This window comes from Mastigoproctus giganteus, chromosome 5, assembly GCF_048544385.1.
Source record: "Mastigoproctus giganteus isolate SK-2022 chromosome 5, ASM4854438v1, whole genome shotgun sequence".
Lineage (NCBI taxonomy): Eukaryota > Metazoa > Arthropoda > Arachnida > Uropygi > Thelyphonidae > Mastigoproctus > Mastigoproctus giganteus.
The window spans coordinates 25,192,372-25,480,729 of record NC_143579.1 but is presented as its reverse complement, the minus strand read 5'-3'; the positions used below and the strand labels follow the sequence as shown (position 1 = coordinate 25,480,729).

Below are 288,358 nucleotides of genomic sequence, written 5' to 3'. Positions count from 1 at the left end.
TTTATCCATATTTATTGACAGTTGTAGAATAAATGTGCGGAAATTTGCGTTTAGCCAGCGGGTGGTTAATTGCTGGAACATCGTTGTGGAAGTTGATAGCTTAAATAAATTCAAGGAGGAACTGGACAAACTTTAAGAGGGAATGGATGTGTTAAATTGGTTTTTTTTTTTTTTTTTTTTTTTTTTTTTTGGCTGATGCTACTCGCCCTTATTGCCACATTGCTCAATATTGTACGGACTCTTTTATGTGCAACAGTATCAATAAATTTCCTGAAATCCAAGTATATGATATCAAAATAATTTTTTGCAACCAGTTCCTTTGTGACTGCATCATAGCATTCAAATTGATCTAACTAGATTTAAGCTTTTCCCTTATTGGTCAGACAAGATTTTTCCTTTATCGAACCCATGATGTGACTGAAGTATAACAGCATTCCTGTCCAAATGGTACTACATTACTTCTTTAACCAGCGACTCCACTATTTTCCCTGGAACAAAAGTTAAACTAACGGGTCTGTAATATTCGTGTCACCCTTTGTGAATCGAGGATACAATTGCACATCCGCAGTCCATATGGACCTCACCTGAATCGGAGGATGCTCTCATAATTATGGCTGCTTACCTCCTTTGCTGCTTCCCTTAATATAACTGGATAGATCCATGCACCCAGGTGCCTTTCTTATGTTTAACTTCAACAATTTCTCTATCACTTATCTCTCCGTTATTACAAAATCAATTAGTTCCCCGGTAGAGGTTGATAACGTTTTAAATAAAATACATTAAATGTTGTAATATTGCATTTTACTGCACTCAACAGTTAATAGACGATGAGGAAAATCTTGGCTCCTACGATGTGAATCTTGCAAAATGGCGGAGGACACATATTTGGTTTTTCTTCCAGTTTCTTCATAATAGTAGGTAAACACTACTCAGGTACATCATTTCAACGAGTTACTGAAATGCTCATAAAAGAAAACAAAAATGGAAAAACCTGTTTCAATGGACGTTGGCCGTTTTTTTTTTTTTTTTTGAAGTCCATTAAATTGAGGTTACTCTATATTAAAATTATAAAATAAAGTAACACAGTATATATTTATTTTAATTTTAGTTTTAAGTTCAAGTTTAGATTCTGTTCCATAATTGAAATCTATTAATTAAATTCATTTATTAAAAAATAAATGAAATCTGAAAGCAAATAATATTTACTTTTTAATTAATTTAAAATATCTTTTAATTAATTACGGTATCCGCAAACATTTTATATAATTTACCCTAGAAGGCGCTTCTGTATACAACAGCAGAGCCCTCTAGTGTAGCCCTTAAATGTAACTTGTAAAAGTTTTTCAACTCTTTCACATGCAAAAATAAGTTTTAGATTTCAAATTAGCTTCTTTTCTAACACTCTGGAGTTAGCAGCTTTTTTGTTTTGTTTTTTTGCCAAAGTACATAACAAATATATTGATTTTGTGATCATTTTAATTAATTATGCCGAGTAATCTTGAATTACGTTTTTATGACAGACTAAACGAATGCCCTCGTGAGTAGCATTTGGTAGAATCTCCGTCTCCCCATACCGGGTGGAAAAGACCAGAGTTCAAGCCCCGTCGATGATTTTGGGAATTTTTATGGGCCTTTTTCACAACGTGGCTGAGTTAGTCGGTCTGAGATGAGGGTAGAATGGTTTTTTCTCCTGGAAACTCGGGATTTTCGTCCAGCAAACAGAAAATTGACCTCACAACACACGCAATTTTCACAAACGATATACACTGAACATGGCCTTAGTCGTCGATACTCCTAAAATCCTACTACAATAACTAAACGGTCCTTTGATGAAATGCAATACTCGCGAGTATTTTTAAGGCTGGTTGGTTGTCTGGTTTTTGGTTTTTTTATGGTCCACAAACGACAAGGTTATGTTGCGCCACGACACCCCATTTTTTAAGGCCGAAAATTTTATGTACCCAAAACAGTGGTTAGAATTATAACTTATTGAGTAGATGAAAGTGCGGTTGTCATGACTACATCAATAATGAGTCAGAATATTAAACATTTAATGAGATTTCTCGATGCATTCAGTTTACAAGTTGAATGTCGCAACACAAGGATAGCGACCGAACATTTGAGATAATTTGGAAGAAGTTATCGATGTCTCCTTAAAGCAGACAATAGAGGTACTTAGAGCCACTGTACTTATTGACCACAACACTTCTCTAATGAGAAAGCAGGAACTTCGTTTTTCTTTTTTTTTTTTTTTCTTTTTTTTTCTATCCTTGTCAAAGAAAGCCATTACTTCTAGGACTGTTACTACACATAGAACGTGTTTGTTGAAGAGGCCGATGAGATCGCGCTGTGGTAAGTTAAAACAGCAAAGTATGTGTGGATGGGCGGGAAGACAAGGGGATGAGAATAAAAGAACCCTGATGACACTACACTTTCTCGCTAAGATCAATAACCTTTTCGTTACGTGGAACGCTAGTTAATACTCCTCCTCGTTCCATCAAATGAACCCCCAACTTGGCTCGCTGGCTAAGCATACATTCCAGGTGGAGGCAGCTAAATAAACGAAGGATGAAGAGAAGCAGCTATTGACCCAACGGAATTGCTAAATACCTTGAAGCTTCATTGAAGTTTCGGTAGCGTAATCTAAAGTAGGGGCAGCTGAAGGAGAAAAAAGAAGGGGGAAAAAGTACGTTCATCATGATTACACCGACATTAATTTGCATATATCAGTAGCAGCGCTTCTGGATACAAGAAAGGCATTGAGAGAAAAGGGGAGGGGTGAGATTTTTCAGGATTTTAATTTTGGACTATTACAGTGGGTTGGCAAGCGCTTCCTAAATTGGCTTTAACTCCAACGAGACAGACAGATTCAGGATACAGTAATTACTAAGACGTCCGGATAATACACAGCACGGAGACCAACAAGGCTTCATTTTAGCCGGAACTCATGAAAGCGACGTACCCACAGTTTAAGACATCAGGTTCTTAAGAGAAGTAATATTAAAAAAGTGCAGGGTTTCTGAAAAGGGAAAAAAAATCATTATTAAAATAATTTAAAACCATTGGAGGGTTATGGGTAAATAAAGTTTGAACTTTTTGTAAAATTATTCTTTCTTTAAATTCAGGGTAGGCAGGGAACCGGTTAATTTTAAAAGCTGGTTTTCTAGGTACCGGTGTGGTGGTGAGGACTGCGTCACCCGAAATACTCCTGTCCATATAATGCAATTTCGGATCCATGGAACAGTTCACAATGTGCTTTCGCCATCAAGGTACTTTACAAAAACAAGGACAGTGGCGAGGCCAGCCACTAGATGTTTATTCTGGGTTCACTTTAAGCTTAAACATCATGATCCTTAATTGCATGTACCGTTTGCTCATGCGTCGTTGAACTTATCCAGTAAGAGTATACAACGAATATTGCACTAGGACTTTAAATTTCCATCCATACAAGTACTGCACGAATTAAAACTCGTAATCTCCTTAATTTTTTGAAGTAAAAATTGTTGTGAAGAAATGCTAACTCAAATGGATCACGACGATGTCTAATGAAGCGCACTTTCATCTAAACGGTTTTGCAAATAAAACTTTCGCTATTAGCTGGAAGAAAGCCCTCGACAATTTCACCAACAACCATTGCACAGTGATCGGGTGACAGTGTGGTGTGTAATTTCATCTCACAGCATTATCAGCCCATACTTTTTAAAGACGATAATGGAAGAGTAAGAACTGTGTCGTCAGGCCCCTATGCTAACGTGATCGCAACTTTTTTGACTGATGACCTAACTACTAGGTTTCTTCAAGGTAATGAGGACAGCTTGTTTCAACAAGATGACGAGAGTGTCATGCCTCCAGAGTGCCAATGGACGTCGTACGACTGCCTTTTCATAACCACATCATCTCCAGGAATAGTGACATTTCTTGGCCTCCAAGGTCCCCCAGACTTTTTAGCATGGGACATTTTTATGGGGGCATTTAAAAAGCAAGGGGTACTTTCATCGCTCGCACAATACTGAAGAGCTGAAAGAAATAATTCGTGAAGAAATTGCCAGAATTCCTTTGGAGATGCTACGATGCGTCATAGGAAATATGTTTAGAAGATTAGAATGTCTGCGCAGAGACAGAGGTCACCTCGAGGATATCGTCTTCAAAAAATAAACTGCGCTGCTATGTACTTTAAGACGGCATATTTGTAATTTGGCAAATGAAAATTCTTTGTTTAATTACTGAGCTTTTAAAATCCCCGTTACCCTACCTCAATCTGTATTTTAATCATACCTCATTGCATGCTGCACTGATAAGTTTCTCCACAAATTGGCTACAAAACAAAATAACAATAATGGAAAGCACATTCTCTTTTGTAGTTCCTGTCTACAGATTTCAGCGATTCTTATTCAATGCAATTATCGTAGTATGTATGTAGAGAAGAACTGACGAGTGTTCCAGGATTTGTGTAAATGGTAAATTTAAGAGACCTGGATTGCTGTTGTTGTTGTTGTTGTTGTTGTAATGGGCTTTTAGGAGCATCAGCGACGAAGGCCATATTGCTCGGTGTATATATTGTCTGTAAATTGCGCGTATTCTGAGGTCGATTTTCTGTTTGCTGGATGAAAAACCTGACTTTCCGGGGGGAAACCATGCTACCCTCGCCTGAGACCGACTAACTCAGCCACGTTTTGAGAAAGGTCCATAAAAATTCCTCCCGTCATCGAAGGGACTTTAATTCAGGTTTTTTCCATCCAGTGTGGGGAGGACGACGATCCTACCAACGAGGGTAAAACAAATTCTAATTGGGAAGCATTCAGGCAAATAATCATAGAAGCTATTAGGTTTTTCATATCAACTAAGAAATACTGCTCAATGCTTAAACCCAAACGGATATCAGATGAACTATTGACTCAAGCGGCAGAGAAGAAAAGTGCATGGAATGCCTCTAAATTATCAGGTGACAGAGAAAACTATGGCAGATATAAACTAGTCTGCAATCAAGTCACAAAGGAGGTTAGGCAAACCAAGGAAGATTGTGAGAAATCTTTTGTAAAGAATGCAAAGAAAAACAGCAAAGACTTATTTACTTATGTAAACACTAGTCGGAAGGGAATGAATCACATTGTCCCCTTGACATCGATGGTTTTACTGTTGATGATCCTGCTCAGATTTCTGACAAACTGAATAGGTTTTTTGCATCTAAATTCACACATGAGGAATTCTTTAGGGAAATGGATGCCAGAAGTTTATCAAACTCTACGGAGAAATAAATGATTTTGTAATAAAGGATGGAAAGTGGAATGAGCGCATCTTTGAGAGGCCCTTTGGACTAGAGATGTGAGATGTATCCCCTCTTCAAAAAGGGGGATCAAAAGCATGAGTAATTACAGACCCGTTAGCTTGAATTCTGTACCAGGGAAAATAATGAAGTCACCGTTTAAAGAAGCAATGCAGGACCATCTAGACATGAGTGCAGTTATACTTCAGTCACGGTATGAGTTCCTTAAGGGGGGGGGGATCTTGTCTGACCAATTTGACTGGATACTATGATGCAGTAACAATGGAACCGGATGCAAAAAATAATTCTGATATCATATACTTGGATTTAAGGAAAGCTTTTGACACTCTTGTACATCCAGTATGTTGTGTGTGTGTGTGTGTGTGTGTGTGTGTGTGTGTGTGTGTGTGTGTGTGTGTGTGTGTGTGTGTGTGTGTGTGTGTGTGTGTGTGTGTGTGTGTGTGTGTGTGTCATGGTGGCTCCAAGACTGAAGAGCCCGTTGGACACTAAAAAGGATGGTAACCAGAAAACATAAAAATACTTCCTCAAAAGTAACTGCAGAACTTGATGTGAGTCTCAGCCATTCAGTTTATAGCAAAACAATTCAGGGAGAATTTTCTAAAGCCGAAATTTATGGCAGAGTTGCTATTGCCAAGGGTACTCGTTACTGATAGCAATTATAGAAAGAAGATGCCATGGTTCAAAGAGCACAAAAAACTGGACACTTGACGATTGGAAGTAGGCCAAATTTTCGGACGAATTCACACTTTTTGCGACATCTGCGGGAGTTTAATTTTGGCACGAAGATGCGCTTGCCAAAGGAAGCGCATCTTCGTGCCTGTCTTGTACCAACCGTCAAACATGGAGGAGGGACAACAATGGTTTGGGCAACAGTATCCTGGTATTCTTTAGATCCGATCACCACCTTGAACGATGAATTACTGCCATTGATTACCTTGATATTCTAGTGACCAGGTTAATCCCACGATACAAACATTGCTTCACAGAAAAGATATTCGGTTTGAGGTTCATGAAACTAAGGCTAAGCATCTCTCATGGTCTGCACAATCACCGGAAAAACGCTATTGAGTCAGCGTGGATATATTTGGATAGGAGAATGAGAAACAGATTTCCTCCATCTTCATCACTTAAGGAGCTTGAAACGTTCCTCTATGAAAGATGGTCCAATGTTCCTCTTAAGACAGATAAAGATTTATTTGAATCTATTTCTCATAGTATACAAGCCGTTTTAAAAGCAGAGGGTGGCTCCACCACATTACTGCACACCTCTAACTCTTATCATAGGCGTTTCCATTATTTTGTCCACCCCATTATTTTGTACTACTGTTTTAAGTCACTAGAGGCCGCTACTGATAGATTCCACATCAGAAATATGGTGTCATTCAGATATATTGGATGCAGAATATGATGCAGATACACTGTTTATAGAAAATGGCAGAAGAGGAGGAGGTACTGTGCTTTTGATTAAGAAGAATATAAATTAAAAATGTCGATGCTAGAAGCATAAACCCGATAGATGAGAATTTGCAAGACATTATTAAAGCTGTAGCGTGATGTAAACAATTAGCAAAATTTATCTTTGTTCTGTAGTTCGCTCTTTTTTTTTTGCATTCATTCATTTTTCGTATATTACATTGCATGCAAATTATTGAAAACATTTCATAAAAATTCCATTGTCCTCCTTTTAAAGGAATTTCACTGCCCTTCCTCCTCCTGCCTTTAACTTTTAGCTTCGATTTATTTTATTTTTTTTTTAATGTCCAGTGAACGAGTATTTTTCTTATTCTAGAGTTCACACCACAAATACGAAAGTAATACTTATATTAACCGCTCTGCTTACTTGGCAGTTCAGACAGGAAATAGCTCAATTCAGGTTTCTGCCTTCTCGATTTTGTCATCTCGGATGGCCAAGGCTGCTGCAGAATCGATAATAGCATCATGAAAATTCTTCGAAGTATAAATGAGGATAGAAAAGTTTCACTTTTCACTCTCATATTGGGCTCTCTGCTGAAATATAAAGATCTGCGCTACTTTCTTCTAGATGCTAAAAATCCTTCAGCTTTAAAATGGATCTAAGTCGTAAAGAGATGTGACTGGTCAAGAGATTGCATCAGTGGAGAAAATGAAAACAAATGGTAGTGTACACCTTAATGGTCTCACTAGTATCTAGTTTTGAATTTGAAATCATAAAACAGTTATGGCTACCTCTTAGTGAGCTTTATAAAGTTTGAATGGTATTTTCATAATTGGAATAAATTAAACACTTAGAATGTTTATAACCACTAATAGCTTGACATGAATTTTTAGAGATTTTTTTACCTTCAAGAGTAAATTAGTTGGATTCATGCCGTGGTGCAATTTATCCTCCAGGATTCTCCTGTTTTTTTCTTTCAAAAAAGGCATCCCGGTTTACCCCTAACAAAGAAGTTTAAGGTTAGGCCGTCAGTACAATAAGTAATGGTGACTGTTTTATTTATTTTAAATTGCCATCTGCATTCTTCAAACATAAATAAATAATAATAAAATTCTTCTCGCACATTTTCAAAATCTTGGAGATACAGTGAATGCTGCATGGTATTGCATACTTCTTACAAGAACTTAAGGATTCTATTCACAGAAAACGGCCTTGGTTATTGAAACGTGAGGTGTATAGCTCTTGCATGGCCACAATGGCGCATACAACCCAAGAGATATTAATGATTTGCGGTGGGAACTTCTTGATTGTCCTTCCTATAGCCCTGACCTCGTCCCTAGTGTTTTCCCTTTGCTTGGTTAACACGAAGGTAAAGTGGGTTAACACGAAGGTGCATAATGCGCATCCACCACTGTATTTGATAACGAATAATGTCATCATCATCATCATCTTGCCACCAAATTGAACAACAGTTCAATATGATGATGGCAAGAATTTTTCATCACCTGGCGATCACCTGGAAAGCCTGCCCATTGTCGTCAACGCCAGGAAAGTTAGTTAGGCCACAACTACACATGTGCCGCGGCCGTCCCCGAAAACCTCTGTTTTACAGCTCTTACGACATGAGGAATTTTTATGGGCCCTTTTCACAACGGGGGAGGGGCTGAGTTAGTCGGTCTCAGGCAAGGACAGCATGGTTTTCTCACGGAAACTCGGGTTTTTCGTCCAGCAAGCATAAAATCAACCATAGAACACACGAAAAACACGAACCAATATGGTCTTAGTCGCTGATACTCCTAAAACCATAATACAACCGTTTCTCTCCATAGTAATGAATTTGGTTAAAGTTTATTGCGTAAAACATAAAAAATCAATCTTGGAACCTTGAGTCAAAGGTGTTCAAAGCACTACAGAAATACGGGTAGATATCAGTTTTGAGGAGGAGAAGATACCTTATCCATCGGAAATAACCAGAAAGATGAAAAGGGTTCCATTACCTTACAATGGTTATACTGCAATTTCGATTATTAAATGCGTAAAAACAGTAATTTATCTAAAATAGTTTATCTAATTTTGAAATAATGGATTCGAATGAAAAATTTCTTCTAGATTTCTGTTTTCCAAGAACTCTGCGTGGCAGCTAAAGATCTTCACTCACTACACTATTTAGGACCTACTGGTAAGTAATTTTGTAAATTTTGCTATTTCTACTTTATTTATTAATAATTCAGCAACATTATAAAAAAAAATCTAAAAATCCAACACTCAAGAAACAGGATTTAAAGTGATCGAGAAAGACGGATAATACTGAGAGGTCACATAACTGTAATTCATTAATAAATCAGGCATTTATATACATTACTCTACCAAAATATTAATAAATTCACTTATTCAGAGAGATAGTCTTTTTTTTATTAAATATCTCATGGAAGAATGGAGGTCCAATGACATTTATAAGGGTTGTATAGGAATTACCAAAAAGATCACATTACAGGAGTCGACACAAGATTCTCGAAAATATGGCAGGGCGTATCATCACCTCCAATGGCTAAACAGCCCTGACAGCGATGAACCATGCTCGATATAAGGGTGTCTATAAGATTCTATAGCAACAAATCCCATTCTTCCACCAATGTCCACCAGCGCAGATCTTAGCTCGCCAAGTGACCAAGGAGTTGGCTGTCGGTGGGCAATGAGACGCCCGAAGGCGCCCCACACATGTTCAATCGGATTTAAGTCTGGTGATCGTCCTGGCCACTGCAGTCGTTGGATATCTTCAGTTTTAAGATATTCCTCCACCACTTGAGTTCTATGCGCAATGGCGTTATCGCGCACGAAAAAAGAAAATGTGGGCCGACCGCACTCCTAAAAAGTCGCACATAGGTTTCGAGGATCTTTCTCGATACTTCTGCGTAGTTACCGCACTCCCTATCAAAAACATTGCGGCCATTGATCATTATTCTGCTCCACACGAGAACACCGTCTCCACCCTAAGTGTCCCTTTTTTTGATGTTGGAGAAATGGTGCCGCATTTCTCGTTGTCTCCAGATGAAATAACGTTTAGAGTCTGTTTGTATGATAAAACAGGACTCATCACAGAACAGAACTACACGAGTTATACCACGTTTTCTACGTGTTCTATTAATTTTGTCGAGCAGTGTATAATTATGCGCTCGCGTTGTTATGTCTGATTCTCTTATTTTTGCTAAGGTAGCGTAAACTAAGAATATCAATAATATAAACACTGTTTATATTATTGATATTCTTAGTTTACTGAACTTGAAAATTTCGATAGGAGTGAAGGGTCAAAGAGCAAAATTTAAAATTAATAGTGAAAAAAGTTTAAAAAGTTCCTTTAAGATTATAGTTTAAAATAAAGAGAACTAAGCTGATCCCTCTATAAACACTACTTTTTATGGGGTAGTAGTGAAGTTATACATTAACTGGATTAAAACAATCCCATTAGCTTGAAATGTTTTTCTGAGGATTTTTTATTATCCATCTGTTCTTTCGCTGTGTTTTTCTATAGGTGTCCCTGTAATGAAAGGTGAAAAAGGTGATCGAGGAGACCGAGGTCTTCCTGGGCCATCATGTTCTTATACAGGTGAGGAATAACTAAAAGTAATTATTTGGTACTCATTTTCTTTATTTTTTTATTATTTTTTTTATAAAAAAAACTTAGAAATTGTTACTTGCCCATTTTGAAATGAAATTGTTTAAAAATCGATTTGAATTGAAGGTGATGTAGTAGTTATTTTGTTGTTGATGACAGTAGGCTCAGAAGCGGGTGGGAGGCGAAGGCGAATCATGCTGAGCTCGAGAATTTGGAGCTGCGTTATTCTCGCTATTCGGAGAAGACACAAAAATGAACCCTCTCCTTCTTGTCATCTGCTGATGACTAAAAATAGAAAGCATCCCTTATCGCTGACGGGGTCAGGCCAAGGCGCCTATCCGTCACTTGTCCGGGAGAGATGTATCATCTCGTTTCGCTGGCTGGTCATCAGGCTCTTGTATCTCGGCAGGAGAAACATCTTATCTCGTGTTTCTGTACAGATGGCGCTGTCTGTGGTTTATCTCCTTCTGTGGACAGGACGACCTTGCCACATACACACAACGGCCACATCTCCATCCATTCTGCTCAAGTAGAAAGAGATTAGTTTTTCAGCAAATTCATCTCTCTCACTGTAAGAGAAAGCACTGGACTTGTTATGATTTGTATCATCAAGGGATTTCTGGAAATATACCCCTTATAAATTGGTTCTGTCCGCACAACGGTTTATTTTATGCATGTTTATCTTTATTTCTTCCGGCTTCCTATCAGTTTACTCTTCTCCAGTTTCACCTACCCAAGCTTCGTAAAAACTTCTGGAGTTGGAAACGCGTATGGCTCTAGAAAAACAAGACGGACACTTCCTAACTAGCAAAGTTGACGTAATTGAAAGTTGTTCTCGGTGGTGTTCGTTACCAGACGTTATCCATCATCTTCGTTCCTGCTTTTATCGCCACACAAGACAAGGTGATGACTCGGATGTCGGCACTTTTACAAGAAACGGTTGTAGTACTGTGCACAAGGAGAATGTTCAAGTAGCTTCGGAAAAAAATTCTCCTTGGGCGATATATCAAACCCTTGATGGGTCGCTTCGATTAAATCTCTATGGTTAATTACGCGAAAAAAAATCGATTTTTCCATTGATGAAAGAGGAGATTAGTGTCTACAGAACGCTAATCTCCTCTTTCCCCATTCAGTCTAATACAATGACCTCCTGATTTACGAACACCATGCGTTCTTGAAAAGTAGTTCGTAAATCGGGAGAGATTTCTTCCCATATAATGGTACAACAGGAGGATGTGTTCCAAAATATAAAATACACTCCCAAAAATACATGACAACTGCGATAACCATAAGATTTATGTAAGGTACATGTTCTAACAACAAATTTAAAACTCTTTTAAACAAGCTTTTAAAATAATAATGTAATTATTACAATATACATTAATTCTCGTTTACTGTTTATTAAATATGCAAGTAAGTAAACGAGAACACAAAAACGTCTTCTCTTAGAAAAGATCACTATAGCACTGCAATTTAGCGCAACCGCTTTGGAGTTGTGCATAGAGAACGGTTTTTTCATTATTTTTCTTTCCTTATGATTCAGTCATAGAAGAATTGAAGAGAATTGAATTGAATTGAATAGAAGAACCTAGAAGAATTATCGTTAAAGTCCGGAGATTAGATTATAAGCTCTTTTGGGAGTGAACACTGGTCCCCAGACGGCATACACGTCCTGGAAAAGATACAACAGAAATTTATTCGAGTTTTATTGTGGACTGACGAGACTCCAGCCTTTCATAAAAGATTTTATGTAATTTATTTACAAAATTTTCTTTATCACCTTGATACAACAGATCTCTGATCTGACGGAATTCCAAAAAGTGATGATTGTTAGGTACCGGTTAAAGAGTGGCAGTATTACGGAAACTGCGAATGTTGTGATCTGTTCGCAGAGTGCTGTAGTTAAGGTGTTTCAAGAGTGGACGGATAGTGGACAGAATAGCAGTCGGGGCCAATGCGGGTGCCCACGCTTCATCGATGGTCGTGGTGAATATAGGAACGAGCTTTAACCACAAGACGACCAGCGGTGTTTCCAAGACAACGATCCAATGAACCCTCCTCCGTATCGGCCTTTGGAGTAGGTACCAGGTCAAGGTACCCATCGCTAAAAATGCCTAAAGTTTGCATTTGAACGACGCCTTTGAACCATGACAACACAACTGGAAAAAAAAAAGTTGCCTTTTCTGATGAATCATATTTCTTCTTTGCCGTATGGACGGTAGGTGGAGGGTACGCGACACACTGCGGAAAGGAATCACTCCGATGCTCTGGTCCAACAGAAACAGGCAAGTAGCAACAGTGGTGTAATTGGTGTCGGGGATGTTTCCGTGGGAATCTCTCGGAGCCTGATAACCTAAGACCGCACTCTGAACGCTAAAAACTACCTGCCCATTGTAGCTAACCAGGTACCCCACTTCATGATGACTTTTTTCCTGGATGATACAAGTGCATTCCAACATTATAAAGCCCCAGTATTGTTCGAGAGTGATTCGCTGAAACAATAAAGTGACTTCCAGGTGCCTGCCACCTTGGCTGCCGAATTCGCCGAACATGCATCCGATAGAACATCTGTTGGATTACGTGAATCAACAGATCCGGCGTTTCAATCCTACATCATGGACTATCACAGATCCACGAAGTGCAATCGAATAATGGTACAATATACCTCCTGCAATGTTCAGAGGCCTTACAAAATCCATGCCTCGCTGTGTGGCGATGGTATTGGTGGAAAGAGGACACACCTACTATTAGGTAGGTAGGTGGTCATAATGTTTTGACCATAGAGTGTATGTTAAATACTTTACAGCACAAAAACTGATAATATTTCAGTCATACCCACATGAAGTCTCGGGAAATTTGGTACGGTCTTCGTAAATCAATTTCTGGAGTGAAAAATTATGTTCGCAAATTGGATGTTCGTAAATCGGGAGTTCACCATAAACCTACCTCACTACTGTTTATTAAACTGAATTTCAAGCTCGGATACGATTATTCTAAGGAGTCCAACTTACTCCAAATCTCACTGCGTTAGATTACCTATTAAAAGTTACAGAATGGTAAAACTTTTGATAACTCTGTATACTTAATACCATCTAAACCTCTTTGTTTTCAGTTTACCATCCACTTAGATGAAGTTTCAAACTAAGCTGGAAATTTTATGGAGTATACAGCCGTATAGGCATACCGTATACAGTGTATCGATGTATACACTTTGCAAGATACTTGCTTTAATATACTTGAACGACTTCACTTGTCTAGAACAGATTAGTGCTGGGCACCATCCTCTAATCTCGCATTTAGTGCACCCGTTAAGTATTTGTAGCGCTCTACGTGCGATAACTCACCACCAACTAGCGTCTCGTGATAAACTGTACTAATATGTAAATGGTGCTTTCCTGCAAGGCTATTGTGCATGCGGCGAAGTATCGCTGTCACATCAATAGCAACAGCGGTTGGATGAACGAAGCTTTAGGGAATACAGTGTAAACATATGGGTTCGACGACCCGAACAGGATCAAATAATTGACGAGCAGTTGCAGCTATTTAAATAACTGTAACATCAATAAGGTATGAATTGCCATAAACACCATGCCCCTCGGACATAAATTCTGCACGAATTCAGTTCACAGAGAGAAAACAAAATTTTCAAATCACTTCCATTGTTCGCCCCTTTATAGTGGATGAACAAAAGAGTCTGGAAAAATGTTTGTGTGTGCTTTATTTTCATTTACGTTAATCTTATAATAGTAATAACTTTCCTTTATAGGTTTTATTTGATTTAGGGAGAGAAAGAAAGGATGAGAGGGCGAATATTTTACTTGTAATACGAATTAATTGTACGGGTACATTACTGCAATGAAATTCATTGCAGCCAGATATTCTCATGTTGGTTTATATGCACAAAGCTCCTATTGTCTTCAACGTGTCCATCCGCATCTAATAATTCGATTCCTAGTGGATGGATTTTAATAAAATTTTATATGTGGCTCAGTCAGAAAGATTTGTCGAGCCATCCCAAATTTCATTAAAATCGCACCAACAGAAATTTTTCAATTATTATTTCTTTGTCCGTCTGTCCGTTCGTCCGCATGTAAAAACTGGACTCTGGAAAGATCTGTTGAGTTATCCAAAATCATTAAAATCAGACTAATGGAAATTCGGCAATTATTACTTCATTTTTCAAACGTCATATAGGCTATCCATATATTGTATATTGTACCCGAAGCATTATATATTATATATAAATCGTGAACTACTATTTGCTAACACGCTCCTCAAATACAACGCACTGCGTACATTCACTAACTTGTTCAACAAAAAGACAAATACCGATATCCACGGTTTTGTTTAAGTTGCTAATACTTTTTTAAATTGAATGGCATTGCCTGAATAGTTGAATCCGCTATTCATTTAACAACCAGAGACACAGCTAGGACAGTTGTATCGAAGCTTATTGGCTTCGCTGCATGTTGAACTTCATTTCTCTGAGGGCAGAGATACCCATGTATCAGGCAAAAGAAGTGGTAACTAGCGAGAAAGTAAAATTTTAAGCTAAAAAAATAATAATTTTAAAAAATATATATTAATCAAAATAATTAAAATTAAAAAGGCATCATAATTTTTTGTACTTTACATTTTAGCCAGATTTCACCAAGTTTTTTTCTTCGTTCAGTTCCTTTCCTCATAATCTATAAAGTATTCCTGAGTTTCTCTTTCCCAAGTTAATGCTACCAGATGCTAAATGTGCATCTGGTAACATTAAACTTCAGCTGCCATTTTTCAGGCTATACCTGCAATCAGTCTAAATCCTTTTCAAGTAGCATAGCCTAGTTCATCATTAACTATTATTCAACCTCAGGTCATCAGAAAACTGTGACAGCTTTTCCTGTATTCCCTCATTAATATCATTTAGGAAGATAAGAAAGAAGAGAAGTCCGATCACTGATCCCTGAAGAACCCTACTTGCTACTCCTGTCCGCCCAGAAGAATACCCATTTGTGAAAACACTCTGTCACATGTCCTCCAACCAACCACTAATCCACTGATAGACGTTCCCTTATCGTGACCTGCTCTAATTTCTACAATAACTTCTCATGAACAACTGTATCAAAAGCCTTACTAAATTGATGTCAAAATTGTTTCTCGCATCCAAACTTATTAATAACCTTATCATGGCAATTAACCAGTTTTATCTCCTTCACGAAACCATGCACGAATTGCTGAGACCTAGGATACTGTTCGTGTCGAGATGATCCTGTAGTGCGTTTTTACCTATAGATTCCATAATCTAACCAATTGCAGAAGTCAAATTCGCTGGCCTAAAATTGACCAGTGAGTTGGGAAACATTGACTAGTGACTTGGGGAGGGACATTGGTACTTCTTCAGAAAAATAATCCCTGACCTCAAGAACTTTATTTTCTTCACACCAGGTGTTTACATTGTTCGCTGTATCGAATGGAGCATTATCGTGTAGTAACATGGAGTGGACTAATTTACATAGAACTGTCACAGTAGGCAACAGCCCTCGTGGGCGGCACAGTTCGTATAATCACTATCCTTCCCACACCTGGTGGAAAAGACCTGAGTCCAAATCCCGTCAATGACGTTAGGAATTTTAACGGGTCTTTTTCACAATGTGGCTGAGTTAGTCTAGCGAGGGTAGCATAGTTTTTTCTCCCAGAAATTATAGTTTTTTTGTCCAGAAAACAGCAAACCGACCACAGAACACACGCAATTTATAGACATTCTTGTATTATATACGGCGCAATATGGTCTAAGTTGCTGACGCCCCTAAAAACCAACCAAAAGAAGTGGTAACTAGCGAGAAAGTAAAATTTTAAGCTAAAAAAATAAAAATTAAAAAAATTATATTTTAATCAAAATAATTAAAATTAAAAGGCATCATAATTTTTTGTACTTTACATTTTATACAGATTTTTATGCAAGTTATAACTGATTAATAATTTAAAATTTTATTTGGTTCCATTTTATTTAAATATACATTTGTTTTATGTTAAAATTAAAAATACCCCTTTTTGTAGATTCCATTAAAGATGGATTTGAAGGAGAGAGAAGTCCACTGAAAAGATCTCAAAGACAGCAGCCCATAACGAGGAAAACAAAAGGTTGGTCAATAATTGTCTGCTATAACCTTCAAGTTTATTTAACTCGGATTTGGATGTTTAGTCCTAAGACCACTGCTTCTACTGTATTTTACAATGAATGAAAAATCCATATATCCACCATTGGAATATCCTTGGAACGATAAGACCTAATTGTATAAAATTTTATACGGCAAGTTCATGGACATGGAATTAATATCTTAAATATCTAAAATTATTTCTTAAACTTTTTTAAAGTCAAAATTTAGCTAGGAACATTTCGATTCGTTATCCTGTTTAGAATCAATTAACTTTGTAATTCATTGTATTTGTGCATTATTGTTTTCTCTTTACAGACTGTTTACTTAGTCAAGTTGGGAAACCTGTCTTTTATCGCCACACCAGCGCCGTCTGGGGAGCATGGATGATGGACAGCATCCGTACAAACACTACAAAGTTTTGGGTGACTGTGGACACCTCGATGACATCACTTTATGAGTACGGAAATCGCGAGGCCTTCTTGATGGACTCGCCAACTAAGATCTATGGACTGCCCGGTGCTTTCAGTGGCAACGGTCACTTAGTTTACAACGATGCATTTTACTACCATCGAAAGGGAAGCAAGAGTTTCGTACGATTAGAGCTTGCGACGGAAACGTGGACATCGGCCCTCATCCCTGGCCTGGACTCTCACCATCCCTTATACGATTTTCATCGCAATTCCGTGGATTTTGCTGCGGACGAAAACGGACTTTGGGTGATCTACCGCATCCATTCCACTCATACCATTGTGACCAGGAAGATCAACCCCATAACCCTAGAAACGGAACACATTTGGAACTTGACTTTTGACCTTAAGAGCGCTGGAAACACTTTCATCATATGCGGCCTGCTTTACGTCTTGGACAGCGTGAAAACAAGACAAGCACGTGTAACCACGGCTTTTGATCTTTTTCAACACTACCACATGCAGGTAAATCTCAGCTTCACCAATCCATTCCGTCTCAATACCATGGTCGCTTACAATCCACGTGAACAAGCAATTCTCAGTTGGGACAGGGGGAACCAGCTGTTCTATCCTGTGAAGACGATACAAAGTACCAAGGAGAAGACTTGATCCTATTGTCAATTCAACCCTATAGATGTTAATGATGAAGATCGCATTAAAATTAATCTCAAGCTGGCTTCATCTATCATTTATATGCATAATTATGTACGCGTGCATAATATGCCTTATCTACTTGTATATTAAATAAATAAGATCTTTATTGTACAGTTCACCGGTACACGCAGGTACCACGACCATACAATACCCTTCACGGCACCATGCCAGGGGTTAACAAGCGGCAGAGATAATAAAGGAATTGTAAAGATTAATTATAGGAGAATTATATAAAAAAAAAAAAAGAAAAAAGAAAAAAAAGTACTCATAGCAGATAACATTGACTTGAAAGGAAAACTAATACAAAATAACAAAAATAACAAATTGTGATAACAAATGATTTTCCTCGAGTCCAGTTTTCTGAGAGTCTCTTGCCCCGCCATAACGATCTGAGATCAGTTGGTAGTTCTGGAGACCACGTGCAGATCTAGGATGCTCCGTCTATACTTTTTATCATCTATGATTTTAAATAAGTCGGCATCCAGGGATTGAACCAGATGGAGCTTCTGATAAGGGAGGAACCGGTCTTTCAAATGTAGTCTCGAAGGAAGAGCAAGAAGCTTGGGAGTGGAGCGGAGACCTGGTTGGGGAATCCGCCAGCACACGGTGTCCCAAACGTTGGGTGCTGAGACTCTCCCAGCAATCATTTTTACGGTGAAGATGAGTCTTCTCTCGTGCATTAATGCTGAAAACCTGGTTAAATTCAGTGCGTTGGCCATCGGTGTTGTGCGCTGCTGTGGTGGGAGATGATACTTCCAGGTTGCCCACTTCAGGAGCCAGTATTCAGCGGCTTTTAATGGTTTAATTATGGTGTCTGCAGCTGAGCCCCACAACTCTACTCCATACAGTACACTTCCAAAAATCATCATCCTGATATACATTTCTATCAGGTTTGTGTTGTAAAGGTGTAGCAAGTGCTGCTTGGCAACCCACCGTTTCTTGTTGAATTTAGCACAGAGTTCTTCTATATGGTGATGGAATCGTAATTTTCTGTCGAAGATTACACCCAGATCTCTTTGCTTTTCAACGCAGGGGATCGGGACTCCGTCAATCGCAGGCTGAATTATGGTTGGTATGGGTTTAAGTGAGAATACCATGATGGCAGATTTCTCAGGTTTCACTTGCAGGTCAAAATTCGTGAGGTACTGTTGTACTTCTGATAAGGTCTTGTTGATGGTTACTGTGGCGTTTTTGGCTTCATCGGTCAAATTTATTTTTGTGAAGATCTTTAAATCATCTGCATAACTCAGTGCTCGCTTTATTAAATACACACGTAATATCGTGCAGGATCCCTTTACATACACTTTGTGTAGAGTGGCTCGAGGAAACTACTTTGAAGGAGACGAAACCAAATAATTGGTAAGCTTACCAATTATTGGCAAACTTACCAATTGATTACCAATAGGTTAGAAAACCGATTGTTTAATTTAATTAAACAATCGGTTTTCTGACCTATATACGCTGTCCTGTCATTAATATCCGGATGTCCCGCTGTTGACAGTTGGTCACATCTTACCCAAGCACCACGTGTCAGACACAAGTGTAAACATGCAAGCATGTAGGCCTTCGAGGAAACAGTGGTACGATTGTGCAAGATGCCAAGATCAACAGAGTTAATAAATTTCCAGCGCAGAATACTAATAGGGTGACATATAAGCAATCGGTCTGTATGTGACATTTCAACTGAAGATCCCTAAGTTGACGATTAACGACCCGGAAGACTTGGAAGCTGAGGGAATATGACAATAGAGGCCTGCAAAAAATCATCCGCTCCGATTGCAGGTCGATGTTTTCCCAACACACGTACAGTCCCTCATTGAGTTGTGACACGTTTCAACACCAATACAGCGCGCAGAACGCTGTATGATGTGGGTTACCGGTCATGCAGCCGTCCACAAGCCATTAATCTTCCCAACTAATGTGTAGGCACGCTGTTCTTGGACTGTAGATCATTGGAAAGCTGTGATTTTGGAGTGACGAGTCACAGTACGTGGTCTACCAGTCTGAAGATCACACGTAGGTATAGAGGATGCCAAGAGAAAGTTACCGAACTGTATTGTCCCGGCAATGAAGTTTAGCAGAGGCATCGTGATGGTCTGGGGGCTGTTTTTCATGATTTGACTGTTGTAGGATTTTAGCCACATCGGCAACTTAGGTCATATTGCGCCATATATATAATATTTATGTATTATATTTATGTATTATTATATAATATGTATAATATTCTATAAATTGCGTGTTCTGTGCTCAGTTTGCTGGACGAAAAACCCGACTTTCCTGAAGAAAAAACCATGCTACCCTCGCCTGAGACAAACTAACTTAGCCAGGTTGTGAAAAAGGCCCATAAAAATTCCTAATGTCATTGACGGGATTCGAACTCGAGTCCTTTCCACCCGATGTGGGGAGGATAATGATTATATCAACGAGGGTCATGACTGGATCTGGCACCATTGGTTGTTTTTGGACAAAACCATGAACGCTGAGGTCTAACTAGACGTCCTGGGCAATAAGCCCAGGACGTCAGGAAAGGCTCATACCTGTATCAGCAGGACAGCGCTCCATGTCATACTGCTCGTGTTGTGATGGCATGGGTTGAGGAAATGAGCATCCAAAAGTTAGATTAGCCAGCCAAGAGCTCTAATCCTATAGAAAACCTCTGGAATGAATTGGATCGTCAGAAATTGATGAATTGGATCGTCAGAAATTGATGAATTGTATTGTCAGAAACTGCTCATAAAACTGGTGTGGAGTGTTCCACAAAGACTAGAGGCTGTCACAAAAGGCTAAAGGTTTCAGCAGACGTTATAGTTTTGCTGTAAATAAGGTTATTTGTAGATATGCAGGTGTCCGGATATTAATGGTAGGGTAGTGTATAATATTCCAAAAAAAATCCTCACCAATTTTATTATTATTATTTATTTAATAAAAAAAATAAATTGCATTGGCCCCGACACAACATTCACATGCTAGGAGGGCAGTAAAGAAGGTTATAAAACAGCATACATGTACTTAAAATACAGACTTTACATTGTTAATCTTAACATTTGTAGTACGGGTTCCACTTAACACTTGATAATTGGCTATCTATTAACTTATTCTTTTACTGTGTACAAATCATAGCGTAAGAGTTCATTAAGGCGTTGGTTGTTTCAGAATTGTAGCATGGCGTAAGTTTCTTCAAAAAGAATCTTTCTATAACTTCTATCTTCGGAAAATCTCCAAAGATCAACGTCCATGTCGTGTGCTAGCAGGGAACGTGTTTCCCAAAAAGCCAAACTGATCAAGAGTGGGACGAATCTGCGTTCTCTATTGGTCTGTAATTCTTCTGTTAGTCTTATGTTGCTTGATGAGTCTATGGATGCCTGGAGCATCAAGCGCTATAAGTTTAGCAAGGGGTGTCGAATGTTCCGTGCGGTAATTATAAGCATCCATGGAGTTGTTCTCAAGAGTGAGAGTACGGCTGTTTTGAAGATGGTTTCCAGCTATCTTAGTATCCTATACTTCAGCCCGATATAATGTCTCAGATATTCTGGTGGAGCCAATGCCCAAATCACTCAGGCATAAAGAGCAACCGGGGTGATGCAACTCTGTACATATGACTAATTTTATATTGCGAAATCCAACCAGATTTTGTCCAGCAATCCAAAGGGCAGCAAGAACTTTACTTTTTGCTTCTCTAAAATGATGTTCTCTGTGATAATCGAAGTTCCGAATAAGACGCAGCCAATAGTAAACAGTAGAGGGATCTTCCTTCCCTTTTAGTGAAGCTCACATTTTATTTTCATATAATAAAATTGGAGAGGATCATTGAAAATTGGTGATAAAAGACAAAATAACCGAATGGTTGAAGGGAGCCTGCAAATCATACTTATACAAAACTGTAAAATAGATTACTTTACAATCTGATGCGTGGTATGATTACTACCTATTAAAATATCCGAAGAAATCCTTCCTGTTCAATGTTTCCTTGCACCATTTTTAAAAGAAGAAAATTAAGATTTTTCTTGGCGATTCTGGAATTAAAAGAAAGAAAAAGAAAGAGAAAAAGAAATTGAAATTGCAGAATTGTATTTTCCAACCCAACATTATTTCCTAGGCAACCTGTAGAGACTGTTTTTGCTAAAGCGTAGAGGTGTAATCTCATTAAGCAAACACGGGAAAACTGCTGGAAAGAACTCTTTGAGGGATAATTGCATTTTAAGAATTGCCCAAAGAAAACAGTTGCTACAAGTGTTAACAGCACGATTATAAAATTTCCATTACAAACTGCTTCGTACTTTATTTACAACTTAGCATTCATCTGTGTGAGGTTAATTAAACACAAACAAGATTAAAGATGTGTACAAATAGAAAGGCGGTTGAAAACCATTTACCCGTAATTACTTTTTAAAAAAGAAAAAAATCCTTTTGATGAAAAAGTTCTAATCCCCAGCTCATTATCATTTGTGCAGGACTTAATACTGTGGATTCTCCGTTCACAGATTTAATACGTTGAAATCTGTTAAATTACTGACATCGGTGAAAACAAGCAACAAATTTCTGGGATGAAGTTCATTGCTTGAAATTGCAGATTAATTCCAACTCAACAGTATCTAAACTGAGTAAAAAAAGTACTTTAAACCTTTTTAAAACTATAAATTACTTAATTAAAATTAACTAATTGACATTTATATAAATTAGTATTAGTGTTCGAAAATCTTACGTAGCAACATTTATCCCCTTCATTCATTTTTTTTTTTTTTAAATCTATTTCATTTGCTCATTCGACCAATCAGTCTTTATTACTATTAATAATACCAGTTTATTTTCGAATAAATATTCCTTTATATTCAACTAGGGGTCAAGTTCAGGACCGAGCAATGGTATCGGGAAGCCCGGGTGCATGATTGATGTTGAGACCTGTGATTGCTTAAATGCTATGCTATATCATTTAAGCAACGGTTTGGGGGGACTCCCCTTTTGTGTTGTGGAAAGAATGTATTGAACTAACGCACCCCATGGCCATAAGCAGGTTACATTACAATTTAAAATACAATATTTGCATGCTATTACAATTTTATGCACAATACAATGTATAAAAAATATAATTTTTACACAATGTGGCCACTTTGTCAGTCTTTGGAGAGGACTGTTTTGTTGATCTTAACAAACCGGGTTTTCATTCCTCAAAACCACCACAGAACACATTTCATAGATCTACAAAACCTCATGGTCTTTGGGTGCCCTGGCGCGTATTCCAAAATTCCAATAGTACTCTACAGAACAAATTGTAACATTTTATATGAATACTTTTATCATTAATACTTCTGCCATTGGATGCGGTAATGTGCTGTTTTCGATGGATTCCAACGCTAAATCTAATTTGTGATTTTGTAATTTTGTAGATATTAGGGGTCGTTTGATGGAAGAATTCATACTAACTTATAATTTTAATGTATTAAATTTACCGGGTAAACCACACACTTTTGACAATGTGCATGAGTGCTCCCACTTTATTAGGTACACCAATGCTGGGCACACAAATGGTTTGTCTCACTTGCAAGTCACATGACCACAGTTGTGGATATAAATGCAGTAGAACAACCTTTCTAGTATCAGTTAAGCGTACAAACCGTAGCAAGAATGGGAAAAGGAGTGATCTAACGGACTTTGAAAGTGGCGTGGTAGTAGGTGCAAGACGTGCTGGACAAAGTATCTCTGAAACGGCAGTTCTCCTGAACTTTTCACGCACCACAGTTTCAAGGGTGTATCGAGAATGGTGCAACGAACAGAAAACATCCTCTCAATAGCACTCCTGTGGAAGGAAATCGCTTGTTGATAAGAGAGAGGTCAGAAGAGAATGGCTAGAATTGTGGAAGCAAACAGACTGGCCACAATGTCGCACATCACGTCAGAATACAACCTTGGTGCGCAGAACAAAATACCGCAACGGGCCACTAGTCACACTTTGTCGCGAAAGGATAACAGCCGCCGGCCAAATCGCGTACCTTGGTTATCAATGAAGAACAAGAGAGCATGCCTACTGTGGGCACAGCAACATCAGCATTGGACTATCGAGGATTGGGAAACAGTTGCTTGGTCTGACGAGTCGAAGTTCCTGGTGCATCATGTTGATGGAAGGCTGAGAATTTGGCGAAAACAACACGAATCCATGGACCTGTCATGCCTGACGACTACTGTGCAAGGTGGTGAGGGCAGCGTTATGGTGTGGGGAATGTTTTCTTGGCACACGTTGGGTCCATTGATACCCATAGATTCACGTCTGAATGCCACATCATACCTAAACATCGTTGCTAACCAAGTGCATCCGTTCCTGTTGACAGTTTATCCTCAGTCAGATGGTTACTTCCAGCAGGATAATGCGTCGGTGCACAAAGTCCGAATCACTATGGAATGGTTCCAGGAACATGACAATGACTTTTCTTTGCTGCAGTAGCCCGCTCAATCTCCAGATCTAAATTCTATTGAACATCTTTGGGATGAGCTGGAAAGGGCTGTTGGCTGCAAGCCTACACCTCCATCAAATCTCAAGGAACTGCGTGACACACTCATGTCTGCATGGTCCTCCATTCCTGCACAACGTTTTCAGCACCTTGTTCAATCCATGCCTAGATGAATTCAGACTATTTTGAAGGCTAGAGGAGACTCAACACGCTACTAAGTAGGTGTACCTAATAAAGTGGTAGCACAGTGTAGATGTTACTTTAGCTACTTATCAGTTAAGTAGGAGAATAAATTATGTTTATTCTCCTACTTTAATGGATGGACAGTTGGCTGAACCAAATTTGTAGGAAGTTTCCAGGTTTAACTTTAGGAAAATTAATTGGTTTAGATTTGATGGCCTAATAAAAAGAAACATAACAACTGATGTGAAACTAAGTCTGATTAATTCAAGTGCTGTGGAGTATGTATTTTTTGTACAATCTGTTTGGCATAATGCTATGAGCTCTGCTGCTAGGACGAGAAGAGTTATCTCTCATAATGTACCATGGTGATCTAGAGAATTAACCAATCTGAGGGCAGAGGTGTTTAGCCTGAGGAAGAGGTATCAAAGATTAAGAGCTCAGGGTGAGGCTGCTGCCCTGGTTAGTAAGGAGTTGTTTAGGATTAAGAGAAAACAGTATCACAAGGCTATTTATTCACATAAACTCAAAGCATGGCCGAATTTGGTCCAGTCAGTTGGCAACAGTGACCAGTAGGGTCTTTTGTTTAACATTTTCAGAAACAAATGAAATATTAATAATTTAATTACCACTGTTATATTTGATAATAGGGGGTCCTCTGACTGGCATGCTACTATTAAAACTATCACTGACCAGATATTTTTGATGGATTGTGACATTCAGGATACTGAATATCAAAAAAATAATAATAAAAAAGGTTAGGGAGGATAATAAGACTTACTGCGGCCATAATACCTCAGTTTTATTCAATGCCAACGAATTAATGACTGTGGGTTTTCTATTTCACCCAAACTCCTGGTTTGGGTGAAATAGAAAACAATTGTATTATGAGAATGTTGAAGTTGCTGATGTTATACTGAATATGTTTAATAAATGTTTTCTCGAGGGGATTTTTCCTTCATTTTGGAAATCAGCCCTCCTGAAACTTACTCAGAAGCCGAGCGAGCCTATAGGCTTGCCCGTCTTCTGAATACTGGTTTTATTTTTATTCAAATAATTACCACCTGACTGAATACACTTATTACACCGTTCTAAAAGATTCTGGAAAGAGTCAACGAAGGCGTCCAAAGAGATTGCGTTCAATTCGGCAGTTACTTTTAAGTTTTTACAATTTCGTCCTCGACATCATGAAATCTCTTTCCATTGAGGGCAGTTTTCATCTTGGGAAAGGGGGAAGGAGTCCGCTGGCGCTAGATCGGGAGAGTACGGTGGATGATTGATCTGTAGAATGCCATGTTTCGTCAGAAATTGCTTAACAAAACGTGCGGAATGAGTGGCGGTATTATGGTGCAACAAGAACCAGCTGCATTTCTCTCGAAAGTGCGACCTCACCCGGGAAATGCTCTACAATAGTCTTCAAAACACCTGTACGTAGAACGCAGTATTGACTCTCAACTCCGCCCCCTTCATGCACAAATTCCTTGTGAATTACACTCTGTTTGTCCAAAACTATTATCAGCATTGTCTTGATCCTGGACTTCTGTAAAAGAAATTTTTTGGATATTGGTGATGATTTTTTAAGTCCATTGAATGCTTTGTCGCTTCGTTTCTAGGTCATACTGAAGACCTAATGATGTCTAGTGACAGTACAGTGGAGGAAATTAAGATTGTCTCGACAAGTCTGGATGAAGTCTTCGTATGATGACACTCTCCGTTGCTTCTGCTCATCCGTGAGGCTGTGGGGCGCAAATTTTGCAGATACCCTCCTTTTCCTAAATCTTCATGCAGAATTTGACAAATCGTCTCCTTATTCACATTCAAATTATCAGCCATCATTTTAAGGGTCAAAAGACGATCTCTTGCCACAATATCCCTAACTTTTACAACTCTATCCTCAATTATTAGTGGAGTTCCCCAGGGTTCGGTGTTGGGCCCATTGTTGTTTTGTATATTTATCAATGATATTGATGAAGGTATATCAGGTTTAATGTCCAAGTTTGTAGATGACACAAAGGTTGGCAGGGTTGTTAACGACAGTATGCTGCTTCAACTGGATCTAGATAAGTTGGACAAATTGGCTGAAAAGTGGCAACTGAAGTTTAACATTGACAAATGCAAAGTACTGCTTATGGGTAGCAATAACCGAAGAGAAACGTACCAACTGTGTGGTACTACACTCAGGGAAGTGGAAAGTGAAAAAGACCTGGGGGTAATTGGGCAGTCAAATATGAAGTTTGCTGAGCAGTGCGGAGGGGCTGCCAGGAAGTCTTGTCAATGATATATAGGAATTTTGCTAGCAGGGACAGGAATTTTGTTAGGAATAGGAATTTTGCTAGCAGGTGATTATCCCGTTATACAAAGCGATGGTCAGGCCACACCTAGAGTACTGTATACAGGTCTGGAGGCCTCATTTTAGGAACGATGTAGAGTTGCTAGAACGAGCACAAAGAAGGGCAGCAAGATTGGTGGGGGGAACAAAGGGGTGCTGTTACCAAGAAAGGCTTAAGTTCTGCAAATTGCAGCGCCTGAAGAATAGGCACCTGCGAGGTGATCTGATTGAGGTGTATAAGGCCTTGAATGGGTTGAGGAAGCTGAATGCTGATGGGATTCTTCCTCTTGCTCAGATTAAGAACCTGAGGGAGAAAATATTCAAATTGAGGAAAGACAGTTGTAGAATAGATGTGCGGAATTTTGCCTTTAGCCAGCGGGTAGTTAATTGATGGAACAGACTTCCATCTTTTGTTGTGGAAGTTGATAGCCTAAATAAATTTAAGGCTGAGCTGGACAGGCATTTGGAACGAATGGAGGGGTGAAATGGGAGGCGTTATTTATTTATTTTATTTTATTTATTTATTATTTATTTATTTTATTTATTTATTATTTATTTATTTTATTTTGTTTATTTTTTTTTTTTTTTTGGCTGATGCTGCATAAGCTTGCTTTCTTGCATCGTATGCCTCTGCTAATTCAAATGCTAATTTCGAGAGGTTGACTGCCGTCCACTTCTTGGGTCATCGCGATCATCCTCACGTCCGTCTTTGAACCGCTTATACCATTCAAACAGATTGGTACGACTTAACGTTTCATCACTATAAGCAGTTTTTAACATTTCATAAGTTTCTGTTGCAGATTTTCCCAACTTATAAGAAAATTTGATATTGGTTTGTTGCTCACTCCATTGCAAAATTCTGATACGGAAAGTTAACGCTACTAACGAAACTGGTCATTACTTGCAACCTGTCAGGCTACTGAACAATCTCTGCATCACCATCTGTTAGAGGAAATGTGAACTCCAACATATCATTCCCGTTTATTTTCACTCATCGAACATGACCACAACAGCACCAGTCCGGGAACTTTATTGCGACTCCTCGTATATCATTACTGACAGATAATTACATGACCATTAAATTTACATATACAATAAAAATAAATAATAATGAAGTATATAATTATTATCTGAAAAAAATACATGTGTAAGAAGAATTTTTTTTTAATTAAATCACACTATTAAAAAATCTGCTTCCAAGTTGAATTACTGGAAAAAAAATACGAAGAACTACAAGCACTACATACAAAATTTAAATTTAATTTGTCTACACCGTAGTAATGTGCTGCCATCTGGTGTACACTTTCAAAGTTTCCAGAAGAAACATTTGCAAATTGTAAAAATACTGAATAGTTATGAATCGATGGAATGAAAATAATAGAAAAGAGAAAAAATAAATAAAAAGAAAACGAAAGTGCAAATGGCCTTGTTGCAACAAAATGTTTTGAGACTTTTCTAATTAAAAAGGTATTATCTGTTCAAAACTGCCTTATCATGTGTCAACCAGGAAGTTTGGCGTGTAAGTTCAAACAAAGATCTATAAAAGCATTGATGGAACCTTAATGGGGAATATTTTACAGCACGTGCTATTTCCTCAACTTCCACTGTAACCATGAGAGAACAATCAGCTCGATTAATGCAAGTAGTCACGCTAGCCTGCTGTCTGCTTCCAAACCAGATTTTCTTTCGTAGGGCAGGATTAGATGAGGCAAAAACTGGTTCCAAGGGTTGATCGGATGATAAGGCGAACTCAATAATCAAAGCTGAGCGCTCGCACAATGGTGACTGTTTAGCAGCTTAAGTACCTGAGAGGCGGTTATATTACGTTCGTTGTGTGACCTCGCTCTGCTAGCAGTAAATAGCCCATTTGGTTAATGCGAAATGAAGAAGTCCTATTCGGTAAAAATAATTCATTTCTCATCAGGAGCCATGTCAAATCTGGACTGTTGAGAGAGAATGAAAAACCATTTTTTTCTTACCCCTCCCCCCTTTTTTATTTCTTTTCTCGCTATCTCTTTCATTCTTTGTTCCAGTTTTAAATCACTTTCTGTTTTTTTTGTGTGTGTGTAACGCAGTTGGTCATTTGTGGATATATAGGTCAGTGACTTCAGTCTAGAAATGTTTTTTTTCTACTAATAAACTACGACCACACACAATGTGGTTAGACTAGTCAGTACGTTTAAAAAATCGATTCTCTCATCCTCTGCAGACCTCATCTTTATAATCTGAAGTAAATCATTTGCCAACGAGTCAACCGAGACTGGGAAAAAAAATAAATAATTTTATTTAACGCAAAGCTGAACAATTAATGCTTGATGACAAAAGAAGAATAGAATTCAAATTTATTTTATTATGATAAACTAAGTAATAGAAAATTCTATCAAATTTAATCATAGTTATTTTTAAAATATTTCGTGTCACCATCAAAGGAAAAGAAACCAAACAAAAGAAACCAAAGGAAAAGAAAAAAACGTACTGGCTCATCTGTCCATCCCCTCTAACAAATTTGTCTAACCCTACCTTAAATTTACTCAAATCACCCGCTTCTACAAAAGCCGATGGAATTTTGTGCCAACCATCAACTACACGCTAAATTGCAAACTTCCGCGCATGTCTTGCAACCATCCTACCTAAACTTGAATTTATGGCCCCTCATGTGTATGGTCTCGGCAAGTGGAAGGATTTTATCGGAATTGAGCTTTCTCAATTCCTCCAAAGCCTTAAACACCTCAATCAGATTTCCTCGTAGGTGCCAAGTCTCCAGACGCTGCAATTTGCAGAACTGAAGCCTTTCTGGGTAAGACTTTTGTTCCCCTCACCAATCTCGTTGCCCTTCTCTGCACCCGTTCCAGAAGATCCACATCTTTCTTAAAATGAAGCCTCCACACCCGTATGAAGTACTCAAGATGTAATCTAACCATTTCCTTATATAAAGGGGTAATCACTCCTTATCCCTGCTTAAAAAATTCCTGGATATCATTGATAAAACCCCATGAGCTGTTCTAGCAGCCTGTTTACTGCTCAGAGGTCGTCATTTCGGACTATACAATTACCCTCAGATAAATAAAACAAAAGTTCCATTTATACTCCGGGACGACCACATGGGCAAAGGAGGTCACAAGATAGAAAGAATAAATAAATAAATAAATTTTAAAAAAGCACCGTATTTAGCAGTCACGAGCTTGGTTCCCAGTCACTCAAACCGCATGTATACCCTCACGCCTGGTCACTTGGCTACGGCGGCAGTTAAGGTGGTGGAAGATCGGGTTGTACCACCACCTTGAGTGTGGAACCACCCAATGGGTATGTTATTTGCATTACTGCTACCCATGTGCAGTACCTTGCGTTTACCAATGTTAAACCACAATGGCCACTTCTCAGCCCATTTCCCTAATTTGTCTAGGTCTTGTTGTAAAAGAATGCCTCATTTACCATTCTGCCAACCTTTGCGCCATCTGAGAACTTAGACATTAACCTTGATATGTCCTCATCAATATCATTAATAAATATTGAAAACAACAATGGACCCAGCGCTGAATCCTGGGGTGGTTCACTAATACCATAAGTGCCCATTGATACCAACACTATCTTCTTCCGCTCACACTACTCAGATTTGAACAGCTGTCTTTCATGTGGAACCGTGTCAAAAGGTTCGCTGAGATCTAACTGTATGATGTGAAAATTACTTTTTCATCCAATTAAATTAAATTTATAATTTAAATAATAATCAAATTAATAATATGATTTGATTATTTCATTACAGATATTAACAGGTGATTTGATTCAATAAATTATGTTAATTTAACATTAAAGTTTTTGAAACTCATTATGAAACTCGTGGATTAATTTAATATTAATAAAAATTCAATACACTGAATTTTTATTAATATTAAACCCATTAATAGTCCTTGTCAAGTTACATGAATTATTGTAATTTCTTAAAACAGGGATTTTTAACGAAGGAGGCTGGCTTTCCTAGGTTAGGTGAAAGGGGCCACTCAAAATACACCAAAGCCTTCTTCAAACTGAATTTTCTGACCACGTATTTCATTTTTCATTTGCAGATTTTGAAACTACAAGGAACCTCCGGTTAAGGTTTGCACATAGCGAAGTTTCAAACCGCTATCTGCACAAGTCTGCGGTTTGCTCAAGTACATAATCATTGGAAGGGGGTCAAGGTCTTCAAATTTATTCCATTTGGAGCAATTTAAAACAGGTTAGACAAAGACCAAATATTTTTTTTTTTATCGAAAGAAATTGGCTTCGTAAAACTGTTGGTACTAAAGTCCAATAGTTTTACGATACCAGAGCCAGACTCAGTCTGTCACGCCAAAGACATAAGGTCATGATACCACATATGATTTATTATAACTCATAGATAATTATTTAACTTCCCAACTAATAATATTAATATAGCAGAAAATAACCAGTGATTTGCTTATGCATAAAATCCATTAATAATCCAAGGTTACATCAATTAGCCACCAAAATGTTTCTGCGGAAATAAGATTATCTCACTGCATGATCTTTGCTGAAACTTGACATCTGCCGAACAGTAAAAGATTAAACTCTAAGGAGTTTAAAACAATTCAACTAACACCATCAGCGAGTTTAATAATCCTAGATGCGTCACGAATCCCATCATTTATCGAGGTTTAATCCCGTTATTAAGCACGTCAATCTCAATGATATAAGAGGAAGTCTCTCAAACTCATCTTGAGCATCCTGGATCCTGCCTGCATCGATTTTTCCATTATGCCACAACATAACGTGGACAACAACATATCTTTCCAATGTATTTAATGAATCCATTAAGTACAATCCCACCACTATATTGAAAGTTGGCATTTAAACCAAATTCCATCAGGTAAAAACCTAGTCCCATTAGTATCGATCCTACCATTAAATCAAGAAACTGACTGTATTCGAAGCCAGTTTTCAAGGATATCCGGTCTGTGACAAGAATCGAACCTCAGATCTGTTAAAAACGGGTGGCAGAGCAGCGTATCCCCATCTTATCCCAGAAGTTTCATTTTCATGTTAAGATGAATATTAAAAAATATTGAGAAATCGAGGAATGTCTATTCCCCAATTTCTCAGTAAGGTTGAGGAAAGAATAGAAAATAAGTGAGAAAAGGGACCCACTTTGTAAATACAGACGTTGAAAGAATGCCGTAATTCAACTTACGGCATTGCAACAGTACATCGATCCCTTAGAATCCCACCCACATAAAACATTTCGACCTCCGAAGTGACTTTTTTTTGGCAATCGAATTACCGAAGTGTGGGAAACACAAATGGTTTATACTCTGGCTCTCAACACATCTCTAATGTTGCTGGATTAACTTAATTAGTATCGGGAGTGTAGTCATCAGTCATGGGTGACGGGTAGAACCACGAACGTATAGCTGTGGGAGGTACGCTAATATCTGAAGAGGGAGGATTCTCGCCTTCGTTCCTCCTAAAACTTATTAAAACATTAATGGCCGGTTGGGATTAGCACGTGACGATTAATAGAGCAGCCACAGGAGCTGGAAATGGAAAGATGGCTTAGCAGCACACTTGCGGAATTATGGGGTACATTCGTAACGTCTTCCGCCTTCTCATCCAATGGCACGGGTTCGATACGATCGCTCTTTATCCCAGTCATTATGCTTGGGGGGGAAAAAAAGCATGTCCGAAAGAATGAAAGAGAAAAAGGTTTCTATCTCCAATTAACAGGGTTAAGTGAAGATAGAAATGGTGGACATCGCCTCACTTGGCTAGGAACATATTCAAGTGTGACGTCACTACTGAAAGTGACGTCATGCTGTATTTCATGACTAAACCTACATTCTTTGCTTGTCTGTAATTTTTGATTATCCGTGTATTCTTCTTTGCTTTCATTAACCTTCAGATAATCAATAATTACCTGTGCTGTTGGACACCTAGTAGTTGCATAGTGCTGCCATCTAGTGTATCTCAACTAGGGGATATCTTTTGCAATAAACATATCGCACCATTTAATACTGTCAAATCATATCCGCGGATCATCTGGTGTTATCCACGTACACTGCTTTACCAAATTATTAAAGAATAGAGCTTTCGGATGTGGAAGCGCCTCCTGATCAAGACCGACTCACTTTTAACTACATTCTGTAATATATTTGTATGGCAGTGTATATAAGCATGTGGACATGTGGACATGTGTGTGTATAGGTAGGGTGGCTCCTAGAACGTCCGTTCAAATCCACCTCGTTTCTTTGTACGTTGAACAGACTCTGCAAAACAGGCCAGCGTGTAGTAGTGCAATGTTCGTGTAGTTTAATGCATGTTATGTTGTTGTGTTATGCTGACCTCTTAGCTACCGAGAAGCAGCTATCACCAGGAAGGCTGCTTCTAGATACTCGTCCACACCACGGGAAGGTGGGCCAGTTCCAGTAGATGGGACGCATAAGGTTTCAGGTTATGAGACAACAAAAAAAAAAAAAAAAAAAAAAAAAAAACCCTCTGGGGGCCCAATCCAGAGCTTAAAAAAAAAAAAAAAAAAAAAAAAAAAAAAATAATAATAATAATAATAAATAACACACGTGTATATATATATATATATAAAATAATAATAAAAAATAAATAAATAAAATAAAAAAAAAATAATAATAAATAATAATAAAAAAATAAATAAAAAATAAATAAAAAAAAAAAATAAATAAATAAATAAATAAATAAATAAATTAAAAAAATAATAAAAAAAAAATAATAATAAATAAATAAAATCCTCCTCATCATCACCAATAGTCTCTTGGGCATTCTGGACCCACTTCAGTATTCTTTTCAACACACTATTCTGGTTCAACTGTTTAACAGGCGTTTCCTCAGTTCAAAGGCTCCCTTTGCAAAATCCTGGAATAATTGAAATACACTCCTATTAGATACAAACACCTCTTCCCGACCTAACTCATTTTCAGCAATGATTTCCCTGATTATTTCCCTGACATTATCGTAAATTGTACACACATATAATATATGGTGCCAACTTTCACTCTCACCACAAAAACAGAGATCTGTATCCGAAAGACCCAACTGAAATAATTTCGCTTTCATCGAGCCGTGACCTGTTAGTAAAAATGATGTTTGTAAACTTGGCGTAAACCAACTTCGAACTGTTCTGTCACTTAAAAAGGTAACATCCGGAATAAATTTCTTTGTCACTCGACCAGTAGATACAGTGTCCCATCTTGTTTGCCACAAGTTAACAATCTCATTTAAACATCTTCTCTTCTCCCTCTTAATATCAGAATTTATGTCAACTTCTATGCCAACAAGTCTAGTAGATATTTTCTTCTTAATGCCATAGCACAGCCCTCGATAAGCCACGAACAAATCCAAAGGGACTGCCCCAGCCATCACTTGAAGTGCAGTCGTAGCTACAGTTCTACATACCCTTAATATACTGAGAAGCATCGTTCTTTGTAGTGAGTTTAATTTAGCCTGAAATCTAACAAGAGCCACTCTGTGAGACCAAACTCCCGCTGCATATGTAACCATAGGCAGAAACACCACCTTATAATATAAAAATAAAGTTTTATTGGACACACCCCAATCTCCTCTTGATACTCTTATAATATAGCCGGCAAATTTCCTAATCTTGCTATGTAGATGTGTTATATGCGCATAATAAGACAACTTGTGATCAATAATGAGCCCCAAGTATTTAGTTTCAGAAACCATAGTCAACTGTCTCCCATTTAATTTTATTTGCGGCGGTCGTCCCAAATCAAGTTTGGTTTTAAAAAGCATCATTTTGGTCTTTTGGGGGCTAATGGTAAGCTTAAATCCTTGTGCCCAGGTATTAATATCATTTATTACACGGTTTGCATTTTGCTCCAAATCGTGTCGTGATCGACCTGCCACAATTAATGTGACATCATCAGCAAAAGCTATCACGTGACAATTTACTTGTGGTCGAACCAGCCAGTTCTGTAACACTAAATTCCAAATAGAAGGACCTAATACAGAGCCCTGAGGGCAACCTCGCGTGATTTGTCTTTGAAGGAGAAAATGTTTAGACCTTACAGTCACATATCTCTCAGAAAAATAACTCCTGAACAGACTGTATAACTGCTTAGAACACTCAGCACGACACAGTTGAGAAAGAGCTGCCTCCCACCATACTGAGTCAAACGCACCTTCAAAATCTATATATATAGCGAGTTCATATTTTGAATCAGAGTTTGAAATGTATGTATGAAAGTCCAGAAGAGCATCCTCGCACGATTTCCCCGGTGTAAAACCATACTGATTAGGTGTAATCATGTCATGGCGTTCTAACAATTCTTGTAAACGTATTGCCATTAACCTCTCTAACACTTTCCCCAGATTAGCCAACAAAGCAATTGGACGGTACGACTTAGGCTCAATTAAAGGTTTCCCAGGCTTCCTAATTAGCCTCAATAAAGCAATCTTCCATTTCAATGGAAACAGTCCTTCCTCTAGGCACTTATTATATAACAAAAGTAACATGTTAGGTATTAACTTAAAAAACCTCACTATAAATGCGTTCTCAATCAAATCTATTCCTGGACATTTTGCAAAATTAAGTTTCTTTAACACCCCTGCGTATATAAGCAGTGTATATAAGCAGATAGAGAAAAATAAATTATTTATTAAAATGTCATACTATGAAAATTACACAAAAATGTTTTGGCTAAACATTAGAACAAGGTGCGCACTCCAGACTATTGGCGAGAAGAAAAGGAAGAAGGCAGTGATTGACCGGTGGAGACTCACTATTATTTAAGCAAAAGAAGTGTGGGTTTTTTTTAATATACTTTCATTTTTGGCTAGCGAAGGTTAGGTTATGTAGCGCCACTAATTCTGGCAGGCTAGAGCGCACCCTGTTCTAAAGTTATACCAATGTTTTAAAGGAATTTTATTGGCATATGTAACAAAAATAACAATAAAAGCATTTCAGATGGATGTACTGAAACACAAGCGTACTAATTCATCACGAACAAATCGGTATGGATGAGTTTGTGTAAGTGCAACCTAACAACCACTGTTCTGCATGGAGGTATACAATGTTGCCACCGATGGAATTTGTAAGAACTGTGTATAGTTGCCAAAATGGGAAAAAAAAAATTGCTCTTTCATGTTGGACTCATAAATTTTGTTTTGTAGTAAGTGTATAGATATTAATCCCAGGGTCCACCCCTCCAGTAATAAAACTGAAAGCAATGTAATAAATATATTGTTTTTGCTGTTTAAGCTATATAGCTGTACATTTTCTTGAATTAAAAAAAATTAAAGAACACTTAAATATGAATCTGACCTAAATAAATAAGTAGGAAACGGCTATTAGTCAATTAAAAGTTGAGGAAAGTACTTCTATTTATAAAACCTTATAAATAAATTAATAAAACAGATTTTATATAGAAATTGCCTTTTTTATCAATAAGCAAGTATACACTGATTTATAAGTATATAAATAGCGACCCAAAAGGCAGGGAATAATTTTATTTATGGCGTTTAACAAATAAAATACAGAATATTTTATGAAAATGAGGCATGTAGTTTAAAAGTTTAAACAGGTGGCGCAGTGTGCCTAGCTGGCTGAATTTGTAATACCTTTAAACAGTTATTAATAAAAATGAATAAATTTTTTACTAACTGAGCTTGGTAAAGGAAAAGAAGCAAAGTATAAAAAGCCGGACAGCTTTGTACACTAGAGAAGTGGTAATATGAATCTGGTCGTGCAAGTCAAAGCGATAAAGTAGCAGTTATGGGATGCAGCAAAGATATCAAGGAGTTTCAAAAGGGTATGATTGTGAGAATTCGAGTGTCAGATGCTTTAATATCGGAAACGGCACGTCTTGTCGGTTGCTCACGGTCCTACGACGTGTTCAGACCTCTAGTGGAGCCAATGGCTACATAAATAGAGGCTGTTATTCGTGCGAATGGTGGCCCAGGTATTAGGTAAGTGGTCACAATTTAGTGATCGCTCATGAATGCTGGAAGGACGGGACTAAAATTTGTCTCTACTACACAAAGGATATCGTAGGGTTACGTCTTGCTGTTAGAACCAAATAGCGGTCTGTTCTGGTTGAAGCAGCCCTTGGGCAACCTTGGCCAACTCTTCTTGTAATGGTTCCTGTCTCCTGAAACTGCTTCCATAGCGCCGAGAAGACACTGCGTGACACATTACGCCAACGTGCTACCTCAGCCTGCCCGGCTTCAAGTCCAACGACCCGCCATCTCAAAGAATCATCTAAACGACGATGACTTGCCATCCTGAGTACTGGAAATGTGGCTATCCCAATAAAAAAGCAAAAAAAAAAAAAAAAAAAAACGGGAATGAAGTGATGTGGTCACAACACGTGCTTTTATGGGCATGAAAATTTGCATAATGTGCAACTCTGTAAAGTGGTAGATCGATTTCTATTGGATACTTGAAATTTGCATGCCAGGATGCCTATTATATCAAAGATTTGCCTTGGCTGACACTGTTCACAATAAAATATTCAAGAAAAACATTTATTCTGTTAATTTTGTGGAGCAGTGTATAATTACCCTGTTACTGTTGCACCCTCTTTCTGAGCTTCGACAAATTTAATGTAGTGGAAGTACAAGTTGCCAAAAGCATATTGGGTTTTATCTATGGTGTACAATAAAAAAGAGGCGAAAAACGAAATCGCCTGGGAAATGATGAATTTTTATTTCATAAATTTTTGCTTGAAGAAGATGCTAGGAACCGTTTTCGAAACGTCGTACATACGAAATAAAATTCCTTTAGCCATCGCTGACTAAAGTAGACCAGCAGCCCAAATTATATTTTCAGGATATGCTCGGCGTGCCTTAAAGGTCAAAGTTCGATGCCAAGAATGCCGGACACAATCACACGAGGAATCCTGTCTGCGTTGCTGGGCCGAATTCGCTTCCACATCACAACTGAAACACTGCAGTGGCTCCTAACAATCGGCGAAAGCATTTAATTTAGAAATAATCTAATATTTTCAGCCTCCTTCTCCTGACGTATTTCCATTACGTAATGAAATATTTCCTCCTCTTTATTCTCCGCTGACAGCATCGGAAACAGAAGAGCTTGCACACTTCCCAAAAGAGATTGGGGAGTGAAGACGTGTCTGGAATGTCTCCATTTGCCACGTTAGCTTTACTTCCTGTCACAACACCAACTTCATTGTTATAGTAGGAGCGCGCGAGCCTCCTACCCACCCGTGTCTGTCTTTGGCACGTTCTCAACCGTTGATGTTTCATTTCAAAGTTTAATTTTAGGCACACGATCCATTTGCGTCGCTCTGGGGTCGTAAATTCCCCTTTCAGCCTTTCCCTATTTCCCCACCCTCCCACTTCCGACTACCCTTCGCTTCTGCTCCAGCATTTTTTTTTTTTTTTTCCTCTCTCTCTCTTTCACCATCCCCCCTCCTCCACCCGTCTTCTTTCTTTCGTTGAGGTGTTTTACCGGCTCGAGCCACTATTGTGACTTGTTAGAACAACATTGGTCTTGCCTTCGCAAAACGCTCTCCAGATGTCGCGGCCTTGTTTGAGGCTATCAGCCTTCTTCTTCCGTCGCAAGCATGCAAGCTACCCTATCGGATTACTCCGGAGAATGCTGACTGACGATGTCCCTTCTGTTCATTGGAAATTCAAGGAGTATTTACAGGGACCGAGGGACTACAGGGGGAGGAAGAGAGGCTGCCAGAAAATCGAGTTGACGCTGTTACCAGAGGCCTCCCCTAGGCGGTGTCTTGAAGCTGTACAGCCGACAAATTATCAAATTGCCGTCGAGTGCTCCGGTGATTAAATTTAACTGGCATTTCCCCCCCACCTCGTACGTACCCCCAAATCTTTCGTCGCTCCACTGAAATCAAATTTCTGGCTCGCTGCTTCCAGCCACGTTTTTATTGGTTGTGATTAACACTATGCACCTAAGCCTCCAGGCAACACCACTACTACGTGTTGATGAAGTGCCCGGATGTTTGAGATATCTCCGGGGTGTTACTGAGAAACAAATGGAAAAGGCGGAAGACTCAACCCCGATGTCAAAACTAATGTGATTGTGAACGCAAACTCGATGGCCAAGATTTTGATTAAGAACAGCCGTCTTTCCCTCTTCAAACTTCAGCACTATTTCCTCAATTATAATCGAGAGAAAAGGCCATTTGATTCTACGATAGCATCCGTCAAACATGTAGCCTCCCCACTGACTTCTCGTCCACCCTGATCATTTGTCCATAACAAAATATTCACCTGCGAGAAAGTCTTTTAGGCATCAATCATCTGAGGGGAAGTATGACAGTTCCTAAAACACAGTTACAGCCGAAAACTCTCATTGCATCTAAAAAAATAAATAAGTAAATAAAAAAGTGTACTACTTTATTTGGGGGAAACAAAGTTGTAAATATCTGACGAAGCTCTGTTTTTAATCAGAGGTATTCGCCGCCGTTTTCACTGGGCTATTTTTTCTCATTCGCTTATATTTCGAAATGAGCGTTCCCCCACCTCCCTTTTTTTTATATCAGAAATTATCCATCCTGATCAATCATATGAAAGGAATTATGACAGTTCCTAAAACATGCTTTCAACCGAAAACTGTCGCTAAATACAGAAGAAAAAAAAAAAAGCCCAAATTTATTTGGGGGAAACAAAGCTGTAAATAAATGAAGCTCTGATTTGTTTTTAATAAAAGGCAACGCTGCCTCTTTTACTGACTTTTTTTTCTTTTTTTTTTTCCGCATTCGCATATGCGAGGGGTGATCATTAAATTCACGGACTGGTGAAAGATCTTATTTTAATTGTCATTCTCGTACCCAAGGCTTCTTGCAAGCTATTTTTCGAAAGACTGCGAAGTGCTTCCATTGTGGCTCTGCGAGCATCGTTGTGTCTGATGCGAAACGCTTGCCTTTCAGAGCTTTCTTCAGACATGGAAACAGGAAGAAATCACACGGAGCTAAGTCCGGTAAATAAGGAGGATGTGGCAGAACCGCAGAACCTAAGACAGTGATCACTGCCTGCAAAATAGCCTTATGGGGACTGGCATTGTCTTGCTGGAGAAACCACTTCACACCAGAATATGGCCGTCCTACGAAGACACTCATTCCCATACGCTTCATTCATCTCTTTAACTGTTTCCAATGCTTTTATGCCCCATCTGACACAACGAATCACATATTGCTGTTCAATCTGTATATCCGACATGATACTTGCTTCAAAACGATCATCAGTGACACGCCGTTAAAAAAATTCTCTTCAAGCAGCACCAGCTCGACAAGTACTGACATGCACATACAGAGTCTGCTCAGTAGCGATCAGGGAGAGCACCTCTAACGGCAGTTATGGAAAGTTCGCGCGTTAAACATAAAATCTTGCATCAGTCCGCGAATTAAATGATCACCCCTCGTATATAAAAAGGTGTATGAAAAAATACAGAACAGAAAGCAGCCATCCTAATCAAACATCCAAGTCAAAAACTGTCTAACTGCATATAATAATTTTAAAAAAAATCCATCTTTATATAGGGGAAACAAAGTTGTAAATACCTAACGAAGCTCTATGCCTAAAATTTGTCGTTATTTTATTTCATTATTATTTTTTATTTTATTTTATTTTATTTTTTTACATTCGCTTATATTTAAAAAGGGGCCCTTTTTATTTCAGAAAATAAGTTAAGATTTCCGGTAACCCCATAAAGGTGGGTTGTTACAATGCACGACGGGAACCCGATGCTTGGAATGTGGTTGCCGTGATTTGCCACCTTAACCTGCACTCTAACGTGAAATGGAGGAAGCCACCCTACCTGCTCTGATATTGCATACTTCAACGACTCTTCTCATGGGACGCGCACATCGAGAGACACTTGACTCCAGACAGCTCTATAGTCGTCATCGTTAGACGGGTGTCAGGTTTAAGCGAACCAGCTGGAACGGAGAAAGACACAGATGTTCCGGTAACATCACTTCAAAAGCAGCAACCTCCTCGCAATAAGCGTGCTTCCAGGCTCACCCCCGGGAAGGCTTGTGTTATGCTAATATTCAACAGCCACTCTTGGTGTGAGATTGCGCGTCTCAAATTCTCCATGCGTGTCTCTTCAAGGTTTGAGGCCATAAAAGTTTCAAAAATGGCGTATTTGGCAATCAGCAAAATGAAATAAGACCCTATCATTCACATTCGTCAGAAGAGTTCTATTATTTGAATGTGTGCGTGTTTTCTGAATTAAAATTGAATCAGGAGGGAGGGAGGAAGTTGGGATATTCGTCCCAAAATACTTCTCTCCCCATAATACTTTAATATTTTTTACGCGCCATATCACGTAAAAAATTACAAAAATAAAAGATTAGATGGCGAAGGCAATATATTTTGTAAAATAAAACAAATTATACAATTTATAAATACAGCATTTATTCACCAGGTGGAGCCTCCAACATCGTTCGTGCTATTGTCAGGAATGCCCATGTAAGACTCCAATAATGCATTTATATTTATAATCATGTTCCAACAATCTTTGCATGGGATCAAATGTCATGAACACGTTAGTTTAAATGAGAATTATGCAAATATTTTAGTTCTGAAAGTTACTACCAAGGTATTTGTGATACGCTCAAGCTGAAGGACTGCATTCTTCAGTGGCACTATATAAGACATCAGCTGAAATATCAATACGCCTGATGCCTTCGAGTCGACGAAGCGCATGCGCAATGCTTTTTATAAGTTACCTAAGTTTATGATCATACTGCAACAATCTCAGCATGGGATCAGGTCTCGTGAACACGTTATGTAAGCATTCATATTTGCTAAGCACATATGAAGTCGATTCAGATGAGACCCACGCAAAGATTCCAGTTCCAAAAGTTACCACCGAGGAAGATTTGTGGCGTTGTTGTTGGATGGTTCGCATAACTATCCACAAAGACAGTTGTACCAGGATTAAGAAAAGAAATCTTAGACCGTTGTCATTTATTGTCCACAATACGCTCAAACTAAAGGACTGCATTTTTCGATGGTCCCACATAAGACGTCTAGTTGAGATGTTGTTAGTGTGGCATGATGCTTTCAAGTGCCCTCGTAGGTAGCACAGTTGATAGAAACGCTGTCATTGCCACACCGGGTAGAAAAGACCTGAGTTCGAATCATGTCAATGACACGAGGAATTTTTACGGGCCTCTTTTACAACGCGGCTAATTTAGTTGGTCTCAGGCGAGGGTAGCGTGGATTTTTCTCCCGGAAACTTAGGTTTTTCGTCCAGCAAACAGGCAAATCGACCACAGGACACATGCAATATGGCCTAAATCGCTGATTACCAAAACCCTATAACAAACAAACAGCTCTCGGAGCAAAGTGTCACAAAGTTTCAAAGTCTCGTTTGTATATGATCGACTATATACACGATTGTCTTCTTGTGTTCCAATTAGTGAATGTACAAAATTCCCTCAGCATACCAAAAAAGGTGGCCATAATCTTGACAGCTGCAGATTGTGTCTGAAATTTTTTGGGTGAAGAACCCTTGTGCTTCCATTGCATTGATTCTTGCTTGGTCTCGACATCCCAGTGAAGAACCCATGTTTCATCACCCGTAACAATTCTGGAGATGAAAGTTTTAGGATCCCTTCCATAATGCTCTAAATTCTCTTCACAACACTGTACTCAGAACTGCTCCCGCCAGGGATTAGAAATCTGGGAACCCACCTTGTACTGACCTTAGTCATCCCCAAATATTCATAGAGGATGGTTATAACTGTTCCCTCAGATATGCATTCGCTAAAGCTTTGGGGCACCTTTAAACGTCTGTTATTGAGCACAAGGGTTTCCACAGCTTGGCACATTTCTGGAGTGGTCGCTGTCACAGGCCTTCCTGGACGTGGATCATTTTCGAATGATCTTGAATTGTTTTGACCAGAATTTCACCTGGTACTCTGAAGGTGCACTGTTGCCATACACAGCCAACATCCTTTCATGAATGGCCTTTAACCCATTTCCTTCTTTGGTGAGAAACTTGATGACTGAACGATGCTCCAATTTCAGCAAATCCATAATTTGATACAGATGTCTTCCTTCTTTCTGTTACAGCAGCACAACCTAAAAACATAATGGGATCAAAATTAGCATGATTCAAGTTGAGATATGTAGGAACATGATAAATCATGAATTATTGAAATATAACTATGGGAAGTACCTTAGGTAGATAATATATTGAACGCTTCTCGTATGTCCAGGAAGAAAGGAGGATGGGGTGCACCAGATGCAGTACACCCAGGTCCCGACAAGGGCGAGATCCCAAAAGCGTTTTTAAATGGTTACAACAATTATCACCAAAGAAAGGGGGGGGCCTCCCTATACCGAATATGCATTACGTCTTCGGATACACTACACGGTTCTGTTGTCACTGGTGGCAACTTTTAGACCAGTTTTTGGCATAGTTCTCCATCGTGTTCCTATAAAATACGAACCCTTTTCGTCAATTACATTTCTCTACAGTTGCGTCAAGGTAAGTGAAAATTAATTATAGCCACCCTGTACATAAGAGATATTCTACTTCGCAAACTCAATCACAATAAACCATAACCATTAAAAACCTCACCACAACTGGTTTGGCCACATGGAAGTTGTTATTCTAGAAAAGGTGGTCCGGTCTTTATTAAAAGTAAACACAATAGTGTCCAGGCACATTTGCATAATGGAACGTACTTTATTGTGTATTCATAAATACAAAGTCACTTTTGATTTATGTTCAAGGATTTTTGAAAACCATTCTTGTTTGTGGGCGAAGAGAATAAATGAAGTAATTGTCTGCTGTCATTAATAGCAGTAGCTAACTAATGGACTCTTAGAAACGGGAAATTCAACCGGTATATTCAAAAAGAATTATTGCACCAGGAAAAATGTGGCACAAAATAGTTATGAACACATCTGTTCTGCTTGCAGATAGAAAATTACAGCTGCATATACTCTAATTAATTTCCTTTAACGCCCCCCCCCCATTTCTCAAGATGGTGGGTTGCAAAACACTATATGACTTAAGAATTTATATATATATTTTTTTGTGTAACTTGTACTAGTCGCTGTGACACTTATTAATGATAACATTTACGAGGAAAGGAGGGAAAAAATGTTGACGTAGAAACCCACCCTAATATGAAAGACTTTCCCCTGTGGGTTGGCCATCCGCTACCTATTGATGGTTTAAAACTAGTTACGCAAATATATTTCAATAACCAACGTAGGTGGCTTTTCTGTCTCTGTCCGCAAATATGAAAAGGAGAGTAAGTTTCTTAATTACCGTATTTAAGTCTATAAGACGCATTTTTTAGGAAAAATGTTATCTAAATTTCCGACCATTTTTTTTTTTTTTTCCAGATCAGATTGTATATTGCTATTGCAATATACAGTCTGATCTAAAATACTTCATTTATTTCCAAGATAAAGATTAACAAACCCCTTACTTTCTTCTGGAAACATCAAGTCTTTCAGTAATTGTGGAACCGCAATACCCTTGATGACACTGAAGATGATGCAGTCTTTGAACAAAGTCAAAGTCGTTTAGTAAGAACTTTTGAATTTGTGTTTTTGATGTAAGCAATAATTTTTTTCCCCAAAGCTTAGTATCAGTATTTAGTAGTGGTACATAAGGCAAAAAAAAAACAAACTTATGAAACATTAACAACAAAAAAAAAAAAACTGACACATCACCTGTCCATACCCTCAAATAATATCTAGTTCTTCCTTCAATTTATTCAAACTATTCATTTCCACAAAAACTGAGGGAAGTTTGTTCCAACGACTCGCTAGCTGAAGGAAAAACTTCGGCACATCTATTTTGCAACCATCCTTCCTCAATTTCAATTTATGCCCTCTCATGTGCAGTATGAGTAAGAGGAAGAATCCCATCAGTACTGAGTTTTCTCAAACCATTCAAAGTCTTAAACACCTAAATCAGATGACCCCGCCGTGCCTAGTCTCCAGACGCTGCAATTTGCATAATCCTGGTAAAAGCAACTTTTTGTTCCTCTTACTAATCTCGTTGCCCTTCTCTGTACCCTTTCCAGGAGCTCTACATGCTTTCTAAAATGAGGCTTCCCGACCTGTATGCAGTACTCAACATGCGGCCTTATCTTATACAATGGGATAATCACTTTTTATCCATGCTAACAAAGTTCCTGTATATTCTTCTTCAAGAGGAGTGTTTCCATTTGCAATGGATTTCCTCAGCCAACAAGTTATTTTTTGGTAGGAATTTGTTCCCACCACCACAAAGTGCGATTCCAGGTGTCTTGGTCAGTTAAACCTAGGGCTATCATGTACTCCATCCATTCATGTCTTCCTCTTCTTAAAACCAGTGATTTCTTTAATAAGTGACGCCATTATTTTTCCTGGAACAGAAATTAAACTTACCGGTCTGTAATTACACTGTCATATTTTGATCCCGCTTTGTGAATTGGGAACTCATTCGCATATCTCCAGTCCATAGGGACTTCCCTTGAATCCAAAGATTCTCTCATAATTATGGCTAAGGTTTGCTTATCTCCTTTACTGCTGCCCTTAAATCCCATCCACCTCAAGTGCCTTTTTTATATTTAGCTCCAACAGTTTCTCTTCCACTTTCCTCTCATTTATCACAAAATCATTTAGCTTCCTATTAGAATTTGATAAACTTCTGGAATTCTTTCCTAAAGAATTCCTCAAAATACTTCTTCAGTTTGTTAGCAACTTGATCAGGATCATCAACAGTTAAACCATTGACAGCAAGTTGATTTATGCGATTCAACCCCTTCCTTCTAATGTTAATACAAGCAAAGCCTTTGCTGCTTTTCCTAGCATTCTTTGGCAGGGACTTCTTGGAATCTGTCTTAACATGACTAACCTCCTTTGTGATTTGATTACAGACTAGTTTACATCTACCATAGGCTTCTGTATCACCCATTACTTTTTATGCAATCCATGCATTTTTCTTCTCTGCCACGAGTCTCATTACTTCATCTGACATCCATTTCTTAGTTGGTATGAAAAGTCTAGTAACTTCTATGATTATTTGTCTCAATGCTTCCCAATTAGAATTTGTTTTGGTAACATGATTAGTTGCTCCACTGGATAGAATTTAAAACTGTCTGAGACCCCTGTAGTCACCTTTAATAAAGTAAAAGCCTTCTCTTTACCTTTGACAATACTTATGTCTTTAAGTAAAGTAAATCCCACTCAGTGCACTGTGGTCACTACCATATTAGACAGACTTATCTGTCGATTCTTAATGCGTGAAAAATCGCTAATAAGCAGATCAAGAATATTTCTTCTTCTTTCCTCGCAAGTTAGCTTTGCAGTCATCCAGTTAGCCTTCTATAAGCTGGGTGCGTCTTATAGACCTTAAAATACGGTAATTAAGTAATCAAAATTATCGTAATTACTTAAGCTCGTTATTTAATTAGGTATTAATTTAAACTTAATTGAAGGATTTTCTTAATTAGTATAACTTAATTGTAAACTCAATTAGTTTTCTCGAATCCTCCCACAAAAAAAAAAAAAAAAAAAAACAGTTCACCCATCTGTACCATCCAAGAATTTGTCTAGTTCTTCCTTGAATTTATTCAATCCATCCACTTCCACAACAACAGATGGAAGCCTGTTCCAACAATCAACCACCAGCTGGCTGAACGCAAACTTCCACACATATATCCTGCAACCATCCTTCCTCAACTAACATTCAGTTTATTCAATCCATTCAAGGATTTAAACACCTCAATCAGATCTACCTGCAGGTGGCTAGTCTCGAGATGCTCCAATAGCAGAACTGAAGCCTTTCTAGATAAGAGCGCCCTTTTGTTCCGTTCACCTGTCTGGTTGCCCTTATCTTTCCAATGAAGTTTGGACTTTGTCTGAAATTTAATTATATGTATATTTTATTTTTTATGTAATTTGATTATTTTTCAATTTGTTCATATCAATCTTTTGGTCATGGCAGGTTTTTTCCCTCCCTGTACTTGGGCAAACAGGAGAGGGAGTATATAAGAATACTGCTAAATTATGTGTAACTGACATCGGGGTTGCCATTGGTTGGCTGGGACCGCTTTAAGTAATAAATATCAATATCAAATACTCTGCACCCGTTCCAGCAAATGTATATCCTTCCTAACGTGAGGTCTCCAGATCTGTATACAGTACTCAAGGTGCGGCCTAACCATGACCTTATGCAAAGGAATAATCACCTCCTTATCCCTGCTAGCAAAGTTTCTGTATATCATTGACAAAACCCAGTGAGCTGTCCTGGCAGCATGCCTGCATTGCTCAGAGAATTTCATGTCTGCTTGCACAATTACCCCCCAGGTCTTGTCTTTTTCATTCTCCACTACCTTGAGTGTAGTACCAACAGTTAATAAGTTACTCTGATATTACTGCTACCCATGTGCAGTACCTTGAATTTGTCAATGTTAAACTTCAACTGTCATTTCTCAACCCATCGACCCAGTTTTCCTAGATCTTGTTACAGTCATTCACCGCCCTGCCAACCTTTTTATAATCTGAAAACTTATTTGGACAATAAGCCTGATATACCTTCATCAATATCATTAATAAATATTGAAAACAACAATGTACCCAGCAATGAACGCTGGGGAAACCCACTAATAATATTAGTCCACGAAGAGCAGTGCCCATTGATAACTACTCTCTGTCTTCTTCCACTTAACCATCCTTTCATCCATACCAGTAAATTGCCCTTATTGTCACATTGCTCCAGTTTATACAACAGGCTTTAATGTGCAACAGTATCGAAAGCCTTCCTGAAATCCAAGTATATGATGTCAAAATTATCTTTTGCATCCAGTTCCTTGGACATTGCATCATAGTAATCTCTCAGATTGGTTAGACAAGACCGCCCCTTGACAAATCCGTGCTGTAATTGCTGTATAATTGCATGCCTGTCCAAATGGGTCTGCATTACTTCTTTAACCAGACTCCATTATTTTATCTGGAACAAACATTAAGCTAACAGGTCTGTAATTACTCATGTCACGTTTTGATCTTTATGAATTGGGGATATATTCGCATTTCTACAGTTCATAGGAACCTCCGCTGAATCCAAAGCTGCTCTCATAACTATGGCTAAGGGTTTGCTTCCCTCCTTTGCTGCCTCCCCTAATATAATTAGACAGATTCCATTCGCCCCAGGTGCCTTTTTTATGTCCATCCTCAACAATTTCTCCTCCACTTTCCTTTCAGTTATCACAAAGTAATTTAGCTCCTCGTTAGAGTTTGACAAACTTCTGACAACTCCTTCCCTAAAAAATTCTCACGTGTCAAAGTAGATGCAAAATACTTATTCAATTTGTCGGCAACCTGAGCAGGGTCATCAACCTTTAACCCATAGTCATCAAGTGGGCCAATGTGATTCAACTCCTTCCTTCTACTGTTAATATAAGCATAGAAGTATTTGCTGTTTTTCTTGCAGTACACCAACTTGTCTTGAGAATGGAATCCTACAGCGAACCAGAAACGTTCACATCAATTGCTGCCTTTCTTAGTCATTTGAAGCTTCATTAATTTCCAAGTAATCCCTTCACAGAACACATATTACATAGAAAGATCACGTTTAATAGTTGTAATTCTACTTATTTACAGTAGATGGCAGCACTACCTCTAAAAGAACAAATCGGGACTTTTTTTTTTCTTTTTTTAACAATTTGAAGTTGCGATTTGTTAGTTTCAAACAGGTCCGCTTAAGAGTAAGGCTAAGTAGGCACTGGCCTAGGGGTAGTAAGGTTTATGGGCGCCAACGCCCCTAAATCTTGAAGTTTTTTTGTTATATTGCGTATAATTTACTTTTGTAAGTAAATAAAATGTAAAATTAATCGTTCTAAAAAATTAGAATCTTCGCATCGGCGGGAGGGTGCGCCATATACCCTTGAGCCGGACCTGGTTTCAAATATTATACAAATCGTTTTAAAGTTTAACATGAATAGAACCTAAAAGCATGTAAGTTTTACAAAAGATTTTTTAAAAAAAATTGGCCCTTTACTTTTTACATAAGCAAAATCTTCATAATAACACTGATCGTTTTTATAAAAATATTTGAATAATGAAATTTAATTTTTTTTTTCTTAAATTTACAAGCTATTTTATTCATTTTAGTAGTTGTTAAACGCGAATTTATTGATAGCATCTTTTCTCTTTTTTTCTATGATCCGAATTTTAAGGAGTAAATGCCACTATCTAGTAGTATTAGCATTAGTGGAGGGATATGATGCCAGAAAGCAAACTTTTATAGCATAAGCAGAAAAAAAAATAAATAAATAAAATAAGTAGTAATAGAACTTCCATAGAGAAGTAATTTTAATACTTCACCCTTTAAATTTTTATGAAGCATGAATTTTATATTTAAAAAAACATGGGTGCATCTTATAGTCCGTAAAATACGGTAATTAAGTAATCAAGAATTATCGTAATTACTTTAAGTTCGTCATTTAATTAGGTTAACTTAATCGTAAACTGAATTAGTTTCTTGAATTCTCTCACAGATTTCTATGTTTACTCTTATTTTTCTCGTAACTGTTCTCATATAGGGGTTGTTAAATATTTTATATTTAACAGTTAACGCTCGTAGATATCCCACTAATGTTTAATTCCATTTGGATCTTAAACTCCAGAATGACGTAACAAAATTTAAGAATAATAAAACTCTCTCATCAGTGGAATTATTTATGTTAATGAAATGTTACATTGTAGGAGAACTATTTCCAAGGAAGTTTTTACTCCTTATACAGTATCAGCAAAAAAAAAGTAGTAATACAACTTCCATAGAGAAGTAATTTTAATATTTCGTCCTTCAAATTTTTATGAAGCATGAATTTTATATTTAACTTTAAAACCTGGATGCGTCTTCTAGTCTGTAAAATACGGTAATTAAGTTTAATTCCATTTGGATCTTAAACTCCACAATAACGTAACAAAATTTAAGAATAATAAAATTCTCATCAGGGATATTATTTAAACTAATTAAATGTTACATTGTAGGAGAACTATTTCTAGGAGATGTTTACTCCTTACTTTTTATCTCAACGCAATGCTGAGTATAAATATATTAGCATAATAAGTCTATTAGTGCAATAAACTCCTGTTTGTGCATCATAATTGCTTGTGTTTCTATAACATGTTTCAATAGACGAAGATCTTACTCCACCTTTCTGACTCTAGCCGTACTCATTACACGATTTCATGAAGACACATTTAGAAGAGAAAAAAAAAAAAAGGAAGAAGCGCAGAGAGGGGGAAAGAGATCCCATCAAGCACTCAAGTGATTTCAGAGCGGCGAACTCTCCGCCTTTCTCAAATGTCGCTTTAATTAGGAACTAGGCGCGCCATTGACTTTCGCCTGTTTATCTACGGTAGTGTTTCTCCGTGGTGATACTGAGACATTAGTCCGTAGATGCCACAAATGGTTGACTAGGCAGACACCCGATAACCTCACCGCCCGCGGCAGTCAACTAATGGGCCGTGCAGGTCTGAAAAAGAACTTCGCAGACCACTGGTTTGTTTGTTTGTCCTATAAGGGAGACTTGAGTAATGTTGCGTTTCTTGGAGTTTCAGCAGCTGATGTCAGTTACGGCTGCTGCTGATATTGCAAAGATCCTCCCCCCCCCCACCACCACCACCACTACCCAATTTACTCTTTCTTCGGTCTTCTGATTCGTTCGCCGACTTCGGTTCTATGATGGGCAGACGCCAATAATTATTGTGCCAGACATTAGATATATGTCACTTTTAACAATCAAAGTTATGAACTGCGCGTGAACATATTTGTTGAAAGTGACACATTTCACCACAGCCACTTAAACAATGGTTGCTTGTCGCAAGCAGACGATTTCACGCGAATTGAATGCTTCTTTTATATATATACAGTAGAACGTCTATTATCCGAACCTTCGATTATCCGAACCACCGCCCCCCCCAAAATTACACTATGTACTTTTTAGTGCACTGGTGTTCTGCTGAAATATTACTCCTGCCACTTAATGAATTCGTTTCCGATTGTTTATTTGAAGATATATGCTAGCATAGAAATAGTCTTAATTGTCATTAGAGGAGTTAAGAATCGAATGTTGGCTTTGGCTACTGTGTGGACCCAAGACAATCTCCCGTGACCTTGATGCGTCATTGTCTGTTGTACCGTTTGCCTAACTGAAAAAGGAATGGCATAAACTTTGGGGTGCTGCCGAATAGATGGTTACACGTGTGTAAGATTTGAATGAAGACGTAGGTGAAATTGTAACTTTATTTCAAGGGTTTCCCAGGTTTTCCGAGTGTGGGCAAGATGATGCAGAGGGATGGTTAAACAACGATGCTGATGATCCTGGTTATCATATTTTAACCGCAGAACTTGTTGCATTAGTCCAGGATGAAGAACGTGCTGACTTTAACCAAAGTAATTCTGATGACAAAGAAGAAAAGGAAGCGGGCCCACTCACACAGAGGCCTTTACTGCGCTAGAAACTGCAATGGCATGGTGTGAGCAACAGTCTGAATGCAGTTCTACGGAGATACTGCTATTGAAGAGGATGAAAGAGCTTGTCGCGAAAAAGAGACAATCTCGCATGGTTCAAAGAAAAATTCAAGATTACATATTTTAAAAAATAAACCTTCCCAAGATTCATTATACTCTTAGTTGTGTGCACTTACTTGTGTTTGTTTATTTTTGTTTATGTAAAAATAAGTGTGATCTATAGTTGAAAAACCATGTAAAACAATTAGGTAAGTTCAAAATAAATATAATATGTATTGTTTCTTCAAAACGTTTTGGTTATTTACAAAATTGGTTATTTGGTTATTATTCAGGAAAGATCTTGACACTGTTGCCTATGGAAGCATACTGTACAAATTGGAGTAGTATGGTATTAAGGGTAAGTTGATACAATGGATAAAAGGATGGTTGAGTGGGAGAAGACAGAGAGTGGTAATGAATGGACGCTGCTCTTCGTGGACTAATGTTATTAGTGAAGGCCCCCAGCGTTTGGTGTTGGGCCCACCGTTGTTTTGTATATTATTTATCAATGATATTCATTAAGGCATATCAGGCTTAATGTCGAAGTTTGCAGATGATACAAAGGTTGGCAGGGTTGTTAATGACAATAATGGCAGTACTGTATGCTACTCCAACAGGATCTAGAAAATTTGGGCAGATGGGCTGAGCAGTGGCAACTGAAGTTTAACATTGACAAATGCAAAGTACTGCATATGTGTAGAAGTAATCTCAGAGTAACATACCAACTGCGTGGTACTACGCCTAGGATGGTAGAAAATGAAAAAGACCTGGGAGTAATTGTGCAGTTAGATATGAAATTTTCAGAGAAGTGCAGACAGGCTGCCAGAGCAGGTCACGGGATATTGTCAATGATATACAGGAATTTTGCTAATAGGGAAAAGGAGGTAATTATCCCTTTGTATAAGGCAATGATCAGACAACGCCTTACGTACTGTGTACAGGTCTGGAGGCCTCATTTTAGGAAGGATGTAGAGTTGCTAGAACGAGTACAGAGAAGGGCAACAAGATTGGTGAGGGGAACGAAGGGGTCCTCTTACCAAGAAAGAATTAAGTTCTGCAAATTGCAGAGTCTGGAGACTCTGATTGAGGTGCATAAGGCCTTGAATGGGCTGAGCAGGCTCAATTCTGATGGGATTTTTCCTCTTGCTCAGATTAAGAACCTGAGGGGGCATAAATTTAAATTGAGGAAAGACAGTTGTAGAATAGACATGAGGAAACTATTATTTTTATGATACTTCATATTTCAAAATATTGTAATAATAACATTGCATACAATAATTTAATTGTAGGCCTAATTACACTTTGTTTCGTATAAACTGGGTATTCTCATGTATCTTTGATTATCCGAACTATTTGATTAACCGAACCAACCCTGGTCCGGTTACACGGTTATCCGAACTAATTGGTCCCAATTAGTTCAGATAATCGACGTTCTACTGTATATATTTCTTTTATCTCACGCAACAATTATACTGTACAAGTAAACCTTGAAAACAAATCAGGGTAAACAAAAATAATCTATAACTTCGCTGATAAAATTAAAAAAAAAAAAAGTAAATGAGCCAGAGAAAAACGATTTTGTCCAATTGTTTAGAGAGAAACTCAAAACAAGTTTTATTGACAGGCTAACAGTCAATAGGTGACTCTTGAGACGTGCAGTGACAAGTAATGAAAATGGAGCTACCACAAAAGAAGGTGCAGTGCACTGAGAGGTTAATTTAGACCCTAACTGATATCAAAGTGGTCTATAATCGATTATCGGCGACATGTTATGTGATACTCAGTGTACACATATTTGCTGTGAAGTAAAATAACATTTCAAGTGCCCAAAAAGTCCCATTTATTTTTAAGGATCCCGTTATTTTAAATAAAAATGTCCCGTATTTTGTAACGAAAATATGGGACATTTTTCGAGGGTTCCTTTTAAAATTAAAAATGCCCCATAGTTTTCAGAATAAAAATACATTTGTTCTTATGGTTAACTTATAACGTACTATCTTTTTAGTATTAGTATTATTAACGACCATATGGTGCAAGGAAGCCTAAGACTTATTGCTGCCACCAGCCAAAAAAAAAGAGGGAAAAAAAGAATAAAATAATAATAATAAAATAAATAATTAATAAATAATAAAAGAAAAGGAAATAGACAACCTATGCATTTCCCCAGACTGTCAGCCTCAACCACCCATGAAGGTAACTTATTTTTTATATGGGGTGTTTTTATTTTTAAAAATTGTTTTCGCTTATACGTTCAATAGCTGTTTTTCTATTTGACTTTGGACCTCTTCTTTGACGATGTTAAACCGAAGTTTTCTGTACATGTCATCAGAGAGGTGTACAACTGACAGAAAGTTGCTAAAATATGGGCACCGGTGAAGTGTTTTAAAAAAGTTCCTCTCAAATTAACGAAGTGGACAGGAAGATAATTTCTGCTGTCTAAATTAAGTAAGTCTAAATAGAGATAAACTATCTGTACTGCGTATATGCATAGCATTCATCAGAGGGAGATGGAATAAATACAGACCCACCTGGTAACAGCACTTTATGTTTACTTTGAGATAAGATGGTTAAAATAACGTGGGCCTTGCCAATACAAACAACTGTATTTGGCTGCTGCGAGCAAACGACAGAGAGAGAGAGAGAACACCTCTGTACTACCTTGATAACCTCTCTATCAGCTGAGAGTACGGTTTACACAAACCGGAGTTGTCGGACGTCTAAACTGCAGAAGATAAGGTCGTGTTGCATTGTAATCTTTGTGACCATTAAGCCATCCTTGGCAAAGTAAACTGCGTATAAAAGACCATTAATTGTAAGAGACGATGAGGGTATTCTTGCTCCACTAATGTGGAAAGGGAATGTAATAACTCTGTCCCCGTTATCTAAGTGTATCCACGCACACACACTTCCTTTCCTACTGGGGTTCCTTCCCATCTGCCCCCCCCCCCCTCCATTCCTTTCTCGTACCTAATACACAATGATAAGATTCTACACCCTTCATAGTTCTGTACTGACCGCGATAAGTTGACTGCTATAATAGGGTTTACTGGATAAACACATTTCACACGAGCATGCTAGTTCACTCCAGGAGAAACTACTGCATCATACTGCGAAATAAATTTAATGGAAACACACAAATTAATTTTAGTGTTCAAAAACACTATACGTCGTGACGTAATGATTAAATTGTATTCGTATATAGCGTTTGGGGAGGGGAGAAAGTTTATCCAATCCCTTAAATCACCTGTATATACCATTGTATCGAGAAAATAGTCCATACATGTCCCTATTTATATCTATTGTAGAAGGGTAGACATTAAATTTTCTGCAATTATCAATCAATATATTTTAATTTCATCTCCTTCGATTTATGCGAGCTCAGCTCGTTTTTCATGACTTCCAGACGATCTTCTGCTAACTTTAGGGAGTTTCCAGTACTTTCTCTTACATGTACGATTTATAAGAGCAAACAAGGACTATCAGAGAATCTTTCAACCAGAGTACCCATCAGCGGTGAAGGTGTCCAAGTATCAGAAACCCACTTCTTCTTCAAGAGGAGTGTTTCCATTTACAATGAGTTTCCTCTGCCTACAAGTTATATTTTGGTAGCAATTTTTTCCCGTCATAAAGTGCAGTTCAAGGTGTCTTGGTCAGTTAAACCTCGGGCTGTCATGCACTCCCGTATTCCATCCATCCATGTCCTCCTAGGTCTTCCTCTTCTCTTTTTTCCTGGAGGTATCCATTCCCGGATAGCCTTTGGATATCAGAAACTTAAAAAGCAAATAGCGACATAATTTACAAGACCGAAAGCTGACCCAAACAAGGCAAAGGACATTTGACTAATGGCCTGCGCATCATCCAATACGCAGGGCATTAGTCGAATTTGGCTAATACCATTGTATCGAGATTTGTATCGAGAGAAGAGGAAGACCCTCCTAGGTCTTCCTCTTCTCTTTTTTCCTGGAGGTATCCATTCCCGGATAGCCTTTGGATATCAGAAACTTAAAAAGCAAATAGCGACATAATTTACAAGACCGAAAGCTGACCCAAACAAGGCAAAGGACATTTGACTAATGGCCTGCGCATCATCCAATACGCAGGGCATTAGTCGAATTTGGCTATCATGAAGTGATACATACTGTGACATTTATTTTATGCTCTCGTGGGTAGCGCAATCGGTAGGATCGCCGTCCTCCTCCATACTACGATTCGAACTCGGGTGGAAAATACCAGAGTTCGAGTTCCGTCGATGACGGAGGAACATTTATGGGCCACTTTTCATAAAGTGGTTGAGTTAGTCGGTTTCAGGCAGCATGGTTTTTTTCTCCTGGAAACTCGGGTTTTTTCGTCCATCAAACAGAAAATCGACCTCAGAACACAGACAATATACACGGAGCAACATAGCCTTTGCTACTGATGCTCCTAAAAAGAATCCTACTGCTACTAATTTGTTTTATTTAGTGTTAATATGGATTACATCCTTTGTATTTATCATAATTTTTAAGAGCTCTAACAGTTGTAAGGTGTTATAACCATTTTTGTTAAAAATACAAGTATTATTTCGACACAGTCGGTTATTACTGTATTTATTATTATTATTATTATTATTATTATTAGTTGTCTTTATATACTGAGTAATTATACTTCACTTGCTCCAATCAATAGTTTGCTGTTCGGTGCTGTTCCACTGAGTGGCCACTTTATTAGATGCCATACTCAATAACGAGTAGGTCCCCTCTGTCCTTCAGAACAGCCTCGATTTGTCGTTCCATGGGCTCAACGAAGTGTTGAAAGCGCGTCACATGCTGGTCCATGTTGACTCAATTGCCTCCTACAATTGGATGGTTGAAGATCTCTAATCTGAAGCACTCATTCTCCTCATAGCATAAGTGCTTAGCTGGATTGAGATGGACTAATCTGGTGACTGGAGAGGCGATTGCACAATTCTGGCCTTGTGTTATGGCCTATTATCCTGTTAGAAGAATTTCCAAATAACCAACAACATCTAAATGTTGATCGGCTGGTATCATCTTGCGCATTCTCACATTGAATTGCACATATACACCATAAAACAGTTCATCATACTATCTCCTAGCGGTAGCACAGTGGTTATAGTCACCGTCCTCCCCATACTGCTGGGAAAGGCCTGGGTTCAGATCCCGTCAATGACGCGAGGAATGTTATGGGCTTCTTTTTTTTTTTTTTTTTTCACTCCGTCGCTGAGTTAGTCGGTTCCAAGCGAGGATAGCAAGTTCGTTTCTCCTGAAAACTCGGGTTTTAAGTCTAGCAAAATAGGCAAACCGACCAGAGAACAGCAGCAATTTATGGACATAATACCCATGAGTGAACGAGGTTATTCTCGGTAATCCCTGCGTATCTGCTCGCCTGCTTCATATCGAATTGCATGAGCACGTGCTAGTATTACTGAAGCCACTTAGTGTATATCCCAATTGGATTTACTTTCTTGGTAAATACTGCACAATGTTCGAATAAAGAATATTTGCAGAGCCTGATGTTTTATCCTTTTCTGATAATGCAACAGAAATGCTAAATACTTGGCCAATAGATTCTATTGGAATGATGAAATAAAGACGATCTAATACTGCTTCTGATTAGTGTACTGTTTTAATGGCAGATTATAGACAAAGAAAGGAGACTTTGCCGAAAGACAAAGGGCGATTCGTGAGAAGTTTCTCTAATTGCTTTTAAGGTCTGTAACTTCAAGCGCACAAAAAAAGAAAAAAAAAGAAAGCAGGTTAAAGGGGTCAGCAAGGGATGGTTGGGGAATGTTATCACCACTCAGTCTACGCGAGAGGGAAAATTAATTACCAGCATATCGTCAGCTGACATCAGAAGCGTCTGTAAACAAGATCATAGTCCAAGTATACAGAAGACCGAGCGTGGCAAAGAGCCATTCTTGGGTGGGTAGTAGGGAAGTGAGGGGAAGGGATAGAGAGTAATGCATTACGTAGCGTCCATAAACTAGGCTGTATACATCAGAGGGTTCTCTTGTTCTCCGTCACATCATTAGAAAAGTTTTATCTACATTCCATCTCGGTCTTAATATAGCTCCCGAAACTTAGGGGAAATTCAGACGCCCTTTTCCATGCATGTTTAACAACTATATTTGCAGCACTAAATACGGGACCAAGACCGTGTGGGAAGAAATAAGAAAAAATATCCCACCCCAAATAAGAAAAACCAACAAGAAGAAGAATTAAGGAATCCACACATAAATGAAGTGAGCCATAACTGTGAAGTGAGGGAATACTTCAACATAAAGAAGTCTCATCATCATCATCATCAGCCATTTTCAATCCACTGCAGGATGAAGGCCTCTCCAGCAACTTTCCAGTTCCTTCTGTTTTGAGCACTGGACATCCATTTACTACCCACAAACTCATGAATTTCATCTATCCATCTCCGCCTTTGTCTTCCAGGTTTTCTTCTAGCTCCTCTTGGATACCATTCTGTTATTTTCTTAGTCCATCTATCATCATGTCTTCGAGCTAAGTGTCCTGCCCAAGACCATTTTAGTTCTTTAGTTTTGATAAGAATGTCCTTTACTTGAGTTTGTTGCCTAATCCATGTGTTTCTCTTCTTATCTAACAGTCTTATTCCCAAAATGATTCGTTCCATTCTTCGCTGTGTAGTTCTCAGCTTCTCTTCCATTCATTAAAGAAGTCTACTGTTTGTTATTCTCGTATTAGAATTCCATTGAAATAACTATACACAAAACTTTTAATTGCTTTCTTATTAAAATAAATAAATTTTAAGTTAAAAGAAACTAAACACCAAAATTTCTTATATTTCATTTAAATTTTATAAAAACCCCAATCAGCTAAATTAATCTAATAAATGAAAATTTTATAGATTAAACAGATGCATCTTACTTCGGTTGTCATGGCACAACCAACAGAGGGAGCCTTGAACGTTAATTTAATCAAATTCGATTTTTTTTATATAATTTTTTTTAAGAGTAGAAACATGTTGTTGCAATACATTAATTTAACAAATACGACGTGAAAAATTAAACACCAAAGTAAGCAGGCATATAACTGAATAAAAATTTACAAAAATTAATATTTTTAAAATTTTTATTTAATTATTTTTTAAAAATTAATTTTTTTTCAAAAAATAGCAAGTAAAAATTTAAATAATTAAAAATAGACCTTGAGGCTTGAAATAATTTCTACGCATAAAATATATCAGCAAACCAAACAAGGCTATAAAAGGCGAGAATAATTCTAATTAACAATTTAATGATTAGAAATAGTTACTATTAAAAATTCTAAATGAATTTTAAATAATGTAGACATTTTTAAATGGCACAACGTGAGTTAAAAACAATAATAAACAACCAAAATTCACACCCAGGGATATTTTTATTTCGTTAAGACAGCATCTGCAATAATCATTATCTGCCATGCGAGAAAAAAAAAAAAAAAAAAAAAATCACGACGTCAAACGCTTGCCTTGCTGCAAAGCATCATTCATTACATGATCCTTTTATGACCATTTCTATACAATCGTGTTTTAAACAAGCCAAGAGATTTATGTTTTGTGTAGGGGTTTTAGCTACCCCCCTTTTTATTCCTCCCTGATAAATAAATATTTGACTATTTGAGATAAAGCACTCCAGTCGCCGAAAGGGGAAAAAAATTGTAACATAAAAAAGAAGTGCGACTTCCGCTATCTTCTACGGGCCTTCATAAATCCTAGGGTCAGTGCGGATCACGTGACAAAATACTTGGTACCAGTTGTTCGTTAAATGGCAGCTTTATTTCGGTAGCCTCTTGTGTTACACTTTACGAGGCTTACAGAAAAAGCGTATCACCCATATAGGATTAGAGGGGTTGTGTTACTGTTCGCCTCGTAAGGCAATCACCAACTCACTAGCCGAATAAATCACGGCCGACGTTGGTAGACAGGCTGACTCTTACACTAAACAACATTTTTTTTCCCGGATTGCCCCCAAAAATAATTGATTTATTGAGAGCTGGTGCCATCCAACACTCCAAAAATAGTCGGATGATAAAAATAAAAAAATTATTTTTTATTTTTATATATTTTTAATTTTGATCGACAGCAGACACTTCACTCTTTCTGCATTTCTTTCATCGGATGAGATTTTTTATTAAAAGTATAGTCGTGGATAAAAAAAAAGGAACAAAAAAGTAACGACTTACAACTGTGGAAATTTGAAAATATTTCACTAAAATAATCGAAAAAATTTTTTTCTCCAGAGTATTATGAAAAATATATCCTTCTTCTTAACAACTTCGCTTTAGGATTGCATTAAATTTATTATTTCATTTAAATTCATATTGGCGAATCCAACCCAGTTTGTTTTCCGCTATCAATGGATAAATACCCTAAATGAACTCCAGGTAATAAACTGCAGCGATCTCTCTCTCTTTATAATGAAGGTTAGTCACGGTTAGCTGCCACAGAAGTTTCGAGAAATGGTGAGGTATCATGCAGGGGCATGAGAAATGCTACCACTCCCAAATGGGGTTGCTATTTTTTATACATTTCTCCTAAAAAGTCTTTTTTTCTCCATAAGGCCATAACGTCAGATCGACCCAGAAATGAATGTGAAGAAAATGCTGAACCATATTATATAAGTGCTAGAACCGTTCTCCGGGCAATTGTAAATTATGCATTTATATTCCAGTTTTGGAGCGTCAAGTGATTTCTATAAGAGGGTAACTTCTATTAAGTGGATACGTTGGTAGCAAGACCACACAAATATGATTTGATGCATATTAAACAGTATTTGAAATAAAATAATTTCATTTTAAATGGACTGCTAACGGTTCTGATCTAAACTTCACGGAAAATTGTTAACATGGGAAAGGCAAGCGTACAGAAACACCCTAGGATATAAAAAATGAGCAACTTCTATAGACGTGTACGTGTTCAGCATCATAAATTGGATCTCTCACATTAAGGTTCAATTTCAACAGGATGTGCAGCTGTCATGGCGGGAAAAGGTGGCTCTACCAAGTGCTGATAATTATTATTTATTTTTAATAGCCCAGATGGTGATTATCTTCTCAATAAATAGAGTTTAGTAAAACAGGTGGCATTCATTTAAATGACACAAAACAAATAATTTTCCTTAATATATCGTGATAAACTGTTGTTATGTCAAAATATTTTTTAAAGTTTTAAATAAGAATTTTGAAATGTTTTTTCCTTACATTTTTTGTTGACTATTATATATCCGTTAATAATAATATATATTGTTAGTTTGCGTGCGTGTGTGTTGTTGTAGTAGGGTTTTAGGAGCATCAGCGACTAAGAACATATTGCTCCGTGTACAGTCTGTAAATTGCGTGGGTTCTGTGGTCCTTTTTCTGTTTGCTGGACGAAAAACCCGAGTTTCCGGAGGAAAAAACCATGCTACCCTCTCCTGAGACCGACTAACTTAGCCACATTGTGAAAAATTCCCCATAAAATTTTCTCCCATCATCGACGGGATTCGAACTCAGGTCTTTTCTACACGATGTGGAGAGGACGGCGATTCTACCAACTATGCTACACACACGTGTGTGTGTGTGTGCGTACGCGCGCGCCAAGAGTCAAAGCAACTAAGCCTATGAGGCGTCAGTATGTTGTGTCTGTAATTAAGTATATTCTTCGGTCGCCTTGCTGTTTTGCTGGACGAAAAACTCAAGTTTTCGAGAGAAAAAAATACATGCAAACCTCGTTCGAGACTGATTAACTCAGCCACGTTGTTATCCAGCAGACCATCACACTTCTGATGGGATTCTTCCTCTCGCTCAGATTACGAACCTGAGGGGACATCAATTCAAATTGAGGAAAGTCAGTTGTAGAACAGATATGCGGAAATTTACCTTTAGCCAGAGGGTAGTTGATTGCTGGAACAAACTACCATCTGTCGTGGAAGTTGATAGTTTAATAAATTCAAGGAAGAACTGGACAAACTTTTAGAGCGAATGGATGGGTAAAATGGGAAGTCTTTTTTTTATTTATTTATTTTATTTTATTTATTTATTTTTTTTTTTTTTGGCTGATGCTGTACAAGCTTGCCTTCTTGCATCATATCCCTCTACTAATGCTAATGCTATGTACCTGGGAATCTGGTGGTTCCTCAATGCCACTGTCAATGTGCCTATATAGACATGGATATTTATTCACTAGAGGTAGTGGTTAATCTTGTTAAGAGACTTGACAGTTAAACTTCCCTTACGAGTTAAACTTACAAGTATAAGGAATAACGTATTATCGTCTTAAGAGGATTTTGAAGCTAAGCCTCCCCAAAATACAACTAATGGTATCATGTCCTTTATTTTTGGTTCCCACCACCACTAAAGAATTGAAAATGCCACTAAATTGGAATATAAGTATTTTTATCATATGTATTTTTGTTTTCTCTTTGGCTGCTATATCGCTTGCTCGACCAGCAGTCACCAACGTGAGTTATGGGCTACTGAGGCTGTGCCAAGTAAAGTATGTCTCTCCGTGTTTATAGATCTATATCACATGGAAGGTTGGCTGGTTCTTGTAGGGTATTAGGCGCATCAGCAACTTAGGCCATATTGCGGCGTATATAATATGTCCTATGTCCGTAAATTGCGCGCGCGTGTGGTCAATTTGCTGGACGAAAAACCCGGGTTTCCTGGAGGAAAAAACCATGCTATTCTCCATTGTGAAAAAACCCATAAAAATTCCTTGCGTCGCTGATGGGATTGGAACTGAGATCTTTTCCACCTGGTGTGGGGAGGGAGGACGGTGATTATACCAACTGTGCTACTCATGAGGGCTTTTGCATGAAAGGAAGGTTAGTGATAGTGGAAGTCGGTTTGCAATCATGGCAGCCGTTAAGGAAAGAAGCTACTTGACATCTTTCGACTTCATAAGATTATTACTATGCCAGATTTCTTTTTATAACTAATAAATTTGAAAAGGTTGGGGAAAAAATCTTCAGTACAATTGCCATTGAAAAGGCTTATGAGTAATATGAGTTAACAAAAAAAAAAAAAAGGAACTCATACAAAAGAATTGTCAACTTGATTTTATCATAATTGTCCCTTGCCAGATGAAATTTGCTGCACTGGTGTTGTTAGTGAAGAGACCACTAGTACAGCAAATCGAAAATTATTCCATGAAAAACTTGATATTTGACAAGACCTATTCTGTCATCTTGTGAACTCCCCCTGACCGTTTGGTCGTCCCGGAGTATAAACAGAAAATTTAATTTAATTTAATTTAAAAAATTCAAAAAAACTGAGGCTACTCAAGGGTTGCTACTTTCTCCGATAAAATTTTGCCTATTAGAGTTGGGTCACTGTAAGTAAATGCAGGAAGGAGATAAGAGAAAAAAAAAAAAAAAAAAATATATATATATATATAATAAAATACACTTTTAGTGAGTTAAATAAAAATTAATGTAATAATATTATGCAATATTAAATGAATTGCAACTAATAGCATAAAAAAGATAGAAAGAATAAATAAATAATCATAAACCAAGCTACATCTTATCAAGATTAGCTATATATATACATATATATATATATTTTTTATATATATATATTTTTTTTTTTTTCTGCAGAAATTGGTGGAGTCTGGTTCCCGGTACTCCGTATTTTGAATTCAAATCCCCTTAATTCCCTCCCTCATTTCTTTACAGACGAGAATAATGATGAAGCAGTTAATTTGGCGATTAATATCTTTCACTTTCGGATTAAATCATAACTTCCAAAAACAAAAAACAAAAAAAAAGTAAAAAATTAAACTGATGTGCATTTATATTTCATGACAAGATTTCTTTCCTTACTCCATCCATGTGTCTTATTTATCTTAATATCTTCATTATTAGTAGGGCCTTAAGAAATATATAAGTGCCATGAGACTACTATTAATTCATTGCATCTCACTGAGGTGAATTTTCCTTGTCGGTTGATGGTTTTAAGAAAGAAAGAGAAGAAAAAAAAAAAGAAAACACGGATATTTGTCACTACCACCACCCCCTTTCGACCAACGGCACACCCAACACAAACTAACAGACACACATTTTAATAATTGATGGCAGCTTTGGAAAGCCGGCTTGAAACGAATATCTCACTTCTCGACCTTTGCCAGCCATTCGAAGGATCATGGCTAGAAAAAAAAAGAAATAATATTTTAATTAATCTCTTACTTATGCCTACGACTGCTCAAGTCACGTCCTGTACCGGTGCTTTAGCTGGCATGACCACATTTATCACTTCGCCTCTACCAGGAGGGAGCCTTAATAATTCCACAGACGGGTGACAGAGCACCATTCTACGCCCAGTTTTCTCTCCACAACACTGATAAATATCATGTAAGATATTCAAAACGACACATTATTTAGTGGCCGTTTTGCTTGGCTAGAGCCGAAGGTGACGGTTCGCTCTCTCTCTCTTTTTAGAGAGCCAGGTTTCTGTGTCTATTAGAATAATAAATGAAGCATGCACGCACTGTTCCCATGTGTCGGCTGTCTCACAATGACACTACTCCATTATGGCTCAGAGTCAAATGAAGAAAAATCTTCCACCATGCTTCCCCTCTCCCTACACCGGTTCGATTTTTTTTCTTCTTTTTATTTGTTTTCGCACTTGCGTTTACAATGCGCACGTCAAACAGACATTAAAGTCTGTCCGTCCGTCCGTGTGGATGACGATCTTATTCGATATTTTTAAGCATTGCATGCATTAGACTGACTAAGTATGTCTATTTACATTTTGTAACTTATACTTTGTAAACTAGGTGGCGCCCTAACAAAACCGGCTGCTGTCCATTTTTTGCGCTTTGAATAAATATTTTATGAACTGTCTCGCTAGGGAATGAAGTACCGATCATATTTTTTTTTATAAGTGAAAGAGTTTGGCAGGACTATAGTCTCAACCTACGTGAAGATTCACTTAACGAAAAGGTTATTGCAATTGCATCGTTTTTACCTAAGTGAATTACCAAATTGGTAAAATGGCATCGTTTTTATCATAACTCATATTGTGAATACCTTCACAACGAGTTGCCTGATATTGCATTACCTCGAATAAGTAATGCTTCACCAATGAAGAAGACCTATCATATTGTGGAGTTATACTTCATAACTAGGTTGTCACTATTGCGACACCAGGGTACCTACTCACCCAACGATGATAGGCCAAATATCCTTGAAACGGCCGTCTGGGCAGTGGTATCCACAGAGAATAAGTAACAATGGTCTTTTCCATTAGTGAAGCGTTATTTATTCGAGGTAGTGCAATATCAGGCAACCCGTTGTGAAGGTATTCACAATATGAGATATGACATAAACGATGCCATTTTACCAATTTGGCAATTCCCTTACGAAAAAAACATTAGAAATTATTTAATTTTAACGATTATTAAAACATTTTGGTTGAAATAATTTTATAAAAATATTTTAAGTAATAAGGCAGCTAATAAATAAATATTTCCTAGTAGTAGAGATTTTATTAATAAATAAGATAAATATAAGACCATTTATTATCATTAATTAAAATCATCGTTAACATTATATATCTATTTTTATGAATCCATTGCTGTTATTAGCCTTGCAGTCCTTTGGTATAAACAAATGAATTTATTTCTTAAAATTATTATTCAGTTGTAATAATACGCAGGGCCTGGAGGTTTGGGGTGGTTAAACAGAAAAAAAATAATAAATTAAAAAAAATAATAAAAAATAAAAAGAGAGAAAAATGGAATTAACGAATAGAAAAATAAAGAAATATTTAATTTTCACATACTAGAAGAGAAATAAATCAGTAAAATTTTGGTATTTAAACTAAAATATTTAAATAAAAATAAGATAAAATTTTAAATAAAATATTAAAGTAAAATATTTTTGATATCTAAAATAAAATATGCACAAATTATTATAAATTTATTATATGTATATTTAATTTAAATTTATTCTTTTATATGGTTCATCGTAAACTTATTCTAATAAAACTTCTTAATTTAAAAAACAATAATATTAATAACTATTTTCATATTAATTGGAATAATTGTTTATTGAAAACTTTAAAACAAGTCACACCTATCTGTAAATTAATTATAGCCAGGGCCGGGTTTAGGGCCATGTCGCATAGGCACTGGCCTAGGGGCGTCAAGGTTTAGTGGACACGGCGCCTCCCCCTCCTCCCAAAAACAAATCCCGCAAGAAAAATTTTCTTTATTTAATGTGTTAAAAGCAAACAATATTAAATTCATAATTTACATAATTATATTACGTATCATTTACTTTTTGTAAGTAAATAATATGTAAAATTTAATCATTCTAAAAAATTAAAATCTTCGCATCAGCAGGAGGCGGCGGTTGTCATCAGTCAATGTAGACAAGGGGCGCCATATACTCTTGAGCCTGCCCCAATTACAGAAATATGAATTTTAACGTATACAACTGCATAGGGTAGACCAAGTGTATACGTATACTGGGAAATTGTTTATATTTAATATTTTTAAGAATCAATGTATAAGAAGGGGAAAAAAAAAAACGTCAGTCACAAAGAATATCTAATACTAGTTGAGGCCTGCCATTAGGAACGCAATATTTTTCACAATACATAAAGAAAATTAAAATGAAAAGAAAGGATCTTGTAATGAAGCGATTACGATAACCGAAGGTAAGGTTAATAACACCAGTATATATATATATAAAAAAAGACTTAAAATCAAGAACAATGATGTCGTTTCCATGGCGACTTCCTGCTGCTAGTCATCCTCTGAATACATGTTTTTTTCCTCTATTCCTTCCTGTCAGAAGTTCACTTAAATCTCTTTATGGATATTAATCCACCCGTCAAGGCAATTTGCATATTTTTTATTAGTTTTTGCATGTTAGTTAGCATCTCTTTGTCCGTTCACAAAGTAGTATGACGTCACAAATAATGACGCGATTATACAGTTGGTGGTGTGCCACTATAAGCTTTAAAATTTTTTAAATTAAATACGAAACCCTTCGTGAGAGGCCGTTCTTTGTTTTCGTCCAAGTTTCTGTGTTAATCCGGTAGGGGGAAAAGAGGAACAGTCCGACCATAGCGTACGCCTCAGTGATCATTGGTAAAGCTGTCATCACGGTCGAGGGGCTGGCCCCTATGTATTCTTACCCCCACTTTTCCCCTTCGTCTGTCGCCACGCTCCGTCATTATCTCAGCCTCGAGGTACCTAATCATCAAGCGTTTGGGCAAGCGGGCTTCTTCGGATGGGAAACTTCAAGGTACTAATACGGCTTTTGCGCAGGGACTGGGCAGCAGACAAATATGAGCGTGAATAATAGCCTGGATGATTTTCTAATTTCGTTCGCTTTCTGGCCTAGCCTGTAGAATCACCGCAGGCGCCGTAATTATAAGGCAAACAGACAGAGGGCACCACAGGCCACCCATTGTCTGTCTTCTGGCGTGCTTCGTTTCCTCCCAGGACCCCTCTGTTTCATTCCATCCCCTTATCCCCTCTTTCTCTCTCTCTCTCTATCTTTCCCCCCCAACTTTCCTGCCTCCCATAGCCGCTAGTTTATTAGAGGCCTTCGCAACACGACAAGGTCTGGCAGATCCTCGTCAAAATCACGTGCACTCAGGAAGGCCTCCTACAGAGACAACAGGCTCTAGTGTAGGTAGGAGTCTCAGTGTTAGAATGAGAACGTAGTCCTTGAACGCAGGGTAGGTGATAAAATTACACATTAGGGAGCTGATAGAACACGCAACGGTTGTAGGTGGTCGGACATGTTTGCACTAGTTAAGATTTGGTTAAGATAACAGGGAGTAGGCGCATTTTTTGGGCCCCCTTGTACCAAGTACTTTTAATCGTCACATGGAAGTTCTATTATCTTGCTCGCCTTCCCCCCCTCCCACCATTACCAACCAGTCATTTGACTAACAGCTGTATTTGTACACCTGTACAAGTTTCTCATTCTGTCGTTCTGCCTACCATTAGCTGTTGCAGTCAAAACGATCAACTTTATCATCAGCACATAAGGAAAAAAAAACAGTTCTGAAATTTTATACAACCATTAAACCCAAGTCTAGAATATTAAGAACGGAAGTTAAAAACATAATTTAGAAAAGTAATCCCTACGATTACTTCCCTCCTTAATATTGTTAAATACGTATACACGTATCACAGAATTATTTGGCCATGCCACTTTTCAGTTGGATAAAAATACCATTATAAGTTACACACCGATGCATTGCAATACGGTATTGCATTACAACGCATACCAATTCTGTACCAGTAAAACCAAATGATAATTGATACACTGAATCGAATACCTGAACTAGCGAAGAAGTCTAAAATCAGCACATGTTCTGTAGTATGGTACGATTCTTTCATCCCAGCAGCCATATATTAATTTATCAAACTTACATAATTCTCAACAGGGGGCGCTATGGAACAATGAAAGTTTATATCATCCATATATAAAATAACATATACGTACAGTAAAAATAGAAATTTATATATTAACTAACAAAAACAAATTAATTAATGATAATCCTAAAGAGGGGTACCATACAAGCTCAGAGTTTGTATGCTCGTAAATCGGGGGGGGGGGGGGGGTTACTAGCCTGCTATATTTTTGCAGGGTTTTATAATAAAATTTTGTACTGAAGAAGATATTCGATTTTTTTTTTTTTTTTTTGACTAACACTTACAAACGAACGTTTCAGTCTCTCCGTCTGAAGTCTTCTTCAGATAAAACCAACAAATACGTATTAACTTCGTTTCTCCCCACCCTCCGCCTACATATAGATAGATCATGGTTAGGCAGTATGTTTATGAAAAACAGAATTTCTACAAAATTTAAACGTTTTAGCAGCAATCTTTAAGCGTCTTTGCGATGTATAAAAAGAACATTTCTAGCTTTCGTGTCATCAGTTGAGAAGCGCAATTAAAAGACATTTTTTAAAAGTCGAACATTCCCGTAATTGGAGAAAAGATGATAGTTCTCTATTAATTCCATAGAAGTTAATTGGCGTAATAATTCTAGCCTTAATAGTTCCCACAAACCAACAGTAATTTGCCGGCACTTTGACACCGCTCATTACACTCGCTAAGCAAATGACTCGTAAGTCTTAATTACTCCAGTAACGTTAGCTTATTTAAATTAGCTGAGAAATTTCAGCTGAGGTGCTCTGCCGTTAAAGAGAGGCAAAAGAAGAAGAAGAATTTTGACGTCACTGATTTGGTTGGAGCGAGTCCGACATCGTGGTGCAAAAACAGAGTTTTGGTCGATTCAGAGGCGCCGTTGCCACTAGCAACCCTCTTGGGAAACAGATTTCCTCTCTAATGTTCTTCTCTGACCTGCTCTATTGCTATATTTACAACACACACTGAAGTGCTCATCAAAGCGAACGCCTGCATGTACACACACACACACACACACTGCTGATAATAATGTTCCTCTCGCCAGCGAATAATATGGGTGGAAACAGCAGTCACCGATGTTTGATTGACAGCTGTCGCCGGCCCTCAAAGCTAGCAGGCGGAGCTTGGAGTTACATCCTGTAAGTGAATGTTTATTGGACGCAGAAACGCATGCGTAAGATAGCTCCCCATGGTACCACGTGGAATAAGGACGTGAATGGTAACTCCGACGTGTTGTTGATAAGAGCAATTGTGGTGTGGGCCATATTTGGGGGGTTTGCCTTGGTTCGTCTACTGGCTGGTCTTTCTATCTCATGAAGTCGCCTATACATTAACGAGAATCTGCGTGGAGCTTGCTTTTTTGCCTCGTCTGCTGCTGCTGCCCGTGTATGTGTGTGTGTGTGCCCTGCAGTCCTGCCTTACCCAGAATCGCCGTATAGCGGATAACATATCTTATTCTTCCAGCGGCTGTGGATTTCAGACGCCATGTTTGGTGGTCGCGTTTCGCGCTAAGGTTTGCTTTTAGCGCTGTTGTGGGAGTTTGGAGAATATTACCGACATTACAAGCCTGTGTGGAATATCGGTTAGTTTGTGTGTTATGTGATATCGGAATTCAACTGATATGATTGGTGGTGGTGTATGGATAAAACTGCCTCAAATGCGATATGGATAAACTGCTGCAAGTTCGACAACGCAACGCTATATCCACTTGAGAAAAATTTTCATCTATTCTGGGTACAGAGAAATGGCCTGTGTAATTTAGAACGCGCAACTGACAGATAGAGAATGTATCCAAATAGACATCCGGTGAGTATTTTAAATCTGTAATAAATTGAATGTGAGAATATTACATTCTATTCAGCCTGTCTTTCATTCTATTGAACAGTGGGGAGTAATTGAGAGGGTAGTCCGCTTTTTTTTTATGGGCAACTTTCAAATGCATGGTAAATCACATTTATTTAGCTGCAAATGTGAGATGGGAGGATTTACCGAATGCTTCTGATTGAACATATATTATTAAATTTTAGTTAAGATACAAGTTTGATGATTAATATTCTTGTTTGAGGTGAAACTGCTTTCCACTTGGACGAATGGACTTTGATTTGTATTCCTAAATCAAACTCCGAATAATTTTAATGTATGGGAGTGAGACTTTCACCTTATGATTCAAATGGTAGATCTAAAGCTTATCTATAGATAACTAGCTGAAGGGTTATATCCGGGTTGTATCCTAATCAGCTTTTAGGGACCGTGCAATCAAAATCGTGGCCTCTGTAAGTGTTGAGTTATCCTTGTAAGTTCGCTAATATTTTTTTGCCTTAATTAATTTTTGTTTCAACTTTACATTTTCTAACGACTGCTTTTCTAATCAGCAAGACAATGGAAATGCGAAAGTGAATGGCAGTAACTATTGGGAGAGAGCGTCATTAAGGGGAAAGGTCCAAAAGGAGGGTGATTAAGAAGCAGGTGCGTTATCTGTACCCTCCCCTGCTACGGGTCAACTTTCTGGGTGGTCTACACGCACGGTGCAAACAGATGAACGCCCAAATGTTCAAAATAGTGTATGATTATATTTGAATGTTTGTATATGACATGACTAATTCTCTCTTTTTATGTATATAGTAAATCATTCCATTTACCTCTTTACCTTATATACATTTAGGTTCATTTTATTTCCTTTTTTTTTTCCCCACTGGGAGTAAATCCTGATGAATTTTAATTTTGGGATGAAAAACAATTTTTAGTATTTATTATTAAGTATAGAAATGTACGTTTTATCCAAATGTCAACTGCGTGTACTGCAGCGCCATCTATTAGAGATCAGATATCGAACTGCTAGTAGTTTACTGGTAATGACAAAGCCATTAGTAATTTGTGCACATTTAAAAAGCACGCGACCCTTGTTTATAAAGAATGCGCGAACAAATCGCCACGCATGATGTAACTAATTTCCATAGCGACAATCGGATTTTTTCGAACAAATCATTTACATATATATTTGCTGACAAGAAGTGATTTACATAGAGCATCTCATTATAGATAGTGGAAAATAAAGTTGTCAGAGTAACTTTTAGTTTTGTCTGTATCTGTTAATTAAAAATCTTGTTCAGAATACGTGATTACACTAAGGATAATCCTGAGAGAGCGTTTATGATTACAACTACACGTATTATGAGATAGAATCAAAGGTTACCTAAAAAAAAAAAAAAAAAAAAAACCACTTAAGTCTCATCGTCAACTGGGCGCTGTTATATCGACTGCCATAACTAATAAATTCCTAAATATACTGGCTGCTTTTGTTTTTCTTCTCGGAAATGATATTTTTAAACAGCTGAGCGTCCCTAACTATTTTCCTCATATAGGAAGTTATTTAAATCGTCATGACGTCATAAGGTGCGTGGTTGGCTGGATAATTATTAGTGTAGTGCAATCAGAGTAAGAACCCTATGAAGCTAAACAAATGTACATAATTAAACTCTCACGAGTTGATCACCGAGGGGTAAAGACGCTATTGCAAGGGTGTTTTCGTATTTATACTGTCGGCTCTGGCCAAAGGCCTTACGGCCGAATATAGTAGCAGGAATGTGTTAATCGCTGCATGTCGACCAGTTCCGGTATCTCTACCGCCCGTAATTCCCGCCTGGATTAGTAACCGCGTGCTTGGCTACGAAAGGATCTCCACTTAAGGGCGCCCCCTAGCATTAGAACACGGTGTGGAACCGTGACTGCCTCCGGCCATGCAAATCAAGAAAGGGAGCTTTCTCCTTTTTTATTTTTTTCAACACGTGCACACACAAACATAGTGGGGAAAGGAGGGGGGGGGTCTTTGATTTTTACCGATCCGTGAAACAGATGAGACAAGGACAGGCATGAGTGTGTCTCTGTGAGAGGCCATAGATTGTCTTCATCGTTATCTGGGATCTTTATCTTTCTTTTTTTGCTCCACGATGTTTTTGATTCGAATTTATTTTTGTACCCCCCCCCCCTCACTTCTTTTATAAACATAGTTATTTCGCAAGGTACTTCCTAGAATATTGCAATTTTCCTCCTAATATACGCCATTTGCAAAAAAAAAGAGAGAAAACCCTACTTTAATTATATCTAGGCCTTTTGTGGCTTAAACGCTAAAGGCTTTTATCAATAGAGGAAAATGGATTCCAAACCTGTTGCTAAATGGAGGAATTTTTCACTTAAACCACAATAATCTTTACTTCCCTGACATACGATTAAATAAAATGAATTTTCTGTTTATACTAGGGACACCCATATAGGATCAGAGGGGTTCAAAGATAGAGATAATGCAAGAATATCAGTGCGTAGCACACGCTTCTTGATTATACCCGAGTTCGAGCCCGTGACCACCAAATACGGAGGATGCGGAAAGGTCAGGGAATGACCACCGCATATCCCCGGAGCAATATGGCCTTAGTTGCTAATGCGCCTAAAAACCAAATAACAAACAAGCAAGAATATCAACATATTTAGCAATCACGTGATTTTGTACCATGGACAATACAATATACCCTCGGTTTGATCACCCGATTAGCAGCTAAGCTTTAATAGAGAATCCTCCGCCCCCACCGCGCCCCTCTGATGATATTGTCTTCAGTGGTCGAATGAGACCCGACTAATTCTTAACATCCTTAATTTTTCAGTTCGAACACTGTTCCTCTTGAAGTTTCAAAAGCAGCTAATTCTTGCGTACATCGAATATACCAACGTCATGTGGAATTGGTTATTAAAATCGATCTAAACATTTGGAATCGATCCAGTTTTGAGTAGTTCACCTTAGGGAGGTGATCATACTGAACACTGTTGCCTAATCATAAGCTTTTCCTGTTTTTATTTGAGGCAGTAATAGTAAGGACTAAAGTACTGAGGGATGAGCAACTCCAGTATGCGATTCTCTATCGAATTCTGCACTTCGGACCAGTCAGAAGCTTTGGTCTAAATCCGTCATCATTCAACTATGGGTAGTAGAACATATTTAGCAATGGCCCAACTAGCCCCATTAATCTTGCCAATTCGTGAAATGCATCGCACAGGATCAGAACTCGAGAATTCTCAACAATGAACTCAACACTATGGTACCATTGTTCAGCCGCCAATACAGTATTTGGGTCCAAGCGCTTATCAGTCGAGCTGGTGACTTATTAGCAAGGGGATATCGAGAGTTTGGTAGACGGATTAGTTTCTCCAATCCTGGGTTATGGGGAACTAAAGAAAGAGAAACTGGAGAGGAAAGACTGCCCCGGTGAGGCTGTTTTTCCCAGGGGAGGCGTACTCGCTCTGAAAGCCCCTGACTATAAATACCTTCTGCCTGCACAAGCGTACTCATAGGTCAATTTTCTCTAGTTTTAACTCCATTTCTTATATACTGTATATATATGAGCCAAAACATAATGTTTTGGCTCGTGAGGCGCCTTTCGCTGTGATAACTGTCTGGACCCGGCATGGCATAGACTCCGCGAGTGCACGGAAGTTGTCCTCAGGTAGCGGCCAGGGGAGCACACGGAATGCTTTTCAACACGGGGCGTTGTCTTGTTGAAGGAGTCCAGTGCGATCTTGATACACGGTCACCATGGAGGGCAAAACTTGGTCCAATACAATATCGAGGTAGGATCTGGCGGTGACGGTGTGTTCAATGAGGATGAGGGAACCCAGTGACGTCCATAAAAACGTTCCCCAAACCATGGTACTACTGCCGCCTCTTTTCGTCCAACCGTTCAGTTTGGAACATTGATTCATAACTCCAGTTGTCCAATGTCCAGGAACGGTGCTTCCATGCCCACTGCAGGTGGAGGAGCCGATGATGGTGGTCAACATGAGCAGGTCGCCTATTCCTTAGACCTATCCATAAGAGCGTCCGCTGGATAGTGTGCTCGGAAATGGTTCTCTGTACGCCCTGATTGTATTCTGCTGTTAACATGCTGATCATGAGTCGTCTGTTGTCCCGGATAGCCCCTGCCAACCGCCGTTCGCTTCGACTGTCAACCAGTGGTGGTGGTCTCTCCATCCGGACCATTGGGTGGTTGTGTTGCAATTGCTGAGATAACCCCCTTTCCCAGCCTTCTTAGCGCTGCAAATCATTCCCCGTTCAAAGTCCGTCAGGTCCGATCCTTTTCCCATTGCATGGGTTCGTACTGATGAATTGACAGACACTATCTGTGCCGTCACTATATATGCTTCGCTGGTTGGTGGCTTTACTCCTACGTGCTGTGTCCATCTGTGGAGACGGGGCTGATCATATGTTGGCTCATGAGTGTAGTTACGGTACGCTGAAACGTGACTAACTCATATATAGGCATATCCGCATACTTTTTTTATAAGAGCATTATATTTATTCATTCGTTATAAAGCCTTACAGAAATGACCAATTTAACATTGTTAACTGAAGACATAAACAGCCGGATATACTCTTCTACTCTTTTTTTGCTGAAGTATTAACTGCCTAGCCTATAATTACTACACATATCAAGAGAATGAGCAGTTGGTGTTGAACTGGCCTGAAAAGGTGTCTCATTTCCGCTGGTACGAGTTCTTTCGATCGAATCTTAATTAGATTTATGCACTAACAAATCTGCTACTTGCCCGAAGCCAGTATTAGACAAACAGATTTTACATCTTAATTGATCAACAAGATTATTTGTTTGCGTGGTGTTTTAGGAGTCGTTTACTGTGTCATTGGGGCAACCACACGTGGCTGTGCTATGTCTGATGTTGGCAATAATCCAAACCAGTTGACAAGTAGAAATGATTAAGTTAAATGTTACTTTGTTGTGGTAGAATTGGCAGCGTGATAAAGATCTTTTGTGACGTTCTATTGCTGATAGGCATTAAAAAAAAAAAGCAAAAAAAAAAAAAAAAAAAAAGCAAAGTAAAAATTCTTCCAACTTTGAAACCTGATGTAAAGCTACGCCCTGTACGAACTTGGCAATCGGAAAGACGGTAGATAGTTCCCTGACAAGCAATTCATGTTCTCTTCAGTAGTTAAAACGACCTCCAAACATAATCAACACTATTCATCTTCCCTACGTTTAAAAAAAAAAACAACTCTTTATAACCAATAAAATATTTCATTATTTTCTTGTTCGTGTAGCCAACTCAGCCCACACTAACTTCGGTTAAATTATAGATATCAGAGTTAATGTTCATGGGGCTCAGTTGGTAGACTGGTGACAAAGCAACTGAGGCCATGAGGTGCTAATATGTATTATTTTGTTTTCGGGAGGGGGAAACTAGTACCGAGAAAAACTCGACAGGCTGTTCTCATTATAGATGGGATTCGAACCAGGGTTAGAATTCCATTTAGAATCGCTCTCCATTCTTAAACGACTATCAAGTGACATAACGACTATCTGATGGAAGTAATCTTACATGGAAGGAATATGGCCCCCTCCGGTTTTGAAAAGCCTGAGGTCCTGTTGTAGTGAGATGAGAAGTATTCGTAATAAAATCTGTCATTCAATCAAAGTTATACAAGACGATGCAAAGTTCTCCTAACCCAAATATGAGTAAAACTTGTTCCTTTTTAGTATCACATATTATGCAATCAAGTAATTACAATGACAATAATAAAGTACTTGTATGTATAATATATTACAGATGCGCGTGACGAACCAGACAGGGTTCCGGTGCGCTTCAGTCCACTCTGAGCCTCTGTTAGCATAAACTTAATTCTATTCGAAAAAGGCGTAATTGGTGGTAAGTACTGTTCTTAGGGCCCGCTTCCCATGACCTTCAGCAATTTAACTGTTTTGGCTTTTAGCCAAAAAAGATTGGACGCTCCTGTATATCATGAATATGATAGGGATTGACGGAGGACTAAATTCTTAGGTCCTCGCGGGCAGCACAATTAGTATAATCACCATCCTCTCCGGGTGGAAAAGAAGACCTGAATTCGAATCCCCTCAATGACGCGAGGAATTTTTATGGGCTTTTTCACAACGTGGCTGAGTTAGTCAGTCTCAGACAAGGATAGCATGGTTTTTTTTCTTCCGGAAACTGATTTTTTGTACAGTATAGAGAACTTCGAACAAAGAACACCCAATTTGCAACCATTATATATAGTGCAATATATATTGAAAACTATAACTGAAACTATATCCTAAAACCCTACAAAAACTATACTTGAATAAGATATACCCGTTTTCGATGCAGGTTTTCACGGTTATTTTTTGGGTAATAGCAATAAAAGTTGATTATCTTCAAGTTTTTTTTTTTTTTTTTCGATGAACAGTAAAGGGCTTTGTTTTATTATTTATTTTATTTTATTTAATTTTTTGTGTTATGTTTACGAATGCTGCCTGTTCCACGAAAACGGGTTATTAAAAGTGTTAATAATCGCAATATATATTATTTTTAAATTTAGCTTTCACGTTCAAGAAGAATTTTGAACAAAGATCGTTCGGCTATAAACACACCCCTTCACACAGGAAATGGCTTCGTCACTAACAAACCAGTATGGATAAATTTGTGTAAGTGTAACCTAATGTTATGTAATATATGTGAAAGGAACCACGCGAAGAACAATGGTTCTCCTCGTGAAATACAGTGTTTTTCAACCTTATAAATAAATACAACGTGCCGTATTTATAAGGAACACAATAAGTGCAGATTGCTGTGATTCCAATTAGTTGGATAATTGAAAAATTCTCACTAAAATGCCACAAGGAAACAATTAACCCAAAGGTGGAATGATCATGTTCAGGGTCGGTCTCGGGATTTTCTAAAGAGGGAAGGGGCTAAAGCAGTAGAAGATGATTAAATCAATGTTCCGGGGAATCATGATGTAGGTGTAAAAAAAAAAAAAAAAAAAAAAAATCCACATTATTCTGATTATAATGTGGGAAAGGGCTATGTATAGTCTCCTTTGAATCGCTATCCGTGAATGGGACAGCATAGTGCATGAAAGTATTATTCTCTACACGGCGTGAAAAAAGCCCGGGTTCAAATCCCGATAGAGAAACGAAGATTTTTTTTATTTATTACAACTTGGCTCAGTTAGTCAGTCTCGGGCAAGGGTTGCTTGCAAGGGGTCCAGAAAACAGACGGTACAATGTGGTCTAAGTCGCTGATGTGCCTAAAACCCTACAACAACCCTATCTAGGATCACCCCTGATCATATTGACATTAGTAAAACTACAGCAACTTATTAGATCGACCACAAGAGGACAGTAGATAATAAAATGCCAGGTTTCTGACCCAAAAAAAAAACACACGCATACGTATGTAGTTGCTCATTAGCATAATGATGTTTATTTTTATATAAGAATATATATCCTTCTGTTTTAGGAAACGAACGTTTTTCCATCTAATATGCATAATGGTCTGAACTAATGAAACGCACACAAAACGAGTTGATGCTAAATTATTGACGTAAGGATGGAAGGAATATTCGTGGTAGTTTAACCTTTCAGTGTTTACTCAGGTTTTTAAACAATACCAAGGACTTGGTATTCAAATGGAACGGATGTTTGCTGGTACCATTAAGCGTCTTCGCCGAAATTTCTCTAATCGGTTGTCTAAAGAATTCTCTACAGCAAATTGACATCGTATTTTGTATTTAAATACACTGAGGGATTTTAAAAAAAAAAAAAAAAAAAAAAGCACTTCGATAGCCATTTGCGGAAAAAACGTAACATTTTAGTTTTTCCTTTTTTTTTTTGTAATTTATTTTTGTCTATGTTGAAATAAAAATAAGAAAGAAATGCTTTCATAAAATGGGAGAAGTGAAGAATGCGCTCCAGTTAGGAGGGTAGCTTTTGATAAAACGTACGTGTATATCCTTGAAAGCATTCTATTTGCTGACGCCTTTTTACGAAGCTGGACGTCACAACAGTGCGTTTTTCTGCAGTTAGAAACAATAAAAACACAAAAAAAAATAAGTTTTTTGCAATATGTCCTGTGTGGTGACCTTTGAGGCTCATTTAAGATTTTTTTTTTTAGATTAGATTAAAGTGTGTTTTTTTTTTTTTTAACGAGCTGAGGCTTTGATAAAGATAGTTCTCTGTTAGTTGATAAGCCTGTTCACAAGGGATAATCTATTTGTACTGTTATTTTCCTCAACTATTATTTCACACTTTGGCAGGTTTGTGGTGGTCACGTGACAACGTTGGGAAGAGATCATTGCTGTCAGACCACTATATCTCTATCTAATCAGTATTCGTTGCTTTTTATTTATTTTTTTTTTTTCTCCCTTCGTCTTCTCTTTTACGTTATTACTTCGAATCAGTATTTACAAGGAAAGACAAACCTTTATCACTTTATCTGGTATTTTATAATTGGGAAAATAAAGGACTTTCATATGCTGTTTAAAATTCTTTTTATTTGTATGCCCAGATCGTTTTTTCGAGAAAATTCCCTATAAAGAAACTGTCCGACAGTATGTAGGCTGTACTTATTTAACGAAATGGTCTTAATTCTCAGAGTAGTATACAAACTTGCCTTAATATTGTGCTATTTTCAAACAGCTAGCTTTGTCAAAATGTTAACTGACCATTTGTTTAAAAGATGAGACTGCTATGATAGCCTGTTTTAGACTAATTGTTCTCATCAGATAGCTGGTGCTCTACTGACAGCACGCAGACAAAGTTCGATGTGAGCTGTCATATGGTATACGACATGAGTTTTCAAAGTTGTAATATAGTTAACGCTATCTGCTGATAGTAGTGCAATACAGGGCAAACTCGTTGAGAAGGCAAGTTCGTTCTGCGAAAATTAATACCAGTGCATTTTAAATCTTGTTGCTGCAAAAACAGATAAAAGAACAAGATAGCAATTATAAATGTTTACAGAATGTAATTAAATTCGATTATTTGTGCTCGATATTTATTAAAATATCCTCTAAAACTGTTGAACAACAGGTATATTTCCTGAAATACAGCAATTATTGTTTTGTCCGCCCGTCCGTACACATGTAATAGTGGCCTTAGTTGCTAATGCTCCTAAAAATCAAACAGCAACACATGTAATAACTCAACTCTCAATAGATGGGTTTTCACGGTATTTTAAATTTGGCTCTTTTAGAAAGGTCAGAAATCGGACAAACAAAAGTCCAGCAATTATTATTATTTTTTTTTTTTTCCCATACATATTACACAGGTTGTCTATATACTGTAGCTGAAGCACCTGGATATTGTTCATTGCCACGAGCTGGTTGAAGGAATGAATGGGGCAGTGTCGGATGCTCAGTAACGAAATGTTCTCTGTTCGCGTATAAAAGTTGTTGCTTTATGCCCCCTTTTTTTAATTTTATTATTTATTTTCCTTTTTTTTGTCGTTAAAAATCATTAATTTGCTAATATACATGAAATGTAACGCACTGCACAGATCAACCATCTTTTTTAATAATGTTAAAGTTCTGTCTTTTTTTTTTTTTAATAAATTCACTGTTAAATATTTAGGTTTGGGATTGCAAATTGCATCCAATATTTTTTAAATATTGATATATCCGAAAAAACCCCTCAAAATATAGTTTTGTTTCTATACTACAAAACCTTAGTCTTTCCTTTTATTTTTGATAATAACCAGTTATTAAGGAGAAGAATGTAGTACAAGACTAAAATCTAGAGGTTCAATCAGAAGTCTACTTCCAAGAGAGAACCGATTTGGTATCATGTCGCAATTAATTGCACTTTCATATATTTTTGCATTAATAATTATATTTAGACATTACTACATTTTATACCTATTTTGTAAATTTTAAGTTGTCTGTTAAAAGTTATTGACCTTCAAAGTGGTCCCATTCACACACGCTTCCCTTGACATGCAGAGATAATATTTATATAGAGCTTTGGTCATAGACAAAACAATGATATTGGGCATAACAACTGTGGAGGAATATTTAGACAGTTTAATTTAGTTCACACCAAGGGTTGTATCCAACTAACACTAACGATTATTTTCATAGAATTCGGACCTCCTTAACCTGTGTGGAGCTTCACGTAACAAGTGGTTCGACTTTGGAATTGTCTAGAGTTTAGCTTCTTCTTAATGGCAGGTGTTTCGAATATCTCTTGTGTTTCCTATTCCTTTTTTTTTTTTTTTTTTGCTGATCTGAACTTCCGTCTGGTTAAGTGTACATCTCCTTTGTTATCTCTTGTTACGTTAAAGTATCGACAGACAGACTTTGATTATCTAAGTCACTACGATGATAACTAAATGGAGATTACAGGGATAAGAACCTTCTTTTCTTCCCCTCACTTAGCTATGATAACAAGGCTGCAAGACACTAGAGTATAAGTTTTTTGCACAACTCCTGTGACTGCTTATTTAATGGGGAATCAGTTTCACGAGAGCCCAACTATTCTATGTACTTAAGTTTATTCTGAGTTGTATATATGACGTCATTTGTTTGCATTTTTGCTAAATAACTTTTTTTTTTTTTTTTTTTTAGGGAGATGGATTAGTGCCTTTCCACAGTAATGCACTGGCAGGGCCCTTAGCTATGCTAACAACAAAAGAGGTAGGTAATCCACGTGAAGTTCATATTAAATGTAATATAATCATGAGTAGATAAGAAGAAACCATTATTTTTCTGTTTAAACTCCGAGACAGTCACATGGGAGATCAGAGGACTTCGCAAGATGTATAACAATATTACCGTATTTTGTGGAATCATGAATTATCTACCTTCTTATCAACATTTTTTTTCCTGTTTTTCCTGGTGGTGCAACAAAAGCCTGTGGCTTCCTTGCACGAACACGTAGCGTGCGAAACTTTGTACTTGTGAATGACCATTCTGCCAGAGCAACTGCTACTGTAAAAAATTTGGACATTGGATATTAGAAAAGCAAAAATATGTGGTGTCACAGGGATGCTGGTTCAATTTTGACTCAAATGCTTTCAACCAGTAGTTGGAAATTCAAATGGAGTGATACTCGTAGGATTCTCAACAATTTAAGATATGTGAACTAGCTTCACCAACTACTTGCTCTCCCCTCTAAAATTTTAAGCCTGTCGTAGTAATTGACGTAAGAAAACAGACAACCAGCAGTAGAAACTAATAGAGAAATACAGGTGTGTTTCGAGTGGTGGGAGTTAAAGGACATAGTGGGGAAGAGGGGACAAACTGCAGGATGAATGTGGGAGTAAACTATCGGGGAAAGAATCTTTTTTTTTTCTTTCCTGTTCATCACCTGCTTCCCGCATCAACAAATGTTCAACACCTGTCTACATATAACTCGAAAAATGGTATTTCCTCTCCAAAATATAACCTGCACATGTGGATGTGTTAATATCATCTGACTGTAACCACACGGTCATGCATCTACAGATGCGTTTCCATCCTTTGACTGTACTGGTGATATTTAAAATTTAGCTTACGTGTACACCATGAACTCGTGTTAACTGTGCAAGAAATGTTAGACGAAGAAGATTTCTTAAATGAAACTGGCGTTGGTACTAAGAGGTTTATGGGGGAAAAGAATATCCTCTCATACTTTGAGTACGCCATTTTTATTCTGATATTTCTCCCATCCCCTTCTTGATTACTGTTCCCAGTGTTTATGTTTATTTTAAACATTAAAGTTCCTATCGGAATAATAAATCCGTTTCGTTGCTTTTTAGGGTATAACCGGATTCGACACTGGAAGGGTGTTAATGTAAATTTAATGGGCAAAACTTTTGCTGAACTATTCCAGCCCATATTTTACAAAGTAAACTATCATGTAAGAAGTTCGGCGTTTAAAAGTTTCAGGGATGTATTTCAGGTCAAATGCATGACTCCACTTTCTTCTCTGGGTATTTGCCTATCTCTAGGTATCGCATAACGTTGAATAAGAAATAGGCGACCCTCTCATTTAAATGGTAGAAATAGTACTAGGAAGGGAAGCGCTTTAGCATTCTAAAGGAGTTCCTGCGTCCTTTGATAGGTCATTTTGTGATACCTGTCGAGAATTCAAAGCAGGTCGAATTTAAAAGATGCCAAAGATATTCTGCTGTTAGAAGTCTTATCGGTACGTGTATAGACTTAGAAGACCATGTTTTCCCTTATGGCTGTATGCAGAATGCATTTTTTACAATTTTGGTACGGTTATTTGCGTACATCACTGTACAACTGTATAAGGAGGGGAACACTTCGAAGCAATTCATTTATTTATACACTAAATAAATATGTGAAGAAAATATCAAATCACAGAATGCAGACCGTCCCTCATGGCAGTTCGGGGAACTACAAGAACTCGTAACAAGTAGAAAAAAGGGTAAGCAAGATGTATTTTTGTCGATTTACAGTGCAATTAAAGCAGAGATTGATATCAAATACATCTCTTCACTCGTCTGAGAAGTGGCAATAAATTAGAACATGGTGACCTCCTAGGTTTTTTTTAATTTTTTAGATCACTTCATATGCACTTTGCTTAGTAAATACAAAAGAGCTGTGTGGAGACTTGAAGTACTTTTAATGTCTTGTTTGTCACGCTAAGTGACGACTTTTTAATGACCCATTCGACTCGGTTACATTTAAACATGAGACTACTTGTAAACAAATTCAGTATTTCCTTTCTCTTGGCCTTTAGCCTCGGTGAGAATTTTTCTTGGAGCTGCATAACTTCCTGGTTTATGATATAAACAGCGAAGAGGTTTTTATTTCTTCCCTCTGTTAACTCCTCCATAATCAGTCTATCTATACTGATATGCAAAAGATGTGCTAGATGCAAAGCACCTGGACCCCGACACAGAAGGGACATCCAAAAAAGTGTGTTAAAGGGTTATAACAAAAGGTAAGAACCTCTCAAAACCAACCATGTACCTAAGTTGCAGGATATCACTGCACAATACCGTTCCTCCAAATGGCGTTTCGGTACAGTGTAGAGGAAACGAAACTTCTGGCTTAAATTAATCCTGCTGTTCGCCATCTTTGACTGCTCCTGGAATGTTTAAGAAGGGTGACATATCTCTTTTGCACATAAGCGACTGAAAGTCGGACCCTGTTGGATGCTAACTGCTATTCTTGTCAGGTGGTTGCTAAACATTCCAGGAGTTATAATGGAACTCTCTGAAGATGAGTTTGAAGCTGTCCACAAGTGGACATCGAACTAATGAATACTTCAAATGTAAGATTTTATCGAGGTCTGTTGCAATACATTAAGCCATTGTGAATACATGAGATGATTTAGATGAGATGGTAGCTCCTTTTATGTAATGGTTATACTTTTGAATAAATATAGCATCATTGACTGTTCCAGTTTTATACAGATAAGTAATGGTAATGTAGTGGTCGGTTTACCATATGCATGGCAAATGATGGTCCTAAATTAAAAACTGCTAATGCATGAATTAGTCTCTTGATTATTATTATTTTATTTATTTATTTTTATTTATTTTTTTTTTTTTAGTTAAAAACTTGCGATAAAATTTCTCAACGAAATGAACAGTGCTGATCATCACTGAAAGAAAATGTCTAAAAATCTGAGGGAAGTGAACGCAAGTGCATTGCTATATGGACGTCCTTAATCGTCAACCTTTTCTCCTAATCACATTGTATATTAATTTAGCAAAGGAAAAAGTGATCGTTCTTTTTTTGGTGCTTATCGATTTTCATGGTGTGTACAGTTCGGTTTAAAATAATATCAGAAACTACAAAGATCAACTGTAATCACTTTGTACTGTATATGCGAACCTGTTGGATCCTAATTTCTACGCAGCTGACGGAGATGTAATACCTTCCTGATACCTTTCATGCCTAATGTGTGTTTTCAAACACCTACAAAGATTGACACCTTTTAACCTTGCTTTCTTTTGTTTTAACCGCCCAAAAGTGTTCCCCGCTATCCTCCCAGCTTGGTTCAGTGATCTGTAAACCGGTCCACCTGTCAACTGACGCGAATTTCTTTATATCAACAACTCGTCATTGGCTGGAATGTTACTAAATCAATAGACTACGTTACAAGAATATTCGTGCTTCAAAATATTGAAGACTGTGTTCAGTACATGGCCACCTGAAGGAAAAAATCCTCGGCTGGAATGTTTCTAAATCAATAGACTACATTACAAGAATATTCGTACTTCAATACATGGCCACCTGAAGGAAAAAATCCCTCTCCTATATAAAAAAAAAAAAAAAAAACTATGATCATGTCTATACAAGAGAATACAGTTTAATGGTTACTATTATATTTTTTTTGTTCTTATTGAATCGCGGTAAATATTTTGAATATTTGGCTGCTATTATGATATTGTTATATGGTCTAAGAAAGTCAGTAAGATGAATTTTTTTCATTTTCATGAACATACCTACCCATTCATTATTATCACGTAACTTTATTGCTGCATGTGTCTAAGTTTCTGCGATATAAAGTTGGCAATATTGGTACTGATGATCGCTATTTTAGATTATGCCACTGACGCACTGAACTATATGCATCATGAATTAATTATCATTTAATCGAAAATTGCATTTCCCTACATTTGTTTTTTTTTTTTTTTTTAATATCGCATTTGTATATGTGATATGTGATTTGTATAATTAAACCAAATAAATTTTAAATAAAATAAGCAAATTTTAAAATAGAATATACAATAAAACAATGCATGTAATACGGAAATCATGTGCAACTCCTTGAAATACTAATAACATTATTGCAGTTATGCAATTTAAAACGTTTCTGATTATAATCAAAATATAATTACATATGATTCAGTTTAAGCTTTTCTGCGTTAATGAAAGTCTCCCCACTGATCAGCCATCAGGTCTGATATTGTACCGTCCATAATATCTCTTTCCCATTTCCTTGATGTGAAATCGTTCTTATTGTTTTTCACTAAAAATTAATAAGATTGATTTCTGAGAATATTAGAAGTGGGGTTTGAAACTCTTACTGCAACCACCTTTTAAAATTTAGTCTGTTTTCGACAATCTTTTTGATATTTGGATCCTTGTTTTTCAAGAAATTCTGATTGATAATATTTTTGAAATCAACCCATGCTTCTCTTTCAACTTCAGTTGAAAGTGTTTCCTCCAACTTAAAAGCATCCATTTGTTAAAATGTGCTCATGCAGTACATCTGTAACTCTCACAAGTTGCCTCAAAACTCCATAACCTCAAATAAACAAACCAAAGTTGTACATTATTAGAAACACCTTTTTTCTCCTATAATGGCAAGGATTAGTATACAGTACAATATTTGGGAAAAAAAAAAAGTTCGTCCCTCGTAAAGGGAAAATTTTGATTTGTCGTTACACTGCATACTTCAACGTTCAAACTGAAGATCATTTATATGCTAATTAAGTATTCAATTAGCGAGTACATTGTTTAGCATTAGTAAGGACATGATGCAAGGAAGCAGAAGTTTTTATCATTAGCCAAAATAAATAAATAAATAAATAAATAAAAATAAAACTGTATTTATGCTATTCCCACAAGGTAACTATCTAATTCAGCTTTAAACTTAGCCAGACTCACTGCCTGTGTCACATAGTAAGACAATTTATTCCAGTGCTCGAGGACTCGCATGGGTTGAGCACGCTGAATTCTGATGGGATCCTTCCACTTGTTCAGATTACGAACCTAAGGGGGCATAAATTCAAATTAAGAAAGGACAGATGTAGAATAGATGTGCGGAAATTTGCCTTTAGCCAGCGGGTGGTTAATTGCTGGAACAAACTTCCATCTGTCGTTGTGGAAGTTGATAGGTTGAATAAATTTAAGGAGGAACTGGACAGGCATTTGGAGGGAATGGTGCGTTTTTTTTTTTTTTTTGGCTGATGCTGCATAAGCTCATACACTTGCTTTCTTACATCAGCACTTCTGCAGGCCAAGGAGATCTCGGAGTCTATTAACGCTCTCATTAAGTGTCCCCCACAGAAGCTTAAACCAAAATTCACGATTAAGTGACTTGCTTATATATAATAGGAGCAATTTATAAATATATAATGTAATATAATCCAGATCGGATTAATGCCATCAATATTAAATTGTACATTACATCCGTAGTAATATATTTTATTATAGCCTAGGTAAAATAGGTGTATATACTATTTAATCGGATATTATGTTAGTTATATTGGTAGAGGCCGAAAATGTAAACAACCGAATCTGCTCATGTATAAATATACGAACATATGTAATTTAACATGCTGACCACAATAGACCTGTAGATCAAATCACCCAAGTAACTATAATAGCCAATACCGGCTTCCGTGGCCAAACCTATTAAAGAATACTAATTAGCAATACGATGTAATGATAAAATAATACCAATAGTTAATTATAGGTAATAGGATACATTGAAAGGGACTTTATCGAGGGCTAACCCTCTCAATATATCCCACTCATAATTAACTGAGCTATCTGTTTCTGTTATCATTTGCCTGTTAACCTGGTCAAATATATAATATTAAAAAAGTTTAGTGGTTAAGTATTTAGGTAGTAATTTAGTAGTTAACAGGACCGATAGCTACAACACACATATATATAGAAAACTTGAAGAAGCAAAATATCTAGAAAAAAGAGAACAAATATTCATCTATAATTTTCATATAAATTGGTACAAAAGAAGCTATAGCTAAAATAAGGAGAACGGAAATAAGGTTTAAATATAGTAATAGTACCTCAATCCCCCTCGAATTGCTCTAATAGATCATGAGGTAAGAAAAATAGGATTAGATAGTAAAAAGTAAAGAAAAAGCGCTAATGTAAATGTACGTAGGATAGGATAATACCGGGAGCGTAACTTCCCGTCCCTTATAGTAAGGGATCCTGGTATATCATAAGGATAATATATGGCATAACATAGAAAAATATAGCGAACAGGGGAATGGCTAATTCCTACAAGCTATATATACATAGTGGTATAAAGGCACATTATATTCAATAAATCTGTATAAAACGCCAAATAGATAAAGATTAGGAGATAGCAAACATCTTACCACAAAGAAAAGTAATATTAGAAAGACCGCATGGTAGTGCGCATGTTACTATATCTCCGATGATAGTTGATACCAGCGCCCTCGCAGTTCTGACATAAATTAAATTAAAAAAATAAACCAAAAAGAAGGAGCGCCCTCTAGAATTATGGTTAATAGTGTAGAACTAAGGGGGACCCTTAATGAGAGCGTTAGTAGACTCCAAGATTTCCTTTGCCTGCAGAAGTGCTGATGTCTCTCCAATCCACAAAGGTGGTGTGATAAAGGGTAGTTGGGTAACTGTAGACTAGCGAGTTTGACTTCTGTGATTGATTCAGGACCATCTTAAATAGATCCTGCACGTAGATTTATTATTTTTTCTTTTCTTTCCAACCACTTCAGGATTCAGCGCCAGAGGCTTCTTCAACTTGGCCAGTTAAACTCCTGAGGTCTAAATTAAGTGTGGACTATGAAAGTCATTACTCAGGTTAGGGAAACTCCGCTGACTACACTTTCCCTCAGATTTTACTGCTTGTTCTTTGAGAACTGCTAATAAAAGCTGACCGCAATTGGGTCATGAAAACTTCGGCTCCGGCTGATATTCATTTCAAGCCTCTCATGCCACGAAAACATCAACGAAATGCTCCACACTGTCTTTTAGCAGTTGCCGCTAATATGTCTGCGTGTACAGCAGTCAGCCATTAATGATTTAATTATCAAATTTTGGCATGACTGTCTGCTTGAGCGTCTTGTGGCCCGCTTAAGAGTCCCAACGGTCTGATAAACTCATATGCAGCCTTTTTAATTATAAGTGAACGTATGCCATCCTTCCCTAGAGCCCTGCTCTTTCTTTAATTGCAGTAGCCTTTTCTAACGAATGCTTCTTTGAGATCATTATATCAATTATTTCACAGTAATCTTGATCGTAAACATTTCCTGGAATGTTGAACTTACTTTCGATTGTAAATACCGACGAGAAGTATCTGCCATTTCTGTTCGGCTTTCTATAGACCATTCATTTCAACCAGTTAAGGAGCCTATTTGATTTAAGAGTTCCTTGTCCCTGTTCTTAACTCTCGCTGTAAGTGGTTGATTGAAGTTGTCCATAATGAGAAAATCGTACTTATCAGCCCATTCGATCTGTCTAAAGATTTTTTTTTATCATACTCCTCAGTCATTTGACCCATAATATATCCCAGCTTAATATTTTGTATTTATTTTTTTATGCTCCCTTCAGTTTATCAAATTTGCTGACTAACAGCCCGCCAAACACTGAGGTCCACAGCTCCTTCCGATTGCATAATTGTATGTTTTTTATATATACATATATTTGTTGAAGGTTTTAAGAGACATTTTCTGTGATCAGGTTATTCAATTACGTATCCAACAATATACTCAACAACAAATCAAAACAAACAGAACTTTATTGATTACAAACATACTCAAATATTTGCAGTTATATGAATTGTTCAAAACATAGGATGGGTACTTACTCCCAATAAAACTGTCTTCTCAGACACTGTTTTCAAACCTTGCCTTGTCCACATGAGGCAGGTTGTTCAATGAATACACAATCTGATTTTTTTCTCTCTCTCTCTCTAAGCAATTAACAACTAAGACTAAGTAAACGTCGACGCACTGAATTGGATTGTGCCAAGCTCCATCTGCAAACGAACACGTCATTTTTATGGCTATCTTAGTCAGTATGTTTTCTCCTACTTAACATGTGGTAGAAGGCCAGCATAAATTTTCACTTACTAAATCTCTTATTTATTATTATTTCTTCAAACCTCCGCCGCTTGTTAGAACTCTCCTGGGTTCTTCAGTTATGCGGAAAACTGGATAATCTTCCGATCTGATTTGTCTCCTTCAATTCTCTGTTCAAGGTTAAATCAGAGATTCTGCGACCCAGGATAAATTTTGCATAATGACTAGTTGGCCACACCATCTGTTTGTTTTTGGCCATAATCTGTCACTCCTCTTTTCTCCACTTTCCTTTACAACACGATATTCCGCAACCGAATTGACATCTGCATTACCCTGATCTGACTCGGGTAACGCTGTAGCCACCTTTCGACAGTTTTGATCACAGGAATCACTTCTTCATCCCATTTACCTCTCCCAAACACGTAGTATTCACCGAAATGAAGTTTATCTTGAATCTCTCTGAGTGGCACCATATTACGGTAAGTCCAACTGCATTAGCTGATATGATCAAAAGCTCAAATTCATTTAATTTGTTTACAACGCTCCTACTATTGTTGAATACGCAATTTACGTTTTGTACGTTACTGCTTTTGACAGCCATCACCACTTTCTGTAATTACTTAAAAGTGTTTTTTTTTATTTCTGGTAAATTTTGCTTCCCTTGGTGTTTAGGGCAATTAATGGTTACACGCAAGCACTCTCCCAGGAGTGCAAGTATAATTTTGTCCTATGCCACTGACCTGAGTCGGTCGCGTATCGACTTCCCTAAACCTTTAATGACTCTTCAGTGATATTTCCAAAAACCCTTGCACGCACCTACTATGTAAGTGAATGTCTTTGCAAAATATTTTTTTACCAACTGAGGCTGGCCATGCTCAGCAAATTTCTCCCTACAAGCCTTGCACAGTTCCTCAAGCCTAAAGTTAATCCACAAGGCTTTCATCATGAAATTCCGCTTGTCATGTCTGCAAGAACCGCAGACCCAAGAGCATTTTGGCCTGTCTTCCGATACTCTTCAATATGATATTATTTCTTAACAAATTCATTGGTTCTTTTAAGCTTTAAATCATTCGTCCCCATACGTATTACCAAGCTAGAATCCCTCTACCAACTACGGTTATATTAATAAATCTAAAAACAAGAAAATAATTGCAGATCGCCGGTTTTTACATGTCACATGTTTGGGTTATTCAGAGTATGGTGTAAAAAAGGCATAATTGATTGAATTATTTACCGAACACTGCTCTTTAAGTCCAAAAAATAATAATAATAAAATAACTTGGCAGTCGGTGGAATAACTGTACAAAAGTAGGCGGTGGTGGTTGCATTCAAAAATGGTGCATTTACCATGTTTCTATAAGCACTGAACTGTACTAAAATTTCGCCTACAGTATTTGATTATCTCTCATGTTTTCTAACGTCTGTATGATTGGTCCTAAACCAAAAATAAATTGTGGAAAATGAATATTCTTGCTTTATTCAGAGATTTGGTGAATATTGCTGTGTTCTACAGAATCTAATAGAACTTTTCTTTGCATTTTTAGGGACCTCCTGCACCTCAGTCGGCACAACCCTTTAAGTTCACAGTGCCTGATACGTGTGAAAGAATAAAAGAAGAGTTTAGTTTCCTTCAAGCGCAATATCATAGGTGAGTTTCGATCGACTTCTATGTCTAAGATTGCAGAAAGAAGATAAACTATCAAAATAAGTTTTCAGTATCGCCGCTCAAAGAAACTATTATCATCATAAATTTTGTTAATATTTTAATTACGAAGGTAATTTATGCTAATGTGTTTTCAGCTCCATTATAAAGAGTGACGAGGGGGGTAAAAAAGATTGGCGGTTGAATCGGGGCATTAGATGAACGCCAACACCCGCCACAGAGACCTCATACATTATAATGGTGGGCTGAAAGAAATATCAATTAAGTGTTGGTTTCTTATTACTACCTAAAATTTTCTTAATGGATTTTGGAAAAATTTCTTTTTAAGGAGCTCGGATAATTAGAAGTTTAATTAAGGGTAATAACCTGTTTTATTATTATTTTTTATGAAGGGTTATTGGATCTCCGCATGAAACTTTTATCGGTAATGAAATGCTAGAATGTATTATGAAATTTCAAGAGTAATTTCACCTATGTCACAGACATGCGCACTGATAAAACACGGCTGTGTTCTTAATGGAAGAAGTTTGATTAATGAATCTAACAGTTCACAATTAAGTTGTTGCTTCCTTAGGAAATAAGGTGGTTGTTTGTACGTAAAAATGAATAAACCATTTTATGAAAAACAAACTGATCGTCACACTAAAGAATTCATTTAAAAAATTGGGAAAGACGAAGCAATGCACAATAGAGATTAAAATCAAATTCGCATTTATTTCTAAAGCAACAGTGGTCGTGTTTTTTGGTCCATAAGCGACGATAACTCCTTTAAATTATTTATAAGAGGGGAGGCTGAAAAGTTTCTGGTCTTCATTAGAAGCAATGCTGGAAAGTTGTGAAAAACTTATTTTTCAAAATAGTTTCACCCCCCCCCCCCTCAACAGATCAACAGACTTTCTGGCACGATCCACTAGCTTTCATAACCTGCTCAAATAAAATTCAGATTTTGACTCAAACCAGTTGTTGACCGCATCCATCATAACGTTGTTCCTATCAAATTTCTCTTATTTCAAGTCATTTTTCAGATTTAGGAGTAGAAAATAATCCGATGAGCCAAATCTGATCAGTAGGGCAGGTGCAGTAATAGTTCGAACCCCACAGTCAAGCAATGCTGCCTGAGTCACAAATGCTGCGTGCATTGGCGCATTGTTTTGATGCGAGATGAATCCTTTGTCCAATTTTCTGCTCCTCTTGCACTTCAATTCTTCGCGGAAACATCTCAGTAGGTTCGAAAAATATTCGGCATTGATAGTAGCACCTTGTTACAGGAAATGAACCATGGCCACCCCTTCTGTATCTCAGAGGACGGATGCCATGACTTTTCCAGACGACTTCTGCAACCGAAACTTTTTAGGAGGGGGAGAAGAGGAATGCTCCCACTGTTTCGATTGTTATTTTGTTTCGGGGTCAAAGTGGTACATCCATATTTCGTCAGTCAGTAGTGACATACCATCCCCAAAGCTGGGCTTCATTAGCTTCAAAATGCTGCACAGTCTCATGACAACACCTCACCTTTTTTTTTTTTTTTTCGCTACTGATCTATATTCAGCGCTTTAGGGACCCACCTCGAAGAAACCTTCATTCCTAAAACATTCACCGCAATATCGGGAGCTCATGGAAGAATGTTGCCTCAATGTGCTTCAGTGTTATTCTACGATCTTTCATAACAGGCCTCCCATTGCGGTGTGCATCTTCAACACTGGCTCGTCAACGCTTGAATGCTGCAACCCAGTTTCTGACCGGGCCGTATGAACGATAAGACTCCTGTAATGTTTGCTGTTCTTCATGAATTTCTTTCGGAGACATTCTCTTCAAATGAAGGTACTCAAATGACTACACAGTGCTTGATTCTCTCAACAGCCGCCATCTTAATTCACCTTCCACACTTGAACGCCCTCTGTAAAAGAGAATATACATGTAGTTACAAACCTGAAATCTGTAACGCGCAAGAAGGGTCACAGCATACATTGGCAATATTGTCTTTCATGAAAACCTTTGCGATCTATATTGGGCTAAAAACTGTTTCAGCCCCTCTCTTAGCTTCCTTTTTTTTTTTTTTTTTTTTTTTTTTTTTTTACTCAATGACACGTGCTTTCAAAAGATAATCTTACCATTAAGTGCGTATTTTACTTATTCCAAAAATAATCTGATAAACAGTTTGTATATTAATAAATAACGTTCATAAACATCACCTTTCTGAAGTATTATCAGATTAAAATTACAAGAGGATATAAAATACTGTAATTGTTCCTTAAATTGTACGACAGGCCTGTAGTAGAAATATCTGATACGCTAATGAAATAAAAAAAAAAAAAAGCGTTTTAAAAGAGGAATATAAATAAGCTGCCCTTTTTTTTTTTTTTTTTTTTTAAGTAGCGTCATTCCAATGCCTGTCATGTCTTTCGCTAACTGTTTAGCAAAGTTTTAGATACACAGCTGTCCTGACATATATAAAAAAAAATTAAAAATGCTTACACAAAGAAATGTCAGCTTCGTTTTTCAGGTGTTGTCGAAATGTTAATGAACTTCTAACCAGCGGAACCTCAAATCGGTATTCCAACGGAAGATGTGACAAGGACTCCCTGGGAGGCTGTCGTGTCGGTGTATGTGAGACGTGAAATGGTGCCAAGGATGACACCGTCCCGGAATATTTTAGAGTCTGGTTTTTCGTTTACCTTCGAATTCTAAAGGATGAAGTAGTTAGAGGAGAAGAAAGGGGAAAGCGTCGAGGAGGGTGAGGGGAAATAACAACTATCCATCACTGCTTCCTTTGTTGATAAGTGCGTTGCGCATATATATATAGACGCGAAGATAACTTTTCGCAACTTGTGAAGACAAGCAAAGATGACGAACATCCTCTTGTGACAGGAAGAACACTTACAGATAGCAAGATTGGCTTCTTCCCAAAAGAAGAAGAAGAAGAAAAAAATGGCGGAAAAAAAAAAAAAAAAAACACGTGACGTTCCTAAGAAGTAATCGAGTTATACGAACCTTGATATGATAGAATGAAGAGTTTCAAGAAATCGATCTGTCATCGTCTGATACACGATGAGATTGTAGGCATCATTTCGGTGTTGAAAGGATTGGTGTTAGTATTCTGTAACATTCGTTTATATGTGCTCAGTGCTGCCATCTGAACTTTTATAGCATTTTTTAAGCTTATTTGCAAATAGTTTCTGAAAAAATTATAAACAAAAAAAAAAAAAAAAAAAACAGGGATGTTGCGTTTGAGCCCTTGCTGACACCGAAGTACTTGAACTTTTAGCAGACCTTTCCCGTCGGCTTACGGACATAAACAATTACAGTGAGGAGGCTGGATAACAGTTCCCGGATCTGGGGAGGAAAAGGAAGGAGGGGTAAATCGGAAGGTGTGATCCAAATAAAGAGAGCGGAAACTACGTTTATCGATCTCGAGGGGACTTACGGGCGTGAACTACTTTTCCGTCAGTCATGCAGTTTCTGCTGTCATTCTTATTTGCTAACGTCATTCGAGGGGGAAAAAATAGTTCCATTCATTTATATAATCGGGATTTTTGGCAGCTTAATGCCCTTTTACGTCACACTTCAAAGAAACCTTGAAGCTAAAATTATGTACAGACCTTAGAAAAGTTTGAGTGGAGGAGGTGGCACCAGGTAGCGCTATCTTCGGGGTCATTAAACGTTCGGTGAAAGAAAGCACGAACACGAGATTACAAGGCGTAGCTTATCTCCTAAAGATTGTTGGATCCTAATATAGACCTCGACATTCTGTTAAAACACCCATTGTACATATATCAACTTGTATAATTGATTTACAAAATCTTAATTTTTCAAAAAAAATATTTACTGCTAGGATAATTTTGTATTTTTATACACTTTAAGCGTGCATAAGGCTATCACCTGATAAGTAACTTGACCTTATCACAAAAAAAAAAAAAAAAAACAACCCTTCCAGTCTAATATAGATCAATGAGGCGTACCTGTAGAATATGTATGATGGCAATTTTGTAACTGTTTTGTATTAGTAGAACCTTGGTCCTCTATAAACATTATTATTTATTTTTATATATAAATTCTTTTTGGTTCGTAATTTTAGTGGCATAAGTTACACTGAAGAAGTGTTACAGGAAGTACCACAAAACGTCCAAGAATAATCAGCAATTTTTTAAGAAATTAAAGGCAAATTATACTCCCCGTAAACATTACTTTTCCCTCTCCATAAGGCTTTCTTTAACAGCTTTTACTTTTTAAAACTATCATTATTTTTTTAAAAATATTGTAGTATGTAATTTTTTTTAAGTCTTTACAAAGTTCGAATAATATAGTAATGATGTCAGAAAAACGATAATGCATTACTGTTCTGACATCATTACATACCATTGGAAAAATTACTTTAAATGATCTGTGCAGATGCAGGCTATAACAGTAATTATCCTATTTTAGTCCTGATACTGCCGCTAAAATTTTAAGCAGTTCACGAAGCACAAAAAAAAAAAAAAAAAACTTAAATATTAAATTTAATTGGGATCCTTTGTATGTTTTTCAAATGACACATTGCATTTTTGATAATGGCGCCCTCTCACTTAGACAATGATATTAATTAATATCGCGTACTGATTTAAAGTGAATTTATTTTTAAATTAAAAAAAATTATTTAATCAAGAGGAGATTATCGATTGACAAATGTCACAAAATGTTTTATTTATTAATGGAAATATTTACTTCGTGACATCTGTTAACTGATAATGACGCCGCCTTGTTTTGAATTCTTAAATTATTTAATTTTTTAAACTTAATTTATTTTAATTAGAAAAAAAAAAACACTCAAGGCCCAACACTCTCGGTTTCAACCTAGAGACCCAACAAAGTTGGGTCTCTAGGTTGAAACCGAGTTGTCCTGGTCTTGGATATATTGTATGCTTATTACTATCAGCATTCCTTTTAACCTGTGTATTTCTCTCAGTGCTGTAATAAGTTAAGATTTTTATTACGCATACCACCTGCAATGTCTTAATAAACACCCTTTGTTACAGTTGGCTTTCGATCCATTAGGTCTCGCAATTACTTTTTCAAGTGCTTATTATATTTGATTCCTGTTAACTGAAGTCAAGTCCTGTATTTCCGTTCATTTACTTTTCACTAAATCCACCGCCGGATGAGTGGAACGTGCGGTTACATCGTTTTCTGAAACAGGAAGTATCAAACCAATAACATTCGCATACCAACTGTCGGGGTCCTTGCTGAACGGAAACATCGAAGACAGGACAAACTTAAAACGTAATCAAATGAAATAGCTGCTTACGAAAAATTAAAAGAATTCAACACAGACTTTCTAAATCTTGTTCTTTTTAATATCCTCAATTAAACCTTTCAGCACTCTTGTCATCCATTTTGCTAAATGTAACCTTCCCTCCTCTTTGTCCCCACTTCACATCATTCATATGCACACTGTAATGAAATTTTTCGTCCATATACCGGGATAGACAGTTAACCCAACAATAAGTGTTGGTTGAGCCGACCACAGCTCAAATTCCTTCAGTTTGTTTATAGTATTCCTGGAGTTAATATAGGGCGCCTCCGTAGCCAGGTGGGCAGGAGCAGCAGTGCATAGCACACGCTTCTTGATTAGACCGTGGTGGTCACGGGTTCGAGCCCGTGACCACCAAATACGGAGGATGCGGAAAGGTCAGGGAATGACCACCGCATATCCCCGGAGCAATATGGCCTTAGTTGCTAATGCTCCTAAAAACCAAATAACAAACAGTTAATATAGGTTAGTTTGTATTTTATTACTTTTTTACTACCCTGATACATACCTTAAGTTAAGTTTTCCCTGTAGCCTATGTCTGGTGATGACCTGAACGCCTGTTTCTTTCTGTGCACATCGTAAATAGAGGTCTTACACAAGTACTTTTTCTCTTCCCCATTTAGCAGTTTATCTTAATCCTTGTACGGATTAGCAAAGATTGTTTCTTCTCCTCTTTTCAAACGAATTCTGTCTTTAAGTCCGCTTTCTGTCCGCTTTGTCAGTTTCCACATGGACAACCACAATCCTCTCGATAACTTTTAAGAACTTGAAGGTCTATTTATGAATAGCTGGTTGGTACACCTGGGAGACACTCTAGTTATATTCATACATCTTGATTCACAAAAAAATTCCCATTTTTTTCCTGACAAATGAATCTCCCACTAAGGTTAGAACCAGAGTAGTCCTAGGAGCCGATCTTTCGGGAAAGCATCACCTGGAACAGTGCTGGACACGTGAATAACTGGCGAGTCCAAATTTATCCCTTTCCAGCCTGTACCAACTTGCCTGCATTCCCCCCCCCCCTGCGACATTGGGGCCGCCCTGGAGTAACCATGCTGTTGCATCCCAGTAAACCCAGTCTTGTCATTAGTAGACAGTTCATAAACATACCACAGTCAAAAGTAGCTGACGTACCTAAAACCCAACAACATACGATAGTCAATATAAGAAATGGTACCGTGACTCACTGGAGAATCACTAGTAGAAATTGTCCCTTGAGTCATGCTATGCTTTCCATTTCTACTAGAAATGGTATTTACTTTTAGGCAAAATTTGAATTTAAATAATATACAATAAAATTATCAAAGATTGTTTCTAATATAAATTTTAAATATAATATTAGTCATATGGTGCAAAGAAGCCCTAGGCTCACCAGTGAAAAAAAAAACAAAACAAAAAAAACTAAAAATAAGTATAATAAATAAATAATAAGATAAACTGACTACCTCTTCACCTGAGGAGGAAGCCAAATATCCAGTTGACCTTTGAATTTCCTCAAGCCGAAAGCCTCCTTTACTCCTGTAAGCAACTTATTTCAGTAATGAACAACTCTCTGGCTAAAAATATAGAATTATGAACAACAAATAAACAGAAATTACAAATATACAATAAGATTTAATCAAAACTTCAATCTTTTTAATCTACAAAATAATGATATAACAGGAGGATGTTTAAAAAAAAAAGTGCCTTTTTTTTTTTTTTTTTTCCTCTCGCCTTTCTTGGACTCATTTCTACATTCTTAGCCAATTCTTTAACAGCCGTGAGTGAACAGGAAAAAAAAACGCTTAATTTCTCACGTTAGAGGGCACTAGCTCACTTCCTGTCTATTTCATACCTTATTGATTCTGGTCTTCGTACTGAAAAGAGTTCTGTTATATCACATACATAAATAATGGAGGTCGGAAGTCATAAAGAAAAACTTGTAGTTATAAACCACTTTTTTAAAATTCAGTCTCTGTTGGTATATTTGCTATAATTTGATCACTGGCTTCATGCAACTCTATATACGATTGCAAGAGTAATTCTAATGGGGAATGTTTCTATTGTGTAGCGTTAGTTGTTACTTTGATCGCCAATGGATGCATGGACAGAATAATAATTAGATAATTTGGGGGTAGGGGGGGTTGATTTAACAAGAGGAATTCCCACCATATAAACGAAGTAGCAGCACTCCTCCGATAAGGATCCACCAAGAAATGACCCCGAGGCAATTAGTTGCCCACCGGAGGATTACGTGATAGGGTGGGGAATAAAAGGGGTCCTCTGGGAGAGTTGGAAGAGGGTGGTTACACTGCGAATCAGTTGGAGTGAGCTAAGAATATCAATTATTAGAGACGGGAGGGGAAGTCTTGCCTGCACGTGACGGGAACTATAAACAGACCGGCGTTCTTCGTGCATGACCGGGGCGGGGGATCCCTAGGTTCGAAAAATTACCCTGGAGGGATACATCTACACTACTATCTCGCGTGCGATCCGACATGCCAAGCGTGTCGGAGAACAAGAGCGGCGATGACAGCCATGTACCAGCCCGAGGCCATAAGAGAGTAAGCAGTTCGCCTGTTGCAGCCGCTTAATATGCTCGAACGACTGCACTCGGGTCAAGTGGCGGAGGGAAGTACTACGTTAGGCTTAACTATTCCCACTAAGCAGAATTCGCCCCGGAATACTGTTTTCTTTTTTCCCCCCTATTCGCGTTTTTCTTTTGTATTTTTCTATAGGTTCCTTGCGTTGTGTAATACGCATTTCCTCCATTTGGAAGAGCTGGCATAACCCGAGGAGGAGGGTAATCCCAATGTTGGTAGCTACATTGGTAGCTTTGTAATTTTCTTTAGCACCAGTGTTCCTCAGTGGGATGCATCGACACATTGCTTCTTACGTAGATTACATTAAATGTTATTTTGAAATATTAATTGCAAACCACTCTTATTAAACAACCGGGCTCTCTCTCTCTGAATTAGCAGAATGGCTGTAAAGCAAATCATTTGTTATTAAACATTTCAAAATGTAAAATCATGACTTCTGCACACCCCATCAAAATCAGACTAATGCACGATGACAATATAGACAATCAAATCGTATCAGGTGTGGACAGCCACAAGAGACCTGGGTGCCATATTTTCATCCAACCCTTCGTTTGTTCCTCATACAATAGAAATGAAAAAAAAAAAAAAAACATCGTACGGTGTTTCGAGGTACATGCACAGGTTTGCAATTCAATTTAAAAACCTTGCGTTAGTACGACATTTATTCTTATCCTCGGTCTTACCCATTTTGGAATTTGCTGTCCGGATAAGGGCGCCGACTACATGATAAACTAACTGAATCCCTGCAGAAAAGAGCTATTCGACTACTGTTAAAAGCTTAGCACTTTCATGGAAAGTATTACCCGATGTATCTACAATGATTTTCATCAAAATATTTGCTCCCTCATAGACGAGTTTCGATAAAACTCCGCTTTATACACGAGCTATTTAACAATATTTTAGATACGGGGGAAGGGGGTCAAAAAAGATTTGTATTCACCCAGAAGTAGTTATGAAAGAAGGTTGAAACAAATACCTTGTACTACTTTTTCAACAGAGCCACCAGACAAAATGACAAACTTTTGCCACCTCTCAATACACTTCCGCAGGCCAGTTTTTTAGAAGTCCTCTGATTGTCCTTCAGTCAGAGGGCTTCGACAAAACTCGGCAGCAGAAATCACATCATCAGCAACAAAGAGTTTTTTTTTCCATGAAGAAAGGACTTCAGGGCAGAAAAGTGGAAGAAATCCAAGGCTGCAAGGTCGGGGGAATAATCAGGAATGCGGCAATATTTGAAACCCACATTTGTGGGCACACCTCACTGCAGAAAGGAAGGGATGCATAGGGGCATTGTCGTGGAGCAGGCGCACACTTTTTTTCACCTTTCATAGTCTTTTTTTTTTTTTTTTTTTTTTTAATGGCAGCATGTAGCTTTATGAGGAGGCCGGAATAATACTTCGCCGTTACAGTATTACCATCGACAACGTTTCATGTGCACATTGTGTCCTTTCCTTCTTCTGGTAAGAGGTGAGAAGTTTGGGAACCCATCTAGCAGCGCACTTTACTCATATGCAATTTTTATATGCTCTCTACAGACCCTACACTAGTTTGGAGTTCTGCAGCTAGTTCTTTGGCGCTAATACGGCGATCTTCCAGGATTAATGTCTCAATTTTCGCAACACTTTCCCTTCTGTTACAGTTGGGGCCTCCTGGGATTTCAGGGAGTGAGTTTCTTCCACATTTGAACTGTTTATACCAATGTGCAATACGTGGGCAGTCTTTTCCATAAACAGCAACCACTTCTTCGTGGATTGTTTTGAGCATTTTTCCTTGCAAAAAGTGGAACTGAATTGCTGATCTGCAAACTACTTTATTCATTGTGACACTTAACTTCATTCAGCACAGCAAAGAAAGAAAAAAAAAAAAAAATGAATTGTCAGATCGAAACCAAAATCAGTGTGGTTGCTAAAGAGATTTCCAGGTATCGAACAAAAAAAAAAAGTACATATTTCTAGCACTACTTTTGGTGAATACAAATCTTTTTTGAACCCTCCTCGTAGGTATTATTTATCCGATGTGTTTTATGTGGTTCCTTTTACGAACTTGAGTTCCTTCGTTATTTTCAGCAAAGTTCCCTACTAATTATGGTAAAAGTAACCCCTTAATTAGTGGTCTAATTCTACTGAATAAATTAAATTATTTATTTTGACATAAATACTTTTGTCAAAATAATTTTCACTAACTTTTTGCTTTGCTGCAAAGAAGCATTTTTATACCATTAAAAGCATTGCACATTTTCTTATTGTATTTTATTTGTAAATACTGTATTAATCTTCTGTAAATATATATATTGTCTTGTGACCTCACTTAGTGCCTCCGTCGTAGAACGTTTCCCCTCTTTTGTGTCCTTTGAAGCTATTACACTCAGGAAAATAGGGAGTGATCAGCACAGGTTAAATCTGGAAAATAGGGTGAAACCATAACTCACTCTTAAGAGAGTACATACCTGTCTACCTTTCTCAGTCATCATAAACTGACCAAGCACACATGGCTAATCAAAATACGGTTATCTACACTGGTGTTCAAAGAAAGTGCATCACCCCTTAAAATTGTAATTGTCGTCCGAATAACGTAAGTATATGGCGATATTTCCTACAGATTGCATCAAATAAGATTGACACGCGTAGGTGATGACGTAATTTACATAAGCTGTTACTTTCAGCTATATGAGCACGCCCTGCAAGAGTTGCAGTCATTCCTTGCTTGTGTCAGGATGGTGAGTTGCGTGCAGTTGACGCCACTAAGAAAGAGTGCTAGTGTTGCTTTACGTGAGGAAGGATGTTCTTCCTGTCATATTGCTTATAGAGTGTCTTGTAATCAGTCGACAGGGAGCATATTTCTTTCCAAACTCAAGAATACTGGTTCTGCTGATAGGAAAAAAAGGAACCGTATGCAAACGAGTCTCTACGCCAAAACAGGACCGCGTTTTGAAGCGCTTGTGCCTTAAAAACCGTAAAGATTCTTTGTCTGAGCTGAAAAAAAAATGGGAAGAACATACAGGAGTGGTAGCAAGTGCAGTAACAGTCAGAAGACGCCTTTTCAAAAATGGACTAGTAGCCCATCGTCCTAAGAAGAAGCCCCTCCTCACAGAAAAAATGAAAAAGGCCCGATTAATTTGGTGTAAGGAGTATGTCAAATGGACCCCCAAGCAGTGGCAATCAGTTATTTTCTCGGATGAGAAGAAATTCAACCGACATGGCTCTGATGGGAGACAAACGATTCGACGGAGGCGTGGTGAAGAATACCATCCAGACTGTATGGTGTCTACAGTGAAATTCCCTACCAGCAAGATGATATGGAGGTGCATTTTGTATATCGCGGAGTAGGTCACCTGCAGTTTATAAAAGGTTCCGTAAATGCCAATGAATACCTGGCTATATTGGAAGGCAAATTGCTGCCAACCATTAGAGACCATTTCAACCTGCCAAGTAACTGCATCTTTCAGGATGATTCTGCTCCTTGTCGTCCGGAAATTGCATTATCGGGCGAAAAGTGTAAGTAGGCACTTCTGTAGTTACTTTAGCTTCATTTCTGTATTAGATGTTCGACAGTAATGTGCTTACATTTGTTACAGGCGAAAAAATGGTTGGAAGAACGGTCTATTACAACTGCTAGCTGGCCAGGAATCAGCCAGGCCGGACCTGAATCCTACAGAGAACTGTTAGCATCGTGTGGAATCTGCAGTTGCCAGAAAGAAACCAAAGACCCTTCGTGAACTTCAGGAAGCCATAATTCGGTTTGAAATCACGAACTATCAGTTGATTATCTTCAGAAATTGATCTTGACAATGCTTCGACGGTATGCTGCTGTCATCAGGGCCAGAGGCAGTTCAACTAAATATTAGTTTGCACCTGGTGAACTTATTTTTTCTGTTTAAAATGATAAACTGAAGCAAATTGAGGGCTTCTGATAACATTTCAGCCATAATTGTTTTGTTTACCAAAACTTTTGTATAAAGGTTGCAAATTCTCATTTTGGAATATTTTGATTTTTTTTTTTTTTTTTTGTTAGTTGTTGGCGCATCGGCTTCTGTGGTCATAATACGCTTCCCAAAGTTTCTTTTTTTTTTTGCATTTTACTCTGATCCAAGCCCGAGACGGGATTCGAACCCGCGATCTTTGGGCTGCCAGGCAGGCGCTTTACCCACCTGGTTAGCCCGGTTGGCGAATATTTTGAGAGCGCCTGTCAAATATTACTTAGCTTTGCCTTAACTATTAATAAATATCTTTTGTTTATATTTCTATTTGTTATGTTAGTCATTAATGTAACATACCATCGCGAAAAAAAAAAGGGTTAGAAATGTGAAAATCCTAGGTGATGCACTTTCTTTGAACACCAGTGTATAATGTTCCTGCATGCAGAATTAAAACGAACATAGGCATTATTCAGCAGATGTTTCAAAAGATCTTTCCTGGCAGAATCGACACGTATACAATAGCTAGTTAAAGGATTTATATATTTAGAAATTGTTCAGCCCATGTCGAGATTTAATAAAGTTGTGTACCATAAATGAACAAATTGAAAGCACAAAAAAGGACACGATGAACGCGCGTATCGTTAAAGAACTATCACATCATAAAATCTGTATACTGATCTTCTGAAAATGAGGTTATTCAGAAGATCAGTAGGAAATATACCGTATTTCCTTTGCGACAGCACATTCTAATGTCGGGCTTATGTACGGTTCTTGCAATTCACCTTCCTAAAGTATTCCTCATGTTCCATAGGGTTCAGGTGGCACAGTATTTGTGATGGAATTCAGTATTGCTGCGCCGTCCTCCCCACACCCGGCGGAAAAGAATAGAGTTCGGGTCCCATCGATGATATGAGGAATTTTTTTTGAGCCTTTTTCACAACGTGGTTGAGTTAGACGGTCTCAGGTGAGGATAGCATAGCTTTTGATCCCGGAAACTCGGGGTTTTCGTCCAGCCAAATAGAAATTCGACATTAGAATTCATCTCAGAACAGCCTCACGTCCGGAGTATAAGATTCACTATTGCGTTGCCTGTTCGAAGACACGGAAGGGGGTATCCGGCTGTTAATGATGATGATTTCCGTATTATTCCCCGACCAGTAAATCGTCCTTTTGCAGTATGTTGTATGGTTGGTATCGGCACCACATTCTCCTCTGATGTAACATTGATAATAGCTCTTCAGGATAAATCTTTATTTATCAGAGAACAGAATTTTCTCCATTGTTCAGTGTCCCAACCCGTAGTTTGAGATAACATTCGCGGAGGCATTGAAGAACCTGGTGACCACACGTGGTTAGCCTAACTCCATCCTTCCAACTGTCTACTGCTGGCAATCATCCACATATCTCCTCGCCACATTGTAAAATCCTATTAAAGAAAACGTTTTCTCCTTTAAGGAATAAAAGCCATTTTAGCCAATTTCTAGAAAACTATGAAATTCGCATTTTGTAGATCTTTTATGTGCTTTTTGTGTGCATCTTCTTTTATACTTCATTGTCTCAAAACAATGGGGGAAAATACGTGCAACTTCCTTAACTTTTTCACATGGGTGTAATTATCTTTTGTGTAATTTAAGTTTTTGACATACTTTAACACAATCTTTTAAATAGCTGTGAATGCAAAAATATTACAATTCTTTCAGAATATATTCCAGGCTATTGGAGGCCATTTCAGGAGAACAGCCTCTTCTTTTCTTGGCCTTTACTGGTTTTTCTTCCGCTTCCTTCTAGGGGTATGATTAGTTTTCTTTAATTCTTAAAGAAACTGGGTTCTCAGTCGATTAACGAGAGATTTTGTACGTTGTCATGACGATCGCACGGGTAGGTTTCTCGTTCATCGTCCGAAATCAAAGTCTGTCCGATGAAAGTTTTATAATTCTCCATAAAACGTTAACGGCACTGGCAAACTGTCAGAACAAAGAGTCTGGATGATTCACGGAGAGCTTCATGACGTATTAATGGCGATCCGAGTCGTGCCCATGTGAGCGACATAATTTTACATTGTCGGTAAAAATGTATGAGCACAGTTGATGGACGTCTCTGCCTGCAAGAATGGGATAAATCCTCGCGGAAGTGAGTTGTCTTGGGGCGATAAACTATGAAATATGAGGTGGCAAAAGGGCTCTTTTATGGGTGGTCCCTCACTCTAAGAAATTGCAGTTCTTGAGGTAGGACACAGGAAAGCACTTTATATCCATACCACACACTGATCCGCGATAAAAACAAAGACCAAAGTGTAACATTATTAGAGAATAATTTTTATATCGCATATTTTAAATTGCTTACCATATTAAACTTGTGCTTTTATATTTACAGGACTTATCTTCAATTCTCATTCAATATTTTTCTTTTTCTGTACAGTTTGAAGCTCGAATGTGAGAAACTAGCTAGTGAGAAGACGGAAATGCAGCGCCATTATGTAATGGTAAGTGTTCCTAATATTTTGTTCCTTACTATACATATTGTTAATTTAAAGCATTCTCTTCCTGACATTGCCATCAAGCAGTAGCAATACTTTTCTGGCCAAAGTATCTGAAGACTGATTCTTTCTTCGGAAATGCCAATTTCGAAAGATTTCATTTGTTTTACAGATTGGAAACTGGACTGAGATGTGGACTGTCCTGATTGGTCAACCACATCGTTCCATTTCTTGGTGGAACTTTCGCTCCTGGGGAGCGACAGATGCAGACGAAAATGTAGTTACACATATATAACAGTTAGCGGTGCTAGAATGATATTGCAAGACAGCTCAAAGTGGGATAGCCCTGGACAGAATGACGTGAACCTATTGGAAAGGATTCAGAGAAGAGCAGAGAGATCGATTAAGCGTACAAAGGGAGAGGATAATAGGAGGAGTTTTGTAAGTACAAATCTTTGGAAATCTGGTATTTGCGGTTGAAAGATTTCAGTAAAGTAAACGCTGAGGGAATTTTTACAGTCACGTGATATACTCAAGGGAACATACATTTTGAATTGAGAAAGGAAAATTGCAAATTGCATATCCCAAAATTTTTCTTTAGTCGAGGAGTGAGTGATTGTTGCAACAAACCCCATCCACTCTTGTGGGGGTTGAAAGTTAATCCAAATTTAAGGAGAAATTAGATACACTTGAAAGAACAGGCAAATAAAAGGAGAGAGAAGGTGACACTTGTTACTGTATTATTTTTATTTTTATTTTTTTAATTTAATTTAAATTTGATTTATTTTTTTGGCTAGTGCTCTCAGTGAAACTTCGGGAAGGTCGACAAACCTTTCTAAAAGAGCGAAATATAAAGTTTCATGAAATTCCATCGACTGAAACTAGAGTTATAGCATGCGGATGGACGGACAAAGAAATAATAATTATTGCATTTCTATTGGTCTGATTTTAATGAGATTTGGGATGGCTCTACAAATCTTTCTAAAAGTTGAAAATGAGAAATTTTTTAAAACTCCATCTAGCGAAGGTCGAGTTATTTCAGGAAGATGGGGGAAAAAATGAGAAATAGCAATTGTCGGATTAATTTTTGTTATGATTTTAGTTAAATTTCAAATGATTCGACAAATCTTTTTAAAAGGCTCAAACATAAAATTTATTAAAATCCATCCACTGAGAGTTGTTACATTCTGACGAATGTACATGATTGAAGGACTAAAGCACCTAAAAAGGAAAAAATTGAACGTGTTATAAATTATAGGCATATTATTTATTATTGTAGGTAGAAAGGTGACGGGAATATCCACGAATGGGAGTTGCTGGGGATAAAAGAATCTATGAATTACTGTTTTAGGTCTAACAACATTCGTAACTAACTTACAGCCAAAAACTAATGAAAATGATATATTAGTATTAAAGAATTTATCACCACTATCTGATGCTAGCAATAGAAAGAACACGGCTAAAAAGAAAACCACAAAAAAAAAAAAAAAAAAAAGTAAATCCTAACCTCCAATCCTCATGAAGAAATCATCACGAAGTGGCAACGCAACAGATCTAATTGCGGTTTAAAGGAAACTATACTGAACATGAAAAAAAAAAAAAAATCCGTGGATCTTGAAAGCCACGGTACATCTAATGAAGCAGAAGAAATCTGTTTCGTTAGATATAAAGAATCAGAAATGGGCTCAGTTTCTTGCCTTGAATCCCAGGCAATCTGAATCTACAGCACGGAAGAGTGCATCATTTGTGGTAAAACATTTGTAGACAACTGGATCCAATGCTACACTTGCAATTACCAGGCTCACACAGAATGTGCTGATATTGAATCAGATGATCTTTATTATAATAGCGATTAATATATTGCCAAATAAGAAAGTGTCCGGGGCTATCCTTTGTGCTGTGCCAATTAACAAAAATGTTAGCCCCGGACACTTTCTTATTTGGCAATATATTAATCGCTATTATTACTGTGCCAATTAACAAAAATGTTACTATTAGTATTTTATCGCTCATCATCAAACTATTATACATTATGAAAACCATTCTTGAATATTATATGTTTATTCTCGATATTGGCCTCTTCTTTTGCATCTATAAAGATAAACCGTATATCAGTCGAAGAGCTTCAACCGAAAGACTAACCAGAATTTATTGAATTAATTTTTAAATATGAAATTTAGAACTTGCATTGTAAATTAGAATATATTTTAAGCATAACAATAACAGTTGAACTGGTACCGTAGTAGATAAGAGCGCGTTTTTATTACTTTGGGGATACGTGATCAAATCCAGATGTAGTGGTTTTTTTTTTTTATTTCTATCGTTTTAATATTTTTGACTTTTCCAACAGAAAATTGAATGAAATGATGAGAGAAACAAAAATACATGCCATCGGGAAGGGAATTTACTGATTTAAATAAACTAACCACTGAATGCTGAACTGGAATCGTACGCTGATTCTTATTTTTAAGTAAGATAACCTTCTTATGATCAAAATAATGTGGATTTTTTTTTATTGCTACATCATTGAAGCTTAATGATACCTAGGAACACTGCATTAGCTCCTCTTCCTTTAGAAAACCCTGGGATCGCCCCTGCAATCATCCGTCTACCAGTAGGCCAGTATCGAAGTGGTGGCAATTAATGTAGGGAAAAAAGTAATAAGAATTGAGCCTAGTTATGTTTGATGCTGTATAATTTGTCTTTTAATAGAAGATAATTAATCTTTAATTTTACTAAAGTATATTTAGTTACTCACCACAATTCCTTTCTACTTTCAGTACTACGAAATGTCATATGGATTGAACGTGGAGATGCACAAACAGGTAGGCAGTCTATTAAGTTAACATTTTTGAAATCGTTAATAAATGGGTTTCATGCGCGCATGCGTAGTTAGAGGAAAGTGTGTGAGGATCGAAGGATACTGGAAAATGTGACGTCACAGTTAATTTTCCCACAATTATGGTACTCGCAAATTGATTATGGGCGTTAATTAATTAAGAACGGAAAAGAAGTTACGCGCCTTTAAAAGCCATCTTTTAATAGGTAAAACCTGTCTATCACACGTCATTGGGGAATCCACAGAGCTAAGAATTATCTTCCATTCTTATCGGGTCAATTTTATATTAGCGACTCGACGGGGTAATTTATCTGCTGAAGTTTGCGAAAGTTTATCGACTTCCGAATTAATTGCTGGTCAGTGGCGACAGCTCCTTTAGTAATTAAATCCTCCGGGGGCCCCGCGAGTGATGTTTCCAGAATCGACGGACGAAAATTTTTCTTGTGTGGCCCAGACAATCGTTCGCGAGACGTGTCAGAGTCTGAAGGAATCTGTGTTTCCCAGTGGGGGGGTTGCCCTGGCGTCTTCACTTCATCAGACTCTACGGACCTAAGCTACGGGTGCGGCTCCCGTTAATTGAGATGTATGTTGGATAGTGGCAAGGAGCAGAGGTTGTGCGGAGTAGCTACGCTAGGCGAAAGCGCAAACTTAATTAGCCCTGCTAGGGAAGTAAACAGACTTGTTACCCTGAGAGACTTGAATCTGGGGAATTTGTTGAACCATTAACCTTGGGGAGTTTGCTTGTTGGAAGAAATAGACGTAACTCTTGCAACGAAAAATACCATCTTTTATGGTCGCGGATTTGCAATTAACGGCTCTGTAATTGGTTTTGGAAATATTCGGTTTAATTAACAGACTTCAGAAGGAGTGATGAAATTTATTGATTACAATTACCGTATAAGCCGACCCCCCTTTTTTTCAGTCATTTTTCGCATTTCGTATAGTATATTACAGTAAAATCTGCATTAATTATCTTTGACTATGTTTTACTTCTATAATTTCTACTCTTTCAAAGGTATATACTGTGAATTTTATTACACTGTACAGTAAACTGTAAAAAAAGCGGTAAGTGTACAAGGTACCCCCTATGTAGAAAGTCATGAAATCAAAACCTACAAGCATAGGTCGCGACATAGCTCTTATTGATGCTGTAGGTGTACATGGTAGACTTATTATGTAACCGAGCTCAACTATTTCAATTAAATAATTTATCCTGTAATTATCTTTCAAGATATTGATCCATTTCTCTAATGTTAAAGCAACGTACTGCAAATTGGTTTCTCTGTAAACAGTGCCTCAGTATGAACGTTTGCTATAAGAAACTGGTAATGGAGAAAGTTTACTTTTCGGGAGTTTGAAAAACCTGAAAACTTAACTCCCACCGAATTCCATAAACTCTTCATCTAATTTAGAAGATCAGCAAATTCTTGTGTGTTAAAAAGATGAGAAATAATGCATTTTTGTGGGAAAAAAATGTAATAAATTGTAAATGTACTCGTATTCATTCAGGTCTTTAAAACCTTAAGTTCGTGCTTTCAATTCAAGGTTATGATTTCATACGGGGCATGTAAGTCGTCCTTCAAATTTTAGATAATTTTTATGTGCTTCAAAGATCAACTAATACGCCTGACACATTGCAACTTCGGGTATGCCATCATCTATAAATACCGACCAGTATCATCGAACTTGGCAGATTTTCTGTTCGAGATTTCTCCATGAATGATACAAATCTAGAAGCGAACTTAACGATCATTAAAAACTTACAAACGGAGAATACTTTGCTACATAGCAAAAGCATCCTCCACTTTTAAGTCTTAACTATAACTCATTTTATGCGTTATACGTAATAGCAACTTTGAAACAACTTCTTTTTATTTGCTTGGTTGGCAGGAATAAAAAGTATCTTTTTGTTGGCATCCATGCGGAAAAGCGTCCTCCATTAGTACCTTTTGTAATGATCGTTAAGCTGTTTTCTTCTAGATTTGTATCAATCTTTGAGAAGTATCGAACAAAAAACTTGCCGAGGTCAATGATTCTGGTGCAAGATACGTTAATCCCAAATTAACATATTCCGGCGTATTTAAATCCATACAGTAAAGCATCCTTTTGTGGTACGCTTTAGCAGTTGGGGAAGACAAATAATTGTTTCCAGATACAAAAAGTGGATCTGTTATGGTGTCATATGTCACAAATCTGATTTGTTGAAGAAGTGTCATGAACTTCATTGGGGAATGGCTGGCGGCTACATTTATTTTTGTGGTGTCAGGTATATTCTGCGTTAAACTAAACTTGATGTTTGTATTCAGATTGGCTTGGAAGAGAGATGGAATTACAGATGCCAATTCAGAAAAACCATACCCGTGGAATATATACAGAAAAAGCGTGCAGCAGAAACTGAATGGCTGTGTGATAAGGAATGGAGTGAGTTTATAAGTAAGGTTATTAATAAACATGCCTGCTCTCCCTTTTGAATAGAGTATAAGAGCTTGTGGAAAGAGATTCTGGATGTGTTAACAATATTCCCTAGCAGAATTATTCCCTATCGAATTATTTTTGACACGTGCATGGTGTGTCAACGTCAAACTTCGGTAAGTACTGACTTATGCCAAGGAAGGTTAGAAGTTGGGATTAATTCCAGTAAACAGATGTTTCTGTCCAGAAAGTGTTACTGAAGATGAGTATGGAAGAAGTGCTTTTTTTTTTTTTTTTTTTTTTTTTTGCGAGAAATAAGACAGGATGGGTTTTAGCAATGAAGTTATTTGCTCACTACGAAAACATTTTTGCAACCTTGCAGAAACCACCACTTAGCTGCATCTTAAAGTGCCCCTTCAGAAAACAGCAAGTGAATAAATTGAGTTTAACTACGAGGGTTCGTCAAATATGAATGATTTTTTTTTATCAAGCTTATTAAGAAACATTGGGATGCGAAGCCAACTGTGGTGAAATCATCGGGTGGAGGGATAACCATTATCTGTAGTCGGCACGGAAGGACTAATTTAATCACGTACTTGGCGTCATGTATCAAACGGAAGTACCATGTTCTGTTGCACAGTGCATTTTTCAAATTTTTAGAGAACGAAAAGCTGAACCGGCGAAATTTTTTACCAAATTTAAGTTAAATAAGGTAAAGCGGCAACATTTATAAAACGTAGAGGTCAAACAGTTTAATCACAGTGATAGTAAATAGCCTGGGAGCTGTTCCTTATATCCTCCCCACCCATTAAAGTTAACCTTAGTTCCAACAACCAAAAAAGCTTCTCCCAAAACAGGAATTAGGAATTTAGCTAGAAGATGAAAGCGTTTAGATCAGAGGCTGGCAATGTTTTCCATCTTATAAAGCTAAAAAAACACTACAGGTTATTTTAAGATTTTTTTTTTTTTTTTTTATTAAGCATTGAAAAATTTACAGCAAAAAATATTGAAATGATTAATATTAACAACTACGTTGATTTTTTTTTTTTTTTATCAAAATATCCTTCTCGAGATTTTATCATTTTATTATAGTGTCTTGAGTAACATTTTTCCAACGATCTGCAAGGTTACCCATTAATTTTTGAAGATGAGCAGACTACGCGGACTTGACAATCTAAAATCTAGATGAGCCTATAAAAGCTATTGGGTTTAAGTCAGGCGATTGGAGTTGCCACACCATAATTTCCAATACCCTCTTCTGTTGTTTAGTTGCTAGAAAGTCCCTGCACAGCTTGAGAGTTGTGCTTCAGATCATTGTCTTGTAATATAAAAGTTATTCCACAAAGTCGATGTCCAGAGGATATTGCATTATGTTCAAGAAATGTTTTTATAATTTTTTTTCCCTTAAAATTCCTTCAATTCTGACGATGTCACCCACTCTAGAAAAACAGAATCCCCCCCTCCCAGATCACGATGGAACCACCACTGTGCTTGACTGTAGGCACTAAACTATGCTGCACTATTTTATTTTCTTCACTTGGTCGTCTCACATAAACGCTAAGCTTGGATCCAAAAATTTCAAATTTGGATTTATTCGTCCACAGTATGTTTTTCTACTCTTCAGTTGTCCAATGTATACGGCTGTTAACCCAAGTCTTTCGATTTTTTCATTTTAATAAGGGTTTTCGGACCACTACACGACCATGAAGTCCTGCTTGTTTAAGACGAAGTTTTACAATGGATGCGGACACGGGAGTTTCTCTGTTCCTATTGAACCCAGCTCGGATTTCAGGTGCGGTAAGTCGTCGATTACGTTTAGAAATCAGTGCCATGGTCTTATTTTGTGCTTCCTTTCTTACGTTCGGTCGTCCCGATCGTGGTTTGTCATTTAAATTGCTAGTATCCTTGAATCGTCGAATTGTAGTTTGTACTCCTGTAAATGAAACCTAGTTTTTGTCAATACTTCTCATGACATAACTTCCTTTATGCAGAGTTATAACAGCATTTCTTTTTTTCTACACTAAATTCCTTATTCTTGCTATGTTTATCACGAAACACAAGTTAGCACAAACACTCTTTCTGAATGACGAATGTTCAATTTATAATATTGCAAAACACTCTAGAATCGTCTACAGCATTCTACCACATTCAAGAATCTTCCACAATGTTCTACCAAATTCAGGCGACTTCTAGACATTCGTCGAATATTCTAGAAATTCCCTAAATATTATTTAAGTTTCTTGATTTTTATGCATAATAGAAAATATTTTAATAAAAATTGGTAGACAAGTTGATTCTATTTTAATAAACACTTTGAAAATGACGAAAATTGAAACGTGATTCCAAACTTTTAGGCAGGAGTGTATATTGCATCCATGGCGGATTTCAGCATACGAGGGAGGCCCTTTAGAGATCCAGAATTGCTACATGTACACTAAGGAACTATAAACGTATCTGAATTTTCTAAATAAATAAAAGTAGCAGATTCGTTACAAGTCACGTGACAGTTAGTCTGTTTAGAATTCCACTAGTATTTTCAGTTTATCATTTTTTATACGCCACTTCGGTAGCTGGCAGCCGAGACTAAACCTGCATACGAAAAACAAATTACATTTATGTTATCGTACATAATTACAATTAATTATCATTTGCATTTTCAACAAAACCAAATGCGTTTCTTAACAGCTCCACGATCTTTCCTGTTGTTATTCGAACACTCGTTTGCGTATTTGTTTACCACTCACGTTTTTTCCTTGTGAGCAATTGATAGCAGCTCCTTATCAGCAATTTGCATACATCGCCACACTTGATGTCGCAAAGGTGTTCATAGCATCGTCTTAATTTATTACCGTCGGCTATAGCCGTACGTCATGCCATCACATAGCTGGCAAATTTCCAACTTATGCCCACTGACGTTTACAGTCGACTGTGGTTCGACAGGCTCGCTCTTAGTACCATCTAGGGTCAGTCTCTTTCACTCGATGTACCGAGGTTCCACCCAGAGGCTGAATGAGCCTCACAGATCTATGTCACACCCATCTGCAAAACGCCCTCTATAATTAAGACTGCCTGTCTTTCCACACGCTACCGGTAAAGTTGGCCTGTCACGTCTAGTGATAAAGTGGCGCCTCTCTCAACCAAGGTGTTTTCTCTTGTATTGCATATTCTGCCCAGGGTAGACTGCAGGCGCGAGCTCATTTTGTGTATGTGCGCGTGCGTGTTTATACTTTCGTTGTTTAAAATCGTGCCATGGCTAATTGAGAAGGTGGTTTTTATATATATATAAACGATAATAGCGCATTGCTTCCCCCTACTTTTCCCTCCCCTTCTCCCTCTGCTGGGTTTATTATATTTGGGCGGAGGTGAGTAGTTTCCTCTTTTTTTTCTTTCTTTCTTTTTGTCAGGCTCATAGTGTCACCGCAAACACCACAAGAGGCGTCGTCTGCTGTCGTTTCTCTCTAATGACCTATTCTGCACGTGTTGTCTGTGAACCCCGCTAGCATGTTGGCATGTTAAACATTAGTTGTAGCCATGGTAACAATAGAGGTGATTTTAGAAATTGCAGCCGGTTTGCCTCGTCGGTCGACAGATCATTATGGTCGAGTTGGACTCTGATTTGCCGCCCGCTAATTTACGCCGTCCCTTGATCTGTGACTTGGGGGATAATTACCTCCAGAATGTATACAAATTACCCCTTCTATCTTTTTTTGAGATCTTTTTAATAAAATTTTGAATGGATCAGACGCACCTGTGTATGTCATTACCCGCAAAGATATGGCAAACAAATACTTCTACATTGCAGAAATGCCTGCCTATAAGATTTCAATGGATTAGTCTTCAGCGTTGTAATTTCTATACAATTCTGCAAACTCGTATCCTGTTTATTTATTGACCACTTAGTTAATCTGTTGTTTCTGTCATTTTTGGATGACTGAAGGGATGGTGAAAAGAGACTGTTTCGAGTTCCCAACGCTGTTTCCCCCACTCCTTATTGTATCATTCCCCCAGCCGACTTCATGTGTATCTTTATGTAATGAACGATGTAAGTTTTCCCTCTTTTAACACGCACTGCGGGGGTGACAGAAATAACTAATAGCATTCATTAATCCGTAAAAGAACGCGTTGTCTTTACGACTACGCCTGTCACTGGGAAAGAACATTTATCTTAATAACTCTCTCCTGGCGGGTGGAATAATGCCTTAATATCTGTAATTAATTTCGCCCTTTTTTTTTCCCCACTTAAGTCTTATGTTTTGAGTTCGAGAGTCTTTGCTTGTAGGAAATATTGGCTGCCATATTATTCGGACGAAAAATTCCCTCGTCTTTTTACCTTATCCATCTGTATTAAATGAATCGATTTTTCGGCAACTAAACCATGTCTCTTGCTATCCTAATTCGATGAAATAAACGGCTTGAGTTCGTAGAAAAAGGTATGACACGGATGTCCTTTCAGACATTTTGTTTATTAATTATGATGCTCTTACTGGTAATCTATTTCCTGTCTATCCAAATATTTTTCTCTATAACTATAATAATTTGTTAATATCGAAGTACACTCGCTTTAGGTGCTCGATAAGAATTGCTTTAATAAACTGGCAATTTATTTTCGTCTACTCTAACATCACCATCTCTTCAGAAAATGAGATGGTCGTTCATTTGCCTGACGTATTGTCAATTCATGTTATTGGTTACCTCGGGATATTGGCAGAAGAGTTACAGCAGTATTGCTGCTTAGAACTGATCTGAATGAAGATCTGTTGAAATACCTATCCAGACTGCTAGGATGTAGAGACAATAAGTATACTTAAGAGACGGGAGATTTAATCCTCATATCCAAGCAAGAGTCCAAAATCACTTTTGGGACATCCTCTGCACATCTAAAGATTTGAACTTTGAACGCTCGACATATATGGAATTCAGTACCAGCGCCCCAACCGCTGGGCCACGATCTCGCATTCATGTAATATCTATAATAATTTGCGTTTCTTTCCGCCTGGATAAAAAGTTTATTGCTATGAACAATTAAGAATTTTTCGATGAACATTTAGGAGAGGAGATGCTATAAATATTTCAACAAACGTCGAGTATTCGGGTATTTCCATGAAGCTTGAAAGGAAACATCTCGGCTAACGGAGAAGCTTAGTGGCTCGTGCCTTGATAGGATATTACTGACTCGATCATCCCCTCCCAACAACTGTACAAATCACAGAAATTGTGTCAGTCTCCCGAGGTCATTTTCCCCTTGCTAATCGTTTCTCTTCCATTTACTGTCCTCACGGAGGGCTTGTAATGAGCCATTTGCAGACATTTTCCCGTAATGGACACACTTTGGGGATTCACCGTGTCTTGAGATGTCCCTAGTGTCGTAGGGGTAAGCTAGTGCAATGCATAACGCGTGATCTGGTAAGTAGATGGTATGGAGCAATATTAAGTCTAGGGGAAAATGGGAAAGTATGATAAGAAGAGAAGCTAGTGGTGGAGTTATGTGAAGTTTGGCGCGTCCGTTTTTTTTTTTTTTATCCTGCAGGAAAAAAAAAACGAAGTAATCTATGAAAAACTTTTCATAGATTTCTTCTAATGCAGTTATAAAGGTTTTTCAGATGAAACCTGAATATCAAATGAAATGGTGAAGGCTTACGGACATCTGGCAGAAAATGTGCCTTGCACCTTTTACGTGTAGACCTATTTTATACCGGTAAAGTTGGCCATTAAAAGACTAATTACGCCACATTGATCCGATTCGCATGATTCCATATGTTGTCGTAGAGTTTTAGGAGCATCAGCAACTTAGGCCATATTGTGCCGTAGCCGAGGTCAGGCGCGTGGGTGCATAAGTACACGTGCCTTAAGTGACTGGGGTCCAAGCCCGTGACTGCTAAATACGGTGCTGTTTCTTGTATTCTGTCTATCTTGTGAACTCCTCTGACCGTTTGGTCGTCCCGGAATATAAACAGAAAATTTATTTATTTTATATAATGTCTAGAGATTTCATGTGTGTTCTATGGTCAGTTTGCTGGACGAAAAAAAAAAAAAAATCATGCTACCCGAGACTATCTCAGACACATTGTGAAAAAGACCCATAAAAAATTCATCGCTTTGCTGACGGAATTCAAACTCTGGTATTTTCCACCCAGAGAGGACTATGATAATACCAACGATGGCACGATTCCATACTGGCTTATGCGTAGTATGGTTGACCAGTGGTGTTTTTGCAGGACAAGTAGCCCATGGCAGAGCAACTTTATTCCTGAAGTCCAGAAATCTGCCACTATCTTAGGTGGAGGTCTTGCTTATACAGGAAGTCTTCGTTGTTTCGTTTATCCGATTGGCTATATAGATCACATCAGGTGATACTGCTATTAAAGTAATTTGCTTTACTTTATTTCAGTAAATACTTTATCTCAAAATTTCACTGGAACCATAATGTTACTTTCAAGTATTTAAATATTTTCAAGAATAATTTTAAAGAACTTAAAAATATCTTCAGTTTCAATGCTTTCTTACTGTGATTAATGAAATTAATATAAATTTCTAAGAAGTTTACATTTGCGTGTAAAGCAAGAATATGGAAAAAGTGCGAATGAAGCTTATAATGCTAGTCGTGTATAGTTTGATCGCTTTAAATGAAAATTTCCTGCTACAAAGAGAAAGAAAAGCAAAAGCAAATAAAACAAACGAAATCAGTTTTCTTTAAGAAAAGTGAGGTCGCTGTATTTAAGTCCTTGTAGAAATAAACTGGCAACTTTCTTTTGTTTACCTGTAATTTACGTTACATAAAGTTTATACTAAGGAGAAAAACAATTGGCGATTCGAGAAAACAAATTATGTTAGAGAGGCGTTGTTGTTGTTATTATTTAGGAGCATTAGCAACTAAGGCCATATTGCTCCAGGGATTTGCGGTGGTTATGTTAGAGAGGGAAAGAGGTGGTGGAATGAGGAGGAGATTGAGCCGCCAATTCTTTTTGTTGTTTAGTAATATTTTTATATTTTATTAAAAGTGATAAATGAAATCTTAAAAAAAAAACATCTCTGCTTTTGACGCACTTTTTTTTTTTTGCCTTTTTAATATATCTTTCGTGCAATACATGTTACATGTAAGTCAATACATACGGAGGTTGAGCGGGCCCCCGCTGTGAGGACTTTAATGCATAAAACAATGCATTAAGTCCTTACATCGGGACAATGAGGACTTAATGCATAAAAGGTTGTCTTATGATGATACAATCGCTCGATTCATATAGGAAATTAAGAGATTGTCCGCTTTTCATCTGAACACGCCTTGTAATTATCTCCCTCAACTGCTTATACGGAACGTGATTAGGTTCCCTTAACTTATTCGATTCTTTCTCTTTCCAAGCACGCTTTTCTCCGGTATTTCGCTGCCCACAATTCTATTGGCCTTTTCGCACCATAAACTGTTTTCTCTGGTCTAACTGTTACGCTTTTGTCCACACGTTCATCCTCTCGCATGTTGGCTGTAGTGTTTTCACGTACCCTCCTCTCGACGCGTCCCCCCTCTTTTTTTTCCCTTCCTTACATCTCTAGTGTTGTTAATACTCTTCGGTCCCTGCTTAGCCAAATAAAAGGAGCGCGAGAAACAGATTCTGAAACCGAAATCCCTCCGTCCCTCCCCCAGCCTTCCCCCTCATGATGGCCTGGCGCGAGAAGTGACTCTCCTCGCGCACAATGCTTTCTTTTATACGCAGTTCCGTGGATGGGCAAAACGAACGAATAACCCTCTTGCCGGTAGAGTAGTTGCTGACGACAAGAGCGCCTCTCAGCGACGATACCGTTGAAGAGTGCTTGTGGCCATGGAAACTGAAGCAGGAGGGTTTTCGTGTCTCGTGCTTCTTTCTACTCTCTCTCTCGTAGATTCGTTCTATTCTGCAGCCTTAGAAAGAAGCCTCGCCTCACTTGTAGTCTCTCACACAGAGTTGGTGGGGAAATCGTAGGGGGGTAAGCTTTGTTTGCTTTAAGATAAGGTTTAGAGGATGCCAAGCGAGAGGGAAGAAAATGGGTTACGAATGTGCCAGTTCGGCATAACAATAGAATTCACTCCATCGGACTGAAGCCTCGAATACAAAGCACACTGATTGCATTAGCCCAAGTCAGCGAGCGCATGCTTTTTATTATTATTATTATTATTCAATTCTAAGTCGCTTCGGTGAAATCCTAGCCCGAATTTACAATGCTCTTTGCAGATTCGCTTGTCGTGCTGCACAACTTAAGTATTAAAGAAAATTCATTGAGAAAAAATTTAATTCGGCCATCAAGAAATGCAAATAAATAAAAAAGGTAGGACCTAATTCTGTAAGTATTGTACTGTACAACTGTACTGTCTGCCTGGTATTAGCAAGTGAGGGTAATATCACGACCACTGATTGAAAACTAAAATGGCAAGATGTGGCTGAGTTCACAATTCTTTCCCCTCACATTCCCTTTCTCCTGTGCCTCAGTGGATTTATCATTACCCTATATATTTCACTGGTTCGAATCCCTTCGAAAATATAAATTTAATACAGAAAAATTGTCTTGTCATACTTTTGCTTTGTCTTAATTTTTAAAGATCTTTTTCTGCCATCCTTGGTTGCCAACTGATGTATTCCTCCAATGAAATAATAAGCGCTTGCTATATGGCAAAGTAAAAAATAATAATTAATATATAAAGAAAATAAATACATTATTCATACCACTCCGATTCCCACAAGGTAACCTTCTAATTCCGCTTTCCGATTAATCGTATTCATAGTCTTTGCCCCGCTGGGAGGCAACTTATTCTAGTGATCGACAACCTGCTGCCATAGGTGACCTTCATGATTTACAACCTTCTATTATTCCCTGAATTTTTATATTTGTTTCCCCCCCCGGTCCTTGTCTCACCTACGAAGGAGAACAGACCTTCCTCATTCATTTTACTCAATCCCTTCAACGCCTTATACACCTCAATCAGATCGTCTCTTGATATCTAGTTGTCAATCTTTGCAGTCCACACCCTAGGCCATATATTCTTCATATGTGCATCGATTTGCACTGTTCCCTGAGAGACCCCACTTGTTCCACTGCCTCACTTCAAAGACTGATCATTTATGACAACCCTCAGTCTCCTATCTTATAGCTAATTTAATTTCTTTTTTAAATATTTTTAAAAATTTACTAAAATTCCATTTGTGACAGTACGTCACTTCCGTTCGCCATGGTAACTAAAACCATGCGGCGCCAGTGTATCGTGTCTGTAAACTTGCGTGTATTGCATAACCAGTTTTTTGTTTGAGAAGAAAAATAAATAAATTCTCTTAAATACTGCTGTTTTTTTTTTTTTTTTTTTGTAATGTACTCAACACCCATTGCTAACATAACACCCGAAAAAGGACTTCGCGAAAAGCTTCCGAAACGTAGTATCATATATGAAACCAAGGTTTATTTCTATTTATGTTTAATAATCTATAAATTCTAGAAAGAACTAAAAATAATAATAATAATTAGACCATTTTTAATGAAATTATAAAACTACCGGTTAAACAAATTCGATTTTTAAATTTGATAATTGGGATCTTTTCAACCACTGAAAACGCAAGTTAATATTGATCGAACAGTTTCATTTTAATTATGCACGGTCTTAGATAAGCAGTATATATATCTTTCATGAGGTGGAAGCTTTATTAAAGCTTGTATAAAAATTTCTAGTACGTTACCAATTTTCTGCGAAACCGAGCGATACTTGAAAGCATAATCTTTTGACCTAAATTGTTTTATCTACAGAGACTTGGATTCAGGGAGGTACATTTAGGACATTACAAAGGCGACGATTAGCAGCTTGTCTTTGATGAAGGCAGTAACTAAGCAGAGACGAAACCTTACAAAGGAAAAGGGGGCGGGAGTGGTATTAGCAGTGATTCTGGAGATTATATTATAAGTGCTTGTATAACTCCTCTTAAGAGAGTGGCTGAAATCTTTCCAAGACATACATCATTTCTTTCTTGGACCGTAAATGCCATCTAGCCTGGCGTGATTACTTGATAAATAACCAAGATAAAAGAGCTCTGTTGAGATTTTTACCGCCTCGTTTGCCAAACAACGCAGTATCTTTGTTTTCGCATAACGAAGCACTCTAGCCAGACTCAAAGCCACCAGAGAGGGAGAGAGAGAGTCTTTGTTGACTCTTTGGGTTCTAATTAGCGCTCCGCTAAAGAAAGGGGGTAGATGGCGGGGGTTAGTACAGAAAATTTATGTGAGGATAATGAAATCAGAATGTGTAATTACTATCGAAACAGTGTAGATTCTCCTAGAACGCGGTTATGCGGATAATACGAGGCCACTTACTGTTTGTCTGTTGTACCCATCTGACAGCTTTTGTCGTGCCCAAGCACTGTCTTTTTATTGGGATTTACCAAGCGTTGATTTATTGTTGGCTTCGTAACAGCTAAATGCAGCTGCTAACCTTGATAGGATGCTCTTCGTATTTTCGTTTCTTTCTTTTTGTCGGAAGAAAGATTCATTTCATTTTGACATTCTGTTTTCGGAGAATCAAAAGAAAACGCATTGACTCGCTTCGGAAAATTTTCCACAGTCATTAAATGTTGACAGATATAGACAATTTAGTGACCACACCTGGGGCTGATTACCTGTGACTTGCGCCTCTGACGATATAGTAACAAAATTGACTTTTTCCCCATATTTGTTTTTTTAATATTAACTCATTAACCGAAGTACACCTGTCGCTTCAAAAGGTAGAGCAAGTATTTTTAGAACTGGTATCACCTTACACGTTTGGAAACAAAGATTTTAAGATCTCATGAGAATGAAAATACAGAATTTCGTTCTATTTACTTGCATTAATCAAAGGCTAACCACTAGTGGTTAGCCTTTGAACAGCGTAAATAATTTGAAGTGTCTCGGTGTGTCCTGATGGCATTCTCCACTTGCACTCAAAACCTGTGCTCCAGAGTGAACTTTTGCTTTGAGTCACCTTTTTAAACTCCTGTTCCACTGATGTTTACTTTCTGTTTGGATCCAGCCAACTGCTAAAAAAAAAAAAAAAAACCAGATAATCTCTTTTTTACAACTATCGCCTTATTGCACCTCTTCACTTTCCAAAACAATGGAGAAATCCATCAACCGCAAATTCTTACGCTCTGAAAGAGAATGGGCCTATGGCACTGGTTTCCATGGTTTAAAAGAAGAGAATACAGCAGAGCCAGTGGAAGCAGTAACTAACTAAATTTAATAAGTTTTAACACAAGTAGCTTTCGGAGTGTCGAACTCCTTCTTCAGAAAGTACATACAGAAATGCAAACATAATATAAATCGTTAGAAATGGAATGAATCATACTAAATATTCTGCTGGCCCTGATCAGATGACTGGGAGAGCGCGTACATGTACGCGCTCTCTCAGTCATTTGAACAGGGCCAGCAGAAGAGAATACAGCAGGGCCAGTCTCCACTAGCCCTGCTGTATTCTCTTCTTCTTTGCTATCTCGAAAGCGTCCAACTGATTAACGATCATCGATATGGATTCCGTCAGCGTCGTCTGGCTTATGTTACCCACCTTTGGACAAATTCCGTGGTAAAGTTCGGAGAAATTCAAGTAGTCACTCTCTTCAATAGGGTTTGTTTTAGCTACCTCACTAGCATAGTAGTTAGCTAAAACAAAAAATAACATGATGATAAAATGTAGCTGGTAGGTTTCTGAAAGATTGCAACCCTGTAAGTCCTATTGGCACAAAGTTGCTTGATAACAATGCCAAGCCGGTTCATGAAACTTATCGTATTGGATTGGAACATGCGTTGTAGGGGTCCACTTAAAGGTGGTATGGAGGATGCTTCTTGATATTGTAAAATGTTTTCCGAATGTCCTGTTTAGCCATCACAGGATCCAGTATTCTGTACTAAGGAAACTCTTGAGTCGAGTAGACGATGCAGAAGACCAAACAACGGACGCGTAAAATGCCACTGGAGAGACTCATCCCAGGACTGGGATGAGTCTCTCCAGTGACAATGCTGAATAAGCTTGCTTTCTTGCATCATATGCCTCTACTAATGCTAATGCTAGGACATATTGTGTTATGAGGCTTGGATGATCAAAACCATTAAGTGCTGTTCTTCTTTGCTCTACAGAGGGCTGCAAGCGTCTTCCTCTTGGTGTTTGTGAAATGCCACAAGAAGAGTTGCTCCTCCCGGGATGACTCCTAAATCTGTATGAAGCGTGACTCTGTTGACAGGAATGCCATCTCGTAGGACTGTCATGCTATTTTGCGTTTTGTTTTTAAAAGTGGTATGGGCAGACTTGCTAGGATTTAACTCTAAGCGTTTTGGTTTTCTTTCGAGGAGTTAAACATCTTGAGGTCGTCTGTATAGGAAACGAAGCTCTTAGCAGCGACAACAAGGAGTCGAGGGCTACCACAAAAAGGGATGCTGACAGAACATTTCCTTGGAAAGTACCCGGCGCTTTCTTGGCATCAAGATTGTTCAAAACTCTCCTGACATCCTTTTGACAAAAGACCACAGGAGGCATTGAATGGAGTGTACCGGGAATGGTAGCAGGTGGTTTACCAAGATTGTCGATACAAGGGTTAGAAGAAAAGTAGGATGTTAGCAAGTCGACTTTATCTTTATCTGAGGGCAATAAAACTATCAGTTTTAACAGAGGTGGGAGTGCAGATGGGCAGAATTGCTCGACTACCATTTAGACAAGAAGCAGGTTTATATTCTTATCCTGTTAAAAATATACTTGAACTGATTAATAACTACTTTGCAATTGTTGTGATTATCTTTTGTATAGACAGAAAATGAACCTGGAGACATTTTTTTACGGGTATGGTGCGGTTCCAGTTACTGCAGGTGCGGGTCTAGTACAACGAACCCGTGCAGGTAAAACTGAGAGATTATAAATTAGCTATGAGCAGTATAGTCGTTTTTTAAATATGTTATCATGAAACTAAATTATGTGTTTTATCTTTATTAAAAAGGAGGGTGGTCGTACAAAAATACTCTTAATTTGGTGGGGGGGAGAGATATTAAAAAAAAAAAAAACCGCACCAATGTTTCTCAAGCAGGGTTTGGCTAGAAGTCGTGGAATAAATAAATCAAAATTTTGAAATATCGCGAAAAATATCCCTCGAAATATCCCCTATAAACATTCTAGGAACGTGTTCATAAGGCTCCTCGGAATATGCAACATTATTTAAAGATTTAAACCCGGTATTGCAACCCGGAAGGGATGCAATAACGGGTTTAAATCTTTCTGTGACAGTGATAACTCTTTAAAAAACATAAGACGTTGTTTATTTAAGTAGCTATGATAGACCACTCTATTAGGATTACTATTTCGTCACAGTATGTTTTTTTAGATGGGGGAGGAAGGGGGAAATACGTTATCAGAGAACTTGATCACATCCTCCTTCATAAGCCTTTAGCACTAAGCAGTCCTTAGACGTAAAGCCTCTTAAACGTAATCAGTATCACATGACCAATACCCCCACACCCTAAGTTTTTATTACTAGCCTTATCACCGTAATCAGAAACGATCTTTTCCAATCTCTCGAGCTGCACAATTAAACCATCCTTTTAACACTAATGTAAGAAATCTATCCGCTAAGTGGTCATACTTAGGTTCAAGTAACCCCTATTAACATAGTTGTAATTCAAGTGGTTCTCGGTTTTCATTCCGACGTCCCGGGTGCCCCTTTCTTCCCCCCTCCCCCACTTTCCAATCCTTATGTTAAGGTCATCGCGTAGATGACGAAACCGTAGTACTTGGATTTCGCAGTAGCGCACGTCACCTAGATTTCGGTGGATGTTTGAATACACTGTTATTAATGTGTAACCTTTCAAGAACTGAGAGTTAATTGAAGCGCTTGTGTTAAATGTTCGAATAAGCAGTGTAAAACCGAACTCATTACCTTAATGTCTGGATAAAGTTTCTGGCAAATTAATCTCAGCTACTGTTTGATTAGCAAACACAAAACGCCCAACAGAAATCCTGAACTTCCCAAAGACAACACGTACACCGACTGGTGGCGCAAACTCGACAAACACTTCCAGTATCCAGTCGAAGCTTAAGTCTCCAAGGAAAGTAAACACAGGCCAGTCTCCATAGACAGTTGTCTCAACATGTTTGGATTGTTTTTTTTTCCCTGTTTTTTTTCCCCTCTTTATTCGGTGACCGCTTAAAACACAGCACGCGCAGCGACTCTGTTTGCTGAGAGAGTTAAGTAAATGTTTTAAATCCAACAGAGATTGTCGCTTGAGTAACAAGTAGCGGACTATTTGGTGTTTGAGACATCTTAAGATGTCATCTAGACCCAATTGTAAGATATAGTAACGATTTCTTACATTTAAGAAGTGATTAAGGGAAGAAAAGAGTCGCATGAAGAAACAGTGACTTAAAAAGATAGTCGTCGACGAACTGGGGGTCATGTTGACCCGATTAATTTACGCAATTTAATAATAAAATAGAAGTTAAGATGTTGCTGGAGACAGGAAAACAGTTCTCCGAATGCACATATTCATTCGATTTTAACGAAATATTTTCCAGTATACATAAAACGTATATGTACACGAGACGCCCCAACCTATCATCCAGATTAGTTTTAGCTATGTAGCAACTGGGGGAATACGTCAATCTACTTAAGTTGTTTGGTCAGCTGTGACCTCTCACCTGTTCCGTGATTGCAGAGAAAGTCATTGTCATGAATTCGACATCCGGTTGTTGATAGACCAAACGTTCCAAGAAAAGTTCTCATCCATTTAAGACTTTAGACTCACACCATCAATCATCTCTTTGGAACCCCTCGAAGGCAACTGAAAAACATTCCCTACTATTTGAACTTTAATCCAATTTCCGACGGATGCAACTGTAACCTCTACTGCGAAACGTCAGCAATTCCTAGCGTTAATTCAATTTTCCCGGCTACATGCGATTTCCGCGATCATTACCCTTTCATCAAAGAGGTTCCATCCTCTGTAAAATAATATTGTATTTAATGTTGGAATTAAAATAGTGAAATCCCGTATTATTATGTATTCCTAAATAATCTTCTGCGATGCCCAAGGGGATGTTGTTATTTATGTAGATGCCAAAAGATATTTCCTCATAAATGTATTACGAATTTTGTATTTCATGCGCAGACAACGAGATCTGTTTTCACTTTGCTGTATTCTTAAAGCCGATGTTTTCCGTAGCATCTCTTCTGATGACATCCAGGCCTCAGCAACAGCGGGTGTTCTTAGGTTATGCTAGAACGATAACATGACGTGTAAAAGAAATATGTTCTTGTCGGTCTGATGTCTTCTCCTCCCCGCTTCTAATTCCATCCCCTCTTTCCCGGACTGCGTAGTCACGACACCAAATAAGCGAACTTACTGAAACGTGCAAAGGAAAGGGGGCAGAAGAGAGTGATTGCGATGTCCGAGGTCATCATTTGTAATGGATGTTCGCCGAGTTTGGAAGAAGCAAACGACTTACTGTGTTTCTACACCCCATTTAGTGTTTCCTTCGTGGAATCTTATTTGGTGAGCATAAATGTAGGTTTGTCTACACAACGCTCGTACACTAGAAGTGGGTTTTGTCCTCCCCTCTTCCACCCCATTAATGAGCCGTCGCATGGGTGACGAAATAAACGAATGGAATTCGCACGCAAATATCCCCAAAGTTCCCTTTAATCTTTCAAGGAAAATATATAATTCAGCTACACCACGGGCATACAATTCCACTTGGGTTTACAGCATCTATATTTCATAAAACATAAAAACAAAAGTCGTTAGGAAATGCTCAAGTATGCCACCTACCGACAGAAAGGCAAACTACAAAAAAATTAAAAACAAGATTTTATGTAGCAAAAATACACAGATGTAACTTCAGAAAAAGCATCACAGCCGTTCACTTAGTCCAGATTTTCAAGAATTTGTATTTTTAAAATTTCATCAATCAACAATATATGATTTTTGTACGGAGGCTTTTAAAGACCAACCGTTGTAGCGATCGCCAGTATTTTTCAGATCGTTCAACGAATATTTCCGCGGAGTTAATTTGTTTTTAATTGATTATAGACACGTGAAGCATGTACCTTTTGACGCTATCAATGCAACACCGTCTACAAACCGCTGGGACAATGACAAACGATATGATACATATTGGTTTTCTGTCTGCTATTGGCCGATACCCTTTCCGTACTAAATCTATATATATTCCCTGGCCTCTCATTGCCTGGTGTTTAATAATGCATCCAGCGGTGGAATGGGATGGTTGGGAGGAAAACGGGGAGGAGAAGGAGAGGGGGGGGTATGTTATCTGCAAGCAGTACACACGGAAGATCGATGTCCGCCCAATATATCTATAAACAAGGAAATATAGTGCATTTACTCTCGCTTGCTTTTTCGATTTATTGATTTCCAATTTCGGCCTCCTTACAGAGAACACAGTGTCGGAGAAATGTTTTAGTGGTTCGTGCGGAGCCAGCCGGGGGGCGTTTCAAGAAAATGGCAAACTGGGAAAACAGCAGCAAGAAAGAGAGAAGGGAGGAGAAAAAAAAAAGAAGTCAAATCTTCACTTCTCTACAATGGTTTCCGGTTTGAAAATTGATTTTTCTGTGCGAAGTTTTTGGGCAAGTCGTTTATATGCTGCATGCAGTGTCACGGAGAGAATTTTCTGCAGTCATTTCTGGGGCGTATGTGTTCTATAAAGGGGTGGGAGGTTGGGGGAAAGTAAGAGGAACGGAAGATTTTGAAGTTCGAAAGTCGACTTTAATTTCGCCCGATGTTTGGACCTTCCCTCCCATTTTTTTTTTTTTTTTTTATATCAAATCGAACGGTCTTAATATACACCAAATAGGCAGAAGTAACACACATCCACGTAAATATCTTTTTATTTCTCTGCTATTCTGACATCCGGGAATTTTTCGCTGAGCTTGATTACCGAAAAATATATATTCGTGCAGTATGATCACATTACCGAAGTTCGTGTAGATTTGTTAAAATACTCATGTTTTTCTTCTTTTTATCTCTGTGCACGGGCTACAAAGATGTGCCTACTTTATTTCCTGTCTTAAGCAAGGCGGTTTGAAGATTATGTAGTAAGTAGTGTGCTAGTTACTGCCCACCTCTCTACATGCATTACGCGCTATCAGCTATCCAGTGTTTGCACGCTCTTCATGACCATCCGAGCTAGTTTTTTTTTTTTTTATGTTGGCAATTACGTTCCAAGCGTTTATTTGCGTGCAGGTAAACGCTTGGGACGAAAATTGGCATCGCGTGTGTAAAAGGATTGAACGTTAAGTTGGTGGGGAACATATATCGTCTGCTTGTGTAGCGACACTTTGGCCAGCTTGATGGAATCTCCCCTGTGTTAGTGCCCACCTCAAAAAAAAAAAAAAAAATCTGTACAACGACGTGGTATTTTCGTAGTAAGTTCTAGTGCCGTTATTTCATTCGCCCATTACCATTCTTTCTCTCCCCATTTATCTTCATTCTCCCCCCTCCCCAATGCATCCTTTTTATCCATATGGAGGTAATGTTTTCCCTCGGGAAATTCAGTCTTTGCCACTGACCACAACGGATAAATCGACCTTTAGAACAAACGTAAGGCCTGACGTAGCCGAGTGGTCAGGAGCGAGAGTGCATAGCACACGTTCCTTGAGTGGACCGGGGTTCAAGCCTGACTACTAAATACGATAAATATTTGTATTGACAATTTATTGTAAACTCTACTGACTTGGTTGTCGTGCCGGAGTATAAACAGAAAAAAAAAAAAAAAAATTAAACAGACGAATCATGGCCAAAAATAGCTTTGTGCTAAGCTAAAGGAGTTTTTTTTTCTCTCTCTCTCTCTCTCTCTCTCTCTCTCTCTCTCTCTCTCTCTCTCTTCCCCCTGCACTGTTCTTCCTTCAGGGACGTGCAAAGGAACTTGAGGATCCGGATGCAAAGGGATTAAGGAGCCTCATTTATTTATGCTGAGACTTTGATGGCTCCTTAGATCGGGGGCTCTGGTGTGGCGCATCCAATACACCCTCATATGCACGCCCCTGCCTTCCTTTTCTGATATATTTTAAAATTAATTTCTAATTATACTACGTACGATTTATACATAATTCACGGAAACACTTTCAATCATTTTTTCTTTTCTTTATTTTCCAAACGTGGATTCTGTTATGAGCCTCTTCAAACAATTTGCAAGTGGCAGAAGCACTACGCTGTTACGGAGGACAAATTATAGCCTCTTTGTACTATGAGTGTAGTTGTATTCCTCTGTAGTCGAGTGGTCAGGAGTAGGAGTGCAGTAGCACATGTTCCTTGAGTAGACCGCGGTTCAAGCCCCGACTGCTAAATACGGTCGGATCTGCCAACCCGCACTGAACCAGCGTGGCAGATTATGGTCATTTCCCTCAACATGAATTGTTGAGGAGACTTCCATCGTGCAGTGGATTTATCATGGCTGCAGTTTATTCCTCACAATCCCAAAAAAAGTGGCCATAATCTTGACTGTTGAAGGTTGTGTCCGAATTTTTTTAGTTGTGGGAGAACCCATGTACAGTACTTCCATTACATTTATTCTTGCTTGATCTCAGGATTCCAGTGATGAACCCATGTTTCATCACCGTAACAATTCTGGAGATGAAAGTTTCAGGATTCCCTCCATAAAGCTCTAAATTCTCCTCACAACACTGTACTCTGAATTGCTTCTGTGCAGAGGTCAGCAATCTGGGACCCACTTTGCACTGACTAAGGACTAAGGTCAGTGCAAAGTGGGTCCCAGTTATAAACATCCTCCATGAACATTTGTTCATGGAAGATGTTTATAACTGTTTCCTCAGATATGTCACATTCCCTAGAAAGTTGGGACACCTTTAAACGTCTGTCATTCAGCACAAGAGTTTCCACAGCTTGGCACATTTCTGAAGTGTTCACTGTCACAGGCCTTACTGGACGTGGATCATCTTCGATGGACTCTCTACCTCACTTGAATTGTTTTGACTAGAATTTCACCTGGTACTGTGAAGGTGCAATTTTGCCATACACAGATACCATCCTTTCATGAATGACCTTTGGCCCATTTCCTTCTTTGGTAAGAAACTTGATGACTGAACAATGCACCAATTTCAGCAAATCCATAATTTGATACAGGTGTCTTCCTTCTTTCTGTTACAGCAGCACAACCTAAAAATATAGTGGGATCAAAATTAGTATGATTCAAGATGAGATATGTAGGAACATCATGAATCACTGAAATATAACTGTGGGAAGTGCTTAGGTATATAATTTATTGATCGCCCCTCGTATAACAGTTGGGAATCTCTACCTTAACTGAATAATTTCTTAGATCAGTAACCAAAAAAATTTGGAACAAATCGAAAAAATAAACGGAAACAGACATTTTTATGACCAGTTTTCTCTCGCCAGACAGCGCTGCTGTCTCTACAATCAACAAATGCGTTAATCAGGGTACGCTTATTTTTCTGCTCCATTTCGAAGCGACCCTGTCGTAATATTTCAACGGTCCTGCCTTTTTGATCGCGATTATTTCCAACAAAGCAATGCGATACATCTATTTTGCTGTGACACTTTTATCCCAAACTGGTGTTTTGTCAGCATAAACGTAAGCATTAGACTTTCTCCGAACATCGCAATGGGCAGAATCGCCAAGCAAGGAAAAAAAAAAAAGAAGAAAAAAAAAGCAGGAAAAAATCCATTTACCTCCGGCATTCTATTCAATAGCAAATGTTGGCTTCTCTGAGCCTGCATGTAATGCGGGTTATCCTGAACCTCGTGCATGCATTTATATACATTATTCCTGCTTTTTCATGGTGTGCTCCTGTCACTGTAAAGCTGTGAAAGATGGTGGCAGCAATCCCCACGCGCATTTCAAGAAAGCGCTGGAGGGAAGGCAATAAGGGGAAGGAGAGGAGGGAAAGAGGACAGAGAACTTGTAGCCCACCGCAAGCAATCAAGGTGCGTCGTCCGAGACTTCTCGCTGTATATAAATATATGTACCCGTTGGGGTATATCTGACTTCACGTGACAGCAATCGGCTCGTGGCCTGGACAAGCACGTTTGGGAGTAAACTACCCTCAACTTGGGTGGTGAAACTGACATCTAGTTTATTGGCTTTCAGCAGACTAGGTATGTTTCTGGTCAAAATGCACCGTAAGTCGTCTATGATAACGCTGGGCGTTTTTTTTTTTTTTTTGGCTTTTTTTTTTTTTTTTTTGTGTGCGTGTACTCCCAGAGGGAATATGTTATCAACTTACCATTGTTTTTGCATTACGGTGTAGCTTTAAAGCATTCACCAGCATTGATTTTGGAATAAAATTCGCTTTTTATTCTGCAAGCAAGAGATCAAAAAAGGGCTTAGCATATGTTACCTTTTGTCAGCATATGGAGAGAGAGAGAGAGAGAATCGTTTCTTAAGCAATAGATTTCTTTCCCCTCCCTCCCCCGCGCACTATTGTCCTTAGGTTTTTATTCAAGACGATGCGGCTGTTCAACTGTGTAGTAGAATTTTATCACAAATGGGAGTTTACAGAATTCATTGCTATAAAAGATATTTTCTACATCGATTTCGTTTTATATATAATCCTTTTGAAAGATGGTTAAAATCTCTGCGCGTGAAGATTGAAAAAGACTAGCACGTGCCCTTGATGGTAGGCAGACGTCAGGTGTTTTATACGCAATAATGTAATTACTCGCACGAGAATTTTGTAGCATTGTTGTAAGAAAAATATGCATTCAACACTCGAGATGTTTATTTAAACAATATGATTTATATTGTTACGTGTGCGACGTGACAGCAATGTAATTCTAAATGCATTATTGCCAAGGAAAATGTCTACAATTGGCGCTGAATAAGTAAACTTTTTTTTTTTTTAAACAAATAAATTCAACAATAGGTAAAAATGCAATAATACTATTCAGTTGAACAGTACAACTTTTGAAACATTTATTAAAAACTGAAAAGCAATTTTCAATCTGGAGGCGCATGAGGTGATTTAAAGAAAAAAATGAGGAAAAAACGTATTATCAGAAACGCGTTACCAGAAAACTTTTCCCCCCTTATTCTTCTGTAAATTGCCGACTTCTATAGAGATTATTCAAGTTAATGAAGACTTTGTCGAGGGGTTTTATGAGCCAGTTATTTAATTTATGGACGATCGGTTCGAAATTAGCTCATAGCTGTTGAAGACTCGACTGGCTGTGTTCTCCAAACCTTTAATTACATTCATATAAGCGGGCAGCACAGCAATTTCATAGGAAATTAAATGGAGAACTAATAATTTACTTCAGTTAGAAATTTTGTACCTAATGAATTCTACGTGAATAATGGATTATTTAATGCAGGGTTTGGCAGTTCAGGTCATTAGAAGACCGTCAGCTAAAATGGGAGGGAAACGGTGCATGCAGAAATTGGCGGGATATAATAATGCCGCCATTCTGTCTACTTTGAACACATGTCTAGAGCCATCAACCATTTCAGAATGGCATGTGTGCCCACACAGATGGAAGTATTCGCATGATAGCATACGAACAGGGCAGGCTCATGAATTTTAACTTATTCCATTCTTCCCCCCCATTCCACCTCGTATGCCCCCTGTACGTAGATGAGGTCTGTTTGTAAATATTTTCCTGACAATGCGAAACGCATACAGCCATGGTCGTAATTGGAAATGCCAAATAAGTGTTTGTATTGTACACTTTGTTTAGCAACGGTGTCATTGCCTTAATCTGCCGCCAGAGGGTGTTTATATCGGTGAGATTGGATTTTAAATGGCGACATTGTTGAATGTGGAGAGAGGTACTTAGTGTGCGGAATCTGTTTGTTGACCTGTACAGGGAGAGGGGGGTTGGGGGTTACTGCTTGTTAATCTAGTACTTGTACAGTTTCGTCGCTCTTTGCATTTAATCTAAAAACAGTGACAACATTTGGAATTCCTTATCCCATTTAATTTATGAAGGTTTTCTTTTCTCTCTTTTTCTTGGCGGATTTCGTAAACCATTCCTGTGTTTTAACGAGCCGACAAAAATCTTACGATTTACACACGTTCACAATTTTGAGAGATAATTAGCTTTCTACGACTGTTAATGTTTTTTAATAGTTTTTTTTTTTTGTCCCTGGGGTTGAGAGTAGAACTAATTTAGTTCGTAACGTAATCTGACCCGACTGTTAACTGTATTTGTGGAACGAGTGGGCTAACGACTTGGGTTCTTTTGCGAAGCACAGCTAATTGGCAACCCCGTGAGATATACTCGCCCCCTAGCGGCGAACACATGCCACGCTGCCATAATTTACACCACTAATGAGCGTTAACAGGTAAACCTGGGTCGCTGATAGAGTAGCGGGAGACTAGTTTCTAGGTAGAAGACGAGCGTTATGCTTCATTAGACAAGGTTGGAAAACCTTCACGCTAGCTTGTCGGAATTACCGCTGGAATGTGTGGAAGATCCAAAGATACTCTTGCAGCTACTCGCTGGAGACCTTATCGAGACTTCATAACGAGTCATTCAGAACAGCTCGATTCTCGTGCACGCTACGAGTCACTCCCCCCTCCCCGTTTATCCCTAGCCCTGCAAATCCGTACCGGCTCTTTGCAGGGTTCGTTTAGCCAACACACAGGCGCCGGACGGGATGGCCACAGGCACGCTTTTGTAATTGCACGTCCATCGGCAGCTCACCGTAGCCAATGACTTTCTGCATGACTCCGTGTGGAGAATTCAGCTCTCGGAGTAGGAGCATGATTTCGCCTCTGTTTCGTCACGAAGCGAGGAGTAGAAGGTCAGCTTTTACATGGATGGCTGGCCAGGTCGTCACAATCAATAGTGGCATTTGAAAATGGCGTACAAATAGTCTCTAACAGCGGCTTGCCTTTCCATTACTCTGTTTTGTATACACTCCATATCCAAAGAAATGGGAGGTCCATTTAATAGAGTGTAAAGCTGTTCCGTAATCATATATTATTAGTAAACTGGAATAGTATTATTAAAAAGGGGAGGGGGCTTTAAGTGAACACAGATTTTTCTCCCGATACTACGATTTTCGTTTTATGTAAATAGCCAGTCTTAAACTGGCAGATTAATAAACCCGAAAACATATTAATGATATATTACCCGCTTTAAGTACACATACGAATAATTTAAAAATACTGTTCTGAATTTTATAAACGAATTTTTTACACAAAAGATGATGGCTGTAATTAAGTCATCTACACACGAAATTAAATACATTGTATTCGTATTTAATTAAATAGATTAAATTAAATATTATTAAAGTCTTCCTACCAAAAATATTTGGTAGGAAGATTTAGAGATGATGCGAACGAGAATTGTAGGAAAACACATTGCTCAAATTTTCTATATAATCGTACAAAATTAATTTTTGGCGATTGTATACAAATAAGTGCAAGATATGACGAGTCGATGCTAACAGCTTTTGTAATGAGATGGATGGCGTTGGAAGTATTTTACCATGATAGTAAAATTGTATCAGAAGCATTGACAGAGTTCGGTGAGAATGGGGCATGTACAGGGGCCTATTCTTGAAGATAAGTTAAAAAAAATTAAAAAAGAAGAGACATCGCTGTAATGATAGACGAGAATTCACAAGGAACCAACAGCACATGCCCTCACGGCTAGTACAGTGGCAACGAACTCTTTCCATATCTGGTAAAAGGTCTGGCGAATCTCGATTGGAGGAATATCTATAAGCTTTTAATGTCAAGGTAGGCATAGGCGGATTCTGAAATTTTTTTTCAGGGAGAGGGGCACAAGTTCTCATATCAGTTATGATAGTCTAACGGTGCTGTGTGTACAGAGTGTAACGCCAGTACGGTAAATGTATTATTATTTTTTTTTTCGTATCAAAAAACTGTAGTACAACAAATTCAGAATCTTTTGAACTTAAATTTTTTACTTACATTTTTACCTACTATATAATATCGGTATAAGTACACCATAGTTAACCCATAGATTTGAGCTACGATTGTAGCGTAGAAGACATCGTTTTAATTGTATCTCATAATGTGGTTGCCTTCACAACAAGATACGCTACAATCGTAGCTCAAATCTATGGGTTAACTATGGTGTACTTACACCAATATTATATAGTTAATTATCAAAACCCATAAAGATTACGCCTAGTGCATTTAATTTTCCAAATTTTTACATACATAATTAACATCAGAAACGTGCTACATAATTCACTGCTAGTTCAAGTCCAGTCTCCAGTTAAATTTTCGGCGGAAGATTTCTAGCAGTTCTGTTGTGAAAGGAATGTTCCTCTTTATCTTCAATAGCACTAAGCCATTGAGCTTGATGGTCTATCAGATACTGTACTATGACAGAACATCGGCATTGTTTTTTTTTTTGGGGGGGGTGCCCTGCTTCCTCTCCTAAATCCGCCCATGAAGGTAGGGTTAGTCGATTTCGAGCGAGGGCGGCATGGTTTGTCATCTAAAAAACATACAAACCGTTTGCATACACAATTTACGGACACTATGTACTGAAGCTTTGTGGTCGCCTGGGCCCTTTTACTTGAAACCTAACCTGCAGCACACACACACACAGCAACGTTGCTTTTCCTTTTGGACCATGTTCCAAGACAAGATTGACTGGAGTTGTCAATATTCACAACCACAGAATCTTAGCAAAAGACTGTCCTCCATGCAATTCGGAAAGTTCCGATACACTCATTTAAAATGGCTATGATTTAAGATGAAGAATCGTCACATTATTGTAACTGTTTTGGATACGCTTCATCAATGAGAGGTTTATTAGTTGCAGTATCCTTACACCATTGTGGCCGGATTTGAATCGTAGTGACTTACTGGGAGTCAGTGTTAGCAGTGTCGTGCTTGCTACCATCGAAAACAGTTCTTTGGTTGGAGAAAATCATTAACAGTGTCTTCCTTGATCTTAATGCATCTATTTGAGGTTCAGCTAAGAACAAACCAACTTTACTACAAAATACATCAATCTTATATTACGAAAGAAATCACGAGTTGCCTCGGTTTTGAACTTCAAATAAACAGCACTGCTCCCTAAGAAGTATGTTGCTATTTATTTTTGTAAAGCATGCCATAACTCAGACGTCCTTCTCAAAGACTACCTTGCGATCGGTAACTAAACATACCCAGCAATGAAATAAATATTGCTTCTTAGAGGAAAATGTTCTCGCTAATATGTTTCATTGTTGCTGAATTCCCTATAACATATGGATAATTAATTTGTATGAAGACTAATGAAAATCTTTTTGCTTTATAACCCACTTATCCAGCTTAGAGTGAAAAGAGTTTTCTGTGAATATAAATAATGGGAGATTATAATCTTGACAGGTCGCAGCCCTGGTCGAGTTAGACCAGTTCACTTTGAGTCTGGAAGCACGTCGAGAATTAGATTATTCTCAAAACAAGAGCGAACAACTGTGGGTGTTGTCTGTAAAGGTTAGATACACAGTGGCTTAGATTCACTGGAATGGTTTCCTTCCAGCTTATATATACAAATTTCATTTACTTAGCCAGTTTTTGAATTCTTGATATTTAGTATTAATCTTTATGACAATCTCGTCAGATTTATTAGATACGATTTCTCCTTAAGAAAGGCATGCTTAATTCTCGATCTCATTTTGAAAATAAAATTTTTTTTACTTGTTTGATAGTTATATCAAATTTTATTTTCACTATCTCCTGCTAATAAAATATATATATAATATTTTATTAGCAGGAAATAAAATATATATATAATTTGTTTTTCTCTTACAGACGGAAATCGCTAAACGTTTGAATGCAATTATTCATCAGATACTGCCATTTTTGTCTCAGGAGGTAAGTGAAATTTTCTACCTCTTATGAAAATCCATCTAAATTTACTGAGCACGTCAGAAACTATATCTAACGGAAATCCGTATCTCACTATCGATTTTTTGCCAACCGTCACGAAAAGTTAATCTCCCAATAGCCAAACTCGAAGTTAATTTTCGTTGGGGCATTTCTTAGGGTTTTGTTGTTCCTCCTACAGGCAGCATAATAAACATGATTGTTTCCAAAATTGGCATCTGTCACTCAGCGTGTATTTGTATTGGCTTCTTAAAAGGTACAGTATTACGGGAAAGGAGGGGGGGGGTCTTGAAAATGCTGCACGAGAAAACCGTATATTCGAAATAAAAAAAAAAAAAAATGTAAAATAGGAGAATCGCAAAAGCGAGAGCACATAAAAATCGGTAAACATTGCATGAGGGGATCATAAAAAATCCACGGTAAAGAACGTAAAATGTATTGTTAGCAAATGACAGAACTGTAAAACCGAGAATTGAAAATTCGGTAAACGTTGCACGCGAGAACGTGAAATCGAGGTTTTTCAAAATAAAAATTCCTCGTTAACCGTAAATGTTACTTCTCAATGTATTTAATGCACCTTTGCTTGCCATTCAATGTACTTAATTCTAAAGCGGAGACGGTAAATCGTAAATATTATCTGTTCAAATATTTCAGGAAACTTTATGTGCCCTGTTTAAGCACAAGCGTTATTTGAGATATATATATATATATATATTTTTTTTTTTTTTTTTTTTTTTTTAACTCCATCTTCGCAACCAATTTTCCTTGTCCTCATTCTGGAGGGCTGCCTATTTGTTTTCTCATGATTTCTGGTCGTAGCGGTAAAAGGGGGATTTTTCTGTCAAAGTTAAACGGTTCTGTGTTTTCCCAGATCGTTAAACACGGCAGTAGCACGCTCTGACGTATACAAAGCCTGATTGTTCTCATCAGTGTGCGTCTCGCTGTATTGTTAGCAAATGGATGTGGCCTCAATATTAAACGATGTCTTTGGGCTTATGGCTAATAGTTACAGATGGGCGATCAGCCGTGATATGCGACTGTTGCTAGCTACGATCTCAACCCCCTTCTCCTCCCTCGGGTTATTCGTAATAGGTTGGAATATTCAAACAAATTGCATCTTTTGCGATGATGGGTTGCACAAATTATGGCTGTATTACAGGTTTTTTCTCTGGTTTGCGTGCGTTGTATTTATCTTGGGTCTCGCATTTTGTTTTCCTACCATTCCTACTGTGCATGCGCGTGTATCACTGTTCATGTTAATAAAAGAAACCTATATGCTGTAATTTACTAGCGATATATATATATATATATATATATATGAGTGGCCTGCGATGTATCTCTGACTAACCAGCATCACTCTTATCCATTGAATTAAAAACGCATTTCTGTTGAAATGTTTGGTATTTATTCGTTTGTTCGCTAGATGTCAGTGGTGACTACAGGAAACCTAGAAGCGTTCCGCAGATTGACTACTGTATCCATCGTGTCCGATAAGAATAAAAAAAAAAAAAAAATATATATATAAAAATTCTTGCTGGCCCCCTATGTACATGTAAAAACTCTTGCGATACATGTTGCCGTTAGATCAATTAGGAAACTGTATAGAAACTTGTACGAGGGGAGTTAAAAAATTGTAATTCACCCATAAGTAGTTGTGGTAGAAGGTTGAAACAAATACCATGTATTGCACTTTTTCAACATAGTCACCAGACAAAATAACACATCTTTTGCCACCTCTCAATACACTTCCGCAGGCCAGTTTTGTAGAAGTCCTCTGACTGTCCTTCAAGCCATGACTCGGCACAGAAATCACCTCATCAGCAGAAAAATGTTTTCCATGAAGAAAGGACTTCAGGCCAGAAAATAAGAAATCCGCGGGTGCAAGGTCAGGTCGGGGGGAATAAGCAGGATACAGCAATATTTCAATTTTCCTGACATCAACAACATTTCATGTGCACATTGAACCCTTACTTTCTTCTGGTAAGGGGTCAGAAGTTTGGGAACCCATTTAGCAGCCACTTTACTTATGCAACTATTGGTGGATGATGCTCTCCACAAACCCTACACTAGTTTGGAGCTCTGCATCTAGTTCTTTGACGCTAATATGGTGATCTTCCAGAAGTAATGTCTCAATCTTTGCAATACTCTCTTCTGTCACAGCAGTTGCTGGGCGTCCTTGGATTTCTTTGTTCTTGTTTATACTCCGGCACGACCACCAGGTCAGTGGAGTTTACAAATAAATCAATCAATACAAATGTTAATCGTATTTAGCAGTCACGGACTTAACCCCAGTCCACTCAAAGAGCGTGTGCTACTACACTTGCACTCCTGACCACTCGGCTACGTCAGGCCTATTTCTTCATCATGCACTGAGGGTCTTTCGCATTTTAAATATTTATACCAATGTGCAACAACCCTGTAACCTGGGCAATCTTCTCCATAAAGAGCGACCATTCCTTCGTGGATTGCTTTGGGTGTTTTTCCTTGCAGAAAGAACCACATCACTGAGCTGTATTCCACTTAATCCATTCTGATACTTCACTTAATTCATCGCTACAGAGAAAAAAAAAAAAATAAAATAACTGGCAGATCGAAACCAAAACTTGTGTAGTTGCTATAGAAATTTCAAGGAATAAAACATAAAAAATTTCATCTTTTGGTCATAACTACTTTTGGGTGAACACAACTTTTTTTTTTCCAACCCTGGTTGTGCGTCATAATTGACCGTTTCAATCTAGACGACAGCAATTTCCCCCTTTTCTCTTCTAGTTTAGTACAATTTCTTGTAAAAATCTGCTAGCCTGTTTTTGTTATTTTCAGCACCAACAGCAGGTGGCAGCAGCGGTAGAAAGATCGAAGCAAGTTACCATGACAGAACTAAATGCTATTATTGGGGTAGGTATTATGTGTGTGTTGTTTTTTTTTTTTTTTTGTGTATGTATATATATATATATATATATATATATATATATATATATTAATAGTTTTATTAGTGATAAAAGGAAAGAAAGTTAAAAGACAATAACTAATATTTATGGGTTAATGCAGTTGCAAGCAATTATGCAATACACCCATAATGTCTATAGAATATTATTAGAAAAAGTAAATCAATCCAATAATAAGAACACCATCAGGGACTTAAGAAAACGCAAAAAAAAAAAAAAAAAAAAAAAAATTATCATCATCGCTTTTTACCGACAATCTAGATGACTTCAACTGGGGCCAACCACCCAGAATGAAGGCAAAAAACGACAAGAAGTTCTCTGTTTCTGTGATGATCAATATATGCTAAGTAATTTAAATCTAAACCAAATATAAACCAGTATAGGCCGAATATAAATCGAATATAAATAAATCGAATGAAGATAATTAATTAAGAAAAAATTTTGAAATATTAGAATCAAAGGTAAGAAATATAAGTAAAATATAAATGTAAGCATATATTAATCATCGTTGACCCTTTTTTTTTTGCGTTTTCTTAAGTCCCTGATGGTGTTCTTATTATTGGATTGATTTACTTTTTCTAATAATATTCTATATATATATATATATATATATATATATATATATATATATATATATATATATAAAGAGGCCTGATTAAAAAGTTAAGTTCTATATAATTTTTATTTTCCCATTTAAAAAAAATAGGGCGCATTACATTTTTGTAAGTGATTCCCTTCAAAGTCTCCCTCTGATGAAATTCAAGTTCCGTTTCACTCTGTTAGATGGTTGGAATATCAAAAAATATTCGTCCCTTCAGTTTAGAAAAGAGAAATGGCAAGGTCAAGTAAATATGGCGGAATGTGTTTTTTTTTTTTTTTTTTAAGACAAAAATTCTTGGAGAGAGCAAAATGCAGGAGTACTGTCATGGTGGAGAAACCATCCACCAAACAGCTGATCGCATTTTCTCCTAATGATTTAACAAAATCAAATCAGACCTTCTGATAGACGTGGTTTATCTTTCCATAACGAATGATACTCTGAATGTGGAAAGGAACAAACAATATTGTTTTTACATTTGACCGAACCCGACGCGCTTTTTTCAGACAGGATATTTGGTGACTTCCGCTGCGACGACTGGAAGTTCATTTCGGGTTCATATTGTACATCCATGTTTCATTAGCATTAGTAGAGGCATTTGATGCAAGAAAGCCAGCTTATGCAGCATCAGCCAAAAAAAAAAAAAAAAAAAAAACCACTTCCACTTCACCCCTCTGTTCGTTCAAAATACCTGTCCAGCTGAGCCTTAAACTTATTTAGGCTATCAACCTCCACCACAAGGGATGGAAGTCTGTTCCACCAACCAACCACTCGCTGGCTAAAGGCAAATTTCCGCACGTCTATCCTACATCTGTCTTTCCTCAATTTGAATTTATGCCCTCTCAGGTGATTATTCTGAGCTAGAGGAAGAATCCCATCAGCATTGAGCATGCTTAAACCATTCAAGGCTTTATACACCTCTATCAGATCACCTCGCTGGTGCCTAGTCTCCAGACACTGTAATTTGCAAAACTTAAGCCTTTCTTCGTAAGAGCACCCCTTTGTTCCATTCACTAATCTTGTTGCCCTTCTCTGTACTCGTTCCAGCAGCTCTACATCCTTCTTGAAATGAGGCCTCCAGACCTGTATACAGTACTCTAGGTGTGGCCTGACCATCGCCTTATACAATGGAATAATCACCTCCTTATCCCTGCTGGAAAAATTCCTGTATATCATTGACAATACTCCATGAGCTACTCTTGCAGCCCGTCTGCACTGCTCAGGGAACTTCATATCTGCCTGCACAACCACCCCCAAGTCCCTTTCATTCTCTACCACTGTCAGTGTTGTACCATAGAGTTGATACGTTGCTCTGGGGTTGCTGTTTCCCATGTGTAGTACTTTACATTTGTCAATGTTAAACTTCATTTGCCACCTCTCAGCCCATCTGCTCAACCTTTCCAGATCCTGTTGCAGAAGCATAGTGTCAGTAGTGTCCTTGACAACCCTGCCAACCTTTGTATCGTCTGCAAACTTGGACATTAATCCCGATATACCATCATCAATATCATTTATAAATACAGAAAACAATAATGGACCCAACACTGAGCCCTGAGGGACTCCACTAATAACATCAGTCCACGATGAGCAGTGTCCATTGATTACCACTCTCTGTCTTCTCCCCCTCAACCACTCCTTTATCCATAGCAGCAATTTGCCTCCAATGTCACACTGCTCCAATTTGTGTAGCAGTCTTCCATGTGCAACAGTATCAAAAGCCTTTCTAAGATCCAAGTATATAATATCAAAGTTATTCCCTGCATCCAGTTCTTTTGTGACTGCATCATAGTATCCAATCAAGTTGGTCAGGCAAGACTTCCCCTTAACAAAACCATGCTGTGTCTGAGCTATAACTGAAGTCTTGTCTAAGTGATCCTGCAGTGCGTCTTTAACCAGTGCCTCCATTAATTTTCCTGGAACAGAAGTCAAGCTCACAGGTCTATAATTACTTGTGTCAGCCTTTGATCCTCCTTTGTGAATTGGGGTCACATTTGCACATTTCCAGTCTATGGGTACCTCCCCTGAGTCCAAGGAAGCTCTCATAATTATGGCTAAGGGTTTGCTTACTTCCTTTGCTGCCTCCTTTAATATAACTGGATAGATCCCATCCACCCCGGGTGCCTTTCTTGTGTTTATCTTCAACAGTTTCTCCTCCACTTTACTCCCAGTTATTTCAAGATTCTGTAACTTACTGCTAGAGTTGAATACACCTCTGGCATTCCCCTCGCTGAATAACTCCTCATGTGTGAATGTCGATGCAAAATATTCATTTAGTTTGTTAGCCACCTGAGCAGGATCATCAACACTTGACCCATCAATATCAAGTGGACCAATCTGATTCATCCCTTTCCTTCTAGAGTTTACATAAGTAAAGAACTCTTTGCTGTTTTTCTTTGCATCCCTTGCCAAGGATTTCTCGTAATCTGCCTTCGCCTGCCTAACCTCCTTTGTAACTTGGTTGCATATCAACTTGTATCTATCATAGGCTTCTGTGTCATGTGTTAATTTGTAAGTATCCCATGCATTTTTCTTCTCTGCCATATGCCTCATTAGTTCATCTGACATCCATTTTGGCCTAAACCTTGAACAATATTTCTTAGTTGGTATGTAAAGCCTAGTAGCTTCCAAGATAAGTTCTTTGAATGCTTCCCATTTTGAATTTGCTGTTGGTAACATCATCAGTTGGTCCCACTGTATAGAATTTAAATACTGTCTCAGTCCATCGTAGTCGCCTTTACGGAAGCAATAACCCTTCCCTTTACCCCTAATGGTAGTTACCTCTTTGAGTAAATCCCACTTCAGCACACTGTGATCACTGCCACCTAGTGGTTCGTTTATCTGCAGATTCTTAATGCATGAAGAATCACTGCTGATAATCAAATCAAGAGTATTACTCCCTCTAGTTGCCTCCCGAACATGCTGATGTAGAAAACAATCATCCAATAAATCCACAAAAGCCCTGCTAGTGTGTGAGTATCCAGCCCCCAAATTCCAGTCAATATCTGGGAAATTAAAATCTCCCATTATAAGACACTCTGATTTACTGGCCCACTCTATTTCCCTGTACAGTTCCTTATTATACTCATCAGAGTCATTAGGCCTATAGCACACTCCTACTCTCAATTTTGATCTCCCAATGCTTATGTCACACCAAACTGACTCCACACTGCACTGTCCAGCGATGTCGACTGGCTTCACTTCCTTGGTTTTTATGTGTTTCTTAACTAATAGCATAACACCTCCCCCCTTCCTATCCTGTCTATCCTTTCTGTAGACGTTGTACTCCCCAAATTGCAGTTCCGCATCCCTTATATCTGTGTGACACCACGTCTCTGATATCCCAACAATATCTGCCTTCGATGTTTTGAGCAATACCTCAAATTCATCAAATTTATTTACTAAACTCCTAGCATTGGTGTACACGCAAGTATACCTGCACCTGTTTCTATTCTTAGCTACCCTAACACAACCCATGTGTTTACTTGTACCACAATGGCTCCCAGCAGTCTCTGAAAGCTGGGAGCTTCATATCTAATAATAATGCAATATTGGGGGGGGGGGGTTAATTGCTGACAGTCGACGCATGCCAAAGTTTTCGGTCCACATCGCCTGGCATTAATCCAAAGGAGATTTTTGCTAGTTCATCAGCAACTTCTGGAATAGTTTTAATCGCCAATCGGAATGAATATTTTCATGAATTAGCAACCGTTTCATTGCTGATTGAAATTGAAGGTTGACTTGAAAGTTGGTCATCTTTGACAGAAAACTCTTTAGAAATTCCTTAAGGGGAACAGTGCTTAGGTAAACTGTGTTATTTGAAGATAATAAAGCACTCAAACCTACGTTGATTTAATTACGTTTATTTCCGATTTGGAAATATGTACATAATGGAATCAAAGTTTCGTAGTATTTTCTTACCACTTCTTCAGTGACTGCAAAGACAGTAAGTTCTGATGATTTTTTCATGACTATTAATTATTAACTCATGCCTATTATGTCCATTTACTCATTTCGTCTCACTGGTAGTCACCGTATATGTGGTAAGAAAATACAGTACCACAAGACATTAGACTCCATGTACATATTTCCAAATCGTAAATAATCACAATAAACCAAAGTAGGTTTGATTGCTTCGTTATCTTCAAATAACGCTTTAGAACTTTAACACGCGCTACTCATTACTAATTTGGTGGGGCGAGAAGTGACTCGAACCAGTGATATGGTTACCTTTCCCATATATTTACTCATCTTCGCCCCCTACCGCCACCACTTCTTTTGTAATGAAGAGTCACGTATTAACTGTTCTAGTAATTATTTATAATCTGGAACTTAGTGTGAACTAGATAAATTGTTATAACGCTAATTCCTAGGGGTGTTTTCAATACAGAAGAACATTACAGTAATGTAATTTCGATGTATTGTTATTTTTCCGCCAATGACAGCATACAAAAGAATAAAAATTTCTCGCTTATCAACCTTCCGGAACGACACCATTTTAATAGAATGGGTGTCCGTATACAATTATTGTCTGTTTACAAGTTCTGCAGAGGAACTGTATCTCGTTACTGTAGGTGGGAAAAAGGGGATGGTGTATTAGATCGCCGTACATGACTGGTTCGCTGCCATTAATGTTTTCTACACGTCTTACATTTTTAGCACTTCTCCTCGGAGAAATAAAATGGTGGCGAGCAGGGAAAGGATTATTTTCTACTCCCCTCTCTCGCTCGATGATCTAAATTGAAGTCCAGACCAAACAGCAACTTCAGACATCCTTGTGACACTCTGTACCGACATTCATTTAACCCCCCTCTTTGTTCCGCTGGTGAAGCATGAAATGGTAGTTGGGGGGAACGGCAATACGATGAGAACTGAAGGATGAGATTGTACGGGCGGTTTGATATGTGCAGCAGACAAAAACTTGCCGCACCACTCACTCCATGTGCAACTTTCCGGCCCTGCCTGCACTACTAAATCACGAACGGCGTTTGCAGGCGAACGCATGAGTCATAGGTGGCGAGTTACGCCGTTTCCCCATGATTCTGTAACTAATTATGCGCTCTGATGGTTTGTGGCAGCGAAGAAGTGTGGTTAAGCCTTTCTTCCCCCTTCGTTCTCCTACAGGTAGCCGCCCCCCTTAGGATGTCATCTCCATTCGATGACCTGGTTAAACTTGCACGTGGTCTGGTGCCTTCTTAATATACTTGGAAAGTTTAAGGCCGTAGGGGTATTCGGAAAAATCCTGCTCGCAAAATGTATAGCACCACTTGATCTCTCTCCTTGAGGCGCTATATTATTAACCATTGCCCAGATGTCTGCATACACCATACTTAGCGATTACTCGCCTGTCATGTACAGTAATTAATGGGCAACAATTAGGTCTTGTGCAAGTCCCTTTATCTCCTTCTGGCATTCGGGAACCGCACATACAGACACACCGAAAAAAGCAGTTTCCATTTAACTGCTAATTAATAGCACGAGATACTTGATCCAGGGTTTATTATTCAACAACCTGTTTAGATTATGAGGGCTCAACCCCTTCTATCTTTCCTTTTATAAAAACAAAGGAAAATATTCTCGAAAATATACGTCGATCAACGGCAGTAAAATGAATGAGCTTTAAACTAATTTAAACCTACACACTGATAATTGAAGATCTTTTAGTAGACTCCTGTAAATTCATCAAAAGCACTAAACATTTTTCCCTCTGTAGGATACTTAATTTTTTTTAAGAATAAAAGTTATTTTAATTTATAAACAATTTTTCTTAGGTAAACATCGCCAAAATTTTTTTTCAAAACAAATTTTAGTCAACAAAGTATTATGAAAAATGTAATTGTGTCAATAGCACCATCTGTTGACAAATAATTAAACTAGCATTTTTCGAAAACAATCGCAGTTTTAAAACACTCGTAAGATCAGGTATGGATTTATCAGTTTGGCAAACATCAGAAGAGCTCGTGTCTAGTGGAACAACTTATGATGGCTACTAGATTTTAAGGTTTGCAAGAAGCCGACTCTAGGCGAGTGCAAGTAATCCGCGCCTCGGACCGGCCCTTGGTCAAATAACATTTTTTTTATTAATAATTTTTTAATAATTTTGCTTTCATTTGCTTTAACTATTTTAAATAATATATTTTATTATGTTTTTCCTTATCCTTCTGTCTCTCTCTAAATGATAGTCCGCCATTTTTGTGTTCTCTCTCTCTCGTCCGTTCCCTCATTCCATCCAGCTGTTTTTCGTGTATCTACATCCTTTCCATTTTCCAAAGAGGTCTATTGTTACTCGGAACTAGTAAAGAAAAGCCGAGCGAAAAGTGAACCATGGCTGTACTTTATTATAATGGTTATTACAACTTGTGTGGCAAAATGCCAGTGGAAAAAAATCCATTAGCTGCTACACGCAAACAAAACAATCATTTAAAAAAGAAAGAAGAAAAAAAAACTGTCTGTGTGTGTTGTTGGTCATTATAGCTCCAAAACTTACAAACTTTAATTGTACATAAAATTACTTTAGAACCAATTTTATGGTTCTTTAAAACGAAATAAAATGTGCCCTTGATAACGACAGGCTATCTGGCAAGGAGCCTAAATTCAGACATTAGAGAGCGTAAAGTGAGTGAAATTATTCTTCGTATCCATCCGCTCTGGGTTTTAAATTGCTGCCGAGTGACGAAACACTATTTCTCTTTTTTTAATTGGTTTGCTGGAGAAGTTTCAACTGAAACAAACTGCTAAGGCCATATTTTATTGTATAATTTCTGGCCCCAGGTGCCAAGCGCTTTGCTGAGTGATATCTTTGTTCGTAAATTGCGATTGCTTAGAGTGATTACAGTTTTTTTTTTTTTTCTTTTTCTTTTTCAAAAGAAGAAAGCTAACCTTCACATGTAATAGTTTAGTTACTATAGTCAGGAAGAATTCAATATGCGGTTCAAGGTCACTCGCTAGCGTCTCTTTTCTGTCTCGTTCCATTTTCCTTTCACCTACATAATTAGTAGTACCAAATGTAGTGCATACCAATATTACGGAACATGACACGTGGGCAGGACACAGCTCGAAGACATGATGACAGATGGACTAAGAAAATAACAGAATGGTACCCAAGAGGAGCTAGAAGAAAACCTGGAAGACAACAACGGAGATGGACAGATGAAATTCAGGAGTTTGTGGATAGTAAATGGATGGCCATTGCACAAAACAGAAGGAACTGGAAAGTTGCTGGAGAGGCCTTCATCCTGCAGTGGATTAAAAATGTATGATGATGATGACACTAGTAGTCCAAAGAGATTACTGGAAACACGACAGAAAAAATCGTGACATTCAACTTTTTTTGGTGATTCTTTCCTGTTTGTTCTGTCTATAGGCAAGCTATCACCATTCTTAATACAAAATTGCTCAACCGCCCCACTCCCATAATACCCTAAGCACCTCTAATGATGTTATCTCTGAATGAGACTTGCCTGCGATTTCAGAGAGGAAATAACCAAGAAGCTTAGCGAAGAAAAGGTGGGATTAATCAAGACTATGACCAAAAAATTCTGCCGGATCCCAGGGTATTCTGACATAACAGTAAATGAAATAACAGACCTTGCGGCCAAACAACCATGTACTACACCTTCACAATCATTTCTGTAGCCGTCCAGCTTTCGACGAAGCAGGAAGAAGTAATATTCGAGAGACTAAGGTTTGGGCATAAGCATCACTGGCCTCTACCTCTTAATGAATGCCAGAGCTCTCCATTGCGCATCTTGTCATCTACAACTCACTGTTCATCATTTGTTAGTAGACTGCACTTACCTTCTAACTATCCGCTGGAGTACTTTTCAATCACTCGTACATATACGAGGGCTGGTCATATATATATATATATATATATATATTTTTTTTTTTTTTTTTTTTAATAAGGCACCGTTATTAATCATTAGTATTTTGATGGTCACTTTTCAAAATGACTTACTCCAACGTTTCTGCCATTCCCAAAACATGATGGAAGCCATTTTTTTGACATAGTTTATATCGCCTCCGACGTCTTTACAACTTCTTCTGACTGGAAACCTTTCCCTCTCAGCTCATTCTTTAGCTTTGGAAATAAAATAAAAAATCAGTATGCAAGGTCAGGGCTTTAGAACGGATGAAGAACTCATCTGACATTAATGCTGGCTAAGTACTCGATGACAGTATGAGTAATGTGAGGGCTCGCATTGTCGTGATGCAGCATCTATCCACCTGCGTGCAGCTGTGGTCGTTTGATACGAATGTGATCCCACAAAGTGTGCTGTACAGTTTTGTAGCAAGGTCCCTTAACAGTCGTATGACGTGGCACACATGCTGGTAAACCATTCCTTGAATGTCAAAAAAAAAAAAAAAAAAAAAAAAAAGAAACGACCATAACCTTTCCTTTTTTTTCGGCGTTGGCGATGACGTTGACATGTGTATATGTATAGGGCGGCACCAGTTTTGTGTGGGAAGTTTGCATGTTCTGGCTACTTAGTGTTGCCAGAAGATGGGCCAGGATCCTCTGGACTCATTCCAGGGGGGGGGGGGGAACGTGGTGCTAGTTATAAAAAAAAAGAAAAAAAATCCAGTGGTGCTGGTTGAAAAAAAAAAAGCAGTCTTCAATAAATACTTGTTTTGCCATCCAGAATAATTCAGGAGGTTGTACTTAAGTGTCCTTCAAGATCAGTGCAATGACAATTTTTGCGTTCATGAACCAAAGAATTAAAACTAATTTTGGTACTGTTATGCTTAATTCATGAGTAACCCAACTAGTGGCGAACTATTTTGGTTCGCCACTTCGTCGTTGATTCTCTGTCTGCAAGCAGAGACATCGGAGGAAAAGTTCTGAAGAGCTGAAAGATGGTTTTCATTGTGTTGGAGCAACTCATCACGTCCTGGAGAGAGATGTGGAACGTCAGTACCCTAAGATCGTCGTAGATTGCACAGTTAAACAGCAAGGGACTCCAACTTCAGTATTCCCGCAGGGGCACAGATCGGTGTGATGAAAGCCAAGCTTATGGAGTTTTTGATTGAGGGAGCCATGTCCAGTTACCAGAAAGGAAGTTTCCATAGTTAATGAGCAGAAGGTTTTAACCGATTTAGAAAATAAGAAGGTCACATCAGGCAGGAATTTTCTTGTGGCAGCTCCAACTGAGGTGGCGTCCCATCTGGTTTGCCAGATACTAATTAGCCCGTTAAAGCATCTGGATTTCTCTTTTTTAGGATCTTCATTTAAATTTAGCTGGATACTAAGTAATTCTGAAGGTGTTTTTTTTTTTTTTTTTGTGTCGAAAGCAGAATCCACAATAGCTCCAAAGGGAGGGACCCCACAACAACTTTCACTCTAGCGGTGGAAACTATTCTACAGACTCTGAAATCCATCCAGCGAAGCATGCTCCTCTCTATTCACAATTTTAACCTATTTTGGAATTGGTGGTCGGGTGAAACCAAGCTCCTGCCCCATGGGTGACTATGAGCAGGAACTTATAATTGAGAAAGAGTGACTTCCTAGAGAGAATTCGCTTCTCCCTCTTGGAAATTCTAATAATTGCCCCTGTGAATTTTTGTATTTTAGTACTCATATGGATCAGATGAGTATAGAAGGAAATCTTATGGTCAATAATGACCCCAGGGAATTTAGCATGAGTGACTATAAGGAGCCACTTGCTAAAAATTGACTTGGGGAGGCCGCCTGAGATCCAACGTGGATTTAAAAAGCATCATTTTTGTTTTCACTGGAAAGGTCAGATAAAATCCAGTTTGCATTCACCTCCAACACCGCACGAGAACTGCATGAGACCACAACTCTCAGGTCATCGGCGAAAGCAAAAATTTTACAATTCCGGAGAGATGGCCCAGCCATTCTTAAAACAATGTTCCACGACGTCGACTTCCAAACAGAGAATTGTTGCTTACGTTCTAGGTCGAAATGATGAAGCCATGTGTCATCCACCGTTATCACCTTGTGCAGAACCTCGCCATCTTCGGTAACCATTCATTGCAGCTCCTGATAAATCTCTATGAGAACTTGCTGTTGCTCAGGTGCGAGTAGCCTTAGAACCCAACGTGCACAAGCAGGCTTTGAGAATATCAACAGTAAACGCACTCGGTATTCTCCATGACCATTTGCAAATAACATTTCTGCCAGTTGCCTTACTATTATACGTCGATCTTTTGTCACGATTCCAGAAGCGGTTTCTGCAGTGACAGTAGTGATTGGAGTTCCAGCACCGCTGATTTCAGTGATTGAATTACGCCCATCTTTAATTTTTTTTTTTTTTTTTTTTTTTTTTGGTAGTTGTTGGCGCATCGGCTTCTGTGGCCATAATGCACCTCCCAAGGTTTTTGCAGTACTTTGATCCAAGCCCGAGGCGGGATTCGAACCCGCGACCTTTGGGTTGCCCGGCAGGCACTTTATCCACCCGGCTAGCCCGGTCGGCCCCATCTTTAAACAAGCGGGTTAATTTTTTTAAACCACTTGCAAGCTGTGCTATATGGAAGTATAGTTTCACCATAAGCACTCTTAACATTTAATACGCTTCAGCTGATGTTTTCTTGAGACGGAAACAAAATATGATTGCAGTATACTGTTCCTCGCGTGCCACGTCCAATGTTACGTAGGCGAAACTGAACAGGCATAATCTTGACCGACCGCCAAGGTCACACCGCCTGCACGAGTCAACCGCGCAGTTGCTATGTGATGCAGCTTGTTTTGGTCTTAATTATTCCGCAGCTGAACTAGAAATAGCAAGCAGTACGGTTTTTCATGAAAAATTATAATCAATCTTTATTGAACAGTCCTCGTACAACCGTCACTGATATTACCTAATTTCCTTGGAGATGCTAATATGGAAGAGCGTTTTACTTATCTGAATCTGATTGGAATATACCATTAAACTATGATCATTATTTATAAAGTTCCCTCTTTCTTTTTAATCATGGGTACAGACACAGCCAGTTCCCTGGCAGTCCTTGTCTTTAACCACTGTAATAACAATTATAATTGTATAATTTCGAGTAATATTAAGCAGGTAGCACCATTGCATTAGAACGGTCTTGAAACATTATTAGTTATATTCCTTCTGTTCCTGAATCCATATCTCACAATAGTAAAATAATAAGAAACTTAACAAAAACAGTGTCTAACACCTAGAAATGAAGTATCACTATTAATGATTAACTTGATTTAATTTTAAAAAGATATACTAAAATATAAACATTGGAAAGTGAATAAGGTTAAGGGGTGTTTATTGTGGAGACATTTATTTTGCTATATGTTCTCTTGATATTAATTTTGTTTGTTTGTTTCTATAGCAACAACAGCAGTCAGGAATTGCCCATTTAATGGTGAGTTCTTACATAGATATTCCTCTAGAATTTAGAAATAATTTCAAGTGTTGGTAATCTCAAATAAGTATATGTACGCGTTGATAGAACCTGAAAAACGTAATAAATGGCTTTGCAAGTTGCAGGCAAATACACTCCCTCCGTGACTCTCTTTTGAACCTTATGAGCAACTGTTAGGTTCAAAATTGACGATACGTATTTTCCTGTTAATCCTAAGAAAGAGTTAGTATGAGTTAAATATTTTTACTTGTTAACTTTGAGATTTAAAGCGGTATACAACACACATACTATACCTTATCAAAAGTTATGGAACATTCCTAAAAGACGCTTCCTGTTACGCTATACCAGATGACACATGGTCCTTTTCAGCATCTCGAAATGGTCTTGATGCTATAAATAACTTTATCGAAGTCCCCATAACATTTGATATGGTACTGAACTGTCTGATTTTGACTTCGTTTGGTTGCAATGTGCTTTGAGACAATTCTCTCAATGGCTTCCTCGATCGCTCTATGTAATACAGCGTAGATACCCACCAAACCCTTCCCTCGCATATAGCGCCATGTGTTTAAATTGTAATGTTTATAATCTCCCACCGCCAATCACCTGTGAGTAATATTTTAACTTTTGCAGAGTTTGCTGGAGCCAGAGAGAAGACAATATCTAAAGGTGATGCCTCTTTCCTTGTTGGTTATATTTGATGGCTGCATGGCACATTGTTTGCATGCTACACCTGTTCATCGTCTGTTGCTATGGCATCCAGAATTGCATGATTTTTTTCGCACACTTGTAAAAACTTTGCACAGAAATAATATTTCGTAATAATTATATATGTACACACTATATTGCCAAAAGTATCCGGATGTTCCCGTTGCGTATGAACCATACAGCTATTCATACACGAAGTTGGAAGAGCTGTTTTTCGTGGTTTGGTGTTGGGACATTGATCGTCGTTCTTGGAACAATGAACATCATTAATACATTGACATTCTAGATAATTCCGCTCTTCCTACACTTTGACAGCAGTATGGGGAAGACCTTTTTCTGTTTTGGCATGTTATTAAATAATGTATGATTAAAAAGTTCTTTGAAACATGCAAGTGTCCGATTACTTCTGGCAATATCGTGCATATATATGTGTACATCAATATGCTGCTGGGATGCGTGGGCAATTTTTCATACAAATATCTTGAAGACAACTACTGAGTATTTTAGAATTAAATGTATTCATCCTTTGTTTTAGATAAGCAAAAAAACCTGCATTATTTTACAAAATATTCTTTTGTTATAAGAATCTTACATGATATTTTTTGGACACTGCTGTGCGTTTCAAAACTGGTTCTAAACCTAGTTCTATGCGAATTATCATCTTAACTGGATTTAACGTCTGAATTTAACGCACATGTGGCGCCATCTAACGGTTATTTGAATCCTTTCTGGATTCCACCATTTTTTGGATGTAATTTTTACAATGAACAAATATGGATACTGACTCTTTTGGTAATATTTTGCTTTTCCTTGTTCTGTTCTTTTGCAGCAACAGATGCATGCCCAACAGCTAGCATCTCATGCTCACGCTCCGCCCATTCCTATGATGCCTCATGCTGCTGCCTTAGCTGGATTGCAACCACCCACCATGCCACCTAATAGTGCTGGGTTGTTAGCCCTTTCAGGTTCCCTGGCAGGTGGCACCCCCACTGTTCATCTTGGTGCTCCTGTTTCAGCCGCATCTTCCTTGCTGAAAGATCACAGAGATGACAAACGAAACAGTAGTAAGTTGAATTTTTTTTAATAATATTTATTTAATTCAGAAATATTCCCTCTTTTAACTGTCTCATTCATTGAACTAATTAAATAGAGATGCAAATCGAAATCCAAGTATCTCTACTATACTCGGATATGTGCTGATACTCGAATAACAAGGCTAACAATGTAATAATGTCCATCATAAAGCAGATGTTGTCGTCTGACAAATATCATCAGACGCAGTGCCTGTTACATCACTAATGACGTAACAAACACTGCCCTCGCTTCAGAATTTAACTACTCTTACAATATACGAGCATAGTATGATTTCGCCTTGTAAATCATGGACTGCTACATAACGATGCCCTACAGAACGTTCGAATATAGCAAACATTCCGGTGTACCAAACGATAATTGGTGTGGGCGTGAGAGAAACACATGCAGTCAACTATCATTATAGCGCCGATTGGTTGCAAACCGTAATGCAATATTTGCGGATAAATTTGTAATATATGCAACGGCACGTATTATGACAATGTAGAGGAATGATAAGTGACTAGCTCAGATTCGACAATGATACAGGATGAACTAATCAGTCTACAGCAACAATGTGTCCTCCGGTAACAATGGACAAACTGAATAAGAGACCCGAATACTCAACAATTACAAATGTACAATGGATCCGAACAGAATTGGAACAGAGCAAGTTCTCATAATAAATGGAAATGTACAAGTTTCTGCGAATTTCGAAATTATTGTTGGAAGACCTTTCCAACAATACTACGCGAGATCAATTTCTAAATAATACTGTGGCGACTTTTATATAAATCGTCTGCTGATATTTCATTCTTTTAACCTAATTTTCACAGAGCATTCGCAATAATACTTATTACGACACCATGAAAGGCTGTTTCCGAGGGGTTTATTGGCACTTGAAAATATCCCAAGGGCGCATCGCATTTCGGGAAAGAGGCTTTGAACATTGTCGCAGATTTCCGTATATTATACGAGGGTATTTATTTAAATACAGCCGACGGTTCTAAGTTGAAATAAACTGCCTACCAGCCGAGTGTATGTGTTGATAATAGGAGCCGTGTTTCCACTGATTGTGAGGGGAACTGGTCTCGCTATGAAGTAGCTTGTGCCGCCGGTGTACAATGCACTTATTATACTGTTATCTTCGGGCTCGGCGTTTTCTCAGCGCTTCTGCTGAGCCGTAAATGCAATCAAAGCTTACTGTAATCACTAAGGGTGTTAGATTCCACAGCCCTCCTCGCCAGATCACCTTGTTTAATTGTATCAGTGATTAGCAAAGTGCGTTTCAACCTCTGCCGCCTCATTAAGGAGCGGCCGTCCACGGTAATTAATTCACAGGCCGGAGCTGGAAATTCCATTATATAAATGAGTGTGCTAAATGGAGCTCTCCAACACACGAGATAAGAGATGCTACTTGTCGACTGCCTCTCTTTATTGAAACAAGGGATTTCTCTGCTTCTTTGCAACCTTCGCGAACTATGGTGGCGTGCTGCACTTAGTTTGATTTGCAGAAGCCTCTGGTGCATTGTCAGTTCCATTCGCTCCACTTAGTTTTCGTCTTCCATCATTTCCACTGCGGGCTTCCTTCCCCCATCCCCTTTCTTTCACTCTCCTATGGTTTACCATTTTATCTCCCCCCCCCCTCCCAAATCATCTGAAACGTTTCTTTTGAATTTTGTCTTCCATTTTCCGACACTTCACAATTCTAACATTTTGAAAATAGTTTTGAGAAAAATTTTTGCTCTCATCGTGAAAAAACTCCCATTTTCATGGAATGCAAAAAAGACGATGAAGTCGCTAGCAGAGTAATAGAATATATATATATTCTAGAAGAGAAGAATAAAATCGGCTGGCTATCAGTTGAACACAATCTGGAAAAACATGATGACAGCTGAATGGCAAATATACATACTTTGCACATATATGAAAGAACGAATAATGTATATTCTCAAAGAAGAGTTTTCATAATCCCAAAATGCTCTTTTTTTAATTTTTTTTTTACATTTTTAAAAATATTTTATACATGTGCAGAGTGATGCTTGCGTTTTCTACGCATGCATCATTTTTGAGATTCATAGACATACAATGTTGTCTAAGGCGAAAAATTAAAAATAAATAAAATAAAATACTAAAGGTGTTTATAAATTGTTAATTGGAGTTAAGATTACAGAGTGGCGGAAACGTACCCGATTGTCAATCGTCATCAAATTGTGCTAACGAGGACTTGGTCCTTGTTTTAATAACTTCCAAAGGTCATTCGGGTGTAACTTGAGCCTCTGACAAACGTGCCGAAAAAAAAAACAGGGGGAGGGATCTCGGTTATACTTCAATAAAAGCTCCCTCCACGAAAGCATAATCTCGATACCAAGCGAGGACAGCTCATCCCCACGTGCTTTATATCAGGCCACACACATATCTCGGTGAATGATTTTATCAGCTGGGGGACGAAATGAGAGGGGGCATAAATTGTGGAGTAGCTACGGCAGTTAAACGAAGCTCTTCTAATGACATAAAGGGCTATTTAATCTCCCCGAGGAGTAGATTTATGACGTATGGACGTTGGGATCTCAGCGAAAATAGTCGGCTAGACAAGATTGCCTACAAGATGCGATAAGATGGGCTTTCTTTTCGTTTAGCGATATCGTAGTTTCGGGGGATATAATACGTCATATCTGGTGGTTACTTCAGACCAAATTATCAACTGCTAACCTTTTAACCCGGCGTGATCTTGAGTGAGGAGGGAATGAGTGAACTTTTTCAAACAAGGACATGACCTGTCTGGAGCGAACCCGGTTCTCTCTGTTGCTGCTTTCCAGAGGATAAGAAATGTCCGAATAGATGTATAGTCCTGTCTACTATTAGGACTGTCAATCTACCTCTCAACTCCCATCAGCATTCCATGATCTTAAAAAAAAAAAAAAAACATGCATGCGCAGTACATCTTACTTTAACCAAGTCCGGTCATCGAAGCCCTCTTCGTGGAGGGAAGTTAAAAAAAAAAAAAAAAAAAAGAAAGAAAGAAACGAATACATTACACACACAAACTCCGCTCTTATATCCGTAGATTGGAGTCGCGGTTCTTCTGGTTTCTACATCCAGATATATCGATTGAAGAGACATGAAAACACGCCACCGAGAGAAAGGAAAGCAAGACGTAATAGAAGATTGATATACGGCTCAGAAAATGTCTGGAAAGCCTGTGCTGTCTATAGATTGCGGGAAGTGTGGTTAGATAGCACGAGCACCGTTGTTCACAGAACCGGAAGAAAAGGTAATCCGACCCGTTGAGGGGGAGGGGGTCTTCTTAAATAAATTCTTCCTATCATTTGGGACTTGCTACTGATGTTTCGGATAATATCCCCGAACGAAAGAGAGAAAGGTAGTTTTGTATAGGATCTAACCCTCCCCCCCACCTCGACCCAACCCCGTGTTTGATAACGCCAAGAGAAAGTTTCATAGAATTGGCTTTAAGGGGAAAGAAAAAAAATTGGAGACAAAATCTGAGTGAGTTACGGCGCCCCCTATGACGAAGATGTTGGTATCTAAAATTAGTTTTCGTAGTGACTGAATGCAGGTGCACAGAGGAAGCGATGTGACCACACAGAACAACGAAAACTGCGACGGAAAAAAAAAAACAAAAAACTTCAGTTCTTAACTTGCAATCCCCCTTTCGGTGAATCCCCATTTTATTTGTGGTACATGTGGAGATATAAGTGTCCATTAGCGTGCGGTATCGCTAATGGAGTTTTTAAACCCACTTTAAGGCGAATTTTTACAGAGCAGTCGGCATTTTACTCCTTATCTTTCTACACCCCGTTTGAGGGATAGCAGATCAGAGCGTGCCGCATTGATGTGATTGTAAGGCAACCAGATTAGATGGAACGACCATTTTAAACTTTGAGATTAAGTGCTATCCACAGATACACCTGAAACTTCTTGGAGTATGCTTGAAGGAAATTTAACATTTGCTTTGAAGAAAGAGTTGCAGTATTTCATCTTAATTTCTTAAGTACGGGGATCTCCGTGGAAAGATAGTGGCTGACACTTTTCGCTAGTTTAGAAAGTTGAGGGTTCGAATTCTGATCGGAGAAAGTGGTATTTTTAATCTTGCTAACACCTCATAGTTTTAGCATAATTAAAAAAAAAAAAAAAAAAACCTTAAAGATAATGTTATCCTTTATTACTGCAATTGTACAGTCATAGGCGTTGCTGGAAAGGAGAGGGTTCGGTCCATTTCCTCTCCCCTCCCCAAAAAAAAATTATCATTCATATCAGATATGGTATCATTTGTAATTTTCTTGTTTTAAGGTTCAGCAGTTTGATAACTGGAGTCATTTACCGGAAGTCTGTCATGCAAACCACTTTCACCGATCACACGACTATTGAATTTTGTAGATGAAAATAGTGTAGGCGCGAATTTCGAACCAGGTTAGCGGGCATCACGCAGAAAGCAAAAATTCTCTGTTAGCTTTGGTGCTGTCTTTGCGTTTGCGTTCCTTGTACAATTTTTCTTAAATCTGAGAATATAATGAGTGCGAACGTTATAAGCGAAAGGTGTTTCAAAGCAAAAATAACCTGATGGAAGTGCTCGCAGATTTGCTTCCAAAGTGCTGAATAACAAAATGCCAATGAGTTTTACTTGAAGTCTGTAAATGCCATTTAAAAAAAAAAAAAAAAAAATGCAGCCATGATCAATCCACTGCAGGATGGAAGCTCCTCAACGATTCATGTTGAGGGAAATGGACCATAATCTGCCACGCTGGTCAAGTGCGGGTTGGCAGATCGATTCAAAGAGCATGTGCTACTGCACTCGCTCGCTTGATCACTCGGCTACGGAGGCCTTGGATGCCATATACTTCCCCAAATAAATAAATTTTCTGTTTATACTCCGGGACAACCACAAGGTAGAGAGAATAAAAGAAACACTGTATTCAGCAGTCACGGGCTTGAACCCCGGTCACTCAATGCACGTGTACTTATGCACCTGCGTGCATGACCACTCAGCTACAGTTCAATTCAACTTCAATTTTCAGAATTACTTCTTTTTTTTCATAAGATTAATGATATACTTGGAAATATTGGATGTGAATGCATTTAAAGCTTTCATTCATGTAACATCAAGATTTTAAGTAACCCATACCGATTATCTGCGAATCAAGCGAGTTTTTAAATAAACACCTGCGGCCCCTTAAACTTACAAAACTAAATCATTCAGCGCAGGGACAGTCCCAGATTTGGGCAAAAAGGGTATACAGTACCCTATGATCAAATTAATGTGGATTTTTCTTTATTGATACATAATGATTAAAGCTTAATAATCCCTCATAACCCTGCTTAACCCCCATTTACCGGACTGCTTCTTATTCATTGTAATGGCTATTATCATAAAGTGACGTATTTTTTATGTGATATGTTTGTTCTTTAGTCAAGAGTGAAACCTAATGAATTTTTTTTTCCTTCCTTTCTTTCTTTCTTTCCTCAATTCCTGTTTCGTCATCAACCACAATTTTTCGTCTACTGTTAACCACCGGATATGACTAGTGCTTAGTGATGAGAGGCAGGTAAGCAACTTCACTTTTCTGACCTAAGAGTATTCTTTTCTTTTGTTAATGTAAGCAATTGAAAAATCTTTTAAGATAATTGCGGCTTATTACTGTATATATAAAAGTAATAAATGGATGAAAAGCAAATGGCGGGTCTGCCCATCATAAAATTTTCTTGCAGATAAAAAAAAAATGACTGCAGATAGTAGTCATTTTTAACCTTTAAAGAAAGCAAAAGAATTTTATTAGTCAACTTAGTTTTTTTTTTTTTTTTTTAAATGCAATTTTTATTCTTTGAAATTGTGCTGACTGTAGCTAGATATCTGAACTATAGGTTAAATTTAGGAGGTTTTGAAGATGAAGGTATTTAAAATATGGTGAAATACAGTATAACTTCAAATCCGATATCTTCGGGATAATAGCACGTGCCAGATTCCGAAAATTTCGTTTGTTCTTTTTTTTTGTTTTTTTATGCTAATTCGTGGAGAGCCTACCCCATTGCATATAAAATAAGTATGCTTTTTGCTAACTAAATGAGATAAATATATTGTTGGAAATAGCATTTGAATATTTTTATTATATGATGATACAATGGATTGGTTATCTGAATAGCGTGTTTATTTCTTAGATAAGCAATTAGGGCATGGATTATGATTCGGCAAATGGTATGGTATCGCAATTGTTCAATACTTTTTAATATAAAGTATAAATTTGCATTATTATTAGCAGTGACAAATGATGCACGAAAGTAAGCTTATATAACATCAGCCCAAAAAAAAAACACCTTCCATTTCACCTATTTATTCGCTCCAATAGTTTGTCTAGTCCTTCCTTAAATTAATTTAAGCTATCAACTTTTACAACAGATGGAAGTTTGTTCCAGCAATCAACCGCCCGCTGGCTAAAGGCAAACTTCCGCACATCTATTCTACAACCGTCCTTCCTCGATTTGAATTTGTGCCCTCTCGTGTGTGTCTGAACAAGAGGAAGAATCTCATCAGTATTGAGCTTGCTCAGTCCCTTCGCTGCGATTTGCAGGACTGAAGCCTTTCTTTCTAAGAGCATCCCTTCGTTCTGCTCACCAATCTCGTTGCTCTTCTCTACTCGTTCCAGCAGCTCTACATCCTTCCTAAAATGAGACCTCCGGACCTGTATGCAGTATTAAAGATGTGGCCTGACCATTGCCTTATATGGGATAATCGCCTCCTTGTCCCTGCTTGCAAAATTCCTGTATGTCCTCCATGAGCTGGCTTTGTAGCCTGTCTGCATTGCTCAGAGAACTTCATATCTGACTTCACAATTATCCCCATGTCTTTTTCATTTTCCACTACGCCTGAGTGTAGAACCACACAGTTGGTATGTTACTCTGGAGTTACTGCTACCCATATGCAGTATTTTTGCATTTATCAAAATAAAACTTCAATTGCCATTTTTCAGTTCCATCTGCCTCAATTGTGCGATATGAATTCAACAATCGAATCACCTTAAAAACTAAGTACATACTACTGTACTACTAAGTACTATGCTGTAAACTTGAATGCCTTCGCAGCATGAATGATTTTATGTGGTGCAAATATATAATAATAATGAAATACAGCCTAGAAAATATAGAAAGAAATTGTCGTTTGGAAATTATTAGTAATATCCAAATAATTATTTTTTTATTAAAACTCCACCTGTGGAGTTTTAATAAAAAAATAAATAAAAACTGATAGTCACAAAAAGGACATCTTTGCCCATTAATTTAAATGAAAAATTTAAGAACATTTTAAACACAAATTTATAAGATTTTAAAGGTAATATGATGGTTTAAAAGCTATTAGAAAATAATACAGAATATATTCAGCCAAAATAAATTGATTTCACATTTTAATATTTTTTTTATTTTAACGCACCGGGCTTACTGCAAATGCAACTCATGGGATGCAGTTCGGATGAAGCCAATTTGAAAATATTCCTGTGACCTATAAAAACCCTCTGTCAGGAAAGGAATAAGATACGTATAATATCTAGCAGTCGCCGACCGTATTCCGGGGGAAGGGAGAGAGAGGGAAATAGAAATTTCAAACATTTTAAGGAGATAAATAAAATCTGCTCTTTTCTTTTTTTTATTATTTGAAACCTCCCAAACACCAAAGGATTAGAACCTACAGTATCTACACCGTGCATGGGTTGAAGGTTAAGAAGATGAAACAAGATACTTGTTGACATACAGACTTGAATTTCTGTAGATTGTAATTTTTAGGTAGGTGTACATAATTTTCAAATACGTGTGGAAGGTTGTTCCAGAAAATGGAAGTTTAAGGGATAAATAAGGAAGAAATAAAGTTGGTTTGGTGAGTGGAAGCGTTTATAGAAAAGGCATGCAGCAGAAGCAGAACGTTTATGAGCCAGAGAGTTGAGATACTTTGTTAGAGATGGGTCATTAATTAAGCTAACTGCCATTCTTTTGAATGGAGTCTAAAAGCCTGAGAGAGAGGTTATGGGGGCAAGACAGTCTTCAGTGGAGAAAAGACCACCACCAAGTTTAACATCTGAGGCGCCCACAGGACCACTGACCTCAACCATATTAGGATTGTCTGGTATTCTGGTAGGTATATGAACAATCTGTGCGAGATCATAATTAATTCCGAAAGCCTTGTATGAAGTGATTGGAGAAAGGAGAACTATAGACATAAAACCTTTTTTAAAATAATTAAACAACTATGGTAAAAAAAAATTAATTAGTCTATATAGTTTAATGTACATAGAGTGATCACTGAATAATGACGACCTACCTAATAGTTCGTAGGTCCTTTTGCCCTCAGTACAGCAGCTATTCGACTTGGCATTGATTCAACAAGATGTCGGAAGCGTTTGGAAAGCACAGTATGGCCAACCAAGCTGTGTGTAATGCGGTCAGCAATGCAGGTATGGAGGTGATTGATGTATCCAGATGCCTGATATGCCTTTCTATAGTGTACCACAAGTGCTCTATGGATTGATATCGCGGGAGTTCGGAGGCCTATCGATATGCTGGAAGTCAAACTGTGTTCCTCAAACCATTCGTGCACAACAAGTGTCCGATGGCTCGGCGTATTGTCATCTTGGAATACACCATTTCCATTCTGGAAAAAGTGTGACATAGCAGGGTGTACACAGTTAGCAAGCAGTTGACGATAGCGGAGACCACTGATACGTTGTTCCACATGCACCAGAGGTCCAAGTTCCTGCAAGTGAAATATGCCCCACATCATACAATCGCCTCCACCGGCCTGCACTTTTGATACCATGCATGGTGGATGAAGAGCCTCATGTTGTTGACGCCAAATCCGTACACGAACATCCACGGTGTGGAATAAATAACGTGACTCATCCGACCAGCACACACCTTTCAGCTTCTAACGTCCAACTTGCATGCTCTTTGAACCAGGCGAGTCTTTTAAGTCGATGAACCTTGGTTAGGAGAGGATGCCGTAGGGGTCGTCTGCTGGTATAGCCCATATGTGCGAGCGTGCGACGCATGATCATGCCAGATATTGTTCCGCGTTGGCCCATGTTGTATTGGGTAGTCAACTCTTCAACAGTGTTGCGCCTGTACGAGTCGTCAGACCCGGCGCTCACCTCTAACATCAACCCTTCGCTGACCTTTGCAGTTTTGCCGTCGGGTCGTTGTTTAACCATTTTGACGCCAGTCCTGGTACACTTTAACTACGGCGGCTGTCGAACACCCCACCAGTTCAGCCGTTTGGGAAATCGAGGCACCCACAATCTGTCCTTTATCAAAGTCCGATAAATCCATCCTTTTACCCATCACGCTCGGAATTTTACTACCTACTGAACCATCGACACCTTATCTACGCTACGTAGGTCGACTAATCCGCACTCTCGTACCTCACGTGGTCAACGGGTCGCATTCAGTTTTCATAGGAGTGGTCATAATTCAGTGATCACTCAGTGTATATTAATTTATATACAAACAGTCGAAGCTCAACATGAATCGTTGAGGGTTCCATCCTGTAGATTGATAATCGTTGCAGTTTACCTTTACTTTTTTTACAGTCGAAGTTCTCTATGGCGACCCTCTTTTTAACGTCCCACGCGTTCTATGTAGTTGGTCCCGCCCACTTTCTCATTAACTTAATGTATATTTTATGAACAATCGATATAAATTCCATTCCGATATAACGACCGTTTTCTCATTCCCCTGAGGGGGCGTTATATAGAGTTTCGACTGTATTTGTTAACTTAATCTGCATTAATCACAAAATTAAACTTTTTGCATGGCCGAAAACAAAAGCAGAAGGAGGAATATATGTGTGTGTGTGTGTACATACACACTATATATAAGTTTTTTTTTTTTTTTTTTTTTTAAGGTTTAACACTTTAAGCGCAAAGTTGTATACTTTTTAACTTTAAGATTGTAAAGTGAGTTAACTCTCCAATAATATCAGGTGGGGGTTATTTCGTTAACGCCAGTATATATCTGTTTCACATGTAAACTAAAAGAACCTATCCCAATACATCAATATAGTAACCAATTTAAGAAATACAGAATGTGAGGCATCTTTGCCCATTTTATCCTATTTAGGGACCTCGAAGCTGTTAGATCTGAGGCATTGTGAATGCATTTATCACGAGGGAAGGATAACCTTCTACCATTAGCCACTATTTGGAATTAGGAAGACTCGTCTAACGAAATTTATAACAAATTTTCCTTTAGTCTACACTAGATGGCACTGGTTTTCTTCATGGCGTAATGCTAACTGTTCCTGGTGAATACAGTACTGTACTGTATATGGCTTTTAATGAGGATTTAGAGGAGATGAATGACAATGTTGGGAATACTTTGCTACAGCTTTCTTCCCTGTGGTTGTCATAATTTAAATCCACCTCAGATGCAGTTCCTTCTCTCCTTTTGACATGTCTCGCAGCTATTCTTTACATTTGACCCGATTATCTCCGCAGTCCAGCCCCGGTGCACACCATCCCACGATATCTCTCTTCGATCCCTTCCGCTGTAGGCTGTAATTTCCATTAAAACAAGCGGGGACTTAAACGACAGCATTAACCGTGGGGAGAGAAATACGGGAACCGCAGTCGGAACCTCAAGGCTGTCGGCGGAGGTCAAGACTACAGGTGTTCTGATGTAGCGATGTTATCAGCGGGCGGCTTATTGAAGCACGACTACACTACTCCTCCTCCGCCCATACCCGTTGTTCTGGTTGCCGCAGTAACAAATGACCGCGCGTGAGGCATACCAAACAAACGAGTGGCCGCATCCTTTCCTTCCCCCCCCATCCCCAACCTCCCGCACCCCGTACGGGGGTCATCTATAAATCTAGCTGGGCTCATAAAGCAGAATAAATATCCCTTCGCTTGTGTGTATATCGTGCGCCGACCCCTAATTTTATCCTTTGCTGTTGCGCGCGAATTATTTCTCGCTATCCTTCGGATTAGGTCATCTAATATGGGGCTTAATGGGCGACTCAGCAACGCCCTTGCATGTCGGCAGTATTTCAGGACCCATGGTGAAAACGAGCTTTGACAGACGCTGTGTGCATCGTTCTGTCTAAACGAGATGGATGGTCCGCTTGGAAAAAGCTGACAGCAACGCTTAGCAATGGTCCTCGCTGTTGGAATACGTACGGATGGGAACCTGCACTTGCAAAAACTCCTCCCCCATTCTTCTTTCTGATTTAAACCAGTATTCCAGCTGCCAGCAGGGATGGAAGAAAACATTTTTATTAAGGAATTCAATACAACCGGTTATGTTCCCGTACAAAACCTTTTTAAATATTCATCAAATCAATTGAGATTTATTGACACAAAAAGTTGACTCAATTGTATTAGACAGTGTTATATACCCAGAAGTCTTGACTAGGCCGGGGAACAAGGGTTAATTTCTTTGCACCTTCCCTTAAATACTAAAAAGACAAAACAGAAGGAGTTGTGCTAAATAAACGCCCCTTACTTTGTCCACACTTTTTGCTTTCGAATGGAATTTCACCAAATCTTTGTTAGTCCTTACTTTAAGCCCTATGAAGTCCAGAGAGTGGGGAGGAAGGCTCTTGCATAGTCTTATATTCATTGTAAATGTTTAATATCCAAATGAATTAGCTAGAACTAGCTTCAGTCGACGAGAAGAATTACTAGTCATCTTCAATTGAGGCTGTAGTTAGCCGATCATAGGTAGGGGTTATAAGCTGTATTTCAGCCTGCACAATATGCAAATCGGCCAGGGAACAGGCACTTTAATACACTTACATCCATATAAGTTACGCTTGGGAGCAGTTAAACGTAATGTTTATTATTATCATCATCATCTGAGCGCGCTCACAGTCAGGGCTAATTGGTAATTTTACTGCTAAAATGGTATCACTCTTTAACCATATTGTGTAAAAAAATGCCCCTCCCATAGCCACAGTTTAGTGTTCATTGTTAAAAAGAGAAAAAAACCCAATTTTTGAAATCCAATCCATTTTTGATTAAATATATTTTAATCAAAATCTCTCCTTAAGGTCTAATTTGAAAGTAATAAAAATAGTTTCACTTATTATTTCATATGTAAGTCGATTAAAAAAAAACTTTTATGATTAAATACGTGTTTTACGCACTAGATGGCGCTACATATACCTGTACTGTTCCGAATGATGGTTAATACACCTGCAAATATCTTTGTTTAGCAGCTAATGATTCTAATAAGCGTTCTAATTTTAAAGTTAATGTTCCCACTGGATCAGTGTCGCCTAATTTCTAATATTTCTAAGCTTTGAATGCCGAAGATACCGAAAGAATTCCACGAGTTCTATTTTCGGATCCATAAAAGACGGACATTAAGCCTTCTGGTAGTTTGCTAACAATTGAAGCGTCATCGCTTGTAACAGTTTTCAGAATGACAGTGAACAAAGAATTAATTGAGGAAGTGAAAACAACCGTTGAGCGACCGTCACGGATGCCTTAGGAGCGGAGATAAGGCCCCATTATTGCGGCGTCAGGCGGCTGCCATTCTATGGGAAAAGAGCCAGTCATCAGAATCATTCCAGTTCCTTTGAGATGCTTTTTTGTTTGTTTGTTGTTTTCTGGCATAGATCGCGAGAATAACCTCTCTCCACTATGTGTGTGCTCATGCACGCATGCTTGCTCATACACACATCACGCTGGACGCATTTAGTTGTCAATTTCAGATGTAGCGTATGTTGCCATGATCACCGAGTGATCCCAGACCATCATTGTTGAATATTGCAATCACGTTTTCCCATTTTTATTATGGTTGTCTCGTGCGGGATTTTTGTAGATACTTTTGTATTTTAATGATGTGTTTAGAATTTCGCGCACACTTGGTGTACTGTACTTGGTTTAATACAACGAGGTAAAGCCCGATTTTGTTGAGATTTCCTTGTTCAAAGACTATTATTATTTCGTCAGATTAAAAAAATAATAAATACTTAAGCGCGTTTAGAATTTAATGCGCTTGTACTTGTACGACACAATATTCGTTTCGGTTGCTTTATTTTCGAATTAATCCATCCTTAAAGAATGGATTAATGAATACTTGCTATATAGCCAGACTTCCCTGTTAGATAATATTCGAGCTTGTATATCTATAAATCGCTGTAGGCTCTTCGGTGGGTAATAATGTTTCAAAGCCAGGTGGATGTCAAAAACAATTGGACAACAGTATAGTAAGTCGGACTCTAATGCTATCAGGAGCAATCAGTGGGGGGGGGGGAAACATCGGCAATCTGGCATCCTCTGTCGCATCATTCTGCCGGTTCTATATATCTTTTAAAACGCTTTTTTTTTCTTTTTTTTTTTTTTTTCTAAATATTTATGGTGCATATAATCATTACAACCGAATTTTCAGGGAAAAAATTTAATTTTCGAATAAATAAATACAGTATAAACTCTAAAATCCGGCAAACTTACGGCAAGACTATTGACGGGTTTCGGAATGAAACTTTCTAAATAAATGAATTTTCTGTTTATACTCCAGGACGACCACACGGTCAGAGAAGTTCACAAGATAGAGAGAATACAATAAACAGCGCCGTATTTAGCAGTCATGGGCTTGAACCCCGGTCACTCAGGGCTCATGTACTAATGCGTCCTCGCGCATGACCGCTTGGCCACGGCGGTTGAGGAATCGCTCTCGATTTACGAACTACTCAGGACGCATGTTTGTAAATTTGGAGTTTGCTATACAACAAAATTACTGAAATGCGAGCTTTAATTAAAACTGTTATAGAACGTGCTGAAAATATTCAGCACATTATATATAGCGCATACAGCCATATTGCGCTTAGTGTATTATGTCTTGCAAGTGTAGTTTTCATGTTGTGAGGGAGGAAAAACTTGGGATAGCTCACAAATGAAAAACTGCTCTTTCTGAATGCGACTAGCTACAGTCTCCATTGGGAGGCCATTTTTAAAAGTTAACATAGCCTCAACAAAAAAAAAAAAAAAAAAAAAAAGAGCGACAAATAGTATGTCTGATGCAACTCACAATGAGTACATCAAGAGTACCATAAAGGGAGTTCTCAATATTTTGCTTCAGTGCAGTCATCCAAATTAATACAGAATATGTATGTGATATTTCAAAATAAACACACGTCCACTCGGGAAAAACCCGTCTTACACATCGCACTATGATGCTCCTCAAATACCACAGCTGTCAAAATGAAACTGCCTTCTCTTGCCACCCTACTAAAAATCTCTACAGACCCAATGACGTGATTTGTTTCCATAGTTACCTCGATACATACTGTTGACAAAAGAGTTGCACGATAATCCTGTATATATTTTTTATTATTATTTTATTTTATTTTATTTTTATTTATTTTTTTTTTTTCAAAAAATAAAATGGGAAAATCTGAGTAACAACTCAGATTTTCCTTACCGTCCTTTTATGAATATTTGGTATCATTAACTAAAGATAATGCGGGGAGGGGATGCTTTTGATCTTGCTTTATGGCGAGAATTGGACTGTATAAGCATCTTTAAATTTCCATTTCCAGCTGTAGTCAAAGATATTCAGAGAATAAATCGGTTGTTTACTGTTTTTCCTTGAAAGCATTACAGATAACCGAAATTTAGTTTTTCAGAAATCGTAGTGATATGCATAAAACAAAAACAGTGTTAAACATAGTATGCAGTAGGGCAATGGTTGTTTGTGAGTTGCTATTAGCCCGGAGCAAAAGTGGTCTGACTTTCGATGCTAGTAGCTTAGAGCAGCATCTTGTCCAGCTCTTAACAGCGAGATAAGGACGCGAAATTCTTCAAAAGAAGTGGCAAAAAAAAAAAAAAAAAGTAAAGAGGCTATTACGAAGATTAAAAGATTGTCCATTAAAGATAGCCATTTACGCTGACAGTAAGGTTTAGAAGTAATTTTCTTGACAACTTAGCAGAGTTACAGAAGTGGAGGAGGTGGCGGGGGGGGGAGTAGTTCGAGACTGTTTATTGAACTGGTGGCATTTTTATGTTACTATAAACCGAGAGGAATGCGCGGCTGCCAGGTAGCTATTATCTGGGGCACATGAACTTCGCTCGATTTACATTTAATACATATATACATGGTCAATGATTTCTTAGTTTCAGGGAAGGGATCGTTAGAGAATGGAAAGGATAAATGGTTTGCCCGCAACTCCCTACAGATAACAATGTTTCATGCGGCCCTGTAGATGACTGTAATTTTCTTCGGGATTGAACGAGTGAAGAAATAATTTCCATAATGGAATCGAATAAAAATTCTCCGCTTTTAAAACTCTTCCCCGTGACGTCGTTGGGGAAAGTAATCCATCAAACAGCGGCTACTGTAACGGCTTCTTTGCGTGTGGCGGGCCTTAGTGATGACGCAAAAACACGAATAAAGTACTTGCTGGGACTACAAGCATCTAAAAAGTACTAAACAAAAGGAACAGCTCAGATGAAGAGTAATGCATTCCACCCACCCCGGCAGAAATACTCGAAGCACTTTCTTCTTTCCTCCACCCCCCTTCTCCTCTCCCGTTTTTTTTTCCCCATGACCAGAAATGAAACGAGGAAAAAAAAAAAAAAAAAAAATCTACGCATGCGTGTTATGTGAAATGAGACGCAAATGGAGTCTTGAATAATGAAAATATTTTTATATTTGTTACCGATCTAGAAACTACCTTTCGATATAACACGTCGCATTTGTACAGAATCTAAATATAGTTGTTACTGATACATTAAAGTGGTTCTGCTCTTAAAGTGTAATTAAGTGGCAGTTGTGGGTGGTTGAGAGAAAAGTAGGAGAGTTTAGTTGACTGCGGGAGGAAAAAGGCAGACTGATAGGCGGAAGGGCGAAGAGATTGAGCGTGAAAGATAGAACTGTAGGTTTTATAGTGCATCGGCTCTTGGACGTTACTTAGCCAATGATAGGCATGATCGAATGATATGAGTATACCTCAAATAATCGAATGAATCATAAAGGGATCTATATAATAATTTGCTTATGTTCATCCCATTGACATAATTTTCTTATGTACATCCCTAGCAGCAAAGGAAGCCGAGGGAAAGGTTTTTGTAATTACTTCGATATTAATCTTTACTTCTTCTCTGAAACAGTTTTGGCTAAATATTCGCCACGAGTATTCTAGTATGAGTATAACCAATTATGGCCTCTCGATTAAGCTAATCACTAATGCTTACAAAGCCACTTTGCATGTTGTATTATCTGTTTTTACTTCAGTAGTTTTTAGACTTCTTGACGCATCTTCAAGTGAACAAGTTTAACCGCAGATCTACCAATATCTTTCTCACGTTTTTGGTTTTATTAAAATAATATAAATAATCTTAATTTATCATTATGGAAGTATTATTAGAGTGGCTTTGCACAGCTACCAAGCATGTTGTTATAAAAATAATAAAACTAGCCAAAAAAGAACGTCTATTGATATTTAGTCAATAAAGGAACCACCTACTAAGTACTCGCAGATTACAGGTTAAGAAGCAATATTTTACATTAGCCCTTGACCATGCACCAAGCTATAGCGATTTTATGACCTTTAAGAGGTTGCTACTTAATCTGCAACTGCAGATGGATATAGAGGTCTAATAAGATCTGGCAATCATTAGAGGCTAAATATTTTAATATTTTCCATAATAAATATACCGTATATTACAGAGTATAAATCAACTTCTGTTTATTTGCCTTGAATATTCGTGCTTAATCATATTCGCCGTATAACCACCTTTTCTTACAGTCGCCTTTCGTATCTCGCACAGTGGTGTGTGTGTGTGTGTGTGTGTGTGTGTTACAGGAAAATCTGCATTAAGAACCACTGTCTTTACTCAATTATTTATACTCTTAAAAGTTGATATTGCAACATTTTTATTACACTGCACAGGAACTGTAAAGGAAGCGGTAAGCGTACATAGTACTCCCTTATGTAGAAGGTCATGTAACCAAAACCTACAGGCATTAAATTGGTTAAAGAGAAATCAATTAATTGAAAATTAAACTAAATTAAATTGAAAGAATTTTTCAATTTAGTTTAGTAAGCAGAAATGCATGTTCAAGGTTTAATCATATATTCTCCGGTAAGCCGACCCTTTTTGTAGTTGGACAAAAAGATGTTTCTCTGCATTTCTTGTATATTGGTTGTAGGAAATACTTTTATAATTGACATGTGGTTAAAGTGTAATTCTATAAATACTTCTAACATTAAGTTCTTTGTGAACTGTCCATGAGTTTGCAAGGATAACAACACTTAGGGAAGCAATAATAAACTCGATACAATGCGTTGTGTGTATCGACTTCTTAGCGGGTTCTGACCGCCCGATAATATCTTGTTAGTGAATTTTTGTATTGCTCTGTGTACAAGAGAAAAAAAAAAAAAAAAACTTATCGGAAACTGGTTAATAGAAGAGTGGGATGTTCTTTCAGCGAAGATCGTTATCGCCGCACGAGAAACCTCGGAGCCGTTCCCCGGAGCCCGATTTTGACAGGAAAAGACGGAAAGAGGAGAGAAATGATCACGTAAGTATTTTGCTGTGAGTGAAAAGAGGACAGCACAGCTTTTAGTTTGTTTTTAATTGATAACTTTTGTTACTGGTAATAGAATTTTCAAAGAGGATTCTGAATATTTTCCAATGTTTATTTTGTTCTCGCAAGAAAGTCATTCTTTTTCTATTGTGACATCAATAAATACAATAATTGTGGATAATAAATTTCTCTTTAACTTTTTATTTTTATTTAGCCTTAATAAAATTTACTGTTTTTATTAATCTTAAATTGCAAATTAGTAAAAAAAATAAAATAAGATGAATACGATTTGAAGGGAAACTTACGTTGAATTTCTCATTAAAAAAAAAAATTCATTATCAGATGCATCAGAAAAAAATAATGGCGTTCCATAGTTTGCCAGACTTAATTTATTGTAAACGATATCTTTTAATTATAGAGTATTTAATGCGATTTAGTAATAGTATTCGCCATATAGTGCAAGAAAGCCGCAGGCTTTTTCTGCACTGGACAAAAAAAAAACAAAAAAAAAAAAAAAAAAAAACGCAGACACTCAGATAACAAGATGCAAATTATATGCTTCCTTACTCACACAGGTAAATATCCAGTTGATCTTTGAATTTATTCAAACTGTCAGCCTCAACTACTTGAGAGGGCAACTTGGTCCAGCAGTCAACGTATCGTTGGCTAAAAGAAAACTTCCTACAATCTAATCTAAACCTCAATCCTGTAATTTGAATTTATGGCCCCTGGTGCTGGAGTTCTTCATATAACAGTAAAAATTCCACCTTCATTTATTTTACTAATCCCTCTCAGAGCCTTATAAACCTCAATCAGGGTACCTGTGAGGTGCCTGGTTGATAAGCGCTGTAGCCCACATATACGGAGTCTTTCCTCGTATGGTCGTCCTTTAGCCGATCTCATCACTCGAGTTGCCCGCCTTTGGACCCTTTTAAGAAGCTCGATGTCTTTTTTTTTTTTTTTTCAGATGAGATCTCTACACTTGAACACAATATTCCAAAATGTGGTCTTATAATTGCCTTATACAGTGGCTTTATGACTTCCCTATCTCTACGGGATAACGTTCGATAAATCATCAATAGGGCATCATGGGCTTTCCTGGCTGACTGTTTACACTGTTCAGAACATTTCATATCCGCCCGTTTCATAACTCCCAGATTCCTTATTTCCTCTGTTTTTATTTCAGATAAATTGTTTCAAAACAAATTGTTTTTATTTCAGCCACACCAATTTATTTTGGGGTTGCTATTCCTGGTTCTTAAGCATTTAGCATTTGCTTGCATTACCTTGCATTTAGCAGCATTAAAACATAGCTGCCACTTCTACTTCTCTGACCATTTTTGAAGTTTGTTCAAGCCATCTTGAAGAACTCAACCACTCTTTACGTCGTCTGCAAAATTTGACATCACGCCTTCTATCCCTTCGTTGATATCATTTATGAAAATGGGAAACAATACTGGTCCCACTCCTGACCTTACACCAATCTGAAGAATATCCATTAATCACAATCCTCCGCCTTCTGCCCTGCAGCAGCCCAGCAATCCACCTTAAAACTTTATCAGTAATCCCAACCTGTTAAAGTTTTTTTTTTTTTTTTTTTTTTTTATATAGTAACCTCTCGTGAGGGACCGAGTCAAATGCTTTGCTAAAATCCAAATAAACTATGTCGAAACTGTTCCCTATATTCCAGCTCATGAGTAACTATGTCAAAATAGCCTACTAAGTTAGTCAAACATGATTTTCTCTTAACCAAGCCATGTCGTGTGTCCTTCAGAATGCCATATCTATCTAAATGTTCCTGGATTGCACTCTTAATCATTGCCCTAAGATTTTTCCTGCCACTGATGTCAGACTAATCGGTCTGCAGTTACCAACTTCACTCTTAGAACCGCCTTAATTGGTGATACCCTGGCACTTCTCCAATTAAAAAGGAATTTCCCCCGAATCCAAAGATGCTATCATAATTAATCTCAATGGCTTATTTTAAGTTATATCATGAAACTTTGTAGTGCATTTTTCCATAAATGGGAGCGAGAGAACGAAATGTCGTCAAACTGCAGGTCAAAGTTTGAGGATATTTCGCATTCATAAATCATCGAATGGCGGATTCTCGGCAGAATCCACCATTCGATGATTTATGAATGTGACGTCATTTTTTCTTACAGTTTAAAATTACAAGTTTTTTTTTTTTTTTTGTTTTGTTTTGTTTTTTCCCTGGAGCGTACTGTAATTTATACCATATGACGGGAAATAGAACGAAAATAATAAAAGGTAACTATTAAAAAAAACAGTAAAAAAACTATGCTAACGTTGTATTGCTATTCATTTTATCCTAGAATGTTTATCATACATCAATCACCCTATTCCATCTTTTTTCCGTACATCGACGCTGCAATACGTTCGCTGTGCAGATTCGTCTTACCCGAGCAAAAGACTTGCAAAATGCACGAAGTTGGCTAATTAAAGAGATAGAAAGCTGGAGCAGGGGAATAAGAACAGAAAAGAACGCGACTGGTTGAGAAGTAATTGGAAGAAGTGTGGACAGAGTGGAGAATGGTGTGGTTAATCCAGCTAATGGTCTTTTTACGCTCACAGCGCTACAAAAGAAAAAGTCACATGGGATACGAAGAGAAAATAACTACACTGTACTATTTACGAAACCATACAGTTAAATGATAAAAACAAAGCCCGTGAGATTTTATATATAAAGCAAATACCGTTAGTGGAAAGTCCCCGAAACCAGAAGTCTTCAAACCTCTTAAAATAAACTAAAATATATTAACGATTCTGCTGCCACCTGGTGCCGTTGAAAGCTTCTTACAAAAGTCTTTGTAGGTTTTTTTTTTTTTTTTTTTTTTGAAACAGACCTACCAACATAAACTTATGTATATTAAAATATATAATGAGATAATACAAAAAAATTTGGACACCTAAGAATGGTACTTGGTCCTTTTATAATGGCATTTTCAGGTAACCAATTGCTTTTAGAATCACTGGATTACACTTGTCAGCTGCATTGTATACGGCTCCTCAAACTCATAGATTTCGTACTACAGCATCAAGTGTTTAAACTGCATACAGTTTTCGCAACGATTCTTCCTCGGAGTAATATCTGGACATGTTGGTCGGAAAGAACTCTGACACTGAACAGTTGGAGGAAGTCGAATGGCTTCCAACTGTACCGTTTCTCCTATGAGGGAGGACTTTTGAATACTCTGCATAAAAACATATTATTAATTTGGGTGCTTTAATGAAAATATATTATTACTATTCATAACAAGGAACTTGAAATATTTTGGAAGTCACATTGGTAACATATCACTAAACTAGCGTCAAACTTAATGAAACAGGATGATCGTTTATCTTGAGACCATGTAATTAGGTCATAAACGATGCATTTAGTTGGTACTTCAGAATTTTTGAAACAAAGATACAAAAAGATGCGGCTGCTATATGCATCTCTATGTCTGCTCATGAAGAGACATATTTGGCTGTACAAGGTTGGCTAAGTTCCCAGACTGAGTCCATTTTAAGCATGTCAAAACAAGTAGGGCTATGATACCAAAAGCCGTGGAAACTGACCTATGTGAGCGCTTCGCTTTACACAATTATCTGTGTCCTAAGTTGTTTGCACGCAGTCCCAATTCTGACAGATTTGGGCAAACGAAAAATATGCGCTAAGTTCGTTCCACAGTTTTTGATGAGCAAAAGTTTCTCAGATTAGAAGCATGCGAAGAGTTCATTCCAGCTATTGATCTCAATCACAAAGGTTCGAGAAAAAAGGAACTGGGACAAAGCTAGGCTGATTACAAAGTTTTTGGCAAAGATTGTGGGTTGTTGGGCCAGGCAAATTATTGCAGTTGGCACACAACAAGCTGGACAGACAATCTAAATACAAGGATAAAACTGCCCTTCACTGGCTACTGAACGGATGATAGACCGCAAATATCATTCCATCAAGACAAATTTTGGCATCAGACTGGATCATTTTCACAAGATTATCTTGTGAAAGTAAGGCATCTATTTATGAAGCGTGGCATATGTATATATCGCATTTGTATCTTCAAAGAATTATTCAATTTCTGCTGTGAGGAACAAGTTTGTCTTCGTCGAGTATGCGCAAACAATTTTGGAGTTTAACATGTCTGGCCTAATATGCATTTGTCATAAATCGGCTGGATACACTCTCTGTGAACAGCATTAGCAAAATAGAGAGGAGAAAGTGGATAAACGGGGAGTGGAAAGAGACGGCATTCTGTCAAACTATAGTAGAAAACCCTACTCTTTTGTTTTCTGAACTATGGAGCCATTTTGAATATAAAGCCCTAAGTTAAACAACTTACAACTTCTCAATAATCAAGAAACCGCAGATTAATATTTTAATGGTCTCAAGATAAATATAATTAATTAAAGGAAACCGTTTCACAACACGATTTTGGGGAAGAGAAATATTTATGATTTGGCTCGTCTTGATTACTCTTTTGCTTTGTGGCCCTGCATCCATCCATCATGTAAGAAATAATCCAGAACAGTGTTTCTCAAGACTACGAGATTGACAACGCCTCAGATTTAAAAAAAAAAAAAAAAAAAAGAAAGAAATAGTATTTCTATTTAAATTATTCTCAGTTATCCAAAAGTACCAAAGACACGTTAAAAATAATGACATAATATAATTCTGTTTATATATATTAATTTAATAAAATAATTTTTTATAATTTCCCAACAAGTAATGCTTAGCTCTGAAACGTCTGATTAAGAACTATTTTGGATTATTCGGTAGTAGTTTTATTTCGAAACGCTGGACTTTCAGTAGATGAAAACTAAAGTCAAATGTGATGCACAAGCCACAAATCCAAAGAGAAAAATAATACATCTTTTAACCATTATAATCTTTATTGTATTTGTGACGCTGGTTGTTATTGGGCGGACCATACAAAATACCAGTGACTCTGATTGGCTACTGTTTTTAACCCGTAGGGCATTGACGGAGACAAAAGTGATCAGGAACTGGTCGTCGATGAATCCAATGAGGTTAGGACATTTTGAACTTATAAACTAACAAGGTGGTTTTGGGTATCAGTTAGTTGGTTGTGGATCTTACTAAGATGGCGCTAGACAGCTTTTTTGGAAAATAACTACTAACGATTTTGAAGCAATCAGAAACTATATTGACCTCTTTTACTTTTTTAAAAATAAATATCCTAAAACGAGCGGCTTTTCTTCGTAAAGGTTAACAGTTTCTAAGATTCACCTTGTTAGATTTTTTAATAAAACTTTACCTTCAAATTTTAAATTTTCTCTCTGAAAACTACCTCACTGTCACTAGATGGCATGAGGGAATCAGTGCTGCATATTAGTATGTACATATATATTTGTGTGGTGTGAAAATATTACATATTATAGTATAATTAATAAAAGGGGAACCATTTCAAACGTAGGGTAGTGCAATATTTGAAACAGCTTAAGCATAACTTCTCTGCGACCACAGAGTCCCCTGACGGTTGACTACAAAAGTTAACGCAAAAGTTATATTTAAGCTGTTTAAAATATTACATATTGTTAAAATATTACAATGTATAGTAAACTTTGTATACAATCGAAAGGTTATATTGGCTTTAAAAAATAATGAAAAAAAACCCTTCCTCCCACACCACTCTTTTGCGGGTAGTTACAAATAGTCAAAAGAAATTCTGGCGTGCTAAATTAATAGCACGTACTGTTTCCTTCCCCCCTACAAAAATTTTGAAACCTAATAAATTTAGTACTTTTTTTTTTTTTTCATTCATATAGAGATGATTTCGGTAGCCTAATTCGCGCAGTCGCAGGATGGCAATGTGTAGTATCTTAACTTGTTTAAGAAAGCGTGGATGTTCACAGTTGCATACGTTGTAGGTCTGGATCAGAATCCAATATCGAAACTGTGAAAGAGACAACTCGGATATGTCGTTTTATTATCTCTACTCAGTGCGGCGCCGTTCACATATCACTGACGATATTTTTACGATCAGTGATATGTGAACTTATCACTTATTGTTCAACTCCGTTATAAAATTGAAATCAAATACTTCAAGATATAGTGAACGACTGACTGAGTTGAACTAGTAATTGTTTACCTTTTCCAAGGTGGATTTTAAATTCAATTTTGATATCAGACCTAGTTACTACAAACTTTTTTTATTTTTTTTTTCACTGAATTGAAAATATTGGGGTTGTTTATCGAGCCGGTTGCATTTCAGTGGAAAAGTGAATTATGCTAAATGTATAACTTCATGAGCGACAGAAATTTAGCTAATGTCTTTCTAATTGACTGAGATTTCCCTCAAATAAACGTTGTAGAAAAAATTACGCGACTTAAAAAGGAAAAAATTATAAAAGCCTGTCTAGGTCCACAATGTTTAATTCTTGTTATCCAATTAACTTCTATTAGGAAACAAAGTTTTTCAACATATTCAAATCATATCAAACCTTCAAGAAATGAAACGTCTTCAAGTGTAAATTTTCCCAGCTTAAATACGAAGAATAAACCTATAAGGGAGTGTCCATCTCGAAAATAAAGAATTACACCTAATATTAATGCAAAATTTCACTTTTAATGGAAAATATGCCGACGAGCTCTTGTGTAAGCGAATATGCTATGTATAAACTTGAAACCGATTATTAGAATGTATTTATTAGAAGACTTATAATAATAATAACTCTTCTCCCCTCTTCTTTAGGACCCAATATCTCCACCCAACGGTTTACTTTCACCAAGAGAAAATGGAACAGATCGCTATATGAAAAAGGATCGGCCTCCAAGTAGGAGTGAATCTTCATCTAGCAGGAGTACTCCAGTCTTACCTAAACAGAAAGATGTGGTTAGTAAACATTTTTTGTGTGTTAAAAAATACGAGCATCAAAGCAGCTGTTATTTTAAACTTGTACAGAAAACAAATTGACTATGGAATACTCAATTTACGGACGCTATACACGACACCTAGTGACCTCAGTTGCCTCGGCGTTTATATTAAACTACCCAACTGGTCAGATGGATAGGTATGACAGTTTTTATGATCATGTGGTTTTACAATCTGCTTTGGAGATTTATTGCATAAAAATGTTTTCCTTAAGTGCTCTGTTTCGTTGCTTCAGGCTCTTATCAAAGATCACTGTTGTAAGAATCCTGAAGTCTCATTACTCTTCACAATCCATGCTGAGCTCACCATCTTGTTACCTCATTACTCGTAAGAGATAGTTGACTTAGTGTGTGATAATGTCGGGTGTTCCTAATAAATTATGTTGGCAGATAGTACATCCCTGTGTATACAGGCAGTGATGTATGATGCCACATCTGCAGCAAACGGGATAAACCAACAAAGAGTTTGTTTTTCAGGTCAGCAGAGTGGCGTTTTCTAAGGAACAAGAATACCACTGTTGATTCTAAAACTTGGCAGATCGGGGTTACAAAAAAATAATGTGGAAACTCTGCTACCATACATAAGTTTTGTGCGATTCCTATTAATAACTTTATTAGTATACGAAAATAAAGCAATACATTGAATTATCTCTCGTATTCGAAAGTCTGTTTTTTTTTTTAATACATGTATTAAAGAAAAGCCTATATTACCCATAGCGTTTTCTTTATCATGGTTGCATGACAAAAAATATATATATATTTATACTAATATTGTCCAATGAATTGCTTTCTTTCAGAACGATAAGCCACTAACACCAGTTCCAAAGGCAGTGACACCGACAAGTTCGCGGTCTTCACCGTCAGGTCCGAAGGTACAGCCAAAACCTCAGCAATTAGGTAAGATTTAAGGAAATAACTTTTGACTCGTTATCTTAAATTCACGAGTAATATATACCACAAAAGTTCATAAAATTTAAAATCAAAACTAAGCGAATTAGCAGTACTACGTTAAGTGAAACCATGTATATACAGTACTGTATTTTGATACTATATGCATGTACTAATTCAAAAAGGAGTCGCAAAAGACGTGATGGGCAACTATAGCCCAGTAGGTTTGACTTAGGTGGCGGGTAAGATCATGGAATATCTGATTAAGGATACAACACAGGACCATGTAGACAGGAAGGGTTCACGAAAGGAAAGTATTGCCTGACCAATCTCATTAATTATCATGACGAAGTGATAAAAAAAAAAACAGTAAATGCAAAAAACAACTTTGACTACAGTAAAGCTTTTAATACAGTTCCCCATGAAAGGCTATTTTATATAAACTGGACAAATTGAGATTAATGGCAAGATCCTTCGGTGGATCAAGGGCTACTATAAGGGACTATAAGATAAGAGATAGAGTAGTTAGTCATAAATGGACATATCTCAGGTGGACTAGTGTATTAAGTGGAGTCCATCACGGTTTGGGGCCACTTCTGTTTCTTATTTTTCCTTAATGAGATTGATAAGGAAGTGATGGGGACATTGTCAAAGTTTGCTGATTATTTTTACGACCAGAACCAGGCCATTTTTCTTCAAAATGACTTAGATCAGATTGAAAAATGGTTCGAAAAGTAAGGTTTTGCATCTTAAGGAAAGAAATCCAGGAGTTCCAAACTAAGGGACAGCGGAGTTAAAGTGATCCAGACTTAGGGTCTACGATTCAGTCAGCCACCAAATTTTCCATGCAGTTTTTTTTTTTTTTTTTTGTTAGTTCTTGGCTTCTGTGGCCATAATGCACCTCCCAAAGTTTTTGCATTTTACTCTGATCCAAGCCCAAGGCGGGATTCGAACCCACGACCTTTGGGTTGCCAAGCAGGCACTTTATCCACCTGGCTAGCCCGGTCGGCCATGCAGTTATAAACAGGAGGCTAAGGCACATGATGTCTGAGAAGAAGCAATAATTGGAAATGGATTTTTTATTTTACTTTTTTCCCTCTCTTTTGGCAGATGCATAAACAGCTTGCTTGCTCTTTACATCATTTATCCATTATAATACTAATGGTATACTCAGTATATAGGCGAATCATATCAAAAGTACTGCGGAAAATTTAAATTTACTCGCTGATTCGCTTTCCGCAATACTGTATATTAATAAAAAAAAAAAAAAAATCAAAGATGGTAAAACAGACTCTAAGCGGCCGGAAACAGTAAGTTAAGTAACTTAACCTTACTTTGAGTAATGAAAGATTAAACTAATGCCATTTAATTTAGTGTTACATATCTGACTAATGAGATTCATGATGTGAAGTGCAAGCCTCCTAGTAGGCATAAGAATCCATATTATCGAACAGTTTCAGGAAAAAAAAAAAAAAAAAAAATTTAAGCCACGTATGTTTGTGGTTTCGTAAAAAAAAACATTGCTGTATGAATAATATCTGGAGCTGCTATTTGAAAAGGAAATTCAAGGGATACTACAGAAGATGGGGTATATATTCCTCCCCTTATATTTTTGATCATTCTGTTTTAAGTCTGGATGAGTGAAAAAGCTTCCGTAAGTTCTTAAAATTACGATAAATTAGTTATTTTGACTTCATTAGCATTTATTTACAAGTAATCCTTTTCAAATTAAGACTGAGGCATCTTTAATTGTATGCTGCCTTCCTTTCTACTAACGAACAAAACACTTCTTATGGCCTTTATTTTTAAGAAAATCGTCGTAATCCGAGAAGTTCAGTTTTTTGTTGTTTGAATGTATTTGGCAATCTTCTGTGTGCGTGTGTGTGTGTTAATTGTACTTTCGTTGCAAATTAAGTACGTTAATTAGCGCAGTTTGGTTTTTATATATGGCGGAGGATAATTCCCACTTAATTCTAATGCTTTCAATAATTTTAAACATTATCCGCTTAAAAAGCTCCTTTGCAAGGAGCGTTTATACGTACGCGTAACAGAAAAGACCTTAAAAATAAAAGCAGAGCTTTTGGTATTATGTTAAAATATTTGATTCTCTTGGCTTTCTGTATCTAATTCTTAATACGGGGAGAAACATAATGGAAGGTTTAATGAAAGAAAAACATTTAAGCGTGTAGACGGTGTTTTCCGTAAATTTGCAGTTAAAATTTTGAGGAAAAAAAATTTAAGAAGAAAACGAGATTATAAAAGATAATCCTTGAAAGATTTTTAAGATGTAACAACAAGCAACAATTAGAGAACACTTTAAAGTTTGTTTTTCAAGATTATTTTAGAAAAAACAGTTCTTGCAAGCGAGGTTATTCTTCATAATGTTAAGCCTAAAACAATCGCTTAGTATACATAACGGTCTTTTGTTCGAGATACAAAGCTCATTAAGGCGTGCTTGTACATAATCCCATGGTTTTTAGCTGTTTTCAGCTGCAAGCTTTAGGAAAAGCGTTTTGTTGTCAGTGAATACAATAAAGTAATGTCCGTTCTGGTTGGAATATTGTTCGAAGGGTAAATCAGGCATGCTCCGTCTACTTCTTTTCCTCCCCCTTCTCCCGATTCTGTCGTTTTATCTCTTTCCACATTTGGCGGCTTCTTTCCTTGTCTACGTCTTCCTCTCTTTGTCTATCTTTAATCTCTGTTTCTTTCTTCCTTCTGCCTCAGCTTGCTCTTCCTCTCTTTCCTGCTGTATCTCCAATTTGTCCCTTTATTCGTCCGTCTTTCTCGTGTATATATATATATATATATATATATATATTATATTATATCCCTTGTTTTCCATTCTCCTTCCTATCTGTTTCTCCCTTCTGCCTCAGTTTACTCTTCTGTCATTCTCTCCTTTCTGCTGTATTTCATCTTTATTCACTTTCTCTCTCTGCATTCTTTCTTTTCTCGGCATGCTGCTCCTCTGTCGTTCTCTCCTCCTATATATTCTCTCTCTCTCTCTCTCTCTCGTATTGTTACTTTTCTCTTCTGTCTCAGCTTGCTCCTCTACCGCTGTCGTTCTCCTACCTACCACCTTCTATCTGTCCTCTGTTTGGCCCTTTATTCAACTCTCTCTCTTGTCTCGCTGTTCTCCTCCTCTTTCGTTCTTCCCCCCCCCCCTCTCTCTACCTGTATTTCTTGTTTGTCTCTTTATCCATCTCTATTTCCAGTCTCTCGTTACTTTTGTCTTTTTCCCTCTTCATTCCTTCGTTTGTGTCTCCCTTTTTTTTTTTTTTCTCCTGTCTTTTTTTTTCTCTTCTGTCTCAGCGTGCTCCACCACCTATCTATCTCTTTATTCATCTCTGTCTCTACCTTTTTGTTTTTTTTTATCTGCATCCCTTCCTGTCTCTTTTCTCTCAGAGAGAGAGAGAGAGAGAGAGAGAGAGAGAGAGAGAGAGAGAGAGAGAGAGATGCAAGATCTAGTTTTAGCGGGTGCAGTGGGACAGATTTAAAATACATTTTCCTGTCATTGCTGCAGTAACGAAGCAAGCTAATTGGGCTACAATTAGGTGTTAAGCTGTTAAAATTCAGCCAATATTCTAATTCATCACGTGGAAGAAGGCTCTTGAACGGGATGCTGAAGCCTGCCGCAGCCATCCATTCTCCTTCATTATAGCGAACGCTTCATTAACGAAAATCAATTAATGGTCACATGAATCGTTCTTCAGGCAACCGATAGCATCACCTCGCCTCTTGTACCCGTAGCTTCTCGCTTAAATTATGTACAAGTGCTTGGTTGTAGCGAACATGTTGGCGAGCTCCTCTGTTCCTTCTTCCAGTCTTCCCCCCCCCCCTTTCTACCCAGCTTGGCGGGGGTTAATTGTAAATGATGGTCATACATGTTGACTACATGGTTGGCAAGGCACTGCACACTCGTCTCTTGTAGGTCGATTTGGCGGCTGTTGTCTGCGATAGTTAGAGAACAGTGAGTGTGGTTTTGTACCCCCGAAAATGCTTACATGTCTGTTCTTTCTTTCCTAGGTCCTTATCCATACCCAGTTCCTAGTGGTTCTGCCCCTCAACCGTGCGTGCCTGCTGACCTCAGCTCCAATGGTTCTGCCTACCCTCAGAGTGTCCCTCATAATGCCTCTCCTCCTACACTCAACTCGTATGCCAGGCCACTGGTGAGTATCATCCCGCCTCTAGAAATTAAACAGCTTTTGACTTTTGCTTCTGCCAAGTGATTTGCATGGCTGAATATATATATATATATATATATATATATTTTTTTTTTTTTTTTTTTTTTTATTTTTTTTTAGGTTAGTTACGATTCTCATTCCACGATGAGGGCGCCCCCTTTCGGCACGATACCAGGTGGCAAACCGTAAGTATATTTAATTTTTAGCTCAAATCAGAATACTTTCAGCATTAAAAAATAATAACGTGATAGACTTGGCAAAAGAATTTTAATTCTTTAACAAGACAAAGAGAATAAATACTATTCTTTTCTAAAATTTTACTTTTTTTTTTTTTTGCGTGTTTCTTAGAGCATGCTCGTTCCACGTAAGTGCTGATGGGCAGATGCAACCCGTGCCTTTCCCTCCTGATGCTTTGATAGGACCTGGTATACCTCGGTGTGCCCGTCAAATGACTACCCTCAGCCATGGAGAAGTAGTCTGCGCCGTTACTATCAGCAACCCAACCAAATTTGTCTACACCGGTGGAAAAGTAAGTTGTTCGATTTTAGGTAAAATGCGACGATATATATAATCAAACTTTGTTAAACAATTCGAAATTGAAAGTTTAAAAATAAAACACTGGACTACGCAGTTCTAACTATGAAGTATAGTGGTTGGCAGTTTGTTTGCTGGAATTTAGCGAAAAAACTGTAGATAGAAGTTCACGCTCCCAACATGATTTCCTGCGATCGAAATGGAACATTTTAAAACAAATTTCCGAGTTTTTATATCCTTTTAAAAGGTTGACAGACAAAATAATTGCGGAAAATGCATGACGCTGGGTAAAGAACAGTAATTATAAATAAATAAATAAATTTTCTGTTTATACTCCGGGACGACCAAACGATCAGAGGAGTTTACAAGATACAAGAAACAGCACCGTATTCAGCAGTCACCGGTCACTCAAGGCACGTGTACTTATGCACCCGCGCGCCTGACCACTAGGCTACGGCGGCCTAAACGAATAATACGATGTTTTGATTGAGCTGGGGCAAAGCTTGAAAATTTTAATTTATTAGTTTAATAAAAGATTTGGGTTTCTAGAAAAAAAATTTTATTAACTGCAGCCCATTTGGACGACTCGTTAATTATATAATTCCTTTTTTGATTACTTAGCATTTTTTCATATCTAATACCAAGTTCATTAATTAGTTTCTTACATTATGGCAACCAAATCTTTAAGATATGGTAACAGCTAACAATCTGTAGTGTGTAGAGATACGGGAACCTTTCTTGTCTTGTATTCACCCCATCCCTTTATTATGTATGTGCATTAAAATTCTGAAAATTTATCCCAAATATTAATCAGGCCAAATGATAAGAGGAAAGTAAACTTTTTCTGCACTAGCAAAAATAAATAAATAAATAAATAAATAAATAAATTGAGTCAATCACAATTTGCCAATTTCTAAAAAAAATTCCAAAAATATTACATTTGTGTACCCCTCTTTTTCTTGTTTCCCCTACCAACGTGAAGATGTCTCTCTCATTCATTCTACTAATCCCTTAAAGGACCTTAAACATCACTGTCATGTCACTCCAGAAGTGCCTTGTCACTGAGCTCTGTAGTCTACATTTTCTAAGAAGTTCTTCATAGGAACAGCCCTTAGTACTTCCAACCAATGTAGTTTCTCTTCTTGTGGATCCTCTCTGGAAGTTCAGTGTCCTTTGGTTTGGTGAATCTACACCTGAATATAGCATTCCAAATAAGGTGTCTCACCACAGTTTTTAAAAATCCTTCCTGCTGGCAAAAGTCCTATTGATGATAGCATATCCTGGCCATCTGCTTACACTCTAAGTAACTTCACATCTTCTAAATATCCCTAAATCTTTTTCAACCTTTAGTTCAGTGCCTCTACTCCTTGTGTCGCTGTGGATTTCTTTTCCCCAAATGTAAAACCTTGCTAAATGTAAGATTAAAAACATCATTTGCCAAATTTAACACCATATGCGTAACTAACCGATCTAAACGTTCTGAAGCAGCATAGCTTTGTGCCGATTATTAACCATCCTACCTCCTTTAAATCATCAGACTTTCAGGGCTTTTCCTATATACCCTCATCAATGTCACTGAGGAAAATTAAAAACAAGAGGGCACCATAAAACTGAACTTTGAAAGACTCCGCTCGCTACATTAGTTGACTAATTACCACTCTGTACTAGCACCCTCCAGTTTGAACATCAGCTTCTCATGTAGAAAGCTTTACTAAAGGCTAGATACAAAACATTGAAATTGGTCCGGCATCTAAATGCTACATTGACTTCATCATGGTAAACAACCAGGTTTGTCAGGAAAGACTTCTTCCTTCAGAAACCCATGCTATGATCCCTTTAGGATTTCATTCTTATCGAGATGCATCTGTATTGTATCCTTAATCACAGATTCCATTATCTTACCAAATAAAGAAGTCACTCTCGCAGGCCTCTTATTTCCTCCGCCTGGGTTCGAATTCTGTTTCGGATAGGAGAAACTCTTAAAGATTTTCTGCCTGGTTATACAGATCTTTACTTTAGTTTGTTTTTGTGGATAAAATACTGACATGACTCGAGATGCTTTACATTAATCCAAAACCATACTTGTAACTATTCGCAAGATTGCGTATTTCGAAAATGATGATCCATCGTATTGCAAGTAGTTCCTGCACCTTTGTTCAGACACATTCAAGCAACCAAAACATTTTTTTTTTCCCTTTCATTATCTAAACTTGTTTCTGTTTTGACTGACTTAGATGATGTCAGTTTCTGCAATGATGATAAAATTGGAGACGTCAAAACATTTCAATAGTACTTATTCTTGGGTGGATCATTTTCCTTATCACTTGAGGCGACATCTTTCGGGGAAGGGGGAAATAACACATTGAAATGTGAAGGGGACAGAAAGAAAAATCGAAGAAAGGGGAAAAGAAGAAAATGCCCAAGGATAAGAAGAAATGCGTGAACATCAATCTCAATTTTCTCTTTGGAAAACCGAATGATTGAGAGTTAAAAGGTAGCTGACGCAATTTCGTGTTTACATAATTATTTTACATGTAGCCCCTTATCTTATGAAACTAGAAAATAACCGCGTTTTTGTGTCTGCTTTATTACCGAGGGATGTTTCATATGGTGATAACCATCACACGGTTAAGGAGGGAGTTAAAAAAAAAAAAATTGATGAATATCCCACACACCTGTTCGTAAGATCCTTGAAGTCTTGGACGGTTGCCAAATGTACTGAGAAAAGATTAAAGCCTATTAATTATAACCTAAGTACTTGGGTTGAAAACAACTTCCTCCTTTTTAATGGCTATTTTTTTGTTTTCCTTTTCGCAGGGATGTGTGAAAGTGTGGAACATCACTCAACCCACGACCAGGAGCCCTGTATTTCAGCTCGACTGCCTAGTAAGTTTTACACTTTTGATTCTTTTGATTTTAGAAGGAGGGTTGTTAAATTCTGATGTACTAATTGAACTTAAGAAATGCGTGACCTTCTTTGCTTGAGGGCAAAGTATTTTCACTCCCTATCAAAAAGAAAAATATAATTAAAAAGAAATTCCTGAATATACCTTTTAGAATTTACTTTTCTTGTTTACGTAGCAACGAGACAGCTATATAAGGTCGTGCAAGTTACTGCCAGATGGCCGGACGCTAATTGTTGGCGGAGAAGCAAGTACGATATGTATATGGGACCTTGGCACGGTAAGTTCTCGCAGCGGTATATTTACAATTCTAGGAATATACAATTAACAAAATAATGAATTTTAAAATATCGGAGTTCTTTTCCGATGACCCTGTACTGTATGCGAAGGAGGAAGTAAATAAAAAAAAAAAAATGCTTAATTTATTAGGAGAATCGCAGGATTTAACTCGCACGGCTCATTTCATTACTTTTATAGCTTGGTTACTGTTGTGACTTGTTTTCATTGAATGTGTATACTGCTGTTCAAAAATGTAGGATGAGTGAAAGTTCGCAAGATTACCAAATGCATGTGCTCAAGCAGGTTAACATTTCCAAAGTGGGCCATTTTAATATTTCTTTTCACGTTATTCTTTATTACTATAAAAGATTACAGTAGATTCCCAATTATCTGGGATGGTTGAGAAATAAATCTGCCCAGATAATCAAAAAAAAAAACCCTCGTAAATGTCACATTATCTATTCATATTTATAAGCGTATACTACAGAGTGAGAAGATTTGACATAAATGGTCTACGTAAATTTTTAAGAATCTTGTCAGAGAGAGCGGCTTGTCCATTTATTTGAGTAGACTCATTAAAGGTGACACACTGATACCTTTTTTTCGTGTTTATTGATGAAATGAAGTTTTGTTCAATAGAAACAACAGTTTCCGTTTTAATGGAAGCACATGGATTCAAAAAAAGGGGAGGGGAAGTACTTCGATAAGAATGTTAATTAACCTAAAGCCGAAGGATTGCAGAAACATAACTGAGATAGTAGGCGGAAAGGAAATGCGGTTAAGAAATTCAAGGATCTTATCTACATTACAAAATTTAAACAAGAAATATTTAATGAATTCTGCCGTTAACCGCAGCCGGATAATTGAGAAAATCTACTGTACGATCAATGAATCGTATAGTTTAATTTTTATTTTAAAAGTTGTAAATGCTTAATTCAATAACTACTTAACAGGTATTGGGACATAAGTCTATATTTGCGATATGTACCTATATATATAAACATGTATGGCATTATGTTTCTTTTGTAGCCCACACCTCGCATTAAGGCAGAATTAACATCAAGTGCCCCAGCTTGTTATGCATTAGCTATTAGTCCAGACTCCAAAGTGTGCTTCAGCTGTTGCAGTGATGGTAATATTGCTGTGTGGGATCTTCACAATCAAAACTTAGTCAGGTACGTTTCAAACAAAACCTTCTCGGTGAGGGTTTCTAAACTCCTAACTATCTAGTTTTAAATAAATAGTCGTAATTGATGGGCACATTTGGAACTTGCAAAAAAAAAAAAAAAATCTTAAATCTGGTTTTTTATTATTTTTATCATTACAGGCAGTTTCAGGGTCATACAGATGGCGCTAGTTGTATTGACATTTCTAGTGATGGAACCAAACTATGGACCGGTGGTCTGGATAATACTGTCAGGTCATGGAATCTAAGAGAGGTAAGAAATCTTTGGGCAGAATAAGTTGTATCGTGGCGTGTCTGTCTGATTTTTTTTTTTTTATAGAATGAACCAAAACTTAGTACTATAAGTACTGTGCTGGTTTAATTCGAAAACACAGAATATTTGTTGATATTTTACTTGAATTTCTGTATATTGTAACTTTCAGAAAGTTAAGGAATTTTGAAAATAAAAATGAAGGAAAATTGTTCTAAAGAACAGAAGTAGAAGGGTTAAATGAGGAAGAGGAAAGGTTAGTTCTGCGAGTTTGGAATTGGACAGAGTAGATCTTGACGCGCATGTTGGGACTAGTTTAGAAAAGGGCGGTGGAAATACAGATGCCAATTCAGAGGAACAGAAAATTCACAAGAACTAGGAAGGTAGTCGAGGGCCATTTCTAGGGTTATATACGCCTGTATCTTGGTCAAGTAATCTATGCTCATTTGAACGGCCCTGATGACAGTGCCGGATTACGGTACGGGCTAGCAGGGCATAAGCTATCATATGACAATATGTGTCATGATATCTTAAGCTGATGACCTGGTAATATGTGTACCAGGCAAGAGATACAGGAGGTTTCTATGAGTGCGATGAGTAGTTTATTCGAGTGGACAGTTCAATATAAATTAAAAATATCATACAAGAAAACGGTGATGATGCTATTTAAAGGCAAATTAGACACTGGAAGACCTATTGTTTCAATTGATGGGCATAGGATTCCCATGGTGGCCTAGACTAAACATCTGGGCTTAATTATTGATAACAGGCTTACCTTTATACCCCATCTGGAGCATATTAGTGAAGAGATCAAAAAATTTTCCTCCGTCATTATTCATATCGCAAGGACTGACTGGGGGCTTAGGAAGGCTTTAGTTTTATATTACAAGGCAGTCCTCCTCCTACCGATTATAGTATATGGTTCGAATGTGTGGTTTTCAAGAATTGTTACAGTTAAATTTAAACAAACTCTTTATCAATTCAGAGGCATATTATTTTAGCACTATTTAGAATTTGTAGGACAGTGTGTAATAATGCAATGCAAGTCTTGTCGGGATTCTTGCTTCTAGATTTATATGTGGCTTACTGTGCTTTTTGTTACTTCTTCCATAAGGGACTTACATTGGAATTTATGGGGATTACTTGTTGTATTGCAGTTCAGCAAAATAAGGGGAAAAAATGGATTATGAATCGGATGCAGGAGCTCTGGCAAGAAAGATGGGGTTCTAGTAATACTGGTGTAGCAACTAAAGTTATTTATACATAGGGTATCATTTGCCTCAGATAAAAAGGTTAATGCTTGGTTCTTTCCTGCAATGGGGACATGGTTCCTTGAATATTAAATTGTTTTATTTTGGGCTTGCAACAGGTCCTTACTGTTTCTGCTCATGTGAAGAATCATGGAATCACAGTTTGCACGACTTTGCAATTTACGAACAATTTATATTGCAATTAAAAAAGAGTAATTCCGGAACTGCCCAGTGGCAATGAATGTGTGTCTGCTTAGCAGGGAAAGATTTAATGCCTTGCAAAATTTTGCTAAAAATTCTGTTTACTAAAAGAAGACAAATGTCAAGGTTTGTATTAAACATTGGATGAGCCTAGCTGTGTTTTTCTTTTATTTATTTATGTGTGTGTGTGTGTGTGTGTGTGTGTGTTATTTGGTTTTTAGGAGCATTAGCAACTAAGGCCATATTGCTCCGGGGATATGCGGTGGTCATTCTCTGACCTTTCCGCATCCTCCGTATTTGGTGGTCACGGGCTCGAACCCCGGTCTAATCAAGAAGCGTGTGCTACGCACTGTTGCTCCTGCCCACGGAGGTGTGTGTGTGTGTTCTTCCCTCATCAGAGCTGTCGGCAGGTGTTTTTTTTTTTTTTTTTTTTTTTGCAGGCTCTCAGGTGTGGGCTGCCTGGGAGTAGGATTCTCCTTAAGGGAAAGCTACAAATACGCGGGCCTCCAACAATGAAGTTAAATAACATCCCCATCCGTCTCTACACAGAAGTCAAATACCTGGGAATCTACATTGACACCTGTTTTTCCTTTCACTCTCATCTGAAGTACTTATCCACAAAAATCCGAAAGTATACGGCCATGATAAGAAGAGTCAGCAGAGCGGTCTTGGGGCTTGAAGCATAAAGCTTTGTCTCTCATCTGTAAGGTGGCGTTTTTCCCAACTGTGTGTTATGGAGCCTCAATTTGGTGTACAAAGGCCATCCTGGAAAAGAACAAGCGTAAACTTGACTCAATACAAAGATTCATGCTGTTGTCTATCTGCAGGGCAACTCGCACTGTCAGCACCCCTGCCCTACAGGTTATTACTGGATGCTTGCCACTCTATCTTGAGGTGATTAAAAGGGGCCTTTACCATCGATTAAAGAAGGGAATTCCGACACAGTTGTTAAATCTTCAACTGCAGCTTACCAATGACATGAAACAAGAAAGAAAACGTATCTTGTTTCATGATACCACGCCCAAAGGAGAAATTACCAGAAGATTCCTCCCATCCATTGAGATGACTTTCCCAAAGTCTCCTTCCTGGTTTTCATCTGGTCTGCAAGTTATATTCCTGATCACAGGACATGGGCCCTTTCAACAGAAATTGAAAGCAATCCATTCTGCCACTATGGCAAAGAGGAATCATGGGGCATCTCATGTATCAGTGCCCTGCTTACGATGATTATAGGCTCAATTTTTTTTACTGAAACCCAGGGGAACCCTCGTAACCATGAAACATACCTGCTTCAGGATGAAACAACATACAAAGCCCTAACGAGTTACGCGCAAGCTGTCTTTACCATCAGACGGGCAAAGTTTGCTGAACTTAGAGCTGCTCAGAGCAACGACCCTCAAGTGCAAACACAAACTGGGGTCTGATAGCATTTTTCTAACTGATAAAATAGTAAGGTTATTTTGCAAGAAATTGCAAGACTGAAGATTAAAATACTATTCTGGCATCATCATGGTTGGCACTCCTTGGAAAGCTGACTCCCAGAGAGTGCTTGGCCTTTGCACTCGCACAGTGGCGCCTGCCCCTGTGACTTTTGGTCCCTCTCTCCATCCCCTATTTCTCCTTACTCGGGCGGACTGCCTTGACTATCTGTCCACTTTAGCTTTTTTCTCACATTCAGACCCCCCCCCTTCCTCTTGTTCCCCAGGCCTTCTCTTTCTTTTTTTTTTTTTTTTTTTTTTTTTAACTTGGTCTTCGTTCGAGACGATCAGGCTACCCTGGTGGGGACCAGCCAGAGAATAAAGGGCAGCCTGGCTACCTCCTAGCAGTATGTGCGGGCAACGTGAGGTCTCACCAGGGGCCTTGCTGCCAATAGCCAGGACACCCAACAGAACCTAACGCAATATGTCATATACAACAGACAACACTTTTCTGGCATTTACAGTAGTTCTGTATTTCTTCACAGCGTACATATGGCGCAGATGTGAGAAATCACAGGTGGCGCCTGACCCTAACACTATGCCTGGGAGTAGGATTTGCTGGCACCTACTCCCAGGCATAGCGTTAGGTGCGGGATTTTTAGTGCTGTTAATGCACAGACTGATATTGGAGCTGGGTCCGGCTCCTATTGCCAGGGGTGAGCACTGGGGGCATTTGCCCATGGGGGAGGCTGCTCCCTTGTGGCAGAATGGTCTGTTCATTAAACACTCAGGCCGTTTATAGGCGACAAGGATTTTTTTTTTTTTTTTTATCTTACAATCGGATACAGGTGGAGATGGGTGCTGCCGTCGACAGGATTATATATAGTATACTAACAAACGAGGATGCTGATGTATCAAACACCTCTCGCATGTTTGGGATCGGGTTGTACAGGACATGAGGTCGACGTTTCCAAAGTGTAATGTAAGGATCACATATTTGTAAATAAAACATTTTTTCTTTTGTAACGTATTGCCAGTAATTCCGGAGCAGCCCTTCGTGTAAGGCAATAATATTCAATGGTCCATATCTGGGACTAAAAATTATTACCCTCAATAACATTAGTGACTCTGTAACTACGGCTACTTTACCACTCCTAGTTTGAGTAAAGTCGATTTCCCTTCATCTCGATGAACTTTATATGAATGGTACTCAAGGTTCGCCAGCATCAGGATGGATGTGCAGGGATTTTTCCCTCCTATTATGCAAACCAGAGAGCGAACACTAGCAATTTACGGACACAACTCATATCTGTTTTGTCAACTGGAGGGGAGAAATGGATTGAAATGGCCGTGCATTAGAATGCTTTCTCACATCAGAATACTTCCCTTGTATAAGTTACTCAGAGAGGGGGGGGGGAAATCACCAAGAAAGAAGAACGATGATATAAATCTCAGGACCCTGGGTGTGCCAAGCCCATACTCAACAGATGTTAGCCCCTGGGATTAAGAAAGTTTACTTTGATTTCATTATTTATGAATTGCTTAAAATTCAAAACTAAATTTTAAATAAAAATAATCATAACGGAAGATAAATATAACATTTCCTCTTCTCCCCTGTGACATCCTTATTATACTAATAATATGCGGACAATGCTATATCTGTACTATAAAACCATATTTGGAATATGCTTTCATCATACAGATAGAATGTACACGGTCTATGCATTAAGACTCATTAGTATTGCATTTCGATCGTCAGGAGCATTCGATTGTCAGAAATTTTTTTAATCAGATTAAGTTGGTATAAAATTATAAATTATTTTAATTGCTCGTTTATCTTCAAAAATCTCTTATAAAGCATATATTAAATTTTTTTGGATTTCATATATTTGGATTTCAGGAAAGCTTTTGACACTGTTGCGCATGGAAGACTATTGTACAAATTGGAGCAGAATGATATTAAGGGTAAGTTGCTACAGTGGATAAAAGGATGGTTGAGTGGGAGAAGACAGAGGGTGGTAATTAATGGGTGCTGCTCTTCGTGGACTAATGTTATTAGTGGAGTCCCACAGGGTTCGGTGTTGGGTCCTCTGTTGTTTTGTATATTTATCAATGATATTGATGAAGGTACTTTATATCAGGCTTAGTGTCGAAGTTTGCAGATGATACAAAGGTTGGCAGGGTTGTTAATGACAGTAATGGCAGTGTGCTACTGCAACAGGATCTAGATAATTCGGGCAGATGGGCTAAGAAGTGGCAACTGAAGTTTAACCTTGACAAATGCAAAGTACTGCATATGGGTACAAGTAACCCCAGAGGAACGTACCAACTGTGTGGTACTGCACTTAGGGTGGTAGAAAATGAAAAAGACCTGGGAGTAATCGTGCAGTCAGATATGAAGTTTTCTGAGCAATGCAGACAGGCTGCAAGAGCAGGTCATGGGGTTTTGTCAACGATATACAGGAATTTTGCTAGCAAGGAAAAGGAGGTGATTGTCCCTTTGTATAAGGCAATGGTCAGGCCACGCCTTGAATACTGCGCACAGGTCTGGAGGCCTCCTTTTAGGAAAGATGTAGATTTGCTTGAGCGTGTACAGAGAAGGGCAACAAGATTGGTGAGGGGAATGAAGGGATCCTCTTACCAAGAGAGGCTTAAGTGCTACAAATTGCGGTGGCTGAAGACTGGGCACCTGCGCGGTGATCTGATTAAGGTGTATAAGGCCTTGAATGGGTTAGGACTCTGAAGTCTGATAGGATCCTTCCACTTGTTCAGATTACGAACCTAAGGGGGCATAAATTCAAATTAAAAAAAGACAGATGTAGAATAGATGTGCGGAAATTTGCCTTTAGCTAGCGGGTGGTTAATTGCTGGAACAAACTTCCATCTGTCGTTGTGGAAGTTGATAGGTTGAATAAATATAAGGAGGAACTGGACAGGCATTGGGAGGGAATGGCGTGTTTTTTTTTTTTTTTCTTTTCTTTTTTCTTTTGGCTGATGCTGCATAAGCTCATACACTTGCTTTCTTGCATCACATGCCACTACTACTACTAAAGAAATATTTACTCCTGCATCAAGCATACATTAATATAATTTCGCCATCATTGACAGTATTACAGAACAGCGAACGCTACGTCGTACATTGATGTTTTGAACAATTCTCTGTACTCTACATTGTGGCACTTATATGAGAGTGGCCCTTACACTTTAAGTGATATGCAGTTTCATATCGCAAAGTGGGAATTGTGAAAGCGTGACGGAAGAGAATAATATCAGAATACTGCAGTAGTGCCCAGCACAGGGTCTTACCGCGACCCTACTGAATATTATTTATTTAATCATTTAAAGCTAAAAGCTAGAAACTTCGTCCCTAGAAAGCAGTTGAACTGACAGACATGGTTAACGCAACAGGCGGTTTTTTTTTTTTTTTTTTGTGAATAAAGTACCTAGAAAAGAAATTACTTTTACGACGGAATCGGTATCAACTTTATGAAATCTTGTCACTGTCGATCTTTGACATAGCTCTAATATTTCTAAATTCATTATTTCTCAATGTATGAGATGGATTCCCTTTAGCGTTATTCACAGAATGGCAAACAGTGTCAGCAATTACTGCCGCGACTCAACTGAATATTATTTATTTAATCATTTAAAGCTAAAAGCTACAAACTTCGCTCCTGGAAAGCAGTATATACTAGGAGTAAATTTTGTTTGTAATAAGCTGAGCGCAGAATTAAGACAAAAGCCAAGATAAAAGAAGTGGAGCACAATACCATCAGCTTTCTATCAAAAATTATTAGAAAGTCTTCCACAAGTGCACTGAAGCAGTCAAAGCCAGGGCTGAGAAACAGCATGTGAACGCTCCCATAACTGAAAGTGACCTAATACTAATTTTTATAAGTGTGTGTGTAAACTGGGAAAAAAAGGCTGAATTTGTATTGGTCCGATCTTAATGAAATTTGGAATAGTCAAGTCTTTCTAAAAGACCCTGATATAAAATTTCACGAAAATTCGCCAACTAGGAGTATAGCTGTTGTATGCGAACTGGGAGACATGGTTAACACAACAGGCGGTTTTTTGTGAATGAGGTGCCTAGAAAAGAAAAGAAAAGAAATTACTTTTACGATCGAATCTCTATTAACTCTATAAAATCTTATGTCACTGTTGATCTCTTACATAGCTGTAATATTTCTTAATTCGTTATTTCTCAAAGTAAGAGATGGATTCCCTTTAGCGTTATACACAGAATGGCAAACAGTTTCAGTTATTGCTACTTCTAACCCTGTTTTACTGAATGCTAATCTTCCTATTTTTTTTTTTTTTTTATAGGGCAGACAGCTGAAACAACATGATTTCACCTCTCAGATCTTTTCCTTAGGTTACTGTCCCACGGGAGAATGGTTAGCAGTAGGGTAAGCTGTTTTCTATGTCAAACTTCTGTATTAATTTGTGAATAACGCCAAAAAAAAAAAAAAAATATATACAGTGTGTGTATATATATATATATATATGGAATATGAAAACAAGGATGTGGAAAAACAGGAAAAATAAGGAAAAACAAGGAAAAAACAGTACGTGCACCTGAATGCGCAAAGCAGCAAAACAGGATACATGTATATAAATAAGATAAAATATAAAAAATAAAATAAAAATAGATGGAGAAGTTATTAAACACAAAATGCCGAACCTAGTTGAAGAAAAAAAGAGAAAAAGAATGTTAAGATCCTATAAAAAAAAAAAAAAAAAAAAAAAAATAATAATAAAAATAAATAAATAAATAAAATAAAATAAAATAAAAAATAATAATAATTATTAAGTAGAATTAAATCCGAATTAATGCCGAATTAACAGGCCAATTATATGTACAAAAGCTGAAAGAAAAAGAGGGAGGGTGATAGAGATAAAAATTATAAAATAAAAATTAAAAATTGGTACATAGATCAGGTATTTCATCAGGGGGCTACACCTGATCATGTACCAAACACTGTGTTTCTATGCAAACTCATGCTGATGGAGAAGCTGAAGAAATGAAAAGGAAATAAAATAAAAAAAAAAAATAATAAGAAATTTTTTATATATCTCCATAAACATGAGTGAGGTAGCCCCAACGCAGTGTATTTAGATTAATAAATTAAGTAACGTAGTGTAACCGCAAATGCAGTGTATTTAGATTAATAAATTAAGTAACGTAGTGTAACCGCAGTGTATTTAGATTAAAAATTAAGAAAATTGAGTAACGCAAACGCAGTGTATTTAGATTAAAAAATTAAAAAATTACGCAACGCAGTGTATATGGAAATAAATTGAGTCGATAGTATGTAATAAATAAATAAATAACAAGGTAGCGGTATAGAAAAAGGAAGCAATGCAAGGTAGGGGAGGGAAAAGAAGTTAAAAATACAGAGGCGAAGATAGTGAGAATGAGGAAAGTGAGAATGTCCGAATCACCCTCGTATTACACTAATAGTTCAACGGACGGAAAGACGAAGAGTAGAAAGTAGAAAGAAGTAAAGCGAAGGAAAAGAGTTTAAAGGATACTAGGCAAGCTGGGGATGTAAGTACCCAACCTCATAGAGAGGGCCTTGGCTGTGAGAGTGTTAGTAGAAGTGGAAATTAATACCGCTAGCTTGTATTGTATATTTTACGAAATAAAATAAAATAAAAAATATGAAAAGGAAGAAAATTAAATACCTATGATAGTTGGCAGAAACAAGTTGAGTGAAATATAATTAAGAAATGACAATAAAATATGCGATCATGATTAATAAGGTACAATTACGCGAATATGATTAATAAGAATGGAATGCAAACAGAGGGAAAACTATGACAACGATGGTGGAGTTGCTCAGAAGAGAAGAACTATGGGAGCCCTCTGTGGTCAAAATAAAATAGAGAAAATAAGATTGGACATAAGTAATTATTGATATTAAATTACGAAAATGAAAAGAAAACTTAGGAAGTGAAAGAACACGAACATCGTTCTAATAGAAGTTATAATAGAAGTCATTATGTGTGATCACTTTCCAAGTGGTGGAAATACCACCATTCAAATGTACAACTATACAACTATACAAGTATCGAATTAACCCTAATCAAGGTGGAACATGGTGAAACCGAATTTTTCTTTAATGAAATCAGAGAGATTTTTTATAATAAAATTTAAGAAATTAATAGGAATGTCATTATTGCGAAGTTTGGTATAGAGATCATTCAAAGCACCAGCGAAAAGTGATTGATTGCTACTAATATTAGCTAAACGGATAATTTGTGTGTAGATTATATTTTTATGAACCTTAATCGAAATATTCGAGTTCCAATTTGTTAAATAGATAATATTAAAATTAAATTCGCTTCTTTTGTCAAATAGTTCCAAATTATGACGAAGAGGAGGACTATTTAAAGTAATACTTAAATCCAAAAAATTTGCATGCTGGTTGCCAAAGTTTTCTTTATTGAGAGTGAGTTCAGTTGGATATATGGATTTAGCAATATTTTCAAAATGAATGTTGAGAATAAGAATGTCATCAACATAGCGGAATGCATAAAAATTAAGGTTCGGGTTGTTATCAATAAATAGATGTTCGTAATAATGGAGAAATAGATTAGATACTATGCTAGAAATTTGTGAACCCATGGGAACTCCTATGGATTGTTTATAAGCATATTTACCATCGTGGATGTAATTGTTTAGGATACAGAGGTTGATGTAGTTATTCCAAGTAACCTCATCTGTTGATATAACGTTTTTGTATTTGAGGAACAATTGATGAAGTACATTAACAATTAGGTGATGCGGTAAGGAGGTAAATAAGTTGGTGAAGTCATATGTTTCAATACTAAATATGCTGGAATATGCATTGGAATTAAAAATTTTAATAATACTGTGGTTGTTGTTAATGATCCAAGTGGTAGGGATATTAATAAGGATAGTAGTTAACAATTTGAAAAATTGTTTACCTGGATGATAACAGCCACTTTTTTTGGCACTAGTGATGAATCTGAAGCCAACTGGATGTTTATGGAATTTGGCTATCATATACAAGAAAGGCAAAGTAGAATTGCGAATTTTGGTATGCAATTTTTTATGCAAAGCTATAATTTTTTTGATGATGGTATTAATGCCGAGATTACAGCGTGAAAAGGTGGAACTACTTTCTACTTCCTTTTTGAGGGTGGTGTAATAAAATTGCTTGCAGAAGATAGCAAAGTTATTAGAAGCCTTATCTACCGGAGTGATGATAAATTTTTGTTGTAAATCTGAGATGGCTTTTTTCAGGTTAAAATACTTGGTATGCGAATTATTATAAAGGTAGTAAGTTTTAGAAATAATTTTTTTAATGTCTTGAAATGTGACATTTATCCAATTATAGAAAGCTTCGTGTGGTATTGTATATTTATATGCTAACTTGTTGCAAAAATTCAAGATATTCAGATAAATATCTTTATATATATTATTGAGGTTGGCCTTATGGACTGGTCTGAATTTAAAACCTTTTTCCATAGCGGACTTTAGTGGAATGTTGTTAATAATGTCCAGGTTACCAGTAATAATATGTTTATGATATTGATCAACGTAAGGAGCATATATGGGATCATCACAGTGACATGGAAGATCTAAAGCTTGTAAGTTGCCTAAATTAGTAGCTAGAGTTTTATAATTACAAATTTTAAGTCCAATAGGAGATTCATAGTTGAAGCAGTGATGGATCTTGAACTTGAAATTATTATAAAATGGGAGAAAATTATTATGATTATTAAGTAAATAATGCCAAGGAATTTTATCGAACCAACTATGAGTAAATTTAATAGTACAGTATTCATTACTGTATGTAGTAATGCGACCTAGTCTAAAGAGAGAGATGTCTAAAATAATATGCTTAAGTTGAATATTTTTACATTTAAAATTGCTAATAAATAAAGTTAAGGCTTTTAGTATAGAGTTTTTAATATTAAAGAGAAAAAGAGAAATGTTGTGTACGTCAAGAATGGTATTGTCCCAGGAGCTAATAATATTACGAAAATTGTGCCGAATATGCCTATGATGACGATTTGATTTATTTCCACGTTTGTATCTACGCTTATTGTTATTGAAGAAATGACTAAGATGGAATAAATTGTAAATGCAGTGGCTGGTGTTTAAACAACCATTGCTTAAAAGAGTTTTGTTAAAAAATCTATTGTTTAGGCCGTAGGGATATAAAGATTTATAAGTGCACATAAATAGATTCTCATAATAATCACGAAGAACGTTGTCATTGATAATGGCAAGTATTTTAATTTTAACGTTGTTGAAGCCATGGTGGTGAAAATGGAAAAGTTCTATTTCAGTATCTAAAATGTTATCAAGTAAAAGATTTTTACTTTTGGATCTGTGCCCATTGATTCTAATATTAAGAGAATTTGTGGTTTGGCCTACGTATTTAACATTGCAAATATTGCATGTGAGCAAATATATGACATTTTTAGTTTTACAAAAAGGAGGATAAATAGAGTTAGATTTGGATTCGGAGTTATCCATCATGGGACAAGTGAGACATCGTTTATCTAAACATTTTTGAAAAAATAAATTTTGGTTTAAAATATGTGTAATGTACTCAGGTTGGTTAGGGTTAGGGGAACGATTCTCCTGTTTAATATTTAACACTACATCCTCAGGAGTGGGATGTAGCGCAACACGTTTTCTAGCTGAACTAGGGGCAACACAGTGCTGACTCGCCGTATTGTTTAAAGAGACGTAGTGCATGACAAGTGGGGTAAAAATTAAATAGGGCAAATTGTGTTAGCAACGAATCCATCTAAAGGGAAGGAGTGGGGGTTGCATTTAAAAGTCCGTTGAACTATTAGTGTAATACGAGGGTGATTCGGACATTCTCACTTTCCTCATTCTCACTATCTTCGCCTCTGTATTTTTAACTTCTTTTCCCTCCCCTACCTTGCATTGCTTCCTTTTTCTATACCGCTACCTTGTTATTTATTTATTTATTACATACTATCGACTCAATTTATTTCCATATACACTGCGTTGCGTAATTTTTTAATTTTTTAATCTAAATACACTGCGTTTGCGTTACTCAATTTTCTTAATTTTTAATCTAAATACACTGCGGTTACACTACGTTACTTAATTTATTAATCTAAATACACTGCATTTGCGGTTACACTACGTTACTTAATTTATTAATCTAAATACACTGCGTTGGGGCTACCTCACTCATGTTTATGGAGATATATAAAAAATTTCTAATTTTTTTTTTTTTTTTTTATTTTATTTCCTTTTCATTTCTTCAGCTTCTCCATCAGCATGAGTTTGCATAGAAACACAGTGTTTGGTACATGATCAGGTGTAGCCCCCTGATGAAATACCTGATCTATGTACCAATTTTTAATTTTTATTTTATAATTTTTATCTCTATCACCCTCCCTCTTTTTCTTTCAGCTTTTGTACATATAATTGGCCTGTTAATTCGGCATTAATTCGGATTTAATTCTACTTAATAATTATTATTATTTTTTATTTTATTTTATTTATTTATTTATTTTTATTATTATTTTTTTTTTTTTTTTTTTTTTTTATAGGATCTTAACATTCTTTTTCTCTTTTTTTCTTCAACTAGGTTCGGCATTTTGTGTTTAATAACTTCTCCACCTATTTTTATTTTATTTTTTATATTTTATCTTATTTATATACATGTATCCTGTTTTGCTGCTTTGCGCATTCAGGTGCACGTACTGTTTTTTCCTTGTTTTTCCTTATTTTTCCTGTTTTTCCACATCCTTGTTTTCATATTCCACGTATTTAATTTTAGCTATCTGCAGCTTTGCGCGTGGCTACTTTTAAATGCAACCCCCACTCCTTACTTTTAAATGCAACCCCCACTCCTTCCCTTTAGATGGATTCGTTGCTAACACAATTTGCCCTATTTAATTTTTACCCCACTTGTCATGCACTACGTCTCTTTAAACAATACGGCGAGTCAGCACTGTGTTGCCCCTAGTTCAGCTAGAAAACGTGTTGCGCTACATCCCACTCCTGAGGATGTAGTGTTAAATATTAAACAGGAGAATCGTTCCCCTAACCCTAACCAACCTGAGTACATTACACATATTTTAAACCAAAATTTATTTTTTCAAAAATGTTTAGATAAACGATGTCTCACTTGTCCCATGATGGATAACTCCGAATCCAAATCTAACTCTATTTATCCTCCTTTTTGTAAAACTAAAAATGTCATATATTTGCTCACATGCAATATTTGCAATGTTAAATACGTAGGCCAAACCACAAATTCTCTTAATATTAGAATCAATGGGCACAGATCCAAAAGTAAAAATCTTTTACTTGATAACATTTTAGATACTGAAATAGAACTTTTCCATTTTCACCACCATGGCTTCAACAACGTTAAAATTAAAATACTTGCCATTATCAATGACAACGTTCTTCGTGATTATTATGAGAATCTATTTATGTGCACTTATAAATCTTTATATCCCTACGGCCTAAACAATAGATTTTTTAACAAAACTCTTTTAAGCAATGGTTGTTTAAACACCAGCCACTGCATTTACAATTTATTCCATCTTAGTCATTTCTTCAATAACAATAAGCGTAGATACAAACGTGGAAATAAATCAAATCGTCATCATAGGCATATTCGGCACAATTTTCGTAATATTATTAGCTCCTGGGACAATACCATTCTTGACGTACACAACATTTCTCTTTTTCTCTTTAATATTAAAAACTCTATACTAAAAGCCTTAACTTTATTTATTAGCAATTTTAAATGTAAAAATATTCAACTTAAGCATATTATTTTAGACATCTCTCTCTTTAGACTAGGTCGCATTACTACATACAGTAATGAATACTGTACTATTAAATTTACTCATAGTTGGTTCGATAAAATTCCTTGGCATTATTTACTTAATAATCATAATAATTTTCTCCCATTTTATAATAATTTCAAGTTCAAGATCCATCACTGCTTCAACTATGAATCTCCTATTGGACTTAAAATTTGTAATTATAAAACTCTAGCTACTAATTTAGGCAACTTACAAGCTTTAGATCTTCCATGTCACTGTGATGATCCCATATATGCTCCTTACGTTGATCAATATCATAAACATATTATTACTGGTAACCTGGACATTATTAACAACATTCCACTAAAGTCCGCTATGGAAAAAGGTTTTAAATTCAGACCAGTCCATAAGGCCAACCTCAATAATATATATAAAGATATTTATCTGAATATCTTGAATTTTTGCAACAAGTTAGCATATAAATATACAATACCACACGAAGCTTTCTATAATTGGATAAATGTCACATTTCAAGACATTAAAAAAATTATTTCTAAAACTTACTACCTTTATAATAATTCGCATACCAAGTATTTTAACCTGAAAAAAGCCATCTCAGATTTACAACAAAAATTTATCATCACTCCGGTAGATAAGGCTTCTAATAACTTTGCTATCTTCTGCAAGCAATTTTATTACACCACCCTCAAAAAGGAAGTAGAAAGTAGTTCCACCTTTTCACGCTGTAATCTCGGCATTAATACCATCATCAAAAAAATTATAGCTTTGCATAAAAAATTGCATACCAAAATTCGCAATTCTACTTTGCCTTTCTTGTATATGATAGCCAAATTCCATAAACATCCAGTTGGCTTCAGATTCATCACTAGTGCCAAAAAAAGTGGCTGTTATCATCCAGGTAAACAATTTTTCAAATTGTTAACTACTATCCTTATTAATATCCCTACCACTTGGATCATTAACAACAACCACAGTATTATTAAAATTTCATTAACAACAACCACAGTATTATTAAAATTTTTAATTCCAATGCATATTCCAGCATATTTAGTATTGAAACATATGACTTCACCAACTTATTTACCTCCTTACCGCATCACCTAATTGTTAATGTACTTCATCAATTGTTCCTCAAATACAAAAACGTTATATCAACAGATGAGGTTACTTGGAATAACTACATCAACCTCTGTATCCTAAACAATTACATCCACGATGGTAAATATGCTTATAAACAATCCATAGGAGTTCCCATGGGTTCACAAATTTCTAGCATAGTATCTAATCTATTTCTCCATTATTACGAACATCTATTTATTGATAACAACCCGAACCTTAATTTTTATGCATTCCGCTATGTTGATGACATTCTTATTCTCAACATTCATTTTGAAAATATTGCTAAATCCATATATCCAACTGAACTCACTCTCAATAAAGAAAACTTTGGCAACCAGCATGCAAATTTTTTGGATTTAAGTATTACTTTAAATAGTCCTCCTCTTCGTCATAATTTGGAACTATTTGACAAAAGAAGCGAATTTAATTTTAATATTATCTATTTAACAAATTGGAACTCGAATATTTCGATTAAGGTTCATAAAAATATAATCTACACACAAATTATCCGTTTAGCTAATATTAGTAGCAATCAATCACTTTTCGCTGGTGCTTTGAATGATCTCTATACCAAACTTCGCAATAATGACATTCCTATTAATTTCTTAAATTTTATTATAAAAAATCTCTCTGATTTCATTAAAGAAAAATTCGGTTTCACCATGTTCCACCTTGATTAGGGTTAATTCGATACTTGTATAGTTGTATAGTTGTACATTTGAATGGTGGTATTTCCACCACTTGGAAAGTGATCACACATAATGACTTCTATTATAACTTCTATTAGAACGATGTTCGTGTTCTTTCACTTCCTAAGTTTTCTTTTCATTTTCGTAATTTAATATCAATAATTACTTATGTCCAATCTTATTTTCTCTATTTTATTTTGACCACAGAGGGCTCCCATAGTTCTTCTCTTCTGAGCAACTCCACCATCGTTGTCATAGTTTTCCCTCTGTTTGCATTCCATTCTTATTAATCATATTCGCGTAATTGTACCTTATTAATCATGATCGCATATTTTATTGTCATTTCTTAATTATATTTCACTCAACTTGTTTCTGCCAACTATCATAGGTATTTAATTTTCTTCCTTTTCATATTTTTTATTTTATTTTATTTCGTAAAATATACAATACAAGCTAGCGGTATTAATTTCCACTTCTACTAACACTCTCACAGCCAAGGCCCTCTCTATGAGGTTGGGTACTTACATCCCCAGCTTGCCTAGTATCCTTTAAACTCTTTTCCTTCGCTTTACTTCTTTCTACTTTCTACTCTTCGTCTTTCCGTCCGTTGAACTATTAGTGTAATACGAGGGTGATTCGGACATTCTCACTTTCCTCATTCTCACTATCTTCGCCTCTGTATTTTTAACTTCTTTTCCCTCCCCTACCTTGCATTGCTTCCTTTTTCTATACCGCTACCTTGTTATTTATTTATTTATTACATACTATCGACTCAATTTATTTCCATATACACTGCGTTGCGTAATTTTTTAATTTTTTAATCTAAATACACTGCGGTTACACTACGTTACTTAATTTATTAATCTAAATACACTGCATTTGCGGTTACACTACGTTACTTAATTTATTAATCTAAATACACTGCGTTGGGGCTACCTCACTCATGTTTATGGAGATATATAAAAAATTTCTTATTTTTTTTTTTTTATTTTATTTCCTTTTCATTTCTTCAGCTTCTCCATCAGCATGAGTTTGCATAGAAACACAGTGTTTGGTACATGATCAGGTGTAGCCCCCTGATGAAATACCTGATCTATGTACCAATTTTTAATTTTTATTTTATAATTTTTATCTCTATCACCCTCCCTCTTTTTCTTTCAGCTTTTGTACATATAATTGGCCTGTTAATTCGGCATTAATTCGGATTTAATTCTACTTAATAATTATTATTATTTTTTATTTTATTTTATTTTATTTATTTATTTATTTTTATTATTATTTTTTTTTTTTTTTTTTTTTTTTTATAGGATCTTAACATTCTTTTTCTCTTTTTTTCTTCAACTAGGTTCGGCATTTTGTGTTTAATAACTTCTCCATCTATTTTTATTTTATTTTTTATATTTTATCTTATATATATATATATATATATATATATATATAATTCAAAATAATTTAATATCGAATATTGTAAAACTGCTGTTATTACGACATAAACATACTTTCCAGTCATCTAAAAACGTTTTGCGTGTTTTATAAGATTAAAGTAACAACTTCCACTAGATGGCGGGAGCTGAGTTTGCTACGCATCCAATTATTTCAGCATTAAATTCCATGGGATATATAAAAAATAATGGCGTAATACACGCGATCATTTATCCTTTTTGACTGATAAAACAGGCCCCTTTAAGCATTTCTGTACGGATTTAAGTCACGGGTTTAAACCTGCGTGCCCAATTTCAAACGTTCCAAGGTGTTAATACTCATTAAAAGTTGTTTATTTTATACCTGACTTTTAAGTCAAGCCGTTATTTAAACAAAACTTTTTTTTTTTAAAATATTTTTTGTACAGAATAATATTATGTAAACAATCGTTGTTAAGCGTTTATGAGTATCATTAACTCTGTTTATTTAAGACTTAAATAAAATAAAAAAGGAATTATCTTAAGATAATGATTATATAGCAATAGGCATCCCGAATAGCCCAATTTTCATTTTTGTTTTGGCAGAATGGAAAGTAGCAATGTCGAAGTTCTTCACTGTACTAAACCAGAGAAATATCAGTTGCATCTGCATGAAAGCTGTGTACTCTCTCTAAAATTTGCATACTGTGGAAAATGGTTCGTTAGTACAGGCAAAGACAATCTTCTGAATGCATGGAGAACGCCCTATGGTGCTAGCATATTTCAGGTAGGTGGTTTTACATATTCTGAAAAATTTGCAAATATCGAAGGTGTTTAGCGAGAGGGGGGGATTGAATCAATTATTTGTCAACGAAGTAATCTCCAATTTTTAGTGTTTGCATTCTCCATAAAATAATTTTTTTAATGGATGGCTCGAAATACTTTTCGACTATGTAGGATTATGGTTTTTCGTGAATGATGCATTTTAATTTGACTTAAAATGATTTAATTTACAGCTTTTAGACTTTTTTTTTTTTTCTCTTTTTTATACGGAATTTTAATTAGTGTTACCTTCAGTAGTGTTCACCCATATCAGCTTGTGAATGTTAGCTTTTAATTGACGTAATTGGTAAAGTCTGTCACTTTTTCGACGTTTGCCTGGGAACTTTTCTTTTTGCTAAATCACCTTAATTGCTAACATTGTGTAATTTAACTTCAGGGTATTAATTTAGATGTTTCTGAGTCGGTATGCCTGTCGCTCTCTTTTTTTTTTTTTTTTCTTTTTTTTTTTTTTTTTATTACTCCTGCTTTTAATTAACCTTTTTTCTCTCTTTTTTATGCATGCAACCATTTTCTTTTAAACTAAATTGATATGCGATTAATTTATTTATGACTTTTGAAAACATGTTTGCCTAGCAATAATTAATTTTAATTGCTACTAGTTCAACAAATACCGTTATGAGTCGTAATTATTTATCTATCAACACTTAAAACTATAATGCATTTCTATTTTTAAAATTCTATTTGTGATTTTATTATTATTATAATTCATTGATTGTTTGTTTTATTTCAGTCAAAGGAATCCTCATCAGTTCTAAGTTGTGACATTTCTTCAGACAATAAATACATCGTTACCGGCTCAGGCGACAAGAAAGCCACAGTTTATGAGGTCATTTACTGACCCAAATCCTGATTGTAGTCCAAACTGTACATAGCTTTTATTATTATTCTGTGTAACTGTGATGTGAATTTAATAAACTATTGCAATTGCCTTTCTAGTTCGTAGTGTTCTATGCACATATTCCTTACATCTGTCTTAAAAAAAAAAAAAAAAAAGTCCTAATCAAATCATGCACAGCATGATTTGATTAGGACTTGCTAAAAAAGCTTGGTTAGTTTGGGGTAAAAAAAAAAAAAAAAAAAAAAAGACTAATTCCTATGCCTCCAGACTTTACCGTACCTAATAAGAAAAAGTGAATTTTACTTGAGGGAGGGGGATGTATATATATAACATGAAGGCGAAATAGAGTAATAGATTTTCTTACCCAATGAAAGGTGAGGCATAATGTAAATATAAACAGAATAAGTTTTCTGTTTATACTCCAGGACAACCCCATAGAATCGGAGGAGCTTTACAAGATAGAATAGAACATCATCGTACTTAGCTGTCATGCGGGCCAGAAGCAGAATAATGGTTGCTACCAACCAATCTTGCAAACCATGAACTTCATGACAGATCATAATATATGCCACTTCTCCAATCAGATTCATGAACCCTTTTACAAATTGCTCATGATAATTACGAAATTCGACTTGCTTAGTTTGTCCAAATTTGCCCATGAAACTTGAATACTGAGAGGATCTTGCCATTACCTTGGGTTTTTTTTTTTTTTTTTTTTTGTTTTGTTTTTCCTCCCTGTGGGAGAATAACAAGTTTGTTGGGGTACTGCCCATGCATTTCGTAAGTTTTACAGAATAAATGTTTGCACCAATGCTGTGAATTTTTGAGGTTTGTTTACAGGATCCTTGTGGGCTGCCCATGAAGAAACCATGTTAAAATTATTGTAAAACCACTATAGTTGCAACCCTCTCTGACCCTATGTGACCTCTTCGAAGTACTATAATAAAATTTTAATATTTCTTTAAATCTCAAAAATACTCTCACGCGGCGCAACTTTCTATAAAGTTTCAAGAGTAATTAAAATTCAATCAACATTGATACTGGGATCAAACTTCGCCACTAGAGCCACTTCGCCACTTTTGGTGCATAATGGAAGATCTATACGTTCGTTACAGTTAATGATGACTTCAGTTAAACAGGGAAAATTTACTTCGATTTCAGATTATATGTTGAGTAGTACTATCAACATTTAATACACTTTCATCGTTTCAAAAGATTTCACTAAATTTTAAACATTGGCAAAGAAAGTGTCCCAAAGGAATCATTAAGAAAATGTACGATATTCTTTTAATACTGTTGGGGGAAAAAAGTCTATTAAGAAATGGGATACGATAGTTCAATTAGTTGTATTACTAGGTTAGAGGAATGCTCTATTTTAATGAAGTTTTCGATTAAAGAAACAACAATACTTAAAAAAAAAAAAAAAAAAAAACCGATGATGGCCCCATTTCTTAATAGACTTTTTTTTTTTTTTTTTTCCAACAGTATTATCGTACATTTTCTTAATGATTCCTTTGGGATACTTTCTTTGCCAATGTTTAAAATTTAGTGCAATCTTTTGAAACGAAAGTGGATTAAATGTTGATAGTACTACTCAATATATAATCTGAAATCGAAGTAAATTTTCTCTGTTTAACTGAAGTCATCATTAAATGCAACGAACGTATAGATCTTCCATTATGCACCAAAAGGAATACGGGAACTTTGTGCATAATACCCATCACGGCGAAGTGCCAAAAGGCTCGCAGCAGAAGATTTCTAAAAGATCACATAGGTATCTTAAGTACAAATGGTACTAGGAAAGTTTTGCAATATGACGCAACAATGAATCACAGGAAGCTGCTTGTTGCTGCATGTTGAGACATGTTCATACGTGCATAGTAGCCGCCGCGCCAAGTCGATGGGCTCAGTTATTCATTAGTAGTGAGAGTGTAAAGTGCTTGCGATGGCATCGTGGTCACGAAATGAGATAAGGACAGTTTTGCGGTATAATTTCGTGCGTGGTTTAACCATAGACCAGTACTTAGAAGAAATGACTCTTGCACTAGATGATGATTGTCCACATCGTACAACGATATTCAGGTGGTATAGAGAATTCCAAAGGGGAAATTTCACTCTGGAGGATTCTGAGAGGCCGGGAAGGCCGGGAAGGCCACGAATGTCAGTTACGGAGGAAAACGTTACTGCTGTGAGGAAAATGCTTGACGAAACAGGCGAGTGACCTACCAACAGATAGAGGATACTTTGGGCCTAAATGCACCAGCAATTCGTTCGATTCTGCAAGATCATTTGCACGTGAAGAAACTTTGTTCTCTCTGGGTGCCGCATCAACTGACTGAAGAGCAGATGACACGACGTGTGACTTGGTGCCGGGAGATGTTAAAAAAGTTTGATAAGGGACAATCTCGGTATGTGAACAACATCGTGACAGGTGACGATACTTGGCTGTACTATTACGATCTGCCGACCAAGGCTCAAAACAAAGTTTGGGTCTTTGATGATGACGGCACACCCGTAATTGTCAGAAAATCCCGATCTGTAAAGAAGAAAATGATAGCTGTATTTTTCAAATCGAGTGGAATTGTGGAACGTGTCGTTTTGGACACGCAGAAGACAGTCACAGCTAAGTGGTATACTGAACAATGCCTGCCTAAAGTCATTGGATCTATGAAGAACCTGCGGCTAAAGTCAAGAATGGACACCTGGTACCTCCATCACGATAATGCTGCAGCTCACCGCACCAAAGCCTGCACCGAATATTTGACCACGACAGGACTGAAACTTCTCGAGCACCCTCCCTACAGTCCAGACCTTGCTACCTGCGACTTTGCACTGTTCCCGCATGTGAAAATGAAGCTAAAAGGGAGGCGGTTTCCCAGTGATGAGGACCTTCTACGGGCTTGGGACAACGAGTGTGCTTTACTCCCTAGTGAAACTTGGCAGAACTGGTTTAAAGATTGGTTTCGGAGGATGGGGAGGTGTATTGAATGTAGAGGAAATTACTTTGAAAAAATTAAACAAACAAAGCTGTATTGCAAAACTTTTCTAGTACCCTTTGTATAATATAGGTACAATCAGGAAATCTAATATAATGAAGGAATAGTCCACAATACAAATACACTGTTGTGCAACACAAAAGGATTAGGTCAAATCCAGGAAATTGCTTCCACTCTGGCGTATAACGCGTCTTGTCAACAACTGAACAGAGGGGAACTAATGTCACTACTGTTGCGCGCTCTGAGAAGATCATTGAAGGAAGCATACCACGAGAGTAGAAACACCAAGTTTAGTGGAGCTGTGTAGGAACTTCCCTTGTCAGCAAGCAACTAAGAGAATCCCCAACCGGACCAGTAAACCACTGTGGATATTAGAATGCTTTGAAAAATCGTCCAGAAGCACTCATCCTGAAAGTTAGGTTGCGAGATTGTTCCCGTGAAAATTTTTACTGAGAAAAGCAACCTTCTCCACATTGGTTTGCGGAAGACGAACAAATAGTTCCTACTTCCCTTGTCATTGAGATGGTCATATTATGACAGAGAAGGTAAAGCTTCCAGGAAGCCCATCAGGGGAGCCAATAGTTCCTAGCACTGTTGTTAGTGCAACTAACATGCACTTTACAAGATCGGTAAGTAGATGCAAGCCGTTTTCTGACTGTCGCGGGACAGCTGACGTAGTAGCTGCGTTTTTGCTTTCCAACGAAGCGGAAAACTCAACCCAGAATTTTGGAATGGTTTACTCAGCACAATATAAATTGCCTTCAGTTGGTCATTAGTATTTTTTTAAACCCATTCTGAGCCTTTATCTCAGTAAAGTGTAAGTTTAGCACCAAAGTCATCTAGAAAGTGACAAAAAATTTCCACAATTTGGTTAAGTCATCATTCAACAGTCTGGATAATCACTTGGCGTGCTCTGAGAATATCAGCGGGTCTTACGCATAGGGTATTCGCCAGTGAAATAGCCAAACTGCATACGTGCCATTTCTGCAATGTGATAGCTAAATTAAAATCAACAGTTGAACAGTGTGAGCGACATACGCCTAATACAGAGGCTGTTCTTATCTGGTTATCCCACTTGTATGCCGTTTAAATTGTGCACGTCTTTGTTTACGGGTACGGACAGATTTTGTCTCATAAATGATGAATATTTGGTTATATTTTTAGTTTTCATTTAAAAATGTTTGTTCCTTAGTTTTTTCAGCACTAGTGTAGTTTAGTTTATTACTGCATACACGTGATTAAGGGGTAACAAATAGGGAACCTACTTGTATTTAAAGCATTGTTCCTTGAACCACTGTATAAGAATAAGACATTAAAAATATCTGCCGCAACAGATAACACCCAGCAATTCTTGCTTAGAACTGGCTGCAATTAATGGTCCTTCCACTTAACAATTCCAAGTAAATAGATCCTAATGTTATATCCGTCAGATGATTGCGTCAGAGCTAAAAAGGCTTCGCCACTTAACGAGCCACCAAAAGCTTCAGCTATTTGCTGTTGCGCTCATTAAAGGCATTGAGTGCTTTGGGGACCCCATTGATCCTTGCTGTGTGGAAGTAACATTATCTCTTGTCTAGCAGGCAGTGGTGACATTTGAAAGAAGTGACGACTGCCACGCCTTCTTTTGTTGAAAAGAAAAATTAATGAGGTTTCACCTATCGAGGATAGAGGTGGTTCTTGATAGCATTCGATCGGCCTTGGAACATAATGGCGGTACCAGTTGGCGACCTGGAAACCACAGTTAAGAGAAATTAGTTACTATTAAAATAATCCTGCAGAAAATATTCCATGTAGTATGCAAAGACAGAGAGAGGGAAAAAAAAAAAAAGCGAAACCATATTAAAAATTACAATATTTGTAATATTGAAACGCTGTTCAAATTAGTTAGTCTAAATATCTATTTTAAGTCTTTCGATATTTTATCCGCGATCCTTTACTTTTCGTAAGGAACTGTACATGAGCAGTTTGGATGAACTGTCATCGAAATTGAGGAACCTTGACATTGAAAGGGTCGAACAATGGACCTAATTGACAATATCCTTTGGAGAGCAAATCCTGAGTGTTTGGTACTTATTAGGAAGTGGATGAATTCTACTTGGCCATCGTAATTGACCGCTACGGGAGAATACGGTGACACTTCTAAAGTGTAATTTAGCAAAAGAGAACGCTCTCTTTGAGCCGCTGACATCTAATAATCGGCAAGAATTGTGTGTCGTGAGCTTTGCGACACCCTTTAATAGTCCTCTTGACATGTGGGGACCGGAATATTGGCAAGTGTGTTACGTAAATTGAACATTACTCATAAGAGCGTCCTTTTTAAGTGACTTATTCGGAGGGCGCAATTTTTCCTTTGGTGATTTCGTGTTATTAGAGAACAGGTCTGGGATTGTTTCGATTGCACATTGCAATATGGGATGCAATTCAAAAGAAATCATTACTTAAAAGCAGGGTGTTTTTTTTTTTTTTTTAAGAAGACTATGTTAAAACTAGTTTTAAAATGCGAATTTGTTAACATAACACTTAAAATTAACCACAGAAGATTGATTTTACTAAATGAAACTTATAAAATATTTTAATTTGTTAGTTGTTGTTGTTGTTATTTGGTTTTTAGGAGCATTAGCAACTAAGGCCATATTGCTCCGGTGCGGTGGTCATTCCCTGACCTCTCCGCATGCTCCGTATTTGGTGGTGACGGGCTCGAACCCCGGTCTAATCAAGAAGCGTGTGCTACGCACTGCTGCTCCTTCCCACCTGGCTACGGAGGCGCCAATTTGTTAGTATTTGAAGATTAAATGCACGAGGCATAATATGATATGGGTTTAAATTAACTACATAATATCTTTGTAAATACACCATAGTTTACCCATGAATTTAACCACATACGCAGTGTAAAGGCGTTTAATTTTATCTCATTATGGCTGCCTTCACAACGAAATACCAGGTATTGCACTACTTCGAATAAATAACGCTCCTCTAGTAGAGGAGACTACTGTTATTTATTCTGAAGTGGGCACCTTCACCCAGACAGTGCCATTTGCATATGGGTAAGGGATAAAACAGTCCTCTTCCATGCTTACTGCCCCTATTAGATTTGTGAAAGAAAGATAAGAAAAAGGGATAACAGAGGGAAGAAAGAAAATCTGCCGTCAGAAACAGAAAGGGGCAGTTTTCACCATCCAGTCACACTTGTACTCATTACAATTCTTTTACAACCCAATATGGTCAATCTCGCTCAGAAACACTCCGTGGAGGACCCAGTCCATGTGTAGGACAAGCCAACTCCAGGCAGCTGCCTGGAGTTGGCTTGCCCTACATGAGTTCTCAGGTCCTCCACCTCTTTAACTCTTCCATCTTTACACACGGCTTTATTTAAAAGCAAGCCGTCGCATTCTCGGGAGAGAGACCATTTGCCTGCAGCCGGCTTGGTCCCTATCACTTTTAGTCTAAGCTAGTTAGATTATTGAACCCCTAATCCCTAAGTTAGACTAGATTTTACCACCTAAGCTGCACATAAATCTTATCTACTAACCGACACAGTAGTGCGGGATAATAGCGCTGTTTTAGAAATTTCTGTTCCCCCAGTTGTAGTAGCTCTAATACCAAATTTTCTAATGAAGCTTACGTATGTTCGTAAGCTTCATAAAACCACTTCATGATGTCCTTAGTGGTACAATATTGGCGTGACTCCACTTGAATTTGCTGTATGGGGCAGATGCTTGTTTGTGTCCTGTTATATTGATTGAAAATAAACCCTACCCCTTGTCGGCAAGCCTATACCGCAATCGCATTTGGACTGCTTTGTTTTCTGCCTGCGTTTCCAGATGCGATTGTATTTCTTTTTGCACCTCTTGTACCCCCATTTCATCATAACAATACTTTAATAGTAGCCTCACTTCATACAGATGCCTTAGCACTTTCCTTCCCTAATTTTTGGAACACTGTCTTTGCTGCCTGCTTAAAATTTATCCATTCTTCCCATGTCCGGCGGTTAGACTGCGTCAACTTATGCGTTAAACTCTCAACTTTACACCAATCATCTTGCAAGAGAGTCGAGTTTAGGTACCAGGTACTTCTATCATAATCAATCGTTATACATAGCGGGAGGTTCATATTACTAATTTGTGATTTGTAACGGGACGTGAACTCTGGTTACTTTATTTACCATACTTCTTGGTGCATAAACGCGATCAATGCGTGTGCCTACTGTGTCCCTAGACCACGTTGCGCCATGTATTGGAGGATTTTGCCATCGCCATACATCTATAAGATCGTACTTCACACAGATGTTGTTTAACTCCGATGCACCCCCTTGTAGGATCACCAGTGCCCGTTTTATCTTTGACTGGGTCCAAGACGCATTTCCAGTCACCCCCAAGAACAATCCAACGGGTACCCATCATAAATGGACGTAATAATTAACCGTACCCATTCTGGAGAAGCATTTGGTGCGTACACATTAATTAACCGTACTGTATGCGAATCTAGCTTCCAGTCTATGCAGACTACCCTACCTTCTACATCGCTTTGAAGGTTACTAAACCTTCCTACAATAGGCGGTAGGATTATAATGCCCCCCCCCGCCTGGCATTTCTTTCACCGAAACTCCAAAACTTAAGCATTTAAATCTGTTTTCAAATTTCCGTATTTATAAGACGTTGTAAAGATGAACTTTCTTGATCAACGATCGTCAGTGTCGATCCACTGGCGATATTCTGGCTTATGTTACCCATCTATGGACAAATTCAATGGAAAAGTTTGGTGAAACACAAGCAGTTGCTCTTGACATCTCAAAGGATTTCGATCGTGTTTGGCATAAAGGTCTTCTAAACAAACTTCCACCTTATGGTTTGGCAACTGTTTTTTGTAATTGGTTATCCAGTTTTCTCTCTGATCGCTCACTTGAGGGTGATGGTAGATGGCTCTCTGTCTTCTAGTTTCTCCACTAATGCTGGTGTCTCCCCCCAAGGTTCAGTTCTTTCCCCCACTCTTTTCCTCTTGTATATTAATGACCTTCTTCCATTGACTGGAAATCGTATCCATAGTTTTGCCGATGATAGCACATTGCATTCCACTTTCCATTTTGAAAAACCTTGCCCTGCTCAATCAGCTTCAACTTCTCGAATATCCGCTACCAATTCCTTAAATGCCGATCTCCAGGTAATTCTCCAGTGGGGCAAAGAATTATTGATTTCAATCCTTCTAAAACTCAGTCTTGTCTTATATCTCGCAAAAATGATTCTTATGCACCTATGCTTATCTTTGGTGACACTCTGATTTCTAGGAAAAATGATATATCTCTTTTGGGGATTACCCTGACTTCTAATCTCTCTTGGCACAAGTACATTACAAATATTTCTTCCTCTGCATCTAAAAAACTTGGTTTTCTCTTTCGTTCTCGGCATTACTTTTCTTCCAAACAGCTGTTCACTCTGTACAAATCGCAAATCCGCCCTACCATGGAATATTGTTCCCACATGTGGGGCGGTGCCCCCAAAACCTCTCTCAGGCTTCTAGATTCCATTCAGAAGAGGGCAGTTAGGTTAATTAACGATTCCTCTCTAACAGAGTCTCGCCACTCGCTGTCTCATAGACGTACTGTTTCTGCTGCATGCCTTTTCTACAGATACTTCCATGGGCACTGTTCTTCTGAATTGGCTTCTATAATTCCCGCTCTCTCTTTCAAAACAGTCCGAACACGTGCTGCCAACATCCATTTACTGTCCAACTTCAAATTCACAGAACCAACTTTTCATTTTATTCGTTTATTCATTCAACTGCAGTTTTTTGAAACAACCTTCCTTCACACATATTTCCTGAAAATTACAATCTACAGAAGTTCAAGTCTAATGTCAACAAATATCTTCTTTCGTCTTCTCAACCTCCAACCCAAGCACGGTACTAAGTACTATGGTTCTAATACCTCTCTTGTTTGGGGTTTTCATTAAAAAAAACAAAAACAAAAAAAAAAAAAAAACAGAACTCTGATTCCCATCAGTAGCGTAATTCTCCAGACATGATGTTGTGTGTATGCCTGGGAAAACCCCGAACATTCAAGATACCAATAGTTATCATGCGTACAGAGCCGATTCCATAAGGGGATTTTACCTATTTCAATTGGGATACACTAAAACCATACAAGATCTTGCCAAGCTCCTGCTCTTGCCCCGCGATCCATGTACTTCGGGAGTTGCTTAACTGTTGTGTAATTCCTAATAACGTTTGCCCCACTAGATTACCTTTTTCACCCAATTTTTCCTGTCTAGTGGTATTACTTATTTAAACGCTCTGCACTCAACAACTTTTCCCGTCCTTCCCCAATTTCGAAACGGAAGTGGGTGTTTCGGAGGATTCCGAAAATTTCCGAAGGGCCGTTTCGGAATCCTCCGAACTCGACTCGACTCGCTCAGATCCTGTATGGGAACATTATCCTCCTCTACAGTTTTTCTTCTTTTTCCCCCCCTCCTTCTACACCTTTTCCTTCCCCGTCGTCCCCCTCTTCTGACCTTTTACTATTTCCTCTGTTTCCATTAAAGTGGAAATCTCTTGTCTCGTATCTAGAGACCCTTTCCCCTCTCTACTCCTGTTATTAAGTCCCCTGGTTCTCCAGGTGGGAAGGAGCAGCAGTGCGTAGCACACGCTTCTTGATTAGACCGGGGTTCGAGCCCATCACCACCAAATACGAAGGATGCGGAAAGGTCAGGGAATGACCACTGCATATTCCCGGAGCAATATGGCCTTAGCTGCTAATGCTCCTAAAAACCAAAACAACAACAAAAATATCCGAACAAAACAATATCATTGTTTTGTTCGGATATTTTTATTTTATTTTTATTTTTTTATTATTTTTTATTTTTTTGGCTGGTGCAGCATAAGTCATAGGCTTTCTTGCACCATGCGGCCATTACTAATACTAATCCCCTGGTTCTACTGAAGATACCTTTTTTTGTGGCTCCCTGTGGCTTTAAATGACCATGTTATTTCCCTCTTTCAAACTCTCAATTTCACTTTTCCTGCTCTCCTCTAATGGCATCTGTATATGATCGAGCTGAGCAGCGGCCCCACTTTGTGACTTGTTTAACCCATTTACTGCATGGTTTTTGGCAGTCGCTACTAATGTGCCCAACTTCCTTACAATTAAAACACCGCCCTTTTGTGCAATGCGCACCTAAATGGTCCGAGCTGCCACACTTCAAACATTGTTTCTCTACCCCTCTATAGTTCAGAAGTAGTCAGTTTCCCATAACATGAATAATATTGGGAACCGGCTTTCTCATTTCCATTTGCATCGTGACTTTCCCCGTATACAGCTTTGGGAAGCCCTCCCACGCATGCATATAATCTATTCTCGTAACTTTGCCGTATTCTTCTAATGAGTTTTTCAAATACATATTCGGCATTTCAATTGGATATCGTTCTATAGTTATGTATTTTCTGATACTCTCCACCAAATAGGGGTGTACCATTTGGTTTTCAAAAAGAAAACCTCTCAACAAAGTATCTCTAGTCACGCAGACCTTACAGGCTACAGTACTTGGTATTACCCCAAAGGCAGGAGAGTAAACCCCTGCAATCTCGATGAATCACACATTTTGCCAATCCCTCGATCACCTGTCTTGGTTCATACTCTGCGTCCAAAGTGAGCTACAAAGTTCTATCACGCATATAGAAACTCATTTTAAACTTGGGGATAAAAAAAAAAAAAAAAAAATCAAACGACAGTCACTTGATCCCACCCTGGGAACTTTACCAGGTTCAGCAAAAAGAATTAAAATTAACTTACAGTACCAGAAAGTTTTCCCTTAAATTTTTTTCAGAGAGTCGTCCAATAACAAAATAGCACTATTCCAAGATTACGGCTCCCATTAGTGGGTGGTTAGGTGCCCTGATAATGCACACATGCCATCACAGTTACAAAGTCATTCCACAATATGAGAGATGCCAAATGGTGTAGAGAACGATACAGGTTTAAATTAACTATATAATATTTGTGTATATTTGAGTAGATACACCATAGTTTACCCATAAATTTAACTACATATGTAGACATGTATAGTATCTTATGTAGGACGGCACCTGAACGAAAGTTCAACTCCGTCTTTGTACACTGTGATGGTTACAAAGCACTGTAACAGGCCAGAAATGTGTGTAACGTTATGTTCGTGCAGTGTGTGTGTGTTGTTTAGTTGTTTCTGGTCGTTTTGTCACCAGGCAGGCGATCACCTGGAAAGCCTGCCCAGTGTCCGTCTACACCACGGGGAGGTAGGCCACAACTGCGCAGGAACCATGGCCAACCTCAACAGTCACGTACTGAATGTCCAAAGAGGGTTTGGAGCCATTCAAAAGAACCCCGTGCCAGCAAGCCGGCAACAGCGCACGCGCGCACAAACACAATTCCCAGGAGACTGGACAGCAGAAGACGAAGAAATAAGGATGAGAATAGCATAAAGTAAAAAAATAAAATAATAATAATAAAAAAATATATATATATAAGAAGAAAAAAAATATAAATTAAAAAATATATATATATAAGAAGAAAAAAAAATAAATAAAAAATAAATAAAATCTTTATCCATTTCTTGCCCACATCTTTATGCAGTGCTGCCCAAAGTGGTCCGCAGAGAGAAAAGGTGTATTGTCAAACAGACGTAGTAATGTCATTCAATCATGATCGGCAGGAAAAAAATCTAGATATAATTCTGAATTCTGTTAAACTGGAGGTGTCAGAAGTCTCTGGTCGATGACGGTATCACTGAGCAGAGGTTTAGTTGAAGAGAGTCTTGACAAAGGATAAGTCAGAGGAGTTAAAATCATCTGTTAAAATCTTTGGGTGTTCTTGAAAGCCACAACAATTTTGTATATGACGTCATCAGGACGACGAGGCAGCACACTGTTGTATTGTGATTTATGATGTGTTTTCAGTTTCATTTCTTGAATTAACATTGAAGTTGAGAGACTTCCTGCGATTAAAAGCAGCATTGCAGAAGGTTTGAAGGGCCTGGAAATTGTTGACAGAAATGAGTATCTTCTCACCTTCGGGACACAAGTTTGGTATTGTTGCCTTAAGAGCCGATCTTAGATCCTCGTAAATAGAGCATTCAAAAAGTACGTGAGGAGAGTGTTCCGGTAGCCCACATCGACAGGAGACTGTATTGGAAAGTCTGAATTGGTAGAGTTTTGCGTTAAGCGAACCATGCCCAGTTAGTATGTAGGAGGTAAACATTGAGGGTGAAAACCATTTTCTGGTGGATGATGAGAGTAGTGCAGTTACGTCGGGAACGAAGTTTTTGGGGATAGCTCCTTTTTCGGTAGAATTCCATCTATTCTGCCAGGTGTTCACTAACAAATTCCAGCATCTGGTTCGCTCAGTTTTGGGATCAGCCTGAGGGTTAACAATGATTCCCTGAAATTCCGTAGAAATGCCTTTGCGGATGTAAAAGCAAAGCCCTCTAAACACAACATGCAGGTCAAGTGGTATGGTGCCTGCAAGAGTCTGTAAAGCTGGAGTTGATACTGTTCGGCAAACGTGAAGTAGGCTAAGGAGAAAACAACGTTGAATAGTGGATAACTTGGTTTGTACTGTTTTGAGTGCAGTACGTCTAAACCAAAGGCTGGCAGCATAGGTTGTAATTGGGATTATGGCAGCATTATAAAATAGATGTAGGGTTTTAGTGTTCAGTCCCCAGTCTTGTCTGGTAATTTGGAGCAGCATTGCGATAAAACTCTTAACTTTGACGTAAAGGCATCGTTTAATTTTACTCATATTGTGGCTGCCTTCACAACGATATACCGGGTATTGCACTACTTCGAATAAATAACGCTCCTCTAGTACAGGAAACTATTGTTATTTATTCTCAAGTGGGCACCACCACCCAGACGGCACCGTTTCGAAGCTAGCTGGCTTCATCATCGGTGGGCGGCAGGTACCCTGATAATGCAAACATGTCATCATAGTTGCGAAGTCGTCTCCTCAACTAGAGTAGAGTTATATATTCAAAGCAGTGCAATAAAATATCTGGTATCTCGTTGTGAAGACAGCCACAATATGAGATAAAATTAAACGATGCCTTTACACTACGTATGTAGTTAAATTTATGGGTAAACTATGGTGTATCAGTTAATTTAAACCTATATCATATTATGTTGTGTTATTTGGTTTTTAGGGGCATTAGCAACTAAGGCCATATTGCTCCAGGGATATGCGGTGGTCATTCCCTGACCTTTCCGCATCCTCCGTATTTGATGGTCACGGGCTCGAACCCCGGTCTAATCAAAAAGCGTGTGCTACGCACTGCTGCTCCTGCCCACTTGGCTACGGAGGCGCCATCATATTATGCTTTGTGCATTTAATCTTCAAATACTGTATCATTCTGTAAACCATTTGACACCTCTCATATTGTGAAATGACTTCTAAACTGTGATGGCATATTTGCATTATAAGGGTACCTACACGCCCACCGATGATGAAGCCAACCAACCTCGAATCGGTGCTGCCCGGGGGCCCTGATAGCCACAGAGTTTCCGAGAATAGGTAACAACAGTCTTCTCTACTTGGGAAGCATTGCCTATTCGAGGAGTTTTTGAGTGGTGTGAGCATAAGAAGTAACTGTCTCTTTCGATGGCATTTCTTCCTCCTACATCTTTTTTGCTTTCCTAAGTCGAATAGGGATCTTTATCCCATGCCATTTTGCAAATGGTGCCGCCAGAGGGAGCCTGGTAATCACAAAGTTTCCGAGAATAGGTAACAGTCTTCCTCACTGGGGAAGCGTTGCCTATTCTAGGAGTTTTTGAGTGGTGTGAGTATGAAGAATAACTGTCCGTTTCCTCTTTCGACGGCATTCCTTCCGCTTCCTCTCCTACTATCACTTTCTTACACCTTTTTTGCTGTACTAAGTCTAATAGGGACAGTAGGAGGATAAAAGAGTATATTATCCCATACCATTTTTCAAACGGTGCCATCTGGTTGGTGGTGCGCCCACTTGAGAATAAATAACAGTAGTCTCCTCTACTAGAGGAGCGTTATTTATTCGAAGTAGTGCAATACCTGGTATCTCGTTGTGAAGGCAGCCACAATATGAGATGAAATTAAACGATGCCTTTACACTACGTATATAGTTAAATTTATGAGTTAACTATGGTGTATCTACACCGATATTATACAGAGTGTCTCAAACGTTTAGGGGAGGTAGGTAACATCTAAAGGAATGTGAATCGCATAGGAACCCATAACCGGAAACGTCACGGGAAAGTAGTAGCAGAGGCACAAGAAGCAGAAATGACAGAAGACAGTGATTAGTGGCAAACATTTATTTGACATAATATTAACAATGGAGTACGAGATGGATGCATTTCATGATGTTACAACAGATGCTCGAAGGTTCCACCACGAGACGCGATGCATGCGTGACACCGACGCAGCATGGATTGGCGGACACGGTCGAACACACCTGGAGTTTCTTTGACAGTAGCAGCAGCGCAGACAAGTCTCGCCACGAGATCCATTTCCGTCTCCACAGGCGATTCATACACGATAGATTTGAGGCCCCCCACAGAAAGAAATCAAGGCTCGATAAATCAGGTGACCTTGGGGCCAGGCAACGGGTCCACCGCGGCCAATCCATCGACGCCCAAAACGCCTGTTCAAATGGTCACGAACACACCTTCCATAATGGGCAGGTGCCCCGTCATGTTGAAACCAAATGTTGCGTCTCACATTTGCTGGAAAATCGTCAAGTAACCCTGGTAAAACTTGTTCAAGAAAGATCTGATATTTAGCGGAGTTCATGCGGGATGGTAACAGGTATGGGCAGACTAAGCAGTCACCGACCATACCTGCCCACACATTTATTGCGAAGCGATGTTATGCCGCATGGGGGCGCTCACCGTCTGGGTTGTCGTGAGCCCACACATGACCATTGTGCTGACTGAATAAGCCTTCCTGAGTGAAATAAGCCTCATCCGTGAACAAAACATAGGCTGGAAAATTCAAGTCTTGAACACTTTCTTGGAGAAACCACTGCGCAAAAGCCACACGTGCAGGATGATCTTGGGGGAGCAGTAACTGAACCCTTTGGAGATGAAAGGGGTGTAAGGAATCGTCGTGCCAGACACGCTGTACACTGCAACGAGACACTCCTAAGGCAGAGGCAACGGCACGTGTGCTGGTAGTAGGATTATTCTGGACGGCATTCAACACACTTTCTTCCATGGCGGGAGTTCGCGTCGAACGTGGTCATCCTGCACTACCCCTGTTACCTCTAAATGACCCATAATTACACAAATCTTGATGCACACGCGCAAACAAACGGTGGTCCGGTACATGTCTGTCTGGGAAGCGTTCTCCATAAATTCGTTGAGCGGCTCGTCCATTGCCCTCTGCTAATACATACACTAAGTGCATGTCTGCCAGCTCACAGTTCGTATATCGATGCATGCTCTTCGTGCCGCGACTACTGCTTGAATGAGTAAACCAGAAATTTTCCCTTTCGCGAACTGATGAACAGCGCCGTGTACCGACTTAGGGTGACGTTTCCGGTTATGGGTTCCTATGCGATTCACATTTCTTTAGATGTTACCTACCTCCCCTAAACCTTTGTACCAATATTTTTGAGACACCCTGTACATTGTATACATTTAATTTGTTAGGCACACACACAAAGGAAAAGAATGTGGAACGACATATTACCAGTATTGCTGTTTATTTGTAGCACAATACTATCTCAACTCGTGTTCTATCTCAATCTTTGTGTGAAATTGATACTATTTGAAAAGATTCTGCCTTTTCTTTTTGCAACTTCTAATCTGAAATTCATAAACTTTTCCAGCCACTAACCTAAACAACCAAATCAAATCAAACCTTACCATTCGTATTTAGATGTCAGTGCCTGTCTTATGTAAAATTCTAAAGTCCTTATCACTTCGGAATGCATATTTAAAAGAAAATGACAGAGTTCTGCATATTTATTAACGATCACTTTGAAAGCATGATTTTCGTTGTAGACAATTTTACAGCCCCCCCTCTGCAAGCTATGCCTGTGCCCCAATTTAAAATTGTAATACACCAAAAATAATATTTTAATGCATTTCTCCCCACCACAGTTAGCCCGTATCCAGTGGCGAATCCAGAAAGAAATGACTGGAGGAGCACCATTTGTTACAGGGGGTACCATTTTGTGCACTAGAATGTCGATCACATTAGTGTTGCCAACTGTAGTCAGTTGAAAACAGCTGAGCCACAATGTAAGAATAAATAAAACACTATGTTAACAATGAAAAAAAAAAAAAAAAAAAACTTTTTTGTAGCTAAAGGGAATTTAAACGATTGGTGTATATTTTCCGAAAAATGACATGGGGCACGTGCCCCGGTGTTCCTACCCTGAATCTGCCACTGCCCGTATCAATAACTAAAATTCATTCGTAAATCAACTGAAATTGCGGTAATCGCGTGAAAATTCGATTTTCAAACAAATCATATTCGAGCATCTATGCCTGTCTGACGGAAAGCTAATACGATTTTTGAAATCAAATCTGTGATATTTTAATGAATTTTTAAAACATACGACAAAATTCGACACGTTAAGTATCAACTACAGAACACATACACACGCGCTAAACGTATTCTTTACTTGCACGATAAACTAGATGTGTACCTCTTCCAAAATTTGTAGTATTCGTGCATGGGAATTAATCGTGTATTCGTATTATGGCTGTAAATTACGTTAATTGGTTTTTTTATTATGAAAATCCCAAGCACGAAAGGTATTAGTACCTATAGTACCATGTATGGGTTGAAAGTTGAGAATATGAAAGAAGATACTTGTTGACATTAGACTTGAATTTCTGTAGATTGTTCCAGAAAATGATGTTGAAAAAATAAATGAAGCAGGAGAAAAGTTGGTTCTGTGAGTTTGAAGTTGGACAGTAAAAGGATGCTGACTGGTTGCGGCTCATATTCGGTCTGGACTGGAAGAGAAGAGAAATTATAGAAGTCAATTCAGAAGAACAGTGCCCGTGGAAGTATCTATAGAAACGAAATGCACCAGAAACAGAACGTCTATGAGATAGAAAGTGAGGAGACTCTGTTAGAGACAGGTCATTAATTAACCTAACTGCCTGTTTTGAATGGAGTCTAGAAGCCCGAGAGAGAGGTTTTGGGGCACCACCTGAGATGTATGGTAAGGCGAATTTTATGGCCAATTCCATCGTAAGGCGAAGTTTAGATTAGGTAGATTCAGACGGTTTGTCTGTTTCACTGGATGAAAAACTTGCAAAAGACAGTGCAAGTGGGACTGGCTATTGCTGGTTACGGGAATATAGACTGTGTGGTCCAGTTGTAGGTGATACAGAACTAATTTCCATGTTTTACTTAACTTTTTCTGGACTACACTGTATATCACATCTTAATTTAAACAAGCATGAAGAATGAGATAGAGACGTTACCGACAACTTTTGTAATGGATAGAGGTGAAAAAATAATAGCACAAATCTGTTAGGGCACACTGGCCACTGCCATGACAAGTGCCTCTGTCTTGCACTACATTTAAATTTCAGTTAGCAGGGCCGGATTAAGGATGAAAGAGACTCCCGACCATATTTAAATTAGTATTAGTATTAGTATTGGCCGCATGGTGCAAAAAAGCCTATGGTTTTTGCTGCACTAGCCAAAAAAAAAAAAAAAAAAAAAAAACCCAGAATAAAACAATGATAAAAAAAATAAACAATAATAATAATTAATAAAATAAAAGGAAATTAAACCTATCATCCTATGCGCTTCCCTCACCGGAAGATACTATCCAGATGACCTTTGAATTTCCCCAAACTGTCAGCCTCTACCACCCATGTAGGCAACTTATTCCAGTAATTTATAGCTCGCTGGCTAAAATAAAACTTCCTGCAGTCCAATCTAAACATTTCCCCCTGTAACTTGAATTTATGTCCACTAGTTCTAGCATCATTTATAATCTTGAAAATTTCGTCCTCGTTCATTTTACTAATGCCTCTAAGAGCCTTAAACACCTCAATCAAATCTCCTCTAAGGTGCCTAGTTTCCAAACTCTGCAACCCACATATTCGAAGTCTTTCTTCATAAGGACGCCCTTTTGCCGATCTCACCAGGCGAATTACCCGTCTTTGCACCCTTTCAAGAAGTTCGATGTCTTTCTTTAGGTGCGGTCTCCATACTTGAACACAGTATTCCAAGTGTGGTCTAACAAAGGCCTTATATAATGGGATTATCACATCCCTATCTCTACTTGCAAAAGTTCGATAAATCATCGATAGTACACCATGGGCCTTCCTTGCAACCTGTTTACAGTGCTCAGAGAATTTCATGTCTGACCGTATCGTAACACCCAAGTCCCTTTCCTCCAGTACTGGGTTAGTTGAACTCCACCAACTGAATAAGTTATTTTGGGATTACTGTTTCCCAGGTAGGATTTGTTGGATTAAAGCATTGCTGCCATTTTTCTGACCATTCCTGAAGTCTATCTAGGTCTCTCTGAAGAAGCTCAGCTTGACAGTGATCATTAACTACTCTACTAATTTTAACATCATCTGGAAATTTAGATTTCACGCCCTCTATCCTTTCATCGATATCGTTTATGAAAATTAAAAACAACAGTTACCACAATACTGATCCTTGGGGAACCCCACTTCTTACATCAACCCAATCTGAGGAACAGCCATTTATCACAACCCTCTGCCTCCTGCCCTGAAGCCATCCTGATATCCATCTAAGGATTTTCCCAGTGATTCCAACCTGTTCCAGCTTATAAAGCAACCGCTCATGTGGGACTGAGTCAAAAGCTTTGCTGAAATCTAAATAAACAATGTCGAAATTATTCCCTAACTCCAGATCGGGAGTGACCCTTTCAAAATAGCTAACCAGATTTGTTAAACATAATTTTCCCTTTACAAAACCATGCTGAGTATCCCTGAGAATTTTAATTCTATCCAAATGATCCTGAATTCCACCCTTGATCATTGCCTCCATGATTTTCCCTACCACTGAAGTCAGACTGAGAGGTCGATAATTTCCCACTTCACCCTTAGAGCCACCATTATGTATGGGAGATACTTTGGCACTTTTCCAATCCAACGGAATCTCCCCAGAGTCTAGTGATGCTCGCATAATTAGACTCACTTGCCGCCTCCCTTAAGATTATAGGGTATATTCCACCAACTCAGGAGCCTTACTGGCCTGTAGGCTCGAAAATTTTTTTATTAAATAATCTTGCGAAATTTCAATATCATTAATTACATATTTTTCAACTTCGCTCCCACAATTTCCAATTGCCACAAAAGGCTTTTCATTTGTAAATATCGATGCAAAATAACTGTTGAGTTCATCTGCAACGGCAGCTGGTGTATTTAATACTATCCCCTTTCCCTTACGTAAAGGTCCGATTGTATTTATATATGTAACGAATTTCTTATTCCCCCTCTTTGATCTGTTTGCTAGTGATTTCTCATAAACTGCCTTTGCCCGTCGAACCTTTTCTGTGGCTCTATTACAGATAATCTTGTAGCTGTTATAGGCTTCAGTACTTTTTTATTGCTCTGTAACCTTTCCATGCCACCTTTTTTCTGCTCAAGTAATACTATCCCCCCTCTCTTACGTAAAGGTCCGATCTGGTTTGTCCTGCTCTTCTTGGCATTTATACCTGTGAAGAATTCTTTACACCCCCTCTTTGCTCTGTTTGCTAGGGATTTCTCATAAACTGCCTTTGCCTGTCGAACCTTTTCTGTGGCTCTATTATAGATAATCTTGTAGCTGTTATAGGCTTCAGTACTTTTTATTGCTCTGTAACCTTTCCGTGCCACCTTTTTCTGCTCAAGTAATGTGGCAACTTCACTATTCATCCAACTTGGAACCCTCCTCGTGGAGTATTTTTTTAATGGTATATGCGCATTCAAGGCATCTGTGATTAATGTTTTAAAAGCATACCACAGTTTAATTGTATTCATTCTCTATGCGATATCTACCCAGTTAATAGAGTCCATGTAGTACCTTAAGGCATCGTAATTTCCTTTTCTAAAATTAAAACCCATTCCTTTACCTTTTACTACTGCTACCTCTCTCATTATCATCCACCGTACAACTCCGTGATCACTTCCTGCTATTGGTCCTCTACTGTCAGCCCTGTTATGTCCTCTAATTCATGGGTGATGATGATGAGGTCTAGGATATTCTTTTGTCTAGTACTTTCCCTGACATGTTGATACAAATAACAGTCATCTAGCTGATTTAGAAATTTTGTTCCCCATGTCGAGTTTCCTTCCCATTTACTCCAATAAATTAGAGGCAATTGAAATCACCCATAAAAAGACATTGACGCTTACTTGTCCATTCCATTTGAGGCCCTATTGCGCATACATATAGATACAAATACTACGTAGGTTTTTATATTTATAGTGTGAATAATAATTCAGTGATAAAAAAAAAAAAAAACTAAGAGGTCAAAAATGTTTTATGTTTTTTGAATTGGAAAAATAAAGTAATAATAAAAACCATTTTAACAGAAACTTGGAACGTATTTATCATACAATAAAAAGGTATAAGAATAGAATTTAAACACTTAGCAAGTTAAGTTTAAGAATGCTTTTATATTACACATTTTCTTGGTTTATTATTATTATTATTATAAATTTTTTATCATTACTTTAGAAAATATTTACACTGAAAATGAGGCCCCTCTTCGGATGAGACCCTCGGCCATGATCGGTTTGGCCGTAGCGTTAACGCGGCCCTGTCAGTTAGGGAAGTGCTGTTTATTGAAAACAGCATTATTTCTAGATATTTAGTTTCTTCCTGGCATAGGGCTGTTAATCTGAAATCAACGCCCACAGACCCGGGCTCTAGCTACTTATATATATTCGAGCAATCTCGGGGACCCAAAATTATGCCTAGCTCAGGGTTTCGATAGAGCTTAAGTGGACCCCTATAAAGTTCTCACAAATAGTCATCTCGATATTGCAGTACCCCACATAATAAAACAGGAAAGAACTACTTAGACATTGTCCAATCAAAAAATTGGACCACCTACTTAATAGTGGGTATTTCCTCCCTTGCCACTAGTACCGACAACACACGGCAAGGGGCGCCTCCGTAGCCAGGTGGGCAGGAGCAGCAGTGCGTAGCACACGCTTCTTGATTAGACCGGGATTCGAGCCCGTGACCACCAAATACGGAGAATGCGGAAAGGTCAGGGAATGACTATCGCATGTCCCCGGAGCAATATGGTCTTAGTTGCTAATGCTCCTAAAAAATCCAAACAACAATAACACACGGCAAGGCATGGACTATATAACGCCTCTGAACGTTATAGCATAACAGTAGGATTGCGACCCTCAAATCTGCAAAGGTCTGTGGTCCAAACGCCGGATCTATTGATCCACATAATCCTAGATATATTCTATGTGATTCATAAACAGCAAATTTGGTGGGCAAAGTAGAATCTGGAAGTCACTTTCGTGTTCGGCGAACCACTCTCAAGCAATACCGGAAAAGTGGCAGAGCGCATTATCCTACTAGAACACACCTATCCCAGCCTACTTTCTTCACCCTTCCCTAGCAGGGGGATGACGGCCCTGCTGTCTCCTCCCCCACCTGCTGCCCCATTCTTCCCTCTGAAAGAGCATGGGCATGCTGCCCTCTGGAGGCCATCTTGCCCGTCGGCCTCCTCCTTCTGCTTTCTACCCCCCAGTCTTCTGCCTCCCCACCCACTACTTTCTCCTTACACAGAATAAATTTTTCCCCCCGGGCCCAAATTTAAATACACCAAAATTATTGCCCGACCTATTAGGCCTTTAGAACAAGTTTTTAGCGAATAACCCCACGCAGTGCTAAAATCAACAACCGCATTTTGAAGAAACTGCGATCTAGTTTTTTTTTTTTTTTTTTTTTTTTTTCAAATCAGGTCCTAGCCACTGAAATCTCAGAAAAGTTAGGTGGCAGGACCACTCAGAGTACTTTACAAAATACTGGTAACACCCAGCCGGCCTCCCCGTTGGCGAGATATGGCAACGTCGGGTTCCATCTGGGGCCCGGTGACTAACAGGCCGGAAGAACAAGTGGCATACAACGAACACAGGCGGAGATGGGAGAAACCCCAGGTGCCGCTAGAACCCAAACATACCTCATACCAGAACACACCGTGTAGACGAGTACCCAGAATCACCTCTCTAGGTGTCTGATGCTTCTGGGTAGCCAAGCGGCCAGAATACACACAAACCTACACTCTCGCATTTCTGCCCCTTTTATCGTTGATGATGGTTGGCAGTAAGCACATTCCATCTCTGCCCTTTCTGACTTCCAGCGTTCGAACCCCCCCTCCCCCTGTTTTTTTTTAAGGCCCTCGCTACTGAAATCTTCGGAAACTAGGTAGTAGGGCCTGCCAGAGTACCAAAATAATCTATCTACCAGGGTAACTCGGGAATTTTTTTTTTTTTTTTTTGGCTGGTGCAGCATAAGCTTCAGGCTCTCTTGCACCACATGGCTAATAATAATAAGTAGGGTTCGGATTTTTATGTATTATCATATTCATTTTTCGTTTACATAAAGGCATGAAACTTAGTGTATCCATGTTACATGGTCTGAGGATCCTAAAGAAGCGTGTTCGTAATTTCATATTTCATCATATTTTACACATTAGGTCATAATTTCGAAAAAAATATATTTAATAGCGTATTAGTATTGGCCGCATGGTGCAAGAAAGCCTATGGCTTATGCTGCACCAGCCAAAAAAAAAAAAATCCGAACAAAACAATGATAAAACAAAAAAAAAAAAACATAAATAATAATAATTAATAAAAAAAAAAAGGAAATTAAACCTATCATCCTATGCGCTTCCCTCACCGGAAGATACTATCCAGATGACCTTTGAATTTCCCCAAACTGTCGGCCTCTACCACCCATGAAGGCAACTTATTCCAGTAATTTATAACTCGCTGGCTAAAATAAAACTTCCTGCAGTCCAATCTAAACATTTCCCCCCCGATATTTTATACTTGTCGACATAAAATTTTCATATTTCGTCTTACGATAATGGACAAATTATTTATCAAATTGATTTAAAATATATTTCTAAGAAACCATGGGAATTTACATTTAATCATTTCACATTCTGGCATGGGCGGGCACAAGCGGCTAAATCCCAAAGTTATTTTGATTAGCTCTTTAGTCACTCACAACGACACTACAGTGTAATCTTAGCTATAATTTAAAACTTTACAGTAGTTTCGCTTTATACTGAGCTCAACGAATTATTCGTTCTTTCTCTTAATTATTCTGAAAATTGAGCTTTTTTAGAGCCTTTTTAGAGAATGGATTTCTTCTGTGGTGAGAGAAGAGTCCAAAGACGCATACCAAACGGATGGAAAAAATAATATATTGCAACGCATGCAATAAAGAGGTACGTAAATTAATTAATAAATATAATATCGGTGTAGATACACCATAGATAACTATTAAAGAACAAGTACGATAGAGTGTGAAAGGCATAATTTCATCTGTATCTCATATTGTGCTCTTCCTTTACAACGAGTTGCCCATGTATTGCATTACCTCGAATAAGTAACGCTTCAGTAATAGAGAAGTCTATTGTTACTTATTCTCAATGAGTACCGCCACCCACACGGCACCGTTTCAAAGCTAGTTGACTTTTCATCGGTGGGTGGTGGTAAGCCAAGTAACAATAGTCTTCTCTATTAGTGAAGCGTTACTTATTAGAGGTAGTGCAATACATGGGTAACTCGTTTTGAAGGAAGAGCAGAATATGAGAAGAGCAGAATATGAGATATAGACGAAATGATGCCTTTCACACTACTATCGTAGTTGTTATTTAAGTTCTTAATCTATGGTGTATCTACACCGATATTATATAGAATCTTAAACTCTTAAATATTATGCCTTGCTGCATTTAGTTTATTTAAGTAAATTAATTAATTACCCGTAATAGATCTATCATAATTTTTATTTTTGGATGCTTCCATACGTGGACATGCCAAATTTATTGCTCATGCATATTTAGTCTAAATATGCTCATGCATATTTAGTTTTAATATGCATGACTTGTACTTAAGTTGGTAAAGTACTTAGCAAGTTAAGTGTTAGCAGCCTAGTATCTTAGCCTATACATTTTTGTTTTTGTATGTTTTAAAAAAAATATACTGTATTTTAATGTTTATATTTCAAAAAAAAAAAAAACTTGCAAATTGTGATATTTTCATTATATTACTTGTTAGAAATTTGCATAACAGGTCGTTGCACAACTTTATATTATCAAAAACTAAATATTATCATTTATACGATATGTAAAGGTAAATTATTTAGTCATATTTGGTTAAATTTAATGACATTTTTATCCCTTTCGAAGTCCGTCGGATTACGTTTCTTGCCCAAGTCGATCAAGTACTTCGTATGGATCGGTACATTTGCCGGTTCTCACTGCGACACGCTACAAGGGGCGGGGAGGAACGGCCGATTGCAAAAACACGGGGATCATAATGTTTTGACAGGATAGTGTACATTTATCCGTGTTTCTAACTGTATGCAGTGCTGCCATCGAGCATTTTGACACGTTTGAAGAGAACTGTGGGGATCGTATGAAGAATAAAAAAACAACAACAAAAAAAACACACACTAATGTTCCCATTATTTTGACGACCACTTATGTTAGTATGTACTTAATATGAGGATAAATTACTAGATCAATTTAATTTTTTTTTTTTTCAAATTATGTAATTTGAAAGAGAATAAAGTAATCGTGACTTAATGTCATTTGTTGAACATCACGTAGGATAAAAGGGAGCGTCAAAAAAGCAGATATATGTTTGAAAAAACCTTAACGTTCTTTTAATAATGTAAAATGTAGTGCTGTTTTGTTAAGATTAGAAGTAGCTGCCAGTCACTAATTGTAACCAACCAGTTTCATGAGAGGGGATAAAGAACGAAATCGCATATACGAAAACCAAGCAAGCTGATGACGTTTGACGTCGCAAAAGACCTCTTGTTAGCAATAATAGTCAGTCTTATCGTTTATTTGCCTTTTTACATGTAAATACAGGCAACCACAATAAAGATAGTAATAACTGGTGGTAGCGTTCACATTATTCAATATTAAGATGTAGAAATCCATTAAAAACAGAAGAAACTATTGAAAGAGAAAATAAATTCTATTCTACAGTTTGATTTAAAAAACAAATGAACTCTGTTAAAAGCCTCTTATACCTTGCCTTCCATTTTGAAGGCTTTGATACGATTTCTTTTTTTTCTTTTCTTTTTTTATTTTACCTCCACCTAGCCAAATGTTGATAAATAATGACGTTAGCATTGCATTATACGATGAGATTTAGAAGGCGTTTTTTGGTGGATTTTTCATTTCAACAGGAGAGGTAAAAAATAAACTTGTTAAAGACTGCTACTGATCAACAAGTCTGGACAAACTTCTGCCGTGAAAGCCACCTGGTACACGTTTTAAAATTCTCCTGATTCTTCGATGTGCAGTTCTTGAAACGCATGCAATTTTCTTTCCTCTTACTTCCCTTCTTTTTACACAAACACACACAAAAAAGTAAAACATTTCTACAAGAACTGCATTCGTTTTTATAACAACGCTTTCAAAACCAGATCAATAAAATGGCAAAGGGCAACCTATTACAATAAATGCTTTGAGCTTGTCTTTCAAAGAAACTGCTGCATCATTTTTGGTCGACCGTGTTGTATCGGAATTTTTTATCATCCTGTTTGTGATCAAGTTTCCAACATATCACGTGGCAAAAAAAAAAATGTTTGCAATATAAATAAGACCCTTTAATTTTTAACCTCATATTCATTGATAATATGAGCCGTTTTGTAAGACAAGATTCTAAAAACATCTTTAATTTTCTTAATTTTCTATGGCTAGTGCGTGAAAAAGTCCGCGTTGCTGCGACTTCATGAATCTGATTAATGTGATTGGTAGCAGTCATTCTTCACCTGTCATGAGACTCATCGGCAATCTCAACTAATCTTTAGATAATACGGTTTCTTTTATTTTTACTTCAAATGAGATAAAGCTATTTCGTGTTTATCCAAAATGGGCATTTCTTCATCTCCCAGGCGAATCTACATAAATACAAACAGACCCACAATATTTTTGTTATTGTCCTATAATATGCATTAATGAAGGAGTCGGAATATTTTACATTTGATTTTATGTGGAATATTCAAACTCTGCTAGAATTTTATTTACAAAGTAATATACAACGGATTTATTTTTCAGAGCGCTACAAGAAACTGAAATTCTTACCATTATCAATGTCCCTATATATCATCAACTCATAATACGAAAATAAATCGTAGATTTATGCGATACAATCATAAATCACAGCATTACAATTTATTAAAGTGATAAATACATTTAAGCAACGTGTAGACAGAACTGCAATATATCTCATCTTTGAAAAATTGGATGATGCCTCCTAAAAACACAGCGATGTCCGTATATATCCTCTCTCTCTCTCTCTCTCTCTCTCTCTCTCTCTCTCTATCTATCTTGTATATTCCTCTGATTGTATGTGGTGGTCCCGAGTTAAATAGAAAATTTATGTATGTATTTATTTTTATTTCCCCCCCGTAACAGATATGAGAAAATGCTAATGTTGCAAACTGCTAAAAAATGATGCACCAGATGATATTCGGATTCATTAAATAGAAGCCAACAGAAACTGAAAAATGAATCCATGTGAATTAATTATATCAAGACAATTCATGACCCTGAAATCCTGCTTGTTTAAGACAGTTTTACAGGGGATGTAGACATAGGAGTTGCTCTGCTCCTATAGAACTCAGCTCGGATTTCAGGTGCAGTAATTCGTAGATTGAGGTTAGAAATCAATGCCATCAATAAAGTTTCACAACGCAAGATTACAGAAAGTTATTAGTAAAATCCTCAGTTTGAAGTAGATACAGCAGACCACTGACGGTAACGAGCTCAATCATTCACCAAATCTAACTCCACTTTTCCTCATATGCCTTTATGATTGCAATCCCGCCCATCAGTATATGTGGGATTCGTTTAAAAATTAAAAAAATAGTTCTAAATTTAACCAGCAGGGGCATTAAGTCATTTAATGATAAAAAAAAAAAAAAAAAAGGTAAAATTTTCACCAATCTTTATTCACGATGAAATCTCCACGTGTCCACCATTATTTTCTAATAAGAAATGAAGCGTCGGGCGACCTTGCAGGCCAGTTACGTGGAAAATGGCAATTGATAATTCCTTTTCGGGGAAGGTTTCTTGTAGGGTTTTTAATTTTGCCAATATTGGACTAAATACCATCCTGCATAAAAAATATGCTTCGATATAAACCACATTCATCAATCTCGAATAATTTTGATCATCAATAGGCTAAGATATCATGTGCCGTTAATCATGCATATCTCAATGTGCTCTCTATTGTAAATGGTTTCAGAGAAAAGCGGGCCAATAATAACGTGTACCGAAAGCCCACACCATGTTGCAGCCCTTAATGAGTGGAGTGATGCCTCAAAGTGTACGTGGTTTTCTTTAGCCCAAATTCTACAATTTGTGCCTATCACAGATCCATCAAGGTGAAAGTGCATAAGGTATGTTCGTGTCAGACGGCACCTGGGATTTCTCCCAGATGACAGTGCACTTCATCCATCAAAAGGATGTTAAATAGCCATTCTGAATCCTGCGCAGCCGTGCAGATCATCCAATCGGAAATTTTACGAGATAGCCAAGTGGTCAGGTTCGAGAGGGGCTTTGAGTGACCGGGGTTCAAACCTGTGCCTGCTGAATACCGTGCTGTTTCTCCTATTCTCTGTATCTTGTGAACTCCTCTGACCCTGTGGTCGTACCGGAGTATGAACAAAAAATTTATTTATTATTATTTTTTTTTTTTATAGTCTTGTGGTTCCAATCAATGCAGATGTTTGATTTCATAAGGAAGTTGTTGCTGATTTTTTTTTTTTTTTTAAGCGCATCAGCAACTTAGGCCATATTGCGCAATTTATAATATGCCCGTGTTCTGTGGTCGATTTGTTGTTTGCTGGACGAAAATCCCGAGTTTCCGGAAGAAAAATCTAAGCAATCTAAATAAGATCTAAACCATGCTATCCTGGGCTGAGACTGACTAACTCAGACACGTTGTGGAAAAAGCCCATTAAAATTCCTCACGTTATTGGCGGGATTCGAACTGAGGTCTTTTCCGCGCGGTGTGAGGAGAGTAGCGATTCTAACAACTGTGGTAACCACGAGAGCTATAGGGAAGTAGATGGTGGCCTACCTTTAAAGCTTGACGTACTGTCTTCCACGGAATACCGGCCACACGAGATGCATTTACAAACACCAGATAACCTCAATGAATTTAATCCGGCTTGTTGTTGTCAAACTTCATCAATCCTTTGAACAGTTTCTTGTGACGCTAAAGAACGATCACTTCTAAGCTTAGCTTAGGTTAAAGTCTTTGAAAGATCTTACAATATTAATTCGTTCTTCTCAAAGGAGGAGGCATAGAAATTTAAGGGCTGCAATAACACTATTACAAGAATGGTGTTAAAGTATAATTAAGTACAGTAGCTAATTTTTAAGCTACATTTTAAAAGGAGCCTGGCTGGACTTGATTACTTAAGATGGGCAGCAGCTTCAAGCCTTTTTATCTTGACAAACGAAGAATAACTACGACGAGCAAACACTCGAATTCACTGGCTCCAGAGTCATTCCATTTAAAACGAACGCAAAATCTAACTGGTTTATTGGAATGAATAAATCGCTTGGCCCCTGGTAGCCGAATTTTGAAACTAATATTTCCGCGTAAAAGTTTGGAATTACAGAGTATGACAGCAGTTTTAGTTCTTTTTTTTTTTTTTAAATTGTCATAGCTAATGTAAGATTTAATTTTAAAAAAGTACACTACAAAGTATTTTAAGATTTTTTATTATGCATTGAAAATTTTACAGAAAAAAAAAGATTAATAGAAAAAACTATATTGTGGGGATATTTTCATATTTCATATTTATCGTGGGGATATTTTGATGAAAATACACCCACGAGATTTTATCACTGCCTTACACAGACGTGACATCCCGGCAATTAATTTTATATACTGTCTTGACTAACATTATTCCAAGCGATCTGCAAGATTTTCCATAAATTTTTGTGAAGATTTGTGTTTAAATCAGGCGATTGGGGGTGGCACACTATAACTGCAACCCCCCCCCCCCACGTTTAATTGCTAAAAAGTCCCTGCAAATCGTAGAACTGTGGTTCGGGTCATAGTCTTGTAATATAAAATTTCTTCCACAAAATCGAAGTCCAAAGGCTATTGCTAAAAGTTCTACTACATTCAGGCGCCATCTCGAATATTCTAGAAATTTCTGAAAATTACTTAAGTTTCTTGATTTTTATATGTAACAGAAAATATTTTAATAAAAATTATAAACAAGTGGTCCCATTTTAATAAAAAAAAACTTTGAAAATTAAGAAAAATGAAACGTGATTCCAAACTTTTAGGCGGAGTGTATATGTGATTACAATGTAAACCTAGTCAGTCAATGTACGCATGTGTGTCACACTTCAGGCGCTTCAGAAAATAGTAATAATTCACGATTTATCACAAGAACAAAAAAAATAAATAAAAATAAATATATATATATATATATATTCTCGGCTCGCGCATATATATATATATGCGCGAGCCGAGAACATTTTGTTTCTGCGCATCCGCCACATTTCCATTCATTCCTCATTAAATTGTCTTTGTACCAATAGAAACATTTACAGGAACTCTCAAGGCACAACAAATCTGACGAGTCCATCAGCTCTGGCTTCCATTGAGTAGCAGAAGACAGGGTCGGTATCTTGTGGAGGGGAGAGCTCAGCGGTTGAAAGGACCTCAAATCAAAACAAAGGGGGCTCCAGTCCCGACAACGACCGAGCAGTTACACCATTAATACACACATCGGGCTCTGAACTCTAGGACCGGTCCTGGAAGCGGACTAGCAACGGGGGAGACCGCAACTTGACCGACCCCCTCCCCTCCAATCAATTTTACGAAGGCCCCTCTGATTTTCAACCATGTCTCTGCCTGGCCTACTGAATTAATAATACCAACAGAAAAGGAGTCAGGCCCCTACTGGCGAATTGAAGGAACAACTTGCCTTTGTGTGCAGTTTATTCATGATTGATTCGTTTTCGAAATATGCAAAAATGAGTACAACCAATTAAAGAAGGGAATATCTTCTTCACTAAAATATCTCCGGGCTATGAGGCAAATTCCTGACACACCTTTTTCTACTTCCCTACCTATCCGTTCAGTCATTAATTTCTTTGGTTCTTCGCGAACAAATACTGTATATTAAAAAAAAAAAAAAAACTTCTGCTAATCCTCAATAATCCGTAAGACAACGTATCTCAAAATCCGGAAGCCGCTTCATTTGCTGATACGTAAATGAAGGATCTTCTCACCCCTGTTCCTTGAACTAAGTGCTCTGAACTCACACAAGGGGAGGATTCTTAGGAATTCTGCCTTGAAGCGTTAGCTATATTGGGTGGGTCTTGAAGTCTCGTTCTGCAAAGCTAAACAACCCCAATCACTCTTGCGATAAACTCAGTCAATCGCACAATAACCTTCTCTCCCTCCCGGTACAACGGGAGCGACAGCCGTAAATTTAAGACTGACTGACGACCGCTTTATGCCAGGGGTGGTCTTCAAGAGGGATGGTTTACAAACAGTGCTCAGATTTCGCGACAGTTGGCCGCCCGACTTGTCATCCTAAAATTACTAAGTTTTTCCCCACGGGTGACATCTCACCCTCCCTGGTTGTCTTTTGTTTTCTATTCGTTCCTTTTAGTAAAGGAATCGCCCACTTTAATGCTTTAGGAAAAATAAGGAGTAGTTTCTCGTGAAAATAACAAAGGTAACACGATATGTCACTCATACCGACAACACCTAGGTGGGCTGAAAGGGGGGAATTGGAGGGTTTGACTTCCAGTAATAGTGGGTCGACTTACCTGGTAGGTAAAACGCAAGATGATGGAGAGGAAAAAAGAAAAGGTACACAACATTCTGAGAATATATTAGCGCTTTTCCTGGTAAGACTGTCCAGGATAAAGAAAACTTTGCGATGATTAATGAATTTTATTTACATTAAATTATTTATATACATTAAATGAATAGTGGAAATCTCACCTATACTTTGCTTTCAATTAACGGGATAATATTTTGCCATTTTTTGTATATATTAAAACAATAATTATACTCCTAATTAAATACAAACTTATAATCTTTCTATAATTTTAAGCGTTCCAGACTGATGCTTTTGATGAAAATTAATTAAAATTTACACATGTTTCAATATCAGCCCTCTCCCCCAACACTTCCTATCCTGCATAATACAAATATATATACAACATGCGTCATTTAAAACGTCCTTCGAAAAAACAAATAATATACCGCATGCGTCATTATAATATACCGCATGCTACATCAATAAAAACTAATTTCCGCTTTACATCTGTTTAATGTAATATATATATATATATATATATATATATATATATATATAAAAGGACATTTCGTAATCTAACTAACACAGCCTGGGATTCATAATTATAATAACAGAAAAATACAGATCGAAATTAATACACTTACCTTACTAAACAGATCAAGAAGCGAATTTCAACTTAAATAAGCACCCGTAACATCAAATAAAAGTAATTTTTACATCGCATTCATAAACTTTACTTTAATTTATTTAAATATACAAAGAATAATTTAAAGTAATTAGAATAACACGAAAAACAAATGCATTATAGCGATAAAAATATCAATATGTCTAACATAAATGAATAAAGTACGTCTGCCTAATGACGTCATTTATCACGTGTGGTTGTTGACGCGTGCAACTCTACTGGCACAAGTTTCTAAATCGTAAGTAAGAATCATAACTATATATATAATAATTTATGTAAATAAATATTTATAATAATTTCAACTTTTCTTAGCACATACAAACTATGAGCGAAATTAATTTTTGTCATGCCACTGTGAAAAATGTTTTAGTATTTAAACATTATTTTAAATAATTAGTATTTAAAATCGTTTTAAAAATAAACGCATTATATCGCTAAAGATAAAAATATCAAAAGTCAAACATAAATGAAGAAAGTACGTCTACCTAATGACGTCTCTACACGTTAAAGATGCATTGCAGGATCATCTAGACAAGACTGCAGCAATAATTCAGACACAGTATGAGTTTGTTAAGGGAAAGTCTTGTCTGACAAATTTGGTTGGATACTATGATGTGGTTACAAAGGAACTAGATGCAAAAAATAATTTTGATATCATATACAGTACTGTACTTGGATTTCAGGAAAACTTTTGACACTGTTGCGCACGGAAGACTACTGTACAAATTGCAGCAGAATGGTGAGGGTAAGTTGCTACAATGGATAAAAGAGCGGTTGAGTGTGAGAAGACAGGGTGGTAACCCTGTATTCTCACACTGTCTCCGTATTTGGTGGTCACGGGGTTCGAGCCCGTGACCACCAAATACGGAGGATGCGGAAAGGTCAAGGAATGACAACCGCATGTCCCCGGAACAATATGGCCTTAGTTCCTAATGCTCCTAAAAAAAAAAAACAAATAACAACAACAATCAATGGACGCTGCTCTCGTGGAATAATATATAATTAGTGGAGTCCCGCAGAGTTCGATGTTGGGCCCACTGTTGTTTTGTATATTTATCAATGATATTGATGAAGGTACTTTATATCAGGCTTAGTGTCGAAGTTTGCAGATGATACAAAGGTTGGCAGGGTTGTTAATGACAGTAATGGCAGTGTGCTACTGCAGCAAGATCTTGAAAATTTGGGCAGATGGGCTGAGAAGTGGCAAATGCAAAGTACTGCATATGGGTACAAGTAACCCCAGAGGAACGTACCAACTGTGTGGTACTGCACTTAGGGTGGTAGAAAATGAAAAAGACCTGGGAGTAATCGTGCAGTCAGATATGAAGTTTTCTGAGCAATGCAGACAGGCTGCAAGAGCAGGTCATGGGGTTTTGTCAACGATATACAGGAATTTTGCTAGCAGGGAAAAGGAGGTGATTGTCCCTTTGTATAAGGCAATGGTCAGGCCACGCCTTGAATACTGCGCACAAGTCTGGAGGCCTCCTTTTAGGAAAGATGTAGATTTGCTTGAGCGTGTACAGAGAAGGGCAACAAAATTGGTGAGGGGAATGAAGGATCCTCTTTCCAAGAGAGGCTTAAGTTCTGCAAATTGCAGTGGCTGGAAACTAGGCACCTGCGAGGTGATCTGATTGAGGTGTATAAGGCCTTGAATAGGTTGAGCACGCTGAATTCTGATGGGATTCTTCCACTTGTTCAGATTACGAACCTAAGGGGACATAAACTCAAATTGAGGAAAGACAGTTGTAGAATAGATGTGCGGAAATTTGCCTTTAGCCAGCGGGTGGTTAATTGCTGGAACAAACTTCCATCTGTCGTTGTGGAAGTTGATAGCTTAAATAAATTCAAGGAGGAACTGGACAAACATTTAGAGGGAATGGTTGTGTGAATTTTTTTTTTTTTTTTTTGGCTGATGCTACATAAGCTCAAAAGCTTGCTTTCTTGCATTATATGTAAAGTGCAGCCATTATCAACCCACTGCAGGGTGGAAGCCTCCTCAACAATTCATGCTGAGGGAAATGGACCATAATCTGCCACGCTGGTCCAGTGCGGGTTGGCAGATCGACCGTATTCAGCAGTCAGGGGCTTGAACCCCGGTCTACTCAAAGAGCGTGTGCTACTGCACTCCCGCTCCTGCCCACTCGGCTACGGAGGCCGTCTCCTTGCATTATATGACACTATTATTATTACTATTACGTGCCTTGTTGATACGTGCAACACTCCTGGCGCTACAAGTTTCTAAATCGTAAGTAATAATTATATAATATATAAAGATATTTAATATTTATAATAATTTACATAAATAAATTAATAATTTATATAAATAGATAATAAATAAATATGCAGTAATAATTCCACTGTTCTTAACACATTCAAACTGGTAGCGCAATTAAGATTTTTGTCATGCTACTGTGAAAAATCTTGAAAAGTATTTAAAATCATGCAGAGCTAATAGGCCATCAAATGGAACTTGCTAGTGTTTTGACCTACTCCATAACGCTGGGCTGCTTGCACGGAACGCTGGTTGCTCTTGTCCTCGACCGCCTGCTTACCGAGATATTTTCCGCACAACCTGCCATCCAAAAAGTGTATCCCTTGTTCAATAGATTAGTTTCCTTGAGAATGTCTTTTGTACGCATGAGATGTTACTCTAAATATGTCCGTTGATCGGAATAGATGGTTACGGTTATAAAAGAAGTTAATGGGGATGAAGCCCTTAACTCGACACCCATAATGATAAATAAAAAAAATATAAAAATAAAAATAACGTTTTCGAAAAAGCTGCCATTAAATCCACATCAATGCGCATGGTTGAAATGGTTATTATTATTTAAGCTACACGGTGCTGAAAAACCGATCAGAAAGTTGAACCACTGAAGTTATACACTGCCTTACCAAATGTTAGAGAATCGCATGATGTATGGAAATGCTCATACCTATAAGTACAAGTTAATTATACCAGAGAAAAGCAAACAACAGCTAGTCAAAGACAGGTATTATAGTCTGTGGAGTAGGAAACAACCCTGCGAGTGACAGCAGAGGTAACATAAGTATCGGCGCAGACTGTGAAGAGTTTAAAATTTGCAAGGCAGAATAGACATCCAATTGTAATGGTGTCATGAACGGCGACAGTGGTAGTGGTAATGTGTAAAGTAGCATAACAAATCGCATGGCAGATTTTACTACTGACGAGTGCATACAGATATGGAAGGAGAGAGTGGGGCTATTCCGCCCCCCCCACTCCACACGCGATGCACATTGAACACTTTTACAGATAACAATAGACAGCAATTTAGCTGTGGTTGAGGGCTTTCCCAACCACAGCTAAATGTGGTTGTGAAAGGTATTCAAAGGTTGTGTTGTATTCAATGGCAACTAAATACAGTATTCAGAATGATAATAATAATCACTACTCCCAGTGAAGTTGTGCAGGGATGATTTGGAAAAATTACAAATGTATTCATTTTTCCCTGTATTGATCCCCTCCCCCAATCAATACTGTATACAGCAGATCTATCTGTCTTTCTATCTCCCTCTGATCAAATAAAGAACTAATTTTATATTAATTGCAATCACCAATATTTTGGTAGAGCAGTGTATAGTGCTAACCTGTAATTTGCATTTAATGAAATGTAAATAAATAAAAAGGGTACAAATTTCTACGCTAGGCGGCGATATAAGGCCTCTTGCAAAATTAATAATAAAAATAAACAGTTATCAATACGTCTAAAATGTCTTTCTCTACCATTTTGCATGTTATTTAAAATTACGAAAATCGAATCCCGAACGCAAAGAAAACAGTGCGGTATTGTGGTTCCGATGGAAGCGTCTGTGGTTTAGCAAAACATGTTTTTTTTTTCTTTTTTTCATTCTTTCTTTCCCTTTTCCCGAACTCTAATTATCTAGTGACAACAAAAGTTGACAAACCGAAATCCACCTAAAAATGCAATCATTAAAAGAGAGCGGAATGATAACGTCGACCCCCCCCTTCCCCCCAATAAAAAGTATCCAACTGCAGGCGGCTTGTCTTTTAAAAGCAACTCTGTTAATTTCGCAAGGGATGTCTCGTAGAAGCCGAGAAAGAAGATAGACTGCGGTGATGTTGAGCCGTCTTGTCTTAGCACTCCCCCATTCCCTTTGGGTATGTTCGCTTGTGTTCTTACACACGAAAACAGCGTCGAAACAGTTACAGCAGCGTCTAATATATTTTTTTTCTTCTTCTTTTTAGATAAACATCAGTCACTCACATTGTTGACTCATCCATAAAACAAAGTGTCGACTTTATTCGAGCCTTTTTCCGAGCAATACAAATATGTAGAACGGTAATGCACCCGAGGATTTTTCATCCCAACTAATTTTAAAGAAAGCCGACAAAGGGGAAAAAAAATTTTTTTTTTTCTTTTGGCTTTAATTTTGCAACAAACGATGACACTTATTTAGTGCTAACTCCATTTCAGTCTCAGAAGTCGTTCATTTTCTACGTCACCACACGCGCTACAACGTATCTCGTCTGGTGACATTTCTTTTTAGTCAATTTCTTTGTTTCGGTGAAGTCGTCTGCTGAAAATGAGTTTCTTTACTCCAGTGCAATCTGTTGAAGGACTATTTATTTACCATTTTCTACAAATAAAGCATTATAGGTCATTACTAAAGCGCCACCTATGCAAACAAAAAAAAAAAACTTTTTTTTTTTTTTACCCTTTCCGCAGCTGTAACGCCAAACGAACTGTGCATTGTTACAGGCAGTGACAAGTTCAAAAGAGCCTTGACAACGGACTAAAAGAATGTAATATTCACTTTAAAACGTTAATTACTGCATGTAGACTTGTTAATCACCGCAGCTAATTACATGTGGCAATTTTTATCTGTTTTCCCCTTCAACGTTTGTTCGCTCCTGGCAGAACTCGTAAGCCTTTTAAAACTCACAGTAATTTGAGCCCATTTCCACGATTATCAGAGATATTTGCGTGTTGAATGGAGCTAATTATCTTCCGCTCCAAAAACATTCTACTCAGCGGCTTTCTGCGTTCGCTCTCTCTCTCTCTTTCCCTCCCCCTCTCTCCTTAACGCTTCAGCGGGTTCTGCTGAGCACAGCATGAGAAAAGACGTTTTAGTTTTTACTCCCACAGTGTGAACAAACTACGATTCTCCTCTTGACAGTCACGAGCCGTCAGACACTTGAATGCACCTCGCGAGGCCTGTAAACAAACCAGAAATTGACGCTCCTTCTGCTTGTTTATTTCTCCGAGCTGTGAAGACACAGGGGGGAGGAAGATAGATCTCAGTTTGCCATCGTATTTTTACGCAGATTTCGGATTCAATATGGCGGCCATTAGTAAACTATTTCCAACAACGGAAAATTGGATATTTATTTCTCACTCTTGTTTTCAACGGTATATGGACTTAGCTTTGGACAACAAAACATCTCAAAGAATGCTGCACCACGTGGGGGAGAGGAACAAATAATAAATAAAAATAATAGAATAAATAAAACAAAAGTATCCGGCGTTTGTAGAGGAACTAAGTGCCAAAAAGCAGTGATCCTGTTCACTAACAATTTTTTAAGTACAGAAAGCATCCACCGAGCGAGTGGATATTTATTATTTCATTCGCAATAACATAACCAACTTTATTAGCTTGGGGGGGGGGGGGAGCGGTATTTTTTCTGTATCTTTATTCGCTTAATGAAAATTTTCTAAAAATTAGGAAATTCGTTTAAAATTAAGATATATTTCACATAAATTGTAGTCAATCAAGTAGTAGTATATCTATTGATTGCACTGTATACGTGGTGTGGCAATAAAGTTCCCAGACTCGTGCTGTTGAGGTCATGTTCGATGAGTTTGAAAATAAATGTATGTTGTAAGTAACAATCAGTTTTCGTTTGTAGCGTTAACGTTCCGTGTCACGATTTTGCAATGGAGCAACGCAAGGATATCAAAATTTGCTTTAAACTGGGAAAATCTGCAACTGAAACATATGAAATGTTAAAATGTTTATGGCGATGAAACGTTAAAAGTCGTAGTAGTGTTTGAATGTTTGTATAAGCTGTTCAAAGACGGATGTGAGGATATTCGCGATGACCCAAGAAGTGGTCAAGACAATTCTAATTTCCTCGATTGTATTGTCACTGGAGATTAGTTTCAGTGCGATCCAGAAACGAAGCGTCAGAGCATGCAGTGGGCTTCAAAATCAGTGTAGAATTGCCATTCCCCCCCCCCCAAACCAGGTGGAAAAGCATTAGTATTAGTAAAAGTATATGATGCAAGAAAGCAAGCTTATACAGCTTGCTTTCTAACATCAGCCAAAAAAAAAAAAAAAACTTCTCATTTCACCCATCCATTCGCTGCAAAGTTTGTCCACTTCTTCCTTCACTTCGCTACGTATCAACTTCCACAACGACAGATGGAAGTTTCTTCCAACAATCAACCACCCGCTGGCTAAAGACAAATTTCCGCATATCTATTCTACAACTGTCTTTCCTCATTTATGTTTCCTCAGGTGTGTAATCTGAGCAAGAGGAAGAATCCCATCAGCATTGAGCTTGCTCAAACCATTCAATGCTTTATACATCTCAATCAGATCACCTCGCAGGTGCCTAGTCTCGAAACGCTGCAATTTCCAGAACTTGAACCTTTCTTGGTAAGAGCACCCCTTTGTTCCCTTCACCAATCTCGTTGCCCCTCTCTGTACTCGTTCCAGCAGCTGTGCTTCCTTCCTAAAATGAGGCCTCCAGACCTGTATGCAATACTCAAGATGTGGCCTGACCATTGCCTTATACAAAGGGATAACACCTCTTTGTCCCCACTAGCAAAATTCCTGTATATCATTGATACCCTATGAGTTGCTCTGGCAACCTGTCTGCGCTGCTCAGAAAACTTCATATCAATGCACAAAAAAAAAAAAAAAAAAAACAAAGACTCGCTGATGATCATAAAATCCTACTACAACAACATACGGTAACTAATTTGAAGTCATCAAGTTTTTATCTCAAAATCATAACAATCAAGATTGTTTTTGTTATACAGCAACAGATGTCTTTGTTCTATAACTTTCCTTACCATGAAATAAAATTTCGTTATGATGTTAGAAATAAAATTCCGTCCATCAAAATTAACAAATGACTGCGAAGAAAAGAAAACACTTAAAAATAAGTAATAAATGATGTTGGAATAATTAACCATTACACCGTGCACCTGTTATTTAAATGAACTAAGTTCGTTTCATTAGGTTTCAATAATCACTTCAAAAGGAAGATTTTCTTATCTGAGAGAAAGAACTAATTGCACAAATTTGGATTCTTTAAGGAACTACATTATTATATTTATTCGGCGGATAGATGTTAATACCTTAGAAAACAGTTTATAATTAGCTAATGTGCATCACACCTTTAATTAGCGCACCAAATTACCGAAGACTTGCAGCTGTCACTATAATTAGATTAAGTCATTAGATCTCTTGGTAGCAATTTTGTGCCAATTAAACAAAGATTAAAGAGGTCTGTTGCTACAAATTCACAATACAGTTGTCATAATTCAATAAAAAGAATTGATACTGTTTGTGCTGTTGTGTATTATCCAAAAGAAATACCCTAACCGCGAAAAGTAAGATCGAACTAAAAATGAGCCATTATTTATTCTTAAATATTGACCACAAGAAAGAAAACTTTGATCTTGGTTTTATAATTTTATTTTATGAATCTCAGGGCAACCAAGGTGGGAGGAAACGGATAGGATTGTAATTTTAATCCTCACGGATTCAAAGAAAATATCACCCCACTAAATAAAGTTCCATTGATTGTTGTAGTAGTAGGGTTTTAGGAGCATCAGCGACTAAGGCCATATTGCTCCATGTATATTGTCTGTAAATTGCGTCCATCTCGATGATTTTCTGTTTGTTGGACGAAAAACCATACTACACTCTCCCGAGACAGATTAACTCGGCCACGTTGTGAAAAAGGCCCATAAAAATTCCTCATGTCATCGACGGGACTCGAACTCAGGTCTTTTCGACCTGGCATTGGGAGGACGGCGATCCTACTAATTCAGCTACCCACGAGAGCAAGTCTCATTGGTATCACGGATAAGATTGTTCGGAAGACAAGACTCTGGAATGAATACTGAATTTCATTTGTCCCAACTTTTCACTAACTGCGTGTTTATTCCTATATTTTGATTTTGCTTTGAAATTAGTTACAGTAGCATACAAGAAGAGATTTATTTCTTTCCGAATTACTCCACTAAAATTTTAGTGGAAAACGCTTGCCAATGCTATGATTAGTGTTTATGTGACCCATAGGCATTGTAATCTAACATAGCGAACTTTTGGAACGCTACCAATTTCAAAATAGTACAGTAAATAGCGTGGGATATCGATATATCAATTAATCAGTAAAATTTATCAATCTTATTAAATTTCGTTGTTAATTAAATTGTACTTAAATGGAATCATGACCTAGACTAGAGCAGCAAAGCAACGTGCACAAAGTAGCTGGAATGCTGTGGCTCAGGGGAGAACCAAAGGGGGCGATTCTCCAACACATCATAGTCTAAAAAAAAAATTGAAATGTTTGTGGACTTTCTGGAACAGGACATAATCTAGCCAAGGAGGAGGTCTTTGTGTGTGCTAAGTGCAGAGAGTGTATAGAAATCAGGTGCCAATTCAGTGTTCTGATGGACGTCTATGAGAGTTTGAGGAGTAGGGTAGATGCCCTCGAAGAAATTAATATGAGGGGCCCATCAAGCTCTCAGCTGCCCAACTTAACACCAGAGCTCACTCCTATGCATCAGGCAACACAGCAGCAATCTCCAAGGCAGAATGCACTGGTCCCACAGGAGCTAGTTATTGTTGGTGACTCTCTTGTCAGGGAGATGGGGAATATATTATGCAAAAAGGATAGGTGGAACAGGACCAGGGTATGTCTGCCAGGGGCAAAAGTTGATGATGTTGTAGAGCAGATATCATCTTTTAAGGACACAAAAGGTCATATTGTTGTACACATTGCACTAATGACTTTAAAGAGTAAGAGATCTGCAGATCAATGTTGAAAAAAAAAAAAAAAGTTCAAAGGTAAGGTTAAATTTGAAAGTGTCTGAAATTCTGCCCAGACACAATAGGAGGGAGTATATGATGAGAGCCTTGTCAATCAATTCAGCTCTGGAGGGATTGCGCAAGGCTCATGGAGTAAAATTTTTTTCAGTGGTCTGTGCTTGCTAACAGGAGGGACTGCTTCTACAGGGATGGATACACTTAATTAAAAAGGGTGCAAGAATATTTGCTGATGCTATCTAGGCAGTGTTAGGTGGGTCGGAAAACTGCTAGCTTGGGGGGGGGATTCACAGACTAAAAGATTAACAGTAACCGCGAGCAGAGGTGAAAGTTATTCTTGCACTGCTTTTAATAACATTTTGTTAACAAAATGTTATTAACAAAAAAAAATCTTGATGTGGTTTTGCAGCTTATCTATTATAGGCTTTGTGTAGAATACAAACAAACTTCTGTTATATTCATCTTTGGATATAAGAATACAAGGTTGCGGTTATCATTTTCCTGCATTATCTGTTTATGAAGCACGATGAAGCAACCTTTAGCTAAATATACTTCTGCCATAAGAGTTAATGAACAAACACAACTCAACGTACACATTCCCAATCTTCCTGTTCATTTTCACAATCTTCCATATTGCAGATTTTGATGGTGCATTAGAACATTGGAACTGACTACAAAAATCATATTTAGTTTTCAACTATTCTGTTTCCTAAATGCTGTGATTGCAGGTGGAAAAAACAAATCAAGGATAAAACGTAAATTGCAAAAGATTAAATTTTTTTAATAAAAATACATTGTCCACTTTGGTTATTGAATTAAAGTAACTTTTTCAAATACATTTTAATTTAATAATACTATTAATATAAATATTAAGCATATTCAAATGAAAAATTCGCAACATTTTCATTTGAAAATACTTGATAGTGGTGATCACTTTAAAAGGGAACTCAAGAAAATGCAAATAACTTTGAGTAAAAGAGTGCTAGAGACATGAAATCTATTTTGTGACATTACTTAATTTGTTGGAAAAAGAAAAAAAAAAAAAAATGTTGAAAGTGATCTCCATTGTGACCATAACATGGAGCACGATGAAGCAACCTTTAGCTAAATATACTTCTGCCATAAGAGTTAATGAACGAACACAACTCAACGTACACATTCCCAATCTTCCTGTTCATTTTCACAATCTTCCATATTGCAGATTTTGATGGTGCATTAGAACATTGGAACTGACTACAAAAATCATATTTAGTTTTCAACTATTCTGTTTTCGTGTAATGTTACACTATGAACATATACACCTCTATATTTTACTGCTTACATTGCGCTGCATAGTTTCACAGGTTGTGCCCCCACGATGCAAGGAATAAAGCATGCTACTTGTAAATTTCATGTCTCTAGCACTCTTTTACTCAAAATTATTCACATTTTCATAAGTTCTCATTTAAAACTATCACCTGTACTAGAGGTTTATTTAGCCACCCCAACCAAGGGCTGGGTGTGTACACTGTATACCTAGTTAAAGGAGATTTTTTTTTTAAATCTGCCAATTCCCTTTTAAAATTTTAAAATCTGCATACCAGATTTTACAAACAAAACACCACAAGAAAAAAAGTGATTTTTGCCTTTATTTTAACCACATCCTTCTAATTAATACCAATGTTATGCACTGTAATACATATAGGTAATTTATTTTTAATTTTTTCATCAGCATGATCAACTGGGTATTTGTTTTTCAAAATCCCCAACTAAAATGATCATGAAACTAAAATTAACAAACAGGACAATCCCCCCCCCCCAAAAATACAATAATAACATATTAAAAAGATAAGGATACATGGGCCTAGTACACATTATGTTCTGAATGTTTTTGATATGCCAAGCTAGTATTACAAACGTAATAATGAAGAATGACGTATAAATATATTTCCTTATAATTTCTGAACTATAATAGAATGATGGATAATAGGCATGCACATGAAGAATTAGTTTTAATTTCATTTCATTTTTATATTTTTAATACATAAATGTTTCAACCAATTTTGTGGTTATTCAAGATAAAACGAGACTATATTAATTAAAAAAAAAAAAAAAAAAAACATATGCAGTCACAAAAGAACTGGATGCAGGGAATAACTTTGATATTATATACTTGGATCTTAGAAAGGCTTTTGATACTGTTGCACATGGAAGACTGCTGCACAAATTGGAGCAGTGTGGCATTGGAGGCAAGTTGCTGCTATGGATAAAGGGGTGGTTGAGGGGGAGAAGACAGAGAGTGGTAATCAATGGACACTGCTCATCGTGGACTAATGTTATTAGTGGAGTCCCTCAGGGTTCAGTATTGGGGCCTTTATTGTTTTCTGTATTTATAAATGATATTGATGATGGTATATCAGGCTTAATGTCCAAGTTTGCAGACGATACGAAGGTTGGCAGGGTTGTCAAGGACACTACTGACACTATGCTGCTGCAACAGGATTTGGAAAGGTTGAGCAGATGGGCTTCGAGGTGGCAAATGAAGTTTAACATTGACAAATGTAAAGTACTACATATGGGAAACAGCAACCCCAGAGCAACGTATCAACTCTGTGGTACTACACTGACAGTGGTAGAGAATGAAAGGGACCTGGGGGTGGTGGTGCAGGCAGATATGAAGTTCTCTGAGCAGTGCAGACGAGCTGCAAGAGTAGCTCATGGTGTATTGTCAATGATATATAGGAATTTTTCTAGCAGGGATAAGGAGGTGATTATTCCCTTGTATAAGGCAATGGTCAGGCCACACCTAGAGTACTGTATACAGGCCTGGAGGCCTCATTTCAGGAAGGATGTAGAGCTGCTGGAACGAGTACAGAGAAGGGCAACTAGATTGGTGAATGGGACAAAGGGGTTCTCTTACGAAGAAAGGCTTAAGTTTTGCAAATTACAGTGTCTGGAAACTAGGCACCAGCGGGGTGATCTGATAGAGGTGTACAAAGCCTTGAATGGTTTGAGCATGCTCAATGCTGATGGGATTCTTCCTCTAGCTCAGAAAAATCACCTGAGAGGGCATAAATTCAAATTGAGGAAAGACAGATGTAGGATAGATGTGCGGAAATTTGCCTTTAGCCAGCGGGTGGTTGGTGGGTGGAACAGACTTCCATCCCTTGTCGTGGAAGTTGATAGCCTAAATTAGTTTAAGGCTCAGCTGGACAGGTATTTCGAACGAACAGAGGGGTGAAGTGGAAGTGGTTATTTTTATTTATTTATGTTACTTTTTTTTTTTTTTTTTTTTTTTTTGGCTGATGCTGCATAAGCTTGCTTTCTTGCATCAAATGCCTCTACTAATGCTAATGCTAATATGAAAGTTAAGGAATATCATGGCTATCAGACCAGTTAAACCAACTGAAGAAGTTAAAAAAAAAAGGGGGGGGGAGGAACAACTGTCTAAACTTCCTTATGGGCTCAGAAGAGCCATGTTTAAATAAAAAGTGTGAAGAAAGAATTAATAAAGACGCTTTTTTTTTTCTGCAACATGTTTTAATCAATTTATTGGTACAATTACACCTCAAACAATCCCAATAACTTAATATTGGGATATAACTATATTTTGCATGTGTATTTTTAATTGTCCTTTGCACAGTAATAATCCCAGTAACTAATATTGGGATTTTTTGGGATAACTGTATTTTGTTATTTTTAACTTTCCTTTGCACACCAATAAACTAATTAAAGTACTTCACAAGGAAAAGTGTCTTTATTAAATCTTTCTTAGTAATTCTCCATGTAAATTCCTTCTCACATTTAATAAAACGGTGGGAAAATTTTCATCTAAACATCTTTAACAGTAATAATTTATATTGCAAAGTGTACTAATACAGAACAATGTTCAGAAAACATTATTTAAACTATTTAAAGATATCATAATGTTAATATTGCACATGTTGATAATAAATATCAAATTGCTTTGTTGGTTGTGGAATAAAATTATAAGATTTGTTTAATGTCATCCAGTTTACATATTATAAGATGAGCAATGTGAAAAATTTAGCCATTTTGAATCGATTACTAGGAATAATGGACAGAAATTGAAGATATGTCTTCAAGAATTTTTTTAATGCTAAGTGATCACTTCAACTGCTTTTTTTCTGAAAAGTAAAAAAAATTAATTAAATTATAAAAATTAAAAATATATAATATAAAAAATAATTATTTAAAATTTTTTACTTATTATTTATGTTATTTCTTTTTATTATTAATAATTTAAATTATAAAAAATAGAAATATATAATTATAACCATAAGAATAAATTATTCTTAGAGTTATAATAAAGAATAAATTTTTTTTTGGGTGGTTCTCTCTGCAGGACTGTTCATCCATCCCACCCCACCACCCACTTTCTTCCATCACGTTCCTTAGCATTTATATTATTGGGTTCCTATTCAACTTTTTAGGACTTTAAAATTAAAAAAAATTACAGTTGATTGAACTATATGCCAAAAAACATTTATGCCACCATTAAAAACCCATTCACATTCAAGAAATTAGGATAAACTTGACTGCCTTTTAGTTGAACTTTCATTACTATTAATTATCACTCAGTTTGTAATAAACTTTTTGTAACTTGAGAATATTTTGGGCAATCTACACAACAAAAATTTTCATTATCAATAATAAAATTGATTACGCCAAACTGACAGATGAGTAACAAAGTTTCACTTTCCATATTAATATAAAGATAAGTATATGACACATGGTGTCCAGAAAAGGTAATAATCTTATTTTATAATGAACAGTAGGAAAACTAGTTAAGATAATGCTTTGCACTTTTTTATCATTGTATAAAAGAGCAATCCAAGTCACCACCAAAATAAGCTTCCACTTGAATATATTGTTCCCTGGGAGATGTCAATGTTTAATCTGAATTAACCACACTTCTATTTAAAAAGCACTTAATTTATAAATATATAAAGCTTCATTTGTTTGTAAATTATGACTAAATAGTTTAAGAGACTTTACAATTATGAATGTAATTATCAAAACATACAGAATTCTAACTTGAGAGGCATTCAGAAAATAAAATACAGAGAGAGAGACAGCAAGAAACAGATGTGCATAACAGAAATTGATATTTTCTCAAAAAGTAGGGGAATAATATCATATGTAGTCAGTGGTGGTGGTGCCAGGATTTTCTTGGTGGGGGGGGGGGGGTAAAACAGCGTTCTGGGGAATTATTAAGCTTTAATCATATTAGTATTAGTAGTGACAAATAATACAGGAGAGCAAGCTGATAAAACATTTGCAAAAAAAAAAAAAAAACACCTTTGCACATCACTTGTCCATCCTCTCCAATAATTTCTCTAGTTCATAGCATTAGTAGAGGTAAATGATGCAAGAAAGCAAGCTTATACAGCATTAGCAAAAAAAAAAAAAAATAAATAAATAAAAACCCCACTTCCCATTTCACCTATCCATTTGCTCCAAAATTTTGTCGTTTTTCCTTGAATTTATTTAAGCTATCAAACTTCCACAACAGATGGAAGTTTGTTCCAGCAATCAACCACCCGCTCTGGCTAAAGGAAAATTTCCGCACTCTGGACTCTTGAAATAAATTCAAATCTCCTCAATTTGAATTTATGCCCCCTCAAGTGCATAATCTGAGCTTGCTCAAACTGTTCAAAGCTTATACACTTCAATTAGATCACCTTGCAGGTGCCTGGTCTCTAGATCTGCAATTTGCAGAACCTTTCTTGCAATTTGCCTTTTCTTGGGTAGAGCAACCCTTTGTTTCCCTCACCAATCCCATTGCCTTTCTCTGTACTTGTCCCTTCTTCCTTCAATTTATTCAAACCATCCACTTCCATAACAATAGATGGAAGTTTCTTCAAACAATCAACTGCCTGCTGGCTGAAGGCACACTTCTGCACATCCATCCTGCAACCATCCTTCCTCGATTTGAATTTATGCCTCCTCCTGTATCTAGTCTGAACAAGAGAAAAAATGCCATCAGTATTGAGCTTGCTCAGCCTATTCAGCACCTCAATCAGATCACCTCGCAGGTGCCTAGTCTCCAAACACTGCAATTTGCAGAACTAAAGCCTTTCTTGGTAAACCACCCTTTTGTTCCCTTCACTAATCTCGTTTCCCTTCATGGACATTGAAGCAAAAAGTGTTGTCTGATTTCGGCATGCCAAAGGCAGTACATCTGTAGAAGTTTACTTTTTTTTTTTTGTTGTTGTCATATATTCTGACCAAGAAAAAAATGCGACTTTTTTCCATAACAATAGCCCCTGTTTTTAATTTGCTGTGCTGTAATACAGCCTTATGAAATATGGCTGTATAACAGAACACCAAAATATGTAACAGAAATTGATCAACTCTGAAAGCTTGATTATTGTTTCTCACAACAAAATAAGGTTAGAAAAATCAGGCCAGCTAAAAAGGCAAGGAAGTCAATGGTCTTTTCAGGAAGAGCTATCCTGTATCAATTATAAGACATCCACTATTATGATTGTTTATGCACTTGTATCACCATACTACAAAAATAAACTTATCTGTTTGAGTGCTAGCTGTCTCTTCCTGAAAAGAACTACATCCAGTACTGATTATCTTGGCATCGAATAACAAAAATAAGGTAATAAAACTTTGCATCTGATCTTTTTGAAAAGCCTTATCACTTTTACAGGTATTAGCAGCTCCTTATCATAAAAATCATTGAAAGCAAAGTAATTCACTGTACATTTAATTTTATTTTACCCAAGAATACATGTATTGAGACAAAGCAGTACCACTCAACTTATATGCCTTTCATTTTCACCTATTCTAAAATTCATAGCCAAGTATCATTCAGAATGCTCACCTCAAGGTTATCGCACTACTTGATAGTAGTTTACAACTAGCTGCTGTGAATTCCAAAAAGTGAAACCACTTTGATACAAATTAAATTCTATGCAATTTTTGCTTTAATAGCTGCACATTTTCCAGCGACGGCCCAAAAACCTGACTTAATGCTAGTTACAGAACAAGGAATCCACATTTCATACTGCAAGAAAAAGAGCCTCATATCCTTCTGGATTCCCAATGTTATGTTTGTTGATTTGATTTCATTTTCATCATCAAATTTTGATTCACTTTCATCTTCTTCGTACAAGAGAATGGGTTTAGATTCTAGTTTGTCAATATTAAACTCTCTCCCCCCACTGGGAGATTGAAATACAAAATCATTTGTGGCTCTGCTATCTTCAGCTTCATGCGCCTCTCCAAATGAAATGGGCATTTTTTTTCTTTTGGTTCTGGCTCTGGTAAAGCAATGTCTAGTTTTTCTAATCAGCTTCATTATCAAACAAATTGCTTCATCTTCAGAAATTGCAAAAACACTGTTAAGAAATTAAAAGAATTATAGCCGCAGAAATACGAAATTTCCAAACCTGTATGTTTCTTGAAATCTATCATTTAAATTATAACACAATAAGCCCGTTCCTTTAACACCTCAAAGACTTCAAACTATACTATACAATGCCACTACAATATTATATTACTAGACAATACTATGCAATACACTGTCATACTGGCCCAGCAATAGTCTAGAAGTACTGGTGAGGTTTTAAAGCATATCCACCAATTAGTCCTCCCCCCCCCCACACTCCAACATGCTTTTAAGGCCAGTGAAATAGCATCTAAAAAGAATTTTTGAGCCAAAAAAAATACTTATAGCCCATACAAAGATTGCACTCAAAATTAATAAAATTTATTTTATTAGTTTTTTTTTTAAAATAAAATATATTTTAATATTTTAACAGTTTTTATTCTGCCTTTTAGGTATTTTTTATATAGTTTACTTTAATTTTTTATATTACATCGTGCTACACAATAATTTATTTATTCATTACATTGATAATAATAGAACAAACAAAACACTGCAAACATATGTATGTCAAGTAAAATAAATAAATAAATTTTCTGTTTATGCTCCGGGACACCACACGGTCAGAGGAGTTCACAAGGTAAAGAGAATACAAGAAACAGCACTATATTTAGTAGCCACCAGCTTGAACCCCAGTCACTCAAGGCACTTATGCACCCTTACGCTTGACTACTCGCCTACGATATAAAAGAAGTATTCGATTTCATCTGCTGCACTGAAATGTAACCTTATATTATAATTCTAACTATTAAAATAAATGCTTAAACATAGCATTTATTTACAAAAATCAAATTAATATTATCATAGCGCTAGTCCACACTAGAATTTTAAAAAAATGTATTGCTGCAGCATTCTCATTTTCTGAGCATTCCTCATAATAGTACAGAATACGAGTACAGAGAAGGGCAACAAGATTAGTGAATGGAACAAAGGGGTGCTCTTACGAGGAAAGGCTTAAGTTTTGCAAATTACAGTGTCTGGAGACTAGGCACCAGCGAGGTGATCTGATAGAGGTGTATAAAGCCTTGAATGGTTTAAGCATGCTCAATGCTGATGGGATTCTTCCTCTAGCTCAGAAAAATCACCTGAGAGGGCATAAATTCAAATTGAGGAAAGACAGATGTAGGATAGACGTGCGGAAATTTGCCTTTAGCCAGCGGGTGGTTGGTTGGTGGAACAGACTGCCATCCCTTGTGGTGGAGGTTGATAGCCTAAATAAGTTTAAGGCTCAGCTGGACAGGTATTTTGAACGAACAGAGGGGTGAAGTGGAAGTGGGGTTTTTTTTTTTTTTTTTTTGGCTGATGCTGCATAAGCTTGCTTTCTTGCATCAAATGCCTCTACTAATGCTAATGCTAATGCTAATGCTAGTTATGAGTAGAAACTCATAAATCTGGCATTCTTGGGACCAAGCACACATTGGATTTTTGAAAATTCTAGCTTTTTGAATGGTACACATATTGCCTAAGTATTCAAGGTTAATTCATTATTTTTAGTAGCTAAAATTGTAGTTCTGATCCATATAGTCAGCACAGAGTGATAGTCAACAGCATTAAGCCAAAGCAGTTAACCTGCAGTAATGGACTGGCTCACTGAGTAATATTCTAAGAAACAAAAGTTGCAGGTTTGAATGCAGCCTCTCAGCATGGATGTTGTGATTATTCAGTATTTTTCAATGAGATATAAATAATGTGATATATAATTTTAGCAATCAAATCACCTTAAAAACTAAATACACACTATGTACTATTAAGTGTTATACTGTGAATATTACTGAATTCCTCACAAAATGAATGCTTTTATAATTATAAATACAGATTAAAAGTGACACATGGTATAGGAAATAAAAATAAAGAAATTGATATCTGGAAATTATTAATGGAATATAATGCTTTTAAAAATTTTTTTTTTTTTTTTTTAATGTTGGGCTGGACTATTTTTCCCCTGCTCTTGTATGGTTAACTACCTTCGGAGAAATATTCAAAAATGTAATTGATTAAACTGTATATCTAATAACACAATTGCATATCTAGAATATTAGTACAGCACATCCTGCTATAACATACCATCCTACAACATGCACTTCAAGTTGCATGCATATTTTTTTGCCACTATCTACCATTATGTGCACAAAAATCTGAAGTTACACACACAAAATCCATACGCCTCCAAGTTACTCTTTTTCACTAGTATTATTTCAGTTTATAGTTGCCCATGAGTGTACATTGCATATTTTGATCTATTATATGTTTGGTGTGTAAAAATTTTTAAACAGTTCCTATATATGCATATTACTACTTTTTTTTATATAAATTTTTTACTTGTAATGTAAAAAATGATATAAATATTGAAATAAAAATGGAAGTTTTAACGTTCCGGCAAAACTTGTTTTCAACATGGCCCACCCTCAAGGATAGCACAGTTGGTAGAATCAGCATTCTCCTCACATGGGGTGGAAAAGACCTGAGTTCGAGTCCTGTCGACTGCTTGAGCAATTTTTATGGGCCTTTTTCATAACGTGGCTGAGTTAGTCAGTCTCACATGATGGTAGCGTGTTTTTTCCCCTGAAAACTCAGGTTTTGTGCCCAGCAAACAAAACTGACCATAGAACACATGCAATTTACACAGTATATACAGAGCAATATGCCTTAGTCACTGATGTTCCTAAAACCTTACTACGACAACAACCAACATGGCTCAAGATATCAAATTCATTCCTCTAAAAAATACAAAATGTTCCCACCCTAACTGAAAAATTAATCATCAAAAACAAAACAATACTGCCCGTGTACATTTTATTTTAATACATTTTTACTATTTTTATTTAATAACCTTTGAGTTTTAATATTTAATTTACCAATCATAGTATAATATTTACTATGTGTATAATACTGTTGCAGTATACTAATAAAATAAACTGTTAAAATAAAATAAAATAAAATAAAATATAATATACTGATAAAATAAACGTTTCAAATGAGCGGGTAGCTAATGACAGGGAACAGAGCCTAAAAAACTTCAAGGGTTGTTAAATATACAAGAACAGTAAGTCTTAATTGTTTATATAGTAATGCTAGAAGTGTTGTCAATAAAATGAGTGAATTGGAACTGCTGGTTAAAACAAGTTGTTGTTGTTATTTGGTTTTTAGGAGCATTAGCGACTAGGGCCATATTGTTCCGGGGATATGCGGTGGTCATTCCCTGACTTTTCCGCATCCTCCGTATTTGGTAGTCACGGGCTTGAACCCCGGTCTAATCAAGAAGTGTGTGCTATGCACTGCTGCTCCTGCCCACCTGGCTACGGAGGCACCGTTAAAACAAGTAACGCAGACATAATAGGGCTTATGGAAATGTGGTGCCACCCAAAAATAGGGGATGATAAGTTTCAGTACGGCTTGTATAAGGTATTTAGGAAGGATAGGGTAGATAGAAGGGGTGGTGGGGTAATGCTTCTTATCAGAAGCAGCCTGTGTGCGATGATAGCTTTCCCGGATTCAGACGTTTCACGTACTAGTACAGAATCTGTATGGTGTGAGATAGTTGGAAACAAAGGTATAATGCGAGTAGGAGTAATCTACAGACCAGGTGATTGTGAAGATTAGGATGAAAGCCTCTACATGCAAATGGAATGGGCAAGTAAGCGTCAATGTCTTATTATGGGTGATTTCAATTTGCCTCTAATTGATTGGAGAAAATGGGATGGAAACTCGACATGGGGAACAAAATTTTTAAATCAACTAGATGACTGTTATTTGTATCAACATGTCAGGGAAAGTACTAGAGAAAAGAATATCCTAGACCTCATCATCATCACCCATGAATCAGATGACATAACAGGGCTGACAGTAGAGGAACCAGTATCAGGAAGTGATCACGGAGTTCTACAGTGGATGATGAAGAGAGAGGTAGCAGCAGTAAAAGGCAAAGGAATGGGTTATAATTTTAGAAAAGGAAATTATGATGCCTTAAGGTGCTACATGGCCTCTTAACTGGGTAGGTATCACACAGAGAACGAATACAATTGAACTGTGGTATGCTTTTAAAACATTAATCACAGATGCCTTGAATGCGTATTTACCATTAAAAAAATACTCCACGAGGAGGGTCCAAGTTGGATGAATAGTGAAATTGCCACATTACTTGAGCAGAAAAAGGTGGCATGGAAAGGTTACAGAGCAATAAAAAGTACTGAAGCCTAAACAGCTACAAGATGATCTGTAATAGAGCCACAGAAAAGGTTCGACAGGCAAAGGCAGTTTATGAGAAATCGCTAGCAAACAGAGCAAAGGGGGGGGGGATACGGAATTCTTGACATATATAAATGCTAAGAAGAGCAGGACAAACCAGATCGGACCTTTACGTAAGGGAAAGGGGATAGTATTAAATACACCAGCTAACATTGCAGATGAACTCAACAGTTATTTTGCATCGATATTTACAGAAGAAAAACCTTTTGTGGCAATGGGAAATTGTGGGAGCGAAGTTGAAAAATATGTAATTAATGATATTGAAATTTCTCAAGATTATTTAATGAAAAAACTTTCAAGCCTACAGGCCAGTAAGACTCCTGGAGTTGATGGAATATACCCTATAATCTTAAGGGAGGCGTCAAGTGAGTCTAATTATGCGAGCATCACTAGACTCTGGGGAGATTCCGTTGGATTGGAAAAGTGCCAATGTATCTCCCATACATAAGGGTGGTTCTTAAAGTGAAGTGGGAAATTATCGACCTGTCAGTCTGACTTCAGTGGTAGGGAAAATCATGGAGGCAATGATCAAGGGTAGAATTCAGGATCATTTGGATAGAATTGAAATTCTCAAGGATACTCAGCATGGTTTTGTAAAGGGAAAATCATGTTTAACAAATCTGGTTCACTATTTTGAAAGGGTCAATCATGAGCTAAATTTAGGGAATAATTTCAACGTTGTTTATTTAGATTTCAGCAAAGCTTTTGACTCAGTCCCACATGAGCAGTTGCTTTATAAGCTGGAACAGGTTGGAATCACTGGGAAAATCCTTAGATAGATATCAGGATGGCTTGAGGGCAGGAGGCAGAGGGTTGTGATAAAGGGCTATTCCTCAGATTGGATTGATGTAAGAAGTTGGGTTCCCCAAGGATCAGTATTAGGACCACTGTTGTTTTTAATTTTCATAAACGACATTGATGAAGGGCTGGAGGGCATGATGTCTAAATTTGCAGATGATGTTAAAATTGGTAGAGTAGTTAATGATCACTGTCAAGCTGAGCTTCTTCAGAGTGACCTAGAAAGACTTGAGGAATGGCCAGAAAAATGGCAGCTATGCTTTAACCCAACAAAGTGTAAGGTATTACACCTGGGAAACAGTAATTCCAAAATAACTTATTCACTTGGTGAAGTTCAACTAAACCCAGTACTGGGATGTCAGACATGAAATTCTCTGAGCATTGTAAACAGGTTGCAAGGAAGGCCCATGATGTCCTATCGATGATCTATTGAACTTTTGCAAGTAGAGATAGGGACGTGATAATCCCATTATATAAGGCTTTTGTTAGACCACACTTGGAATACTGTGTTCAAGTATGGAGACCTCACCTAAAGAAAGACATTGAGCTTCTTGAAAGGGTGCAAAGACTGAAACTTGCCTGGTGAGATCAGCAAAAGGGCATCCTTAAGAAGAAAGACTTCGAATATGTTGTTGTTGTTGTTGTTGTTATTTGGTGTTTTAGGAGCATTAGCAACTAAGGCCATATTGCTCCGGGATATGCGGTGGTCATTCCCTGATCTTTCCGTATCTTCCGTATTTGGTGGTGACGGGCTCGAACCCTGGTCTAATCAAGAAGCATGTGCTATGCACTGCTGCTCCTTCCCACCTGGCTATGGAGGCTTCGAATATGTGGGTTGCAGAGTTTGGAAACTAGACACCTTAGAGGAGATTTGATTGAGGTGTTTAAGGCTCTGAGAGGCATCAGTAAAATGAATGGGGATGAAATTTTCAAGATTATAAATGATGCTAGAACTAGGGGCCATAAATTCAAGTTATGGTGGGGAGGAGATGTTTAGATTGGACTGCAGGAAGTTTTATTTTAGCCAGCGAGTTATAAGTTACTGGAATAAGTTGCCTACACGGGTGGTAGAGGCTGACAGCTTGGGGAAATTCAAAAGTCATATGACTATTGCCTTCGGGTGAGGGAAACACATAGGATGATAGGTTTAATTTCCTTTTCTTTTATTAATTATTATTATTATTTTTTTATTTATTTATTTTTTTTTATTATCATTGTTTTATTCTTTTTTTTTTTTTTTCTTTTATGGCTGGTGCAGCATAAGCCATAGGCTTTCTTGCACTATGCGGTCATGCTAATACTAATACCAAAATAAGTTTGAAAATGAGGTAACTAATGAAATTTATAGCTTTTATGCAATATATCCCCAACTGTTACATGAAAATGCGCTTGCTATGGTATGGCACACATTTCTACTATACACCTTTTTTTTTATAACATATCTTCCATGAGCAGGAACAGCTGCATTAGCAAAACCATTCAAGGAAGCAAGTTAATGTAGCATCTAAGAAGGAAAACCTTTCTCATATTTCTTTCAAGTGCTTGTCCAATTCCCTCTTTAAATTAAGATAAACTTCCAATCCATAAGAGAAATTTATACTATCAGTCAAATTACTTTGAATGTAGGAAAATATTCAGACATATGTTCTATAATTATTCCAGCTCTATCTAAATTTATTGTTGTCCTCTTGTATATGTCACACAAATCAGTGCAAAATGCCCTCAGCATTTAGTTTTTGAACCCTCAAACACCTTGATTAGGCTGCCCTCACAGACATAGCTGGTTTAGGGAATTCAAGTCTTTCAATCACTGGCAAAAGTTACGCTCCCTCGAAAGATTAACATCAAGTACTTGGTCCTTCAGCTTGGTCTTGCATGTCCAGCTGAGAAACAAATCCCATTATCTGTGGTTCTGCCTAAGTTGCTACCACCTTTTTTAATTGTAGAGAATTACCTGAACAGGCAAATTGGCTATACATTTAAAAATCTGAGACACTATCAGGGCAGCTGTTTCAAAGCTTACTGGCTTCTCATCAGAACATATGCCAAACAGTGCATGGAAGAAGCACTTCCATTTAAAACATAATAACCAAACCCAGCACTAGGGCTGTGCAAGGCAGGCACTAGCCACAGGTGCTGCCTAAAATAAACGTTGCTCAGGGCCATGTAAATGGGGTGTCTATTGGATGTGCCACACCAGGGCTCCCAATCGAGGAAGCCATCAAAATCTCAACATAAATAAGCGAGGCCCCCTTAGCCTTTCTTTCATCTGGGCTCCCCAAGTACCTTTGCACGGCCATGGTGCTGCTAGATGCGCTACTGCATATATGTGTTAAGATAGGTTATGAATTAGGCGGCATGACTAGGTTTTGCCTCGGGTGCCACAAACACCAGCGCTGTTTCTGATAATAGCCATTCTGTGTGCTCCTCCTGTCAGCAGAATTGGGCTACATTAATCCTATGCAATATCACATTACAGGACTGCAGAAGTTGAAATCAAACCTGGGATGCATTACTGTGTCTGATATTCGAACAGAAAACATTCTGCTCCCTCAAAAGAATGATGCTAAGTAACCCCCCCCCCTCTCCGCAATCCTACAATATATCATAAAATCATTAAATCCAAACCACTATTAGCTGGGCCACTGGCATCATCAAATTTAAAAGAACTCTTATATGTGAATGTGGATGCAAAATATCTATACAGTATATCAGCAACCAGTTCAAGATTGTTGAAAGTGGTCTCTGCAGACTTGACAATTAGAGGATTTTTTTTTTTTTTTTTTTTGCAGCAAGCAACAATCCCATTAATAGTGATAGGAGATATAGGTATGCCTATAACAACCTAACATATACTACATATATTAAGCATGAATACATCATTGTACTTAAAAATTGTTTTAAATATAATTGTATTTCTAGTTCATTTATTTATTTATTTTTTTTGTGGTCTGTGGCCCAAAAAAAAATATAAATAATAAATAAATAAATAAATAAAATAAAATAAACTATAAAAAAAAATCAAATATAAAAGTGATCTGCATCTGAAAAAAGGATTGCAAATGCTGATCTATTAAATGTTTGTCTTGAATCTATATGCTTGGCAATTAAAAGCATCACTGCTCCACCCCCTCTGTACACATTGCATTTGCTATATTAAAATTCTTCATCTAGTACATTAAGTATAACCATTGTGCATTATGGTTTAAGTCTGTATGAGTATGTGTTCATGGGCCGACCTGCATGGTGGGCGTGATGAAAAACCCATTTGTACCAGGAAAGATTATACAGTCCTTAGCTTATGATGTAATACTAGATCATCCAGACAGGAATGGAATTATAAAGGAGTTACAGCACTGCTTTGTTAAGGGAGAGATCATGTCCAACTAACATGAGGTTACACAAAAGAGCTGGATGCAAAGATAATTTTCAGATCAAACTTTGATTTCAGCACAGCTTTTGATAATACAATCCCACAAAGGATTTCATTAGGAGCAAGTTGCTATTATAGATAAAGAACTGGCTTAGTAATCATAAATGGCCACTACTTTTCTTGGACCAATGTTGTGAATACAAGGTTCAGTGCTGAATAATTTTCTATTTCTAATATTTACTAAAGATATCGAAGAGTTATTTGAAGTTTAATGTCCACATTTGCAGATGATACAAAGGCAGGCAGGATGCTTTAATACAGGGAAAATAACAAGTTACCTGCCTGGAGTAGATAATCCCTGTCTTTGAACTCTATCCTCAGGGAATACAAGAAAAGGATTCAAATTTGTTCCAGGCAAACTGCAACTGATAGTGAGTAACTTTGTAGGAAAACTGCAACTGATAGTGAGAGGTCATTAAGCAAGGAGAAATGCTGCAGCATACTCGCACTGATTGCCCATTTCAGTGCTAAAACCAAATATATTGTAAATGGAACAGAACTAAACTTAAGCCACCTACAGTACCACTGCTCTTGCTGCATAACAGAGAGTTGAGGTGCATTACAAAGTCATAAAATACAAGTATAGCAAGCATCCGAGAAATACAGCAAACTTCTCTTGGCATTCTACTAGTATTGTGAATTGAGTATGTTAAGTGGAGTGAAAAATCTCTTAAATCATTTCTCATGGATTATTTTAATTATTATAGATGAGTTAAGTGAACTGTACATTGTCTATCAGCTCCAGGAGCTGTCCTGGAAAGAAAGACATCCAGTGGAGACCACTGCATATGTCTTGAATTAGCTGCCAGATCCCACCCCCCCTCCCACACCTCTCCTGTAGAGACTAAAAACAATGGGACTTGGAGTTGAAGAAACATCAACTGTAAGGAATGCTAAGGTGCAGAGATCACTGATTAGTTCATTTCTTGTGGCGACTTGAGCATGTAATGTTGGCTGTATGTATGTAGTAGCAGAAAGGAACATTTTAAAAATAAGCTCACAGAAATTGTTGGGTCATAGTGCATATAAGAAATAAATTAAATGGGCATTAGACTTGGCTTGTACCCTGTTTGAGTGTAAATCAATTTCGGTATACTTGTATGTAATACTGTTTATGTCCAAGGTCAAGGACCAAAATTTCGTGGGTGGGGACTATCCAATCCTCTGTCATATGATTTTTTACAAACAAATTTTAGGAAGTTAAACCTATAATAAAGAAACATCAATTTTCATAGAATTATATATGTTCGTATATTCTGAAGGCTTTGTAAACAATGATTTCTTTTGAAACTTATTCAATTTGTGTACTTGCTATTTAAAAACATTAAAAATTTAAAAACAAAAAAAACAAACAAACTATACTTTGTCAATGGTGTATAAGTCTGTGTTATTATCTAGGGCTGTATGTTGGGGTCTTGTATTGCCTCAGGCAGCACATTACAGCACAACAATCCTGCCAATGAGTGAATATTCCTTTACATAAAGCAATCGTTTTTTACATCTTGAATGTTGCATACAGCTTGGAAATTCCATTTTAAGAAAGATGTACACCTATTAAAAAGGGTATAGAGACAAGTGACAAGATTGGTTATAACAGCACAAAGTATTACCCAGACTTGAGTTCTGTAAGTTAGTGCTCACAAACAAAACACTTGCATGGTCACCTGATTGAGGTATTCTAAGGATTGCGTAAGCTAAACACTAGGGTAGCTTTGCATTAATCATGCAAAGGAAAATAAATTTAAACAGAAGGTATAATTGCAGAACAGATATGCAGAAATTTTTGTTTTGTCAAAAAAGTGATTAAATGTCTGTTATGAATAGAAGTTTATTTAAATTGAAAGTGGATTAGTCAAATATCTAAAAGAAATAATGGAAGTGACAATCGGTAATACCCAAGTTGTTTTCCTTGTATCATTTTGCCAATACTAAGTCATATAAAATTAACGTTCAGAATGTCAAATAATTTTTATTAAATTAAATACAGGCAACCCTCATATAACATGGTACTTCTACAACAAGGTTTTGCTCTAACACGATTGAAAAATTGCGGCAATCCTCGCACAACACAGTATTTATATAACATGGTTAGAGAATTGCAGCAAACCACGTATAACACAGTAATTTTGAGCTTTTGTGCAGGGAAAACTCTGCTATTATGTTGGATGCAATTTTTAAACATTTCCATTCTTTTTTGTGAATCCCTATATTTTATTTTGTTGGGAAATTTCCGCATTAGATTCTGTGCTTTGAACTTGGTTTGTTTGAGACCATAAAAAATTGTGACTTCGAAGGGCACAGTTCGTGACTTTTAAGGTCTTTAAGGATTTTATTTGATTGTTTATAAAATTTTCCAGGTATGCATTACTAAACTTTGTTCTTAAGAACCGTATTGGAATAATTTCTTTGTTGTGAATTAAATTCCAGCCCTAAATTATGCCTAAGGAAAGTAAAAAAGCACTACTCAAAAGAAACTATTTCTCTAGAATCAAAGATATATTTGGATCGTCTTAAAACAGGGAAAAAGGTATCATATGTTGCAAAAAGTTTAAATTTAAATGAATCAACAATCCAGACCATAAAGAAAAATGAACAGAAAATTAGGACTACTGTTGCTGCAGGATCTTTCATTTCTGCAAAATGACAGCTCGTCCCTGAGCACAAATAATTGAGAAAATGGAAAAAGCACTCAGGATTTGGTGGAAATGGCATTGGAGGTGAATCAAATCAATTCAGAGGATGATAGTACAGATGAAAATTTTGAAGTTATAAATTTTACACTAAAAAGCATACAGAAAGGTATGAACTTAGCCAAGCAATTAGAATCTTATTTTTTGAATGCAGATTCTTCAACAGAGAGGAGCACAAAGTTCAAAAGAGATCTTCAAAAATGCTTAGCTCCATACTAAGAAATTTACAAAGATCTACAAACCCAGTTACTGATTTTTTAAAGAGAGCAGAAGATACACAAAATCTAGATGTTGCAGAAGAAAGTTCAGAAGGTGAAGATATCCTGCAACAGAGAAAACATTCTTGTTTGATTGTGCTTAGCAGTGGGGCCTCCATAGCCAGGTGGGCAGGAGCGGCAGTGCGTAGCACACGCTTCTTGATTAGACCGGGGTTCGAGCCCGTGATCACCAAATACAGAGGATGCGGAAGGGTCAGGAAATGACCACCGTATATCCTCGGAGCAATATGGCCTTAGTTGCTAATGCTCCTAAAAACCAAATAACAACAATAACAACAGCTTAGCAGTGATGAAGAGGAAGAAAATTAAATGAACATATATTATCTGACATATGTATCGCACTTTGTAAGACTCAAATCAGTTTAGTTATTACTATTTTTTAATAAAAATTAAGTTTCCAATAATTATAAAAAAAAATGGTGTATTTTTGTTAGCTTTTGGAACATAACCCTCTTTTTGTACTGGTTCTTATTCCCATATAACATGGTTTTTGCACTACACGAGATTTTATAGGAACCTAACTACTGGGTTAGATTCCTATAAAATCATTTAATGTACAAGTAACCCTTGTATAAGGGCTACCTGTACATTAAAAAAAAAAAATTATACTTCCAAAAAAAAAAAAAAAAAAAAAAAAACCTTGTCTAAAACAATAAGAAATGCAATGAGAACACATTTTCTATTTCAACATATTTATTATCTTTCAGTATGCCAAACACTGCCAAATGACACTCCAGACACAAACACTGCCCAGACAGACATACAGGCACAATATTTGGAAAAGAAAGTTTTCTAACCCTTCAAAGTGGCTCAGTTAACACCAACCTGCCTGGGTTAGAAGCACCACAAGGAGTGTAGGTACAACAGTAAGGTGTAGCCAAACATTCTAGGAACCTTGTTGATGATCCAAGAGGAGAGCAGTTTTTGCTGATGCACAACTGTACGGCACAGGACGTTCCGTAATGGCCACTTCGTTTGCAGCCACAACGACCCACCCTTACTATGGCAGTGGAATAGGCTGAATCACTTGAGTGAGCATACTGAAGAGACCACAAGTCGTCATAGTTGTGGAATGTGGTTTGACCTGAGCAATGTTTACAAGTATCAGTTTAGTCTTGCAGTTGTCACACTTTTTGGCGAAAAGAAGTCCCAAGGTGCTACCCACTAATCCAAATGGTCATCACAATGGTAGCAGGAATGTCACACATCTGTCCAGATATTTTACACGATACTTGCACATTTTTTTTAACTTTCTGTACATTATGCAACGTGCATTTCCAATACTTTTGGAAAAGGAGCTGACATATTGGCACTGCCTAACAAATGAGATTCGTTTCAGTATACAAGGCATGTGCACGCAAACACACAAACATATACATGTATATATATATATATATACATACACACACACATATATACATATATATGCACATGATAGCACTTCCATAGTATGCGGAGCTCCCAGGTGACCAGTGCAGAAGTCACAGATTGCTATATTTCCCAAAGTTACATATGAAAGACACATTTTTTGTGCTTCATCCTGAAGATGACTGTACATTTGGTGTCAGTATAAAGCTTGGAGGAACTGTTCACCCCATTCTTGTCAGTAGATCACTTCGTAGACAGTGGCCTTTTTGTCCCCTGATCCAGTTACGATATACTTGTCATCTGAGGAAATGTCACAGCTCAGCACTGAAGAAGATTCTTTTGACTGAAATAACAAACATACTATATTAATTCAAATAGTTGTAATACCTTGGCTTAGTTAGTTTACTTAAGATAAAAGCAAAGGTTCTTATACAAAGATATCAAACCAATAAAAACATATTTATAAATGGTTAGTAAACATCAATTCCCCATTAAATTACAGTTGAAATTACATAAATTTATTATGTGACATATAGAACCTAATTCTGGTTCAGTTCTTACTATTGATGTAATTAAAATGCACTCTCACTAAGAAGAAAGAAAATGTTGTTAACTATACATTATTTTCTATTGCCACGACAACTGGCTACCAGTAATTACAGACTGATGTGGTAACTGTAGATGTGCTTGCTAAGTTACTATATCATTGTCACTACATTGCCACTTATAAAACTGAAGAAATCATAATTAAAATGAGAGAAATTTACCTGTATGTTGTCTACAGAAGGCATGTGAGCACCACTCTTTTCAACTTTCTATAAATTCTGGTAGGTGCACATTTTGCATTTCTATCCTGTGATCATGACTAGCATCAAAAAGCCCTGTCAGCTTAAGGAAGTTAACTTTTTATATCGTTTTCAAAATCATTTTCACTCAGTTTTATAAATTGACAAATTTCTCCTTTCACTCATAGTTATTTGGTGGTGGTTTGGGGCTCCATTGCCCCGATTCCAGATGCATTGAAGCATTACTGTTTCTTTGGGTGCAAGAATTCATTCAAATTAGTTTTATATTCATTTTTAAAAGTTGAAGAGTGGTGCTCACAAGTATTCTACAGACAACACAGAGGTAAATTTCTGTCATTTTAATGACTTAAAAACTTATTTTAATTACTTATTAAAAACTGAAGAATATATTTAAAAACAAAGCTCCCTTTTAATGTTTAACTTACTAATTTTGTATCGAAGTAACCCCTTTGGATACACACCACAATCTCCACCATTGCTGGAAACATTTTTTTTAAAAAATAATATTGTCAATTATCCCTTGTGATTTTTACAGAATCTCTAAGACATCATTAAATCACTTTATTTTCAGATTCAAGTTCATCTTTGGCAACAAGGGGTCACAAAGGGACAGTCTGAAGAGTAAGAGGATGCAGAGAATTTAGTTTTCTGCCAGAACCTGTCAGAAAAATGGCAACAGGAGCATTGACTTCAAACCCACATGAATGTTTGTGCTTTTGATAAACCTGCTTCATCCCCTCCAAAGGTTGTTTAGAACAGTCTTTGTTCTTCTGAAGTGTCCACATCATAAAAACATTGCATAGCACATCTGATACACCTTTACACAGATAACGAATGCAACCCATGATGCCATATGATTAGAAAAATTGCTATGAAAGTATGTTATATTACCTTGCTAGAAAATTTGTACTACTGGTAGTACTATTAAGCAACTGTTTCATAACTTTTTGGTTAGCACCTCATATGTAAACTACACGAGTGACAATCAAATTCCAAAACACAGATCAAAATTCCAACAGATAACAGCAACATTGCAAAAATGCTGATTGGCATACAATAAAACTGAATGCATGTACATATTATTAACGTGCTGAAGTACAAGTTATTTTTCTAACTTCTTTAGAAAGGCACGCTGTGGTTGAAATTATGACAAAGAGCTGGAACCAACTCATTATCATTGCCATATTTACCTACAGATAATCTGCATATTTTTCCAAAAATTGACACTTTTAAAATCAAGGTGCAGCTTATAAGCAGTTCTTAAAAAAAAAAAAGAAACAAAAAAAAAAAAAGACCCTGTAAATGGATAGGCCAGATGTGGTAAAGGTACATAGTTCACCATTACGGCAATAGATTCATAAACAGAACTAGATTTGAATCAATTCTATTAATTAGTGGATTCCTAAAGGAAAAATATTGTATTTTTTAAAAAAAAATTTTTTGTTGTTAGGGCTTGTAATCAGTGCAATAATTTCAATTAACATATTTATATTATATGGAGCAATCTGATATTTATTTATTCCGAGTCATCCTGATTGCTGCACACAGAATTCTGAGAGATTTACATTTTAACATTCCCTCAGAGTTAGCGGTTGTCACAGCACATGGCATTCAGTTCTTTTCACTAAACTAATTTATTTTTCAAGTATTCTATATGTCAGTATTCTACATCTACAGGTCCAAAAATTTGCTTAACCTTGAAATGATAATGGGATCGTGCATAATTCTCCCCCCACTTTTAATTTCAAGACCATAGAACTTTGAGGGTGTGGCTTATATTCAAGCAAATACAGTATTATTATTATTATTATTAATAATAACATGCCTGCCATTACAGAAATACCACACAGCAGGAGGAGGAGGATGGCTGATTTTATTTGAATTTTTGCAATTCTAAACAGAAAAACTAATTCCTGTTGAAGATGTAAGTTTTTGGTCTCCTTTTCATTAAGTTCCCTCCTTCCCCCAAACATTAAGTTCCCCTTCCCCCCAAAATTTTCTTGGCGATGCTAGTGAAGCTGTATGTTGCAATGTGGAGAGCGGCAAAGTGAATATCTACTGTGATTAATGAGGAGAAAAGCTATTAGTCAGTCTTGAGCAAATTTTTCTCCCAGAAACTCTGGTTTTTATATCCAGCAAATACAGTATGGACTACAAAATGCATGAAATTTATTGGCAGAATATCCTGATACCTTGTGTCCTTTGGTACCTTGGCACAAATTCAAAAGAACATTAAGTTTCCTCCTCAATTCCAACAATATATCACATGGCTGTACTAGTTCCCATGAAACCTTAAAGACAATAAAACACACAGGCCAGGCCAGTAAACTATAATGTCTTCATTCTGCACAAAAGTTAAATGTACCCTATCAATTTGACAAAATCACTGAAATAAGAGATTTACCATATGGTACTTATACAAATAATGTCAATAATAATGTGAAAATATTTAACAAACATATAATAAAGGAAGTTGTTGTCATTACTCTTATTCTTAAAGAAAAATAAAAAAAAAAATTGGAAGAAACTGAGTACAGTGTTTGCATACGTTTAACAAAATAACAAGATTGGTGTTTTTATTTATTTTTTTTTTTTTGACCCTGTCAGAATTTTCACCTTGCTTTGATCTGTTGGAGTATTTAAAAGTGGGGTTAAATATTTTTAATCTGCCACCATTTTGATGTACAGCGAGCTTGTGCTTTTCTGGCTCCACTGGGACCATAATGGAGCTAGAAAAGTGAAGAATCCAAATATACATATAGTCTATACTCTACCTATGAATTACTCCAAGTCAAAATGAATGAAAATTAATTAAATCTTCAAACAATAAAAAGACTATATGATGGTCAAAAAAGTGCTTATCCTTCTCCATTAGCATTAGACCATGGATTGAAGCACTTTCTGAAAGTTTTAACCTCAATTATCCACATAAGATGGTGTCCATGTTTATCAGCCGTGGTTTGTATATCATCATATTTTTCTGCAAATTACATAACTAAAGAGGTGTTACAAAATTTTTTCTAACCATGTTTAAATTTTGAATGAAAAGTAACTTAATTTTATATATTGTTTCAATTTTTAACCTATCTGAATCCATGAAAGTATTACATTGTTTTGTCTATGTACGTAAAATTTTAAAGTGACTCAAAACCTAAGTATCAATATATTAAAATATCACAAATAAATAAAAGAAATTAATTCTAGGGGTATTCATCCAGCATTTTCTCTGAGGTGTTAAAAAAATCTCAGGCCAGCACTGACTATCAGAAATCTGAAACAAACCAAAAACACAGCAAATAAAAAAAATTTTCTTAAAGATAATTTATTTTTACCATATAAATAGTGCCATAATCACAAACCAAGATCAAAACAACCAGAAAAAAATTCTGGAACAGCTTGCAGTGGTAATTACAGCATCTACTGCTAAGAACAGAGAATATCAAAATTTATAAAAATTTTTGAATTAAAAGGAAAGGAGACAAACCTCAAAAGACCATCTTTTTATAATATACCACCATACTATTTGCAGTTGCAGAATTAAATAGAACTGCCCTATAACTACAACAAATATGTAATAAATGTTATTACACATTTATTTGCAGTTATATGGCAAAGCTATGATTTCTGGACTTATACTATCAGGCATCCACATTTCCTGTAAAGTTTTATTACAACATTATCTATTAATTTTATATACTTAGATAAGGAAAAGGTTTAAACTTACCTGAAATATGCTAGCACCATATGGAGTTCTCCAAGCATTCAATAAATTATCTTTCCCTGTACTAACAAACCACTTGCCACAGTATGCAAATTTGAGAGAAAGAACACAGCTTTCATGTAAATGTAACTGGTATTTGTCTGTTTTGGTACAATGAAGAACTTCTACATTGCTGCTTTCCATTCTATAAATAAATAAATAAAATATTATCTTCACAGCAATGTTTTCATTTACCACACAAATAAGTTTGCACTTCACTGTAAATGGTTCAAAAACTGCTATTCTAACCTAGACTCTTGATTGTGTGTTCAGACTAACTTAATTTGTTTCCCTCTGCATTTAAGCAGCACAAGTTTTGAGCATCACCACTATCATGAATAAGCATAAAGTGTTTTCTCATATAATAGTTATACTGCTATAACTCACAGCATAATTTATGCTGTGGTTAGAATCCTTCAGCAAGCAACATATTTACCAGTCATAAATGATTGACAGTTAACCTCCGTACACTTTATTCAAATTGCATACAAAAGCAAAATGAAGTAAAGAGATCTACGCGTTCTACAACATAAAATTATGAATAAAAATAAGACTGCTCCTTACACTTTTGAACTAGTGTCTATAATACCACCATGTACACCACACCACAAACTCTGTATATACATGAGTACATAATGGGGAAGGGGTTGAAATTCTACCCAAATAATGATGCTGACTAGTACTTTCTGGGAAATGAGATATTATTCAAGTTTCTCCTCTAGAGGAGGAGGAAAGTTTTTTTTTTATAATTTTTTATTTTTGTTTTATTTTAAGACAAATAATTATATTCTCTAATGGTAGCAAATGCCCGAAAATTAAACGCAGTGATAAACTGAAGGATGGAGTACAGGATCAGGTTAAAGGTCAATTTATAGTATGCAACTATTATCAAGCAAAGTCTGTCATCATCGGAAAGGTCTTTATGAAGATCATCCAGTCAAGACTGCAAAAACATCGCGAGCAAACCAGTCGAGAAGAACAGGCAGGATTTAGACCCGGGCGAGGATGCTGTGATCAAATCTTTGCCATTCGTCATCTGATGGAGGAGAGGATCCGGTGTGGACAGCGAACCGTCATTGTTTTCATTGACTTTAAGTCTGCTTTCGACTGTGTCCACCGGCCTGCCTTATGGAAACTACTAGAGGTTGAACATGTACCTCGAAAAGTCATCACACTCCTCCAAACTGCATACAACGGTTTAACCAGCCAGGTGCGCATCCAGAATGATTTATCTGAGGAATTTACCATCCAAACTGGAGTCCGCCAAGGGGATGTAGCCTCCCCGTTGCTTTTCAACATTGTGGTCGACGCCATTATGAGGCAAGCATTCAGAAACAGACAGGGCATACAATATGACAAGGATCACTATGTGACTGACCTGATGTTTGCTGATGATAGTGCTATCCTTGCCGGTAACGACGCTGAAGCCACGGACATCCTCTACGACATTGCCCGCATTGCCCGGCCATACGGTTTGAAGATCAATGCTGGTAAGACAAAGGCCCTGACAACAGATGGGTCGCAAGCCACCATCTATCTCGAAGGCGTCCAGATCGAGCAAGTGCAGGACTTTAAATACCTTGGGTCGCTGGTCCAGGAGAAGAAAGTTGCATCCACCATGGAAATCCACAGCAGAATTGGACAGGCGGCCACTGCGTTCGCCTCGCTCAAATGGTGTCTGTGGAAGAGGACCAACATTTCCACAAAGACTAAAATCCGACTCTTCCGGACTTTGATCCTGCCCATTCTTCTTTACGGATCGGAAACATGGATTTGTCTCAAGTTAGATTTGAACAAACTCGAGGTATTCCAAATGCGATGCCTGCGGCAGATCTTGGGCATCTCTCTTCGCGACCGCATCACTAATGATACCATCCGCGCCAGATGCCAACAGCAACCAACCATTGCCGACCAAATCCAGAAGCGAAGGCTCAGATGGTTTGGCCACGTATGTAGAATGGGCACGAACAGAATACCATCCACACTCCTTTGGAGACAACGACCCACCCAATGGAGCATCCAACGGACCGCGCCTAGGAAAACGTGGGCCAAGCAAGTGGAAGATGACTTGAAGAGCCGACGTCTCGACCTTAACCACGCCAGGACTGAAGCCATGGATCGTAAGGTATGGAAGAACATCACAGAGCAAGTCCGAAACCCTGCGGCACCTACAGCAGCATACTGGTTGCGTGGCCAACCGCCTCCCCCAGCTGCCAGCTAAGGACCAAAGAAGAAGAAGAAGCAAAGTCTGATGAAAGATGGGTACTATGTTGAACAGACTGTAATATCACATGACTCCTACAGTTCACAATCAGCTTGCACTTGAATGTCTAAGTAAAATTTGAACTATCCTTGGTTACAAATTTATTATATTGTATTAACGGGGCTCTGATAAGTTTAAGATCGTTTTGGATCAGCACCAGTGGAACTCCAGCCACAAAACATAATGACTATAAATTATGCAAGTTCTAAACATGATCTGTCTCCAGAGCTGGAAAAAATGCCAAAGCAGTGGTGAATTCTTTTGTGATCAGCTAACCTTACTCATTTGAAAAAGACTGTTCTTTATTTCTATTTTAAAAATATATTCATTAAGAGATCGAGAATCTGACAAAGGACTACAAACCAGATTTGAATCATCAGTAATGGAGAAGTATATATTAACTACATATAGCTAATTCAATAATTTAATGCTCACTTTTAATCTAATAAACAAACTTAATCTAATAATTAACTCTGTTTTGAACACACACACACACACGTTAAAAAAAACAAATTGACATCAGTTAGTAGGTATAGGTAAAACCTCTCAAAATCTGGCAACAGGGTCAGCTTTAGGGTAAGGCCACTTAACCTTGGCCTAGGTGCCAAGATTTCAGGGTCGGAAACGCCCCCTAAACTTTGGCACAAATTGGCAAAATTAATCATTCTAAAAAATGAAAATCTCCACATCGCTGTGAAGGGGCACCATCAGTCAATGTGGCCTGGGGGTACCATATATCCTTGAGCCAGCCCTGTCTGGCAATCTCAAAGAATCTGTTCCTTATTAGACTCATTGTACAAGTAGGTAGTGAAATTTTTTCCCCAAAGAGAAAGTAATGTTCAGTACAATAAAAATAAAATGATTTCCCTTTCCAAAATATGCCACACTGTGGGCAACATATTTTAGAAGGGGAAAAGGGAAAACATTTGTGTAATTGCTTCACAGAGTGCCTGATGTCAAGCATCTTTGACAATACAATCTTTTTCACAATATTTAAGGGCCTATGTATGTGACCTGAAAGGCCATAATCCTCTGGGCTACTTAATTTTCTTTTAGGCAGCATATGGGATAAGTACAAATGGATGAAAGTTGCAGTGTCAATTTTATTTGATTCTAATGTGCTGAATGGCCAATTCAAAATCATCTTTTCTTATGATGTTCAGAAAATTCAATAGTTTTTCTATAATATGATTTAGGCACTCCATTACAGAGGAGTTAAACTGTATTTCATTTAAAAATTTTAATTTTCTTCACGCATGTGTAAGTGTTGTGTCGGTTCATTAATTATACAAGTTAATTACAGATATAAAGGAAAAAAAAAAGAAAATTATAGTAAAATAAAACAGTCTCCATTGTGAAATGCCTCAGTTCAAAAATATGAACTTTCAGCAAAACAAGTCTAGTAGCATATTTTTTTATGATAAGCATAAATACTGTAGATATTTTACTCACTACAGATATATTTTGTATTGAGATTTATTTCTTATGATATTTAATCAAAATTGAACTTACCCTACAGCTAGCCACTCTCCTGTGGGACAATACCCTAGTGAAAATATTTGTGAGGTAAAGTCATGCTGCTGAAGTTGCCTTCCCTAAGGAAAAGATGAGAGGGGGTATTAAAAAAAAAGCTTGCTTCACTGAATATATACACAATGTAGAATGGTTGCTAAAATATACACACACACACACAGAAAGTAAACTACATACAGAGCAATACTAGGGCAATTTGTGCTCATTATACACAAGTGTTGAAAACTATTCAATTCATTATTAGCACAAGATGAAGTGAAGAAGTAAAGCGGAATGAGAATGAAAGGCAAAATACTGATTAAATGAACTTCAACCAGGGCCGGCTTTAGGGTAAGGCCAAGTAGGCACTAGGTCTAGGGGTGCCAAAGTTTAGGGGGCATTTCACCCCATAAATCTTGGCACAAATTGGTAAAATTAATCAATCAAAAAAATTAAAATCTTTGCATTGGCAGGGGGGGGGGTGTCATCAGTCAATGTGGCCAAGGGGTGCCATATACTCTTGAGCAAGCCCTGGCTTCAACTAGTGAAATTGTAAGTATGTACAGTACCTTAAATACAGTTATAAGATATTTTAAGCCGACCGGGCTAGCCGGGTGGGTCAAGTGCCTGCCTAGCAACCCAAAGGTCTTGGGTTCGAATCCCACCTTGGGCTTGGATCAGAGTACTGAAAAAACCTCGGGAGGTGCATTATGGCCACAGAAGCTGATGTGCCAATAACAAACAAACAAACAAACAAACAAAAAAAAAAAATTTAAATCAAGCAGCAGAATCTGCAAAATATCAAATATCCTCAAGAGAAATATAACATTCTAAATGACTGTACAGTTGTAGTGGGATCGGGATGAAAGTACCACACTGAAGGAAATCTCCAAATGAAAATCTCTAACCAAATTTTCGAGAAATAAATACAACTTATACTTTGTGTTATTTCTGGAACCTATTTCAACCATTCCAATCTTATGCATGGCAGCAAATGTTAAAGGAAACCTATTACTGCTTAAGTAGATGTCAACACCAATCATTTTTATTAAATGCTACAATTTGATTTTATTGGCTAAGCCACAAAATTTGGTTCTTCAGGTGAATTCTTAGCAATCCACTTGAGTACCAATGTTATTTATTTACTTATAAATAACCTCGATGCTTCAATAAGTTCTTGGTTCTTTATAAATAAATAAATAACAAGGTTATTTATTTATTTATTTATTCAGTTTTAACTTGTCAACAGCATTTGCACTAGGGGGATTGCAGTTTTGATTAGCTAGTAGTGTTAACAAAATATATGAGCTTATTAATACATAACATAGCACATGAGATTACACACAACAGCATTATAGTTAATAAATAGCTTAATTAACCATTTGTATATAATATTTATAAATTATGTAATTTAAAATCATACTTAGCTGGAAGGAGCATATGCTTATTTTAGAGTTAATCAGTGAAATTTTTTTCAGTTAGGGCATCTATCTGATGAAATTGTTGGCACACTAGAAGAACACATCTTCATGGCAGGCTTCTGTTACAATTGAATGCACTGAAATGTTTGCAGCAAGGCTTGAGCTCTGTATTTCTAGTTGCACATCTTATCAACTTCTAGGTAGGCCATGTTGTGCAGAGGAATTGTAATACAGTAGCTGGGAAGAAGTGTTTGAAGCAGTCAAGGTTATTGATCTTAAAGTGCCATTGAGTATTACAGGTGCAATCCCTTCTTTCTGCTTGAGGGTCTATCAGAGATTCCAATCTCTATTAATGCATTAATCATGTTATCTCTATAAAACACCCTTTCAAAAAAAACAAAAAAACACCATATGTCTGTGTGAGTCTGATCTGGTGAACCTGGAGGCCAGGAGCCAGAAAAATTCCTGGTGAATATCTCAACAAAGCAGAAGCAATTAAGAAAGCTGCTTATGCAGCTTTCTTAATTACATTAACTGTCTTGGATGTCAACACCAACCTATTTATTAAATGACAAGTTCATTTTGCTTGTGAGCAACACAACGTATGCATGGCACTCCAAGATTGATCTTCCAAAAAAAAAAAAAAAAAAAAAAAAAGGTCCAAACATAAATGTTGCTATATATCTGCATAATACAGCTACTTTTGCAGAATTGCAGTTTTCAGAAAATGATGCAGATTGTTTATAAGCTAGCTATGACAGTTAAGTATGTTCACCAATCCATTCAGTACAAATTGAGTGTCATCTGTCCATAACACCTTTGACAACTAATCTTGGTCTGTTTCAAAATTTTGCAGTACACAATAGGCAAGTGCATCATGGTTGGGCTGATCTGCTAGCATCTAGTTATGTTATGGAGATTATGATATAAATAAACCAACAACATTTGTAACAGTGCTCCAAGAAACACATACAGTATGTGAAGCCAATATGAAATAGGAACTTTTTAACTATAGGTACAGTTCAACGTCCTTCAATGCTAGACAATGCTTTCTGCTCTATAGCTTCTGAAATATGTGTGACAACTTTTGCTTGCATATTAGGGTGGTTGCTTTGTGTTCAATAACAAAGACATTCATATTTAACAGTGTTCCACACTTATTTGGCAAGCAGTGTATATTTTTCATTATCTGGAAACAGTAACAAGCCCTAATAATGCTATGACTGTTTCTATATTACATGTGAACTAACAAGGCTTTATCTTGTAGAAATATCAATGTGAAAGCGACAATTCCAGACACTGCAATGTGGCAGAAACAATTTCTTGCTTTATAAACACCAATACAGGTACATCTCTCTGTTTGTGAAATTTTTTAGCTGCTCCCTCCCCCTAACCTTTAAAAAGAAAATAATCAAAGACCGTAACCACCCTGAAATATTAATGGAATTTATCAGAGTACTGGGAAGAAAGGCACCTTCAAAGAGTAAAAATTTATCACACTAAAAATCTCTCTCTCTTAAAGTTATTAAGCCTCCATTGAGACCACAACACTTGCAAACAGGTACATGAAAACAAAGAAACCAACGAAGCATATCATGGATTTCATTTATACCATTAAATCTAACACCCTGCAATTTAATGATTTTTACATGACACAGCAACAATTTTGTTAGAAATTAATCATTGCTGTATCATGTAGAATTTCACTTTTATAGTTACTAAGTTTTTCCTTAAACTATGTTGCAGAATGATGCAATTCAGTATAAATACCAAATTTATCATAGGATAACACTAGAAACTATGCTGTGATGAATAGGGCACATGCAGAAAAATAATGAAACCCATCCCACTCAATTAAAATTTATGATGTTATCTTCCTGTGGAATTCCTACAGCAGAAAGGATTAGTCAAGTAAATAAAGATAATTTTGTATATTCTTCAGTGAAAACCCTATTTGCTTGAAATTATACTTTCATTAAAAATTATAATAACCTTTTCATTTCAATACCATAATATTTGTAAGCTTCTTTACAAAAACATTTAAGATTTTTTAATAATGAATTCATTCCTATCATATTCTGAAATAAACTAAGTGGAAGCAAACTGAAACTGGGTTTGCCTTGTAATTTTTCACCCAAAAAAAAAATATATTCATTTATTAATTTATAAATTCATAAGTAATAAAAAAAAAAGTTGGTATTAGGTCAGGAGAAAGTCAACATTGCTGTACCAATGCAGTAACTGCAAAGTTTAATATAAGCAAGGACTCCTTCAGAGGGTTCCTTTGCTTGGGTTTTTGACAGGCTGCTGTGCAAAAGATTTTAAGCAACAGAAAAGAAATTAGTATTATAAATCAATGGCAAATAGTTCAATCTATTATACAATGAAATATTTTAAGTTAATGATAAAAATGAATTTAAACATAAAATTATTCATTTAAATTTTGAAAGCAATTAAGTGTATGTAGACAGGTCTTATGCCCCTATGACTTTAAAATCTAGTATACTGCTGCCTATTTGTATTGATCAAATAATATTTAAGATTCATGTAAAATTTTAATATTTTCATAATAACCAACCTCTCTAAGATCCCAAGACCTGACTGTATTATCCAACCCCCCAGTCCACAATTTTGTTCCATCACTTGAGATGTCAATACAGCTGGCACCATCAGTATGACCCTGGAATTGCCTGCAATGGTTTACAACAATCTTTAAATTTTTATTTATATATTTATTATATAATAAATACATATAAATATTATATAATAATTTAGATATGATTAAAAAATAAAAAGCATGTAAAATACTGAATTCTGTTTCCTTCCTTGCTTTTAAAACATGTTTTAAAAGCAAGGAAGCTAAGCATACAATTGTATATAAATTTTTTATATGGCATGTGACTTTGTATCACTGGGACATGCGACATTCAAGTACATTATAATATTAACAGGTGGCAATATTATTTTCCAGCATTAGCAAACCACAGAATGCATGCAATTTGGAGACAGTACAGATGCCTCATAGCCTTGGCTGCTTTGCTACAAATACTAAACAGCAACAACAGGAGAAGTAAATCTATTATGGTATGAAGATATATCAGATGGTATGGTCTAAGTCCATTTATCCTTTTCAATAAGCATGTTTAATGTTGCTAGCTATTTAAAAATTGTGGACAATGCAACAGTTCTACTCAATGATTTCTGTGACATTAGTCTCTTTCTGTAGCATAGTGAAAACATGATATTAAAAAAAAAAAAAAAAAAATGACATTGACCTCAGCTCCACCAAGTAATCCAGGAATATTTTGAAGTACCACCCTATTGCCTGCATCAGAATTTTGTCCAACTTCAGACTGCCTGGCAATCAATAACTTGTTATTTTAGAGGCAGATAATATATTTAATTAATTAGTTATTTAGCATTTAATGGTCATTTTAATTTATCCAAAAATAGAGAGCAATTTAAATGTCCAGTTATTTCCATTCAAATCATTTTATAAAGCAAACAATGAGGCAGTTCCAAAATACAGTGCCAGGTAATTTTAAACACCACTTAAAAGGCATAATAAAGCATGTAAGCAGAAGGTTTATTGAAACGTTCCTCAGTTCATTTGGATGAACTGCACAAGTCTTCAATAGCTTTATATTGAAATCAGTGAATTTGGAAACTCAGCTGATTATAGTGTTTGGGGAGAAATATTTCCTTATTAGAGATGCTGGAGCCCACCAAAATCCAGATTCTAAAAGTTTTCCATAACTTCTTTACAAGATATGACAGTACCTGTAATTTGTTCACTAATCTTTGACTGCTGAAGTGCTATTTCCCCAAGTGGTGATATGGTCATTGTGATTCCAAAGTAAATCTATTTAATACTGATAAAATAATTTAATGCAAGAAAACTGAATTTATGTAAATTTTGATTTCTCTATTATTTTTTTATTATTTTTTTTTTCTATCAGGCATAGAGGAATCTAAATTCAAAGATCTATTTACATGTAAAAAACATGTTAAGAATATTTTATTAAACAAATAATGACAAAATAAATTATAAAGAGGAAAACTAAGAGCTTCATTACTGAGAAAATTTCTTTCCAAATCAGCTAAGATGTCATTAACTGAGGTGAAATGGGGACATGGTAACCCCAAAAACAGTACAACAATATTGCATTATAAACATGTTCATCTGCAAGTGATAAGAAATTAGAAGGGGTAGTTTTTATCTCCACTAGGAAAATGGAGATAGAAACTGCTGGAGTTACAGCTACTTTATCTTACCAGTTAAGTTCTAACCAATACCAATTTATGAGAAATATATTTCTGTAGACATGGCTCTATTAGCATTAGCATAGCATCAGCCAAAAAACAAAAAATAAAATAAATAATAATAATAAATAAATAAATAAAAAAACCTTCCCATTTCACCCATCTGGTCACTCCAAATGTTTGTCTAGTTCAGCCTTAAATTTATTTAAGCTATCAACTTCCACAACAACAGATGGAAGTCTGTTCCAGCAATCAACTACCTGCTGGCTAAAGGCAAACTTCTGCACATCTATTCTACAACTGTCTTTCCTCAATTTGAATTTATGCCCCCTCAGGTTCTTAATGGGTTGAGCAGGCTTGAGCCTGCTCAACCCATTCAAGGCCTTATGCACCTTAATCAGATCACCTTGCAGGTGTCTAGTCTCCAGATGCTGAAACTTATAGAATTTAAGCCTCTCTTGGTAAGAAAACCCCTTTGTTCCTCTCAATCTTGTTGCCCTTCTCTGTACTCGTTCTAGCAACTCTACATCCTTCCTAAAATGAGGCCTCCAGACCTGTACGCAGTACTCAAGGTGTGGCCTGACCATTGCCTTATACAAAGGTATAATCACCTCCTTGTCTCTACTAGCCAAATTCCTAGAAGCTCAGAGAATTTCAATTACCCCCAGGTCTTTTTCATTCTCCACCTCCCTGAGTGTAGTACCACACAGTTGATATATTTCTCTTGGGTTACTGCTACCCATATGCAGTACTTATGCATTTGTCAATATTAAACTTCAGTTACCACTTCTCAGCCCATCTACCTAACTTTTCTAGATCCTGTTGCAGTAGCATACTGTCTTTACTATCTTCATAACCCTGCCAACCTTTGTTTCATCTGCAAACTTGGACATTAAGCCTGATATAACTTCATCAATATCATTAATAAATACACAAAACAACAATGGGCCCAGCACCGAATCCTTGGGGGCCTCCACTAATAACATTAGTCCACGTAGAGCAGTGTCCATTTATTCCCACTCTCTGCTGTCTCCCAGACAGTAGTAATAATTGAACACTGCTCTACATGAACTAATGTTATTAGTGGAGTTCCTCAGGGTTCGGTGCTTGGCCAATTGTTATTTTGTGTATTTATTATTTTATGTTTTTCAGCAACACAGAATCAATGCTGTAGTTAAAAAAAAAAATAAAAACCCTTATAATTTACTTACCTAACTAAATTTTGATTGTGTAGATCCCAGACTGCAATATTGCCATCACTACAACAACTAAAACACACTTTCGAGTCTGGGCTAATGGCTAATGCATAGCAGGCTGGAGCACTTGAGGTTAGTTCTGCCTTAATACGAGGTGTAGGCTATAGGAACAAATAAAACAATTTTATTACATAGCTTTTAAAAATTATAATGCTTTAATAAATCAAATAGTTAAATATAATTTACCTGATTTGTATAATGCTGAATTCTACCTAAAATCTATTACATTTATAACTAACCTTAAAATTATGAAAGAGTGACAGTGCAAAATTTGACTTTTAAACATATTTCTTCCTTTGTTATTCAAAATTCAAGATGCATTTTATGGTCAGTGCAATGATGAATGTATTAATTTATTGCTTATACTACTATTTATTATGGAATTAAGGGGAGTAAAACCCTCTGTATATTGCAGAATTATTCAAGCACTGTTAGTATCACTTTGAAATAGAATATTTCATAGCCCTCTCTCTCTCTCTTTTAGTTTTATAGCTGGGAGAAAAAAGAATCCAGATATCTAATTTAAGAATGTAATTGATCACCTGAGTTTAAGCAATAATACTGAAAACAGTTGAGATTGATACTGCCAAGACCGATATTTAAAATTAAGAAAACCTAATTTTAATTTTTGATTTTTAGTCCTAAATTGGCCTTTTTTCTAGAGTCCAACATTATTTTCAAAATTAATCAACTGGTCATAGTGGAGCAACTGAGAAGTACCTCTGAAATAGTTTCAAATTTTATGTGTTTAATGTTCTTTTAAACTGGAAAACAGATGAGACTAGCAGATTTATGTTTATGTTTTGTCTAAAGCTTTTTTTTTTTTTTTTTGTATTTCAGCAGAATTTTTTTATGAAAAATGAAAAAGTTACATACATGTATTGCAACTCATTAGGAAACGATGAAGTATTGGTATTGTTTGAGTAGAATTCAAAATACACAAAATAGGTATTAAGCTAGATCTTTATTAGTATTAACTTTTTAATTTCCATAAAACATTTTTCAGAAATTAAAAAGAAAGTTAGGCATCTGCCAAGTAAATATTTATAACAAGGTTATGAACATATTTTATGAACACAATATATCTTACTCTAGATATACTATTAAATCATTATAATCAATTAGCAAATAAAAAAGGAACAATAAATTCCTGACCTTCCACCGACTCTTCCAAACAAAAAGACTTACGAGCACCTATAATAAACTTATAAAAATGTAGTTTTTCTTTGGTCTTAGAGCCTCCGTGCCAATCTTCCAATTATCCTTATATCTGTTGGCATTAAACACAGCAGTAACCATTATTATGGCAATGAAAGTGACAGGTGGACTTCACCCCACTTAACACAGCATTGTTCTTAAGGCACTTAGCCTTTCTCTGTGCTTCAGTGATTGCATGTACACATCCATTTCCTGCTCAATCTCTTCATATCCAGTTTGTCATACACAACTTCATCCACACACTGATATGAGAACAAGCTCTCATCCATTTATTGATTAATCAGTTACAATGAGCACAGACTTAATTTTAAAAATCTGTCATTTTACAACAAAAAATGATAAAATAATGACCAGCTTGCAGCAATGTTCATCAATTTATATTTTAGCCCTAAAGGATTAATACAGTATTAGTATTTGCAACTGAAGCAATACAGCAAAAAAAAAATAAAAAATAAAAAATAAATAAATTTATGCAGGGTGTTCAAAAATAGAGGCCTGGATTTTGCATTTCCATAATTACTGTATGGAATTAGTTATAAAAATAAACTGAGTTTTAAGAATACAGTCCAAAAGGTATAAAGTTTAGAGGTTATCTTATAGGTAGAACGAGTACAGAGAACGGCAACAAGACTGGTGAAGATAACAATGGGGTGCTCTTATGAAGAAAGGCTTAAGTTCTGCAAATTGCAGCTTCTGGAGACTAGGCACTTGCAAGGTGATCTGATTGAGGTGTATAAGGCCTTGAATAGATTGAGCAGGCTCAATGCTGATAGGATTCTTCCTCTTGCTCAGATTACACAGGGGGCATAGATTCAAACCGAGGAAAGATAGTTGTAGAACAGATGTATGGAAGTTTAGCCAGCAGGTAGTTGACTGCTGGAACAAACTTCCATCTGTTTTTGTGGAAGTTCATAGCTTAAATAACTCAAGGCAGAACTAGACAAACATTTGGAATGGATGGATCAGTGAAATGGGAAGGGTTTTTTTTTTTTTTTTTTGTGGCTGATGCTGTATAAGCTTGCTTTACCCGTGACTGCCCCTGCTTTCACCCTACTCCAGAGGAAGTACAGTTTTTTTTTTATTAGAAAGTTATTGTGAATTATGAACCCATATAATATGCAAATCAATCATACATGATAAGGAATAAACCAACCAGAACTATTATCAAAGTAGTCAATGTGCCAAAAGAAACCTCCAAAACAGCAAAAATCAGAAGCACATATCAGTAACAGCATATAGAGAGAGATATGTCCTTGCATTTTATGTATATGAAGCTAGTGGGATAATACTTGTAAATATTTGTAAACTCAAAGACGTAATTACCATCGGGGGTAAAGGGAAGGATTTTTGCTTTTGTAAAGGCGACTACGGAGATCTGAGAGAGTATTTAAATTCTATACGGTGGGACCAACTAATGACGTTACCAACAGCAAATTGAAAATGGGAAGCATTCAAAGAATTAATCTTGGAAACTACTAGGCTTTTCATATCAACTAAGAAATATTGTTCAAGGTTTAGGCCTAAATGGATGTCAGATGAACTAATAAGACATGCGGCAGAGAAGAAAAATGCATGGGATACATATAAATTAATGGGTGACACAGAAGCCTATGATAAATATAAGCTGGTCTGTAACCAAGTCACAAAGGAGGTTAGGCAAGCAAAGGCACCTTACGAGAAATCTTTGGCAAAGGATGCAAAGAAAAACAGCAAAGAGTTCTTTACTTATGCAAACTCTAGAAGGAAGGGGATGAATCAGATTGGTCCACTGGATATCGATGGTTCAATTGTTGATGATCCTGCTCAGGTAGCTAACAAACTAAATGAGTATTTTGCATTTACATTCACACATGAGGAGTTATTCAGGGAGGGGAATGCCAGAGGTGAATTAAATTCTGGCAGTGAGCTAGATGATTTTGTAATAACTGAGAGCAAAGTGGAGGAGAAATTGTTGAAGATAAACATAAGAAAGGCACCTGGGGTGGATGGGATCTATCCAGTTATATTAAAGGAGGCAGCAAAGAAAGTAAGCAAACCCTTAGCCATAATTATGAGAGCTTCCTTGGACTCAGGGGAGGTACCCATGGACTGGAGATGTGCAAATGTGACCCCAATTCACAAAGAAGGATCAAAGGGCAACACAAGTAATTACAGAGCCGTTAGTTTAACTTCTGTTTCAGGGAAATTAATGGAGGCACTGGTTAAAGAAGCACTGCAGGATCATCTAGACAAAACTTCAGTTATAGCTCGGACACAGTGTGGTTTTGTTAAGGGGAAGTCTTGTCTGACCAATTTGATTGGATACTATGATGTGGTCACAAATGAACTGGATGCAGGGAATAACTTTGATATCACATATTTGGATCTTAAAAAGGCTTTTGATACTGTTGCACATGGAAGACTTCTGCACAAATTGGAGCAGTGTGGCATTGGAGGCAAATTGTTGCTATGGATAAAGGGATGGTTGAGTGGGAGAAGACAGAAAGTGGTAATCAACAGACACTGCTCTTCGTGGATAATGTTATTAGTGGAGTCCCTCAGGATTCAGTGTTGGGTCCATTATTGTTTTCTATATTTATTAATGATATTGATGGTGGTATATCAGGCTTAATGTCCAGATGATATGAAGGTTGGCAGAGCTGTTAATGACACTAATGATAGTACGCTGCTGCAACAGGATCTAGAATAGTTGAGCAGATGGGCTGAGAGGTGGCAACTGAAGTTTAACATTGACAAATGTAAAGTAATGCATATGGGAAGCAGTAACCCCATAACCCCAGAGTAATGTATCACCTGTGTGGTACTACACTGACAGTGGTAGAAAATGAAAAGGACCTGGGGGTAATTGTGCAGGCAGATATGAAGTTTTCTGAACAGTGCAGACAGTCTGCAAGAGTAGCTCATGGTGTCTTGTCAATGATATATAGGAATTTTTCTGGCAGGGATAAGGAGGTGATTATCCCCTTGTATAAGGCAATGGTCAGTACCTTGAGTACTGTATACAGGTCTGGAGGCCTCATTTTAGGAAGGATGTAGAGCGAGTGCAGAGAAGGGCAACAAGATTAGTGGATGGAACAAAGGGTTGCTCTTACGAAGAAAGGCTTAAGTTTTGCAAATTACAGTGTCTGGAGACTAGGCACCTGCGAGGTGATCTGATTTAGGTGTATAAAGCCTTGAATGGTTTGAGCATAATTGCCTGAGAGGGCATAAATTCAAATTGAGGAAAGACAGTTGTGGGATAGATGTGCAGAAGTTTGCCTTTAGCCAGCATGTGGTTGATTGCTGGAACAAACTTCAATTTGAAGTTGATAGCTTAAATAGATTCAAGGCAGAACTAGACAAACATTTGGAGCAAGTGGATAGGTGAAATTAGATTTTTTTTTTTTTTTTTGGCTAATGCTAATACCACCAACTTCATATACATAAATATATTTCATGCCTTATGCTGTTCAATAAATAAGAAATCACTCATTCATACCAAACATTCTTATATAGCAGACCTTCACCACCAAATGCAGTTTTGTAAACAATAATATTCAACCTAGAGTGTCCACACTTCCCAGACAGCCATGGCTTATTTTAGCCAACTGTGATGGGATGTACATAGCAATACAAGATAAGCTAAGCCCTTATAGATCACTCAGCCATACACTTCTTCACTCTCAGTGATTCTCATTGTGCAAACACCTTAACAAACATAAGTTGAAACCTCTTTTTACTTTTGCCTAAAAATATGGCCTGTAAACGTACATCAGTAGCACTAATCAAGCATCACTGTCTCAATTTCCCATAGGTCCCTGATCCTCATTAAACCATAATTTGTGAACCATACATGAGGTCAGGGACATAACTCCCATGTTTGGCAATGGATTAATGTATTAACAAAGATGCACTACTGTACTCTCCCCATTCAGAAATCCTCCAAGGTTAATTTCCCAGTGCCCACATTTCAAAAACTAGCAGGATTTACTACTGCATTATGGAAATTTACTGTTTTAATTGGACTCATGTGACAAATAAAAACAGAAAACATATGCACCATATGAATAACATTAATAAACATGAGCTCATTTTGTTCAAAAAAAACTTTACAATCATTTCATAAACATCAACAACATGAAAAAAAAAAAAAAAAACAGAAATAGAAATAATAACTCAGTATTACATACCGCTAATAAAGTAAATTCAGTATACTCAGTAAACTCAGTAAACTCAGTATTACATACCGCTGTAAGTAAAGTAAAATGTACTTACAGCTGTAAGGTCCCAAATGGATATTGTACTTGCTTCTCCACCAACTATTAGTGTCCTTCCATCAGGTAGGAGTTTACAGGATCTAATGTAGTTATCCCGTTGCTGTGAAAGATAATTGTTATTTTCACTCAGATAAAGAAATACTGCATAATTACTGCCAAAAATTCACAAAAAATATAATACATATAAATTTATAATAAAGAAATAAACATACCAAACAATCTAGCTGAGAAACAGGACTTTTGATCACAGGTTGACTGATATCCCAAACTTTTACACAACCCTATTGAGGAGATGGGAGGAAAATTGTTAGCTAAAAAATATGCTTATAAGAAAAAAAAAAAAACATTTTTATAGTGCCTATATTTTCCTGTACTGCTTAAAATCAAGTAGTAGTTTTCAGTTGATTAATATTGTGTCAAATGAGAGGCGGGGAATGCATTCTAAGATGGCCAATATAAAAATTTATATAACAAAGATAATGGCATAACTTTATCTTATGGGTCAGCAACTAAAACATGAAACATGCCCTGGTTAAAACATGAAACTGCCCCCCCAAACTCCAATGTGGCAGATGTGGTAAATTGGAAAACATTTTGCTGAGTGGCTGAATTATTGTTATCAAAATTGAAATGTGGTTACCTTCGTTCCAAACTGCAAATTGAAAAAGAATTTCTAAAACAGATTTGACATTAATGAATTTTAGAAATATACAAAAATTATTAAGATTCATATTCCCTCCATATGTGCACAGGATGAGGAACTGAAATAATGATATCTTTATTTTATTTTATCTTCTGCATTTCAATTTTAACCTGATATTTTTTATTATTTTTTTTCTTGAATTTTAGGTGAGCACCTAATTTGCCTACATGGATGGGCTACCCCTGGCTACTCCATCCTACTGATATCACAACTCATTTGAGCCAAAATTTTTAAGACATGATGGATATTTTATTGACTTAGCATCCAAGTACTCAACTGTCAACCAATAGCAACTTTTTAAATTTCTCTCTATTTAAATAAAGATTTTTTTCTTTATTTAACTTAAAATGGCGCAGTAACTTATCACTGCAGCATGTTATGTATGGATTTCAACACAACTTCTATAGGAAACAATTCAATAAAAGGATGTCTGAAATACATTCTGATTGACAGCTACAACTGATAAGGTAGTTCATCAGTTGTCAAATTCCTTATTAATACTAATCACTATTGTCAATATCCTCATAAGTGAGGCCCCCATTACATTTATGCAATATGCTATTGTACCTTCAATAACTGTTTCTTCCTCCAAAGAGGATGGAATAGTTTCTTGTTGTGTGTGTGTGTGTGTGTGTGTGTGTGTGTGTGTGTGTGTGTGTGTGTGTGTGTGTGTGTGTGTGTGTGTGTGTGTGTGTGTGTTCAGTTAATTCAGGCTTGGACCACAAAAGCCATCAGAAGTTCCCCAAGTTGTTGATACTGAACATAAACCTTTTCAAATCAAATCAGCAGCGAGGCCTCTACATCCCCATGGGCACATTAATAATAATACTATTATTAAAAATAAGAATTTAATTCAAAAATGATGGAAATTTTTCACTTATTTTTTTCAATCCAATTCTAGAATATATTTTTCCCCATGGTCAAAAGTAGCCAGAAAAATCAGAAAACAAAAAACTTTAACAACCAAAATATTAGATTCATAAGGAAGTCCTTTTTTTTTCTTCCTAAGAAATATAATTATACCATGATCTATTCAAAAAATATATATAATAATAAAAAATAAATAAAAGAAACCAAAATCAGATTT

General features: G+C 37.2%; 2 protein-coding genes across 3 annotated transcripts in view; one reads left to right on the top strand and one right to left on the bottom strand.

The window, feature by feature from the left end:
• The first annotated feature begins 68,639 nt into the window (after positions 1-68,639).
• On the top strand, positions 68,640-204,954 carry LOC150085248 (transducin-like enhancer protein 4). The gene is made up of 24 exons (XM_090373933.1): positions 68,640-69,227; positions 79,819-79,887; positions 89,519-89,622; positions 103,841-103,904; positions 106,679-106,723; positions 134,889-134,951; positions 137,784-137,858; positions 149,814-149,846; positions 151,384-151,618; positions 157,170-157,189; positions 169,059-169,151; positions 174,135-174,188; positions 175,874-176,014; positions 176,850-176,949; positions 180,967-181,109; positions 181,245-181,309; positions 181,473-181,653; positions 184,476-184,544; positions 184,740-184,841; positions 185,870-186,015; positions 186,168-186,279; positions 193,472-193,554; positions 203,787-203,967; positions 204,754-204,954. Exons 1-24 carry the CDS (start codon positions 69,207-69,209, stop codon positions 204,859-204,861), a joined length of 2,307 nt encoding a protein of 768 aa, XP_090230059.1. The 5' UTR covers positions 68,640-69,206; the 3' UTR covers positions 204,862-204,954.
• A 60,934-nt stretch (positions 204,955-265,888) lies between these two features.
• LOC150085247 (transducin-like enhancer protein 4) overlaps positions 265,889-288,358 on the bottom strand; it is a 328,990-nt gene continuing 306,520 nt past the window's right edge. For both annotated transcript variants that reach the window (XM_090373931.1, XM_090373932.1), the window contains exons 16-22: positions 286,781-286,849; positions 286,567-286,668; positions 281,050-281,195; positions 278,154-278,265; positions 274,155-274,237; positions 270,344-270,524; positions 265,889-266,156 (exon numbers count right to left, since the gene is read on the bottom strand). In XM_090373931.1, coding sequence (XP_090230057.1) covers positions 266,049-266,156; positions 270,344-270,524; positions 274,155-274,237; positions 278,154-278,265; positions 281,050-281,195; positions 286,567-286,668; positions 286,781-286,849 — 801 coding nt within the window. In that variant the 3' untranslated portion in view covers positions 265,889-266,048. The remainder of the gene's footprint in view (positions 266,157-270,343; positions 270,525-274,154; positions 274,238-278,153; positions 278,266-281,049; positions 281,196-286,566; positions 286,669-286,780; positions 286,850-288,358) is intronic.

Coding starts and splice junctions, on each gene's coding strand:
- LOC150085248 (XM_090373933.1), top strand. CDS start 69,207: ATGTATCCAAATAGACATCCG. Junction 106,724..134,888: donor ACGTGGAGATGCACAAACAG/GTAGGCAGTCTA, acceptor TTTCTCTTACAG/ACGGAAATCGCTAAACGTTT. Junction 137,859..149,813: donor AACTAAATGCTATTATTGGG/GTAGGTATTATG, acceptor TTGTTTCTATAG/CAACAACAGCAGTCAGGAAT.